Source organism: Uloborus diversus, chromosome 10 (genome assembly GCF_026930045.1).
Source record: "Uloborus diversus isolate 005 chromosome 10, Udiv.v.3.1, whole genome shotgun sequence".
Lineage (NCBI taxonomy): Eukaryota > Metazoa > Arthropoda > Arachnida > Araneae > Uloboridae > Uloborus > Uloborus diversus.
In genome coordinates, this window is record NC_072740.1 from 26,869,708 (window position 1) to 27,157,621 (window position 287,914).

Consider the following 287,914-nt stretch of genomic DNA (forward strand, 5'->3'; position numbering starts at 1 on the left):
TATTGCAGAATCTGTAATCGTGAGTCTCAAACATCAAATGCTGTTTCCGAACATACCTGTCGAAATCATACAGGATCAGCTTCAAGTATGGAAAGCGTTGGCGTGTATCGAATTTTTGAACGTTCAAAACATTTACGGAATTTGTATTACACAGATTACTATGGTGATGGTGACTCCAAAGCATATAATTTAGTGAAAAACATGTATGGTGAAAACTCGGTCAACAAACTAGAATGCATTGGGCATATACAGAAGCGAGTTGGCACTCACTTGCGAAAACTTAAAAAATGCACCAAAGGAGTTGGCGGCAAAGGCAAATTAACCGACAGGTTTATTGATAGACTTCAGAATTACTACGGAATTGCTATCCGTAGTAACGTCGGTAATTTGCAAGGTATGCAGCAAGCAGTAATTGCAGCATTTTACCATTGTTGTTCGAGCAAAGACCACCCAATGCATGGTCAGTGCCCCAAAGGACTCAATAGTTGGTGCAAGTTTCAGCGGGCAGAATCTGCTAAAACTACCTTTTCTGATAAATCTTCAGGACTCCCAAAAGATATAATTAACATTATAAAACCGACTTACCATAAGTTGACTGACCAAAGCTTGTTGGAGAAATGTCTCCATGGCAAAACGCAAAATGCGAATGAAAGTTTCAATGGTTTACTATGGAACATTGTACCAAAACTTCATTTTGTGGAGCTAAAAACATTAGAACTGGGATCTTATATTGCAGTGCTCCAGTTTAATGATGGTGCTAAAGGCATTAAATCTGTGATGGAAAAGTTAAAAATAAAAACTGGCTCTTACACATTACAGGGACTGAACTCAAGTGACTTCAATCGAATTCACGACTCGAAACGAAAATCCTTGCCCGAAGCAAAAATCCAAAGAAAAAAACTGTGTGCACGCAGAAAGAAAAAATGTGCTAAAAATGAAGAGACTGAGGGTGTAACATACTGTCCTGGGGCCTTTTAAAGCAATACAATATTCATATTGGATGTTTCAAGCAAATAAAACATTCAAATGCAATTTTCTCGAAATTTGGTTTTTCGTAAAATTTATTTACTATTATCATGATATCTCAAAATGTAATTAGTGTATTGTCACAAAACTTTCAGTGTATGTTTTGGACATTATCAGCTATAATATGACCTAAAAGTTTTAATGTAAATGAAATATTTTTTTACGTATAAAGGTTTTTACATTGATTGATCGTTAAAAATTTGAAAATTTATGTACCGACACATATTTTTCCTTGTTATTTTTTAAATCTTCAATATTATTCTTTGATTCTAGGTCATTTTGAAGTTTATTGTTATTTATAACTTATGACAAAAAATAATTAAGATTGCTGCAATATTTTTTCTTTTAGAGTGTTAACCGTTTTAATGAAATTTGACAAAAATTTTCCTCATTTTGCCCATTTTCTCAGAAACTACAATGCACGTGCACAAAATTTTAGGAGATTTATGTTTATAAATCATTATTTAACCAAAAAAGTACAAGACCTGTGCAGAAATTGCATTATTTCAAAAATTTTGATCCGAAGGTAGTCGGTCACCTTAAGTCTTTCTGGATAAAGTGTTTTTTACGCGCGAGATTTATCGGGCGTGCCCGAAATATCAGGGCGTTGTTTTTAATCTTTGCTTGTTAATAGCTTCAGAAAGAAAATAAAGACGAAAGCACGAAAAACAGCTCGTGCTATTTTTTGTTTTCATTTACATGTGTATGGTTACATATGCGCTATTAGGTAAAAACAATCGCACGTTTATAAGCACGTGATTTCAAAGAAGAATGGCCAGTCTTATGTTAATGCAGTATGTTGTACTTCCAGAGTTCATGAAAACTGAAAGCAAAAAAGTTTCTTATATTTTAGCGGTGTTTTTCATCGCGGCTGTGGAAAAACGCTTTCTTTTCTCGTAAATTATGGGAAATTTCTCTTTCTTAAGTTCCTTTCCTTTCTAACTTCCGTGTTACTTTTCTTGTTTTTGCTATGCGTTTTCTTAGAACTTATTTTAAAACTAATATAAAAAATATTTGTGTTGGTTAAATGTTTTTATAAAACGTCCAGAGTTTGAATAAAATTAAAAAACAGAAGTTAATAAAACCCAAATAGTTAATACATTGTAAGAAAGTTATTTCAATGTCACGGTAGAACTCTTTCATCACTGCAAAAGAGCTCAACACATAACAGCAAAAATAATGAATGTGACACTGATTAGCATGACATATATTTGCTTTGGTTTTCGTTTTTCATCATCTTTCACTATTTTTATGAGTAACAGCTAACAAGAACAATTTTTTTTGCTTTTAAATGTTTATGTAAACTGAGCTCAGTCATTCTTTGTTTACTTCTTCCGTGACTCAATATGCTTTATATTATCTGCCAGATTTATTTCAGGAAAAGAAAAAAAAATGATTTGCTCAGCTAATGTGTGAACATACGTAATCGCAAAAGTGCCTAATTTTAGAAAAAGAATTAAAAAAAAAAAAAAAAAAAAATGAATTTTTGGCATCTTGAATTCAAATTATGTTTTTCGCAATCACGAGAGTGTGTGTGTATGAATGCGCCTGTGTTTGTGTAGGCGCATGTATGTGGGTGCGTGTATATGTGTGTATGTATGCATGTGTGTGTGTTTTGTGTATGCAGTGCTGTGTGTGTACGCACGCGTGTGTGTGTAGGCGTTCGTGTGTGTGTATGTAGACATATGTGTTTGTGTCTGTGTGCAGTCATGAGTGTGTGTATGTGTGTGTAGGAGTGTGTTTGTGTCTGTGCGCAGGCATGAGTGTGTAGGCGTGTGTGTGTATGCGTGTAGGATATGGGCGCAACCTGGAGACGGTTTTCGCAAGAGGAGCAGCATCGTGAGGCCGGTCGACGCGACGGTGGTGCTGGCAGAGGGTGCTGGTGGGAAAATAAAATCAGCGTAACATCAAAAACAGTCAAGTGAGAACAATAAGCAATCGTGATTGCTCAAAAAAAAAATTCCGTCTCAAAAATGCATGCTTTTAATTTCATCTTTGCAGCTAACCGTTGTTATACAAATTCTTAAATATTACAAAACTTTCTTGTATCGTTATCAGCTTTCCAACTTCAAAAAATGAATAAAAAAGTTTCTGTACAATTGCAAAAATAAATAAACACCCACATTGCAAATTTTATTGGTAAACAACAAAAACCACGCCCTCTTATTCTGCCGCGGGCAGGTAAACTGAGGTATCTGCAAAAATGAGTTCCTGAGATATTTCATGAAACTCGTTTTGGATTCCATATTAATAATAGTGAAATGATAAAATTAGACGTTTTTTTCACTCTTTTTTTCAGTGAAAACAAAACAACCAAGCTTGTACAATAAAGCTTAAGCACAATAGATGACAAAAATGCAAAATAGAAAAACAAAAAGAAAAATTTTCAGTTACTGCCATTAACCTGTCGACGGCAGTATATGTAAAAACTTGAAATTTTCAAAGCCATTGAACAAAATAAAGCTAAAGTACAATAAATGACAAAAATGCAAAAAAAAAAAAAAAAAAAAATGCCCTTTACTTGTTGATGGCAGAAAATGGAGAAACTTTAAATTTAAGTTTTTACTTAATTGGAATTGATCCCATCCCTGGCTGACCTCCCTAAATGACGGACCTGAATAAAATATAATTTTTGTAGCTATTTTTCTCTGAAAACTCAGTTATTCATGAAATGATGTAATCCACGCAAACTCACGTATTTGTTCTTCAGGAAATCGGCAATAAAGGCAATTTTAACTTTTTACATTTTAAGGACCTGCAGAGAATGGAAGTTGATTAAGACGAAACAACATTTTGCATTTCTAATGTGAATTTTTACTGCATGCATTTCAATAAACTAACTCTATTGCAAACATTGGTTGAATTAAGTGACTTCGGCAGATCACGCAGAAGAAAAACGAAGAAAATTCACTATGCTGCTGTCACACTTTAAGTGCTAAACGATGTAATGAATAGTGTTTTAAGCCTTCCTCGACATGAGACAACAATTAAATATTTCCCAAAGGTGTTCCTTAATACCTTAACGCCGCTTATTTTACTAAAAAAGGGATTAAATGCATAAAAAACTCATTAGAAGGTAAACGGAGCTTAGTGATCGACTCGAGAGGGAATTTCATTTAATCTTTCTAAATATTACAGTAAGAATTCGCAATATATTTTTTTATTTTCCCTTTAAGCTCTTCAAACATTTGCGTTTCTCTTAGATATGATAAGTTAATTTAAATATTACTTGCACTAAGCTTTAATATACTGAAATTGTGTATTGAAAATGACTTTATCTTATTTAAAAAATGGTTTTGGAGTTTCGGTCAAGAAAGAAAACTTATATAAAAATTAAGACTATTTGCTTGCTTGTTAATTCCTGAACCTAATCTCTTGATCTTGGAGTGGTATAGCCGGTGGTATGTACCAAAACTAGTTGCTTCTTTGATACCAGAGTAACGTTATTGTTCGCTTTCTCTGGAATTTCCTCGATATTAATTCCTAAGAATTTTATAGTTCCAAACTCCCACAGGTTGTTTCGACTTTTAACTCTAGTGTATAAAATAACGATGACCTCGAATGAAAACCTCGCATATCAGAAAAGAAACTGAATTTTTTTTTCAAAATATAATACGTTATTTGATGGATAAGCTCGTATCTTTCAAGTTTCTTGATAACCATGTAACGAAAGAAATCCATACTAGAGACAAGAAACGTGTGCGATGCGAGCTTATTCATCTAATACCGTCATTTGATGGATAAGCTCGTACCTCACACGTTTCTTGATAATCAGGAAACGATTATTGATAATCAAGAAATCCATACTAGAAGAGAATCAAAAAGCGGTTGAGATACAAGCTTATCCGTCTAATAATGGAAAGGCTAAGTTTTGTTTAAGACCAGGGAACCACAACGAATTATGTAATATTGAAAAAAAGTTTAAAATGATAGCATTCAAAAGAAGATCATATTGAGGCATTTTTTGAGCCACAAATTATGTGCCCTCGTCCCTTCGTTTTCAAGACTTCGAGTCTTCCAAAATTTTAAGAAAAGTCGCCAAATTTAAGTACTTGGCTAGAAATTGACCATTTGGTTTCACCGTCTGCATCTTTCACGGCATCTCATTTCTTTGGTCATATGCAAAGCGTGTGAAAGATACTTTGTACAATTGCTTTAAATGTGTGTGTCAAATTACGGAATCACCGTCAAGCCTATGAAGTGAAAACTAGAGAGCTTTATCCAGAGGAACGACAAGGAAATTAAACGTAAATTTTATCATTTCATTCATGATAATAATAAATTTCAGAATTTTAGTGTATTCCAAGTGTGTTAACTAATTTGAGTGTTAATTCTTATTATTGAAATATGTTGTAAGTATTTCTTAATAATCTATTTGAATTTTATATGAATAAGCACAAAAAACCATCTACTTTGAGCTCATATATAGTAGAAAATGAAATAGGTAGTCTTTGATTTTGAAATAAAATCATGGGTTACGGTATCAATTCCTTTTGAAAAAAAAATGAATACATGAAGTTTTATTGTCTGACCACAGTTAGGAAAAACATTTAAATTTCGACTTAAAATCGAAAAAAAAAAAATGAAAATTTAAAAAGAAAATAACGGATAGTAAATGTCAATAATCTGCACTACAAAATTATCCAGGTCGGAAATTGCATCTTAAATAGAGGGAAACGGTTTTTTTGTTCTGAAAAAGTATTAGTATAGTCGACGTTCATTTTAACAACCACTGTCGTCCGAACAAAATCTGTCACTACAATTAAAAGTGGCGATAACGTAAATGCACAACATATTTGCACTTTTAAAAATACAGGAATCATGGATATTGACTTCTACAAATTATGCTTCAATGAAACTATAATCACTTGTTCATTTCCAGTTTAGGACACCACAATACTCGGACATGATACGAAATGCCTGGTACAGGCCTGGTTTTTTACAAACTCGACCACCTCTATTTGAAGAAACTTTAGTTTTGTTTTATTCAGTAGGTTGACCGTTGCAATTCCTGTACAAGGTTTTAGTATCTGAAATATTACTGGTGACAATTTTCCATGTTTTAATCAATTTTTTTGTTCAGTATCATTTATTTGTCAAAAAACTTTTCCCCCTTCGACAGGGTTTCTTTTATTTTTATTTTGCTACATCTCTTATTTCTATTTAATATTCATCTGATAATTAAAATATCTGAATTGAAGGGGTTTTTAAAATGTATATTGTCTGAAGTAAACAAATTAAATTTTCACAGAACCTAAAACAAATGCTCATCCTCATATATTTAATAGCCAATTTACTGATCGAGTAACGCTCCGACGTCATCAACAATGAAACTAGCGTCATAGCCGGGAAAACATGCAGGGAAATGCTTTATTTTGACAAGACTGAACTGGATCCGGTTACTTAACTGTTTTTGGTAAGACTGTAATTGAAGGAGAATGAAGAAACGAAAAAGAGTGGCCAACATTTAACGCTATCTACTGGAGTTTAAGCTTAATACACTAGAGTTAAGGTTAAAATTTCAACTATCAAAATATCACCAAAAAGGCACTTGCTTCGTCCAAATGTAGAAGTAATTACTAGAAAATCACCCGTCAAGGTATGACGGGTGATTTTCTAGTAATTAATACTGATTTTCTAGTAATTAATACTTATAAGAACCATATTAAGAAATGCTTACAATATATGTCTTTACTAATAATTTACACACATTGAAGTAAAAATGTTCGTCATTTTAATGATTTATTTCCCCCTCTCAAGATTTGTAAATGTACAATGGACCCCCCCCCCCCACCCCTCGATAATCAAGCGATTTCCAAAATGAGAGGTTAGAAGTACAACCAGGGCCGCAAAGTCGGAGTCGTAAAGACTTGAAAATTCCTTGAGTCGGAGTCTATCACTTTCCCCCGAGTTCGCATTCTGCCATGACTGCGGAGTCAGAGTCGGACAGATTTTTGGGGTAAAGGAGACAAAATCTCTAAAATTCACGGAGTTGGTCATTTTCCTCTCGACTCCTTAGCCCCGGTTAAAACTACGTAATTTGTATTAGAAACAGCTCTAAATAAAAAATATACATTGCTAACCAGATTTGTTTTGATACATAAAATTGCATAAAAGCACTGAGGTCAACGGACCGTGATTCACTTAAATAACAGGGAAATGAACGTGATAATTTGTTAAATAATATTACCGCAGTGTTCTGCTTTCCAAAGTTGTTGCAGAAAGCGTTTTGAGAAGGAAAAGGAGTGGCTATAACCACTAGAGTATTGACCGGGGCTTAACTGCCCTAGATTTCAAAGTCTTGGATTACGTGGTTTCCTGAAACTATTTGCACGTTGCTAATTTTTTCACTAACAATTGAAAATTGTGTCAACAGTTCAATCGATCGGAAAATAATGTTGAATGAGAAAATCATGGCTGTTTTAGTTCTACTTTTAATGATTTTATGCATGAATAGCTTTAATGCGAGAACCAACTTTTGAAAAAATTGAATATAAATTAAAGTTTAAAAAAACTTTAAATGTTTCCTTTCTTCTAACTTTCAGTCGTTTAGATTTCATAAACACTAGCTGTAATACTTTAAGCTTACTTGATTTTAAAAGAAGATAGGTTACTATGGGGTTATGATAAATCTGTGTAATTGTTTCACATCATCAAGTAAATAATCGTATAGCGTAATAAAATTTAGTTTTTGTCTGAAATGTTTTTAAAATAGCTACATAATGTGCTCGTGCTCAGAATTTATTGAATCCTCCCCTCTCCTCCACCCAAAAGAGCAAATAATTATTTTACACACTCGTTATACATACATACACACATTATATATATATACACAACATGAGATACATTTTAAGAACATATTTTAAATATAAATTCAGAGACATTGAAAAAAAATGAAAGAATAAATACTAAAGTTATCATTCATCATCACCAAAGTTTTTCATTTTTGTGTTCTTGCTTTTTGCATCTTCAATTTCATTTAGATTGTTTATTCATGAATATATATATATATATATATATATATATATATATATATATATATATATTATAATGTACTGCGCAGAAAACCATTATTGTAAATCTAAAATAATGTTTACCATAATCTATATAAAATAAATCATTAATGTACAACCAATGTCTCAGTACATAATCAATACGCTGTTGAAGACTGCTCAAAATGCGGAATTAATTAATCTTATGTTTATTTACTCTTTTTACGCTCCAAGAAGAAAAAAAATATCTTCTTAGCATTATTTCTCTCCTCTTGGAAGTAGAAATCATTAAAGTGGAAAAATTAAAAAGATAAGATTTCAAAAGTTTTATTCGCAAAACTCGTTCAAACTTTTTCCATAGTTTAAGAATAGTTTAAGTTTCTTGAGGGAACTTTGAATTGAATTTTCGAGAAAAAAAACTTCTTTCGCTTACTTTTCTAAGCATATGATTACAGTTTTGTAATTTTATTCAAATCACTAAAAACGATACCCTGGAAAAATAAGTCTCGGATTAATTGAAAAAGGCATTGTTATTTATCGGGAAAACCGGTATTGGAAATTAAGTCAAGCAAATTCATTTCAAGCAATTATCACTAATTCTAATTATTTTTTATTTCATCCTTTTGTAAGCAATTTACATAAAAATACATATTTTTTTCGAAATATTGTTAAGCTGCAAAATTTTCTTTCTTTTCTTAAGGAAACATAATCAGATGAACATAAACCCAAATGTATTAAATATAAATGCTTAAAAAAATATTAATCTTCAAAATCATTAAAAAAAAACACTGTTGTAATCTCTTAATAAACAATTTTGATTATAACTTATCGTTTCTTAATCAAAGCATACGATTTTCTCCTATTTTTAGCCTACTTTCCCCGTAAAAGTTAGGAGAAAGATGCATAATGACAGTTTTTAAAAATGTGGTTGAGAACAAAACAAATAATAACAAGTACTGAAAAATTAAAAATCGGAAAGTAGGGTTTTTAAATGGAGAAAAGGTGTGTCAGTCGGTCTTGTCTCAATAACTAACTCTTGATTCAAAAACCTGTTTTGTTCGCAAAGATCAAACTACGATCCTCGACTAACCCTTCGACTAGATTCTAGGTATTCTCGTTGTAAACTGTGTTTCCAGTAATTTGAGGCTTGACCTTACATGAGCTCATTTATATTTCAGTTGAAAGAGGAGTAACTCTTAGATTAGCTCAACGTCAATAGTCGTTATTACAGCGCAAACCGGTTTTCCTGAAATGGAATCGTTTAAGCCTCAGCAGATCGGAAGTCAACTTATCAAAGTCAAACTATATTACAAACAGAAAAACTCTATATTTATATTGGGCATTGCGTAGTTACCAGCAAGATTTGATATCTCTTCCACGGCATTCAGTACTCAATATAATGTAGGAGTAGTTTGTAACGCTAATGATTTAAACTTCGGTCATCTGCAGTAACACAATTTTCTGTATTTATATCATATTTCGTCGTTTACGAAAATATGATTCACAACTCCTAACCACCACGAGTCATCTTTAGGTTTTAACGTTGCCTTCATAAACTGTCCCCCAGCAATAGTGATTAATACACATGCCCGTACGAGGGTTGTTAAAAAAGCACTCTACCGCATTTTTTGTGTGAAAACCTGATGGAAAGAAATCAAACGCACTTTCATGAGCAGACTTTGAAAGTTGTGCACGTGCGTGATTTTTTCCCGTCTGTCAATAGCGTCGGTCGCTGTCAACCAGAGTTTGCCTGATATAGTGTGTAGTGCTCTCGTCGGATTTTTCAATTTTAAGGAAAATGACGTTAAGATTTGAGTACAATACAGCATCAAATTTTGATGGAAACTAGGTAACAATCAAGTTGAAATCATTCCGCAGATAAAGACAGCTTTCGGTGACGATTTTCTAGCACAATTTTTGCACTTGATTTCGACGTTTTTGGCAAAAAATCAGACTTCTGTAATTCAACAGGCTCTTTACTCTCCGTAGATGACCAACTGTGATTTCTGGTTACTTTTCAAACTTAAGATGCGATTGAAAGGTATGATAATTCAGGCAAGAGATCATATTAAAGCTACAATGGCAGCTAAATTGTTTTCTGAAACAGACCTTCTCGAAATGTTTCCAAAAATGGCAGCACCATTGGGAGAGGTGTGGCGAGTCCCAAGGTGACTACTTTGAGGGGGGCATTAGGTTTTCAATGCTCCAGGTTTGGCAGTTTTCTTTCTTCGACCAAAGGTCGGGTACTTTTCTAACAGACTTGTGTTTTTCATTAAAAATGTCTTAATATGGAGACCTATATAGAATTTTCATACATGAACTAAAACAGCGGTTTCCAACCTGGGAGAAATTTCTCCCAAAGGGATGAAGTGAGACTTTCCGAGGGGTAAAATAAGTACCTGGAATGAGTCATTATTCGGTCACAAAGCAAAATTATCAAAAATCATGCATGTGAAATCTACCAAATCGATAATCATTAGGAACTGACAAAATAAATAAATAAATAAACTTGCAGGAGTGCACTGGCCGAAGCGACAACTATTAAACAGATTGTAATAACTAAGCAATATCATAATATCCATCGCCTCCTTGACTACAACTTGATTTCATGACTAATTGCTAAGAAACAGGAGTTTTCTTTATCTGAATGGTTGAAACTAATTTTAAAACCATTATTCATTCTTATAATTTAAAGAGAAAAATGTAATTTGTTTTTAGAATAAACGTTTTTGGGGGTAATTGCTAATGTACCCGCTTTATGGGAAATAGTCTTAAAAAGGTTGAGAGCCACCGAGTTAAAACACGCTGTAAGCACAATCCCATGGGAACAGGAAGGCTTTCCATAATGATAATCATTTAGCATTAAGTTTTGAACAGCTGTATTTAAAATGACTAAAACTGTCGTGTTTAGCAGCCGATTCAAACTTTAGTCAGGCATCTGTACTGCTGTTTGAAGACTTCTTCAGCCAATCAGAAGGCTTCAATAGGCTGTTTGGTGACTGACGGAAGTTTCAATCGTCTGGCGAATACGAACTTACAAGTATCGTCGTCATTGTAGCAAAAGTTTAACTAAGCAATCACTAAAGTGTGCCAACAAGGTGCAGCTCTGTCTCATAACGTGAAAGTAAAAGATGGGTAATTAGTAAGGTGGTTCGAAAAAATTGATTTTTTTTATTTCGGAATCGTGTTACCTCTAAAAAGTTGTAGTTTGGTATCCTCAATTGGGGAAAAATATTTTTAAAAATCCAAGTTGACATCTTCAGTTCGCGCATGAGGCTCAAAGTTTGAAAAAATATATTAAAAATTGAATTTTTCAAAAAATAATAAAATTAGTATTTTTGTAAGGCAACAGCCATAAATTGTCAGTATATAGCGTAGTTTGAGTTTAAAAAAATATTTTATGGCTTTTACATAAGATCTTTCGTCTGCACATACGCCTTAAATTGGGCTAAAATCTCCTGAAATTTGAAGCCAAATTTAAGGCGTATGCACGAATTGGATTTTATTTAAAAGCAATATAACATTTTTTACATTCAAACTACGCTATATACTGACAATTTATTGCTGTTGCGTTAAAAAAAATTAAAAAAAAAATATTTTTATTATTTTCTGAAATTTTCAGTATTTAACATATTTTTCCTAACTTTCAGCCTCATGCTTGAATTGAAGATGTCAACTCAGATTTTTCTTAAAAATTTTTCTCCAATTGAGGAAACCAAACTACAACTTTTGAGAGGTAACACTATTCCGAAATAAAAAAACTCGATTTTTTTGAACCACTCTAGTAATTAGCTCAAAGTTAATGCATCATAGCCGGAACTAAGTTAGAACTACTAAGGAAAGCCAAACAGCTCGCTGCAACTTACACGTAACACCCAGAGACTGTAGTTACCACCTCGTTTGCGACCCTAACTTTACTCCCGTCTTGTCGGGGTGTTCATTTTAAGCTTATTCATGTAATTTTACTTTCAGTTTACAATTTTATTCTCCACCTTGTCCGCGAACCCTTTAGTGGTGTGCTAAATTCAAATTTTGCTACCAGGGAGAAGGTATTCTCAGCGTTTATGAGAAGTTTTCTACCTTCTGCTGCATTACGGATGTGTTCGGCAGTTTAAAACAAAGGTGACACTGCAGTCTCTGGGAGTCGTAACTAGCTGTTTGCTATTTGCTTTGTACTTCCGAGTACTTACAAAATCAAACTACTGTTTACGACCAGATATTTGGAACTGAGTTTTAAGAAATATATAGGATGGGAGGGAAGGGGGTGGGGCACTAAAAGAAAAAAAAAATCCCTTTTTACGAAAACAATAATGTATTGATTTATTTCACAAGTGCTTGAAGAAATACTATCCTTTGAAGAAAGAATAGCAATTGATCCCGGAAATTGCGTGGTAAAACATATAAAGATGTGTGTCAGCAGTACCAGCGAAAATACTGAAACCAGCCAACAATGGAATGAATCTAACTGATTTAACGACCCCTTGACTTCTTCGCTAGGGGTTGTATCAAATCCCTTGAAAACAGTTTTAAAGTCACAAGTCAGCATCAGTTATGTGCAAAAATTGTGGAAGCAGTCCGCAGCATCACAGCTGATCAAATAAAAGGATGTGTTTCATTACACGGTGGAACTTTGTTCTTTGTACATTGACATGCAGGGTTGAAATGCTGAGCTTTATTAATTTTCCCCCTATGTATATATATATATATATATATATATATATATATATATATATATATATATATATATATATATATATATATATATATAATGTTCCTTATTCATGCGATAACTCTTTTTTTTCATTAAACATGCATCTCATAAAAATGGATCGTTATGTTTAAAACACCCTCTAAACCACGAAAATATCCATGATCATTGTTTTAGAGGTTCAATTAAACAACAACAGAAATATTTTTTTTTCTAAATATATACTTATGTTGTTTGGCATTAAAGCGAAGGATTGAGAGAGTTATTTTTTAATGAATAAATGATAAAGACTTTTTCATGTTGATCGTGAAACTTAAATGAGCTTTCGTGAGGGAACATTTTCTTTTTTACTTTTTAAATGCGATTAGAAAGAATTTCGACGAATTTAGCCCCTTTTGAAAAACAAATTAGAATGCTATTGTGATTATACTTTAAGCAGATTAGTAGAGAAAATGTCATTTGATAAGAAGATTTTCGAAGAAGAAACTATTTTTTTTTTGCTTTATTTACTCATAAGAAGTTTTTAAGGTTTTTTTCCCGAAAGAGGAATTATTATTTAAATATTATTTCTTTTTTAAATACTATTTTCTAAATACGCATTAAATGATTTAATAATAAAAAAAACAAGCGACAGAAATCCAATTAACGATTTTGTCTCTTTTTCGTGATATTTTGATTTGTATGGTATTTACTTTTTTCCTGGGCTTTTTCTAAGATGAGAAAAAATATTGCGCATTTTTGAATGTGCACTCTTATTAAGAAATAAAACTGTAGTTTGAAAAAGTTTGATAGCTGTTTTTTCCCCCCGAATGAAAAACAAAATTGTTTTAACTTCCCATCTTCAAGAAAATTGTGTTTGCTGGATAAACGAATATACAGTGGCTCCCAAAAGTGTTCGTACACCTACGACTTTCAATGAAATAGGCCATTATTCATTGGTTAGAATTAATATTTCGGAATAGGTATTTTATTATAAGATCTATGATCTATTCTTAACAAAACTACATGAAAATTTTTAATAAAACATTAAAACATAATTTTTAAAAAATCAAAAACCAAAAATTGCCGGAAATTTTATCTCACAAAAGTCTTTGTACACTTTGAAAAAATGTCAAAAAATTAGTAAATAATCTAACTTTTTATAAAGTTATTATTTAGTAGAATATCATGCAGTATCAACAACAGCTTTTAAATGTCTGGAAATAGATTTCATTGTTTTTTTTTTCTTTTTTTGTGCAATTTCTGAGTAAGTGTTCAGCCGCACTTCGAGTCTTATTATTTCTAGTTCGCATTTCGTTTCAATGGTGTATTTTCGTAATCTAGCTACCAGATATCTCCAAATATGTTCCATTAAGTTTAAATTTGGTGATTAAGGAGATATTTCTAAGCTTAAGGATAATTTTTGAGGCACCAAAGGCAAACGCGTGCTTCTTATCGTTATCTTGATAAAAAACGAAGTTGTTTCCGATTAACAAATTTTGGGCTAATAGTTTAAAATTGTTCTTTAAAATATTTAAATAAACAGAATAATTTATTATTTCATCAAAAAATTCTAAGTCCTGATGCTGTAATGCACCCTCACACTAGAAAACCTTCACCGTCCTGATTAACTGATCCAACTAAGTTCCTAAGAATAAATTCCTCATTTTTCCTTTTATTTACAATTATACAACAATTTAACCCCAAATGTTGAATTTATTTTCATCTATAAGTAAGACGTTGTTCCAAAACGTTTTGAGCTTATTTATCATTGATATTACGACGGAAAGCGTAAGCTTACTGTTTTTCGCACGAACAAGAAAATTTCTGCGGGAAGAGGTCCCATTTAATCCAGCATATCAGAGAACTTGGCGAACAATTTTAGATGAAAATTAAACGTAAAATGTTTCATTCAATTCTGCAGAAACTTTCAGCACTTAAATCTGTATTTTTCATAATTTGTTTAACTGTAAACCTCCGCTCACGCATTGTTAACTTTGCCAGTTGACCTTTTTTTACCTTGTTTTCGATCCGATTCCTTTCTTTAAAGCATTTTATCAAGCACTTTACTATAGAATGGAATAAAGTAACTAATTTAGAGACATTTCAAACCAATTTACCGCTACTGTAAGGAAAAAAAATCAAATTTTTAATGGTATTTGTTGTTTTTACTAATACCAGCCATTTAAAACTAATAAGCAGAATATTTGGCAATAAATAAACAAAAAATTAAAGCGAAATGACTTTACAGAGCCAACACAATGCAAAAATAATAGTGATAATTTTAATCATGAATTTATTCGAAAATATTTCAGTGTACGATGAGTTTTGTGGCGTATTTTTTCTCTTCGTTTTTTGACAAATTTCAAAAATAAAATCTGGCAATGTTTTGAAAAAAACTACTGGGTTTTATTCAGAATGGCATAGGAATGGTGTGAAAAAAAAATTGGACTTCATATTCGAATTCAGTTTTGCGTTATTTTGGTTTTACTACAAAATTTCAAAGGTGTACGAACACTTTTGGAAGTCACTGTATATATGTATACGTATATACAGGGTGTTTCATTTTAACTTGCAAAAACCTTTATTTTCACAACCGTTAGTCCTAGATGTATACTTCCAATTGAAAAAATGTTCAAAATTAGATGCTGAGTTAAGATATTGAAAGTTTGAAGCTAAAATAAAAATGAGTCAAAAAATACAAAATTTAACTTTTTATACGGGTTCTAGGTCCCCTAAATTATATTTAAGGAAATGATCTCCATTGAAAAATGATTCCAACACCAAAGGTTTGAAATTAGTACGACCAATATACACCGAAATATGAAACGCAGCGTTTTGTGACTCACACCACTTTCACTCGCCGTTAATAACACTTTTTGAGGGAAAATATAGCGGTTAACAAGAGTTTAAAAATATCTGTGTGTATAGAGTGTGGTTTTTCAAAATGTTCCAGGTTTTGTAGTGTGTTATTACGGCAAACATTTGTATTTATTTTTGAATAGCAATGAAAAATATAAATATCATGTTTTTCTTACTTTGACGACCTGTCATTTTTCTGAAAGAGTTTTAGTGCAGATTACTAGTTAGGGTAGTTGCGTAAATTTAGCGTAAAATGCTCAAAATGCATTGTTATTTATGTAGTTACTTTTTCCTGAGAAAGGCAGGCATGGGGGTAGGGGGCGCTTCGATAAGTATAATTGAAAGCTGGGTTGCGGATAGATATATAGATATAATGTGTGCATTTAAGTTGCTATTATTCATCTTACTCCAATTATTTTTTGTGCTCCAAATTTTGTGTGTGGATATTTTGCTTGCGATAAATTCTACAATACGCTTAATCTTTTTAAATGGATTGTTTATACTAGTTATCTCCAATATAATTGCTGATGTGTAAACATGATTGCATTTTGAGAGCGATGTTATTTAGTAATTTTCTACTGTAAAAGCTTTTAAAAATCATAAATTTGATTTTGCGAAGAACTACGTAGCCACGAACCAAGTTGCAGCGAAGTGTATATAATTAACTTCTTTCTACTAATAATGAACTATTTTTACGCTAGTAACTCAAAAACCTGTAACAGCACGATGTTTATGTTAATACTGGCACCTTTTCTAAATGCAGCATAAGTTACCATGCGGCTTTTTTAAGATATTGATCATTTATTATATTTTTAAGCAAAACACATCGACGTTTTGGAAACCCATACTACCAAATATACATGTTCAGAACGCTAAAACCTATACAACAGTTAGACTAATCCGTATGAATAATTTATTTTTATGAAATTTATAAGATCAAAATGAAATGAAGCAGAATGAATATGAATAAGAAACAATGAAGAAATAAAAATTCAATGTTTATATGATTTCAAAAGCAAACATTTTCGTTGAAAAAGTTTGCTGTATAACGAAATCCGTAAAGACGGAATTTGTTGTCATTTGGAAAAGGAGAACCTTTTTTCGTACAAACTTTACACAGAACCTTTTTGCGCAACTTTGAAATAATTATTCACGCAATTTGTTACAAAATATTTTTTTATAATGGTTATATTCCTTTTAAGCAAAATTGCTCTTCTAATAGTTTCAGTTGCTAATTCATTATAACCGGATGAAATCTCGAGGGGAAAAAGAAATAGTATCAGAAATATTGACAGTCGAGAAAACAATTTTCAAAGCCTTGTTGCTGCAAAGAAAGAACTTCAAATGTTCAACATTAGATTCGCAAACGGCTTAGCATTCATTCTATGTAGTTCCATATTATTATTATTTTTTACAATGACTTTAAACCTAAGGTTACAATTGTCCAAAAAACTATTATAAGGGTTGAAATTTATGCAGTCAATTTTTTTACATATGTTTTGGCGCAACCTTCATTGACTTGAGACCAGGGGAGCCCCAAACTCAAATTTTTGGGAAATCGGAAATTCTCATTATGCCGAATGAAACTCTTAATTTTGTCAAATGATGACAATTTTGACGAATGAAACTTTAAATTTTGCCGAATATAAATCCAAATGTTACCGAATCTTCAGACAGAATTGCCGAATAAGGAAATCTATGGAAGGTCACGGTGACCTCCCATGATCGCCCCTGCTCAAGACTATATCAGAATGACTTAAGCATTGGTTTCCTAGGAACGAATCGCCGACCTTCGGCGTCGCTTATCGCCGAGAGGAAAATTTGATTATTCTGCGCATGTGCGCCCGAGCGAAATCGGCGTCGTGAGTGGCACGCCGGAATCACTTGACTTGGATTTCAGCGTCACGCCGAATAGCGACGTCAAAGCTCGCTGATTTCGCTTCTAGGAAACCAGAGCTTTACACTACTCTCCTTCAAAACACGATTTGTTACATGTGTTTTCAACTCAGTGAAAAATTTATTTCTTGTTTTACTTTCTATTCTACTATGATTGGTCATAATTCATTTATGGTTACAAAACTTGGTTTAAAAACTACAGTGAAGCACCATTTATACGTTTTTGAAGGAACTGTATGAAAAAGAACCGTAAAAATTAAAAAAATGCACATTAAGTATACTAGGGTGGTTAAAAATACAGTAAAAAAAAATTCTCTTAGATAACAGGACACCCCTCAATATTTTTAGACTTCAATATTTTTAGACTTGTGGATAGTAATATACTGGAAGAATTTAGCTTCCTATTTCAACTAAAAGAGGGTGCTCAACCCCTCCCCAAAACTTCCTAAGTATGGGGAGGGGGGTTGAAAAATACCCTGAACTGAAAAAACAGTGCTACATGTTATAATACATGAGTACTATGCATATACATTGCAATAAAATAACTATTTACAAAAAACAGCTGGGGAAATTAAATGTTTCGAAATTTGTGACATTTTCTATGCTACGGCTAATGTTAAATTGAGGGGTCATTGAGCACCCTCTTAAAATTCGAGTAAGGCGCTAAAACTTTTACAGCGTAATACTATTAGTAAGTCTAAAAAAATAGGGAGTGTCCTGCACTCTAGCTTTAAAAAAAAAGTTTTTTTGAACCACCCTAAGGTATACGTTAATATGCATTGGACTCCTCATGGATCGATTTAAAAAACGTATAAATGATAGAAACGTATAAACGGTGTTTCACTGCAGTTTGAAACAGAGTGACAGCAACGATTAAGTTCTGCCATTGCCCTTAACAAAAATAAAGCACTGGATCTTTTCAAAGGCATATAAATTTGATATTAAAATTAGACAAAGTTTTTATTGGGAGCAAAGGCCTTGCTGTAACGCTGGGATACTTTAAGGTTATTTTAATGAATTGAAGGAAGGAAAGTTTTGCAATCTTTACGGTTGAAGTCCATTGCCATCGCTACCAAGTAAGAAGAAAATTTTAATTAAGACATTCCAGTCTTACATGTTTTATAAAAATAAATATGACTGCTGAAATTGAAAGCTATGTAAAATTAAATTTAAAGTCACGTTTAATTAAATTTGAAGCAAATGAACGGAATCGAAAGTTAAAACTTGCAACTACACTAATGCATAAATGAAGCAAGCATTTTCTAATCATTCTCAAAAATAAGTAAATAAAGTAAAATAAATAAATTAAATAAATAAATGTACGCAGCTCACATAGCCAAATTCAAGTCATGCTAACTTGCTTCCTCTTTTCTGAGGAATAGTTGAATCAGCTAAAGAATTTCTTTTATTGTTGCATTGTTTTTCGATGATGGTAAGAGAATATACAATGAATTCTCGTTTTCACGAATGTGTAGCAAAACATTTCTTTTTAAAATGAGGATTTTTTTGGTGATTTAGAGAAATCTCCACGTTTTTAAAGTTAAATAAGCTCTACTTCACTATTATAAACTCAACAACAATTTTTAAACAATGAATCAAATTTAGTCAAAAAATATTTTATCCAAAGTCAAGCAGAAACGAGAACAGTTTTACATTCTACCTGTGAGTAACTAGTTCCTGATCAATTTCTTTCTTTTTCAGCACTTTTTCAGTACGACTTCAATGGACTCTTAGTCACGTCCTGATAAGGTGCCGTATTCTGCTGTGATTATCGCAGAAATTGGTTTCAATTTACGAGCTTTAAACCGAAACGTCAAGTTTTAGCTGAGAGTGTCCCAGCTTAAGGATACGGTTTTCCTCTATTTCCTAATTTGTTGATATCTGCCAATTATTGTCGAAAATGTATCTATTTTTGTTTTTAGTTTTAATGTTTATTTCGTCGCCTCAGAATAGCAGTAGGATATCTTATGTTGTTTCTGAGATCACATGAGGCAGTGAGAAGCAAAGGGATGTAAGTGGCAAAATTAAAAAGTTGGAGATAAGCAGTACACATGGTAGGTGAACCTCTCTGTCTTGGGGCAAGAGATGGTACTAATAGCCCTGGTAGTTGCTGCTATGCAGCATGATTTAGAAAAAAATTTCAATGAAAGCCTACCTAGGAGCTAATCTTTAAACGCGTTTTACTTAAAACTTGAAAATGTCCACTTGCATCCCTTTGCTTCTCACTGCCTCATATGTATTATGGTTGCTCTGAGGCAACGACTTACTCTTTTAAATTGGTTTCAATCTTATATCGTTGTAGAAAAGAAGATATTTAGTAAACTTTTATTCCATCCTAAAGTGGATTTCTATTACCTGAGACCTTGGTGTGGCACATTGGGATAGTTATATACAGGAAGTGAAAAGTTTAAATTTAACAATGTACACGGAACTGTTTGTTCAGGAAATGATAGTTGTTTTCAGACGCTTCACAAATTACTTCAGGTAAGTATTTAATGTGGTAACCAACCCCTTAGATTTGACACAAAAAACATCAACAAGCACCGGTTTGATAAATTTAAAAAAAAAATGTTCTAAACACAATGTCTTTTCTAAAAGAAATGAAAACTATTAGAACGTTAAATTATACAAAATTCAAAATAAACTACATATACGTGTTTCGAGGTTACGAGAAACTATTTTTCAATGCAAAAGAGCTGATCATGTGAATGAAAAGAAATAAGCTCACCTCTTTTACATTCAGAAAGGGATTTTTCTTTGAACCCTTACACACGTCTGTAGTTCTATGCAAATTTGTTCGTTTTAAGGTTTCAATATTTTCAATTACTTTTCTTCATGAAGGTATATGTTTCTTAAAATGCTCATAGTTTTGAATGAAATTCCACTAGGCATATCTTGTGCCTCCAGTCATCCGACCTTCACCTGTCCCAAGGTGCATCATATACTCACAGTGAAATTTTAAAGTGTCAGACGTTAGACTTAGCACTAAAATTATTTTTATAGAGAAAGCTTTTAATTTTATTATATTATGTACCCTAAATTTCAAAAGATTTTCTTTAAAATGTCACTGTACAACTTATCAAAATTTTATATGAAAGTTACTACGCTGTGTACCTTGTTCCAAGTTGAGCTACTCTCTTCTACCTATTTACCAATCAATATCATTGCAACTGTCCATTCTTCATATTGAAATCCACGAAACGCAATTATGCTATTACAATATTTTTTATTTTGTAAAATATGCAATATTACGATCCGTTATTTAAATATCAATTTTGAAGTTCTTCAATGCGTTCAGTTCAAAACATGGCTGCATAGTTATGCTAAATTTTAGTTTCTTAAAATTTACTCCAGAAAAAACTATTTTAGCCTTTCCATATTTTGTTCTGTCAAAAAACGATTCATGAAGTTGTTTATTGCTTATATAAGTTTTATTAAAAGTTCTTGAACATTACAGGATGCTTATCGAACATCAAATACCCTGAATGCAATAAAAAGACAGCTCGGTTATGACATTCAGAGACTGCAGTTTCGTCCTTGTTATGGTCTCATTAGTTTGGAATGGACAATGATCGTGCTGAAGGCAGATGTCATCTCATTGAAGTCGAGAGAGCTAACAAACTGGTGGCTAAAATAAATTTAGCTCACCAGCGAGAGCCCGCAGAGATGGGACGATTCGATTCGATAGGTAATTTACATTAAAGCAAGTAATAGTAATTTAATGGATATTTTATTTCGAAGTGTTTATTAATCAGACATGAAATTAAAAAGAAGTCTTTAAAAATTAGTTGGTACGCTGGCCTTGTTTTAATTTACAAAGTTTATCAATATTTTGTTTCCAGTTTCGTGAAATACAGCCGTAAATCATATTAACATTGGGCCTTTTCTGGACTAGGAATCCAAGCAAGTTAAACTTGAAAACCCATGAAGTTAAACTGTCGTTATCTCAAAAAATAATGTTCACAACAATGTATCCGAATTCTTTGTATTCTCTTACATTACCAGTCCAGAAGTAAATTAGCCAAGAGTAGAAATACATTTATTTCAATGTAGGATCCCACGATATCCCTCAAGCTTTTGTCATGATTAAATTCCAGCTTTATCAATATTAGTTTTAATATTTTTGGTAGTTAACCGCATACGCCTTACATATTTCCACGTACCCCCAAAAGGTTACTCATACCAACGGTTCAGAGAACAGTTCAACGGAACGTCGGATGAATACTAAATCGTTAGAAAAAATACAAATCCTCTACATTTCATGATAAGTTTGGTATGTTTGAACACTGAAAAAGAAAATAAAATGCAATATTTCCTTCTTACACATCTTATTACCATGTATGTTTCATTACCTATTTTCATTGGGTTATGCTCTTTGTTTAAGAAAGGATCTGAAATTTTTATACAAAATAGTATGAAACCAATCTTTGCTCGTAACGTAGCAATTTGAGTTACTACAGATCCGTAAATCTAGTAACAACGTTGTTTTCAAATAGATTTGAAATTTTTGTTCATTAAAACAAATTTCATGCAAATTGAAGAATGGTAGTTTATAATAAGAGGAATTTAAGTTGGGATATCATAAGTCATTCAAATCTAATTTTAACCTACAAATCAGGGTTAGTAACATTTCAAATTCGTATTTTTTTAGTTATCAGATAATTTGTCGTATTTTACTCATTCACAAATTTGGAGAAGTTCTGGAACTATTTAAAGAAAGAATGACTGTGCGAGATCGGTTAAATTGTTTTAATTGATTTTATTAATGCTCGAAGTGACTACGTAATTATTATTAACCTATTTTGGTAATTCAATGTAAATAACGATTGCATAAGATCGCCTAATTATCAACCTATACACTATTCAGTTTAAAAGCTACTACATTTCTAGGTTTCAGGCTAATGTTTTGTTAGAATTTGTAAGCTTTTCTAAGCATGTTAAACAAATTTGAGAGATAATGTACGAATTCCCTCACCAAGAAGTTCTTAATAAACTTACAATTAATCTAAATAAAAACAGCAAATAACCAAACATTTTTAAACTGACTCACCTAGCTATGTTGAAATAACAATTTACTACTTGCGCCATAGTTGATTGATAATTCAATTAACAGGAACTCAAGCAATAATTATAATATTTTGCTGAAATTTTTAATTGCTGTTTCGTTGCGTTTAGGTTTATACCACAAAATAACTACAGCGTATCGGATTCAGTAAATTCTATCAATACACTATTGCGTTCTTCTTCTTGAATTTAATCCCAAATTAGACGAGGGCTGAGTTCTGAGGGTTTAGAAACTGAGAGGTGAAAAGCACTTGCTCCGTCAGCTGCCTTGTGTACAGTAAGGAGGTGGCTAGTTTGATTCCCGCTTCCACCCCGGATTTTATTTCTTTATTTTTGAGACTCAACGTTTGCCTCTGTTGTTTACAAAGGCAAGTTACATTCAGTCCTCAGTTCCATGTAAAACTGGTTAACTTCTTGTATACTGCCATGATAAACACAGAAGTCGTATCTACACTTTTGAACAAAATTAAGTTATTGTCACCAGGTGGTTCTTTGTAGCACAAACCTAAATACAATGTTTTAGGGCCATTTAAGAATGGGAAATATTTTCCTGAAAAAGATGCACCTGAATCAAATATATAGAGCCACGAAACATTAAAAAGCTTTCTCAGTTTGCACTCGACTGCAGATACCACTTTTATGCTTACCAAAGCAATATAGTAAGTAGCAATCAGACTGCGTTCTGTTTACAATTATTTGGAGCATTTGCTCACGTTTTAACTGGAGGTATGAATCTCGTCTCCCTTATATGTATGGTAGTGTCCATTCTATTGACTCAACTGATAGTACAAGACCGATACAAATAGGCATCAAAGATTTACAGCGCTAACGGCGAAATTAAAATCCGGGGCACAGGTGGGAGATATACTCGCCATTGCCACCTCAATTAAAACTGAGCAACTTAACTCAGACCGCTCAACTATCGAAATTTAATTTTCTCCACAAAGCACTACTTTTGGCCAGCGTAAGTGCTTTGGAAATTACATCTTTCTTCCTCATTTTGCTCATTAAAAGTTTCTTTCTCGAGATAATTTTTGATGCTGGACATTTTAAAAAAGCCCTGTGTAGTTGAGTGGTTTCCTTGGTTCACGCGCTTGATTGCGGAAGAAGCGGAGGGTTTTGAATTCCTCCTTCATACCCTGGATGAGATTCTTCTGGTGCCAAACGATCGTGTTCCACCGGTAATATTGAATATTTGTATGCGAACCTAGTGAGATTAAGAGAAGAGTGGGATACAGAGTACCATTTTATCAAGAATGATCCTCGCTCCCCAGGAACGAATCTACGGTTTTGGGTGCAAAAAATTTCAGAAACTGCTTGAGTGTCAATAAAAAGCACCAAATCTACCAGAAACAAGGCACTTAGGAGAGTATAAACGTTACTAACTAGTTTTATAAGCGATAAAGAAAATGAGTAATATTTCAGATATTTACTTTTAAAAACAATTAATCAATCAAAGAGGTTACTGAAATCGTTTACATTTTGTTTATAAAGTGTTTGAACACAATGCGGACGGATAATATTGTTTACAGTTTGGTGGGGGGGGGGGGGGTCATGATCTCCCTAACCCTTCTCTTGAATCTGCCCCTGGATTAAGCTCACAAGTTCGAATATGTATGTGTCCCACCAGTAATAAACCAAAAAGACACAAATCCTGGGCTAGAATAATGCCTTTGTCGAAGACGTCATCGCATTTTTGTATTTGCAGGCGAAAACCTGGAAAACTCACTAGAAAACTTGACGAACGGGAGGGAAAAAAACCGCTTTTTTTCTAAAAGTGGATGTAATCCGTTTTGAAAGTAAACTCCTCATTTATGTGCCCTTTTTAAGTGTTTAGTTCCTAACTCCATTTAAGTCCTTGCCGTGTTTTTTATGAATAAGTACGTGTCCCCACCCCTCCTTCCCCCTTTGGAGAAAACTTGATCAAACATTTTGCAATAATTTCATCTTTACGTTTTTATCAACAATACACTTTTTAGAAAAAATGCTTCCTAAGCTGGAACTTGAATCCAAGACTAATAGATTTAAAGCCTAGCGTAGGATTGGTGAGTGAAAATCCTACTGCTTTCAATAAAAATGGAAAATATTTCGAACTGTAGACTTTTTGTCTCTTCCATAAGTTATAGATGTTATAAAATAATACAGAGAAAAATGTAAGTTGCTAATTGATGTTGTTATACGGCGGCAGCTAATATGATAAGGAATCGAATTAAATGCTCTAACTAAGCAAGTACTAAATTAAAACTTGTAACCCGTTCGATTTCAATCTTCTTCTTTGATACAAACTTCGTTACTTCAATCATATATAGAATTGGATTCCGTTCTTGAAGGAGCGTCAAATGACAATAAGCAGTTAATGACTATAACCAGATACTTCCACTAATAAATAGGGGAAGAGTGGGTACAGCGAGGTCCGAAAATGTGCAATTCCATTTTTTACAATTAAAAAACATAGAAACTAAATTCTTTGAAATGGTACAATGTTTGTCACTGTAGTAGGTATTATAAAAATGGATTAAGAAAAAACTTCGCGTTTCACAGACGAGAGAAAATAGTAAAAACAAAATGAGATTTTGTCTCACCGTTCCCCTGGTAAGTGGGAACAGTGAGACACATATTTTTTGAACTAGTGAACTTCGACCTAGCAAATTTACCTGGCAAAATGTGAATGATTGTTGTCGTTTGGTTTTAGTATGAGCTATTGCCTTTGGCAAGATAAATTTTATTTTGTCTTGCCGGACAGTAGTTTCATCTACCGCGTATTTGTTTTTGACTGAGATAGAATTATTTAGATGACTCTGGATTAGTAAATTGACTTAAAAATAGTAAATTGACTTGTCAACTTGGGATGTAGCATTTGATAAGGATGGAATGCTTTTACTGTAACCTTTGTTTATTACTTGTACAACAGCTTCTTTCCTGATGTCTGTTTCAAGAAATCTCCATTATAGCTTATACCAGATTTCCTTTTTTCAAGTATGTTGAAATTTTGAAATGTGGAAAATATTATTACATTTAGCATATTACAATGAAACAATAAAAAAATGTAAATAGAATAAATACGAATTGGAAATTTTTGTGCGATATTATAAAGCTATAAAATGAATTATTCCATACAAGGCATCCTTATTTTGTTGATGCAGGGCTTTAAAACTTTTTTTTTTTGCATGAACATGTTCGTTGTATTTTAATTTTCTTCCATGTAAAATTTCGCCATTTTTAATATAAAAGTGCCACAGGAGCAGTGAGCAACGAATTAATGATGTCTCACTGTTCATGTCTCATTGTTCTCTCATTACAAAATACAAACTCAATGGCTGCCATTCTCAGACAAAGAAAGTTAGCAACATCATTCTACTGTTAAAATGAACGCTAGTTAATACGCTAATGTAAGATTAATAACTCCAGTCTTTAAAGTTTATATAACAGTTTAGAAACAGTGCAACAAGCAAAGAAGATATTTTACTTCGATGAGTACAAAGTGCGATGACGTAAGATAAATAAATACCTTTGTGCTAAAAAGTAAAGTAAGTTTTGTCTTTTCATCCATAGCTCATTTCTTTTGCATTGAAAAAGGCGTTCCTTGTTACGCCGAAACACGTGTCTGAAGTAATGTGCAATTTGTGCTTTTTGACGTTGTTATTTCCTACTCGGTGATGACATAGTTACTTTTCTTACATGATACACGAAAACAAGCTTTTTTTAAAAAAAAGTAGTGTTCACAGTATGTCAGCCTGATTTTTCAAAACTTTTACCTTACTGGAGTTATCCAAAACAGAAAATAAATTGCTGTTGTCTCACTTTTCCCCTAATGTTAATTTCCGATTTCAACCTTCATTTATAAATAAGAACTTTATTATGTTTAGCAATGTGCAGTACATCCTATATTTCTTTCATTATTAAAAATTTCAGATTTTAATAGTGTCTAAGTACACTAATACGAAATTGCTCTTTTTCAATAAGGTATCATTTACTACAAGAATAGCTCATTAAAAACATTTTATTCGAATTTTTAACAGTTAGGTTTTTATTTTATGCCTTTAATGAGTATCAGCAGCTTATCCTTTCGCGCTGGACTAAATAATCGATATCGTTCCTATTTTTCAATTAGATGTCTGAGACCTGAGACATGAAACGATCGTTTTTGTTCTGTATTTGTTTTTTCTTTTTGAGTAAAACAGCAGATGTTTCTTCAATCGTTTAGTTTGGCTGTAATTGGACATCAGACACTAGCAACTGATGACAGCAAAGTAGCTTTTTATTATTTTGTCTCATTTTTTAAACAGCTAATATTTTTTTTCAAGAACACTTTTGGGTACGAAAAGGGAAGTTAAAGATAGAAGAACTTTTCGTTTTTGTACGAAAGTTTCCTTAGGATTTAAGTTTTATCAGGCTGATACAAACACTGTATGAGCCTTAAACCTTGAGACAATTTAAAACCTACTGTTTGTAAATACAGTCGGAGTCGAAGGTTCTAAAATTCCTGGAGTCGGAATCTGTCATTTTCTTTCCGCATTTAAATCAAAGCAAAACGATTTTTTAAATTGTAAAAAAAAAAAAAAAAACCCTGAAGAAACTATGTTACTCATAATGAGTAACATTAACGAAGTTTCAAAACTATGTTTAGTTGGTACACATTGAAATAAAATGAAACATTAATGTAAATCAGGAATTTTTTTCACGTTAAACTTTCCTTACACGCATTATATCGCTCAATTGGAAAAAGAGTGTTACAATACGAAATTTTAGTTTTTCTCTTTTTTTTAGCTTAAAGGGCTTCAAATGACGTTACCTTCTTTGGAAAATAATGACAGATTTTTTGTTCTAATATTAACCACTGGAGAGCACAGCAAACTTACTTTTCTTGATGCAAATTGCCTGAGGAGTTCAACTTCAAACGCTTCTCCTGTAAAATTTCATTTCTTCGTATTGTGGCACTCTCTTCTTCCAAATGAACGATATGCATCCTTACCCCCTCTCCCCTCTCTATATATATATTGTGTACCCTTTTAACTGAAAAATACTTTATTATTAGTAGGTAATAATTTTCCCCCTTTAGAAGACCAGATATTTTATTCGTATCTCTGTGAAGACAGAGCTGAACATTTGACACGCATATTGTACTTTTCATACACGTAAATCCATTATGGGTATTATGGGTGTCAACCTGAAAAGGGTGTCACCGGCGTGGACAACTCCTCTAGTGACGATATTGATGCAACTAATCCGCTAAATTATTGTGTGGGATATGCATTAGTTTTTCACGGATGATTCAAGCTGCTTCTCGGCAGATTGGAAGTATTTTATGCAATACTAGTACTCTTACAATTTCCCTCCTTTAAGAACGTTTTGGGTACTTTTGCAAAAGAAAGTTTGAAATTTCATGTATTGATGGGTTTGAATTATTTTACTAATTTTAGTACTGACTTTATCAAAAAGAATTTATTTATGTCGAATACCGTACCCGTCACCTGCTAAAAAAATTAATAGCTTCTCTTTATTTAGCCAAATGGTAAGTACGAATATTTTTTTTCTAAGCTTTGCGAAGTCGTTGGTCATATCATTTCTTTCTCTAAGGCACTGCTTTTATTTATATTTAGCGGCAGAATGGTTACAGTGAAAGGCAAAAATTCAATTACATTTTCTGCCATTACAAAAAGCAGAAATCAATTTCCTTCAAATGGTACAATATTTGTCACTGTAATAGGTATTATAAAAGTGGTTGGAAAAAAAACCTATGAATTCCAAAAATGAAAAAAATAAAATAAAAATGAATTGCTATATTGTCTCACTGTTCCCCCAGTAAGTGGAAACAGTGAGACATGTTTTTTGAATTAGCAAACTTTGAAAAAAAACTAAGTTCATCTGAAACAATGTCAATGATTGTTGTCGTTTAATTTTGTTATGGGTTTTTACCTTAAGCAAGGTAAATTTCACGTCATCTTGACAAAAGTAGAGACATCTACCACGTAGTTGTTTGGGACTGAGATAGAATAGAATTATTTATATGATTTTGAATTAGTAAATCGGCTTAAAGTGTCATCTTGTGATGTAGCATTGGATAAGGATGAAATGCTCACGCTGTAGCCTTTGTCTGTCACTACAACAACTTCTTTTCTGTCTGTTTCAGAAAATCTCCAAAATATTTTATCTGACGTTTTCTAGGTATGTTGAAATTTTGAAATGTAAAGAATTATTACATTTTACGTATTGCAATGAAAAAAAAAATAAATCAATAAAGTAAATATGAGTAAGTATGAAATTGAAATATTTATGTGATAATATCTGTACCTCGGAGGAAAACAACACTATTTCCCCTTTCATAACTTTACACGAGAGTAGTTTTAACCACTTGGTGTTCTATCCCTCTAAGTGAAAGTGGACTTGTTGTTCTTTTAAAATACGCTATATCCATTAATTAATAACTAGTTTTGGACATAGTGCTCTATGCCTCTAGAAGATATGAGAAAAGCTGATTTTAACTCTGTAATATCATTTTGAAAAAAAATGGACATAGTGTTGTATCCCTCCGAGGGACAGATATATAGCTATAAACGTCGTTATTCCTTTTAAGCATCTTTATTCTGCTGGTGCAGACCTTTCAAGCTTATTTTATTATTATTTGCATCAACAGGCTAGTTGTAATTAAATCTCATTCAATGCAAAATTTCTCCACGTGATATAAAAAAGACATGGGAGCAGTGACCAACGAATTAATGGTATCTCATTGTTAGTATCTCACTATTCCCTCATTGCAAAATATAAAGCTGCCATTTTCGAACGAAGAAAATTAACAACATCATTCTACTGCTAAAATGAACGTTAATTACCTAACAGGCTAGTGTAAGATTAATAACACCAGTTAGTAAATTTTATCGAACAGTGCAACAAACAATGGAGATATTTTACTTCGATGGGTTTAAACTATGACGACTTAGTTATTTTTCTTACATGATACTTGAAGTAATCCTTTTTTCTACAATATTGATCAAAGTATGCGACTTAACTTTTCAAAAGTTTAACCAGTCGGGAAATACTCAAATGAAAATAATTTGCTGCTGTCTCACTGACCTCACTCCTCCCCCACTATATGAATGAACCAATTTCAAGAGAATGGGTTATTGAATATTTTTATAGACAGAAAAAAAAATCAAGCGTTATTTTCTAAAACGAAGAAATCGCTGCTGTATATTATCAGTTAACTTTATTTTCGTTAAACAAAATCAGTGGCAATTAGAATTTGGTAACAGCCATCTTGTAACTCACATAGTAAACACAATTCTTTATGTGAAGCCTAAAATTTTATTTCCGGATTTCTTCTTGTTTTAATTTAAATGACATCGTGTTACTGCCTGTTTCACTAAAGAAGTCTCTTTTGCCATCAGACAAAAAATTCAGTAGCGCAGCAGAAAAAATGCCTAGAACATGTTTAGCAAAAAGTGCAAGATTCCTATCTGGAATTTTTTTATAAGTAAAGGGATTGAAGAAATATATGAACTGGATCGGGATCTGAAGGAGGTGCAGCATGTGGTGGAAAGAGTATAGCAGAATTTCAAACGGTAGCTTTTCCATAAAATATTGAGACAGTTTTATTACAGTCGTTGAAGGTAACTTTGAGCTGGTGAGTTTCTCGCCACTTTTCCGATATTTGACTTGAAAAAGAAACATAGAAGCCCAGTGCTGCACTCTCCAGACAAGATTATGAAATAAGTTTTCTACTCTTAATTTTGCTGAACAAAAGTTGGAAATATTACACTCCGCGAATTGTATTACATGCATAATTCTGAAGTTGCTATTTTGAAACTGTTTTTGAAGTTGTAAGAAGTTGTATTTTTGAAGATGTTAGTTGAAGTTGAATTTTTGAAGTTTAATCTCATTTTAATAACTTTTTTACTGAATCTAACTGCACAGAAATGTCTTTTTTACGTGTGTTTTTGCATTGTATTTCCGGAATTTTAAAGTTCGGCTTTGATTTTTTACATATTTGAATAGAAGGAACCATTACTATGTCTCAGAATATAAAGTATCAAATCTGTATATATATATATAAAAAAAAAACAGGGTGTGTCATAAATACTCACGATAAAACTGAAACTTTTTGTATTACAGGGAAACATTTTAAGTATTCATCAGTCACTTTTGAATAGCATAGATAGTGTTTATCATTCATTTATTTACAAAGTCATACACATATGTGTCACTGTACATTATCTTCTTCGTTCTTAAGTAGATAAATTATCATTTTCGCACACTTACTAATATTGCGGCACACCGCAGTCTGACTGACAATCACAGTGACTCAACCAACAGAGTGTTAAGCTTCAAACTGATCAGACCCCGGATCGAGTCCACGTCAAGACATTTCAGTCATGTTCACAACAAAATTATACATTTTTATGAAGAAATAGACTGAAAATAACGAGAACACTAAACAATACTCAAAATGAGCTGGTTATACACACGTGCTTCAACGGAGGTTCTGTTGATAGCCAAAAGCTGTACTCAACGTAGTACACGTAACCACGGACAACGAGATAGAAAGAAAGTGGGAAGAGCACAAGTGTGACTTTTCATCATATAAAATAACTACGTCACTTCCTTCACGCAAAACTTTGCCGATTTCAAAGAACTCGCATAAAAAGTTTCACTTCAAAAATTCTACTTTGAAAAGGAATGCTTTGTGCGTGTTGCGAGTGTGAACGTATTATGAATCCCGCAATAAGTATAAATCAGGGGGCCTCCGTGGCTTCGTCTTCTAATCCGGAGGTGGTGAGCTCGATTAATGCCGCTGGGTGTTATTTCCTTCTCTCGTGTTGTAAATCTTTCCTGTGTGTGTCCGGAGGCAAGGCGCTTGACACGCTGTCATCTATGTATGTGAAGCTGTTTAGCTTCCAACAAATAAATAAGTATAAATCATTATTTGTATTAATTTTTTTGTTTTGTTGAACAGAGTTAGTTTTAATATTTGCTTCAATATTGCTGCAAACATTTCATTTTTCTTTTTAATTTTTTTTTTTTTTGCATTTTTGTTATCTATTGTACGTTAGTTTTACTGTGCACGCATGTTTATTTAGTCCCCCCCCCCTCAAAGAAAAAGGCTAATCCCAACATTTTCTGCTTGTTAGTGTTCAATTCAAAACGTGTTTCTTCAAACATCTCGAAAATTCTTTTCTGCAAATACTTCCGTTTAACTGCCCACGGCAGAATAGTAGACAGTATGTTTCAAACCAAACGCTACACGCTAACAGGTGGGTGGGGTGGAGAAACGTTAACACACACACACACACATGCTTCATGAGTTACTTTTCCTCTAACAAATCTCAATAGCCGTAAAATGTCATAATCTGCAGTTTTTTCAATAAAATTTACATAATAAAGGCTTAAGGCCAGGATCTTTTTCGCATACTTCAGAAGAATTACACGGTAATAAAACTACTACAAAAATATTTTATTGTCACGTAGCTTTCTCATCTCTTTTCAGGCTAAAGAAAACGCATTTTCCACGCAACTTTCTGTCTTACAAACAAAGTTGAAATCTCAGTCGGAGAATGTGGGGCAGAGTGAAATAGTTAAGATAACTTACCTTTTTCAAAATGAACAAATTGGAAATTTGTTGTTAAAATTTCTGTACATAAAGAAAGAACAATATATTTTATAATATAACTCACATTGAAATATTTTATTTCATTTTTGGCAGTAAATTTGCGTCTTCAAAATAAGGAAAAACTTTCACTTTTTTCATGGGGCTAAGTGAAAAATAAAATTGCTTTTCTGAGGAAATAGTTTCTATTCGAATATTAAAAATATTTTTGATCAAACGAATGAAAGAATAAAAGATGGAATGAATAAATGAGTAATGATAAAGCAATGAACGAATAATTAAACATATTAATTATATGAGAAAAGCTAGATAACTGAAGGATAAATAAGTGAACAAACAAGAAAATAAGTGAGTGAATGAATAAATATAAATGAATTAATAAATGAGCGAATATAAATGAATTAATTAATGAATGAATACTTGTGCATCAGAGGTTTAATAAATGAATGAATAAATATCCGAAATGAACTATTTCACCTTGGCAAGCCTATACATGACATTTTGTGCAAAACATTTAAAACCCAAACATGTCTAAAATTAGCTAAATAAGTACTGCACTGAAGATCAGTAGATATCAATCAATGCTTAGAATGTTAATTACGAAAACTGTATCACTTCATTATAAGAGTAACTATTTCTGATAAACCACAACATATTGTAATATATATAACTCGAGAATGAATGCTGCAAATTAGTTCAAACACACATTTCAACCGTTTAAAACTAACTTTTAAAACCGAAATATATCTGTTTTATGCAAGGAAAAAAAAAAGAAAAAAAAGAAAAAAGAAAAAAAAAATGACATAAAATTGATAGCAAATTCATTCTCTAGGACTTCCTTTGTCAATGAATGTTTAACAAGGAATACTTTAAATTCGAGCACTTTTGAAGTTTTGCTTCTTACAGCGCGTTGACGTTGGGAGTGTACTTTAAAGAAAAGCGACATAAGAAAGCATTACATATTTAAAGTCAGCTCGTTTAACAATTCCTCTAGAGCGAAGCCTCCGTGGCACAATCGGCTTACGTTCGGCTGTCAACTAAATAGCTTGGTGGCTCATTTCAATTTTTGTAATTTTGGTTTAAAAACTTTTTTTCCCGAATGTGAAAAATACGTACCAGTTAGGGAATTTCCGTAATCCTTTCTTACTCCACAAAATCGGTGACATCATAGCTGCCTCCACTGCTCTGAAGTAACTTAACTGATATAACAGGTGTAAAGTTATGCATCGCTTGTGGAAGATTACCCCATGGTAATGTTTCTATAACATAATGCTTCACGAATTTCTTTGTGAGGTTACCCCAGAATTACCCCATTTCTGTATCTTACAGAGAAATTGCTTGAAAGGTTACACATTAGCAACAATTAAACTTTAATCTAACTTTCTTGAACGAGTACTCATTTTTTAGTGTAAGTTGACTTATACTTTAAGTTAATTATTGAATGATTTAAATTATCCAAATATATTAAATGATCAAGCAAGTATTTCTTTCTATACGTTGTATGTTGAAAGTATAAAAATAAATTAGTAGGTTACAATACTTGAAATTTCGTTAAAACGGTTTAAAAAAAAGCAATTTTCATGCTAGAAACCCCTTGTTTTTTCTTTTCTTTACTGCTTTTGCTTTTAATCATTTGTTTATTCAATATTTATCAAGTTTATGCTTTTTCACAACCAATATACACCAATCAACCTTACACCAATTCGAAATTTATTTCAAGTTACAAACAAGACATTTTAGTAGCCACTTAGAGAGGAAATGACACCCAGAACACCTGAGTGGGATCAATTACGCATGCGCTTTGATTTTCACCTGAGTTTTTAAAGTAATTTTGATGCTCGGTGGAACTTTTCATAAAACATAGTGCAAGGTTCCGCCAACAATTTGAATTTAAAAAAGGAGATGATACGACTTACTAAACAATGCGTACAACGTTACACCCATTAATACTGGTAACCTTACACAATTTTTTTAGTGTTATCACAAGGTGCTTTGTTATGCCATATGTTCATTTGAGAGATGGAGGTTTAAAATACCTTTTTTTTCCCTCAATCAAACAGACATCAGAAGTGTACATTTTCTTGCGAAACGAATCTCTGAAAGAAAATTTAAAGATACTCTATGTATTCAACTATTTTATTGAAGTAGTAAAAATTTAATCATTTTTTTTAGTTTTGCCAACTTAATTTGAATTTCTGCCAATGAAACCAAAAAGCGTTCTACCTGCTACCTTCAAAGTTAACTTGATTAACAGTCAATCTAGTCTAGAACGCAGCGTCCGTGGCACGATCGGCTGTTAATTGAAACGTTGGTGGTTCGAACCCACACTCGGTAGAGGCATTTTTTTTTTTTTTTTAAATTAAAAACAAGATGTCGCAGTACTGCCCGACAGAAGCTTTGCTTTTGATGAATAACATAAGCTTATAATGTTGAAGGTATATTGACACGAAGAATCGAATTAAATTTCACTTAATACAGTTAAATTTATCGGTTCAACATTATCAAATTCAGCACTTAAAGCTTAAGTTATTCAATAAAACCATAGCTTCTGCCGGGCATTCCCACGACTGCCTTTTTTAAAAAAACGTAAACGTTAGAGAAACAAAGTTTAGAACTGAACTAACTACAACAACTAATGAAATTGAAAATCTGAAGAAGTGAAAATAAAAAAACAAAAAGCATCTACTTTTGCAGATTTTCTATTTGGTCTTTTCTTTAATTGTTGTCAAAAATAATTGAAAAAAAAATATCCGGGTAATAAAAAAGGTCCGGGACACAAAAATGGTCAAATTTTGCAAATTTTTTTTATCATTTGAAAAATTATTCCGTTTTCTTCTGCTTAAAAGGACGTTTGAATACTGTTTCTCTCTTAATTAGAACGAAAGATACAATTATTTTTGTTGCATGCACCTAACTAATCTGTATTTAACTTTAAAACTTTAAACGCGTTTTTCTCCATGTTGCATTTTTTTTTCAATTTCTTGCATTCAAATTCTTAGAAGTCAGGAACCGATAAAGATAAAGTAATGAAATTTGGAGAATATCTTTTTCAAACAGTTTACTTTAATTTTTATTCGGCGAATTTAAAAAAAAGTTCACTGCAAAAAATATGAGTTTTTTTAAAAAGTATCTTCGAATTTTTCGAAATTTTTCTTCAAATATTTTTTATTTTTTATTGAATCAATACTTTTAAAATTGCCAAATAAAAATTAAAGTTTAGATATTTGTGCACAGTTTTTGAAAAAAAAATTGAAAATTGACCAAGAATATTTTAAGTTATAGCAATTTAAAGCAACCCCATTTTTTGTTAAAGAAACAAATTAAATAGAAATTAAAATTTTTTTTAAAAAACATTTATGTTAGATTTTCCTTATTAAATAAATGTGTAAATATCAGTGCAAAAAATTTCAAAACTCAAAATATTCTTGTAGTTAATAAAAATTTTTTCAAAATGTGTCCCGGACCCCCTTGCAAGATTCATCTGAAAAAAAAAAAATAACTGCGTCAAAAACGAAATAGTTTGCAGTTGTTCTTTTTGGGTGTAAAATTAAGCTCCTCATATTGAAATTAGTTTCTTTCCATTTTATTTCTCAGTGAAACATTCAAGAGTAATACTATTTACATTGGAATGAAAATTTAAAAAAAAAATGATGTTTCAAGCCTGTAATATAATTTATATAATCAGGAAAATGATTTCTGTTTTTAGTTCACTTCACTTTGACTCAACTAATCATTTACTTGGTCCAAGTTAAGTTTGGGAAAGTGATTTTTGTTTTTCTTAATCTTTCTTATAATTTTTCGAAAAAAAAAACCTAAAAAGGTGTTCAGAATCTGCAATTTTCTTCGTTTTAGGCACTTTTTTAAAACTATCATTTTATGCAAAATTTTTAATAACTTCCACAGCTGTTACTGTCAAAGTTTTTTAGATTGTTCAAAAATACTTTTCAAGTAAACATACCAGAAAATCCTTTTCCAAACACATTCTACATCAAAAGCTTTTTAAAATAAAATCTGTTTGAACAAATTCACCTTTCAGTTCTGGTTCTACATGTGCCTAACATTTACTCGCAGGAGCTAATAAAAGGTTTTTTAACTTTTCAAAAACGTGCGCACATAGAATGTAAAATTAATTGGAGTTACGTTATGATTAAAACAAAATCAAGCATTTTGAGTCTATAGCAAATTTTGTCCAGCAGTGTATATTAAGCTAATTGTCCTTTAAACCCTACACAGAACTATGAAAAAAAAAAGGAAGTATAACACAAACAATCACTTATAGTGGTTTTTACCTTAAACAAGAAATTTGCAGTGGAGTTTTAATTTAATGGCAAAGTTAGGCGATTCACTAACGAAGATAAGGTTAGCTTCCTTTACATGTTCCGCTCAACTTCCAAGTTTAAAATGCGCTATCCTTCGATCGAAGTGAATGATTTCCTTGCAATTAGTAGCTGATTAAGTGCTTCCTATTTTAGACAAATTCTCTGACAAGCCGGTTGAGAAATTTGAGTCGGTACATTTTCGTCAAAAAGAAGAATGTCAGAATAGATAAGACGTTGCACAGTGCTTCGATTAATACAAGCTAGTTGGACAAAAGTCAAGTTCAGAATTCACTATTTCATCACACAAAATTAAAGTGTTCCTAAATTCACATGATTTTAATTGTTAAAGATGGATATTATTTATACTCGTAAGAGTGCTTTTTCTTTCGAATTTAATTACTCTATCTGATAACTAAACAATATTTTTAAAAAAATTAAGAAGGAGTTTTTGCTCGTTTAAAACCTTTTACGTGATGGTAATAATTTGACCCGTTTGTACCCGGGATGAAATTTCTGTATATAATGGCTGCACTTTTCCCAGTATTAATAAGGCGTTATTGTCAGCACACTCAAGTGCAACATATTTTTTTCCCTCTAAAGTACTTTCTTTCGATTAGGGACTTCTTTGAAGAATGATTGAAACACCCAAAGCTTTCCGTGAAAAAATGTATGTTGTACTCGAGTGTGTTGACTGTAATACGTCTTATTAATAATGGGAAAGCTGCAGCTACTATATACATAAAATTTAGCTCGGGTACAAATGGGTAAAAAACTACCCATTTGTACCCGTTGTTACCATTAACCCGTGGTTACCGTTGTTGTTACCATAACTTGAAAGTTTTGAAACTGGCAAAAATCTTTCGTTCATCTTTTAAATTTTTTTTAACATTGTTTAACTATCAGATTGATTAATTAAATTAGGGAAAAAAGCACTTACTAGTATGAATAATATCCATCTTAAACAATAAAATCACATGAAATTAGGAACACTTTAGTTTTGTGTGATGAAATGATGTTTGGAACTCAATTGATTTATTCTATTACAAACGGATATGTACCTTTTAACCTTATTACTCCCGTGACGCAAGGGAGTTAGACATAAACAAATAACTAAGTATCATGCTTTGGTTTATTGTTTACATTATCCCAATACCAAAGTTTAGAATTTTGAACATGACTTTTGTGCACCTAGCGTGTACTAATCGAAACACTGTGTGTTGTGAGGAATTTTAGGATAACAGGCACAACATTTGAGAAATGTTTCTCTTTTGCAAAGAAGTATAAGGATTTTTTTTCCTGGACAAGAATTTAAATTAAGAAATTGTAGGGGAATGTAGGGCATCGTGAAATTGTAAAAATGGTTAATCTTTTTTAAAATGTACGAATTGGAAATTTGTTTTGAAAACTACACTACATAAAGAAAGGACAATGTGTTCGGGATATTATTTAATTTTAGTGATTTGTGGATAAATTTGTAGTAAAAAAAAATACAGAAATTTCACTTTTTTTTTGGAGCAAAGAAAAAATGAAATATTTTTCCAATGCGCAAGTAAGTAATTTGATTACGGATTGAAAAAGTAAACACGAGAGAGAGAGAGAGAGAGAGAGAGAAATGAACTATTTTCCTTTTCCTCATCCACTTTGTCCCGCATGCGCTTCAGCAAATTGTACTAAGCATTTAAAATACAAGCTCAATATTAAAAAAAAAATACACACTGTATCAAAGATTAATAGATCTCAATTAATATTTAAAATGCTAATGACAAGAACTTTAGCATTTGACAATAACAAAATTAATTTTTGACTTACAAAAAAATACAGTAGACCTTCGTTTTACGCGTGTTTATTTTACGTGGTTTCGATTATACGCGGTTTGAGATTTCAGACTTAAATTTTATTTTTCGCGGATGAGTTTCGGTTTTACGCGGATGCGGCGATGCAAATAGATAAAATTCTCACCTCTTTCAAAACCCAAAGTCCTAAAGATTACAGATTACGCGTAATAAACTGCATTTTGGCGTGCTAATAATCGAGCTTGGGCCACTGGAGGCATTTTTTTGCGATTGATTCCAGAGCTCTTTCCAGAAGTAAAGTTATTAAACTCACTCACTGGAAGAAGAGCTTTTAGGAGTGACAAAGGAGGACAAAACCAACGAGGATACCAACGGCGGTGGCACACAAACAAAAACGTTCACATTGACAATTTTGAGCCATTCCTAGACAATAGAAATGAACTTTCTGATTTGTTAGTGAAGGAAGATCCTATTATGGAAATGACGCAAGTGATCATGGATGCGTTAATGCTCTGCAAAGAATTACAGAGAAAACTTAATTACGACTGCAAAAAGACTATCATAGCCACCTCCTCTTTATAAACAGAACACGAAATTAATTTACGTTTTCTTTATGCATGTTGTGCATAAATGTCGATATAAGTACACATTAAACTTATACAGTTAGACATCACTAGAATGAAGTATTTTGTTATCTACAGAACCAAACCCATATTTTAACACTAGTATTAGGTCTCAATTTAAGCGGTTTCGATTTATGCGGTATTTCCGTGGAACGTAACCCCCGCGTAAAACGAGGGTCTACTGTATCACAATATGACTATCAGTATTAGAAATTGTTTGTATCATTATGTGCTTTGATCTTCAGAAGCAACTTTTTCCCGACTAGAACAGCCAACATGTGATAATATTAATAATAAAAGCGATGAGACTTGAATTTTTAAATGAAAAAAAAAAAAAAAAACTCGTATCAATATTCAGCTATATCAAAAATAAAATTCTTGCCAGCTAAAATTTTGTGTTTATTTCTATTGCATGAAAAATAAAGCGGTTAGGATTCACTTCACTTTCCATTCCACTCAAACCCCACTTAGTTTCAATCACTCCATCTCTCACTTTCTTCAATGTGAAGTTACAAGAAAATGCACTTCGGTCTTTATTTAAAAATTTCGGCCTTTAACTAGTTTTTTCAAATTCCTAACAGGAAGATTTAAAACTCTACTCTGACTTTCTGTAATTTTCTCAAAAGTTTGGGCCCCCCGATATCCCTATAAAATAAATTTTAATAAGAATTGCTTTTCAATAAAAAGGTTTGAATGTCTTTTGTAGACTTTTCGTTTTGAGACTTAGCTGTCTTCAATGACGCATGGGAAAAAAGGGAAATACGGTATTAAGATTTTAATCCTTAGCCACCCCTTGAGTTAAAAAATAAAATAAAACGTTCACAAAACATCTATGTATGCACAACGGAATATACATATAGAAACATACACATATTTGAACACAAACATATACATATTTATCTGGAATTCAGTTGAAATTTTTGTGTTTTTATTTGCAATATTATAACTTGTGAGAAAATAAAACCAGTTTAAATCCTTTTAATTAATTAATAACGTGATTTAAAAGAGAAAATTACTTCAAATACTCTTCCTCTTTTACATCATACGCTGTTTAGTCGAAAGAGCCAGTTGTAACTCTTATAAAACAAAGTGTCTTGAGAGATGCCGAAATGCTGTATTTTATTGAAGTGAAAATTTCTTTAGGCGCGTTGAGCATTTTTGAGGTGGGGAAAAACCATTCATTTTGCGACGCCCTCACCGACATTTAGAATACAGCGCATGCGCGTCTTTTCTCAGTTCCTTCACTACGTGCTTTCATTGAGAACTGCAAACTTCAGTAGCGCTGTCAGCAGCGCGTAAGTCTCATATTTCGATTACTGAGTAAGTAATTTCAAGGAGCGTGAGTTCGATCCTCACCCGGGTCAGTGCATTTCTTTTCCAGAAAAAAAAAAAACTATTTAAAACCTATATAATATTTTGGAAGTGAAAACTTCTATAGACGCTTTAGGCATTTTTTGAAATGAGATGAGAAAAACAATATTGTTTCTGGTTTCGGTGATACAAGTGTTTGCCGTTGCAACTCTGAAAATGGGCAACTAATTATAATGGTTGCTGTTCATATTTCATTGTCTATAAGCGCAATACAAGATTTTTTAAATGAAAATTAATTTTTTTATGCTGAAGACGCTTCTGCATTACTTTAAGATAGAAGTGGGAAGAGCTTTGATGATTTGCCAATGATTTTGAGTAGGGATTTCAACATCAACTTTGCAGATGATAAAAATCTACCATTAATTGAATTTTTAAACAGATAATTTAATTTAACGCTGTCCAATGATCGCAATCTTAGCACAACGAGATATAAAACCGCAATTGATGTACTCTTTATAAGATATTTAAATAGATTTGAATCAAAATTCTTTATTTCCTATTTTAGTTACCATAAACCTATAGTATCAGTTTTGGAACATAATGATAATAATGATAATGATCAGGTAAATGATCAGGTGTAAAAAAAAATCATGATTTTTTTGAAGAAATAAAATTGGAATTTTTAAATTTAAATCAGATTTTTCAAATTTAAAACTTAATTTATTGATTTTTTTAAAACTTAAAATCGATGTTTTAAAACTTTAAAAACAATTACATTTTAAATAACACGTCACCAAAATGTTTTCATATCATCATGCAAAACCAGTTTAATGCATATGATTCAAATCAAACGTAAAATAGATTGCATAACTGTACATATAAATGCATAAAAGCAGGGCAAACAAATCGGCATTTCGCTTTTTCCGAGTGTCTTTCCATCCAAAAGTTCACTTTTTTTTTCCGAAATGAACCCTGAATTATCTGGCATGCCTCAAAATTCGAATTTCCCGGCATGCTGGTCAATCTTACGGTATGTCGCCTCTTTTTGGCATGTCGTCTAAAGAGGGGTAATACAGTGAATGGATTACGTGGAAAGTTCAGTATGTGTGTTGTTTATTATTTTTAGGCATGGAAAACTGAATAACACAAACTAAGAACTTATTTTCAAATATTTCCTATATTTGCATCAATATTTAATTTATAAACGAACTGAAATAGACGATACCCATTAATGCCCGGATTGCTGATAAACGTAAAAAATAGACTAGCTCATATCTTGAATTTACAAATTATATAAATTAAATTTTTGAAACTACAATTAAATGAAAGTTAAACACACACCGCACACATATCATACACGCGCGCACAAATACACCAAATGTATTTTGTAGTGTTAAGTTTTCACTTCTGTAGGCAGTCCCATGAATGCCTATTTTTCTTTTCGAAATTATCTTGTCAAAGAAATGTGTCTTTATGAATTTTAATTCATCAAACCCTTGAAAACTCATTGCCTTTTACTTGATTTTATGCATTCACAAAACATACTGATGAGCTGTTACATCGGCTGCAAGAAAAGTTAAAACAATGTTACGAATTTCATTCAAATAAAATTATGTAGTGTTCAATTATTTTATGAAACAGTTAAATTCATAATTCAATAATTCTTAATGAAGTTGTTAGATAATTCTCAGATTTTAGACATTCTTAGTATTAAACAATAAGTATTTTCTAAGCTTCGGTTTAATTTTAATCAGAAATTGCTTCAATAAAACAAGGCAATTGTCACAAATCAAGAATTAAGTAATTAAGTAAATTCAGCTGAAAACACTTTTAAGTGGTTTTTTCGAGTTAATAATTCAATGCTTCCAGAAATACAGTCGGAACTAAATATATAGATGTAGCAAATTGCCCGAAAAAAAATCGATATGTAGAAATTTCGATACATAGGAATGAACTTAGTTTATCATAAAAATCTCACATTAAAATTAAAGCTAGTTTTCGCCAACCACAATCAGTGATGTTCCCATAAAATTTTCTGAAGCTCAAAAAAAAAAAAAAAAAAAAAAAAAAAAAAACTTATTTTCAGCTAGAGTCCTGACACCTACTATTTCTTTAAGACATACTAATAGTGTTATGCTGTAAACGTTTTTAACTTCTTACTTAAATTTTAAGAGGATGCTCAATGACCCCTTAATTTATCATAAAAATCTCACATTAAAATTAAAGCTAGTTTTCGCCAACCACAATCAGTTTTTTCCCACAAATTTTCTGAGGTACAAAAAAAACTTATTTTCAGCTAGAGTCCTGACACCACCTATTTTTTTAGACTTACTAATAGTATTATGCTGTAAACGTTTTTAACTTCTTACTTAAATTTTAAGAGGGTGCTCAATGACCCCTTAATTTAACATTAGCTGTAGCATAGAAAATGCCACAAATTTAGAAACAATTAATTTCCCCAGCTGTTTTTTTTTCTTGTAAACAATTATTTTCATGCAATGTATATGCATATTACTAGTGCATATTAAAATATGTAGCATTGTTTTGTCATAACATAATTTTCTTCCGTAACCTTCATTTTTCATGTGACAAACAGTCTGAAGTAGAAAAAAAAATTACGAATGTCTCGAAAAACATTTCGATATATAGAGATTTTTTCGATATATAGAATTTTTTTTTTATATGTAATGGACATGGAAATTTGCTGGGACTTCGATCTATAGAAAATTTCGATATGTGGAAGTTAGAAATACGGAGGTTCGACTGTATAAAAACAGCAGTTTACCTACCACTAATGAAGTACGAAACCAAGCTAAACAAAAAATATGCAGCAACTATTAGCTATGAAACATTTTGAAAAGTATATAACTACTTTTTAGAGAAGTTAGCACTATGGTCCCACTGACAACAGATTTTCTCTAACCAATATAGAAAGGGACATATTCTGAAATATTAAGATACGTGACTTAAAATAGCATGAAAATATATAATAACAGTCAAATTTAACTTTTAGAGTAAAATATAAGGCATTTTGTTAAGAGTTGCCAAACTGAAAATAGGACTAAATACTATATAATTTTTTTTTTTGGGACTGTATGTGAGATTTACTTTTAAAGCTTAATCTAAAAAACCTCATAAAAGTCAAAGTGAACTTTTACATATCATAACAAATCATAACACATTTTGTTAAATGTTGCCAAAATAACAGCAAAAATAAAAACTAATAATATAAAATATTTTTTAGGAGCTTTTTGTCCAATTTACTTTTAAAGGTTAATCTAACATTGCCCTTTATTTCTTAAAAATACAATTTTGGAAAACATTAGTTATTAAGAATAAAAAAAAAGAGATTAAACTGTAGACACATAGGTATTGAGAAAGAAATAGAAATGAATAAATGAAACTGATTGAATTGATACATTTAAATTTTAAGATCAGATTTGAGGAAATCTAAAATTTCATGTTTGGCAATAGGTTTTGAAAATAAAAATAAAAATAGAGGTGCATAAATGAAACTGATTGAATAAATAAATTAAAATTTTAGATCGAATTTGCGGAAAACTAAAATTTTATGCACGTGGCAAAACAATAAAAACAAATAAAAACTCTTTGAAAAAAAAAAAAAAAAAACCCGTGAAACATACTATAATGACATAATTAAAATACCTATTTCGTCCGCTGCACGAAATATTAAAACAATTTTGCAACTTTCCTTCATATAATTTAATATAATGTTCAATTGCGTTGCTACATAGTTGAGAGGTTCATAATTTATGAACTTTTGAGGTGCTTAGAATTTATCAACGTTTAATCCTTATTGATTTAATTAATTGATTCTTGATTTCTGAGACATTTGTCAGACTTTATTAAAATTAACTCATTAAAATGATACCCAAGCAGTTTTTGAAATGTTAACTACTATTACATTTCTAAATTCCGAGAGCTATTTCACAAGTTCAACGGTCAGTAATGTCTTGCTTGTTCCATAATACTATTCACCTGGTATGACAAACATAACAACCCAAGACATTTTGCTCATTCTTAGCATTACTTTAAAAGAAAACGAGCTGATGTGTGCATCACATGACTTCCTTTTACTCCAATTTAATGTCATTTCCCCATTACTGGCAATTTTAATCTGATTTAATAGTTTACTCTCTAAATATCATCAACAGTGGCCAAATTGAAACAAATAGAAAAAAAAATCGGCAAATTTGTCGCCAAGTTGGCGACAAAACTTGGCGACTAATATCGCCAAGTGTCCGCCAAATTATAACACCACTTGAGTTTACATCGAAATTAACAATGATTCCCCCCCAAAAGGGGCAAAAGACCCCTTTAGAAACACCCGAATGCAACCAAAAGGGGAGGTGCACAACTAGACCCCACTAAGAGTCTACGTACCAAATTTCAACTTTCTGGGACTTACCGTTCTTGCGTTATGCGACATACACACGCACGTACGCACATCCGCACATACATACATACGTACATACAGATATCACGAGAAAATACGTTGTAACTAACTCGGGAATCATCATTATGGATATTTCGCGTGTCTATAAGTTTTTAAGCACTTATCCACGTGTGGTCGAGTCGAAAAAAGAACTCAATATTCATTTGAGGGTGAGTAAAATGGAAATTAAAGTCGATTTTTGAGTGAAAATTCTTTCGCGAATACAATACTTCCTTTTTTTTGTAAAAGGAAGTAAAAAAAAAACAACTTTAAAAGGCATAAATCTGCAGAAAGCTAGTCGCGTGTTTCAGAGTTACTAGGAACTCCTTTTTCAATGCTAAAGAAGTGAGCTTATGGATCGAAAGATATCCGACTAAAGCTATAAGTTGTCTACGCAATTATCTTTAAAGCCATGAAACACGTATCTGCAGTTTCCTGCAGATTTGTGCCTTTTAACGTTGTTTTATTTTCTTTTACTTTTTCCACAAAGGCAATTATTTAATTCTTAGCATTAACTATTATCATTATTGTTTTATAAAATAAAACAACATTAAAATGCATAACACTGCAGGAAACTGCAGTCACGTGTTTAAGAGTAACAAGGAACTCCTTTTCAAATGCTAAAGAGGTGAGCTTATGGATGGAAAGATATCCAACTACAGCTATTTTGTTGTCAATGCCATTCTCTTTGAAACCCCGAAACAGGTGTCAGCAGTTGACTGCAGAATTGTACCTTTCAACGTTGTTTCATTTTCCTTTACTTAGTGCACAAAGGCAGTTATTTAATTCTTAGCATTGCTTTTTTTAAGTATTATACTTACACAAAAAATGCTGCAGAAAAAGTTCCCAGTCACTCCGAAACACGTGTCTGTAGTTTCCTGCAAATATGTGCCATTTAATTGTTTTATTTTCTCTTACTTTTTGCAAAAAGGCAATTATGTAATTCTTAGCATTGCTTTATTTTGCTTTATCATACTTCCACAAAAACATACTGTAGAAAAAGTTCTCAGTCACTCTAAAACGCGTGTCTGCAAGTTTCCTGCATACTTGTGCCATTTAACGTTGCTTTATTTCCTTTTACTTTTTGCAAAAAGCAATCATTTAATTCTTAACATTGCTTTTTCTTTGTTTTTTCATTACTTCCGCATAAACATTCTGCAGAAAAAGCTCTCAGTTGCTCCGAAACACGCGTCTGTAGTTTCCTGCAAATTTGTACCTTTTACCGTTGTTTTATTTTCCTTTACTTGTTGCACAAAGGCATTTATTTAACTCTTAGTATTGATTTATTTCATTTTTTCAAACTTTCACATAAATATACTGCAGAAAAAGCTTTCTGTCACTTCGAAACAGATATCAGCAGTTTTCATGGCAAAATTGAATTCCTTGCTCTTCACAAAACATTTACCTCATTCTTCTCTTCCGAAACTTTCGAAAATGCTATGCGCCAAAAATAATCTACTGTTTGAGATAAAATATTGGATAAGTAATTCCACATTTTATATCTTGACCTATATTGTCAAATGATCAACACATTAACTTAATTTATTTGCATAAAAGGCGGCAACTCTTTGACTCTTAAAATACATGAGATGCAAAACACAAAGACAAAGACCCTTTTCTATTTGCTGAGTACATTTTGAAGTAGAAAGTGTACTATAAGAAAGAAGAATTTCTTAAAACTTTCCTCTTTAACAGAGATTAATATTCATATTTCCTTTTCCTTATCTGAACATAAAGCGATTTTTCGCCGTCAACTAGTGGGGGCTTTAAGCGCATGCGCCCCTTTTACCTTCGGCTTAATACAAAAAGGTAAACAAAGGCAAGTAATCCATCAGTCGCTTCAAGGCGACAGTTGAGCGTGGAGTTCTGAGAGCTTTTTCAGTGAAATTTGACACTATAAACAGTTGTTTGATAGTTAGATTTGAAATTTTTAAAGGTACGGAATTTTTATTGCTTTTGTAGAAGTATTAAGATTTTTTGCCATACTTTTTTTTCCGTTGCAATTTATTGCTCTTACTGCTATTATTATTATTATTATTATTGTTGTAATTGTTATCGTAACTTTTTTTATTATTATTGCTCTTGTTTTTATTGTTATTGTTATTTTTATCTTTATAATAATTATTATTGTTGTTGCTATCAGTATTAATGGGTGAACTGTCTTTGACGACTTCTGATAGAAAAATTCAAATCTCATTTTTAACCGTTTCTGCAGTTAAGTGTTTTAGATTATCAAAACAGTTATAAAACTGAGCATAATTTTTTTTCCGGTCTGTGATTTTGGTATCATTTTTGGAGAGTACTGTGATTGTATTTGTTTTCATTAGAAATGTAACATATTTAACATAATGCAAAATAAAATACTGGAAATGAACATGAAGTAATTTTAATTGAATATATTTCTGATTTATTTCTGTAGCACTTTTATAGTATTTTTTCGGCCCAAAATCGTGTTATTTGGTCACTCGTTTTAGTTGAAAAAATAGCACTTCTATTATGAAAAAGTATAGAAATTATTTTTAACTCATATGCAAAATTTTTAATGATATGAACAAATTAAATTTAATATTTTAAAGTGCAACTAACTTTTTTTAACCGAATAAACTCTTGAAGAAGGCTTTAATAAAAATTTAAAATAATGAGAAATTTAGAAAGTAAATATTTACAGCTTTTAATACTTCTGCAATGATTGTAAAAAATAAAAAAAAGGAAGATTTTATTTTTGCTCTTTTTCTCATCGTGTTAAAATTTTAAGAATTGCTACAAGCACGAAGAATGCTGTGGAAAGGTAAAACGCAGTACTGTAGAAATGAGTTTTTGAGATATTTGACGAAAAGCGTTTTGAATTCCATACTAACAATAGTGAAGTGTTGGAATTTGACTCGTTTTTCGTACCCTATTTTCCGCGGGAACCGAAAAAGCAAGCTTGAACAACAATGATAACGTACACTAGATGACAAACAGAGTACACAAAACATACTACCCTTTATCTTCCCACGGGAGAAGAAACCACCATAACACATCGCATTGAACAAAAAACGTTTGACTATATAAAACATGTTATTTGTGTGTGTGTGTGCTTTATTTTTAGTGTTAATGCCGTTTTAGTAATGATTAGTGTAACACACAATGTTCAGATTGGTAGGAACTTGCTTTACAATGAATGACAAAAGTGTCATGAACTTTTAAATGTACTGTTCCCTTTTTTTCCGCTTAAAATTTTTAATTTCTTAAAATAATTTTTAGGGGGAGGGCATTGAAACAGAGCAGCGCAATGAAATTAAAAAGTATTTAAAATGCACTGAAATGCTTCGCAGAAAATGTATATTGATAATTAGCGAAAGATTTCTTTCTGGAAATAAAAATAAACTTCACACTTTAAAAGTTAAATATAGAAAAAAAATGTAATGTTTGATAACTTGTTTGGTAAAATCTATTCAGGAGGAAGATTCAGAAGTCTACTTTATGTTTTTTTTGTTGCTACACTGAATGCGTGACCGTCGTCTCCAAATGTAGAGAAGTAATGCCGTAGACAACCCAAACTTGAGAAAAGGGCTGATTTTTTTTTTCAACAAATAGGCGAGTACACTGACAGGATTGCAACTCTCAGCTCGAGAGAAACTTTTTACACACTGCTTAAGAATGTTCTTGAAACATGTAAACTTTGATTATTTATATATTCAGTAACTGCCTCTTGACTTGGAGAAAGTATATATATAAAGTACTTACTTATTTTATTTATTTAGACAGAAGCTAAGCAGCTTTTCATAGAGGACTGTCATAAGTAGGCTCAGTTGGCCTACCGCACAGGTCAACTAGGCCTGGGCCTGGGGCCCCATCTCCCTCAGATGCCCCAAATCACTTAGTTTTTTTGCATAGCATTATTACTATAAGAAAAATACATGTATTTTTAAAATAATAAAAAATAATGATTTGTTAATTGAAAAAAAAAACTTAATAAAAGGAGAACTTTCATTCATTCTGTCAGTAGCAAATTTACCATGTCCTAATTATGAGGACCCCGAAGATCCATCATATTTATTATAAATGCATGTAAATATTCATTTATATAATTCCGTGATAGACAAAAGGTACCCAAAGATGCATTCCGACGGGCCGCAAAACTGCAAATCCACCACTGTATACCATTGTAAAGTCTTCAGGGGGCCTCCCTGGAATCCACGACTCCGGCTTACAACGATATTCTCACAGAGCCACGGAGGTCCGTAAATTAAAATTGAAAGGAAAACTAATTTGAAGTCCCTTGGCTGTGGGCTAATAGCTTCGTTTTCTATGCCGGAGGTCGGGAGTTCAAGTCCCGTCGGTGTCCTGGGTGTTATTTCCTTCTTTGGTGTTGCAAATCTTTCCTGTGTGTGTCCGGAGGAAAGGCACTTTGTACGCAGTCCCTCTATGTATGTGAAGCTTTTTAGTTTCTATATAGATAAATAAAATAAAAAGTCAAATCCAAGGCCCAAACATACCGGTGATTCACCAGAAGTTTTCAGTCTTTCGCCGGTGGCTTTGGTATGTGAATATTCACCTGGTGATGTTGACATTTACCAGACTTCAAATACGGGGTGCTTATAAATTCTTTTACAGGTGAGGAAAATCAATAAAAAAAAAAAATCTTTATCGAAAGAAGCGTTTTTAACAATGTTAATACAATTCTACAAGTGCAACTTTTATAGTTATGTGATAATTTAAACTTTACGTCTAGCATTAGCGGAGCCAGAACTTACCTTCTGGGTTGTGAGGGTTTGGTCATAACGGTCTTTTTATGGATATAAACTGTCACATTAGGCAATATGCTTAAAACCAAAGGTTTGGGGGGGGGGGGTAAACCCTCCAAGCCCTGACACTGGGAGTCCTTTCGTTCATAGAGGTCATTTTCAATTTTCGATGTTAGTGCCAATTCATGTCTTTAGCTAATACTGAACTAATGGGAACAAAAAACTTTTACGATAGTAATGAAAGTGTCGAAAACGAAAAACAGTAAAAAATAAACTATTGAATAAATAATTAACCATTATTTAATGAAATATACTTAAATAAATAACCAGAAAGCAAAATAATTTACGCTTTTACTTTTCTCATAATTAAAAAATGAATTCAAGTTCATAGAATCTCATTGTAATAAGTAATTACAAAACTAATAAATAACATGTTTATTACAGTGTATTCATTTATAATCACCATTCTGCTTCTTATAGACGATTCGTTATAAGAAAAGTGCTCAATATTTTAAAAAATCTTTTCACATGAGGATTTTATTTTCTCACTTATTAGAATTGAAATTATTGTTACCTTTGTTTGAAATTATTCTACGTTAAAAATACATAGAATCGTAACATATCGAGAAAAAAAGACCTTTGGGAGGGGTTTGGACCCCCTTGTGTGCGCCACGAACCCTGTATATATATTAGGGGCGCATTTGAAAAAATTATAGTTCCGGACCGCTGATGAGAAATAATTGGTTCCTGAGAGGGGTGCAATCGAGGTGGGAGGGGCGCTGAACTCTCTTTGCAGAAGCCTTGGTTTTAGGCCATTGTCTGTAGTTCGCTGTTTACTGTATGTTCGCTTTTCAGGATGCTTCCGGATTTTTTGCTTAAGTATGATTTTTTCCCTCTTTTTAAAATTATTTAGCTAAAATTATTAGACAAAAATTGCTACAAACTATCAAAAGACTAAATATGGAAGAAAAAAAAACCGGCAAGAAACTCACAAGAGGCTAAAAGTGACGAAAAAAATATATAATTTGCAAAAAGTACCTGTTTTATTATTATTATTATTTTTAATTTGTTTCCAAGGTGTAATGATCATTTCGGTATTGGTTATCGTAGCGTTATCAAAATGAAATTCTATAATTATTTTCCAATAAAAAGTTCTTTTATTTCAAGCATCCCAATTCGCAAATTCCCAATTTCTGTTGCCTACATTTTGAATTAAGCGAATTTTTTACATCTATTTTGAATTTAGGCTTCTTTCTTTTCCTATGCTTATTAAGATTTGTTACAAAGCTACGATAAATAATGTCAAGTTTTTTACCAGTAAATATCTTCTTACTGCAATCATTTCTACAGAAATCTTCTGAATACTCGTTTTTGAGAAGTAAAAATCTTACTCTATCAGAGAAAATTGCTTCTATTGCCATTAAAATGGATAATGGGCAAACATCCTACATTTTTATACTATTTATATGTCACAACAAAGTATTTGAGAGTTCATTTTATGTTTTAGCTATAACATTTGACTTATTATTCCTTTATTACTTATTCCTATGCTACATGTATTCTGCCGTGGGGAGGTAAAAGGGTAGTGACTGCAAATTTTTCTTTTTTTTCTTTTCTTTCTTTCTTTCTTTTTTTTTTTTTTTGCATTTTTGTCATCTATCGTACGTTATCTTTATTGTACAAGCTTGCTTATTTGGTTACCGCTGAAACAAAGGCGCGAAAAAAACGTATAACTACAACATTTTCATATTGTTAGTATTGAATCCCACCACACAGTTCTCCAACTATCTCGAAAACTCATTTCTGCAGATACTGTCGTTTACTTGCACATGGCAGTATTTCTCTTATTACTAAATGATATGAAATTTTTGTTTTAAAGAAACTATGCTTCATACTCAACTACATTTGTTGTTTACAGGTTAAAATGAAATGCACTCGCACCAGGCACCCAATTACGCAACAAAGCGTTTTGGACTTTTTTAAATACAGCTACTGATCTTTTTGCGTGCATGGTTTACCAGTTTCAGAATTTAATTCGCTTTCTTCTTAAACAAAATCCACGTAACTCGTATTGTTAATGTCGGCCATGTGTTTTAGTGCCATTCATGAAAACTTTAGAAATATTGTTTTAAAAAAACCTGGCGGGGGAGATCGTCACGTAAATGATCAAGTAAATTGTTTTCCAATAATAACTTTTCCGATATCAATTACATAAATAAATCATTTTTTTCGAAATAATCATGCAATTTTTTTGTAGGTCAGTTTTTAAGTCTTTAGAAACTTTTTTTCTTTTTTGTGCAAAATCGTAGCAATATTTTCTCGGCAACGACATAAACAATTGGATTCGTGGCAACAACGGAAACAATTGGCTTTGTGGCAACAACGGAAACAATTGGCTTCCTGGCTACAACGGCAACAATTGGCTAGACAGCAACCTCGGTAGAAAACAACGTAATAAGAAACTGAGATTAAAAGGAAAAAAGAAAGCTTAAAGATGACCAAGAGTGCATTGCTTAAAAACGAAGACATTTTCTTTTATTTTCTTTGTTTTGACATTTAAAAACAAATTTCAATTATTTTTTTTCATTTTTAATAAAATTCATAAATACCGTTGTACAATGCTAGGCATTATTTGACTAGATATATATCATTTGACGGATTTTTCAACTCTATTAACGGTCGAAAATTTATCGACCAATTTCAGCTTATGTCAATATCTTTAAGAGTTTCGCTTATTTATGCATCAACGCGTTGTTTCATATTTTATATTGTGTTATATATTTATATACTGTTTCCCATATTCATATCCTATTATAATTATTTAAACTTAACTTCAATTAGTAAATAAATATTCGCAGTATTTTTCAAAATTTCTTCAATCGCAGGAATGTAATCTTTTTCAAAGTTCAATCATGTTGTAGACATTCTTAACAAAGATATTTTTCTTTTTACAGAACGAACGTATTGTTGCGAATTTGTCGCAGATCACAAAGTTTCAAATGTTCTCACTTCGTTTAATATTTTTCAGGAACTGGAATTCAAAATGAATTTGATTAAGATAGCATGAAATAGTTTCATTCGTTTAATAAGAATGCTTGGAGGCTTCTCTATCAATGATTTAAAACAGGGGTCCCCCCAAACCATTGCCCGCAGGCTCCAATGCCCACCAAGCGTTTCACGTATGCCCGCCGCATGTGATCAGGATAAAGATAACTTTTATTTTTAATAAAATGTTACGTGAAAGGTTTTTCATTTTTAATGATTAGCCACCCAAAGTTAAATTGCGTATTACGCAAATAAAAGCACACCTTTCGGAGCTAGTTTCTGTAAGAACTGGAGGCATAAAAATTTTGTATATCCCCTGGGTGACATTGACCTGAAATCCATTAAACAGGATGACAAGAAATAACTTGGACTCACAAAATACGGTATAACTTTAGTGCTAATGAAAATACTACGATCCAACATTATAATAACATTGAATACATTATATCGTCTAATATATTTACAAATTTTCAAAGTGGCTACCTTTAGCCTTAATACAGAGCTTTAAACATGTCACAAAATTTTCGGCAAGGGGCCGCAACTCACTTACTGATATTTTATCCCATTCCTCGCAAAAGGATTTCTTTAGGGATGCTAAAGTTTTATGATGTTTAGCAAACACCCTTGTCTCCACGACCTTTTTGCATTGTTGAACGTCTTCAAAGACCCTAATATGTAATGGTTTGGGGTGGGGGATGTGCTAGTGGGAAAACACCACTTCTTTTTGTTGATCAAGGGGAAGGGGATAAAGATTAAGGCTACAGTGGACACGGAAAAAAAAAATCAGTAATAGATCTAGGTGTCTAAAATTTTGTGTGCTTGTTTATTTGTTACATCTAAAAGAGTAAAAAATGAATACTTTTTTCAAAAATTAAAAATTAAAAAAAAAAAAAAAACGAAAACTTACAAATTTCAAATTGTTCCATGCAGCGCAACTTTTTTTTTTTTTCAAACTTTGAATTTCCACTAGTTTTTTAGTCATTAGGCATAATTACATTAATTTATACATTACATGTAATAATTTAGGAGACGGTTTATAAAAAATGGCTGAAAATCAAAATTTATGTGAAAATTTCAAAAATACGGTGATTTTAACAACAAAAGAGTTGAACTTTTAAATTTACATCACCGTCATTTATGTTTTAAATTTACATAACTGAAATTCATGTATGAAACTATAACTAGATATTATAACCGTAGTCATGCGTTGATTAAAAAAAACTGTAGCTGACAACGCACGACAACGGCATTTGAATTGAATTATAATGTTGTTAATGTGAAAGTGACAAAGGATTTCAATAGAACTAAATAGATAGGAATATCTAACATATCAAATGACTTGTTTTACTCAATAAGACGAAGATATCAAACAGCACCTACCTTCAAATAATCAGTAATCCAACGTTAAGTAGCACAAAAAATTGCAAATTATTGCAGACACGTGTTTTGGTGTTACAAGGAACACCTTTTTCAATGCAAAGAAATGTGAGCTTCTGGATGAAAAGTCATCCGAGAAAAGCAACACGGTGGAATAGGAGATAGTATAAATATCAAAAAATAGAAATTAAACAAAACAAAAAAAGATAAAATGACACCTGGAGGCAAAATTTATTATATGATTCCATCAGGAAAAAAACCGTTAAGTAATAAATTTTCCAAGAAAACCCATAAACAATGCAAAAAGTCCAAAAAAGAAACCAATCTGAATAAATTAGCAATAAATTTACCAGCGGGAAATGCTATGTATGGAAGCAATGTATCAAATGGAGAAGTGCAGAAAAAAACAGAGTGAAGGATAAACATATTCGAATTAGTTAATCAACAAAACGAAATAAGAAAGCAAAAAATGAAAAAAATAAAAGTAAGGCATGTACGACGTTTACATAAAAATAATAAAAAATTAAAAAAACTAAAACAATTTTAACAAAGGAGTCCACACAGAAGAAAAATAGGGAATTGCAGTAAGATCGTTAACTAAATTAGAGCGGTTCCTCAGGATGTGGAAAGATTCCCAAAAATCAAGATCCAACGAATTGGGGCAATTTTGGATAATTTGATAAGAGTTAAAATCAAAAGAGTGATTCGATTCCCAACAGTGTTGAGCAATACTGGATTTATTCAACTGTTGTTTCCTACCTTGTTTCACCTTTTAGTGTTTTTTGCCGTAGTTGGGTTTCAGTATTTTAAACTGTTTTTACTTTAATATTTTCCGTTTTAACCTATGATGGAAAACCAAATAATAGCGTGAGTAATACACACTTAACAAGCAAGCATTTTAGTTTGATATACAAGAATGGTAAATTTAGTTTATTGCTACTATATCAAACTGATAGAAATTTTTAATAATAAGTGATTGATCTTATTTAATAAGATTATAATAGTAATCAACAACAAACTTGTTTCTTACCTTTTGTTCCCTTAGTCGAGTTATTAATAAATTTATTTACAACCCGCACTAAAAAAAATCTGTTAAAACCGAGATTTGCAAAGTAAAATCGACTCCCATTGTTGAAGTCGGTTAAAATGTAGATTACTACTCGGGCCATAATAATTAATCGAATGACACCTTATTCATAAAAATCGGATGAATAGTTTAGGCGCCACGGTGGAACATACGTAAATACAAATACGGCTAAAATTTAAAAAAAAAAAAAAGTATCTTGCTATTGTTGAAGTCGATTAAAAGTATCCTATGTTACCCGGGTCATAATAACGAGCCGATTCAAGGCTTATTCATCAAAATCGGATGAATAGTTTAGGCGCTACGGTGGAACATACGGAATTACAAAAACATACATAGCTGCTAAAATGGGTGGTTTTGCCGTGGTCGTGAAAAAAATATGGTCTTCGAGGGTTTTTTTTTTTTTTTTTTTTCGTGCTTCAGAAATACACGAATGATTGGAACAAAATATAATCGGAATCTCTTTAAAGAACTGTAAATTTCGATGGCTCAAAATTTTGACTTAAAATCCTACTATAATAGCAGTGGGTTGAAAGGATTATGGCAAATATGGTTTTGTTTACTTTGGGTAATTAGCTGGAACAAGAATGGATTACAGTACCTACAAAAAGTTTTTCATGTAAGTGATTTTCTGAGAAAATTTCTCAGCTGTTAAGATTTTTATCAAATAAAACATGTCATGTCCACTTTTAGTAACAAAAAATACCATTTAGTATCACGATAATGAGAACTGGCTGAAAATCATTCTCTATGAACCAGATTAGTTGCAAATTTAAAGTTTACATAATTTATTTCTTGACGTCAGTTTTTTGTTTTTTTTTTTTTTTTTTTTTTTAATCTGAAATACTGTAACTCTAGCTAAAATTACTTAAATTTTGAGTTTAACGGGAGTTGGAAAAAATCCTCTTGTCACATGTTTCAAATGGAAAAAAGTTTGAAAAATCAAAACTGAACATTATTTCTTAATTATTATTAATATTGTCTTTCCCCCTCTTGATGATGTTTCTAATATCTTATTGTTTTAAGTATATCGTACTGTTAGTAAGACTATTTGAACTACTGGGAAAAGCATAATCTGATGTAGAAACGGCCAAGCTTTTCGGATGACACAAATATAAAAAACTCGTACATGAACTCTCTATTTTCTCTTCATTCAAGCGTGTTTTAAGTAAAAAGTGAGCTTAAAATTGAAAAAAAAAAAAAAAGAAGCACGTCAACATGCACATGTCCATCTTTCAAACTAATTTTGTGATAACTATTATGAAAATCAATCAAATTGTTTTGACCCTACGCTAGACACAAACATACTTACATACATATTGTTGCCTTAGAGCAACAGCAAGATATCTAAGCCTGAAAACAACAGCAATATATCTAAGCCTGAAAACAACAGTAAGATATCTAAGCCTGAAAACAACAGTAAGATATTCTATTTTTGCTTTGAGGCGACGATGTACAAACATACATACATACATACTTTTTTGAATTATTAGTAGTAAGTATAAATGCGCTATGTAAAACTCTTGACATGAAGTGCTATATAAGACTTTCAAATTTTGAGTTAATGCTAAAACTTCGTGAATTGCTGAAGGATCGGGTATTGTTTAACAGTCAGCCATTCAAATTTTCATATATTATGTACTGCTTTACCATTGTCGTGTGTTGGTCATTTAATCATTATATTCAGTCACAAATGCTGGACGTAATTAAACTGAAAGCCAATTAGTTTTATGAAACTATGAATAGTTTCGGCAGGTTGGTGACTCAAACGTGATTTCAAATGCCGCCATGAATAATTATCATAGGATAATGAATTCATTTAATAATGAGACCCCTCCTCTCTCTCTCTCTCTCTCTCTCTGTCACATAGAAGTTAAGTTTTATAGGAGAACTGCACAATTCAGCTATCTGCAAGAGTGGTTGCTTTGAGGGTGCATTTCATCGTGTACACGTCTCTCGATTATACGTCTTTTACAGTTATACGTTGTTTTCATAATGTTCCGATTCATTCCTATTCCTTTTAATGCAAAAGTGCAGCGTTTATACGTCGCCAAATATCGGTTACACCTTACGCGTTGTTTTCCCCTTCCTAAAGCTCGAAAATTTTCTGCTTGACAATTTTCCTCGGTTTCTATAGAGGGGCGAAATCTCTCAGGCATGTTCATAGGGACTTCATATTCTTTTATAAACGTAATAAAATACTTGATGAACCTTAATCATATTTTGTTTTTAAAAACACTAGAAAAACATTTCATGAACTCAATTTAGCTCATAATGCGATAATCAGTGATCAAAGGTAATCAGCACGTCAAGCAATGGATAAAGATTTGTTAGCTGAATGTCTGTGCGTACACATTATTATATTTGCTAATATGTTGCTTTTCCAATACATTATAATGGAAATATTTAATAAAAAATATAAGTACAGGTATCCCTTTTATAACACGGTTAATTCGCGCCGTGTAGTATAGAAACCGTGTGAAATGAGACTTTTTTTTTATAAATAATATTTATAAAAAAAGTTTAACAGTGCATTGAACAAAAATAGAATTAAATTTTTTAAAATTCGTTTTACGTCAAAACCGTGTAGTATTTACTTCAAGTTTTGTACCGTGTTTTACTATGGAAACCGTGTTGTATAAGTACCGTGTTATACGAGGAACGCCTGTATTCAGTTTAAGGGATTCGGGACACAATAATCGTCATATTTCGCAATTTTTTTTATGATTAAAAAAGAATCCGTAGTTTTCTGCTTAAAACGAAGCTTGAATCTTGTTTCTATCATAATAAGAACGAAAGATATAATTATTTTTGTTGCTTGCCATTTAATTAATATTATTTTTACCTTTAAAACTTTAAACACGTTTTTCTCCATGATACAATTTTTCTAGATTCTTTGCTGGTTGGTTTGTTGGTTTATTTGATTCTAATGGCTCAAGAGCCCTTGAGGGCTATACTGCGCCAAACGATTCTTTATTGTATGCTATTTATTTTTAACTAAAGTATAAAGGCGGGAAACAGTAAAAGTAAACATATTTTGAAGTAAAATGCATAAAACTTCAAGTAGTTTAAAATGAAAGTTGTGAAAAACATGCAAACATTAAGAATATTTAAACCAAGTATACATTCAAAAAAAAAAAAAAAAAAAGGATAAAACATTATTTTGACAATACACCTTGAAAAATAAAAAAAAGCACAAAATCACATAATGATGAGACAAACAATAAATTAAAAAGGAGAAACCAATATCCTGGAGGAAGGAGTACAAATAGCGATGGGGTCTTTGCTTTCAAACTTTTATAATTCAAGAACTGATAAAGATTAAGTAATGACATTTGGAGCATGTATTATTCAAAAAGTTTACTTGAGTTTTTATTCGTCAAATATAAAAAGAATGTTTAATTCAAAAGGTGTGATATTTTTAAAAAAGTATCTTAGAATTTCTCGAAATTTTCAATCAAATATTTTAAATTTTTTATTGAATAAATATTTTTTCAATTGCCGAATAAAATTTGAAGCTTAGGTTTTTGTGTTTAGATTTATGAAAAAATTGAAAATTGACTAAGAATATTTTGAGTTTTAGCGATTTAAAGCCACCCCATTAAAAAAAAATGTATTGAAATAAAATAATATTTTAAAAAATATTTATGCTATGAGTTTGCTTATTTAATAGATTGTGAATCAGTGCAAAAAATTTCAAAATTCTAAACTGTTTAATAGCATTTTTTTCAAAATGCGTCCCGGACCACCTTAAACAATAAAGTTATGATTTATTTCACTTTTATTTAAGATATTTTGTTTAAGATATCAATTATTCTTTTTAGTATGGAACTATTCCCGAACAATATTTTGCTAGCTACATCAATTTTTTTTTTCGAACCTTAAAACTGTTATATTTGAATAAAATTGCATAAAGTTCTGATTATGCGTCGTTTTCATTTATACGTCACTTCACTTCAGTTCTTCGAACAACGCATGGGCGATGCCTTACTGTACCATTTATATCTCTAAGCATCTTGCTCTAAGTTTGTAGGTAAATTTTGGAATTTGATCACATAATAAAAACAAATATGTTTGACATACTAAGAACATACTCTTAATTCTAAAACACTAACAAAAAATAAATAGCCGGAAACTACATTTATATCCTGTTTACAATTTTAAAATTACTGAGCTGTCAACACCAAGATTCTTTAGAAAAAGTTTTTAAGACGCCGTCTGGGATGCCTAAAATTCCAGACAGCATTTAAACTGCAGAAAAGAAAAGCGTGTAGTCAAACAATTACTTTCAATATAAATATTTCTTATAGTTTAACATTTTTTAAAACTTTCAAAAGCAGTAGTTAATTTTTAAAGTCTTTGTAGAGCTTTAAATGATACACTGCTTCTGTTTGAAAAATATATTTTCTAATTCACAGGCCCAGTTGAAAAAAAAAATGTTTAGAGGTACTCCCGTTTGAGTTTGGGGAATAGCATCCAAAGAAGAGATAGTATGAAACAAATTGACATTTCAATTGCACTTTTAAAATAAATAAATAAAGAAAGAAAATATTTTTTTGGCGGGGGGGGGGGATTTTGATTAATTGATTCGACAAATAGGAGGCAATATTGTAATTTTTTTTCTTATTTTCTTTTTTAGAATTGTTTTCAATGATGCTCTATGTTCCTTCTCAGTAGATTATATATACCACCCCTAGCTCTTTTTCTTGCGAGTTATTTTTAGATTTTTTAAAAGCATTTTTAAATTATATAATACAAAAAAAAAACCTCTTAATTTTTTTTAAATCAGTGTAAATGCCGCCCCCCTGATGGCTGCTGCGCCCCTGGCGGGAGCCACTCTTGCGAACCCCTAGTTACGCTACTGAGAGTAGAGATACGGAGAGTGGCTACAATTTTATTTTGCATCTTTTTGAACAAAAATAAATTGCTTAATCATTGCTTCTTTTTACACTAAAATTATTTTTCTGCATAGTGTGGGTTAAATGAACATAGATCAAAAAATTAAAACGATTTTTGAAGGTTAATAAGATCAATTGGAAAACAGAAAGCACACTCATTTTGAATGCGTAACTTCATAACTTGAATAGAATATACGTAAATTGTAATGTCCTCTACTATTGAATAATGGGTCATTCAGTATTTAAACGATGTTAAGTTCAACTCCATCTACATCAATATAGTCTGAAGCAGAATTTCTTTACCAATGGAAATTCAATGATATATTGAAGGTAAATAGGTTTTTTTGCTTACAGAATTTAACAGACAAAAGTGTTAATCAACTTTCTCCCATTTTATTTCACCCATATCCAACTGCCATTTGTCTGAACGAAGTGTCATTGTGTATTCAGTATGAGCTCTGTGTTTGATAGTGTTCATTTGAAAGATTTTTTTTTTCGTCGCAGTAATCATAAAATAGCAAACTCTTTTTCTCTTCCCGTATTTCATTCTCCTCTTGAAGAGTTCCAACAACCACAACTTCCATCAACATCACCTGTACTTGCTTACAGACAGTTTGGTTTTGTTTTCAAAAAGTTTTGAGCAGTTCTGTTTCACTGGATGCTAGTAGCTAAACATAAGCGGCTAGTGCACAAAAAAGTGGGGGTCAAAAGAGATATGAAGAGATTGCGGGGCGGGGCCCTTAAAAGTTTTTTTTCTGTAAAATTGGGATACAATTTTGAATTTTAACATTACTGTTAAGTTGTAAAATGTGTGGAATATGGGTCTAAAAATTCGAGTGACCACTGTAAGCTGTCCCCCCCCCCCGCGGCACCCCCAATTCAAAGTTCCAATCTCATGTAATAGCACGAGAAGATACCATTTATTAGCTTTTACTTTCGTGACATAAATCAATCCATCGAATAAAAAATCATTTTTCAACCAATCGTTAATTTTTAACTCTTAAATTGAGGGAGCAAGACCCCTTTACTCTTGAAAGTAAGGAGGAAGTTGCCCCCTTGCCTCCCCCTCCGCCGTTAGAGCCACCTATGTAGCTAGAGGAGAGTTGTGGATTTGTATGTAAACTGTTTCTCAAAAACAAAAAAAAAGGAAATATTTAAAGGATAGATATTGCTTTGGAATGCACAAATAGCTAAGCTTATCACCATAATCATATCACCCTACTTTACCTACACTGATCTAAAACAAAAAACTAAATGAATAAACTTGTCGAGACGGAATCTTATCACTTTGTATTAAAAAGTATTGCCAAATAAAAAGGTAGTTTCAAACTATTTCCTATGATGTAAATAACCTGTCAAAGCAGCATGCCTATAAAACTATAAGTCTGACTGTTACTGTCTGACAGTTACTCTCTGTGATTGCAGACTTTATTTTACCCCACCTAACCCTACTAAATCAGAAACAGTCATTCGATCAGTGTTAGTACCTTTAACAGGAGACTGAGATAAGAGCATAAGAGGGGGAAAATCAAGATCAAGACAACACAATGCCTAATTCTAGTATCCTCTTTTGCTACGAAGCCTTTGAATGTTTTAAAGTAGCAATAACATGGGTTAAATAGCAAGAAAACGCTGATACAGTTGAATTAACGCATTTAAGGTAGGATTCTCGACGTGGCGGTATTCAAAAGAAAGTACTTTTTAAAACAAAAATAATAATCGAATACTTTTTTGCTTACATTTAAAACCCCGTTTTATTCAGAAACACTGCTAACTTAACAAGACGAAAACACAGAAATACGGTTAAAAACTTCGAAAAACGTGCAATATAAAAAGTTATTATTAAACTATTTTTCTTTAGTAAGTTTTAAATATTTTATTAAGATGCTTGTACCTTTTTATTCCTATTTGTTTTTTCACAAGGATATATCCCTCCCCTCCAAAGATTTCCCACTACCCGCTTCCTAGTATTATTTAATAATTCAGTTTATAAGTACTCTTAATTTTTTTTGTCTTTTATATACTTTAGCACCACATCCTTTAAGGTCGGCATTTTCGCACTTTCTTTCCTTTTTTTCAGTTCAATAAAGAGTTTTTATTCAATGTAACGGAGAAAAAAAATACCGGATAAAGATACATTGCGAAAGTAAATGCAAAAAAAAAAAAAAAAAACTCATTTAGAAATTTGAATTAGCACAATTTTCAATGTGAAACAAAGGAATAAGGGTTTGAAGATATTCATACGAATTCATAATCAAAAATGCATTAAAATTAAAAATATTTTAACGTTTTTTCTTGAATATATTTCCTGGAATCTCACGATGTTGTGATTTTTCTTTATCGTATTTTATTTCTTAAGTGTTTTTTAGCTCGAGAGATCTTTTCATTCCTTTTAGATTTGAAAACGCGCTTTTTATTGTACTGCACTAGATAAAATTACTTTTATTCTGAATGAGCCTCAATTATGCGACTTTCCCAAGTACATTAAAGTTTTCCCTTGTTGCTATTTTATTTAAAAATTTGTCAAAATATTTGTACGTCATGAATGTATACAAATTAAATTGCTTAAATTCACAAGGCTTTAAGATGAAGTGATTGAACAAGGTTTTATAGTGATTCTAGATTGAACAAAAAGTTAAAATATGTTGAGCATACCTGTAAGAAAATAACGCAAAAAAGTGTAGAACTAGTTTTATCAGTTTTTTAAACTTTCTACTGTATGAATGTAAACAACTCTAATTTTTTAACTTCCCTATGCTTGACGATACAGTGATTGAACATGTTTTTATAGTGACTTTTGATTCAATAAAAGGTTTTAAAAATATGTACCGCATACCCATAAAAAAATAACGCAAAAATAGTAACAGACTAGTTGGGTCAGTTTTTTAAACTTTCTACTTCATGAACGCATCCAAATTTAATTACTTAACTTCTCAATGCTTTAAGATAAAGTGATTAAAGAAATTTTATGTTGACTGTGAAACTGAATAAAATGCTAAAAAAAATACTTTGAGCATACTAGTCAGAAAATAACGCAACAATGGTGTGGGACTAGTTTGGTCAGTTTTTAAACTTTTAATCACAATAGTAGAGAAAAGACGTTAAAAATTGAAGAAAAAAATCGTTATGCTAGTAATAATTGATAATATATAGAGTTTAAGAAATGGGGGAAAAGTACGTATTTTTACTCGATTTCAAATAATTTAGCCTGCAAGTGCTAGTTTAATTACGAGGCACATATAAAATGTATTGAATTAAAAATATTGACCTAGAAATAGTTTTTACTCTTAAATTAGTGAAAAGGTTGAACCATATTTTGTTAAAGAACTCTGTAGTGAGCTACACAAACTGCATAATACGGAATCATGAGTAATGCCAAAAAATAATGCCAAAAAATGATGAAGTGAAAAACATTTGACAAAAGGTTTGTTCGACATGAACAAAATTTAAAACGGTGGATAGAAAGCAAAAAAAATGGATGTTTTGGGAACTCAACTCTTTTTGTTTTCTTTCAAAATCATCAAACTCGGTTGAACTGTTCTCGAAAATGTTTAATTTTCACTATATTACACCACATACATTTTAAAATGAGCTCAATAGTCAGTGTATGCAGCCTTATGACATCTAAACTCTCAATAATTGCTAACAAAAATCAGTTTCAACTTGCTGTAATATTAATAGAAAATCAGAAACTCCGAATAGCGGTAAGTAAGCTAGTATTTTGAAGCGCATAAAGTTTCACGAATTTTGTTTTCATCTCATATAGTTATATGATTACGATTAGGAATTTGTGCAAAATAAAAATTAAATAGCTCCCATTAAGAAGTTATCATTATTATTATTATCATTATTATTAGTTGGTGAATTACTGAATAAGTAACGAATTCACAAGTAAAAATTGCTTGTAAATGAATTTTGAAGTAACTGAATACCACCACGTGTCCATAACGGTTTTCCCCCGAAACACTATGTAACGTGTGCAATTTCAACTTGCTGTAATATAATTACAAAATCAGAGACTCCTAATAGTGAAAAGAATGCTATTATTTTGAAGCACATACGGTTTCACATATTTTGTTTTCCTTTTATTGTATGTAGTAGTTACGATTAGGAATTTATGCAAAATAAAATTTAAATAACTCCCATTAAGAAATTATTATTATTATTATTATGGGAATTACATATATTGAATAAATAATGAATGCACAAACTAACATGGCTTGAAAATGAATTTCAAATTACTGAATAAAACCATGTGCCCATCATGATTTTCCCTAAAACACTATGTAATACCTGTCTTTGATGAGATTAATGTTATTTGTGTATATTATTCATATGATTCACATTAATATCAGTGAACTTTTACTTAGAAATAAAACCAGGTTTTAAACCCCCTTAAAATAAAGTTTACAATAAATTTGGTCACCCTTGCACTGCGCTAAAAGTTGATGGGTGCTACGAATACTAATTAATTCATTTTATTTTGTAATCTTCTCTTACTTGAATAGCGAAATTGTATCCATCGGCATACAACTGAAGAAACATTTTAAAAGTTTTGGAGAGCAACAAGAGAATGCGGGTCAAAGTGAAATAGTTGAGATAAATTACCTTTTTCCTGTGCTCACCAAATTGTACATTTGCGTAGAAAATTATAATATATAAAGAAGGAACAATTCACTTTATAGTAACATTTGCATTTGAAGTAGTATTTTTCATTTTTGGCAGAAAATTTGTACCTTACAAAAAAAGTGGGTAGGTGGGGGGGGGGAATAAAATAATCTCCATTTGATTATTTAGCATTGTTTTTCTTTTTTTTTAACAAATGAGTGAATAAATAAACGAATGAACGAATAAATGATTAATAAGGAAGCAATAAACGAATAAATAAATGAATTAACTCATTAATGAAAAAAAGTTAATGATTGCATAAAATAGTGATTGAATAAGAAAATAAGTAAATGAATGAATACACATACACAAGTGCATTAATAAACGAAGGAATGTAAATGCATTAATATATGAATGAATACGTAAGTGATTCTGTAAATGAATTGATAAGTAAACGAAATGAACTGTTTCACTTTAGTCCGCGTGTCCTTGACAAACTGTATTTAACATTCAAAATCAAAACATGCTAAATATTAAATAAATAAAAACTGCATTGGACAATGGACATAAGTATATTTGAATTAATATTTCAAATGGTATAAGCAAAAACTTTAGCATTTTTTAATAACAAAAATTATTAGCGATAACCCACATAATACTATAATTTGTGTATCTAACTTTAAAAATGACTTGTATTGTTATGTAACTTAATCGTTAGAGCTTATTACTTTTTGATTATTACTTTTGGACTAGAATCAAATATATATTTAAGAATATAGTTAAATTGTTACTAGGTATGCGGCGATGCAAAATATTTCACCATTTCACTTTCTCCTACATTCCCCTACTAAGAAATAATACTCTTGAAAGCTATTTAAAATGAACTATTATTCTGATTCAAAGCTATACTGCCACTTAGGGTAATTTCAAATCATGCCAAAAACTTGATGCAAAATAAATTGTATATGTTTTATGAAAAATAGCGCACCTTAGAACTTAAAAAATGAAATTCCTAAATACTTTAATACCATGTACTTTCCTTTCATATCACATTTCGGTTATTTACGACATTCCATCTAATTTTTTTATGTAAAAATATGTTTCAAAAGCTTTAAATTGACATTCAAAAATAGCTTCTGAGCAGTTAGTTCAAAATAATTGGATGACACAAACAAATTTATACTGTGCTATTTACCAACTTTGTTTCTAAAATAAAGAACAGAAAACCATACTAGCAGGTGCAGTACTGAACCTCCTACAATTTATTTTGAAGTCAAACATATTAAAATATATGAAATGAACCGAAAAAACCCCCACACAATTCAGAGTTACCAAACGGCAATTCTACGATAACAGACATATCAATTGTTGCACAAAACACCCAACAAAGACTCCGAATATGTTAGTTCTGTGCTTCATAGCACGAACTTTATGAAGAACATGAACTTTACTTTTGCGTAATGCAATTAAATTTTAATGATTCCTGATCTTTAAGTATTGTTTCGATCAATAACGGTGGAATCACATAAGATAAGTCCATTACTGCACCAGAAATTTTGTTTAACCATTGATTTTAGAAATTTTCAAAATTAAATTGCACTAAAAAAATTAAAGTTCAAGTTCTTCATAACGTTCGTGTCATGATAGTACACTATATGACCAAAAGTATTGGGACATTTTCAAAAATTCACATTTTTAAAGATTTCTAAAGAAGTAAGAGGCCAATTGCCTTGTAACTTTTGTCACAGAAAAAGGTATGCTCCAGCTGTCATTTTCCAATAAAAGTTGTATCGCCCTTGCGTTTCGGGGATTAGTAACAAATTGAGGAAAGCAAAAATGTTTTTTGATCCTCATTCATCGTAAATAGCTGAGAATAGGCTGTAAATTTAAGAAATTAGTTGGCTTACTATGTACAATTTTTTTACCTACTTCCGAAAAAGTATCACTGATAATCACGAAGCTTTAAGCATTTCATTCAAAACTATGAATTTTATTTGAAGTTTTTTGACTCATAACACACAAAGTACACGTCAAATGACTCTTATACATTTAAAAGACGTATGCTACACACACTGACAACAAACCAGTCATCGTATTATGCGTGGGGATTTAGACTCTTCTGATAAGTTTCGTATACTACTGGGCAGTTTAATGTACTAACCACAACTCCATCGGTATCCCTATAAAACACTAAAATCAAGAAATATTACCAAAACTAAATTTATGCATGGATTTTAGTTGAACAAATGAATCTTAAAAGCGCTATCAGAACTAAATTGAATCTTCCATTTTTAAAAAATCGTGTTGATAATACATCAAATCATGACATTTTCATTGTATTCAATAAATTGCGTAACCGTTCAAGGATTTGAGAAATGAAGTTTGAGCACGATACTTTGAAGTTCTTTTCTGCTTTTTACGAATGAAAATGTCGCCCAGATATTCGTAACTAAGAATCTGAAAATTGCTACGTTATGGTTTTGTTCCTAAGTAATTTTTTCTCTACAAATTGATGAAATTTTCACATATTAGATTCTTATGTGTTTTTAAAAACTCCAAGACAAGGTAAAAGGATATTTCAAATAGTTACCGAATAAAATAGTTCTGTTCTGATGGGTTTCTCTTTAATAATTAAAAATGTATTTTCGATTTTTTTTTTTTTGCAATGGAAAAGACATAGGCAGATTTTTTTCCCATCTTAACAAAAAAATTTTGGCTGTGCAAACAGAAAAAACACAGTGAGACAACAGCTATTTATTTTCTGTTTGGTATTATTTTCTGTTTGGTCTGGTAAAGCTTTTGAAATGTCAAGTCAACATACTGTGAACAATATTATAGAAAAAAGGTTGCTTTCAAGTATCATGTAAGATAAATAACTGTCATCATAGTTTGAACCCATCGAAGTAAACTGTCTTTTAAAAATGTTAGATAAATACAGATTGGTGTTATTAATCTTATATTAGCCTTCTTTTAACTAATGTTAATTTTTATCCGTAGAATGATGTTGTTAATTTTCTTTGTCCAATAATGGCAGCTATTGAGTTTATATTTCGCAATTAGGGAACAGTGAAACACCCTTAGTTCGTCGGTCCTTGCTCCAACGGCACTGTTAGCCGGCCAGGGCAATTCAGTGTCATCCTCTTCTATAACATTTACAGTAGCTTCAATACTAGGAGGATATTGGCACAATAATCTCATTGACATCTAAAATGTTCATCCACGAGACATTCTCTGCTGACAGAAAACACAAACGGGATACTACTTGGCAGTTATCACTTATTCTTTTCTTTCTAAACCATGCTCTACTGAAGGCAAGTATTCGGGAAATGTGAACATTTCGATGCCAAACAAACTAATGGCGTCTAACAGATAGAACATATATGGCGTCAAAATATGTCTGATGTCAGCGCGTATTTTTCAGAATCTTACGAATCTGATTGATGCATGTTTTATACTCGCGTAAGACTTGCACCAGTCAGAGTGTTTAAAACCCCGGTTTTTTTTTTCTTTTTTTCCCCTTTGAAACTTTATTTAAAAGTAGCTTTCAGAAATCGCTACAAACCACTTTTTTTGTAGCGAACTATACGCTACTCTCCTTTTTTTTCAAAAGTAGTACGCTACACTACAAACTAGTAAAAAACGTAAGCGCTACTTCCAACCACTGATTTCATTATTTGTCAGTTTCGCTTATATAGATCACCTAAGGAAGATTATCTGTGATCTTTATTATTATTCTTCTTTAAGTATATCGTTGCAAAAATAAAAATCAGTACATATTTGTGTATTTCATGTCTAAATCAAGTATTCTGTTTTTGTGGAGTTTATTTATCTTCATTCTGTGTACCGTAATTCTTGTTAATGATGCAAAAAAAGTTTTGATTAGTAAGAACTGAGCTTAAGTTTTTACATATACTCGTAATATGTTCATACATTTGAAAATTAAAAGTCAGTTTTCCTATAGCTCATAAACATTTCACAAAGTAATATGTTGCCTATTTTAGTCCAATACTTTGATTTGTAAAAAGTCCAATACTTTGATTTGTTCGGTTCCCCTTGTGGGAAGAAACCGAACTCAATTTTTGAGAATAATATTTTACGCATTATGGGAAAAACGTGTTAAATTTGGTTTTAAAAGAAACATGTGCAATACTGCCGTGGGTAAGTAAAGGGCAGTATTGGCTTCTTTTTTTTTTTTTTTTTTTGTTTGCAATTTTGTTATCTATTGTTTGTAAGATTTACTGCACAACCTTGCTTATTTGGCCTCCGCTAAAAAATAAAAATAAATAAAAAAATGAGAAGAAACCGTCTAATTCCAATAAGTATAAATCCAAAACGCGTTTCTGTAAATGTCTCGAAAACTCATTTCTGCAGATACTGCCATTTACCTGCGCACGGCAGAATACTCTATCTTGTTTTTCTTGTGATTCTTAGCAGTGTTGGGAGTTGTCAAAAATGTTGAATCTGATTTAATTTGCTTTGAATGCCAGCATACATTTATGACTGCACCTTAGTCTTAAAACTTCCAACGTTAAAGGATGAAATTTTTTTTATAAATTTCTTTGTCACCAAGTACTTAAGGAATTGAACTTTTGATTGTAAGTTTTTTAAAATCAATTCCTAGGCTCATTTAAGGAGTGGAAAAATTGAAAAACAATATGCAATGTTTCTTTTTTAATTTTTGTGATTAATTACTCAAAAAACTCAAAAACTCAAAAAACTCGAAAAACGTCACGAACACATTCTTAAGATAACACAAAACCAACCGTTTTATTAGTGCTGCCTTTTAAAATGAAAAAAGAAAAGGAAAGAAAGGAAAAGAAAACAATTTCTTATATGCCCCAATTTTAAAGTCACTCATTTTCTGTTTTTTCTCCCTTCTTCCAATCAAAATCTACTATATCGGACACACATTTTTGCCATGAGTTACTGCAATACCACAAAGCTCAAGTTATAGCAGCAATTTGAGTGCTAAAAACTAATTTTCACTTCAGTCGAAAAGAAAAAAAAAACGCATTAGGTGCATTAACATGCTTTAAAAGGATTTCAATTTAATAGGAACAAATATAAGGACAGGAAATTGCGAGATAGCCTGTGTTTACACACATTCGAAAATTTATCTGCGTTGAATTCAAAATAGAACGTCCTTCACGTATTGTGAACATCACTTTTTCATCAAAATTTATATTTGGTTAGTATCCAAATCGGAAGTGAATTCATTACACACGCAATAGCCTGAAAATTGTCGAGTACACCGACCTTCGTTTATGCCCGTAAAAGATTATATTTCAAGTTTGTTCACATTTCTGAAAACATATTTATTATTTTCTTTCTTTTTATTATCATTCCTGCCAATTTTTATGAACATAATTTATTATGCTGTCATCTAGTTTATTATATTTTTTATTCTTACTCGCGATCTTCAGAAACATTTTCGTAAAAATTACTCCCATTATTGTTTTTGCAGCAGCTCTGCTGAAAATATTACTTTAAGCAAACATATTTCGTTTGTGTATGATTTGCATCATAAAAAGAAATCCATTAATTTCTCGAATGTACTTAGCTCTTTAATAATGCCTTTCTTTTTTTCAAATACTATTTATTTTCGTTTATTTTTTTCACTCATTATGTTTGATGCTTACTATCCAGTGTTTCATGTTCAAATAGTGCAAGATTTTGAGTTTAGTTTTGAGGAGTTTTTCGGGGGTAAAAACGAACTAAAAGCACAAGAGTGTTTGTAAAATTCGTTACTAAATATCAACTTTTATGTTTTACCGTTCTTTATCTTTTTTTTATTAAATTTAAGATAATTGTAGATCTAAAATATTTTTATTGAAAGGTATAGAGAGTATAAACTGTAAGCAGTTTTAAAGAAGCTCAATTATTTTTATTTTCCGTTTCTGTAAAGTTTTTTGTGCAGTATTGAACTCTAGGCAATAAATGGTAAAGCAAGGGCTGCTGCTGAAAATAAAAGAGTAATTAGATGATATAAAATTAAAGTTTTAACTTATAACCTGCAGTTTTAAGAGCAATTATGGATATAATTTATCCTACACAAATACCTTATTTAAATTAACATTTTAATGATAGAATATATGAGGCAGTGAGAAACAATGTGGTGTAAGTGGCAAAATTAAAAATTTAGGGATAACCAGTACTCGTGGTAGGTGAACCTCTCCTCTGCTTTGGGGCAAGAGATGGTACTACTAGCCCTGGTAGTTACTGCTATACAGCATGATTTAGAAAACAATTTCAATGAAAGCCCACCTAGGATGTTATATTTAAACGCGTTTTACTCAAAACTTGAAAATGTCCACGTACTTCCCTTTGCTTCTCACTGCCTTATATGTAAACCTATCAATCAAACGTCTTATCTATAAAAACATCTAAAACTTATTTCAACTCTGACTGATATTTTGATATAGAGAAACACAAACTTAACTCACATATTTTTATCAATTAATAATTTCAACTCAAAAATATGTTTTTATTCACCATTAAAAGCATTTAATAATTGAATATGTCATTCAGTATAACAATAGTTAAGTAATTTAGTAGGTCATTTAGCATATGAGCACTTTGTTGAATTAATTAGTAAGACGCTTGATCTACTTTGCACAAAACTTGAACTAGGTAAAGGAAAATTCAGTTTGTTTTGAATCTCAAACAAATATTTTACCCTTGGCAACAATAAATATTTAAACTTATTGTCTAAACCAACTAAAGTTTTTACATTATTTTGTTTCAGCAACGGAAACCTCTTTTTCCTAAACACTGAATAACAAACTTACAGAAGTAAAGATCGACGTTTACTTCAAAGAAGCGCGTTTTCGATTCAATACTAACAGTAATGAAATGTTGGAGTTTGACGTTTTTTTTTTCTTGCTTTTTTTCAGCGGAAACCAAATGAGCAAGCTTTTACCATTAAGCTAACGTACAATAAATAATTAAAACTTTGCAGCTACTGCCCGTTACCTGCCAACGGCAGTATGGTACTCCATACGTAAGAGACTCAAAAAATATCTCAAGTTTTAATAATAACTACTTTTAGTCAGAAACAACAACTTTACTGGTCCAAGAGAGCAACATCATAGTTTCTTCAATATGAAGATATCCTTTTGGTCAATTAGAACTATCTTAAGTAGATCTCAATTTGGATAACCTCCGTTCTCATTTAAATTTGAATTAAACTTACCCAACAGGGCTAGCTAGGTTCATTCCTTTTTGAGTTGTATTTTTTTTGCATAATTTGTTAACTACTTAACATTTAAACGTGAATGTTATTATTTATTAAACCAATTTTTATGCTGCTAATTAAAAGTTGGAGAGAAGTTTAGATAAATGAAATACATGAATGCTGCTACGACTTGGATTTACGTACTACTATAAACGTATTAGGTTCCAGAAAATGACAAAAATTTTTGAACAGAAGTAGTACTTTGTATCCTCATAAATACGTGATATGCTCACCATTTTAAAAAAGATTTCACCAAAATGTTTCAGCGATTTAGTGCATAATAGTTGTTATGTGATTTTTACACCTGAATATATGAACCGAAGAAGTTAATAATTTTTTACTTACTAATGATTTAGAAAATATTTTAACTTTTGTAGCCCGTTTTCCTTCAGCGTAATTTGTTTTAGCGTAAATAATTAAAGACACGCAGCTTACATATATACTTTACTGGAGGGTTTAAATACTTTTGAAGAAACCTCTCTTCCCAGAATGCATTAAAAGTCCTTAATATACGGTAGTTTTATTCGCAGAAAATTTTGCGCCAGTAAGAAAGCATTCTTATTTCCTCTAAGTGAAATATTTTTTTAAACTTTATTTACTATGTTTTGCATTAAATATTAGTAATAGTAAGCCTCGTTTTCTAAAAAGTAATCTTTTTCGTTTTTCAGGTTCAAGTGTCGTTCTGGTGTTGTTTGAATATTAGTGGAGAGACAACAGAGAATTTTTTTCTAGAAAACATTACCTTCAAGTTATAGTACTATAAATTAGTTTATTGTATTAAACCTTAAACCTAACAGGCAAAATGATACTTAAAATACATAAAGTGGAAGAACAGGATTTTTCCATGAGGAAAAGGACTGCTAAATGAAAATCTGAAATAAATTAGTTATTAGGACATTTTACTACTTTTCGTTATTCAAAAACTAGTAGAATTTGGTTTCATTAATACTGCGGAATCCAAAATAATTTAGTTTTGCAAAGTTATTCTTCGGTATTGTGTTCAATCAAAGATTCTAAGCCTATTTCTGAATCAATCAGAAGCATTTCATTGACAAACTACGAGTATTTTAATGTTTGCAGAACAGCAACGCTAAAATGTTATTTTCGAAAAAGAAATATTATTTTTAGTATAAGCAATCAACTATTTAAGCTTGTGACTGAATTTAGAGATAGCAATCCATATCTATAAATATTGAAGAAACTAAAACAAAACAAAGCAACAAATTGTGAAGAAGTCAAAATTTGCAAAAATTGCTTTTTGAAATCTTCTAAATTGAATGAGCAAAGCTGGTGAGTCAAGTACAGTCTAATTGGACAAATGAAGAACCACGTTGACTGCATTGAAACCCTAAATTATTTTTGAAATGCATCCTAAACAAACAAATTTCAAATCAAGAAACAAATCGGCATTTTACCATTGATAAAAACTCAAGGTAATTTTGTTTGAACCCATTGAATAAAATCGGAAGAAGAAAAGATCTTCTGATGTTAACTGAACGTTGGAAGCACTATTTAAACAATACTTCGTGAGAACACAGACTGAAACTCTAATTGATTGTAAAACATCTATCGATACGTCACACAAATTCATTGACACTAAAGACGAAAAATGAAACATTTCTGACAATCGTCAAGGTTGTGTCAAAATTGGAATGTGGTAATTCAACAAAAAGGCTTACTTAAAATGTGGATTGACATTTCAAGCCAAAGTATAATATACCATGGATGAAGTTTTAAGTAACAATAATCTTGTTCGTAAAAGAAACTCGAACTTAGATTAAAAACATACAGAATCCCTTTTATTTTAAAGTAAGGAATACTTTCGTCATCTTTGGAACTTTTTTTGCTCATCGTATTTGAAATCGAAAGGATTCTGAAATAATGGGATGTGCCGGATCAGCTTGGATGAATTCAGAGAGAAAAAAGACGAAGAGAATCCGTCTTATGAGTGCGACAGAGAAAGGTAAGAGTAAAGATTTCCTAGAATTAACTCTATTCAAATAACGCTTTATTGGCTGCATTATACATATCATAGATGAATTGTTTTCATTTGAAGTCGGGGAATAATATAAAGGTGAAAAAATTAATAAATAATAGTGAGCAAAGCACGTTTAAACCTCTTAACAGCATTCATACATCGGCATATGAAATAACTGAGAATTGTAGATCACTCTTGAGAACTCTTTTCATGGCAGTCAATTTAAGTTGTATAAAAAACAAACACGTTTGTTTGACCTTATTTTTTATGCTTTTTTAAAAATATTACTGAGAAATCACGAATTGCTTGTATTCACTTAACCGTAGTTGATGTTGGTCTGATTTTTCAGATTACTGTGTCAACGAGAATAAGTTTAGCTCGCTGTTTTCAATATTTATTTAGATAGATCTATTTTAATCCTCATCATTACAAACCATTTGCGTTCATTAAAGGCTTAACTCAAGCAGATTTTTCATTAAAAAACGGGGTTTTTTTGCGCAAAAATCACGTTTATTCAGGAAAAACACCTATATAGATGAACTTAATAGCAAAACTTCATCTAAATACAAGATTTCGAGATTACTAATTCCATCTTTGAAAATTGATAAGAAATAAAAATACCGTAACGGTATACACTGTAAATAATCTTTGTGATGATTGTACAGGTGCAAATTGGACATAACAACCATGACATCTTTATTACCGCATTCTAATTACCATTTCTTTTTCAATGGATATGCCTCATATTACGTAATCTAGAAGCCAACAGGTCATAATATGGCGGGAGTAAAATTCTTCTCTATTTCCATTCTATGACATTTGTAGAAACAAGGAACACCAAGAGTAGGGTTCTATTGCAAATTGTGGTTGCGAAAAACGTAATTTGAGTTCAATACGTCAAAATTAAATTTTTTTTTTAAATTTCTTTTTCGGCTTCAGAATCAGATTAGAAAGATTATTAGAAAGTTTCCAACCTTTTATGAAGGGAGTAGAGATAGCTAAACGGTGAAATTACGTAAAGGATTTCCTGAAATAACTTCAACGGAACTAGTTTTCAAGCATCCTGAGGTATGATTTGCATCATGCACATTTGTCGATAACGAACATAAACATAAAGCTAAAGTTAAAAAAATAAAACACTTTACATATATCATAATATACGATACTTTGATCATTTAGTCTTGTTTCAGTTTTGATGAAAATAATCATGGTTTTTAAAAGAAGATTTAAATGAAAAGTTTTCCATTATTTGAATTTTGTTATTATTATCATCAACATTACGATAATTATTGTTATTGTTTTTATTTTGTGAAAACATGTTTTCGTTACATGTTCAAAAGCGCTACCTCTCACTTTACATTCAGCACATTACTTTTACTTGTCCGTTTAAAATGTAACCTTTCAATCCTTACTTACGTCTGAAAGGAATCCTATCCAGAGCAAGAAAGAAAAAAAGCGACTCTTGTATTATTCTCTTGAAAACTTCAGGCCTTCGATGCGGAATGAGTAATGTGAAAATTTTTTGAAAGTAACTTGTTTCCAAAATAAAATACAGGAATTTATGGTCGCTTTCGAAACAAGAGATAAACAAAAGATCAAGTCGAGTGTACACAGCGAGACTGATCCTCTATCTCCGTTTAATTTAGATTTTTTTTTTTCACATTTAATTATATATGCCTTTAAAAATGACAAAATAATCAACTACATTGAAACAATAACGAGCTCTCTAAATTAGATACGTCATGAAATTCAAGAAAAACAGGAAAAGAGCCGAGAATAATATGAGAAACTTTCTCGACGAACTCATAAATTTCCTAGTAAGACTCTGGCCCGCTAATAAATTTAACTTTATGTAAAATTACTTAAACAGGCTTTGTTTTTGATATAGATTTAATAAGAATTATTATTATTTTTTTTTTGATGAAACAGTCCACAAATGATGTCAAGCTTTGAAGGAGGGGGGGGGGGTGAAGTTTGGATGGTTTGTTACAAGTGGGATGGAGGGGGTAACAAGAAGAGTGACTTCACTCTACATTTCGTTATTACAATATGTTTGTGAAAAATAACGTGACATATGACAATAGCAGGGGAGGGGATGTGGTGAAGGGTTACACTTGGTAAGCGAGGAGGTGAGGAGGGTATAAAAATTTAGAAAAAAAGCGGTATTATTTATGAACAGCCTATAATATAAATTTCCTTACTTATTTTTTTCCTTTTCTTTTTCTTTCTTTTTTTTTTTGTGTAATGTCTTTAAAATAATAGTAAATACTATTTTCATACCGTTTATTGAAAATGAAAATAAACTATATCTTATTATTGCAATGAATCCCAGTCAACTTCTTGCGTTTTTTTTTTTTTGGTGGAATGTCTACGATGTAATAAATACTATTTTTATACCGTTTATGGAAAATAAAAAGATACTATATCTTCTTATTGTAATAAATTTCAGCCCACACTACATAAATGTGTTTGGTGGAATCTTTTATAAGTTCTCAGACAGTGAAAGATGTCCGCAAAACATGCCGAGTAAAAGCGAATATTTGATATCTTGTGACTTTCTATTCATAACAATACTATTTTCTGCGGATCATGTCTTCATAGATTTCTTTGGCTCTTACGTACAGTGACATTTCAACCTTTCGCATGGTCCGAACGTAAGCTTAGGATAAAGTCGCCATACTTCGTCCCCCATAAGCTTTTTGATCTCTAATTAGCATACATTATGATTAATTATTCCAAAAATATATATATAGCCGCATCAACTATGCCTAGAAATGATATTTAAGTTTCAATACATTCAACGTTATTTGTTTTCCGAAAAAAAAAAAAAAGTTTTTAAAAAATGAACTTTTACTAGAATAAAAAATGGTTGCATTATTTTCGCCCCGCCCCCCCCCCCCTCCAATACACATTCTAAAATAGGGAGCAATAGGTTTCAAACCTGGTAATAACAACAAATATGGAATAATAATAAGAAATTAAAACAACACAGATAATGCTTTTTTTTTTTAAACAAAATACTTTTTTAAGAAATGTAAGATTGATTTTCAAGCCTCCAAACAAGCTTAAAAAAAAACACTTTTTTCTTGTTCTTCGTCCTGGAATGCATTTTGTGTGCATTAAGGGCAACGTACCAATATTTATCCAGGCTTTTGTTCATAAGAATATTTTTGCCACATAGGATACTTTGAATCAGCGTTTTTACTCCAATCTTGTTAGGGGACAGAAATAGGAACTTTATATTCGCCAATAAGTCAAATACAACTAAATAAACACATTTTAAATAATCCAAAAGAGCATTTACAAATAGTCTTACGATAAATCAAGTTTTCAAAATTCGGAACAAGTACTCCCATACAACAACGCAGCGCACTAGACTCATGAAACGTAGGCAAATAAATAGTGTTTTTGACCGCAACCAGAAATCATATCACCGATAGCGACACCTAGTTTCAGATCAGAGAAACTTAGAGGGAGGAAATTGGGCACAGGGACGAAATATGACAACTTTACCCTATCACAAGTTATTTCTCAACTCTTGCTGCTAAAGGACAATAATAGTAATGGTGTAAGTAGATATTTGTAAAAAATATTACGCCTCGTCCAAAAGTATTTGCTACATTAAAATACTTTTGTAAGGTGAGTGCGCAAAATAAGGCCATGTAAACCAATAAGGCCAACCTCCCCACCCCCTTTTTTATGTTGGATGGCAAAAATTTGCTAAATCCTGATTTTATCGTTATCAGAAAGTCTAGCTGATGGCTAAGCATTATCAACAAGCAGTTAGTTATGAGCAGGCAAAAGTGCAGCAACTGGCATTTGGAAAAGGTCTCCTCAAAATTGCCTGAGCTTACTTTACAGCAAATTTTTATCTCTTCATGGTTCACTGTAGTTTTTTTGTTTTATTAAGAGATTTAAAAACTCCCTCTGCACCACACAATGTAATGCTAGGCTTATATAAGTAAGTAAAAGAGCCACAAAATCCAAACAGAACGTGAACACACTCAAAAAAGTAACTAAAGAAACACAAACTCAAAACAAAGTGTAACAACAATCAAAAACCCAAACACAGAAGAAAATTTCGAAAACAGCAAGGATTTCCGTACTCTTCACACGATCAGAAAGAGCAAGAGGCAGACAACAGGACAAACCATATGTTTTTCCTTATTGCAGCAGTTCTTACAACATTTTGTAAGTTACAGTTAAAAAAAAAAAATGCTGTACATCTCCATTAACTTCAACATAAACACAACGTTCACATTTGACCAACCAGAAACGAAACAAATAGCTATTGAAGTTTCCACATCCATTAAAACGGTAAACAAATATTTGCACTCTAACGAAGAAAAATATTCGGGAAAAATCTCTTTGTCCACTTTGCTTTTGAAGGGGCGAGAAATTCTATATTCCCGTTCGAAGCAGATCATTACTTTACGGACATCATTAAACTGATACTAAAACAAGATGCTTCTTTAGCTAGTTTTTCCGCTCTCTCACTTCCAAAATTGCCACTAAGGCCTCGAAAGTATAAAAAATGAGGCTCAATTGCACCTTCAAGAACATGCTGAATAGAGTGAACTTCTACAGCAAGATTCTCTATAGAATCTAAACTACGCAAAAGCAAGAGTGAAAACAGTGAATCACTACAAATATAAGAAACTTATGAACCGAATTTTCATGACAGTAACTTTGGATCCACTTGACAGCCAGGTTTAAACTTAAAAGTTCAGCCTGAAAAACAGAACACTCGTATCCGGTTCTGGAATGCCATTGTCTCCAATCTATCCTCGTAGACAACGAAAAAGCAAGGGCCTACTTGTCCCTCTAACATGCTGCCATCCGTAATGTAAATAATTTTATAGTTTTGTATAACAACATTTTCTTAAGTAATAATTTAATAGGCTTCCTACATGAAGGGGTACACTGTAGTTAACAAATATAAAAAAAGTTGTTAATCGTTCTTGACAGCCTTATTTATGTAGTTGACGAAATCAGAAAGGAAAATGTCGCTGTGTATCACCATTTTCTCTTTTAATTTGATAACCCTGGAAAAGTAGACTGTACACCAATAAGGCCATGATTAGCATTACTAGGGCTCCAGTGTCCTTATTAAGACACGGAAGGATCGGGTGGACGATATAATCTAGTGCTGCATGTGCCGCACGAATTGCCCACAGGAAACTCCATAAAACAGAAAATAACGACTTATCAGTACCTCGAATATGAGGATCGACTTTTCTCCTTTTCATTGAAATAAAAATGGAATTTTGAATAATGTTTTTCAGTTTATCAAATGTGATGCAAATATGTTTTTATGTTTACAATATAAGAATTTTTCAATATTTATAATTTGATAGATCTTTTCGACGGTTTTTCAGAGTTGGTTTTATTAGGGACTTCTTTTCCTAATAAAGTAAATTTGCATTTTTTGCTAAACTGATACTAAGCATAATTTAAACTTCAACTTGGTTGATCCACCTCTTGCTCGCTTCGCTCACCAACCCCTGTTTGACACCTGTGGTGGCTGAATACCTCCTGCGGTGGGTGACAATTGATGATTTCGATGTTTTTTTTTACCCCGGAATGTTCGGCCCCTTAAAATTTAGTGAAATGAGACAGAGAGCTATAATTTCCCCTGGATGTCCTGTATCCCACGGTACAAGTATTGACCTGCAAGACATTACCAGTCTAGAGGAGATAGGGTAACATACACACACAGACAGACGCGGACAGAAATTAATAGTATATATTTACACATGGAGTAATTCTTTTCTTATTTTTTATTATTCATTTGATGAATGTAGAAATATTGGAGCTAATTGAATCGTAAATTAGCGAGATATCAGGCCCTAAACTTTAGATTGGCCTTATTTGTCGCACTTACCTTACTGATTATTGAAACTGACGATTTTATGATTTTGTTTGAACATTTTTTTTTATTAGTGATCTTAGGGTTTTATGCTATCAATTGACAAAATTTACTTGACAAGCATTTTCTCCTTCCCTTCAGAAATCAATACCAAATTAATTACAAAAAACCAGTACTCTCAAACTTTTAAGCAACTCTGCACTTTTAAAAGTTTCTAAAGGTCAGTTAACTTTCAAATGAACTCACGATTCATTAGCTAGACGATAGTTTTATGCAATTACTGGTTATAAAATGGAGCGTGGTTTAAAGGAAAACCTGGATTTCTGAAACTCATATGGTACTGATTGTGGAGTGAATAAGAAAATGTTCGCTGATTAATTGTTGATTGATAGCATATACTCTTCTGAAGTCTCTGCAAAAATTAAATAATCAGCTTCAAGATTTAGTCTCAAGTATTCGAGTGTAGCAACTAATTTGGAACTAAATTTCTGACCTAAATGTAGCAAATAATTTGAGATGGAGGAAGTTATAGTTATTTGTAACAATAATAGTTATTATTATGTGGGCGATTCTCTTGAAAAGCGTTATTTTGCCCTCCAAGTTTTAACTTTTCAAAAGGGGGTGAAGTTTGTTATTTTTTAAAAACACAAAATATGTATTCTTTTTAAACTGCAAAATTTCCCAAACATCTGAGGGTTGTTGTTTGATTGTGGTTTATATTTGAAAATTTGACAAATTTTATGAATTTAATTTTTTTCTCTTAGTTTTTTCTTTCATTTTGATTCATTAATCAATTGACTAATTAATACTTCATTAAATTTACTATCCAAAATCAAAATAAATATACTGAAAATGCTTATAAAGTATTGTCAAATTTTAACATTCTAAATTTTTCTGCTGAAATTTGATTAAACTTATGGAATGAACTATCTACCTTTTAAGAAACTAACTTTCAATAAATCAATCATCTAAAATTATTAGAAATATTGCACTTAGTATCGTTTTATCCGCAGTCTATCTTTATCATCCACATGTTAGCAATTTTTGCGATGGATGGTAATGATAATAATGCTTAAGATGTTTTTAGGTATTTCACCTAACAACAAATATAAAATAAGGATACCTTTAGTTAAACTTTACATAGTTTTAGCAAAGGTTCACGGAATATTAGCATAAAAAGAACAAAATTGCTCAACAATTTCTAAAGTAACTCATTATGAGCAAGAATGGTAATGACAAACGTATTTTTTTTTCTATTTGCCTTTGGTGTTGAACACACCTATAATCAGAAATCTTAGAAATTTCTACGCACAAAATTCTCATTTTATCAACAAATTTGTGAGAGTGAATTATGGCAGCGTATTTCTTTCATAGTATTACTATCATTCGAACAGTATTTGTTTGTCAATGTGTGTCTGATAGTTAATCAAAGCAGCATTTCTTAAGAATTTTCTATATAATGAGCTTTTAAGCTATCCTTTATTTCTTTTTTCTCATAATACCTGTTTACCCATTCCAGTGCATTCCACACAATGTTTTGCCATTTCTTCCCGTAATAGTAATTGCAGAACATACAAATAGAAGTTTTTATCTTATCAATATATTACTTTCACAAACAGAAAAAGTTTATTATTATTATTATTATTGAAATACTCAGCACACATAAACTCATCACTTTCAGGTCAAATATGGGTACTACTTGCATATATTGATGTCTGGGAAGAAAAACCCTTTAACATAACTTTTGAATTAAAACCATTGAAAAGAAATAAAAAGTAAAACCTGACTGATGAAAAGGAATATAATCCACTCATACCATGCAGAGTAAAGGGATTATTTCTCCGCACAAATACAGTGGGCAAAAAATAAAAACTCCAATGTTTTTCCTTTACTTGTATAAATAATGCTCTAAAATACATGCATTCTGAAATGCGCTGCAAACCATTCATCGGTATTGCTTTGGCTTAAACCTTTTAAGCTTTTTCCAAGTTTCAGACGAAACAGAACAATTTTTCGTTTTTTTATTTCCTTTTCATGCTCTAAGCAATGCTCTAAGGTGGAGCAGGATATTATTAAAAACTTGCTTTTAACATTTTAGTAACGTGTCACAGTAAATTCTACATAAATATGCTCTAGTTTAATAAAATAGGATTATTCGAAAATATTTTTATTGAAAGGTATAGAGAGTATAAAATGTTAGCATTTTTAAAGAAGCTCAATTACTTATGTTTTCCGTTTCAGTAAATTTTTCTTTGCAGTATTGAACTCTAGGCAATAAATGGTGAAGCAAGGGCTGCTGCTAAGAATAAAAGAGTAATTAGATGATAAAATTGAAGCTTTAACTTATAACCTGAAGTGTTAAGAGCAATTATGGATATAATTTATCCTACACAAATACCTTATTTAAATTAACATTTTAATGATAGAATATATGAGGCAGTGAGAAGCAAAGGGATATAAGTGCAAAGTTAAAAAATTTGGAGATAACCAGTATACAGGTGATCCTCTCCTCTGTCTTGGGGCAAGAGATGGTACTAGCAGCCCTGGTAGTTGCTGCTATACAGCATGATTTAGAAAAATATTTCAATGAAAGCCTACCTAGGATGTTATCTTTACACGTGTTTTACTCAAAACTTGAAAATGTCCACTTAAATCCCTTTGCTTCTCACTGCCTCATATGACTATCAAACTAAAAAAAATAAAAGACATATATTGTAGTCGATAAGGGACTCAAAATCGAAGGGTTCCGGGTGTGGAGCTCGACACTGGTATTCTACTATACGCTTATACCCATAATAATACCAATATATTCCAAGATAAACCGACTGAGTGCATTCGGAGTACAGGCTCGTTAAATCCGTGGGATCTAAAATTCTGGGATCTATCGCTAGTAGTTACTATGAACACAGAGAGGCTGGATATTTCCCTCCTCTTCAGAACTATGCCTGAGTTGTGGAGGTGGTAGTGCTGCTATCTAACGAGGCCAAAGTCGATTTGGGAGCCTCAGTTTTTCAGGAACTGCTCCTTTCTGCTACAAATCCATACTTACTTGCTACGTGAATGGGGCTTGGGCCACCCAACTGGCATTAACAACAACATAACATTAAAAATATTAAATCCTTAAATTCTTTTTAAAGAACACTAGCTGACCCGCGTGAAAAATTTGCACTCTTCTTGAGGAATCCCAAAACCCATATTTAAAGTGTTTTTTTGAGCAATCACATTGTTTATTGTTCTCATTTGACTGTTTTGGCGTCCTTTGATTTTATTTTCCCCCCGCCTCCCTCTGCAGCACCACCGTCGTCCGGCCTCACGATGCTGCTCCTCTAGCGAAAACCGTCTCCAAATTGCGTCCATATCCTACACAAACACACACACACATGCGCACCTACACACACACACCTACACACATACACACACACACATACATACCCACACACTCATACTTGCACACAGACACAAATACACACGCCTACATACACACGCACACGTGATTGTGAAAAACATAATTTGAATTCAAGATGTTAAAATTCAAATTAATTATTATTATTATTATTATTATTATTATTTTGTAACAGCAAAAATTTCACTTGTTTGTTTTCCACTGAAAGCGGCACAAAAATCGGTAGCTTTTTTTCTTGAATCAGTATCACCTTTATACATGCCAGTAAATGTTTTAAAGTATTTTAATCATGATTCGTAAATGCAAGATGCTGGTTAAAAACCCACACGGACCACAGAAAATATGCTGAAACACATTACAGAGAACGTTGAGTTAGCCTATTCACTAGTAATCAGTAAATGCCTGTTTAAAATCAGAAATAAGATTTTTGTTTACTCCTTAACAAAAAGCAATGTGAGACTCTACGATTAACATTGAATTTTGTTTGCTAAGGGTACTTGATGGAAATGCAAATTTGAGAAGGATTCGAAATTAAGGGCTCCTTCAACTCGATTTTGTTGAATTCGATTGAATTCTTTGTTCGATTCCTTGCATGTTCTTTAAGTGGGATTGAAAATATGTAACAGTAAATAGTTTGAGTAGCTTCCTTGCTTCTTCAGAAACTCAACATGAATCTGGGCTCCTCTCGGAGATTTTCTAACTTTTAGATATTAAGTGCATTCACCAGCAAATGTTCTGTAAAAGAGGAATCAAAAATATTATCAGTATCTGTGATGAAATAATTTTTAAATGGAATACAGACAGGAATTTCAATATTAAAAAACTTGGACATTTTTTGGGCATAACCCATAAACACTCTTTGAGTATTGTAAATATAGTACTCAATGGCACTTGCAACCACTTTGTCCGATTTTAAAGTTTATACACACAATTAAATGTTCTCTAGTAGGAGGAGTAAATTTATTTTGAATTCTTGTAAGGTACTTGTAGGTTTTTAGGCTATATGTTTTATAGTTGAATTTAGTAATAAAGTTATCAAAACATTTCGTTTACTTTCTAACAAAGAATTTCGCAATTACATCACATTGTCTTCCAGTCAATTCTGCCTTTCTTCTTAAGGCTGTTTCTCTTCGCCTTAATTTCAACAAGTTCCTCATTCCAGAAACATTTATATCATTTAGTTCTTCCTCTTGGGACAGTTGATTTCGCACACTCAATAACAGTTTCGTTAAACAAGTTTTTATGACGGTGTGCCGCTCAATATCAATTACATGATACGAAAGATGAATGGAGACCGTCTTAACATGCACCCAAGCTTGTTTTTATGCGGTCTTTTCTTTAAGCGATTTTTTTGTGCGATTTTTCGATTTTTTTTTTTTTTTTTTTTTTTTGTTGTTTTGGTGCGATTTTTTTTGCGATTTTTTTTGTGCGGTATATTAAAATTTCAATCAGATTGGGATTCAATTGACGAAATTATTTTTTAAACGAGTGTTGGGTAAAGCCCCTATAGTGGAGGAGCCGAAGCATCGGCCATTTTGGAGCAAACTTGATCCAGTGCTTCGCAGCGATAGCATTGCTCCTGATGTTTACATTTTTTTAGCATATGCTAAATTTAGCCGAATGGGTAGTTGTTCGGCTGTTAATTGTGCAAACCAAAAAAGGGTGCTCCAAAAAAGGATTTCAGATTACCTGCAGATGCAGAAAGAAAAAAGAAATGAATAATTAATAGCGGACGAAGTGACTGGCAGCCTGAAAGCAACGACAACAGTTTCCAAAATTTCGGTAATGTTTACCTTCGCTCTCTGGCTCTCTCGTGTATGCATTTTGAAAAAAGTGTTGTGAAATTGAAATTAGATTTTTTGATCACTCAATTCCTATTCCTCGGGAAGGATGTTTTTATGAAATTTTGATATTACCTTTTTTGTCTCCAAAATCCCAGAATATTAAAGTAAGATTTAAGCATGCATGCAATTATAATTATCGCCTTCCCAGTCAGTTCGGGATGCAACCAAGAAATTTATTAACGTTTATTTAGAGTGTGCTCATCCCGCCCCCCGTTTTCTCACCTAATCATGCCAGACCCATCAATTGAAGGTTTTCTGGGGCTTTATAACTACTTGGAGGTAATAATTAATATTAAGAATTTTACATTTAACATTAATAAATTTAAATAATTTTTTTATTTGCATGAAAAAAATTCAAGTTGATTTTATTGAAAAAAAAAAGAAAGAAAGGAGCAGTTGATTCGATAGAAGATTTTTTTCATACAAATACTACAGGGGCGACCATTTAGGAGAGGGGGGGGGGGGGAGGGTCATGGCACTGACTGCGCCATTGAAATTTTTAGGAGGGTGGTTTGAGGGGTATTTTTTTCCTCTTTTGGGGAGGATGTCTCTGCAATATTGAGGGGGGTGCGCCCTTGCCCTCAGGGGGTGGGCATCCTGAATACTATATGTTTTTCAAACCGTACTTAATGCCCAACTGCTTGAATCTTTTGTAAAAAGCGATCTTGGATTGCTTATTTTTTTCATTTGACCGCTGTTTAACATCCGCTCCTTTATCGAAAGGTAGGGGGAGGAAATTAGAAGAAAGGCTATCACATTGTTTTTTTTTTTTTTTTTTTTTTTTTACAAATGATGCAATAAATTATCTGAAAGATTTACAATCCTCTATTTGTAAATATTTTAATTCGTCAGAAAAAAATTGAAATGGTTTTATAATTTGTCATTTTTTAAAGTTTAAATTCATTCATTTGCCGTTTCGACGGTATTCAATGTCCAATACTTACATTAATTTAAAGTGGTTACTTTTACTAGCGTAAATTAAGTAATTAAATTATTATTTTCTTTAGAAAGAATCAGTCAAGCAAACCTTGTAAGCAATTTTGTCTTCGAACGTATGCACAATGCGAGAAAGAAACGTGACGCAAAAATTCCCTGTTCGGCGAATGATTGCCAATAAAGGTAGCCTTCCCTGTTGTACGCTTACTCCAATATGACGGATGCGTCGGCCTCTCCAGTTATAGGGGTTTTAGTGCTAATTAGTATCTTCAAGTGACGACATAGGCACTCCGATGGAAAGTTACTGTGACCTCCAAAAATTTCCATTTTGGGAAATTTTGTCCGAGTACTCGGCAAAAAATATCACTTGGTTCATTTTTATTTCCTTTAAAAATTACAATTTTGTAAGTTTTTTTGGGTTATTTTCTACGTGAGTCCTTTTTATGCGGTAACTATTCACCGCATAAAAAAATATTTTTAACTGTATTTCGAAAACAACCTTTTAAAGCTACTCGTGAAGTTTCGAACAATTTTTTAATGAGATTTTTTTATGCGGTCCCTATCCACCGCATAAAAACAGGTTTGGGTGTAGATGATGAATACAGGGACCATCAAGAAAATATTGTCAATAAATGTCGCTTTCGAAACAGCGTCTGCCGCTCTGAAAAACTAAACAAAAAGCATCGTGAAGGAAGAATTAATAGCTCCTAAAAATATCGCTAAGGAAAATTCAAAAATAATATTCGTCCTGCGAAACTTTGTTAAAAAAAAGGTGAAAATCATGAAAAGAGACCTAATATTCATTAAAAATATTGCTAAAAACAAAAATAAGACTAAAAAGAAATTACCGCAGTTAATGTTTTAATGTCAAAAAAAAAAAGGGGGGGGGGTCAAAATAGAACTTTGAGATGGGTGAAATGTATATCGGTCGGTTTGTTTGTCAGCCCCAAACAACTTTTGAGGGAATTGTTCGATTGTGACTAACCGTTTTTGAATGTTCTTGAAATCTTAGCCAGTACACCCTGTTCCCATGTTTTTCCCTCTCTATTTTTTTTTTCTTTTTTCAAGTTATATTCTCAATTTTGAATAGCTCAAAGAAATAAATAAATGAATAAAAAAGCATTAGGCTCCACAGGTTAATTAGAATCATATATAAATCTTCATCTAACCAATGATTTTTTTTTCAAACAAACTTGATTGTAATGAAGTTTTGATGTAGAAGGGTTGAGTTTGATTTTCAAGGCTAATTTTATAACAATTCCTTTTTTTTAACATTTGTGCTTACTGTAAAACTGTACTGTATATAATTTAAAAAAATAATCGTTACCCCCCCCCCCCCCGCCGAAATGTGTTATGAATAAGAAAACTAATTTTATTGTAGACAGTATTGACAAGTCATTGATGGAAGCACTAAATCTCTTTCTTAATTCTTGAAACTTAAGCGCTTTATTTATAGGTAAAAATAAGCGCCGGAGGCAATTTTATTTCCGATGCAAATGATCATTGAGCTACACATTTTCAATTCCTATATCTAGAGTTAATATTTTGCTTCTGTTACAGATTATGTAAATTGAAACTCCACACGAAACGAGTTTCTACCGATCTTTTAAGAATCAATCACATTTTGAAATTTAAACGTGAATGATTTCGATATAAATTTAGACTGCAAGGATTACTTTACGGCGGATGCACATATCTTCAAATTCTACACCAAGAAACTGGATGATTTTAGCGACTGGATCAAATCTGCAATATGCAGCTAAAATTGTTCCGTTAAACATTGACAGATATTTCTATATAGAGAGCATATTCCTCATTTTCTTTCACAAATACATGAAAGGAATTTGTTCAATTGAAATGCTGTTGAAATTCTAAATATAGATAATATTTAATCAAGTGTATAGTTTAGGGATTGGTATTTTTGTAATACCATCGAGTAGCGAATTCAGATAGCCAAATAGAATGCATGCAATTTTGAAAATTATAAATTGGTATATAGCATATTGTGTGATTGAATTTTAATTGAATAATGCAGCTCTTTACGTCAATCAATTTGACATAATTATTAGCCTATATATTCTTTAGTAATCATTCATAAATAGGATTTACCCTAATAAGTTGTTTTATTCCTTTTTTATTGCAATTCTTCTCCAATGTTTAGTTCCCGTTATAATTTAAATGAGTGCTTAGCACAGATGCGGAGTTCGAGCCAGAGTCGGAGTCGAAGAATTGGAATCGGATTCATTTTAAGGTAAAGGAAGTGGGAGCCGGGGGAGGTTTTAAAATTCCAGGTGTCGGTCATTTTCCCTCTGACTCTGCAGTCCTAGTATTTAGTGCATTTAGTTAATCTAAATGTTACACGAAGTGGTTAGTTTACTTTCGTCATCTCTTCATTCATCATTATTCATATGAGGCAGTGAGAAGAAAATGGATGTAAGTTCAGATTTTCAAGTTTTGAGTAAAACGCGTTTAAAGATTAGCTCCTAGGTAGGTTTTCATTGAAAAGTTCTAATCATGCTAGATAACAGCACCTACCAGGGTCACTAGTACTATCTCCTGCTCCAAGACATAGGAGAGGTTCACCTACCATTTGCACTTGTTACCTTCTAATTTTTTTATTTTGGTAATTTTATCCCTTTGCTTCTCAGTGCCTCATATGTTTATTTTCAGTACTACATATTATTTTAATTTACTAATCTAACTACAGCTAAATCCCGTTTCTACGAACTTCAAGGGACCACAAAAATTTGTACGTTGTAACGGAAATTTCGTTGTGATGGAACTCAAACAATGTATCAGAAATGATAATTTTTTTCATTGAAAGTGACATTTCATTGTATTGGTTTTCGCTGTAATGAGATTTTACTGTATTTGGTTTTAGCTCGCTATACCTTTTCCCTCAAAGCCATTCTTCAAATTGTTTTTTACAGTACTTGTTGCTAAATATATTTTGTCTTAAAATTTATTAAGTTTCTTAGGATACCAAACTAAAATATAACAAGTAAAGTAGATTCAGCTCATAATAGAGTTTTAATGTTAGAAGCTATTATGCACGCCTCATCGGTCATTCACATAAAAGCGTAGTTCGTGCTTGTCAATCTTCATTAGTTGATGACAGTAAACGACACATAATACGGCTTCTAACAGCTCAGAAAAGAGTAATGGGTCACCTGTCGAACAAACCAGGTTACCTCCAATAGAGAATTCATAATAATAGAAAATCGACACGCCTTTCTAGTACAGTTTTATTACACAGCATATGTCAAAACTAACACGTGATGTCAGCCTTATTTTTAATGTATTTTTTTTATAAAGCTTGATTCAGTTATTATTATTATTTATACATGTTTTACGGGAAATAAATGTTTCCTAAAAATTTATCGCATTCATACCTTTTGAAAAAAAATTCTTTTCATTAACCGAAAGTTTTTGAGTTTTTTAGTAATTTTTTTTTCTTCTCATTTTATTCAATCATATTTTCTTTTTCTGTTGTCTGTCATTTCTGTTCCCTTCCCCTTATTTTGTATTAAATTTTTACTTGTCCCATTTCTTGTAAGACATCCTAATACCCTATTTCTGAAGCATTTTTGCCATTCTTTAAAGAAAAATCTTTTCAACAACTTTTCAAAAAAACTATTGTAGCGATTACCATAAAAATCATAGTGAATATATATAATTTTTTTAATACATCTGCTCGGAGAATTCTTCTGTTTTTTGACATATTCAAACAAAATGCATGGTTATCACAAGAGAATGACCACATTTTAAAAATGTTATTTTCAAAACTAATAAAGATATTAAAATAACTCATGCATGAAATTAAAGGAAAACGATTCAAGTTCTTTTTTTTTTCAGTAGCAAGTATTCAATGTTTGAGTCTTTTTTTTTTACATGAAAAACATCTACTCTGTAATTGAACTCGTTCCATACGCCGTGTGGTTTCTTTGTACATGGTTAAAACAAACACACTATTTATCAAACACTAATTTCTTTTAATATGTTAAAATATTAACAAAAGTATTTTTGTTCAGTCAAGTTGATACTGATTCAAACTTACACAAGATAATCTTTGGAAAAGCGTAAAAGATATTCCAGGTGTCCAAAGAATGGGTGTTATGTTAGCTATGAATGGCAAAATTATGAAACACAGATGCAGATGATAAATATGCACAGATTTTGCAGTGATTTCTCATGATGGAACAAATAAAGCAAACGATGCTATTCAGCTACAAGCAGTGGTATTTAGTTATGTGGATAGGATAAATCCTTTATGACTAATCGCCCCAAAAGTTTCGTAACTGACTTATAGTGCTGGCCAAATTATTAGACTAAAGAGTTTTTTCTTTTCTTTTTTTTTTTGTTTTTGTTTTTTGCACACTATTTGTACTAAAATACTATTTATTTTACTGTTAAAGTACAGTACATACTGTACACTGATTATTACGTTATTTTAGCATAATTTAATGTTTGCAGGTGGCAGCACTGTCTGCTTTGTTTATGTTCTTTGTTTATCTACCTACCAGGAACATAACCTCAATCAGCTTAAACAGTTCACTAGTTCTTTTTATTAGTGTGTTCTGTTATATTTAAAGTTAGTATTAGGTAATTAGTGAGTATGTGTATGTGAGTATATATAATAGGGAGTATAAACAATTTTTACCTCCTTTTTTAAAAAGTGTTAAGAAATGGTGTAAATCTTGTGAAAAGTATGCCAAAAAGACTTAAAATGCTCATCAAGAACAAGGGAATGCATACTAAATATTAAATAATTATTTTACTGTTCGTTAATGTGTCTATAGTTATGTAATCAATAAAGAATTTGCTTTTAAAACAGTCTTAGTCTAATAATTTGGCCAGCACTGTAGTCGGCTACTCATTTTTAATACGGCCACTTCACATACCCATGAATCAAAACTCTATGGTATTGTGCGGTAAGCAAGCATAAATACATAAATCCCGGTTTTTTTTTATTGGTTATCTACCGCATATCGCGCGCATGAGCACCGGTTGATAGTAAGTTGCGAAAATTCACGTATGCCAGATATTGCAAAACTTGACTCACCGTATAGTAATATATTAATTCCTCTTCGCTAATCAAAATCAAAATTACCGACGTACTTGTCCATTGCCATATTGAATATCCCCTGCGAGTAATAATAATTATAATAATAAGTGAATTCCAGCGGTAATGGAAGGACAGTTTTACAAAAAAAAAAGTTGCATTTCTGTCTGTGAGCGTATCAATATACATATATTTTCAAAAAATGATGCATAGACTTTTATACACATCATACTGAGATGCTAAAAAAGCCAAAGCCAAGAATCTTTTGTTGTTAACTTTTTTTAAAATCAAATTAAAAAAAACGGTAATTGAAGGACATTTTTGCGACATGATTTTCACGCTATCATGTTCTCCCCAAAAGTTCAGCTAAACTATAAAAGGGAAAATTCTATAAAAGTTAGAGCACATACGGAAATGTTCAATCATAACAATTTCACCTTTAGTTTTAAAAAATAATTATTTTAAGCACATGAATTATGTATTTTTTAAGGGTAACGGAAGGACAAGAAGTCCAAAACAATTAACTTTGGTAAATTGCAACTTACAAACACTGATTAAACTAATACAGCAGTCTGAAACAATATCTAATGCCTGAGCCAACTATTACAATTCTGAATTCTTTAAATAATCAATAATTTTATCATAATCCATAGAGCATTTATCTTCTTTCTCAGCAAACACGAAGATCATTCTCACATTATTACGCACTCTCAAACAAGATACTTCTATTCCTCCATCTTCTATATGAAGGACCTGTGCAACATTGCTCTTTCTTAATTTCTTTCCCCGTACATCCAACTAGCAAAACTTGTCCAATCGTGAACGAATGCTTTGGCATATTCTAATGATTTGGTGTTTTTGATTCAGCTGTATCTACATTTTCAGCATTATTTGTTGACTTTCAAAGTCGGTCTGATGACTTTCAAGGGAACTCTCCTTCAATTTGTTGATGTGTACTTACTATATTCAATAACATAACTTGTTACAGGATTCAAATAGCGCATATTTTGTGGGTAAAGATGATAATGGATATTTTTAGATCCTTTTTTCTCCGTCTTTTTGAAAGTTGATGCATGAATTTACTGATCTCTTCGTTGTACGTTTAATGGTTAAATCAATGCTCTCAACAGTGCTTTCCTGTGACTTGTGGCAACAAATCTGAAAGTAGTTTCAATATTGTATTGTTCCAATATAAATTTCAAGTTTTTAAACAAATGTTTCTGCTTGAATTGGCTTGTCATATCACAAACATGTCATATCAAAATGATTTTCATATGCTTAAGAGTTTTTAAGTGTAGTTGTCATGATTTTCATCACATACAATAGAAGAAATAAAATCACGAAACAGTTTTTGAAAAATTTAAATAAAAGTTAAATTTTTAAATAAAATCACACGTAATTTTTGTACAAATATTACTTATACAGGTATCCCTCGTATAACACGGTTAATTTGTTCCGTGTAGTATCGAAACCGTGTTATACGAGACTTTTTTATAAATAATTTTTTTACTTATTTTTTAACCTAATTAATCATGTACATATTATAAATCATGTTAATGTGTACCGTGTTGTATCGAAACCATGCTCGTGTTATATCAAAACCGTGTTATATGAGACCTTGAAATAATTTAAATCAAGGAATGTGTACCGTGTTATATCGAAATCAAGTCATAAGATGCAAATTTCATAATAGCTGAAATTTCGGCTCAATAGGACATGCACGCGAAAACTAGTTTCCAGAACATACACAGACCCACTGATTTAAACATAAGAGTTGGAGGGAAAGGTTATAAGAGTTGTTATAAACAGTAAAACTTAATAATTTTACATACCTCAGATTAAAAATGTTATGCACAACAAAAAAAAAACTTCATCAACTTTTTTTACTAAGAACAAAACGCATTCTATAAGAGAAAAAAAATCTGAGCTTTTCTATAGCAATAAAGTTCGTCTGAGCAACAACAACAAAGCAAAATATAAAATAAAATAAATAGAATTATTCTATTTATTTTATTTCATATTTTGTTTCGACTACAATTTTTACTAATCGATTGCCAAATTTAGCTTATGTTTAATTCTGATGTTATTTTCTTACAATGCATTAGAAACAAAATAATATTCATCCTTTTGCTTTTAGCAGAGAGCACTGATGAGAAAAGTAAAGTATGGTACTTAAAAGTTAAAAGTTAGTGTTATAGGGGGAAACCAAACTTTTTAGCGGAAGACAGACAATTTTTTGTAAATGTTTCTTAAAAACGAAGTAAACATTTATTACAGTTATTATCATACATTTTTTAACAGTGTATTGAACAAAAATGAAATTCCATCTTTTAAAATTCGTATTACATCAAAACCGTGTAGTATTTAAAATCAAGTTTCGTACCGTGTAATATCGAAACCGTGTTATAATAATTGCAAATTTGGTACCGAGTAACATCGAAATCGCGTTGTACAAGTATCGGGTTATACGAGGGATGCCTGTATATGTTGTAAATGTGACTACTAACTTTAAATAATAGTTTGTTTTGTACTAGCATTCTAAAATTTTACCCTTATAGTTATAGTTAAATGTCCTTCCGTTACCGTATTTTTTTGTCCTTCCGTTACCACTAAAAACCATATAAATTAAACCTATATTAAAATTCTAACTATGTCTCCTTGACAAGGTACATAATTCTGCTTTTCATAAAAAAAAAAAAAAACATTAGTTTCTACACACAATAGGTTCTTGATGAACTAACTGAGATGTAGTATTTTGGTAACGGAAGGACATTAAATTGTCAGCTTAGTAATTGAGCTATTTCATGGTTGAAGAAAAAAAAAGAATTTTAAATTACTTACCAAAAAGTTTAACTAGACAGTCAAAAGATAAAAGTTAACCTAAATATTATATGCTGATAACAAGTTTATTGAAGTTACAGTATGAAATAAAAAAGAAATTTTTGCTCTGTAAAAAGACAAACAGAAAACTTGATTTTGCACTTGATTTTCTAAAAGTCATCAAACTATTTGAAAAAAACAAGTTAAGATTCAAGAAACTCATGTATTTCTGAAGAGAATGGTATATGGCAAGTGACAGAATATTAATTTTTAAAATTCAAGTGTCATGTTCCCTTTTTCCTGGAATTCACCCAATAATAACAATAATAAAACACTCAAATACTGTTTTTATGAGTTTTAAAAAAAGGGAATATACGAAAGCTGTTAATGTCCGGGAATTCAATTTTCTTTTCACATATCTTGAAAAAAAAAGTCCAGCAAGTGAAAAATGTGATTGACATGCCTCCGTGTTTTTTAGCACATTTCGCTCTCTACTAACTTACTTTTTACCCGGAAGGGAAAATTCTTCTTTGATGCTTATGAAATGTGCAGTCTTGTTTAAACAACAAGTTGGGAAAATAAAGTGAGAAATTTAAAAAATCCTTTGAATATTTTCTTATTGTGGAAGGAAATTAAGAGGAAGTCGGGGCGTTAAAATGAAACTCCAAAAGTCTAACTTAAATTATTATAAATCGAATTAGTAATCTAATAAAGCATGTGCTTGGTTTTACTTTCAAATTTCAAATTAATTCATGGAAAATCGAACTCAATTCGGAAATTTGTAAAATACAAATGGTTTGCTGTTTTTCAGTATTTTTAATAACAATAATTCGAGTTTTAGTTCCTGGGAAATTCAGTTATAGATCAAAAACTCCTGAGATCAATTGCAATGGCCAGTTTACACCCACTGAGACAGCGACAAAATGTATCTTCGTAAATATTACTTTGGGTCTTAACGAACTAGCTACAAGGACTTAGATCTTCAAAACTACGTATTAGCGCAATCAACAAACTACGGTTCTACAGGTGAAAGTAGTTCTTAATGATAGGGTAAAAATTTGCCAATGAGTAAGCGATTGGAAGCACAATCGTGTGCTAATTACTCTCCCTCCTCTCCGCCCCCCGGAAGCAGCAAAATTGTATGTATGAACACGCACGCAAGCCTAAAAAAACGCTTTTTGGCCTTTAATTTCGAAAATTTTCATATTACCCTCCCTCCCTCACTCCTACTTTGAAAAATTCCGCGCTGCGCCACTGTTTCAACAAGCCGAAATTTCACTTATTGAGTTATTTCCGTATAAGTAAACGCAAAAATCGGTTCATACGCTATTTTTATTATTAAGAAGGAGATAAATAATGTAATGACTTTTCTGTCCAGTGTATTTCCGTTATGTCTGCTAAGAATTCATTTCCGGGCGATATCAGAGTATTTCTAGATATCTTCACAAGAAAACCGATTCCAGATTATCAATAAAACGTGAGAAAGTAGCAAATGGTCTTCATTCATACCTACACAGCAACTAATCAACTGGCTTCTAAGCTAGCACATTTGAAGTGGGTGTTACAGATGTTAGTTTTCTGTTCAAATGTAGATATAAGGAACAACATTTTAATTATAATTGCTTTTAGGATTATTTTATTTATTTCATTTTTTTTTATTTTACCTTATTATTAATAAATTTCCATATCGCAGAACTTGCTTTTTCTTAAATCACTTTGCCAAAAGTAGCCAAAAAATGGGACCAAGGAAAAAAAAAAGGATTTTTCAATAGTATTCTAAAACCTCAGTAACTTATATTTTACCATGTGGTTTTGATAAAAAAAAAATGAACCGTAGAGTAGGAACATTGGGTTCATTTATCTTATCATTTAGGGTCAGGTAGGGTAAAGTGGTCTTAAATCAAATACACTCAGGAATATTAAAAATAGCGTCCCAAGAAGGAAGCATTGGATTGAAGTGAAATTTAATGTACAGAATAATACAGATAAGAGGATACACTTGATCCCAATATCTAGAAAATTCAAGAAATAGAGGACAAGAAAGGAGATAAATACGATGCTACTTCAATAGCGCGTTGGGCCCCCTTTTGCTGCAATACATGCCGCAATACGGTCCGACATTGAGCTAATTAAACGTCTGTTGTTGTCCTGAGGCAGACGGATCCTCAAAATTTGAACAGCCACTTCTAAATTTTGCACACAGTAGCCCGGCGACATCTGGCTTTTCAGCTGATCCAATACATGCTCTATTAGGGACAAGTAGGGGGAGCGGGCTGGCCATGGAAGAGTCTCAAAAGAGTGCAAGAAGTCTTGAGCAACTCTTGCTGTATGAGGGCGAGCATTATCTTGCTGGGAAATTGTTCCTGGGAGGCCATTTAGGAACGGTCCTAGATGTGGTTGCAGAATGTCATTAACACAATGCTGGCCCGTTAAGGTTCCACGCATCACAACTGAAGTAGACCGGCTATCATAGGCTATAACCACCCAGACCACTATGCCCGCTTTGCGAACAGTGTGTCGTGCGATAAAATGGATGAAGTGGTACCTTTCTCCAGGGCACTTGCACATCCGTGCGCGTATACCATCTGACTCGAAAATGAATCGGCATTCATCACTGAGCACCACCATTTGCCAATCAGTGACATCCCACATCGGTCTTGCGTCACACCATTGCAGTTGCAGTTGCCATGTTTTGGTGTTAAAGGGAATACCCGAAAAGGGCGCTTGGACTGCACATTTACTTCCGCAAGACGTTTGGAAATGGTTCGGAGAACAACTGCTACCCCTACGTCTGCTTGTATGATGAAACGAGTCACTGTGGGATCCACGAGCGCTTGACGCACGATCCTTTCATCCTCTCTCCTTGCGGTCTTCCTGGTCGCTCCAGACCCGGTTTTTTGCGCGTGGGTATCATCCACTGCCTCCAACAGTTTCTAACGGAGGGTCATTCCATAGAAATGTCCACATCAACCTCAGATTTCCCCTCCCCCCCCCCCAAGCCCTAATTGTGACCTATCATTTCATTCAGCATACTTCCTAGTACATACATCCAGTAACAGTTTGCAAAAATTTCATTCTGTGTTTATCTTCCGACTCTAAACGTGCCAGATTGTAGAAAAGACTTAGCATACGCAAAAAACATGCGTAAAAATTTTCTTGCGTATGTAAAAATTTTTTGCAAATTTTTAAAAGAACTATGTTTATTCTAAAAGATTAGATGTTGGCCCAATAAAATTGACTGTTCTTTTTGCATACATTATGAGATAAGTATTTTAATTAGTTTGGTTATTTCACTGAAAATATTTACGTTACGTCAGTCACGAAAATGTACTATTTTTTGCTTAAAAACTAAACCAGATGATTGAACCAAACAGCACTTTTTATTTTCTTACATCTGTGTCACATCTACTTAAAAAGTGCAAAATATTTATTTTAGTATCAGTATATATAAAATAATTAGTGTGACTAACGTAACATTTTAAAAATGACTGCTAATATTTAAATCTTATTTAATTTAATGTACATTTTCATGAACAATTTTGAATAAGTAGGCATTCTATTTTGATTAAAAATATTTAGGGTGAAAAATACCAGTAATATTACATTGTAGACCTTCTGTCTACTTAGAAAAAAAAAATTTTAAAGGTCTTTAAAAAGATACTTCCAATTTAAAGAATTATTATTTAGAAAAAAGGTGAGTAAAGCAAAATGAGTACTCTGCTGAACGAGCATTCAACACAAGAATCCAAGCTAAAGAATTAAAAAAATGGAAAGATAGTCTTAACAAAGGAGAACGTCTCTATTTTTTAGATAATACATCTCCACCTGTTATTAAAATGAAGTAATGGCAGCTCGTTGGAAAACATTTGAAGATGTTACATGATACAGTAACAATATGCGCTGCCGCAGCAAATTTCAGAAAATGAATGAATGATCATTTAGAAATTTAAACATTTGCGGTGATATCTGGAAATAAAATGCATTCTGCAAAAGTGTTTGAATATTTTTTTTCAATATTACATTTTAATTCAGGATGCACATCACTATTCCAGTGATAAATCAGTAAACCTTAAAAAATAATATGCCGTTGAAAAGTACTACGGAGTTTCTTATGACGTTAACTAGTATATCGGCAGAATACTATAATTTGGTGAAACTAACAACTTGTATAAAGTTAACTTTTCAAAAGAGAGATATTTAGAATTTAATTAGACCAAAAATGATATTATTCAGTTAGTAAAAGCAGTTTGTTTATTAATTTTTTTTTCGCACATTCAAATTGAGTTAATTGAACTGAATCCTTCATTCAATTTCTTACACTAATATAGAAAAAAAATAAAGAAAGAACCATAATGCAACATAAAAAAGGTTCCTAAAAAGTGTAAATGTAATTTAGGAGCAAGAGATTAATTACAAAAGGTTTTTTATATGCATTCATTGCTTGTTATTCGATGGTTACGTTAGTCATGTTATGTTAGTCACCCACAGTTTTTCGTAAAGTACCATTAAGGGCCAAAAAAGATTCATCTGTAATAAATATGCAGTATATTTTTTTAAAATAGACTGTTTACCTCTTACAAATATATCGGCCAGTTTTAAATGCCTGCATAACTTTCAGAAAAAATTGCCTCGTAACATAAGCACAGTTTCTCAGGGTTTCAAAAATGTTACGTTAGTCACGATGCCTGTTTTGGTGAAAAAATACCTACCAGCCCTTATTTTGCTTCAAATTCCTGATAGAAATGAAAAATAGTCACCTTGTACATTTTAAAACTGCATATTAAACCACAAAAAAATTATTTTTACTCCCGCTGTAAGTAAAAAGAGTAAAAAACATCAGCTGCGATTGTTACGTTACACTACGGAATGTCCCCGGATCACTCCGAACGATCACCTGGGCTGCAACAGGGCTGGACGACCAGCCTGCAATTTTCGTGCCGATGATCAAACCTCTCTCAATCTCGCTTAACTGTGAGAAACGCTGTCTAACTAGTCTACCTGGCATCCTTCACTCATTAAGGTTCTCCGACAATCGGGATGTAATCGTAACATTTATAAATCTTTAATTATGCACTGGTTTATACAACACCTTTTTCCCGATTCCACCGATACTGTAGGGTAAATGGTCATGCGCATTGACACCAAACTTGGATCATTTGCATATCAGACGTCATTCTTATATGCAAAATTTCGCGATTGTACCTTTCTCCTTTCTCGAGGCGCTATTTTCATTGTTCCTGAGTGTACAATGCCCCGCAAAATAGCAGAGAAAAGCAGCAATTAGTTTTTAAATAAGTAGTATAGTCTGGTTCTGATAAATTGACTTGCGTTACGCTGAGGCTTAAATGATTCCATTTATTAAAGTAGGAGTACGGAAAGCAGGTTTACGTTGCAATATTGATTATTGGCGTTGTGCCTGTTTAAGAATTTCTCTTCTAAGCATGAATGAGCTTAGCATGAATCAAGGACCAAATCAGCAGAGTTATGTTAACAATACCGTCCCTAACTCGCGCTAAAAAGTTTTTAGTAATGTTACAATGTAGACCTTATGTCTACTTAAAAAAGCTTTTTTAAAGGCTTTCTTTGAAAAGAAATGCTTCTAATTTAAAGAAGAATTATTATTTTTTCAAAAGAAGGGTGGGTGAAACGAAATGAGTACTCTGCTGAATATGCATTCAGCACAAGAATCCAAGCTAAAGAATTAAGAAAATAGAAAGATAGTCTTCACAAAGGAGAACGTTTATGTTATTCAGAAAATATCTCTACTAATTACTAAAATTAAGTAATGGCAACTCGTTGGAAAACATTTGAAGATTTTATGTGATACAGTGACAATATACGCTGTTGTAGCATATTACAGAAATGCATGAATGATGAGTTAGAAATTTAAACTTTTGCGGTGATATCTGGAATTAAAATGCAATCTGCAAAAAAGTGAACATTTTTTATAAAAATTATTTATCAGTAGGATATGTGACCGCCTATACTGGAATTGCAGACACATTTTCAGAAATTCGGAGCAAAGAAATAAGCACTAAACATGCGTAACCTTCAACGCATCGAAAGAAATACGACTGCTGAAATTTGACAAATTGTATAACCATTTCTACGCCAGTCATATTTAGTTATGCAAACATTTTACTGCGGAGTTGCTTTCGCATTTCACTGAAAGGTAGGGGAGACTAGGGATATTTGATCCCCACTTTAGTTTTCAATTTCTTTTTCTCTGGTGCAAATCATCAGTTAAAAAAAAAAAAAAATACGTGAACAATCGAAATTGTTTCCTTTATCTGACAGTATTTTTTTCAATTGAAATTAAACAGATAGTTTTGGTAAAATAATTTTTTCAATATTTTTATAAAGGGATCTTGTATCCCCACATCAAGGGATACTTGATCCTTTCATGAGGGATACTTGATCCCACTGAGAAAATACGAAGACTTTTCATTACATCAGCAATTTACCTACGGATTTTAGTTTTCTACATAATGTTTCTAAAAAAGCAATATTTCTATTCTTCTTTGTTTGATGATAGTAATGTGAACATGAAAATAACACTGTTTCAAATTCAATTAAGAAATTTGTAGAAAAATGTACACAACTTTAATGAAATTAGATGCTTTTGATCAGTTACTTATTCTCCAATAGAGTTGTGAACAGTATATATGTTATAAATAAAACTAATAATAATTCTTTGAAAAGTAGCGTTATGAAGCTAAAAGTACACCAAATAATAAAAAAAACAGGATGATAAGTACAAAAGTCAACTTATTTGCTTCTTGTCTTGCAATAATAAAATTAAGATTTTTTTCAAGTGAATTAATTTAAAAAAAAAAAAGAAAAATATAAATATCTGTATACTTATAAAAAAAAATAAGATTGCCTAGCATGTGCTTTCAAAACCTGAAAAGTCAAATGTAAACATTACAGTTGTTGTAGATCTTAAAGTTTCACTCAAACTTACTGGATGTGGCATCTTAACACATTCATTCTCAGCTACTAAAGTTTTGCAATTTTTTCATCAAAAATAGATTGATTAAGCATATTTACTTTTTGGTTTTAAAAAATTTCACACTCTGGAAATCCAACTTTGCTTTTTGACCTACATCATAGGCAACTCGCTTTTCGTTGTAAATCTAACTATAGCAATTTTTTTTTTGTTTAAACTCAAACAAGGATAATCAATTTCAACTTGTTCAAGCTCATTTGGCTGATCAGAACATAATTCATCAGTAGAAATTGTTTATGTTTATAGGTTTGAGGTGTTATGTGTAAATAAAAATTCTGAGTTAGGTTAAAAGTGCTAACTGATATTTTAATTATTTAGCAGATTTACTACAGTGATTGTAGAAGTGATATCTATCACTTCTACTATGATAAATTTTATTATGTTAACATGGTTTTGAATCTTTCAAATTAAAGTCAGCTAAGTAAACTACAGTTATATTGTTTTCATTGTGTTTATATTGTTATAGGGATACTTGATCCCTGGGATCATGTATCCCTAAAACCAAAGGGTTCAATTATCAGTAATATGGGATTTTTACAAACATACTTGTTCTATTATCAACAATCAGTGGCAGTTTCCTAAAAATATGTTTTAGTTATTAAAAACTGTATTTATTTTAAAATTACACTCCGCTATTTTTTTAAAGTTGTACATAACAGATAATGTAAAGTTCAAAATGCTTTCCTAAAAAAAAGTTTCTCTTGACACATTCAGAAAATTACTTCTTGAGCTAAAACAAAATGACTGAAAACGACAAAGTGTTGCCAGTTTTTATGTACAAGTATAAATTTACCATTGTTGTCAGATTTCAAAACTCTACTTCATGATTTTGGTACATTTTCGGCTGAGGTATCATGTATCCCCGGGGATCAAGTATCCCTCCCCTCCCCTACATATGAAAATTTTGTTGCTGTAACCATTCTTCAACTCGAGTTATGCGAATTTTACTGTTTGTTGCTTATTTTTTGAGAGAGCTTGGAGTTAAAAACCAGCGGAAATAACACTTCCATTCATTATAAAATCTGATAAGGAAAAAAAATCGAGTACGAACATAAATTAGTTTCTTGAAATCATTTTGAGAGCTTGAAATAGTCTATTTTCATAATGTAGTATGTTTTCATAATGTAAAGAGCCTCAGTATCGAAGAGGAAACTTAAGCACTTGAAATAAAAATCAAAGCGCACTTTCAGAAGGAAAAATAAGTATGGAAAAATTGTAGCTTTTAGCTCAAATATGCTGAGTACTGCATGAGGAATCTTTGTTTTGTAATTTTGATGATATATGCTTCATTTGTTTTCGATTTTAAAAACACAATCATGTTTAATTTTCAGCACTGCATTTTACCATTTTAATTGCCACTTTTTTTTAGAAGTATTCACAAAACTTTGAAGAAATTCTTCAAAACCGTTTTTTAACTGAATGTTTATGATATTTCTTATCTTTAAAACCTTTTTAACTTAAGAAACATCAGGTGTTTTCTTACTTTTCATATTTTTTAGCTAATACTTCACCTGCTACGAGTCTCCGATCCTTCCAAACTAACTCAAAAAGGATTGTTGACCTTTTACAGATTTAAATTCTTGTTTCCGAAATCGTTTGCACATTGCTGCCGATTCATGCTTTTTAAATTTCTGTTTCTGCTAGTGCTGTATGTATGTACCCTTTCCATTTGGAGCTATTTGTTGAGAAACGAATTTCTTTAAAATAAATGATCTATGCTACAGACGTCAGAACGCATTCTAAAATGAGAACGTTCGTTTGCTCTGGAAAGAGAAATAGTGAAGAAAAATAAATAAAATTGCATCAAAGGCAAAAGAAAGGAGAAGGATTATGTCTCTTATGCTTCAGAGAAATGTACATAATGCGCTTCTAATGATGTGCTCAGTTTTTTACTTTCAAAATTCCTTTCCCCTCATTAAGTCACATTATCTTACATAATCTGTTCTGAAGAACTTTTATTTGAGATATATTTTAAGTGTAATTTTAATTTATTTATCCCTATTGATTTTGAGACAATATTATTTTGCTAAGGAAAGATTTTTCAACTGAAATTCCAACTAGAGAGTGTTTTACATTTATAAATAACTAAAAAAAATTCATTTGTAAAGTATCGAAGTATTTAGTGTTAAACAGCTAAAGAAATTGTCCCTATCTCAAGCTCTGCTCTACAAAATTTCCGTGACTTAGATTCTCTGCAACATGACTTCCGTCACTTTGATTCTCTGCAACAAGATTTCTGCCACTTTGATTCTCTGCAACAAGACTTCTGCCGCTTTGATTTTCTGCAACAAGACTTCTGCCACTTTGATTTTCTGCAACAAGACTTCTGCCACTTTGATTCTCTGCAACAAGACTTCTGCCACTTTGATTCTCTGCTACAAAAGTTTCGTCGCTCAGGTTTGCGCTTACCCACTGCTTTCTTTTTAAATGTGGGTGAAATTCACGAATAGCAGGATACAAGAGTCATCCATAACATAAAAGGAGAAAAAGCACATTTACTTAATTCGTTATTTAAATGAAAACAAACACCAAATACAATATACAAAAAGCAAAGTTAATGAATGTTCTCAAACTAGACTACTGAATCTCAATCATTGTTGCAATACAACAAGAGAGAGAAATAGAAACATGTTTGCAAAGTGGTTATAGTTACAGTTTACCCTGTAAAGACCTACGAAGAACCCGTACGAATCAACATAAGTCATTAAAATGTATGTAATCGTCTAATATTTATGATACGTTGACCAAAAGGAAAAAATAAAAACATATATAAAATTACTAGTTCAAACTTTTTATCACCAGACTATTTGGCTTCTTTATAGATTGTATTTTTCGTCGTCAAGTTGCTGCATTTGACAGAAAAGCCTTTCGCGCTACTGTTAAATACCGTAAACACGTTTTGAATTTGCGATAGAATCTAATGGAAAGCATATTGAACGAAACATGTGATACAATTTTTTTTTCTTCCCAAGATGGTTGTTCTTTTATGCACGAATTTTTCACCTGCCGGTAAAAACTTGAACTAGCATTTTTATTGCATTTTTTTTTTTAAATCATAACTTATACGATGTGGATACCTAGTTTCAATGATTTACGTCTGTTATAATGAGCTCCATGTAGATTCAAACTTGATATAATATCCACCCTGTACATAACACATTTGCATTTCATAGTTGTTAACATCAAAATAAGAATAGCGTTGCACTTTGTATTTGAAAGCTGATCAGTTTTTTCTAACGGACTTCCCCATCCCCAGTCCTAAAATGCTCTTATACTTTAAGCCTTTTTTTTTTTTACTTTCTGTGTTTCATCTTTTAATGCTGCTCTTGTTCAAAAACCAAGAGAATAAAATTGTACTTATATTGCTTACGGTTTGAAAATCCGTTGTTTTTCTCAAATTTGCGTATCCATCTACTTCTCACTTAAAGAGTTGTGCTCATTATTTAAGTGCATTATCAATTCTAATAATTATTTTTTGGGAGTCGATTATGTTTTGACACATCTTGTAGTTTTCTATTTTATTAATAAGTAAAAAATGCATTAAAAAGTATCGTTAGAAACCTGTGTTCAACTATTAATTAAAAAAAACCCGAATTTCTTACTAAAACAATGTTGGGCATTAACGGTACGTTCTTGACTCATTTAATGGTATCATTTTACCTGCTTAATATAAGCTCATTTTGATATTTTCCCGCAAAAGTAAATGCATATAATCTATGTATGAATAGTCGTTTTCTATTGCTAATCGATTGCATTTTATCAATAAATCTACTTAGATTCGCTTGAACAGTTAATGTTAAAAGTTCATCTTAAAACAAGAGCATTGCGTGCACACACACACATTAAAAGAATATATTTAGACCTTCCTCTCGATGCTGCGTTCACATTAGGAGACACCGGAGCATCTTGACGAAATTTTTCAACTTAATTCTTTTAAAGGTTGTAAATTATGTAGAAAAACTTTCTTTTATTGCTTGGATAATCTGTGATCTTATGAAGATTATACCATCCTTTTAAGAAGTTTGCAAACAAGATATCTGCAAGTATAACGCTGGTCTTGAAAGTTAAACGACAATATAAAAACTAAGTTCACAGACTTAAGTTGCAAATTCTTGTAGATAATGGCAGTTAGTTTGATATTAAAACAGTTGTCTCCGGCAAAAAAAGACATTTTAAGAAAAGATACATTTTTTCTATATTTTTGGCCTCCCCCCCTCCCTATTTCTCTAGTTTTTGTGTTTTCTTCTTCTGAAATTTGTTTTCCAGGAGCATCACTTGCAATGATACTTTTACCCTCTTTGTGCTATTTCTTTATTACTCAACCCTTTCTATCTTCGGTTTCTGGCTATCCTCTGAAACTCTAAGAGCCTAATAAAGCACTCATTGCTACACTAGAGCAAGGTGTTTCTTTTGTATCAGTTTTATCTATAATTTACAGATTATTATGATCTACTTTATCTGAAATGTCACTTGGAATCAGAAGATTAGTTACAAATGAATTTCTCATGGAATCGTCAGAAAATGTCCCTATTTTCGCCTTATGTGGTTTAATTCGCATTTTTAATGAGGTTAAATTACCTGTTTAGTAAATAAACAGCAAGTTGAAAACTCTTAGATCATAAAATAAATTTTAAAAAAAAGCAGTGAGATTTTCACTTTGCCCAAACTACGACTGTCTCACTGTTCCACACTCCGTATTTTTCTTCTAATTCAACATTGTAAAGAGTTCGTTTAAAGTCTGTCTTAAATGTTTTTAATGGTAATTAGCTACATAGGTAGCACAATGAAAGTGATCAAATTTGGACTTAAAAGTGGCTAATTTTAATTCATAAAGGAAAATGTTATAAATCGATGCGTGCGATAGTCAAAAAAGAAACATTGCTTGCCTGAGATTTGAAAAATAACGATCATTTGACTGCAAACACAAGCAACAACTACATATCACAGAATCCACCGACTCAATTGTTGCTGATTCACGAGTACTTAGCATCATTTCCCGATTATAATTTAAATGTCCAAAAAATACCTTTGTCTCACTGCGCACCGCGTTTCATTATATCCCACCCTCCCCTATGGGAATTGTAAGAAAATTTTCAGATGGTCCTGTGCACTCTTTTCTTTATGTACTTCTTTGATTGTCTATGTATGAAATCAACACACTTCAAGCACAGAGTTAATGCAAAAACTAGGAGATAACTGAATCGAAGTCAAGAAGGTTTTACTTTCGGGTAACGATTTGCTGTCTGAAAGTAGTTAATTGCTGTTCTGAAATATAAAGTGATAATTTTATTTATTGTTATTATTATAATTTTCAAATTCATACTTCGAACAGGTTTTTCATAAAACCTACAGTCTCCTTCAGGCGATTTGAAAACTGAAGTGGACGGAAATGAAGTTGCACCAATCCTTCGCATTGCAGAGAAAAATTCTATAGTCTTAATTACTGAATTGTTTTGTAGGACTCGACCGATGCATCGGCCTGGCCGATGCATCGGCGCCGATGGTTCAACAATTTAGCCATCGGCATCGGCATCGGCGGCCGATGCTAACTTGGATTAAACATCGGCCCATCGGCCTTAAAAAACATCGAAAAGCCGATGGAATTGGCCGATGTTTTCGAAAAAAAGACCTTTGCTGTTTTACTTTTTAATACAAAGTAAAGGGAATTATTGTTTTCATACAAATTTTTTTACTTGAGTTTTATTATGAATTTCTATTTTAGTCATCTCTGAAAGAATTTTTAATACTGCATTCAGGTACAAACAAGTTAATTATTGCGTTGTTTTTTGCAGCTGGATGCACGTATGTATCTCTCATAAGTCATAACTCAAATATAGTAAGCTGTAGAAGGTTAAAATTTCGTATGTGGGGTCTGAGTACGTTCCAGTTGTGCACTTCCCTTTTTGTTTTCAATCGGGTGTTCTAAAAGGCCTATTTACTCATTTTTTGTGGCTATCAATTACTTATTTTAATGCAAAACTAATATAGCGTCTTAGACTGATCATTTGGTGATATATTGCCGAATTGAAGACCAACTTGGAAACAAACAGGAGAGGGTGGTCCAAAGCGGGTAATTTTCGAAGAACGCTCGAAAGTTGTAGTTTTTGGATTTTTATTGCAACAATTTCGGTTTTATTTCCTAGCAGGGCTCTTGAACTTCAAAATAAAAAGTGATTTTTGTATTATTTCAAACCCAATATTTTATTTATTATCAATTTTTCCAAACATTGGAAAAACCCGCTTTGCCCTACCAGGGAGCTCAAAGGCGGGTAAGCTTAACTAATTGTGGTTTGGCACATTTGCCAATCAAAAATGAAGTTACTAGCAAAATACCCGGCGTTGCCTGGGTCAGTAATAATTGTGAGAAACAATCGCTACTTTCTCCCCGGTTCTGTTTTAACTGAAAGAACTCAAAACACACCGCTTTGACGTGATTAAAAATTGAGTTTCTTCCTTACCCATAAAAGTAAAATAGCAATAAGTATAAAGAACGAAATAGTACTCAGAAACGAAAGCACGACATTTAAGCATATAAAAATTTGAAGATTTTCCAAAATATGAACTAACAAAAACAAAGATCACTAAAAAACCGTTCGCTTTATTTATTAAAAAAATAGTACACACAAACACACACACACACAAAAAAAGAAGAAACAACTCTCTACTATGTTTCCCTAAGTGTTGAAAAAGTAGAGTTTCCGAACATTTAAATGACTTTAAATACATGTTTGCTCCTGAGAAGCCTTGATTCAAAATTTTCATTATGATTACTATTAATATTGCTGTTGTAAGGCAACGAATTTTTGTAACAATGGGTTTTATATTTAATAATTTAATGGAGAAATTACATGAAATTTACTGTTTTCCATCATAACCTTTTTAAACTAAGTTTTTTAGAAACAAATTACAGCCTATGTTGCTCCCTGGTAATGTAGCTATCTACGGTGAAAAAATGATTAAAATCGGTCCAGTAGTTTTGCAGATTACCCCGGACATACATACATACATTGCATTTGAGGTAATAGGGGGGGGGGATACTTGACTCAATTTCAGAAATAAAATGAAGGAGTTTTGGAAGAGTTTTGAAGGAGTAAAATGAGATTTTGAAGGGGCACTAATGGGCTGCCATTAAATGATGTCGCCCTTTTTTTCAACATATTTGACCCCCTTCCCCCTTTATTGCAAAGTGTCACAATTTACGTAACTCCTTCTCTTGTCACATGTCAAATTTTTTATAAACATATTGTTACAATAACTGTGTGATGTCATTTTTTGCCACTCTCTCTCTTCCCCTTGTCACACTTTCATGAACCCGTCTCCTCCTCAAGGCATGGCATCACTTGTGGATGACCCTTTTTATTATATCATAACTGCGATTTACTAAACAAGTGTTTTTTCAGCACAATCACTTAATGTAGTACATTTCCTTATGTAGTTTTAGATATTTAAATAATAATTAGACAACCTGCCTTTTGCTGCTGAGAGTGTGGTAGAGGAAAAAACAATAATCATAAAACTTGAAAAAATAGCCAAGCACCATTTAAGCATGTTTTACATCACTTATCAAATGTTTTAGTCTTCTAATAAAATTTTCACCTTCAACTTTTATGACTTAACAACGATCAATTTGTAAATCACATCTTTATGAAAATAAATAAATGCACGAAATTACTACATTAAAATCACCCTTGTGACAAAGTTAGTTGTCGATCAAAATATTATAAGTTACTGTCATAGAGGAAGATTAAGTAGTCTTGAACTAAAAAAGAAGGAATTTTGAAGGAGTTGAAACCAAAATGAAGGAGTTTGAAGGGCCCTACAAAAAAAAAATTGTCTTAAATGAAGGAATATTGGAGGAGTTTTGAAGGAGCGTGCGAACCCTGCATGAGACCCGTGGCGTAGCTAGGGTGGGGCGGAGGGGGTGGTTCGCCCCGGGCGGCACTTTTTTTAGTGGCGTCAAATTTACCCTCAATATTTTGGAAAAACAAGCGTATTTTCCCAAAAAGGATAGTATATTTTTAATATATGTTTGCAGACAAAAAGAAAATCTCTTAGAAATGTAAGTCTTTCGTATCACTACCAGAATGAAATTACTTAGATACCAAACAAGAGAGTTTTTCTTGATAGCATATCAGTACAATTCTTTGTTTTTCTGTCAGGGGATGGCAGAAGAAATTCATGGATTTTTTTTTCTACTATAGAGGTTAACTCGAGGAGGATGAAAACAATGAAGTTTTCCTAAATTTCGTTTTTAGAAAAAGTTAGCACTTGATTATAAGAGAGTTTCTTGAAAACCTCCTAATAAAACAAAAACTTCTCTTTTTTAACATCAGGAAAATGATGGCAAGAGTGAGAAAGAAAGGGGGAAGGATTCTTCAAATCCCTGACAATCTTGGCAATTTTTTCCCTTTGATTTTTTCTTTTTTGCCATCGGCCTTCGGCATCGGCCATCGGCCATCGGCAATCGGCCATTTGGGAAAAACTATCGGCCATCGGCCATCGGCCATCTTTGAACAATCGGCCAACAATCGGCATCGGCCCATCGGCCAAAAAATGCCATCGGTCGAGCCCTATTGTTTTGATGCATTGACAACAGGGGAAACTATTCTACAAGTGCGTACGTGGCTGTATATTTATACATCCTTAACGTTAAAAGAATATGATCAAACATATCGTCGCCTCAGAGCAACAGTAAGATATCTTAGTGCTATTTCTAGGATTAGATGTCTTACTGTTGCTCTGAGGCGACGATATATAATGTTTATTACTTTAACATTTGAAATTTAATTTTTTGAATGTCTTTGCCTTAAACACGATGCTGTCACCGATGAAAGCACATCACAAATGAAGAAGAGGGGCTACCTTGTTTTCATCTAAAGCACGAACGTTTCCAAATAAAATACATCAAAAATAAACCACCTGAATCGATTCTATATAAAGTATGTATTTAGTGTTACGAGCGCTTCGAATCTGTGTCATTTTTAGAAAAGTCCATTTCCTTGATTCTTTTTTTTTTTTTTTTTTTTGGCCTTTTGTCCTTTTTTTTTATGTTTTTCTCGCATAACGCTGTTCATTCAGAACTTCGGCTAAGGAATTGAATTCAAAATTGTTTGTTTTCTCTCATGTTTGGCTCGGTTTAGCGATTGATTACTAATAAATAGATGCTACTATTTCTATAAACGGAATTTATCGTTAAATGGACAACTTTGCTTTTGTTTAGCAGAGAGTCATTATTACGTCACATAAGATACTTTTCGAGATGACTAAAGATAGGGATTCTTCACTTGTCAAATCGATAACTCCATAAAACAAAAAGTCGAGGAAAGTTATGAAGAAGATGGTGTTATCCATAGGAGTAAATAGGACCTCGTGTTACATTTTCTGCCATCGCATGGTCAGAAATGTACTGAAAAAAAACTTTAATATAAATTCACATGCTAAGCATTGATTAAGTACTATTAAAGCAGAAATGATGATTTTTTTTTTAAGTGGAGTTATTGGAAACTGAGGCATCCATATATCGCGCACAAAATGCATTTCATTTTTCTTAATTTTGAACTTTGGATAGAGTCTTAAATTCGTGCTGAAATTATATTTGAAATGCGTGAATTTTTTTGAGAATGCCATTCTTTAGCCATTTATTTTACACCCAAACCTCTTTTTGTGCGATGGATAGGGACCGCATAAAAAATCGCATAAAAAATGTTCGTTCATTTTATAAATAACTTCATCCGTTTTATAAATACTATCGTCAATTGAGTCCCAATCTGATTGAAATTTTCATACACCGCACAAAAAAGAGGTTTGGGTATATTTATTTGTTTGTTTTATGTTTTTTCTACAATAATTTTCATCGGTGATATTGTCTCAGCGAATGTTACAATTCAAGCCGTAAACGAAATTGAATTAAATTTAAAAAAACAAAAACAAAATGGTTTCCGATGACAGCGTTTAGAATATAGGATGTTTTACAGATCATTTTCTCTTAATTATAGCAGCGTATCCCAACCAAGATTCTTTGGAATACAAGATTCCGACTGAGATTTCCAGGAAAGAGGGATGGACAAATAAAAACATTACATACAATTTTTTGGAAACAAATGAATTCAGAGTTATGTGCTTCCATTAATATGTGCAGAAATTCCGTCTTTCATTAGCAGTTCTGTACCAAGAAACGAGCAGTGCATTAGTTGAACATCAACTATTTAACAAGAAACAATGTGAGACTGAAGTCGGCTTTGTTCTCTGAAAGTCACTAAAAATCACTTACCTGCAACTTAGTCACAATTGGAATCTATGCTGAAGAGAAAGTCCGTTGATTTTTTCTTCTTTTTTTTGATGCGTTGCATTTTGCTTTTAGTAGTTATTTATGATCTGTTTTCAGCAACTAGTATATTGAATAAAACTTTCATTTAGTTATAAATGCATTTATCATGTACCAATTGGTTTACATATTATCATTTAATTAAAAAAATATATTAAAACTATGTATTGAATAAAACTTTTATTTAGTTATAAATGCATTTACCATGTACCTTCGTTTATACATTATAATTTAATTCAAACAATAATATGGGGTCATTCCATCGTGACGTACGTAACATTCAGACAGATTTTTTTGTTGCATAACAAGAGTTTTAAACCTTTAATAATCATAACTTATGGTTTTGCGACCTAGAATATTTACATGAAATTCAGCTCTCTGATAGATATAGTTATAAAAATAATGCAATGCGTTATTTTTATTCCTAAACTTTATTTTTCATGCAGAATAATACTCACTTTTTTTATAATGTAACAGAAACAAATATTGATTCAAAATATGACGTGTGACAAACGTAACTCTGAAGATGGACCATTTTAGAAATAGACTCGTTTAGTTTTTTTAGACCGTTACGTGTCTAAATATTAATTAATAGGTAACACTTCTATCAACGAAATTAACACTTCTATCAACAAATTTTCAACATGGATTAAATATATTTTTTTAATTTGCTTTGCGCAAAATTTAATTTTTTCTCCTCTGTTTTTAAGTGAAACTTTTTATACGAGAGCTTTGAATTTCTGATCCCCAACCTTTCTGTGTGACGGAAGTGACGTAGTTGTTTTTTAATTGTCGCCAGAAATAATGAAATATGATAATATTTATAAATTTAGTTTTGCCAATACAATTAAAAAATGAATTTCAAGGCGTTCATCTTAAGTAAGCATATATTTGTGGATTTTGGTCACTCTAAACTTTTCAAATAATGCAGGTTTTCTAAAACTTCTTTGATTCAAGTCAAGTCATCAGTTTAAGAGTGTAATCTGCACTGCTAAGGTTTTGCCTTGAATTTAGTTTGTTAACTTTGTTATCAAAATTTACTTTATAAATACTATTATTTTTTATATTTTTTGGCAACAATTAAAAAGCGGATCTCAAGTAATGTTTTGTTTCATCATTGTTTATAATCCATTTTCTTCATTATAATATACAATTATGTTGTGAATATTCCTAGGTCAAGGGCAGAAGGAACAAGATATTGGCGTAAGAGAAAACGTACGGGTGAAATGATAGTTTAGAATGTAAAACAAACGAAAAGATAAAAGTTTTACTCCTATCGTGTGTATTTAAAACAAACTTTTTTTTTAATCACTCATAAGTGGAACTTCTTTTTCTAGAAAACTATCAAGAAATGTAATCTTTTTTACAAAAACAAAATCAACTGCAAAGCTAAATTCTGCCAGTAAAATATGTGGAAAAAATAGGAAAATTTCCCGCTGAAAATCAGCAGCCTTCCTGAAATCAATCTGAATTCCCTCTGACGAACTCAGAAACCATCCCAATAAAATGTAGTCGTGTTTTTGGAATAAATCAAGAATCCTCCAAGAAAACATTCACATTATTAGTAATAGTTTGGCACCATCCTGATTTACCAGGAAAACGCCTGAAGCATTTTTGCTAGTACGACCATATATAATGCATAAACTAAAGCAAATACCTAACCTCTTATTTGTCTGCAATTCTTGCAAAATTACTGTATCCACAGACTTCAATTCGCCCTTGTTTGAAGATAAGTCACTTTGAAGGGGACGTGATTTAGCTGAAGACGAAATACTTAACAAAAAGAGAAAAAAACTGAGTATATTTTGACACTGGTAGCAAAAAATATTTTATACCCTAGTGAGAAGTGTCGTTACATGACGTCAGAGACAGGTTACTTTTGTAGATTGATTCTTCTTTCAAACGATCAATAACATTTAGACGAGAACTTAAAATGCCATTTCTTCTGTAAAATAAAGTGTGTAAGAAAAGGAAGAAAGAGAAGAAAAAAAAAATTAATTTGAATTTTTAGCATCTTGAATTCAAATTATGTTTTTCGCAATCACGAGCGTGTGTGTTTGTGTAGGCGCATGTGTGTGGGTGCGTGGGTGCTAAGTGTATGTATGCATGTGTGTGAGTGAGTGTTGTGTACGTGCGTGTGCGTGTAGGTGTTCGTGTGTGTGTAGGCGTTCGTGTGTGTGTGTGTAGGCGTTCGTGTGTGTGTGTGTGTAGGCGTTCGTGTGTGTGTGTAGGCGTTCGTGCGTGTGTGTGTGTAGGCGTTCGTGTGTGTGTGTGTGTGTGCAGGCGTTCGTGTGTGTGTGCAGGCGTTCGTGTGTGTGTGCAGGCGTTCGTGTGTGTGTGCAGGCGTTCGTGTGTTTGTGTATGTAGGCATGTGTTTGTGTCTGTGTGCAGGCATGTGTGTGTAGGACATGGACGCCACCGCCCAGCAAAAGTGGATTCCGGGGGACAGTGGTCAGGACCAGCCGCGCCGCCGCCGGTGGACGGTGGTGCTGCAGCCCTGGTCCAAGCTGAAAAAGGAACCGGAACATCAAGGACGGTCAAGTGAGAACAATAAGCAATCGTGATTGCTCAAAAAACAATTTCAAACAAGCAGGTTTTCCAACAAAAAGTAATATCCTTTTCTGTAATTCAAATTTTGGTAAGAAGTTTCCTTAAATGAGTTTTAACTTTGTTGAGTTAATTCATCACTAACAACTGACTTCTGCAAGTAAACAGGCAAAGTTTTGAAAATAATAAGTAATAAAGCGTTGGAAAAACATTTAAATCATATCCGGGCTTATTCTGAGCTTTTTTCAATCTTTAAAAAAATGGATATCAAAGGATAAACTTCTGAAATGAAATTAATATCTAAGCTTTAAGATATAATGAGTACATATTTAAGCCACATATTCACCGGTCGTTGATTTAAAAAAAAAAAGAAAGAAAGAAAGAAATGCCGTTTCCGTACAACAAATGACTTTTTTTTTTTCTGTTTATGACATTCTAATTTCTGATGAATCAAGGTTTCCGAGTAAGAAAACAGACAAAAAATACTTTGGTATCTTAAAAACTGCAATATATTTTTATTTTTTTTAATTGTTTGTGTGAAATAGCGATTATTTTGCCATTCATTTTGAAAATTTCTAAGTCATTGAATACCATGCCAAATATTTCTCCGAAACTTTTATGTAAGTTTAACCTCTTTTCCCAAGATTTTGGTTTCATCAAAATGTGGTCGACAGTTTACCAATAATCTTTACATAACAGAAAATGTTATGTCTAGATGGATATTTTTCAGTGTCTAGCCAAGACCGCTCGGTTGATTTTCACAGAATTTAGCACAAAATTAATTTGAAGCGTGGGGGTGTGCCCTTCGAGGCGGTTTTTTTTTTTTTTTTTTTGTAAAATTCAATTATTTTCTCATTTATTCCAACTTTAAATCTGAAAATAGCATAAAATTGCTCTTTATATGAGGAAGAAATTACTGCTCATTTTCAAATTTAGAGCTATTAGAAAATCCGTCAAAAAGTACCCCAGTAAAAGTTTTCACTAAACTAAATAGTACGGCAATTATAAACAGTTTTAAGTTTGTGGAACATTATTTTTTTATGAAGGCTTAGCTCGATTTTTTTTCACTGTGCCAGCTATAATTAGGATGGAAAAAAAACTGTTAAAAATGAATTAAATATAAATGTTTCCCCAGTTGAATGTTATCTGCTTTTCTTCTCTCCCTGTTCTAATTTAATTATATTTTTGGCAAATAATAAAATATAATATAAGCGCTTTGTATGGCACATATTTCGTTATTACATGTAATTTTTGGAAATTTTATATCCATGTATAAGCCATATTTTAATTACGCTTTGTAAGCACAAGATTTACTGTAAAATACTGTGTTTCATAAAAATACATTTGTCATCGTTTTACATATTTTCTTTACTTTTCAACATTCAACAGTTTTAATATCAGGAAAAAAGACTAATAAAATTATTGCGCTGTATTTCTTTATTTATAAGACCTCAACTCGCTTTTTCCAAGATTTTGGTTTTAACGATATGTGTTACACTGGTTTCTGATGACTCAATGTTTCAGTAGTTAAAAAGAAATTTGAAAAAGTTGGTATTTCCACCATTAGTTTGTAATTGCACCTTGATCTCCACCCCTTTTGTTGACTGTAAAATTTAAGGTGGCTAACTTAGCAAAGAAGTTATACTTTTTAGACTTCTTAAAAATGTAACCAGACTTATGTAACTGTTTATTTTATTTTCGAAATGTCTGTAACAGAATAGGCAATGTGAATCATAGACAATGTTAGGACACAAATAATAACACAATTCTTCTAAAAGGGAAACTTTTTTTTACCCGAGTTGCTTTGTAATAATTATTTTTATGCGAAAGCTCTAATTAAACCTATCTTTTATACTTTTGTTTCATTTTAGCACGATTTTGAATCACATTTTAAGTCATCATGATTTGAAGTGGTGAACCTAATATTTTCCTTCTTGTTTAAAAGAAATATATTTTTTTTAAATTCCTTCATAAATTACTTATGTACAAATCATTGATTGGAAACTCCAGTTCGTAAGTTACTTATGTACGTACTTGATTATAAAGAATAAAATTTGGAATCAATAAGAAAATACGATCAATTGGTTGTAATTGTTGAAATTGAAACAAAAAAGTGTCGGATCGGATTTGCACCACTTTTCTGAGAATAGGATATTTGTGTAGGTATTTTGAGATTTTTTCTAAATTTTGTATTTTTATCGAGAGGGAGGAAGACTTCATAATCTTTTTTCATTGTAATAAGAACGTTGAAAAACAGCTGTGGTTATTTTAATAGGCATTTTTATGATTGCACGGAATATGCTGGGAGCTTAAGTTAAATTATGTGAGTGCATTTAAATTAGAGAAATCTAATCCCCCCTTCTTCTTTTAGGGTGAAGGGAGAAAGACTTTTAATTTATTATTACCAGTGGCGTACCTAGCATGGGTGACACCCGGGGTGGTAATTTTTGGTGTCACCTCCCCTTTAAAAAAGTTTTAATATTCTATTTAAACATGAAATTCATACAATTTTCAGAAACTAGTACTACATTTGAGTTTTACGAAATTTTAAGTAGGCTAATGTACAAAAGACAAGTAAAAACTATGAAAGCTTTTTATGAAGTTTGCCATAGACGCACGCAAATGTACAGGCAGTCGACTCTAAAGAGTAGTATAAAACAAAAAAAAAGGGTTGCGTAAAATCGACTATTATTTGAAACGTCCCTTAATTATTTCAGACATATCTCAAACACAGGGAAATATAATGAAATTCGAATTTTCGGTACAAAAGGAATTCGCTACTAGGTCTAAGTATTGAAAATATAAAATTAATCCTGAGTATAGTATTCACTCCATGATGTGTGATGGAGAAAAAAGGGCTGGGCCGGGGCTTTTCCCTAGGAAATTTTTTAATTTGTAGTCTTAAAAATGCATTTCAGTTTCATATTTTTCAAAAACTTGCAATTCCACTTTGGGTGTCACCCCCCCCCCCAGATGGTGGACCGACCCCCTCCCCCCGTAACGACGCCACTGCTATAACTAAGATGGACGATCTTGAGGACTATAATCCTTATTTTAACGGGATTTTTATTTGTGTGTATTTTAATTACATTTTTTACTCGAAGAGGAGGGGGGATTTTATTCTTCATTGCAAGCTACAGAATTCGCAAAAATTTAAAATTAGGACGATTTTATCTTTTCATTCAACCAGACTTCGGTATTTTAATCCTGCAATAGGCTGGAATACAAGCATACGATCCTCTAAGTTCAAAAAAACACACGTAAAAAACTAAGAGAGATTTTTATGTTTTTAAAGAACCAATAACGTTTCGATAGTTACATAACTGGTATCAATTAATAACACAAGCAAGTCATAACTGTCCTTGCATTATGTATAGATATATGTAAGAATGGTGAGCATGGCTCGCAAGTCCTTAATTTACATTGCAGTTAGAAATTAAAAAAAAAAAAAAGCTTCATCTTGATAGTTCGTTAAAACTCGTATATGATCAATTGATGACCTAAAGCAATTTTCCATCGAAACAGTAAACTTTGCCATTAATCAGAAATTAAAAAGAAAAAAAAAACAGCAAATGTTCACATATGTCATTTTGAGTGTATGGTGTAGATGAAAATTGAGAGCCTAAAATTTTAGGCAAATTTAAAAGAAGTGCTCTGAAAGTTGCAGATTAGAATGAAGGTTCATGCGGTGCATTGCCATCACCTTCCAAACAATACTGATTTGATTGAACAACTTTGCGAATTAAGATCTGGTCATATTCCAAAGGAGACTTTGTTCTGCTTTCATAACGGAAGCAGTGTAGTTCCCCCATAAAAATAAATCTTTTTTAGTTTTCTATTCCTAGAAAATATTTTGACGCTTCTATAGTAGAGGGATGCCTGGATATTATACTAGGTAGTAGATATCTACCAATGTCTGCAAATATGTGCTAATGCTTGCAAAGCGGTCACCTAATGAAACACATAAGACTTTTTCAACGAAACCACGTAGCACTTTTTCGGTGATAGTATTATTCAATCACTTTTTCAGAAAAAAAAACGTTTTGTGTCCACTCGTGCTGTTCTTAGAGAAAACAGTGAAAATATTTCTGACCATTCTCATTAGGTAAAGAAATTGAGTGATGCCAAAGATAATAAACTGGAGTGCTTTCAATTACATCAGACATCACTTCAATCGGATTCCTCTTCAGACACTTGGGGAATTATATCGTATTTGTTTTTTAATTTCTAACAATAACGAGTATTCAAAATGCAATTTTTACTGTCAAGATTAAGCCGACAGATTTCAGAGACTGCTCTCGAAAGAAGTTACATGAACGCTTAGAAGAATCCTTCAAGTAATTCTTTTGATTCATCAAATCAAAATAAATGTTGGTCTACGGTTTATCAAATGTAGGATGCACTTTATATTGTGTTCAAATGACGTTATATTAGAGAATATTTCCTTTTCAAAAAATAAAAAAGGAATTTCCGTAACATCTTTAAAATAATTGTAGTTGCTAAGTAGATAGTATTAATTGTTATGTTATATTTTAAATGCATTCGGTATCAACATCAAACTCTAACTTATCCAATGAAATTCTATATGAATTGGTAAAAATTTAAATTAAATGATCTTCCAATTTTCTCACTTTGCACTTCTTTATTCCTGCAATCATGACAATGAATTTAGCATTTTTTCCTTTCAGCTTTCAATGCCGCAATTTTAATACAAAAGTGGTATCGAAGGTACTTGGCGAGGCAAGAGGTGCGAAGACGATGTTCGTGGACAATATTTCAGTCTCTCGAATATGCTGGAGAACAAGATCAAACGAAGGTATCATATTTTAAATCATTTCTCTCTGTTTCGACTTACTGTCATATATGAGGACTAATTTATTAAAAGGGAACACATCCATTTTCTAAAAATGTTCAGGAGGTGAGAAAAACGAATTAAGGTAAGAGCAAAATAGTTTTATCAACTTCTCTGGGCACAGAACTGAGCACGAAAGCGCAACAAATCATAGCCCAGAGTAAGAAATGTTTGTGTTTAAAAAACAAAGAGACATCGCCATCTTAGTTTTGGATATGTGCCCTTTTGAACAAAAACCTGAATGCTGAGAATTCCAATTTCACCAAAATCCTAATATTTCACCTTCTCTTATTCTCTTACCGAAGTACATGAACCTAAAAGTAGTGGATTAAAATTTGAGGATTTTGGACATGTGTCCTTTGGATTTAAAAGTCTTTGTACTACAGATTCTTTCAGGATATGTACCCCTTTGTTCAAATTAAAACGAGCAGAGGACGGATTTGTTACCTTTTGATCAAAAAGGCACACACTTTACCCTCAAATAAAATAGGATTTTCCATGTTTGGACTTCTTGAGAGCAAGTCATTTGATAAATGTCATCTGAAAGATTTAGAAAATGTCATAAAATGATTTTTTTCTAAAAAGTGGATGTTCGCTTTTGATAAATTACTCCTCCTATATATCACAAAGAGGTAATAAAAACAGACATTAAATCAAATCCCTAAGGTAGATGATCAGTTTACGGAACATGTTAAAAATCCTCTCTGTGGGGTGATTTACTTAAAGAAAGTTAATAACTTGATTAAATTAACTGCTTGTGAAAAGATGCAATAAACAAGTCAAGATTCATGCAACTCTAGGTCTTGCTTGTTATCGCGACCTTTACTTTAGTGCCTAGAAAGAGTAGTAGAATAGTTTTCAGTTCACTTTTGTTTTTCAACCCGTTTCTTGAAACCAAATCCGGAGAAATCCTTTTCTCAAAAATATCCTTTTTGTTCTTAAAAATATCAGCTTAAATCCCTATTTCTTTTGCTAATTATTTTCGAATACGTAATTTGTGTTTCGATAACTATTGTTATAGTATTACCTACTCAACATTAAATAACGTATGGTTTACTACTTACTTAATATAGGGGAATGTGGGGCATTTTTTTTCTTAATTACTCTCGCCAACGTTCTTTTAGGCATAAGGCGCCTTGCAGTCCAATACAACAATGATGTAGTAGTAGAGCGGGAAAGCTGTTTAAAGACGACATCCTTGAGCACGTCGAGAAGAACTTGGCAATCAAAAAGATGCTCCCTTTAGTGGGCACAGTGGGGAATTGGTCAGTCCGATTTTAAAAAGATGGGCTTGTAAGTAGTCGTGACCAGTAATGACACGAAAAGATGTAACCACTTCAACTCTAGGGAGGAGGGAAAGTTGCAGTCTTGTTTGGTCTTCAAGAAGACACGCCCAAGATTTTCCGCTGGCAATGTAACGGAGCGAAGAAATTCTTTTGAGCCTGATATTGCTCCTAAGATGTTGCTTGACATTTCGAAGAGGGATCGGGAGACAAGGTGGATTTAATGTTGAAGCCTCTTTTGCAAATAAGTCAGCTTGCTCGTTGGCATGGATGCCGCAGTGGCTAGGTATCCATTGAAAGTGAAATAGTTAAGATAACTTACTTTTTTTTAAAATGAACGAATTGGAAATTTGTTCTGAAAATTACGGCACATGAAGAAAGAACAATATATTTTACAATTGCATTTTCATTGAAACGTTATTTTCCATTTTTGGCAGTAAGTTTGTGCCTCAAAAAAAAAAAAAAGTGGAAAATGTTCATCTTTTTTCCCCCATGGGGCAAAGTGAAAAATGAAATATTTTCCATTGGATCATTAAAGATAGATATCAAATAAACGTCTAAATAAAAGAATGAATGAATAAAATAGTTAATTAATAAGAAAATAAATGAATGAGTGAATAAATAAAGGAGTTATTAAATGAAGGACTGAACAAATAAATAAATGAAAACGTAAGTGATTTGATAAATGACTGAATAAGTAAATGCTTTGAGGTATTTCATTTTGCCCCATCCACTTTGACCCGCATGATTTTACGCCACGCCTAATTTTACAACGCATTTACAATACAACTAAGCTTAATATTAAGCAAATAAATACTGCACCGACTATTAGTAGGTTTGAATTAATATTTCAAATTTAATAACAAGAACTTTATCATTTAATAATACCAAAAATATTTTTTGATTTACAACAAAATATTACACTATCCGTATCAAATTTTTCAAAATTTCCTGTATCATCACATTCTTTAATTTTCAGAGGGATTTTTCCTTGACTGGAAAATACAGTGGGAGCCGCTTATATGAATTGCGTTTGTTCTAAACAGTTTTGATTCCATAAAGCGACTGAATCAATAAGACTACTAATTCAATAAAGCTGGATTTTATTCTGTTTTCGACAATTTGATTCATTAAAGCGGTTGATTCAACTAACCACTGATTCAATTAACCGGCTTCCACTGTACTACATGTGTTACTACACAGTTAAAATATTACTAGATAGGTGGTGCTAAAAGCAAAGTGAATATTTCACCATTTCACTTCGCCCCGCTATTTCACTTAGTTCCACATTCCCCTTCTTTAAAAGTTCAAACACCATTATACCTTCTTTTTAGTAATAAGTTAAGTAAATTGATCGACTCACTTCAGGTCAGTTGGGGTAAAGTGAAACATATTACTATACTTTACCCCAACTGACCTGAAGATGGAAAGAAACTCTATTACCACACTTCCACAAATTTTTAAAACACAGTTCTTGGTGGGTAAAGACTAGGTAACATAAATGTATAGAAAGCGCGTGTTTCTAAACAATTGTGCAAGCATCATCATTGCTTGTTGATGACACCGAGAAAAAAAGTTTTTTAAACTTAACTGATCGTACATTTTGCTCTTCGGTAGGCCTACATATACGAAGTAACTAGCTTCAAATCGTTTTACTTGTCATATAACAAGTTACTAAAATATTTATTTACGGATTTTACTTTCCGAACTACTATTGATATGCAATTTTCGCGTTTTCATTTATCTTATCAATAATACTGTACTCTGGGGTAGGATTCTACCTATGTTTTTGGAAGACTTTGTTTTGATGTGAATTACACACTTTAATTTTTCGTACAATATGTCTTTTTCGGTGATTTCAGATAACATTTGGCGAATTCAGCCTGTTGCTTGTGACCTAAGGGTATCAGATTGAGTATAGTTGGTGTAAAACTTAACAAACTTCTAAATTGATAATGTATAGTGTGATTATCTTCTTACATCAACCTCATGGGGAGCTTCCATTCACCCCTTAGTCTCTGGGGCAATAAGAAACACACTGGGGGTAAAGGAAACTTGATTTCATTCGCTGACAAAGTCATAAATTCAAATTTTTCATGCCCACACTGTTAAAAATTTGGGAAACTTTTATGGTAAATATTAATGCAAAATAGAGTATTTACAGAACAGAAAAAATTACAGTGAATTGTATCGAAAAAAATAAACGATTGCAGCTCCAATTGATTCACCACGTGACTTGCAGAGCGAAGCACATAACACCGTATTTCCCCTCACTCGATGTGTCCCAACTCGTATGGTGGGCAGCAAAGACGCCTGCCAACCCATAGGTCCCGAAATCGAACCTGCTGCTCGTATTTTGCGTTTTTTTTAACTCTCGTTTATTCTACCGTAAACTTTTACAGTATAAAATAGGATTTTACGGTAAAAGTTACTGCCAACCAGTAGTGGATGCCAGTAACTTTTACCGTAAAATTTCTGGATTTTTTTAACAGTGCAGTTACTCTCAGAGAGGTAAACATAGTGCACGATATTTTATGTCTCAAATCCTCCGAAAGAAAGGACGGATTTAAAGTTAATACATTGAAATTTCCCTTTGCACCAACTGACCCTCCTTTCTTATGAGAAATCATTCCTCAGAGTTGTAATTTTAACATCTTTCGTGAATTGTTCATCTTCCTTAGGAATTTAAACAAACCTCCTTTTTCATCCTTTCCCTTCAACATTTATGTCGCATACATGAGTGAAACTAAGGATTCGTTAGAAAATAAAATATTCAAACTAACCAAATACAGTAAACTCTCACTTGTGCGCCGGTCCAAGGGACCAACAACAACAAAAAAAAAAAAAAAGCGCATAAGTGAAAAGGCTATTCAAAAGTCTAAAAATCAATATACGTTCAAGTGAGAGTATTTCTATAGAAAATAGGTTGATATTAATAATGGGTGGGAAATTACAGAAACGTAACTACTAGATAAAAAGAAAACAAAAAGTGTAGAATACCTAATAATAATCTATATCACTTCAAAATAATCCATAATAGATTTTTTTAGCAGATGAATTTCAAACACAATATTTATCAAATTCATACATACAGTGGCTCCCAAAAGTGTTCGTACACCTACGACTTTCAATGAAATTGGCCATTATCCATTGGTTAGAATTAATATTTCAGAATAGGTATTTTATTATAAGATCTATGATCTATTTTTAACAAAACTACATGAACATTTTTAATAAAACATAAAAACATAATTTTTAAAAAATCAAAAACCAAAAAGTGGCGGAAATTTTATCTCACAAAAATCTTCGTACACCTTGAAAAAATGTCAAAAAATTAGTAAATAATCTAACTTTTTACAAAGTTATTATTTAGTAGAATATCATGCAGTATCAACAACAGCTTTTAAACGTCTGGGAATAGATTTCATTGTTTTTTTTCTTTCTTTTTTTGTGCAATTTCTGAGTAAGTGTTCAGCCGCTCTTCGAGTCTTACTGTTTCTACTTCGCTTTTCGTTTCAATGGTGTATTTTCGTAATCTAGCTACCAGATATCTCCTAATATGTTCCATTAAGTTTAATTCTAGCGATTGAGGAGACAATTTTTGAGGCACCAAACGCAAACGTGTGCTTCTTATCGTTATCTCGATAAAAAACAAAGTTGTTTCCGATTACCAAATTTTGGGCTAATAGTTAAAAATTGCTTTTTAAAATATTTAAATGAACAGCATGATTAATTATTTCATCAAAAAATTCCAAATTTCCAAGTTCTGATGCTGTAATGCACCCTCACACTAGACCGCCTTCCCCGTCCTGATTAACTGATCCAACTAAGTTCTTCAGATTAAATTCCTCATTTTTTCTCCTATTTACAATTATAGAACAGTTTAACCCAAAATGTTGAATTTATTTTCAGCTGTAAGTAAGACGTTGTTCCAAAACGTTTTGAGCTTATTTATCATTGATATTACGACGGAAAGCGCAAGCTTACTGTTTTTCGCACGAACAAGAACATTTCTGCAGGAAGAGGTCCCATTTAATCCAGCTAATCAGAGAACTTGGCGAAAATTTTAGGTGAAAATTAAACGTAAAATGTTTCATTCAATTCTGCAGAAGCTTTTTCAGCACTCAAATGTGTATTTTTCATATTTTTTTTTAACTGTAAACCTCCGATCACGCATTGTTAACTTTGCCAGTTGACCTTTTCTTACCTTGTTTTCGATCCGATTATTGTCTTTAAAGCATTTTATCAAGCACTTCACTATAGAATGGTATAAATTACCTAATTTAGAGACATTTCAAACCATTTCATGGCTACTGTGAGGGAAAAAAATCAAATTTCGAATCGTGTTTGTTATTTTCTACGCATACCTGCCATTTTAAAATAAGCAGAATATTAGGGAATAAATAGATAAAAAATTAACGGCAAATGACTTTACAGTGTCATTACAATGCAAAAATAATAAAAAAACCACATATGATAATTTTAATCATGAATTTATTCGAAAATATTTCAGTGTACGATGACTTTTGTGGCGTATTTTTTCTCTTTCTCTTCGTTTTTTGACAAATTTCAAAAATAAAATCTGGCAATATTTTGAAAAAAACTACTGGGTTTTATTCAGAATGGCATAGGAATGTTGTGAAAAAAATTGAACTTCATATTCGAATTCAGTTTTGCGTTATTTTGGTTTTACTACAAAATTTCAAGGTGTACGAACACTTTTGGGAGCCACTGCATAAGAAAATTAAGTTTCAGTTTCGGAATCAAATTGCGAATATTCCTGAATAGTATCTTAAGCTTCCAATGCTCTCATATGATTGGAAGACACTTTCATTTAATCTTCATTTGCATATCAATCACCATTTCATTAGCGATATCTTCAATATGTCTTAAAGTCTTAATTCTCTTGTTACTAAATACTTCTATCATCACATTCATTCAAACAATAAATAAGTCCATGAGATACCATAGAATTGCTTCCTTTCTTCTTAGAACTCCTTTCAAAGTCAATTTCCGAATTTTAGAATGATCAGCTAAAGCTTCTTTTAGTCGCTGAAGGGTTTTCTTCAAATTGCATTAAGACAGTCCGATTTCGTCCTTTTACATTTTGGTTGAGAGATAAATCTTACGTAATGACGCACAAGTTAGAATTTGCTAACTGGACAAATAAATTGTAAACACCACAAAAAAAAAAAAAAAAAGCGCGTCACTAAACAAACCACCCCTATTTATTTACAGACTTAAAAAAATAAGCATGCATTATTTCTCTTCCCTCGGGAACAAGAAATGTCATGTGATTTACATTCACGGGTTTTCAAAGGGTATTGAACAGATAAGACATACCTTACTCCGAATTATAATTCATTCTGAAAAAACGTCTTCGTAGAAACAACAAAGGCGACAGGTTGTATATAGAATGAAGTTAATAAAACGCGCTTTCCATTCCATATGAGACAAAGATTGCTTGCTTGTTAAAGTTTCCCTCCTGGAACAAATTTAAAAAAAAAAATAATAATAATAAATTAAAGAAAATTAATTATTTTATTTTTTATGAAGTGAAAAAATTCGGATCATAAGTGAAATACTTGTTTTCGGAGTGACGCATAAACGAATGAAATTATCATAATTTTGCTGCAAAATTAGCCGGAACCACTGAAAACTGCCGTATAAATGAAAAAGGCGCATAAAAGGGGTAGTGTATAAGTGAGAGTTCACTGTAAATTCAATTTATCATGACTTCTCTGCTTGAGTCTTCAATTTCTTAATGAATTCTATACATTGCTGCAGACATACCAGTTGGTACTTTGAAACTATTTATGATTTTCAAAAAATAAATAAACAAATGACTATTGCTAGGCTCTTAGCCAAATTTAATAGAGGGCAACGGAGTATGTACACTGAGCCCCCACATAATTGAACTCACTAAAATAATCGCTAAATTTTTAGTCGATCGCAGTAACTAGGCAGAATATTTATTCAGATGGCTTGTAAATTGTCAGATGAACTGATTCATTTCTCCGATAATTCAAAATGAACCTTTTCTTTCTTAAAATAGCTCTAACTTTGCGGAAGAAAATATATCGCAAGTTTTGAAATTGATTTTCAGTTATTTTTAACTTGAACTGGCTCAATCTATACCAGAGAAAGATCTTTCAAATAACTAAATAGGATTAAAACTCTTTTATGTACTTTGGCTGCAAATGCTAACCTGTTTATTCGGTTACCCCGGAATCACATATTGCACTTAGTTTTTTTCTTTTTTTTTATGTTAAACCTATAAACAATTATTTCAATCTGAAGTAATCATGAAAAAAAAAAAAAAAACATGCTTTGAAAAAAACTCAGAATGCCTTTTATGCGATGTTTTGACTTTACTTTCCTTAATTAATAGACATTGGGAAAGAATTAAGCATTAAATAAATTGGCATTGAAACTAACCGAGAATTTCCTCCGTTTTTATCAAACTTTTCATTAAATTTTAATCCTTTTAGTTTAAGTGAAAGATAATTCTGATTCATATCAAACCTTTCTAAAATATAAATTCAGGAGCAATTTGATTAGAAAGCATTTTGCAAAGTGAGATTAATAGTTTACGGCAAAATGAAGAAATAAAAATACGAATTCAAAAATTGCAAATACAGCAAAAACGCCCAGCAGCTATCTCTGGACCCAAAATAAAACTATTTACCCCATTGCAAATAAAAACTACTTACAGCCAATTACTCCTATGATACCTACAGCCCTGTTAAAATGGTAATTTTCCTTAAGTTCAAGATTACCTTGGAATTTAATTAGATTCAAACCTCCAGATTAAAAGACCTCCGGTTATGTTTTTCGCGAAAAAATGTACCTCATCAGCATGTGACATTGTTATAAATTTAAGTAAGGAAATGTGAGGCAAAGTGAAATGGTAAAATTATTTAAGTTAGCAGTCCAATTTATCTAGCAATATTTAAACTATGTGCTAAAGCATGTAGTTGATTCGAGTTTATTGTTGCTTCGCGCTTCTACGCCGCAGACCCGAGTTCGATTCCCGTTTTGAATCAGGTTTTCATCCCTTCCGTGGGTCGATAAATTGAGTACCAAGCGTGTTTGGGAACTAAACCCTGGGGGTTGCGCGTTCATTTGGCCACCTAACCTGAACATCTGCCTTTCACCCCAAAGCCTTCAATCTCGTAAACTGAAATGGACACAGTAGGCCTTGGCCCCTTGGGCTGTTGCGTCACTGAGTAAGATAAAGGTATGTAGCACAAGTCATTTGAAACAATTATGAATTTAGAAGCTAACTATGTTTTAAAAAAGTGTGTAATAAAAATAATCAATGAATGATTTTCTTTTTCTTTCGAATTTTAGCTATACAACTTCTTCAATGACCTCATCACCCATTTGTTCGATGCCAATCCATACATAGCTGCATCCGTTACGTATCCAAACCAACATACTTTTCAAGGTAAGTTTTTGACTATAGTTTTCAGCTTTTCTGTTCATACATTAGATTTTCTGTATAAGTTTTCTTCACCTTTTGGGAAAATTAGAGCTTGATATAAACTATTTGTTGAATATTTCAACACCAGAGAGGAATTACGCCATGGAACGCACAGAAAATGCAAATTTCGGTGGGATATTAAATGATTAGAATTTCATTGCAGCTGAGAACGCGTGGGTCGAGAAATATCTCTTGCGCTGCTGTTATGATTGCTAAAATAGAGAGTTTATAAATAGGTTTTGGTTATCTGATGTTCGTCAACGTCATATAATCATTTAAATTTTAATCGTGGTTGGGAAGGGCAAATGCTCATCGCATATTGAATTCAAAAAAATACATTCGTGTACTGTACATATATCAGTAAATTTTATTTCTCAAAAGAAAAGGGGCAACTGCCCCGTCTTGTCTCCCCAAATAAAAATAAGTAAATAAAGTTTGGTAAATTGTAAATTGTCTTGTCTTTCAGCCGAAATATTACGTTTAAGAAGTTTGATACCTTGCACAATAGAAGTTCGTTTATAAAGGAGTTCATATATTTACACTTTTCCTGTATGTATATTAGGGTAGCCCTCATTTTTCAACTTTGTAAAAAGTTAGCTCCCACCTCCCAATTTTGTTCCAATGAACAAAAAAATTATATGTGCAAAATATTAGCTCAATTGGAAATGTTTAAGGGGTGCCTCAAACAGCATGAAATTATCGAATTTTTGCCGAAAAAAAGATTTTTTCATCATTTTTCAAAGAAAGAAAAAACTTTATCAGATTTGCATTTTTGATGGCCTTATTTCCTGTTACAAGTGTTATTTAACTCAAACTACCTTCTCCTGTGACCTAGCATACCATTCCGATTCCTGCTCAGGCTTCTTTTCAGGCAACAAAGCTTTTTCGCCAACATGACGCTTCGTTCTGCTGCAATCATTTCTGAATCAATCTCACGAAAGTTTCTCTGTTAGTTTTTAGTTGAGTTACTATTGTAAGAACACATAAATTTAGGAATGATGTTAAAATTTGTTAGAAATATAATTTAATTTATGTTCATGAACTTTGTTAGCATGCAGGGTTTTTCATAACATGGCGTTTACTTTTGTTAACTGAATATGAAAAAACACTTGATATTTCCCTTTTGTATTATGAAAGGTAATATATATATTTTACAAAATAAATCTATAATTATTTTCATATGATTAGGTAAACTTAATTTATAACTCCATTTTCATGAAATGTGCATCGTTTATTTACTTTCCAACCAAGTATAACATTGTCTATATCATTATTTTTTATTTGAGAGTGATTTATGCTATAACTCTATTTTCACAAATGTGCATCTTTCACTTGTTTCCTAACCAAGTACAACATTGTCTTTAATCAATAATTTTCACTCACGAGTGGTTTGTGCTGTTACTTTTGTCTGACTTTCGTAACAATTAACCTAGACTTGTAAAATTGCACCAAAGCCTTCCAGTAGCTCTTCACGCAAATTAAGGAGCTATTTTAATATTGATCTTCTGAGTTATATCTTTCCAAACAAATTATTAGAGGGAAGCTACTGTCGAACGGACAAGTTTTAAGCACTTTTTTTACTATTTAAAGTTGTAAGTACGACAAAAAAAAAAAAAAAAAATCAGCATTAGAGATTCAAGAAATTTCTGATTTTTGGCAAATTGCACGAATTCCAACTAGGAGATTAGATCACTGAATTGATAAATTAGTCAGTGCTCCATAATGCATAGAAACAGTTATAGATTTTCTTTTCTAGAACTCAACTAAAAATAGGGAGAAGAGATCTTTTTGAGGGGTGAGACCTGAAATTATGCACGATCTCTTTGATATTGTGTGCATGCAGATGCTTTGAAAGATATGAAAAATGAAGAGGATAGGAAATTCCTAGTTTTTCCGAGCAAAAAAGGCTCCCGGTCTCCCTGATTGGTGCTGAAAAAAATAGCGCTAAAGGAGGAGAAAAAAATTGATAAGAAAAAAAGGAAGTTATTCGAAAGAAAAGAATTGGTAAAGAAATGATATACAATATGTCGCATAAAGAACTTATGGTTTAGTTTCAAGCAACCCAAGCAATTATGGTTTTGACAACAGTGACAGTCCTTCTGTCATTGATAAGCAAACACCAGCAACTAACACAGCAGTGATGTTACAAGTACGGGAATCACGACTCGAACCGAAACATGAGGTATATTGCAGTTTTTACTCCTCGTTTTTCTGAACTATCACTGATAGACATGAAATTTACATATTGGTCGCTGCTGCAGAAGCGTTCGGGCATGATACTGAGGATTTAATCTTAAATCGAACTTGTCTTCAGTGCCTTTGAAAAATATTAAGTGAAGAGAGACATAAAAAAAGTTCAAAAATTTAACCTTAATGATTGCCAAGAATTAGTGTTACACTGGGATGGAAAATTACTCCCAACATTCACAGGAGTTGAGAGGATCAATAGCTTGGAAATTATATTTTTTCAAGACATGGAGCAATTGTTGGGAGTCCCTGAAATCGCAACATTATCAGAAGAAAAAGTCATGGCTGTTTATCAAGCATTTGAAATACAGGGCTTAACCGATGAAATTTGAGCAGTTTAGCATGATACAACAGCAAGAAATACAGGTAACAAAGACCCTCCAACTTAGAATGATGACTCTGGTTGGAATTGGAAAACCTGACAAATCTAATTTTTGTGATTGAAACTGTAGAAAAGGGTGTAAAATTGATTCAGAAACACAATAATATTTTCACAAAAGATTTGAGAAAAACGTTGTTTAACACATTGTTGCTAAAGACCGTGAAAACTGCCTTACTGTTAATAAATCCTCACTTATGAAAAAATATTGTTCAACTTTCGCTTGTTTACGCTTTTTTTTTTTTGGTTCTATAGAAATTATTTGACATTATAATATGAGGCAGTGAGAAGCAAAGGGATGTAAGTGGACTTCTTCAAGTTTTGAGTAAAACGCTTTTAAAGTTCGGACCGTAGGTAGATTTTCATTGAAATTTTTTTCTAAATCATACTGCATAGCAGCACCTACCAGGACTATTAGTACCATCTCGTGCCCAATGCAGAGGAGAGGTTCTCCTACTAGTTATACAGGTTAACTCCAAATTTTTCATTTTTGCATTTACATCCCTTTGCTTCTCACTGCCTCATACGTATTTATTCCATAGAAATTGTTCCGTTGTTGAAGAAAAATGTAATCTTGTAAAATTTTTTACTAAATTTCCAGGACTGGTTGAACTTCAAGGCATTTGAGGCACCCCTAGAAACTGTTCAAATGAAGGGAAATTCTATAAAGTCTGTTTTTTATTCATTAGCACAAGATAAGAGGGTGAGAGCAATGAAATTTTAATTTTCGAAAAATGCCCTATAGCTAAGACCCACCCTAATGTATACATGTTAACGTGAAAGTCCGAAATATGGTAAATGTCAACGTTCTATATTGTCGTCTCAGGAGCAACAGAACACGCGCTTCGATCCAAAAATGCTCATCTTCAGCTGATACGTTGACTCGTATATATAGGGGCCTTAGGTTTAGAGAGCGATTAGACTCAAATAATCAGGGCTCAGTTACACGGCTTTTATTATGGAAGATGAAGAATAACTAAATGTTGTAGGAGGTTTAGAAAACGTTGACCCAGTTGCATCTACTTTTTAGAAATTTTGTGAAGTTTGTTGGAAAGTTTACGGAATTTTGTTATTGTAAAAAAGGAATGAGCTCAGGTTTACAGGGATAACTGTTCATGCGAGAGAAGAAGGAGCTAATGTTGAGAGTAAAAAATTAAAAAATTAAACGCACCAAAAAGTTTTGTAAGTAACCAAAAATTTTGGATCCTTTGCTTTACGGATGGTGTTATCCTAATAAAATTATTCAATTTCCAAAACTGATAAAAAGATGACTGTTCTCAGTCAGTAATTTCGGAGACAATAACTAGGCATGCACAGGCATACACATTTTTAAGAATTTTAAATCTTCCTTAAAACAAATATGTGTGACTCAAACCTCTTGTAAAATGTATTTTTCTTTGAAATAAGGTTTTCCAATGAACACACGTCCTTATTTGGCTCTAGTTAGTTCTACAATGATTTTAAATAGGAAAAACAACTTTGGGCCAAAATAACCCAAACGTAAGGGTAACATTGGCCCAAATAAAAAAGAATCAACGGGGTAATGATACTGTGAAACAAAGTGATCAGTATTAAAAAATTAAATTAATAGAACTCTAACTGCGTAAAAAAATGTTTCCACAGCTTGAAAATTTGAATAGTTACAAAATTATTGAGAAAAAATGAGAAAAATTCCAAACTGTGGGCCAAAGTAGACCGCGTTTACGGTACTAAATTTGAATAAGTTGAGACACTCTGTATATTAAATTTAAATGTAGCATTCTTACTTCTCTCTCTCTCTCTCTCTTTTACAATCAAAGTGCATTCTGCTCGATTTAAAACTCAGTTTGAAAAATCATAGTGCATATCTCTATAACTTGAGTTTCTTAAGAATGCTTTAAATTATGTATTTCAAACGTCATGGGAAATGCTGTTTTGTTTTTAAATTTTATATATGTAATACTACGGCAGACGTTATGTAGTTAAGCATTAAATAAACCACACCATATTTTTCGAAATGCAGAGTTTAAAAATGTATCTCTGTCTTTTTTTGTGTGTGTGCAACGGAATTGAAGGTTTCATAACTATCTTAAGTTTTGATTTAATAGACAGAAACTTACTGGTTAAAATATTCCTAATTGGCTTCAACTAACTACTTCGCAAGATTAATCCTTATCTAGTGACATTTTTCTCAAGTGACGCCATTTTCATCGTTCTGCATATAAAATTAATTATAGAACTTCCGTCATTAACTCTGACTTTAGGAAAAAGTTTCACCTTACAACTGTTTTCACGACTACCTATTTTAAACAGATATGAATGAAAAAAATGAAGAATATTTTTATTTTTTGAATCCGAAACGTTTCACAGTTTGATATTTTTCATATTTAATATTACTTAAAAAATAGAATTGTTTCTAAAATAGCTACACGAATACATCTACATTTGCACCGACTACAGTATCGACGAAAACGATAAAATAAAACTCAATTTAACTTTTAGCTTTTAACACTTTAGATTTTTCTTGCAATGCAGAATTCCAGGATTACAGGGGGTGCATATAGGACTAATGCTATTTGAGAAAGATGTATGATATACTGTTACAAAAAAGAAAAAAAATCAGAGACGTTCCTGGAGAATAATGGGCAGCTAATGTACCTAATTTCTGCTAGTAACATATCTGGTAAAAAAACAGGAAAGTTTCCTGTGAAAAGTCAGTAACCTTCCTGAAATGAACCTGGAAGCTTTCTGAAGAATTCAGAAACCTCCCAATAAAAGTCTGTCACGTTTTTGGAATAAAGCATGAACCTTTCCAAGAAAACTTACATTATATTTATAGTAATTACTTGGTGCCATCCTGATTTACCTTAAAAGCTCATAAAGCATTTTGGAAATATGGCCAAAGGTTACCGAGCACTTGCAAAAGCTGCAGTATCCAGAGAGAGACTGAATTTCACCCTCATTTGGAGTTTAGTCAATCTGGACAGGTCTTAGTAGGGCTGAAGGCGAACCCGTAATCAACTCGCTGAGTATATTTTGACACGGGTAGCTAAAATATTTTTTGCAGCAGCTAGAAGTCTGCTTTAATATAACTCGCAGAAATCCAGGAAACAGTTTCGTTAAGCTACTTGATTTTCACAGGAAACTGGGGGAAACTCTTGAAATCCTGGAGCTTTACCTGCAAGCGATCAGTGACGTTTCGGAATTTTCATACAGTGTAAAGAATATTTTGCTTTCTACGAGCACCATTTCTAGCCAAAAATTCTCACATAGCTTTGTCATATGTGATATTTTTGTCAAATTTGTTATAAAGGTTGGCATAAACTTTTTTTTTTTTTTTTGACTTTTCCTTTTCACCAAAGAAAAGTTTTATAATTCCGATGCAAATGTATGATATTTTTATAGATGTTTGCTTTTTTACGCTATTTCACCTAACAACGACAGTGTATTGAATATACAAAAATTACACAATTCAAAATAAAACATACGAGGGCAAATCAAAAAGTCTTTGCGCCTATTTTTTATTTGCCAAAAATAGGTACATACAGGTATTTACAAATATACGTAGCGTACTACGTACCTTACATTATTCATCCACATTGTCACTACACCGGTTCAGACATTTGTCCTATCGCAGCTCTAAATTAGAGATCACCCTGTCGTAAAATTCTTCCGGCTGCCTGTGGAATCACCGTCGGACCGCGTTCTTGGCTTCTGTCCTGCCAGAAACTTCTTCAGTGGACCGAAATCGTAAAAATCACCAGGTGCAAGGTCTGGACTGCAAGTGAATTTCCCTGTGAATTACAATGGGCTTTTGTACCTTGCTTCATACAAAACGAACAACACTTCACTGCTCATAAGCTGTGGACGTCTAAAGAACAACCTTCATCTTACATGACTGATAGCAGCTCCGCTCATTGGAGCAAAAGGTAGATACGGCTGGTACGGTTTAAGGAACTGTCACTCCTGCGAATGTATATATTTGCTTTGTATTCACAGACGCATTTTGGCTTAAAAAAAATAGGCGCAAAGACTTTTTGATTTGCCCTCGTATTTTTCAGTTAAAGATCAATTTGATTGACAAAACTTATGGCACAACAAAGCAGAAAACTGAACTGAAATAGATTGATTCACAGAAAGTAAGAAAATATTTCAATGGCTGCAAACGTATTGGTATAAATGCTCAAAGCATAATAAAATTTGCTTCATATTTGATTCATTCGATGAATACTTCCGAACCGTTCACAACTTTCCCACTTTTTTCACTAAAAAATCATTATTTCTTTTAAAAAGAAAACTTATATGTTTTCGGCGATGCATTGGAATGATTTTTGTACATAAATGTTATCACTATAGATTACATGAGGACAGAGTTAAATTTAGTTATTACGGATCTCTTTTTTTTTCAATTCAATTGGCAACTCAGAAAAAATACATTGAACTGCATCCTCAAGTTCTTGAACTGCAGTTTTGAAGGTTCACTGATTAGCTAGGCTATTTTAAGCATAAATCAAATACCTTTTTTTTTTGACAGACAGTATAAGTCTCGTCTTCGATATTTATAATTTGTACTTAAAGGCTCATTAATTTTTTGAGTGTAATGTGTGTAACAAATGATTTTTTATTGATGAGTCCTTCTAAGTTTTACGTAGGCAATTATGTACAATAATTCTCTGAACAAGTTTTGCAAACCTTTAAACCGTAATTTCTAACTGGCTTTTAAAAAGATTTTTAAAGTTATAATAATAAAAATATCTTCACAATTTGTTCCTTGGTGGTTGATGGTTCCACATCTACACGCCAACATCATTCTCATTTCCGTGTTTCTCTCTTTTGTTTTCTTTCTCCAACATCTTTTCTTTAAAAATATTTATTTATTTATTGCGATAATGCTGCAGAAGCACTAAAAATATAACTCAAGAACTTCACAATAAAGTTAAGCTGCCGATTTTTGCGAGTTATTAATTTGAAAAAAAGTAGTAATTGATTCAGAGACTGCAGATAGCTACAACAGTTATGTCTTGCCAGTTATATGAAGCACTATCTCCCCCTCCCCCTCCATCTCAGTGCTCTTTATTATAGAAAGCAAAGCAAAGTACTAGCAAGCAAAGAAGCAAAGTAGTATGTGAAGCTTCGTTGTGTGGGAAAATGTTTTTAAAAATAAATTAAAATTATTTAACTCTAACAAAAGCAAAAAAAAGATAAAAAATAAAACTCAAAAATTCTATTCATACTTTTGCCGTGTGAAACCCTACTTTTAAAAAACTATTTTTCTTTACCTATAAGATATTTTTTCTTCAGAAATAACTTTTTTCTCTTCTGTCTTTCTTTTTCTTTCTACTTTTTTAATTTCTTTTTTTTCTTTTGCAATTCATTGTTGATTTAATTTCGTTTTCTATATTTTGTAATTAGTATTTCATTTTGTTCATAGTAAAGGGCTTGAAGAAAGTGATAATAGCTCATGAGCTTAAGAATAATAAACTCTGTTTTTTTTTTTTAACTTTTGAAAAAGTTTTCTTGCTAAAATTAAATGGATCGCCAAACTCTTCCGTTATTCATTTAAGTGTTGCTGGAGCCTTCGGAAAGTTTTAACTTTTACGGAAATGTAACTCCCAAAAGAAAGTTTTACTTTACCATATTTGCATTTATATCCTGATTCATACCTCAGAAAAGCACGAGGTAAAATATGAAACTTTCTCCTCAAAAATCCCCATTCTGATCTTTTTTAAGAACATTGTTCCATTTATATGCAGAATTAAAGAGAGGAATTTAAATGGGCAAAAATGGATGTCTTCTTTTCCCGTTCTTAAAACTCATATTTCTATATTTGCAACATCACTACATATAACGATTTCTAATGGCATTTTAATGCTTTGTCTGCTACAGTTTTTTGTTTCTATAAAAATCAAAAGTTTTAAAAGAATATAAACCTAGAAGCAAAATCCCAGCCACCATATCAGTCATAAACAGCACTCTAGTTTCAAAGAGAAAGTTGAGTATTGCTGAAAGAGTACTTGCTGTCTGAAAGCCATAAAGCTCCCATTTACGCGCTTTTGTGCTTGCTCTTTCTTTCTTTCTTTTTCTTTTTTATATGTTAGAAAATGCTTTTCGTTTTGCTCTTTGCAAAAGCCTTTCGTCGATTTACTTTCTACCAGTAAAAGAAGTTGCGTATAAAGCTGAACTTGAATGTCATCACTGTCTCTTTCCTTTCTAAACAAAATTTGCATTTCTAAAATCATTTTAAGCAGCAAAAGTCCGGTGATTTATTCGGCTATTTATGCTCTACATTATTCTACTATTGCGATGATCTAACATTTGTGAGTTTGATTTAAGAATTTAGAGCATTTTTGTGTGGAGCGTGAGTGCCGCATATTGCTATTTACGAAGTACGTTTTAGCTTATAAAACCAGTTTAGATGAGATTTTTGCTCACACTAATTTGCGCTGAATAGTTTAGGGTGTCACATTCTCCTACGCAATAATGCAGTTATGCATTTTGGTCAAAGAAAAATTTTGAAATCTATGTATAAGAAAACATTAAAAGTTGAGGCTTACTGAATTAAGTGGAATTTAGCTATTAGAAATTTTAAAAATTGAGGTTGTTATTAAAATTTGTTACTTGAAGGAATTTCTTGTTGATTTATTTTATTTCACAAATGATGTCAATACTAATGCCCAAGGACCTTTCGTGGAGCGGGTAGGCATGCTGGCATAAAGGAGCTGCTCCTGTGAAAATGAGGCCCTTAAAAGGGTAGGACTTCAACTTTTGTCTTCTACCTATAAGTAACAGTACTATCTATCTTCACCTTCACAATTTAGGCTTAGTTCTGAAACAGAGGAAAAAATTTCGAGAACCCAGCACCCAAATCAATCGCTAACGACCAACCAAAGTGCTTTTGAACCCACTGATTTAACGATTACGTATACGGTGGGTTTTTTGGCGATGACGCTCGCCAAACACAGGATCATCCAAAATCCGTGAACTATACCTCATTCACTAGGCTACTCACCGCCACTGCATAAATTTTTTCTTTCTTTCTAGTGGCATATTGGTACCTCGATATGTCATCCAATCTTTCATGTGTCATCATTAGGTGCGGATGTTAAAGGCAGAGATAATTTTGACATCCAGTTTCCACTTGATTGAGGCACCTGGGTTCTCTTCGATGCGAAACTGAACTAGGGATTTTAATTTTGCCGAACGCACTCAACGCCAAAAGATTACGGAAAGAATCTCTTATACGCCGCATAATTATACGCGACATGGGCGCTGCCGATTTTCTATATCCCGAATCGAACCCAGGACCAAGATGTAGAAGACCAACGCCTTACCACCACGCCACCCAGCCGACATTTCACAAATTAACTTATTCGATAGTTTTGATAAGTTTTCTCAACTTAATGTAGACTCGATGATTTTCTTCCAACTTTCCAAGATTATTTTTTAACGGGAAAAATATTCCTACTGATGAAGTTTTTTTTAAAATTCATTATTGTTACAGGGTTAGCATAAAATAGTAGTCTGTATTAAAAATTTAGATTTCATGAACTATTACACTTAGCACTCACTATAAATGATACATAAAAATAAAGATGAACTGTGAAAGTTTTTTTTCCACTTACAAATGTTCGATGTGTGTGCCTTTCGTAACGCGACACACATCTATAACCGACATTTTGGAGTATTACACTGTCAATTTTTCGTAGCTACACAAATATGATCTTTCAGTTTTTGCAATGTTGTTGGCAATGGTGGTGTATATACATAGTCTTTGACGAAACCTCATTAAAAAAAATCACATGGAGTTAGGTTTGGGGATCTGGCTGGCTAACGCGTAAAGGGTAAATCATCACCTCACGGCCAATCCAGCATTGTGGAACGAACGTCAGTGGCGCAGCGAAGTGGGGGGGGATGGGGGTAAACCCCCAACCCAGAGGTCTTAGGTTTAACATTGTTTCCAATCCTAATACAGTAGTTAATACACTTGTAAGGACTTATGAGCAAAAAACCCTTCCAGAAGGAATTTCTGGCTGCGCTAGAGCGGAACGTGCACATTTAAGAAGTTACGCACGTTAAAAAAAAAAAAAAAAAAAAAAAAAAAAAAACTTTTACATATTGCCTTTATTTTGATGTATCATTTATAGCGGTAAGTGTAATAGTTTATGAAATATAAATTTTTAAAACCGGGATATCCTTTTATGCTAACCGTTATTGGAACTAAGCGTACGCAACCGCGTTGATCATCACAATATTTAATCCCAACATTTTTAACCAGAAATCTCCAAACCATTCACACAGCTAGAAATTCTGGAATACAGTACAACAACGTTTATCGAGACTAACTGGGACCAAAAGTCATCCGGAAAAACGAAAATCCGGATAATCCGTGTAATATGGGTAAAAAGCAAAACACATTCGCAAATAAGCAGACTTATCTTTTATTAAAGCAAAAACGATACCGTTTAGCAAAATTATATAAGATTGTTACACTCAAACTTCATCGCTTTAGTTTAGCTGCAGTGGTGTCGGACTAACACTCCAAATACGCCATATTAGTTATGTGATAACTAGAAACTATTACACTACTTATGCAGGAATTGTACATTTAATCACAATAAGGAGCGAATATTTGGCGCATTTATAGTTCAGTTCTTGAGATCATAACTTACAATTATTATTTGAGTCGATACATTTTTTTTTAACTGGACAAATTTGATCCGGATAAACCAGAGATCCGGATGATCGAGGTTCTACTGCACATTGAACCAATATTTTAGTGAAACGCAGGGCTACCCAGGAAAGTATCTCAAAGAGGATTGCGTTATAATCTATCTAATACCCAAAATCTAGTTCATCCATTACTGACGCATTAGAGGTAAAAAATAATAGCAAAATTAGGTTAAATATAGCTTCTAATTTTTAAACAATATTCTACGAAAAATTCCTGTTTTTTAATTTTTATAATGAAAGTACTGTGAACGTATTGAAGTGTTACAGTTTAAAAAAGTTTGTTGAAATAATGAGAAAGCTAATTAAAATCACTTTACCCAAGAACTTGATTTTAAAAGAAGATTTTCTATTAACCATTGAAAGTGTTTGTATGAAATAACAACGAAGGAATAAAGTTCTAGACTACGAATTTTGAATTGTAGCCACTAGCTACCAAAGTCATGAAAAATTGTAGCTGCTTTTTCAATTTTGGTAGCCATTTTTAATTATTAATTAAAGACTTTTTCTGTACTTGCTTTCTCCGTCATAATTTTCACACTTTGCTTCCGGTTGCCGGATTAAATTTCGCTCAGTTAAACTTAACACACTTCCACTTTTCAATTGTTGCCAGAAACAATGAAATAATAGTAACCATAAAACTAAAGTTTAGTTACTAAATTTCGCACATAAGTTTCAAGGCTAAACCTAAGCAAGCATACATTATAGGTTCTGGCAATTAAATTATATAAGCTAAATATAGGCCTTTAAAATAAATATTTTTAGTTATGTGAGATTCCTCGTGTGCTAACGGCACACTGCGTCAGGCCACTCCGCTGTAAAGACGTTTAGAACGGACTTTTAAAAGGGACGTGTGGTAACAGGCCGAGAGACGAAGATATGTGGCCAGCGGAAGAAAGGGGAGTGAGTTGTGGATTTTAGCCATTAAATTATTACATAAGCTAAATATAAGATATTAATACAAATGTATGCTTTTTCGTTTTAACTTTTTCGTACAAAAGTTTTTTCGTTTTAAATAATAAAACGAAAAAACTTTGAAATAAATAATTTAAAAAAATTCAAAATCTAAAGACTTTTTCATCAGCTTGATTTGCACTAAAAAGTATGAAATAAAATAAATATTTAATTTCTTGATTATAATGCTCAAAAATTACAGTTCATCTTAATATACTTATATTTACGTTAATGCTAAAGCAGTCAGTAAAATTTAAATTAAAAATTTGATAGGAGAAATAGGCGGTATAGTAAAAGCTGTTCGTACTAAACAATATACCGCCTGTTTCTTCTATCAAATAGCATTAACGTAAATTATAAGTATATTAAGATGAACTGTATTTTTTGAGCATTATAATCAAGAAATTAAATACTTATTTTATTTCATACTTTTTAGTGGGAATCAAGCTGATGAAAGTCTTTAGATTTTAAATTTTTTTTTAAATATTTTATTAAAAATGTATGTATTCACAGCAAAAAGGAAACACTTATTCTCTATTTGTAATATTAGCAACAAATTAAGAGATTATGATACACTACAAAAATCAAACCAAAAATCCAATGGATACTTATAGTTTTGAGTATAAAACGTGCAACGAAAGAAAATATTTCGCAAATGTTTGAGACATAACAATTGTATTTAGAAAAAACTGAATGAAAGTAATTATGAGAACAAATACTGCTCATCTTGGTTTATTTATGAGTCAGAAATTTTCGTCGCCTGAAACGTTGTTTTTTCAGAGAATTAGCAAAAGTAAATGGTCGTAAACGGAAAAACAAACTATTTACTAAAAAAAGGATAGTAAAAATGGACCATTTTAAAAGACGAATTGACTTAAACACCTCAGAAATTGTTGATTTTATTACTTTAAATGAATATATCTCAATGATATTCAAATGATACGTTTCCTTAGCCCTAAGGAGGGATCGACTAAGGTCCACTGACACGTTGAACGGACGGATATTTGAAGCGTGTTGCAGATTGCACGATATTATTTTAGCAAATAAAGAAACACATGGTCAACACTTTTCGCACTAGGACTACATTTTTTTTTTTTTTTTTGGTATTCATTTTCAGTGAAATGGCAGCCCGTTGGCAACTGGCGACTGCTAATCTAGAGCTTTATGAAAGACATAAATGAATCGAGTACATTTCTCTCGATGGTGAATTGATTAAAAAATGTGAAACTATTGGCGGATGAAATTTTATTGTGAAAAGTAATATCTTCATTATAAGTCATAATAATTTGTTTGAATAGCTAGAAAAATATTTTTTAAAAATGAGGATTGAAAAGAATTCGATGCTTTGATTGTATTTTACAGACATATCATAGGATAAAAATGTCATGCAAACAGTCCATGCAGCTAAAAAAAAAAAAAAAAAAAAAAAACAAATCAGAAGCCTTGCACTTTCTAAGCAACAACTTAAGTACCTTTTTCAGAAAGAAACATTTTTTTTTTGAAAAAGTCAAGTCTTGTGTAAATTCATTCACCAACGTTCTTTCATATTCCATTAATTGTTTTTCGTTCATAGCATAAACACTTTGAATCTTGGCAATGTATTATATATGTTTTATTCCCATTCTTCAGGTAAAAATCCTCTGCTTGTGAAGCCAGATAGTGAAGACGAGGATTTGTGGGAAAATACGAATCCAGATACTATACGACTAGAAGAGGGTTACAGAGGTCTCAAATTAAAACTTCCGATGAAAGCTGAAACGATAGTTAAACTCACTGAATATTTCAAGTCACGAAGGGTACGTAGTTGACTTTAGCTATTTATTCACTTATTTTTTAGAAGTCTAAATATCAAAATAGTTGGCTTGAAAGTTACTAGTCGTTAAAAAAAGCTGGTTTCATAATGTTTTTTTTTTGAATCTCCATATTGAATTATTATTTGACGCATTAGCATTTAGTGTTTTGTGCTAAGTTGAATGCCGTATGCGCATTTCAGAGATAAATTTACTAAATACAGAGATAAATTTACTAAGACTTTATGATTCACAGATCCAAATCGAACTTTTAGTGCAAGATATTAAAAAAGTCGCAATCGAATTTCATAGGATCTTCCGAATAGTTGAAAGCAAAAAACTAAACCAATACATTAAGAAATATTGGATTCACAGTTGTTGGAAACGATACTTCAAAACTGGATCAGTCGTAGTTTCGTTTATAAAATACATTAGTATCGTGAAAAGTTATGTTAGGGATAAACCTTTCATAAAGGATGTATATATTACAACAGCCCATAAGAAAACTATATCTTGTATTTGAGTAGGGTCATCAAAAGAAAGTAGCTTCCATTGTGTATGAAGATATAATAGATAATCATACTTATGTGAATGTAGAAGAATATTCCAAGGTAACTAATACTAAATAGTAAAGTGATGTAGTTTGAGAAATTGTATGTAAAAATCCAAATTTTGATTTAAAGATTTTTCTCATATCGAAACTACCACCAGGAACGCCGTCTCCGAAAGTGTTGTGGGGCTCAAACACCTTCAAAAACATTTATGGGACTGCTTATGACCGCATGCAAGCAGAAGAAACCAGAAAGAAATTGTGAGAAAAATCTGGATTTTTCTTCGCAATTTCTTTCTAAAACTAAGGCTTGCAGTAATAGATCAGAGTTTTACAAGACTGTTTTTGATTCGAAAGGATTAATTTTACACAGAAATATGGTGCTTGATATTTGTCAAAAATTTCTTGCTCTTAAACTACAGAAGATTAAGTACGCTTTTTTACCTTATAAGCGTGTTTATCGAATGGATTCTAGATGTGGTTTAATAACCATCGATTTCCATCTGCGCGTTTCTACGTATACTTTGTAGTCCAAAAAAGACCAATTTGCAGAATAACTCAATCTGCATCCCCACTACTTGAAAGAATGTTTTCAACTACTGATTAAATGGCACCATGCACAGTCCTCACCACCAATCTTCAGTACCCAACTTTGCCAGTATGGAGAGATGCCCATATTTACACCTGTGCCCATTTTTTCACCTTTTCCTCTATATACAATAAGTACGATAGTTTACCGCGGTGAGAAGATTTTAGACGCACCTACGCACCACTATGACACAAGAAAAATTGAATGACAAAACAATCATTCATGTCTGTAAACAAGAAAAGATGAACTGAACCTGGAAAAAGTGGAGCATATATTTTTATCACCCAATCGGCTATTCGTATAAATTTTTTATGAGTGAGAATTTAAGATGATACGGTGAAACATCGTTACAACGAATACCAATAAAAATAAATATTAATTTCAACGAAATAGGTTTGCAGTCTCGATTTAATTTCCATTACAATGAAATTCCTGTTACAACGAACAAAATTTGCGGTCTCTTGAAGTTCGGAGTAACAGGATTTTACTGTAAATATATAAGATAGTACCCCAAGAAATACTTAATTTAGTTCTTAAAATTTTAAAATCTTTCACTTACAGTTTTTAACTCCTAACGAGTAAAACAAAAGTTTGACATGCATTGTGTGTATCTGTGCTTCTGTTCGTGGCATTGTATCTCCTAAAAGGATAAACCTATTTTAATTTTTTCTTTTTTTTTGAAAGGGTACTTGATTGAGAGCATTCTTATCTTGGTTTGATAAATTCATTTCCCGTGGATCATATAGGGCCAAGTTATAGATTCATATACAGGGTGTTCCGTTTTAAAGTGCAAAACCTCTATTTTCGCAACCGTTAGTATTAGATGCGCATTTTCAATTGCAAAAATGCTCAAAATCAGACGCTGAGTTAAGATATTAAAAGTTTGAAGTAAAAATAAAACTGAATCAAAAAATACCAAATTTAACTGTTTATACGAGCCCCATGTACCCTAACTTATACTTAGGGAAATCATCTCCAAAGAAAAATAATTCCAAAACAAAATATTTGAAATTAGTACGACTAATACTCACCGATATATGATGTGGTTTTTCAAGTTGTTCAAGGTTTTGTAGTGCATTTTTGAGTATCACATCATTTGCATTTATTTTTGAATAGCTTTTGAATAGCAATGAAAAATATAAATACCTTTTTTTTTTAACTTTGAAAACTTGTCATTCTTATGAAAGGGCGATAAGTTGCAATCTCATCTTCTGTATGGTCCCTTAAAACTTTGAACTGGAATATCTCCTTGAGTTTTGGTCACACAAATGTCAAGTTTTTGGTGTCAGTAATAGTTTTCAATGGAGATTATAAGTATATAAAGTTAAATTTTGTATTTTTGACTCATTTTTATTTTTGCTTCAAACTTTCCATAACTTAAATCCGCATCTGATTTTGAACATTCTTGCAATTGGAAGTATGCATCTAGGACTAACAGTTGCGAAAATAGAGGTCTAGCAGGTTAAACGGAACTCCCTGTACATCCCCTGCCCGTTGTTATGTTCTGTGTTATGTATCGAAAACAGCGTTCTATAATCTACCAAAACAATCGATTATCTTCAATTTAATATATGTAGGGGAATGTGGGGCAAAGTGAAATTGTTAAGATAACTTACTTTTTCAAAAGGAGCAAATTGAAATTTGTTTTGAAAATTGCACTACATAAGGAAAGAACAATGTTTTTTCATAATAAAACTTGCGTTGAAACATTATTTCTTTTTCTTAGCAGAAAATTAGTATTTCCAAAAAAAAAAAAAAAAAAAATGGACATTTTTTACGTTTAAATTTATGGGGCAAAGTGAAAAGTAAAATATTTTTCTAACGAAATACTGTTTCCTTATGTAGTGCAATTTGTTTTGAAAATTGCACTACATAAGGAAAGAACAATGTTTTTTCATAATAAAACTTGCGTTAAAACATTATTTCTTTTTCTTAGCAGAAAATTAGTATTTCCAAAAAAAAAAAAAAAAAAAAAAAAAACGTGGACATTTTTTACGTTTAAATTTATGGGGCAAAGTGAAAAGTAAAATATTTTTCTAACGAAATACTTTTTATTTGATTGTGACAAATATTTTTGAACGAACGAACGAATGAATGAATGAATAAATAAATGTATAGATAATGAAACAATAAATGATTGAATAAATCAATTGATTAATATATGAGAAATAATAAATGAGAGAGTAAAGTAGTGAATGAATGAATAAGTGAACTATTAAATGAAGAAATAACAAATGAGTCAATTAGTAAATGAATACGTAAGTGACTTTATAATTGACTGATTAAGTGAATGAAATGAACTATTTCACTTTGCCCCATCCACTTTATCCCGCATACACTTCACTAATTGTACAAAACATTTAAAATAAAAATGAGCTTAATATTAAATAAATAAATACTGCACCGAATATTAGTAGATCCAAATTCATGTTTTAAATGCTGATATCAAAAACTTTATCATTTTATAATAACAAAACAAACTTTTGACTTACAGCAAAATATTACAATGATAGTATCAGTTTTTGAAAATTGCTTGCATTATCATACACTTTGATCTTCAGAAATAACTTTTTCATGACTATAATAGTCTACATGTGGTACTACATGGTTGAAATATTACTGGATCGGTGGCGCTAAAAACAAAGTGAAAATTTCACTCTTTCACTTTGCCCCACATTCCTCTACTATTCAAATTTTATGTGTGTTCCGGCTCGCAAGATTCACCTTGATAGAAAGTGCGACCTTCGGGTAAAAAAGATTGAGCACCACTGTTCCTAGCTATGATCCCTTTGGATCAGTTTTTTTTTTATTTATTATTAGTTTTTGTACTATATCAGTACAATATTGGGATTTTCTTTTGGTTTTGTATTTGGAGATTATTTATTTTTGATTCAGTTGAGCTTACTCAAATAACAAACTAAACCGTAACGTTTCTAAAACCTATGATTCTTACTCATGTTTTCTCGATAAAAATATAGTCTTAATGTATATTTTGATTTTTTGTTTACACTCTTCTTTATTGTAGAGAAACGCAAACAGTGGCAATAATATAAAGTAAAAGTTGATATTTTTATCAAGTGTTTATCTTAAAAACCAAACTTATTTTCTCGAAGGTTAAATTTTAAGATTTTACTTTCTTTTGTACATCTCCCCCTTTAACTCTGTGTTTCAACACCCATACTGAATTCCAAAATCTAGCACCACCCTGCTACAAACTTTTCTTCAAAATCCTTAAGAAGAAAGAATTGTCTTTCACCATCATTATAGTCGTCATTATTTTTATAACTACCTGTGATAAAATAACCATTATTGTAATTATTGTTTTCAATACCGTTGATATGAATGATTATTAATAGTTTATGATAGTCCTTTTTGAGATGAAGTTTAAACTCTGATCTTGAGTTTCTTTAGTTTGACAAACTGTGAAACTACATACAGGGAAACCTCGTTACAACGAATACCAATACGAAGACTTATCCGTTTCAATAAATTAGATTTGCAATTTTGATTTATTTTCCACTTCATTGCTTGAATTCCATTAACAACGAGATTCTACGAACAAAATTTGCAGTCCCTTGAAAATCGTTGTAACGGGATTTTACTGTATAGCAATCATAGTCAAAATACAAAGTTGTTCACCATAGATTGATTTTAAATATTTATTATAGATTGATTTTATAGATTGATATTTTTTATACTTATTATAGATTGATTTTAAATTTTTTTTTTTTTATAAAAAAAAAAAAAACTTTTAGGAAAAAGTTTACGATTCATCCAGTATCAATCAAAAATAGCTTACTTTACTAGTACCGTGAAACAATTTGTCTTGGAAATTTGCGTGTGTTACTTTCCTTCGTAAACTCTCACAAAAAAATAAAGTGACAAAGGTGTGTACTAAAACAAAAGGAAATAGGGACAAAATTAGTCTATGCAATCTCAGCATATAGTAAGAAAATAACTTTTCATTGTTGTTTCATACTAACCAATCTTTTAAATATTCTCAAATTGTCAATGCATAAAATATTTTATGTTGTAATTTTAAAAATGCATCTCTTGTCATGTTCTGAATATGAACTTTATTTAACATTTTCAGACTTTTCATCATTTTAAACGCAATTTTCCAACTATTACACATAAGTGAACATCATTTTTACAATCACATACACTATGTGACCAAAAGTATTGGGATACTTTCAAAAATTTGAAAGTGTCCCAATACTTTTGGTCATCTAGTGTACATATTCATCTTAAATTCTCGTATCCTTAAGTTTTAACTGTTATAATAGTGCTTTGGTGATAAATAAAGAAAAGTATACTTTTGCTTGTATACATGTGTGAACATTTTTTTTGTATTTCCGCAATTTGCGCTATTTGACGTTGTTATTTCTTATTTTATTTTTAATGCACGAAGGTATTAATTTAACTTAATTTTATTCCTTTTGATTTGAATTAATGCACTTTAGTTTTTTCCATTGTTTTTAAGTTCATTAGTAATTTGAAGTAATAATGAACTTAGTTATGGAAATCACATTTAGAAACTTTACTAGCATCTATAATATCAATATACAATCAGTTTTCATTTATATGCAAGTTAAAAAAACTCAGAATTTTTTCAGCCATAAACAATGAATTTATTTCCCATTGAAATGCTGCAGGCACGAAAATAAGCTGATCAATTACGTCCTCAACGCTTTCGCTAATGATTTACTGGATAATAATTAATGCTTTAATGTAGAGGTGCGAAATAATTGATGCTTCCATTTTAAGGTGCATATGAATTAAAGCTTAGTTAGTGAGAAATGTGTCACTAATTACTGAATATTTGCACTTTAACGAATGCAATTGTTTGGCTGGGCGTGTATTTAAGGACTTATATATTTCAATTTCTATGCATCAAGAAAAGATTGTCAATTTATTTTTATGGTTGTAGGGCTCGGGGCAAGAATGTGATATGCCACATTAGTTTTTTTCCGGTAGGCCAATTTTTGAAAAATTCTACAAATATTTTTTATATATGTATTATACATTCTACATTCTGCAATACTAAAGCCAGATACGTTTTCCTGACAATGACATAATCAATTGTCACGTTTACTTCAACTATCAAAGCAGCATTTAAAACAAAAATTTCATTTTTTCAAAAGTGTGGCTTATCACGTTCTTGCCCTTCAGTTTTTTTTTTCTTATTCTTCTTTCTTAAATTAAACATAATTCCTTGCTAAATTTCGTACGATGTTTTTTTTAAGTTAATGCATAAGTATTAGAGAATCTAGAACCCATTGTCTTCAAGGTTGTCAACACTGCTGTGTGCTCCCATTCTTCATTTGTTGCGTCTCACTTTTTAACCCTATTTTGACCAAGCGTTAGAAATTATTTTTTTTTCTCCCCGGAGCACATTTTACGTTTATCCAAAACGTATTGAGAGCCATGTACCTATATTTCTCCCTGTTGGTATTAAAAAGTTTTTGGCACATAGTATGATCTGGATCAAGGTCTTTTACTCTAATCTTGGTAGGGAAATGAAAAAGGGGGTACGAAAATATGAACATTATATTTGGCAACATAGCGGTTTCATGCTCTACGTAAAGTAAACTAAACATCAAAAAACGCTCAGATCATTCAGTTTACATCTTAATCTAAACTAATATTTGAAATACAGCTAAATAAACACATTCAAATAAATCGAAAAGAGTCTCAAGTTTGCAAAAATCAGAATCAGTGCTCCCAATCACGGTAACGCAGTGAACTAGACTTACGAAACTTAAACAAATAAAGTGTTCTTGACTGCAACCAGGAAAAATATCACCGGTGGCAACACCTAGTGTCAGACCAGCGAAACTTAGGAAGATGAAGTATGACTATTTACCACAATGTAAGTATGCTGATATAAGAATTCCTCCTGTTTCTCCTCAAGCAGAAATTAATCTTCCCGAGGTCACAAGTTTTGTTATTGAAGCCATACTATAATCTGACTTTGATAAGAAGAGACCGGATTTTGAGAAAGTTAATAAAGACATTGGAGTTAAAAGTAGTAATAGGAGAAATTGCTACATTTGCAGAGTTGAATAACCATATTACGAGCATTTGTTTTGAGTGACTTTAACATTTTCGAACTAGTCATTTTTCCGATTCACTGTGTCCCGAAATGGGAAGATGATTCATTATAAAAAGCGTAGGACAGTTTAGAATACTTCTAAATAATTTAAGACAAATAAGAGACTACTGTAGTCTAATCAAACAAACACAAAATCATATGGATCGCCGTACAGTAATGATACCAACTTTGTTGGGGAGACTGTCGTACCTTGACCATGGTTTACCTTGCGCCATGCACTTTAATCAACTAGCGCTTTTACCTATTGAGGAATCATGGTACTATGTCAGCCATGACAGTCTCTCCACCTGCCAGAGTGAGTTGTAGGTTGAAACTCCAGCTTTCATGTGGGCAGTGATTGTTTTGTGATTTGTGCAAACAAAAGTAAATAGTTCCAGTGTTACTTAAATGAAATTAGATTTTTAAAGACTAGTGTTACCCAAATGATTGACCATTGTATCTATTGCCTATCTCTCGGTAAAGTGTATTCAACATTTAGTCTTTACTTTTTGCGTAGCTGTTAGGTTAGGGTAGCCACTTCTGTATAAACATGCACCCTCGTGTAACACGAGGGTCGTGTGCCTTGAAACAAAGCTCCATTTTGTACCTTGAATCACTGGATCAAGGTACAATAAGTTGTAGTGTGATTTTTTTTTTTTTTTTTTTTTTTTTTTTTTTTAAGTAGGATTTCATCATGCCTCGAAGTAAAACAGGAATCAAGAGAGATCCAGTAGAGGTTGAGGCATTGCAAAATGATATTGAAGCAGTAAGAAGTAATGATCCTGACAAAAAAATGATTTTTAGAGAGGCCGGAAAAGTATTCAAAGTGAGCAGGTCAACCATTATTAAGCATTTAAGAAAGTTGAATGAAAGTGGGTCCAATAAACTTGAATACAACGTAAGTTATGCAGTTAAGCAAGTACAAGAGGTCTGTCTCAAGGTACACGAGCATCATGTACCATGGACCAAATTACATAAAATTTGTGAAAAATATACAAAAACAGAAAAATATTTTTTTATAATCCGAAATATTTTTTTACTTATGCAAAAAGGCTTGAAATTAAGCTTTTATAACTAAAAGCCATAAAAATCACACATTCTTTTTTTGAAAACGAAAAAGTTTTAGAAGTGGTTCAAGGTACAATAGTCTCCCCTAAGCATTATTGCTCTTTCTCAACCTGTTTTCCTCGCCGCCCCTATTTTAAGAAATGTAATCATTTAATTCTTTATTCTTCCGAATTTCTCTTATCAGAGCCAAACTATACATGAATCAAAGGTATCGTGGTCATAAAATAGCAAAAAAAAAAACACGAAGAAAACACGTTGCAACTGCTTTTCGTCCACCTTAGTAAAAAAAACACAATATTTCTCAATGCGAAAAAAATTTCTCAGCACAAATCAGGTTACAAAGCTCAGTTAAGTGAATTTTTAATTTAGTTAAAAATTTGGTATGCTGAAATTGAAATGATAATGTTTTTTCTCTCTTTTCTTTTACCTTTTAAGGCTGATTTGATACTGAATAACCCAAATTCAAAAAAATTACCAAAACTTATAGTTGATAACACGAACAATAAGAATTTCAGTCAAAATCAGAAAACAAGTTGACGAACGTAATTTTGTTTTCTATGCGCTGACTTAATTTATAAAATAAGTGAATTATTTAATCAAAGCAATATTAGGTCTTTTATTTCGCTTAATTACTGACATTTTGTCAGATTTCATTTTAATACCTAAAAATAGAAAGTAATTATTGTGTAAATAAAGTGAAGTGATAAACGTTCCTGTTAGGCTACATAAAGACAGAATAATTTGACTATGGTTATTTATAATGAAATTCTAGAGTCGCTTCCAGGATCAGCCGGCTTAACAACTTGAAGCTTGTCGTAACAGGAGATTGTCAGACATTAATTGAAATTCCTTTCAAGCGGCTTAGCTAAAGCGCCTTGTTTTCTCTTCACAATTTCAATTTTGAGCGGACAGATTTACCTGGAAAGAATATGGAAAGAATTTATAATTGAGGGAAAGATTATCCTGGATATTTGGTGAAAGGTAAAAGGGTTTCTATGCGTGTGCTGCACTACTTTTGTTGAAATTATAAAAGGAAGACTGCAGCAATACATAAAGTTTAATGTAGTTTTGAAATCGTATATATTTGTGTGTGTGTGTGTGTGTGTCTCTGTATATATTTACATACAATATATTTCTTTCTTATTTTTTTTAATGTTTAGAATGCAACTCATAATAATTTAATATTTATAATGCATATAAGAAGTTTTCCCTACATACAATCTATATATGTAAAAAAAAAGGCGCTAAAAAGGAGCTGTCTAAAAAAAAATGAACTTACCTAACAATACTGCCGTGTGCAGGTAAACGGCAGTATCTGCAGAAATGTGTTTTCGAGATATTTGAAGAAATGTGTGGTGGATTCAATACTAACAATAGGAAAATGCTGGAATAAGACCTTTTATTCGCTCCTTTTTTCAGCGGAAAACAAATAAGCGAGCTTGTACGATAAAGATAATGTGCAACAGATGACAAAAATGCAAAAAAATGAAAAATGAAAACATTGCAGTTACTGCCCTTTACCTGCACACGGCAGAATATACCTAAGGATATCATTGAGGGAGTGATAACAAAATTAAAGCAAATTAATCATTTAGTAGGTGGAAAAGTCAAAAATCAATAAAGGTTTTAATACACTGCTTAGCCACCTCTATCGTGAATATACGAGACGATACACAAGCTCTGAGGCATGACAGCCTAGTACGATGTCCTATGTCATTTTTGTGCCACAGTTACTGTAACATGCGATTGATTCAATTTAACTTGTAGGCTGTCCACGGTGTACGAGTAGATATGAGAACACATGCACGTACGTGACACAGTGTATGTATTCCTCAGTGCATGGTTTTAACCTGTTAAATTAAAGAAGACAAAGAAGGCGTCATGTAACAGTATTTTAAAATTTCTGAACTAAGCGTTGAACATCCAAGTGTTTCGCTAACATTTAGATCTCGAGTTTTCTTGAGAGTTGCAATAAGCGTTATTATATACTTAGCATTTTATCTATTTCATGAAAGCAACAAAAACAAACAATATTCATGCAATACATTTACTAACTCCGTATACTTTAATACAATAGTTTCTTTACAAATTAAACATTACTTTTTTTTTTTTTTCACAAACCGTAAAATCCAAACTTCCAACAAGGTTTTTCGTTGAGATAGGCCACTCTTCACCAAAAAATGGTAGCCATTCAAGTTTTCAAAACTACTTTGGTGTATCGTAAATTCAATCGAAAAACATAGCTCTTTCCTATTTCCTCTTCTTAATGAAATCTCGAATCCAATCTCTTTTACGGAACATACTAAGCTAAATTAAATCACCTAACTTTCTATGGTCTTCATAATTTGTACTTCTACAATTCGCTTTAAAGCAAGATTTAGTGTAAAAAACCCATCTGTTGTGCTTCTTCTGTCTTGAAAACTTACATCTTCATTCCAAGCTCTAATTGGAGAAAATCATCGAATTAGTAATCAAATAAATGACTTGATATAGTAATGAAGAACGACTTTGTCTAAACCGGTCGAGAGACTTATTAACAAGATCCGTTGCTGATTTCTTTATTTATTGTTGGTTTTAAAGTATTCTTTTTTTGATAATACTAAAAGCTTGAAACATTCTGTACGAAATGTCTCCATTTGTCAAAATAATGATGATGGTAGAGTAGAAGATTTTGAAGGAAGACTTTGCAATCTTGGCAATGTAGTCATGATGAACAGTGCTCGCCTCGTATCTTTAAATTTGACCATTATGTATACACGTTACAGTATTAGAACGAAATCAACTTGACTTTGTCGTTGTTCAAAGTAGAAAAGTACTTGCGAGAAAAAACCTCAAAACTATGCTTTGGACAATTACCTTTCATATGCTCTTAAGGACTGTTATCCGCATTGTAATGCGAGGGATTTTGTGCAGTTTTTAATTGAGTTCTTTTTTTTCGGGAGGGGGGAGATTTTTATTTTATTTTCATTACAATTGGAAGCTGTTTTTGGAAAGTCGTTTTTACAAAAAAAGTTTTTTTTTTCTTTTCTTTTTTTGTGCGTACATTAATTCATAAACTTTTTTCAAAACCTCTTTAGTTAGCAACATAGGTCTTCAAAATAAATCACTAGATCAAAATTTGAGAAAATTTTCCGGTATTTTACTTAAAAAGTATTTTTAAGCATCTACTTTAAATTTTCTTTCAGAAACTTCATGCTAAATATGTACTGATGATAATTCATGGAGCACGGAAAATCCTACGATACAAACCAAATATCAATTTTGCTTCCAGTGTGTATTCTAGACAAATTACTGTCTGTGGGGATCTTCATGGAAAACTAGAGGATTTATTAACCGTTTTTTATAAAGTAAGTCTTCTCTTTTGGTAAGTTTTTACATATTTTTTTTAATTTTATTTTGGAGCAATAATAAGAAAATTATTTAACAACTGCAATTATATATGTTCTACAAAAACGGTAACATTCACAGGAACTACTGTTGAGCTGTAATTTTCTTCTTTCAAAGACAGTGTTCTCAATTTAAAAGCACTTATCGTTGTTTCTTATTTTTATTTGATCAATATATCCATTGTGCTAAGTTGATGAAAGTTATGGAGTAAGAAGTCCACTGGTAAGATTTGGTTCTCAGTAGTCTTCCTGGAAGAGTTCAAGGACTGAATTTAAAGCAATACCTAATTCGAAATGATACGGTTATTCCTTCGCATAGAAACTAAGTTTTTTAAAAGTAATTTTTGGTTTAAAATTAGAAAAAAGAAAATGAAAAAGTTCAAATTTCTCCTGGAAAACGTTTTAAGGTGCATCAGAGATTGATCCAAGGTACCCGTATTCAAAATTTTCTAATTTTTAATCTTTTCATGTGATCAGAAGGCAACCGGCATACAAATAGAAACTCTGTTTCGTTTAAATTTAGATTTTTTTCAAGTACGAAAATCATTAAGTCTTATTCTAAAATACTTCGTACTTTTTGATTCTTTTTTAAATATTATTTTTTTTTTTTTGTTTTTGTTTTTGTTTTTGTTATGAAGAGACAAACAAAGAGAAGATATAAAAAGCAGTCATTATTAAACCGATTCCTTTCACAGAAATTACTAGATAACATAATAAAAATTAATAATTTTTTCAGATATGATTAGTATTATTCGCTTTTCTATGCTGTGAGCCAGTGATTCTCTCAAACATTAGTCAACCAAGGAAGTCTGCAGAAAATCTCATCATATATTTTTACCTACGATAGGGTTTGCAAGAAAACCAAGCAAATTAAATATTTTGCCAAAAGCAATTATAACTTTTACCAAGATAGTCGTGCTTATTAACAGATAAGTGATGTTTTTTGGTTTGTTTTTTTCAACAAATGCTAAAGAAAAAATTTTCATTGCACTGTAAATTTTCTAACACGTTTTGAACACTTTTTGAACACCGGACACTTGTTCCCTTTTCCAGAACACTGTGAATGCACTTTTAGAACACTTTTTCAACACGGACACTTGCTCCCTTATTCAGTGAAGGGACTTCTGAAGTTTTCAAAACGCATTAGAGAACATTTTTCAGACACTGACACATATCTCTTCTACTAGAACACTTTGTAACACACTTTTTGAGACACATTTACAGCACTTATGGAACACTATTTTAACTACACCGGTAATTTTGCTGTTTTTATTCCAGCAATCTCACGGGGCAGCGGTCAACCGCCGCCGGATATTTGACTAGGGAAGGTCATCTTTTTCGAGCGCATTTGTGACACCTAGTAAGAGCGATTCATTGCAACAAGATTCCTTATTATCACTAGCCTGCATGCCCGGCGTTGCACGGGCTACTTAAAAAATGAAAGAGATCTTCAATTGATGTTTTTGTATTATTCTGACATCAGTTTCTAAAACGCTAAGGAGTAAATAATTACGCGTAATGCAAGGTTTGCAAAATACCAGTAGAGCATATTTTTGGCAAAAACCTCTTTAACGTTAATCATATTCATCAATAATACAAGTTATGAGTATTTTCAATTAGCACAAAACATGAAAATATATGCATTCTCAACTATAATATGTGCTCACTTTAAACTGAATTAAATCTGATAGAATATATCTGAAATATTTATGTACAATTACAATCAGCTTTTTACATAAAATGACACACACTTTTTTATTGATTACGTGAAACTAAAGCACCAAGACTTATTAAATACCAATAAGCATTAATTTAATATCAAGCCATCAGATTCCAATTAAGCTTTAGTTAAAATCCTTAAAAACAATCTTTTTTGTTCAACTCTGTTTCACTTAAAGAAATCCAAACAATCTTAATTTAACGTGTTCTTTTAACGATACAAACTGTATTGCAAAAATCGAAACAGGAAGGAAAAAGAGATTTATTACAATTCGAAAACTCACCCATGTGACGGAAAAAAGTCCAACAAAATAAACATAATTAGTCGCACATCCTAAATGTACCCAAATATGAGGCCTGTGAATGATAAACTTACACTACAATTAATAAACATTACTAAAGAAACATTTTTCATATGCTGAAAAGAGTTAAGAACGTTGAATGTGAAGAAATAAGAAAGGACAGACGATAAATGTCCGAATAGAGCAACCAATTTTAAACTAATTAAAAATGAAATTCTAGATGGAAACGTTGTTTTAAGATTTGGACAGCAGCCAAAAAAATCTCTTTTGACACAATTATTAGAATTTTATTTGCTCACCCATATGCAAAATGGCAACAGGAAAGAAATAAAAATTCCTGAATAGCGTTATGTTAATTAACGTTTTACTTAATATCTCCGCTAATTAAAGTCGTACAATTATGAGATTGGTCCTATTGTTTTCTTTGGAAAATTTCGAATTGATCGGTATCTCGTTTGACTCCCGATTCGCAGTGGTTCTCGAGAAGATCGATCTTCAGACAGACAGACAGACAGACGCGAACAGATTTTAATATTATAGTGGATATTGAGAGAGTCTATTGACCGGTAGTTTAAAAAAAACTGTTGAAGTTTTATTTGTACATAGTGGAGGAGCAAACGGTCAAATTTTGGCTCCCGTGCGATTTTTGTGATACAATTATGAGAGTTAGTTTTTCTGAAAGGTATTGGCATGAGGAAAACGAATTCGGATGTTGGCACCCCCGAAAATGGTGCAGGTGGGCAGGGAGCGGTTATAAGTGCGCTGGGGGGCAAGTGGTTTTCCGTTCAATTTTTGTGATACAGTTATGGGAGTTAGTATTTCTAAAGGGTTTTGGCACGAGGAAAACGAATTTGGATGTTGCTACACCCAAAAATACTGCAAGGGGCGAGAGGGAGTTATAACTGCAAACATAAAACAGATATATATTCATAATTTCTCGGTTTAAAACAAGTTTTCAAAGCTGAAAATGCTTAAATCTACTAATAAATAAATTATAATGACTAAAAATTCGAATATCCGAACCCTTTACTGGATGCGACACTACTGGAGCGTTTGCTGGAAAAGGTAAACTATCTTGTTGGAAAGCCTTGCAGCAATGTGATTCAAATATTTTGCAAGCTTTTGGAAATTTAGGATTGCATTCTACGCCCTCTGACGATATGTTTGCTGCATTAGAGCGGTATGTTTGTAAACGTTATATGTCAAACTGCTCCAAATCGGATAATTGGCTCTGTTCGGTTCATTTTATTTCAAATGAAAATTGCCGAATCAGCGAAAATGCCCCCAACACAATCGACTCTTTGCTATGCTATCATGAGAGCACACTATCATGCCATGATTTGGCAAAATGATGTCATTGCATGTCCAAAGATTCCACAGTCAGATGCTGGTTATGGTTGGGAAAAGAATGACAACAGATTTGTTCCCCAAATGACCAGAATGGAACCAGCTCCACAGTCGATTTTAGAACTGGTAAAATGCTCATGCAAAAAAAAGTAAATGCTCAACACTTTTATGCAAATGCAGACGCAGCGGATTTCCGAGCACGGACATGTGCGAATGTTTAGATCTGGATGATGCAAATTACTGTTTTAACTTGAAAGTAGGTAGCAGTTCTGATGAATCTGACAGTGAAACGGATTTTTAATTGGTGTTATTCATTTGTATTGCTTTGCTGACTTATGGTTCAAAATTCTTGATAGCTATATTCTTCTGAAACGGTCAAGCACGTAAAAAACTTATTTTAATGGTTTATCTAAATGTATAATTTCTTTCAAACATTGTTAACTAAGTGCCTATGTGTTGATATCTACAAATAAAACTCCATAATCTTGTTTTTATTTGACTGTTTTGGTAGCACATGGTTGTAACGGAAAATATGCAGTTTTTCTAACCTTTTACCTTAAATTTATAATGTTGGCATAGTGAAAAAAAAAAAAAATTCCAATATTCTTCTGAAATGGTTTTGTATATAAAAAACTTATTTTAATGGTTAATTGAAATGTATCTTTTCTTTCAAACGGTCTCAAATGAGTGCCTATGTGTTGATCTCTGTAAATATAATTCTACATTCCTGTTTTTATTTAAATATTTTGGACAGCAAATGATTGTAACAGAAAATATGTAGTTTTTCTGTTCTTTTATCTAAAATTTACAATGTTGGCATAATAAAAAAAAGTCACAGTTTCAATAAATGTTTTGTTTCGGTCAAAAATACTTTTTATAATCTGCAACCGAAAGAAACATCTCTAGAAATCATTATAAACTCATTCATAAACTCACGTCTTTTACAATGAAAAAGGAGCTCTTAATAGCTCCGAAACACGTGTCTGTAATTTAATTCGAATATTTATGCGTTATAATAATGTTATTGGTGAATTTAAGCATTTTACGCTTTGAGAACTTGTTATAAACCGAGAAATGTTGAACATATAACTGTTTTATGTTTGTAGTTATAACCCCCCTGCCCGCTGCGGCATTTTTGGGAGTAGCAACATCCAAATTCGTTTTCCTCGGGCCAATACCTTTCTGAAAAACTAACTCTCATAATTGTATGACAAAAATTGTACGGAAAACCACTTACTCTCCAATGCAGTTATAACCGTCCCACCCTGCCCCCTGCACCTTGTTCGGGGTTGGCAACATCCAAATTCGGTTTTTTCGTACCAATAACTTTCAGAAAAACTAACTTCCATAATTGTATTACACAAATTGAATGGAATGGCACTTGCCCCCCCCCCCCCAGCGCTTTTATAACTGCCCCACTGCACCATTTTCGTTATTGGCAACATCCAAATTCGTTTTCCACGGACCCATACCTTTCTGAAAAACTAACTCCCATAATTGTATCACAAAAATGGAATGGAAAACCACTTGCCCTCCAGCGAAGTTATAATTCCACCCCCTTTCTGTCCCCATGCAGCATTTTCGGGTGTAGCAGCATCCAAATTTGTTTCCCCCCCCCCAGCGCACTTATAACCGCCCCTCTGTCCCATTTTCGAGGGTACCAACATCCGAATTCGTTTTCCTCGTGCCAATACCTTTCAGAAACATTAACTCTCATAATTGTATCACAAAAATCGCACGGGAAACCATTTACTCCCAGAATAACAAGACAAAGCGATGATTTCACAAGAGTACCCAAATTGTCCCCAATCTATTCTCAAATGTACTCTTGCTCTGATCCCAATGTTAAATTTAGCAAAAATGTTGAGTGGAACACATGCGGAACAGGTTCGGAGCACATTTCAGTACTTTCTTTTTAGTGAAGCACAATCAGAACACATTGTAGTGCACATTTAGGCAACTGAGGCTCTTTTTCCAAACTAAAGTGCTCCAAACATGTTCCCAATGTGTGCTGGGAATATGTGTAACGTAGCGTAATTTGTAATTTATTGCAATGAGAAAAGAATAAATATTATTACATTATCCCTTTTGTTCTTGTTTCCAAATATGTCCCATATACTTATTTCTAAATTGTTATAACAATTGTGCGTCGAGTTGAAACTCGAAATAATATACATAGCACGTTTTATGCGCACCTAATCAATTGTTAGGAAACTTCAAGAAAACGCCGCGTAAAGGTCATACCCGTCGGTTTCATCTAGGAAAGCTTAAGTCTCCATTGTTATGGTCTTCGTAATAAATGTTGCAGCAATTCCATTAAGGAATCTATCAATCTTAAATCTATCAACAACTGAGCACTACCGACGTTATTCATAATACACTCTTGCTTTTGGTAATGGACTACGCTGCAAACTGCTTGCATTTTGCGCAATTCAAAGGTAGTGGGGACAAAAAGAAACTGCTTTGCTCTACTATGAAAGTTTAAATTGATTTGTGTTTAAAACATATGTGAAAGCAGGTATAGATAAGGAATCCAGCGTGTTGACACTACGGGTATTATAAATATGACAGTTAGTTTTAATTAATTTTAAGGAAATGAAGTTCTCATGAACTATCTGAAGGAAAGATATTCTGATTATTGTAAAATGCTTTGGAATATTTTCAGCAAAATTGTGTTGTGCGATGTGTGAGGATAATGAAAATTTTATTTTGTTAAGCAACTCTAAATGTGTTATTTTATTACTACCCTTTTTTTGTTTACTTATGTTAACTTCTGTCGGTTGGCTTTTTGCATTATAAATAAATTAGCTGTGACTCAGAAACATGTGTCTATAATTTTGATTGATATTTGTGCAATTTTAACTTTATTTCTTGAATTTAGCTTGTCGCAAATATATTTGTCGAAATAAGAGATGCAAATAGTTTTAACTTTATTTATATATTGGGTCAATCCATAGAACTGTCAACCTCAGCCTCAGAAAAAAAAATCACAAAGCCCTATGACCTATTATTTCATTCAGCATACTTTCTAGAATATAAATCCAGTAACATTTTGCAAAAAATCCATTCGGTGTTTTTCTTCGGACTCTAAACGTGCAAGGTTGTAGAAAAGGCTTAGCATACGCAAAAAACATGAGCCTTAGTTTTCTTGAGTAATGCAAAAATGTTTGCAATTTTTTAAAATAACTATGTTTATTGTAAAAGATTAGAGGTTGGCCCAACAAAATTGACTGTTCTTTTAGCATACATTATAAATATTTTAATTAGTTGGTTACTTCACTGAAAATATTTGCGTTATGTTAGTCACATTTTCATTAACAATTTTGAAGAAGTAGACATTCTACACTGATTAAAAATATTTCGGGTGAAAAATACATCTAGTAAAGTTACAATGTGGACCTTCTGTCTACTTAAAACAGCTTTTTTAAAGGTCTTCTTTGAAAACAAATACAAACAAATACTTTCAATTAAAAGAAGAATTATTATTTTTTTTAAAGAAGGGTAAATAAAGCAAAATGAGTATTCTGCTGAATATGAATTCAACACAAGAATCCAAACTAAAGAATTGAAAAATAGAAAGACAATCTTAACAAAGGAGAGCTTTTATATTTTTCAGAAAATATCTCCACTAATTATTAAAATGAAGTAATGGCAGCTAGTTGGAAAACATTTGAAGATATTAAATGATACAGTGACAATAAACGCTGCTGTAGCATATTACAGAAATGCATGAATGATGAGTTAAAAATTTAAACTTTTGCGCTGATATCTGTAAATAAAATGCATTCTGAAAAATGTTTGAACATTTTTTTTTTTTCAATATTACATTTTGATTCAGGATATACAACATTCTTTGTTCGATGAATCAGTAAACCTTGAGAATAATATGTCGTCTTGAAGAATAATATGTCGTCGAAAAGTACTATGGAGTTCCGTATGACGATAACTAGTATATTGGCAGAATACTAGAATTTGGTGAAACAATCGACTTGTATAAAGTTAACTTTTCAAAAGAGAGATATTTAGGATTTAATTAGCCCCAAAATAATGTTATTCAGTTAGTAAAAGCATTTTTTTTTTTTTTTGGTTCATTCAAATTGAGTTTAGTTAAACCGAATCCTTCCATTCAATTTCTTACATTAATTTAAAAAAAGAAGTAAAAAAATAACGATAATGCACCGTAAAAAGGTTCCTAAAACGTGTAAAAGTAATGTAAGTGCAAGAGTTTATTACAAAAGGTTTTTATTTGTATGCATTGCTTGTTATTCGATGGTTACGTTAGTCGCACACAGCCTTTCGTAAAAGTACCACTAAGGGCCAAAAAAAAAAAAAAAAAAAAAAAAAAAAATCTGCTGTAATAAATATGTAGTATTTTTTTTAAAGTAGACTGATTACCTTTTACAAATATATCAGTGAAATTTCAAATGCCTGCGTAACTTTCAGAAAAAAATGCCTCGTAACATAAGCATTGTTTCTCAGGGTTGCAAAATTGTTACGTTAGTCACTATGCCTTTTTTGCTGAAAAAATACATAACAGCGAATCTTTTGCTTCAAATTCTTGGTAGAAATGAAAAATAGTCACGTTTTATATTTTAAATCTGCATATTAAACCAAAAAAAAATTCTTTTTACTTCAGGTTTTATGTAAAAAGTTAGATAATCAGCTGCGAATGTTACGTTAGGCACTATGGAATGACACATATATATACAATACATGGAATGACATATATGGAACATATGGAATATATATATATATCAGGGTGGTCCTTATTTATATGGGAAAAAAAAATTTCGGAATTCAACAAGTGACGCCCCCTAGTTTTGTGACACTATAATAAAAAGTAATCGGTGCAAAATTTGAACTCGATCGGTCAATAATAACACGTGCCCCTAGGACGTTGAACTTTAACACTTTTGATAATTTTCTCACAAATCTTCGAGTTTTTACTTCAGACCCCGTACATCGTTTCTCCTATGCTTGCAAAATATTTTTACAGTGAGGTAGCACTAAAATTAATCTTTTTAATTACTTTGTATCGTCTAAAGATTTTACATTGAATAAGAATGAAATCTTGCTTTAGAAACTTTACCTTAATCGTACGCTTTTCTCAATGTATCTCAATCGTGTGCATTTTTTTTTTCTGATAGTCTTGGAGTGTCTGTAAAATACTAAATTGCTTTTGTGACTCATATTTGGTAAATTGATTGTGAAATTCTTCGATTAATTGTGCTCCTCTTTCAGTTGTATCATTCACAACTTTCAGCATTTTAACGATATCTCTTCCCTTTAAATAGCTTCCTTCATTTTGCCATGAATCAGGATCAAATAGGAAAACACCTTTTGGTGTTTGTAACTTATCAAACAGTTTTATTGACTTGCAATTGATTCCGTAAAGAGGAAGATCTTTACTAAGAAAGTATTCCAAATCATCTACTGTTATTTGAAATTTTTTATACAGTCATCATACACGTCTTCCTATTCAGCAAGCATTTTTTTGAAGTAGTCTTTTCCTATCTTCAAAGTTAATTCCTTCATTCAATACGGACAAAGCTACTAGTTCATCCCCTAAGTACCATAAGTGATTTATGAATTTTCAAAACACTGCTTCTGCTGCATGTTTGTCATCATTTTGTACGCTGTAATTTTTTTAGACACTAGACTTTATATTAATTTAAAATGCCTATAAAGGGTTGCTGCGAAAAACTATATCTTCATACAACATTTAACTGTAAAACAGCATTTACAGGCAATCTCTTCATGTAAGGTCAATTTAAATTGTTTCCTAAATATATAAATATTCAAACAATAAATTCCTTTTGCCACCCATCTGGCTCACAGATAAGCTCCAGGTTGCCGAAAACATATCCCTGTAGGAGCGAGGACTTCACCAAGAAATATTATTACACGTTATGAGAATTCTCTGTAATATTTCTTAATTCCGCTTTCTATGAACAATAATATGTCATCAAATTCTTCTTTTAGAATTTAAGTGGTATGTGTAATTTTTGAATTTTGAAGAGCTTAAATAATGGAATATCGAGTCTAGAACTGAGAAAGGCAAGAACTTCTTTAAAGACACTCTGCAGTACGATTTCAAGTGCATGATGATAGCAATACAAATGCAATATATCACCGTTCAGCTTTTGTTCTAAAAAATTGCATGCACAATTTATACGGCCGGTATTGTAAGTCGCTGTATAAAACACTACAGCTTGAACAGTTAGCAATAAAGAGCAATCATCTAAGATATCATATACAACTGAAGAAATATCTCAGAAATTCTGAGTAGCTGTTCAACATTGGAACCTGAAGCTATCATAGTAAGCCTATCGGGCGTTTTTTTCCAGTTACATCTGGATGTAGCTCTGTATCCCAGGGAATAAATAAAAAACCAAAATTTAAATTCATGAAATCTGATTTTACCTCTCGAAGATTTTCTCTTGCTCTCTTAAGGGATGTACGATTGATCATAAGGTTATTTGGATTTAAATTTACTGCATCTACATAGGCTGTTAATAAATGAGCAGCAACTTTGTCCCTAATATGGCATTTGTCTAACATTGATGAAATGCGAGCAGATCTCAATAGTTGTCAAGATTTTTTGCGTTGTGGTAAACCAGATATAGAAAAAAAGGTTCAACAGGTTAGGATAGATACCCATTTCGGTTTCTAAATCTTGTGAAATGCAAGAGGAATTTGATGATAATAAATGACTATGTACTGAAATAGAAGACAGTTTAAAGTATAGATTTTTACATTATACCGATCTGGAATTTTTTTTTTAATTTATATTTTAGATATGGAAAATAGAGTTTATTTTTATGGTAGGGTAATCGAGGATTTTTCAAAATTTAAATTATGAGAATGTATAAACATTTAAGTATATAACTAAAGAACAGCGAATTAAAATATAATTGTCATTACTTATATTTATAGCATGGAAACCTAGTGACCCTATTTGCCACACCTATTACATACACAGAAAATTTTCTAAATCAACACACCCAAAGCCTGGAGGAGGCAATTTTTTGTTGTCAAAAATCATTCATAAATGGCCTAGGCCATTCATTAATGGCCTTTAGAATCCCTTGTGTACATCTCGGTGGAAAGAAATGTTCCCCTGCCGCTTGGTTTGAAACGAGCGCGAATAGCGGTATGCCTGCCCCAAGGCCATTGGTGTACTTGTACCCTATGTAATATGTAACATTTTACAGAATGAAAGTGAGAGAATGGTTGGTCTGGAAGTAGCAACATCTATTGATGTTCAAAATTACTTTAAATATGAAACCTAGGAATATTTTTACATAAAAATGAGAAAATCCGCAATTTTTTCTTCAAAACTCAAAAAAGTGGGCCCTAGGGGCACGTGTTAAATATTCATGGATTGACTTAAAATTTTGCATGGATCATTTATTTGTATAATGGAACAAATTGAGGGGGCGTCGTATAAAATATCTAGAATTTCAAAAATAAGGACCACCCTAATATATATATATATATATATATATATATATAAGTACAAAGCCATTTTTACCTTGAAAACTACAAACCGAGGGAAATATTTAATCCACGTGGTTTTTGTTGTTCGTAAAAGTGTTCTGAAAGCAGTAATCTGACTCATAAGTACATGATTTTTTTTTTCTTCATGCCGAAGAAAACGGTGAAGAGCAAATTCAATTTTATCAAGGTATAGTTGGTGAAAATGATTTCAATAGATAAAAATGCCGAAAACATCTCCAAAAGTGATGAATTCCCAATTTACGTGGGGTAGGTATCTACCCTGGTTTGTAGTTCTAATGTTAAAAGTGCATGTGCCTATATGGACATGTGTCATGTAAACTTTTATTCCCCGAAATCGCTCAGTGGTTCAAGTGCTCTTTAGAACAAAAATTTCTTCTGACATTGAAAGGTTCAAAAAAAAGTTTATTCAATTATTTTTAAAAATATATTTTGCTGATTTCCTGCTATAACTAAAAAAACCCGGGGACGTGAGAGGATGAAGACGGCAGTTTATGTAACATTACATTAGTTACAAAAATAATTCAAATTAAAAATTCTCAAATACTTGGAAAAAGTGTGCAAAAATATCACAAAATCATGCAGTCGTTTTCACAATGAGCTGGCTTTTTTTTAAAAAAAGAAGGCTATTGGAAAGGAAAGTAGCACTATTTGCTAATTTTCAACGATATACAAAAGCATTATGCTAGAAAAGTACATTAATGTCGTCATTCATAGATATATCTCTAAAATATAGTACTTTTCCTCTCTCTAAGATCAAAACCTAATAGAAAAATTTCATGACATCACGAACGATAGTTCTTAAATGACCAAAATGATAGTTTAGTCACGCAATGAAGATCCCACATCGTAAGTACTTATAGTAAAAAAAGTCGTAAAATATGTTTTGGTTCAAAAGTTTTTTTCTAAGATGTGTTTAACTGAGCATGTAAAACAAAAATGGACGTAAAAATACTCGATATGACGTAACTCGATTCGTAAACCAATATCAATATGCACAAAAATTAGCTTACTGAATTCTCATTGAATCTCAATTTGTATTATTGTTACATAAATAAACTTGAATTATTTTATTAAGACGTTAAATTTTTTTTGAAATTTGCCACTTCCCCCCGCAAAGCTGTTGAACATTTGAACATTTTGTAAATAATAAGGAATGCTAAGAATTTCTTCTTATATCCTTTTTTAAATTTTAATGTACTTACGTGCAATTAATAGTATTATAATTAAAAAAAGAAATATTTTAATGAAGTACTAATAAAATATTTCATTTTAGTAAAGTAGCAAAAAGGTATTTCGTTTCACATATTATCTACACGTTACTTTATTTCAATAAAGTATTAAAAAGTATGTTTCATCAAGTACTACGAAAGCTTAATTTTTGAAAGTACAAAGAAAATTACTTTACTTACCAAACCACTAGTCAATTATTTTAGTTTAAAAAACGATGAACAAAATCATTAATTTTAAGAAGCATTTAAAAACTATTTTCATTTTATTACAGCGATGATAAACTCATTTAGTGTAGTTGATTCAACAACTCAAGATGACTATAAAACACTTTGATTCACCTAAAACGATTTCAAAAGTATAATAACTTAATTTGCCTAATTACAAAAGACTGCTCTTTCAAACAATGCAATTTGTTGAGCCTAAGGGCCCTACCATACTGAGTGAGCTGAAAATATTTAAAGGATCACTTTCTATACACAAACAAATTCAATGTGTCTTGACGCAAATTGCTATAAAAATTGCGTGTTCCATTTTGGAGCTACAAGGGAAAGCTTTCATCTGTGCAAACAAGTGGGTTTATAGCAGATATTCCTGATATCAACTCAAGTAATTTTAACTAAACCCTTGTTGATGTAATCAATTTAACAATATTTTTGCAATGCGTTTATCAAAATTCGTATAAAATTGCTTTTGAAAAAGTCGCATGCAATAAGAATAATTTCCATGTAACACATTTTTTTTTTTTTTTTGAATTGAAAAATTTGAACCAATCAAACTTCTGTGACATTCAAGAAAAAGCAAATTAGAATATCCTTTTTACTGAAAATGATGACACGGCAAATATCCAAAGAGATGATATGATACATATTTAACCCCCTCCCCCCCTGTTACAAAATTGCACACTTAACCTTACCCCCTCCTCTCTCATTTTAACATGTCACGTTACATTACGTGTACAGTAAAACGTTTTGTATAGCAATATGTTTAATATTGACATAAAAATGCGATTTTTTCAATCAAAATGTGTGATGTCACACTTCTTGGTCCCCCTTCTCACAAACTGTCGAAATTTCATAATCTCCCCCCCCCCCCCCCAGTCGTTCGTGATTGAAACCTGCATTAAAAAAATTTGTTATATTTAATTTTTTTCTCAAATTTTTATTGAAATTTAAAAAAAAAAATGCTTGGGCATCAACCATTTTCTTTAATTTTTTTAAGAAAAAGGCCACATATTTTTGAACAATTAAATTCCCGTTAAACATTTTGGGTTCAACCAAGAAAGGTGCTGGTCGAAGGTACTGACGAATTCTTCAAAGATTAGAACAAGAACAAGAAAAAATGCCAGATGTCTTGATGATTTAATAGTCGTTAGAAATAAGTTATTACCAATTTTTTGTTGTGGTTCCACAGTTTTTAAATTTCGTTACAGTGTAGTTCCGATGTAGCCACCGTCTATCTTCCTCCCATCTTTTCTCCCGATGTTTGAAGAAGGTTAAACAAAAGTTCTTAAAAGTAAAAAACTATAAAATGGGGAAGCAATGAAAATTATTAAAATATTAGTTTCAGTTATGAAAACTGATGGTATAATCATGGGGGGAGGGGGGAAAGGAACACCCTTCGTTATTCGGCTGTTATTCTTGTTAAGAAAGAAAGAAAGAAAGGTGACATTCGACGTTGATTCGAGTCTTCGTTAAAACTACGTAAATAAAATTTTCATAACAGACCTTAGAATGTCAAGAAAGCTACTTTTATCTTATTGTCTCTCTTTTGCTACCTAATTTGACAGCGACAAATGTTAGCTGAATAATGGGGAATAAAACGCTCGAGATATTGCATTTAAGGGAGAGATTTAAGAATTTCTCTCGTACATTACGCGCATTGCAAGGAAATAATATTCTACTTTGCGCTTGATTTAAGGGACATTATCTAAAAATAAAAGCTTACAAAAAAAATTGCACCATTTGTTTATGATGTTGTTATTGAAGCACTTTTTTGCTCTGCTAAAAGAAGATATCTTTAGATTGTTTTTCTTTGTGATCTAATACAGATTTTTTTCTCCCATCGAAAGTAATTTCTTTGAGTTTCTCAAATGAAAAAAGTGAAATACTTTATGGCTTAAATATGCTTTAAAGTTCTGTATTAAAGGGATATGCTGATGGATCTTCTAGTTGCGAAAAAAAAAGTGAAAATTCATTCTTAAGTCCATGTTATTTATCCCGCAGTCCAAGTTATTTCACATTTTACATACAATGTAACTCATAGCTACAATTCATTATTCACATTTGTTAAACCAATTTCAGTGGATGAATAATGAATAACTTGACTAATGAATTTCTGTGAAAAAATAAAATTCGGAGTTTTCAACTTGCTTTTTTGTTTTGCTTTGCATAATCAGACCCATTTAAGCAAGATATTGTGATGTTCAATTCATATAAATAACTGAAATTTGGCAACAACTATCTTAACCGGTCTAAAGATGTAGAGAGACTGAAAAGATCAATGCATGAACATAAGTAACTCTTCTACACCGAAAAAAAAATCATATTTATATATTCCATTAAATTTTATAATTTTCAGAAAAACAAAATGTTAAATGACAGCAGCCCCCGGAATTCTATCCCCCAGTAACCGGATGAACCACGAAGATGGTAGTGTCCCCCCCCCCTCCTCGTTTCCATGGACACTTTCGACCCCGGAAAAAACCTGCTTTTCACCGCATTGCGGCTATTTGCGGGGTTTATATGGAATCTTTCTACTCCTGCTAGCTTCTGGAGTGAAAGCGATGCTTTTATCCAGAATGCATTACGCGAAGCAAGTTCGTCTACTAGCCGCTAAGGATGCACGGTAAAAACCGCTTTCTCTGCTACAATGTGAGAACCTCTTTTTACATGGAAACGGGGAATTTTTCAATCGTTTTTTGTGGAGCCGGAACGGAGATTTACCGGGTCGAAAAGTGCGTTATGAACGCTGCTAATGAGATTGGTAGGGAAGTAGAACCCATTTTCATTGCCCAAAAAGTGCGCTCATTACAGGTAGGATTTCGGACTTACTCCTTACCAAGTGCAAAGTGGGATATTACAGTGCCGGCAAAAAAAAAAAAAAAATCTTTACATGTGGTTGGCAATTAAAAACCTGGCATGCAAACTTCTTGTCATGATTTCACTTGGCATGATGACTAATGATTTGACTGAATACCAAATATTCGGCTACAATCTAAACCGAATATTCGGTATTCGGTAAAATCACTAGTGAGCATGCCAAGTAAAATCATGACAAGAAGTTTGCATGTCAGGTTTTCTATTGCCAACCACATGTAAAGATTTTTTTGCCGGCACTGTATGTAAACGCGTACTTTTGAAAATCCCCGTCATTGCATTTTAATTTGCAAACGTGTCCCTAATGACAAATATAAGCAGGTACATAATCTCTGTAGTTCTCTAACAATCAAAAGTTTTTATATTTTTAATTTGTATTTCATTGAACTAAGCATGAATTGAGCATTGTTTTCATCCAAATTGCATCGGGAAAGAGAAATCTCCAAAATCCGTTAAACCAAAAACGGTCACTTTTCCGTTAAAAGGGTGACAAAATTGCATTGTGCACTACATAGCGTCACGAGACGTGAAAAAGTTCCCAAATGTAGACGTCGAAGTCGTGTTGAATAATGAAATGATAAATAAGTGTATTCCAGTGTTAGCATTTGGCTTCATTTCGTAATTGACAGTTTCATTTGGCGAAGAATTTCAGTTTAAAAGAGAAATTCCGAAAAAGAAATCACAGATTATAAATACATTTTTTTCTGAAATTTAACATTTAGCAGCTCAAGTTCTTTCCAAAACTAAACCCCATTCTCTGAATGATTTTTTTCTACTTTCTAGAATAAACCTTACAATAGATCTTGATAGTTACACTACGTCTTAACTATTTATTGAACAGGCAATTGTATTAAATCTGAAGACACAAAAAGCAGACGACAATTACATAACTAAACTTATTTAAATTCAACTTCATTTTTCACGATGGTTATTTTTTCACACTGATTATAACTCGCTCAAATGATGAAAAAATCGAGAAACCATTATTGTAAATTACTTTCTGCTTATGCTTACTTAAAAATGCTTTATAACGCTTTTTCTAATAAATTTAGGAGCTTTAAACTTCGACAAAAGGAGTTATGTAAATTTATCTGGAGTAGTTTTTGTAAGTCTCTCAATAGCATGAAACAGTACGGTAGTTCTATCGAAGCTAAGAAAAAACCTCCATTATACGTAAATTTTTGGTTCGAAAACTAAATTCGGACAGTTTAGGATTTTGTATAACTGTCGAAAACCTTACGACACTCTATTGACGTTAAATTACCTTCGTGCCGAATTTGGAGAGCATTTGACATAAACTGGATCTGTATAAAGAACATACATATGGACACTATTTTATCTCCGTACGTTACAGTGCTGGCCAAATTATTAGACTAAGACTGTTTTAAAAGCAAATTCTTTATTGATTACAGAACTACAAACACATTAACAAACAGTGAAATAATTATCTAATATTTAGTATGCATTCCCTTGTTCTTGATGAGCATTTTAAGTCTTTATGGCATTCTTTTCACAAGGTTTACACCATTTCTTAACTTTTTAAAAAAGAAGGTAAAAATTGTTTATACTCACTATATACTCACTAATTACCTAAAACTAACTTTAAATATAACAGAACACACTAATAAAAAGAACTAGTGAACTGTTTAAGCTGATTGAGGTTATGTTCCTGGTAGGTAGATAAACAAAGAACATAAACAAAGCAGACAGTGCTGCCCCCTGCAAACATTAAATTATGCTAAAATAACGTAATAATCAGTGTGCAGTATGTACTGTACTTTAACAGTAAAATAAATAGTATTTTAGTACAAAAAAAAAAAAAAACTCTTCAGTCTAATAATTTGGCCTGCACTGTATATACCCTGCATTGGGTTTATAGATTTATCAACGATTCGGAAAGCACTTTGAATTTTTCCTTACAAGTTCATAATGGTTAGCAAGTTTTAGCTTGAACTTCAAAAAGCAAACAATTTCACTTTTTGATGAGCGGCAATATTATTGCATATGCATTTCTAAAGACAGATGAGGGATCTTTCTTTGTTGTTCTCAACTTTTCTTGCATTCAATGAAACAAGTTAGGTAAGCTCAGTTGCTTTATACTTTGATAAATGTTTTCTTTCCTTCATAATCCACAACACTTCTTATAGCAGTGTTTAACATAGCAGATTTTTCCTAAACTGTTCAAATAACAATCTTAAATACTCAGAATAAGAATATTCTGTAACCTCCATGATTTCTGAAAAAATATTTTTCCCATAATTTTTTTCTTAAATGGGCATAAATTCTGTGTCGTAACAAACAATAAATTTTGTACCTTAGTGCATTACATTAATCATATCTGAACCGCTAAAAATTGAATTATTTTTTTTTAATAAATGAACGTTGAAGGCTTACTGTTTGTCTTGTTATTGACCGAGTTTAAATCACAAAACAAATGAGCTACTTCCTTCAGAAGCTATTATTGAGGAATAATAGCTTCAGTCAATATCAAGAATTGAGGTCTTGTTATTGACCGAGTTTAAATCACAAAACAAATGAGCTACTTCCTTCAGAAGCTATTATATGTACACGTAGTCTGATACAGAATTTACCTACTACAAGGTAACTTTGAAACTCGTTTAATCTATTTATTTACTCTTGGTCTGCTTTTTTGTCTTTTTATTTTTTATTTTTGTCTTATTTTTAGAATTTACAACTTTTATCTCCGTTATTGATATTTTTAAACAAGGAGGTAAGTTATAGATAAAGGTAATTAGCAAGTACGGAGTCAAATCAATTTCTCTGGAAAGGATGTGAGTACATAGGATATGTATTTTTATATATGGTATTTTAGATTATGTAGTATGTATAGCTAACTCCGAAAATGAGCTCCAATTCTCCTGTTTAAACCAACAGTCAAGAGGTTTAAAATACACAAGAACCAAAATTCAACAAAGAGAGAGAGAGAGAAGTTCTTGACATCAAAATAAACTAGACTCCTTATTTTTAAACAGAATTCTCCACATATCGAGACGCAAAAATGTTTTCTGCATTTTTAAATTAGTTCAATAAAACGAAAAATCAATCGAAACAAAACCTAATACAACAAATTGCCAGCCTACAAGAAAAAAATAAAAACAAAAACTATGCACGGCATTACATCACGAAAATGGAGCTTAGTTGGAATTGTTCATCCCGATTAAAGCTCGACCAGTGTTTTCCTCTTGAAATTCAAGTATTTGGAGTAAGCTGGTTTTCAAGACATTCTGAGTTTCCAAAAACATTTTTATTCTTCTTCACGAGATCTAATCTTTGCAAATATCGTGTTTATGGAAGCACTTTATTTAAAACGAAGGACATTGTTAGATTATTTCACAAAACAAGAAAAATGTAGCTAAGTTGTGCTATTTGCACTTTCCGACAGTCATTTTCAGACGGAACAGACAATGAAAGTTCGGTGGAATTGCATTTCCAAAAGAAAAACAAAAAAGTGCATAATTTATGGTAAAAATATTCTCTGCCTTAAATTTGGCTCAGGTAAGAACGCTCACATTCACAAGCATGCTAAGTTGGAACGAATGTTGTATTTTCTTTTTGTCTTTTAAAGACAATACTTATCATCCAAAAAATAATTTCTTTTGTTGATTTTTGTGTACGTATTTAAATACTTTTTGCAAAATCTATAATTGCACATGTAGGTTGAACGTACTCAATAATCTTGTACACTAAAAATAAATGCTACTGCTTTAATGTTAAATGTAGTGTTTAGATAAATATTTCTATATTTTATGGTAAAAATATTCTCTGCCTTACATTTGGCTCATGTAGGAACGCTCACATTCACATGCATGCAAAGTTGGAACGAATATTGTACTTTCTTTTGTCTCTCACAAAGACAATCCTTATCTTCCAAAAAATAATTTCTTTTGTTGATTTTTGTGTACGTATTTAAATACTTTTTGCAAAATCTATAATTGTACATGTTGATTGAACGTACTCACCAATCTTTTACACTAAAAAGAAATGCTACTGCTTTAATAGTAAATGTAGTGTTAAGATAACTGTTTCTATATTTGGTTTTTCATAGAACGGTTTGCCATCACGAGACAGTCCTTACATATTCAATGGCGATTTTGTGGATCGTGGGTCGCAATCGATAGAAGTTCTTGTTTTACTTTTGGCTTGTTTTATTGTATGGCCTGATGCAGTATTCCTGAATAGAGGCAATCACGAGGATTTCAGCATGAATATTAGGTAAGTGAGATTTCTTGATTTCATTTCTATTATTTTACATGTCCTCATGCTATGTTTAAAACAAAAACAGGATCGATTCTATCTTACTACGCGTTTTGCTTGTTGTTTCTTAGTTATCAAGGTAAATACCTAAATATGGACTGCAACGTTTCGTTTTCCTTTCTGCCCAGTTAAATGAAAAATGCGACACAAAATTATTTTTAATTCTAGAATATCCGTTCATTCGTTTTAAGATATTTTTTTCATAACCTTTCGAGTCAAAAAACGTCGTTTTCATTGAAAAAACTTAATTTATTAGAATACTTTACCTGTCATAATATTTTTTTTAAAAAATCAGAATGTCGAATGTGTATTAATTTTTATTGTTAGATTGTTTTATTTCAGCAACATAAACATCTTAACAGAATACGATAATTGTTACAAAAAATATATGAACCTCCTTTTTGAATTGACAACAGAAATTTCTTCAACCTTCGTATTTCGAGTTACTCCCACCGAAGTAATAATTTGTAATTGTGCAGTAAAATATCTAGCTTTCAGTCATTGTCTTTACACACAATTTAGAAATTTCCTGCATTTTCTTCACTATTCAAGTAAGTGCATAAATTAGCAGTATCAATCATTACCCCTTCCACCCTTGCAAACAGGGCGTCATCTCGAATCTATTCCCATGACACTAAGCTCGAGGTTTGCTTAAATTAAACGACCACTTGATTAGCATTCAAAACCATTTCTCTTTGATCCCATTTTCTCCTACTGCTCAGAGGTGCACGCAACTAGAGACATTCGTAGATAGGGGACGGGTCTAAGATTTTTTCATTATAACTTCAGTTCAAAACGATGTTGCAGTCGAGCATGTTCGAATACACGACGTTATTTTGAATAGCCAGACTGGGAAACAACTGTAGAAAAAAATAAATGTCTAATATATGCATGATTGCCCTGTTTTGCGGGACTGAAATGAACAACTTCCTTACTGTTGATATAATATAGCAAACATTTGCATTATTCTGTTGGTAAAAAAAGTATTTGTGGAAAATGTTTTCCTAAAAATGAATGATATGACTCTGTCTTTTGTTTTTGTGCGTTCAAAATTGTTGCTGCGTAATAAAAATAAACTTGTGTATTTTATTTTTGGTTACGTAGTTATTTTTCATTCGTATATCCTATTTTTTTCTTTTACTGACGTTCAGTTTATTTGTTTATTGAAAGTGAAATGCCAATGAAGCTTTGAAAGTGAAATGCCAATGAAAATTATGAGCACAGAGAAAATTTTAAGTGCTCAGCCCACTTTTGCACCTACTAATTTTTTAACCTAACGTAAATGTTGTTTAAAATACCAGTCGAAATTCCTAAAAATACAAAAGAAAAATTCGGCTTCCACATAGTCAAGTTGAATCGATTCTTAATTAAAGTTTCTATTTTTAGTTAAAACATCCAAGACCGTCGCTTGATGTTAAAACTTTCTTCTCATTTCCAAGGTAACGAAAAGCCGTGTTTTAAGTCTAATAATTAAAGCGTTGACATTAATTTTAAGGAAAAAATTTAATCATTTTTTTCTAATCATTTTTTTTCGTTTTATGTGGGGAAGAATTTTTGAATAAGAGCGAAGGCATATAAATTTCCAACTTGAACTCGATAGTTAGCATTATGAGATGCTATCTCAAATATGATATTCCATCCTTATTAAATTTTGTAATTTGTCGAATCAAAATAAAATTTCCGAGTTCGTTACATTAAATGGAAAATTAATCGTTCATACTTTACAACTCGCTCTCTCATCCACTCTCTACCAGAAAAGCTGTAAGTAAAATATTCATAAATTTGTAAGCCTTTTGAAACCTCACCGTTCTTTTTGATTCACCCAGAACAGAACAACTTCATTTATCTGGACTAACTGGGAACAAAGGCAACCCGGATGACCAAAATCAGGATAATCCGAGTAATATGGAAAATCGTAATTGCAATTAACCAAAACATTTTTATAGGCTGTATCTCTAACGAATTACCTTTAATATTTTCTTTAAATATATAAGGAAAGTGCACTAATTAAGGCTAACCCCTCTCCTCCCCCTTTTTCAATGTTCGATAGCAAAAAATCGCTGGATCGTGATTTTATCCTCATCAGAATGCCTAACTGATAATAAAGCGTTACTTACAAGCAGTGTAAAAGATCGTACACCCAAACCTGTTTTTATGCGGTCTATATATATACATATATATATATATATATATATATATATATATATATATATATATATATATATATATATATATATATATATATATATATATATATATATATTAGGGTGGTCCTTATTTTTGAAGTTGCAGATATTTTACGCGACGCCCCCTCAATTTGTTCCATTATACAAATAAATGATCCTTGCAAAATTTTAAGACAATCCATGAATATTAACACGTGCCCCTAGGGCCCCCTTTTTTGAGTTTCGAAGAAAAAATAGCGGATTTTCTCATTTTTATGTAAAAAAATTCTAACATTTTATATTTAAAGTAATTGAACCTCAATAGGTGCTGCTACTTCCAGACTGACCATTCTCTCACTTTCAGTCTGTAAAATTTAACATGTTACAGAGGGTACATGTACACCAATGGTCTTGGGTCAAGCGTACCGCTTTTCTGCGCTTGTTCCAACCAAGCGACAGGGGAACGTTTCCTCCCACCAAGATGAACACAAGGGATTCTATAGGCCATTAATGAATGGCCTAGGCCATTAATGAATGATCTTTGACAACAACAAATTGCCTCCTCCAGGTTTTGGGGGTGTTGATTTACAAAATTCCCCGTGTATGTAATAGGTGTGGCAAATAGAGTGGCGAAGTTTCAATGCTATAAATATAAGTAATTCCAATTATATTTTAATCCGCTGTTCTTTAGTTATAAACATACCTAAATGCTTATGCAATTTTTAATTTTTAAAGTATAAATTTCGAAAAATCCTCGATTACTCCCAATCTAAAAATATACTGTATTTTACATAGCTAAAATATAAATTAAAAAAAATATCCAGATCGGAACAATGTAGAAATCTATAAATTAATTTTCTTCTATTTCAGTACATAGTCCTTTATTATCATCAAATTCTTGCGATTCACAAGATATAGAAACCGAAATGGGTATCTATCCGAACCTGTTGAACTTTTGTTTTCTACAGCTGGTCTACCACAATGCAAAAAAGCTTGCCAACTATTGATATCATCTCGCCTTTCATCACTGTTAGACAAATGCCATATTAGGGATAAAGATGTTCATTTATTTACAGCCTATGTAGATGCAGTAAATTTAAATCCAAATGACCTAGTGATCAATCGTACATTCCTTAAGAGAGCAAGAGAAAATCTTCGAGAGATAAAATTAAATTTCATGAATTTAAATTTAGATTTTGTAGTTATTCACTGGGATACAAAGGTACATTCAGATGTAACTGGAAAAAGAACGCCGACAGGATTAGTGATAGCTTCAGGTCCTAATATTGAACAGCTACTCGGAATTCCTTAGATATTTCTTCAGTTGTATATGATATCTTAGATGATAGTTCTTTAATGCTAACTGCTCTTTGTAGTGTTTGATTCAACGACTTGCAATACCGACCGTATAAATTGTGCATGCATTTTTTTAGAGCAAAAACTGAACGGTGATATATTACATTTGGATTACCATCATCATGCACTTGAAATCGTACTGCAGAGTGTGTCCTTAAAGAAGTTCTTGCTTTTCTTAGTTCTACATCAGATATTCAATTATTTAAACGCTTCAAAACTTTGTGGAAAGATCTCCATCATTCAGAATTTATAACATTTCAATCAAGTACACATACCAGTTAAATTATAAAAGACGAAGTTGCTGACATATTATTGTCCGTAAAAAGTGGAATTGAGAAAGATTACAGAGAATTCTCGTAACTTGTAATAATATTTCTTAGTAAATTTCCTCCTACAGGGATATGTTTTCGGCAACCTGGAGCTTATCCCTGAGCCACATGGGTGGCAAAAGGAATTTTTGTTTGAAAATTTTTATTTTTAGGAAACAATTTAAATTGACCTTACGTGAAAACAAAGCCCTTCAAAACTGTTTTACAATTAAATGCTGTATGAAGATATGGTTTTTCGCAGCAACCCAATCATGACTAGTCTAAAAAATGCTTGTGATAAGAAAGACGTGTATGATGACTGTTTAACAAATTTCAGATAACAGTAGATGATTTGGAATACTTTTTTAGTAAAGATCTTCCTCTTTATAGAATCAATTACGAGTCAATAAAACTGTTTGATAAGTTACAAATACTAAAAGATTTTTTCTTATTTGATCCTGATTCACGGCAAAATGAAGGAAGCTATTTAAAGGGAAGAGAGATTGTTAAAATACTGAAAATTGTGAATGATACAATTGAAAGAGGAGCATTATTAATCGAAGAATGTCACAACTAATTTACCAAATTATGAGTCACAAAAACAATTGATTTTACAGACCGTCCAAGACTATCGGAAAAAAATACACACTATCGAGATACAATGAGAAAAGCGTACGATTAAGGAACGTTTCTAAGGCATTATTTTATTCTTATTCAACGTAAAATCTTTAGATGATATAAAGTAATTAAAAAGATTAACTTTAGTGCTACCTCACTGTAAAAATATTTTGCAAACCTAGGAGAAACGATGTACTGGGTCTGAAGTAAAAACTCGAAGATTTGTGAGAAAATTATCAAAAGTGTTACAGTTCAACGGCCTAGGGGCACGTGTTATTATTGACCGATCGAGTTCAAATTTTGCACACGTTACTTTTTATTATAGTGTCACAAAACTAGGGAGCGTCACTTGTTGAATTCCGAAAAAAAAAATTTCCCATATAAATAAGGACCACCCTAATATATATATATATATATATATATATATATATATATATATATATATATATATATATATATATATATATATATATATATATATATATATATATATATATATATATATATATATATATATATATATATATATACACTGGTATGCAAAAATTAAGGACGAAGTCGAAAAATTAGCATATCAGCTGAACGAAGAGGCAGAGCGGACAGAAAGACCAATCAGGAGATTAAGTAAGGTGATGTACGGTAGCACATGCGCAGATATGCAAGCAGACGTAATGGGGGAGTGTCTGAGTAGTATAAAGCATGTTGTCGGTGTAAGATCAGTATTTCTGGCAAAGAGATTGCACGCCGTATAGCAGTTAAAATCACACCGAGTTGCTGCCTCAGCGAGAAATGGCGAATAATCAATCTGTTAGACGACATCTGGATGCTTTTACCCGAGGTCGAATCATTGGGAAGTTGGAGGAAGGCCGCAGTGTGACAAGTGTGGCTGCAGAGTTCGGAATTGCTCACAGCATCGTTTCACGACTTTGGAGACAATTTCAAACTACAGGAACAGCTATCCGGGGGTTCAGTAGTGGTCGTCCACGAGGAACGACACCCGCAGATGACCGGTATATTGTCTTACAGGCCAGAAGAAACAGGCGGCAGACAGCGGGAGAAATCGCTAGACACACGACACAGGCGACTGGACGACCGATAGCGCGTTTTACCGTGGCCAGAAGACTGCACGGTGGTGGTCTGTTTGCACGACGCCCTATACGGTGTGTACCTCTAACGCCTGCCCATCGGAGAAGGCGTTCTCTGTGGTGCCGGGAACACCGGAATTAGAGAGACAATGAATGGGGACGAGTACTCTTTACAGATGAGAGCAGATTCAGTCTGAGTAGCGATTCTCATCGCAAACTCATCTGGAGAGAGCGGGGAAGCCGCAATCATCCCTCGAACATCATTGAAAGGGACAGGTATGGAGGTCGCGGTGTTCTCGTTTGGAGAGGCATCATGCTTGGTAGTCGTACAGACCTTCACATCTTCGACGCAGGTTCAGTCAACGGGACCCGTTATTATAACGAGATTCTTCTTCCATATGTGCGTCTTTTTAGAGGCGCTATGGGTCCGCAGTTCCACAATGCACCATGTCATCGCACAGTAGCTGCCGAACAGCTCTTAGAGAGTGAGGATATTGAACGTATGGATTGGCCGGCACGATCTCCGGATCTCAATCCCATCGAGCATGTATGGGATTTTCTAGGCAGACGCTTGGCAGCTCGTACCTTACCACAGTAACGATTCGGGAGCTTCGATTGGCGCTGCAAGACGAATGGACAGCAATGCCTCAACAACTCATTGACACCCTCATTCTCAGCATGGGGAGACGCTGTGAAACCTGCCTAGCAGTCGGGGGAGATCATATCCCCTACTAAAGACCGGATGTTTCTTGCTGGACACCCATCACAGGGATGTTTCGGCCTTCAGTCGCATTGCGCTCCATGCTACTTTTTCAATAAAGCTTCTTTTTATCCCTCTGATTTCTCTTTTAGTAAGTGTTGCTTACATTACACATGTCCTTACGTATTGGGGATCTTACGGTATTAAATGTGTTGATTTGGAAAGCTTTTGTACAAAGTTATATTGAAAAAACCGTCTCGTCCTTAATTTTTGCACACTAGTATATACATATATATATATATATATATATATATATATTGTGCGGTATATTAAAATTTCAACCGTTTGGGATTCAATTGACGAAATTATTTTTAAGACGAGTGCGAGGTAGTATCTTTAAGCTACGACAAAGGCACCCCAATGATAAGTCACTGTAACCTCAAAAACTATTCGGGAAATTTTGTCCGACTACTCGGCAAAAATTATCATCACTTGGTTTGTTTCTATTTCTTCCCTATCCACCACATAAAAACAGGTTTAGGTGTATTTTGCATTTAAAATAAAATAAATCATGCTGTGCTGTTTAATAATAATACTACATGTATACTTCGACAAAAAAATACTTAAAAATAATTAATATTCTTAAACATTTTTTTTTTTCTAAAACGTGACATTGTGAGGCGTTACCAGTATGTCCAGCACTTGTGCTGAAGTTATGCCGCGCCTGGCATAAGAACAGAATGAAAAAAGTAATACCTGAATTATTACTTACTAAGTAAAACAAAAAGGAACTAAATGATTTTAGTGTAGAGAACTAGACACTGTTTGAACATTCATAACACTCAAACCTGTTTTTGTGTGGTCTTTTTTTTTTTTTTTTTTTTGCGCGCGGTATATGAAAATTTTACTTTATCTACTTTATTGGGACTCAATTGACTAACTTATCTTTAAAACGAGTGCTTAATAGTTTAATTTCAAGCGAATTTCTTTCATGCTGTCCCCATCTACCGCACAAAAATAGGTTTTAGTGTAATACTTGATGATCCGTCAACAAATGTTCATCCCATCTAAAATTAAATCCGTCATTTCTTTTTCATTGTTTTCTTTTTAACAGTTTTGGGATCTTTCCTGTGAATATGATTTGTTCGCATTCCTATTAGTAATAGCGTTTACGAGTGCTGCTTTTTTTCTCTATTATGTACTTTGCCATCATCTAGCTAAGCCTCGGAAAAAGCTAGCAGTTTTAAACCGCTAGTTTCAGGTTCAGCACGCTGTATAATGATTTGAGGTATGCTTATTAGTACTTCAGTTGATGAATTTGCCTTCTCTTGTGTTGTGTTTTTGGTAACAACACTTAACTATACCCCAATGCCTAAATTAAATGATATCGAAGATCAAAATTCCCACTGGTGAGTAAAATTAGAGAAAGAAAGTTCATAACACTATTCGACTTCAAAAAATCTACGCTAGGGATATAAAAGTCAGTAACACGATAAAATAAGACATGAGCTGAATAAATACCTTAGCTCTCGAAAAGTTAAAGAAAATAAACCAATTGTTGTTTTTGTTTTATATTCTGTAACAAAATTTTAGACACTATCAGATCAAGTTCAGTTTTAGTAATAGCGGAATCCCGTAAGGAGAAACTGCAGCATTTATCCCATACTGTACGGTTCAGAAACCGCACATCATAGATGCCTGCTCCTGTTAAAGAGAATAGCGTATTTGTGCAGTACTCTATAAAGACCTAACACATAGTTCTGACTTCGAAATCATTCATAGTTACGATATTTAGAGCATAAAAACTATCTTAGCATAAGGTGTTCAAAAGTTAAAAGAAATTATGCGCGTAACTCAAAATAAAAATTGTGCAGCTAAAAGTAATCATTGAATTGGGACTCTTGCTATGCACTGGTTCAAAAAGTCTTATTTTCACCTATACTGTGAGTCTGAATGTTTTCTGTCAATAATTACAAAATTACAAGGAGTGTAGCATCTATCCAGGGTGCGGCAACTTATCAGATTTACCCTACTGATTTATTAGTTAGCGAGTAAAATGTACCACTACATGCAAATGCAAACAAAAAACTGAGAAAGCGAATATTTTCCATTGAAAAGTTAATCATGCCCTACATTTATATAAAAGGACAATCATGGAAAAAATTCATTTCTGATCCAGTCATTTCGTTGAACGCCTTCACTGATCCTTAGCTGTATTAGATGTAAGGTTAAGCTATGTACAAAAAGTTCTAAATACCGCCTGAATTGGTCCTGGTGAGACGAAAAAACTCGATTTTTTTCAGAAACTTCAATATTATCTATAAAATTCATTCAAAATTTTACTTTGAAGGTTTCTTAGGGTAGACAAAGCTCGCAATTGAAGCTCGAAAAGAAAGCATGAAAAATAAAAGTACATAAAATCTGGTTTTATAAACCTATATCTCAAACCTCTTTTCGAACCAGGAAGGGACTGCTTAAAAAAACTCGTATTTTTCCTAAAATATAAAGTTCATTGAAATTTTAAAAATAAAAGCTATGTATGTGGTAGACAGGCATCGCAAATGAAACTCGTAAAAAAATGGTTTCTTGCTATTGCATCTGAGAACAAAAAGCGGGGAAGTTACCTTTACCTGTTGGTTTGAACAGCTTATATCAAAGTAAGACGACTTAAGTGATCAACCTTTCTTTCAAAATATCTGTAGGAGTGCAGGGAATTACCTCAAGTATATATAAGAAAAGGTATAGAAATAAAGGAGAAAACATTAATTTTCTTTCCCTATCTTAAATTGCAGACTAGACCAATATTTGTTCGATAAACAGGCTCTGAATATTTGAAAAAAAAAAAAAAGAACGAATAATATTCCATTTTTGCCTTTTGCTTGATCTCAGGGTTTAAATTATACCCGTGTCAAGTATATTTCACTAAACTGTTATATCTTAGAAACTTGAGCTCCTAAGCAAAAAACAATGTCATGTTTGCATTCAAGGCACCAAGCTCAAACAAATACCAATTTCCAAATACCTCAACATCAAAATGGATGTTACCCTGAATAATCCTAAAGAGCACAGATTAAAAATTCGAAGAATTTGGTGGGCAAAAAGCAATCATTCCGGAAAAACAAAACAGGAAATTCATTTTTTTCATTCATCATATAGATTTTCAAGACTTCTGCTACTTTTGCATTTATAGATTATTTACTTTGCTTTCAAACTAAGCTTAAATTGTGCCGAAACAGAGTTTTTAACAGAATTTTTATATGCTTGTCATAACATGAAGCGATGTATGACTTTTTTTTCCTAAAGCATGAAATTTTCATCTCTTTGCCGGAAAAATGTACATTTTTTTGTACAAAGTTTCGTTCCAAAATTAAAACTGGAAATGTGTAAAACGCAATATCATTCTTAAAAAAAATAAATAATAATAATAAATAAATTTAATTATTTGTAAAAAAAAAAATCTTGTAAAACTGTTTAAAAAAAATTTGAAAAATTGTAAAAAAAAACCCCATCAAAACTCATTTTCCTATACCAATCCTAATTTTCTACTAAGATTGAAGTTTGTACTAAAATTTCTTGTTTCTTGCTTTAGTGAATTTAGTCAAATAATACAGAGTGATTTCAAAACTTCCGCCAGAATTGTTTGTGCACAGCCCCTTAAATTGTGCCGAAACAGAGTTTTTAACAGAATTTTTATATGCTTGTCATAACATGAAGCGATGTATGACTTTTTTTTCCTAAAGCATGAAATTTTCCTCTCTTTGCCGGAAAAATGTACATTTTTTTGTACAAAGTTTCGTTCCAAAATTAAAACTGTAAATGTGTAAAACGCAATATCATTCTTAAAAAAAATAAATAATAATAATAAATAAATTTAATTATTTGTAAAAAAAAATCTTGTAAAACTGTAAAAAAAAATTTGAAAAATTGTAAAAAAAAAACCCCATCAAAACTCATTTTCCTATACCAGACCTAATTTTCTACTAAGATTGAAGTTTGTACTAAAATTTCTTGTTTCTTGCTTTAGTGAATTTAGTCAAATAATACAGAGTGATTTCAAAACTTCCGCCAGAATTGTTTGTGCACAGCCCCTGGATGATGTTTAAAATTGGAGTTTTAGCCTTGCTGGGCTTTTTTTTTTTATTCATTTTATTTATTTTTTTAGACCTCACGTCGACGCGCGCAATATAAATAGCACGAACATTTCTGCTCTGAGAGTGTGACCGGAATAAATAAATGAAATGCTCAGCTTTAGAGTCCGCTTAACTACCGATTCGGACATTGTCCGGGGTCCCTAGAGCTTGGCGTGAGTTACGTAGCTAACACTTGTTGGTCATGCATATTGGATTTTCATGTTTAGCATTGATTTTTATTGTTCGTAGAATTAGTCATTTTACTGGAAACAATTTAAAGATCATACATAATACGTTGTTCCGTTCGTATTTTTTTTTTTTTTTTTTGCAAATGATGCTGTTAAAAGCTGTTGAAACACAGCAAGTAGTTTTATTCCCTGAAAATAAGTTTTACAAGGTTTCAAATGCAATAATTGGAGTATTTCCAAACAGTGGCAAAGCAAATCCAATGGTCATAAAACAGCTCAAACATGAAATGATTGTTCATTTTCAGAAGATTTATTGTAGAAAAGCACAAAAGATTGTTCGAGAAAAAGGAGAGCTTATGGCTTTAGTAAGACAAACAATTTAAAATAAGTCAAAACTTAAATTCTATGTTTTTAAAAGTACAAGCAAGTAGTAAAAGACTAGATTCCAAACTCCTAAAATTCATATCGAAGCGAGAAAAAACAAAAACTTTTTTATTTTTCTTTTCAAAAGAAGATTGCAAGCGGAAAATTTCGTACAGATCTCTGAGCATTGAAATAGTTAACCTCTTCAGTCGGAATTATGAAATATTGGACCAAACACAATTTGGTGCACAGTGTACTACACTGCAAAAAAAATCCGAAACGTTACTGAGTATTTCCGTGTCACGTTTAAAGATATCAATGGTTTTTGTCCACTTCCTGGAAAAATCAAGTATCATTGTCAAAAAGTTTCCTGAATTGCTATAAGTTTTACGAAGGTACACTTTTCACTGTTGTGAAAAATATTTTTAGCTCCCAGTTTAAAGATTAATTGAACATATTTATAAAGTATATCGGCTTCAGTTCGATTACGGTTGGTCCATGCTAATTAAGGTCCCTAAGGGAGCGAATAAGTATGGACTACGTTGCATTGCAAGAACTAAAGAGAGGAAAATTCGCGATACGTACTTGCAGTTCTGGCTTTGCTTGGGCCATGCTTCCAGTGCGGCTTATGAAGCTTTCTTAGTAAAAAAAAAGGAAGGCGGCAAGATATGATATGATACCTACTTAAGTTTAGTCTAAAGTTCCAGATACACGACTCCCTTCAAGCGGGAAGATTTCTGAATTTTTTAGGAAGCTTCCGGGATAATTTCAGGAAGGTTACTGAGTTTTAGCGAAAAACGTTACTGGTTTTTGTAAGGTATGTTACTGGCAGTAATTGGGCACATCAGCTGCCCGTTATTTTCCAGGAACGTTTCTGAATCGTTTTTACAGTGTATGGTAAAAGATATCTTATAGACAAAATTTTGAGTTTGTAGGAGAAAAATTAAAAGAGTTATGGCACGTCCAATATTCTGGACTTATATTTTTGAAATCAATATTTCATATTAAAAAACGATAGAATACCGAACAAACTTCATTATAAAATGTTCTACAAACAATTATAAAACATAATATAAGCGTTTGAAACGATTAATTAAAGATTATATATTTTTTAAAAAATCAGGAAAAAAACCTCGCTTTTCAGATGAAAATCCATGGTTGGAAAAATGAGCCACTCTCTATCTCTCAATCCTTATATTTCAGTGTTGTCAATCCCAAAACGAAAATTTATTTCACAGATTATAATAAGTAGAATATAAAGAGTCAGCTACAAAAAAAAAAAATCAACTAATTTAATCAATTATTAAATGATTAGCTGCTGTTTAAAGCGTATGTCCGGTATACCGGACACCAGGTCTGAAGGGGTCACTGGTGAAAAGAACGAAATAAAGTTTATGACTTGAAATCAACCATGTGATTTGTTTAAATAACTCCTAATATATAATAAAAAATTTTGAAAAAAAAATAGAACCGACTTCAAAATTGCTCTAAAAAGTGAAAAATGATTTTATTCTTTAAACACCTTCGATAATACTTTTAAACATAATTTTTGAAGTTGGCGCAAAAACGATCGATAAAATCATTCACAGCCATAACTCAACTACAAGTATAAATTTAACCAGGTCCAGTTTCTTCACTACCACATGCATTACGCATTGATGACAGCATATTTGAGTAACGATATAAATGTTTCGTTCCTAAGTTTGGATGATTTTTTGATAAAAATATGAACGAAGCATGGTTACAATGGATTTTACTTTTTCTTTTTGCGCCAACTTCAAAAATTATGTTTAAAAGTATTATCGAAGGTGTTTAAAGAATAAAATTATTTTTCACTTTTTAGAGCAATTTTGAAGTCGGTTCTATTTTTTTTTCAAAATTTTTTTATTTCATTCTTTTTAGTGTAAATGTAGATATTTCAGTAAAAGTAAGAAGTTACCTAGTAAGAAGTGCGGCTCTATATCACTGTATTGCTTTAGAAAAGCCTTTTATTCAAAATTATCATTACAATTACTATTAATGTTACAGTTATATGGCACCAAACTTTTATAACAATGAGTTTCATATTGTCGCGTAGATGAAGATAGCGAAGACAATGTGAAAGCCAAATGAAGCGAATACTCGTTAGTCTCAACTCGAGATCTTTATTCAGAACCACGAATGAATGTTACATCTCCTTATATACAACTTGAAAAAGTGCTGGAACTTTCCAGACTTGAAAAGATACAGAAATTAACAGAACATTCGAGAAAATACGGGAAACAGTAGGAACGAAATTTTAGTAAAATTCACCTTGTCCTAGTCGGGAACCCGGGTTTTGAACCCGGGTTGCTCGTGTGGGAGACGAGAATTCTACCACTGAGCCACCGTTATCCACGGATGAAATGAGCGAACTTCGCTACAATATGATTTTAATCATTTAATAGGGAAATTTACTGTTTTTTGCCCATAACTTTTTATCTAAAGAACAAATATGGTCAAACAAAGTAATGGGACCTAAGTTGAGCCATCCTCTATCCATTAAAAAAAGAATCATCAAAATCGGTTCACTAGGTGAGACGCTATGAGTGGACAAAACAAAAAAAAAACATACATACGGTATGAACTGATAACCGCCTCCTTTTTGAAGTCGGTTAAAAATTAACTTTTATGATCTAACAGCCAGTTTTTAACCACTCTCTGCAGTTTTTACTACAAAACCATTTTGGTTATAGAAATGTACGGTATTTTCTACATTATTTTGTTTAATCTGAATAATGGTTTAAAAGTGGAAGCTTGCCTCAGGCGTTTTATAGTATAGGGGAAAGAAAGATAATAACGCTGAGGGGGCAATTTCGTTCACTCACGTCTCTCAAGATAGAATAGAATTAAAAGTTCACTATTTGTACCGCCATATAACTAACATCATAGTAAATTTATAGTATGGACGTATAGTAAAAAGTCCTTGACGGAAAGAAGGTGTTTTTGGGACCTCACGTAGCATCATTAAACCTCCCTCAAGTGAACTCATTAAGCTGTAAGTTGCCGCCCTTAAGCCAGGGCTAGGGCATAACTACATGCAATATACCTACAACCTAGTTATCACATCCAGAGACTGCAGTTTCGTCTTTGTTATGGACTCGTTAGTCTCTGCTTCAATAAGATGACATCTGCCGCCAGCTCGGTTAATCATTATTCTAGACTACTGAGTCCACAATAAGGATGAATCCGCAGGCTCTGGATGTGATAACCGAGCTGTCGGTCTATTGCACTATTTCACGAATCTTGTAGTTGTTTTGTTTGAAATTCTACAACATCTAACCTGTAGGTAACTGCACTTTTATTTTCAAATGTTAATTAATTCATTAAAGTTATTAAATATACAGGATGAGTCTAAATTGCTTTTGCAAATTAAGAGGGTTGCCAGTACCCATCCAGACGACCAATAATTACATAGGACTGTACGGTCGCGTTCCATTCTGAGAGGCAGAAAAGAGAAAAAGGAATGGATCCTGCGAGATGAAGCAATACAAGTAATTGCCTCTGAAATCATTTTGTACCTGCTTACGTAGCATGTGTCCTAACACGACATCATTTTGTACCTGCTTAAGTAGCATGTGTCCTAACACTATAAAGAATTTAACGCATGCAAATTTCTACTGAGAAGAAGCAGCATTTTGCTCTTAGCTGGTACCAGAGAAAAGCAATCAGAGCAAATGCTATCCTTTAAACTCGGCACAACATCATCACTTCAAGTATTATCTTGATAACATCGTCCTACACGTTTCTTCACCACTGACAAATATGCAACGACACGCGTTGTCGGCATTACTGGGTCCGACTTAAATCTGGTAAATGATGACATTGGCCGTGTGAATAGCAACATTAACATGCCGAAGATATCCGCGAAAGACCGAATACTTCCGGTGAAACTCGATATTCTTCTATTTCGATTATTCACGGTAATAAATATACAGTTGTCCATCGTATAACACTGTCGATTCGTACCGTGCTATATCGAAACCGTGTTATACGAAACTTCATGTTTATGCATTTAAATTATGTTTTAATTAATTATGTATATTATACGTAACGTAAATCAGGGCAATATGTACCGTGTTACATCAAAACCAAGTTTTGTATTACATTGAAACCGTGTTATACGAGACTCTGAAATAATATGAATCAAGGTAATGTGCACTGTGTCATATCGAAGTCAAGTTTTGCGGTGTAAAATTTTATGATAGCTGAAAATTCGTTCCAATCAGTAACGAACCGGGGGGGGGGAGAGTGAAAAACGGAGGCACTTGCCTCGGTTGGTATCCTTCGGGGGTGGCAAGTCCCTATTCTGTGTTTCTTTTTTCGTTGAAACTCCATATAAAAACTTGAAAATGGGTAAGAGCGGCAGTTTCAAGATTTGCCTCAGCTCAGAAATATCGAAGATCTGGCACTGGTTCCAACAACACATACAAAACACACTATTTACTTTCTTAAAAATAAAAAAGGGGGGAAAAAACTTGATCAACTTCGTTTACAAAGAGCAAACACTTATTGTCAAGGAAAAAAAAAACAGATTTTTTGAACCAATAAAGTTTGTCTGATCAACAACGATAAAATATGTATATAAAGTAAAATAAATAGAAGTATTTTATGGCTACATATTTTATTTATCGTTAGCCAAATTTAGCTGAATGTTATTTTCTAACTATGTTTTTTTTTCTGCAGTGAATTGAACGAAATTGAAATTCAGCTTTTTAACATCGTGTTATATCAAAACCGTGTAACAAGAAATTCAAAGTTTCTACCGCGCAATATCCAATCAGTGTTATAATATTGCAAATTTTGTAATATCGTCGGTACCATACTAAACTAACATTTTCAAGTTAGATGGCCGCAGTACTCAAAAAAGGTACTTCAAACGATAGTTTTACACTTAAATTTATCTATAGAAATGAAAACATTGAAAATATCTAAACGCGTTAGGTGGAAAAACATTATTGCATTGGCTCTCCTGAAAAGCTACAATTTTTACATTCGTTAGTTTAGCATGGTGCCGACGATATACAAACTGTGTTGTACAAGTACCGTATACCGTTATACGCAAAACTATAGGGGAAACCCGGCTAAATTGAATACCCTGGGCAAAGCGAATTTGGCCTATAACTCCCAAATAATTAATTGCCCAGCAGCTGCGCTGTCATAGAAACGGTCGCCTGTTGCCGCTTCGTGTGCGGCAAACACATCGGGACGAGTTCGCGTCACGCGAAGTCAGTGAGCGAACGAAGTATGTTTTGGGGAAAACAATATTAATTTACAGAGGTTAGTGTTTCATTCAAAACGTTAATATTATTTGTGGCATGTTCTTTGTTATGAGTAGGTTTTGATGTACGATTCTATAGCTTTCAACTATCTGTAGACAACGAGTTTAGATGCTCTGGTTTTTTAGTAATTTTTAGTACCCTCAAAAATGTACCTGAAGGGCAAAGCGGATTAGGCAAAGTGGATACCATATTCACTATGCCCAGACATGACAAATCACTTCATCCGAACCTGGAATTCCTTTAAGATCTCAAAACAATGCTATCATTGAAGACCATTCTTATATTCCCTTGGGATCTGAAACTACAGAATAAGTCCAAGGCAATGATGTTCCCTCCGCTTCATCCAAACCTAGATGTTCTAAGAACTACTACAGTCCTTGGTTTTACGACCCATTCCTTAGCCTGTTAAACCAATAACAACACGCAAACGAAAGTTACAGAGATCTACACTCCTGACAAGTACTCCAGTAAAGGACAATCAGGGGAAAAAAATGAAAAATAAAAAAAGAAAAACTGTCATGAAATAACTAGATGACGTTTCGACTAAAGCTTCTCAAAAGACTATAAAAGACCACTACCAAAAAGACTAAACCAAAAAATCTCTGCTACAAAACATAGGACTGCATAAGAGAATGATAAGAAGAAGGAAGTAAAGAAATTCGATGATGTAAAGTGCATTTTCTGTGATGAAATGTTCATTGAAGAAGATGATCAGCCAATAGAAAACAGGATACAATGTCGTATTTGTACTCAGTGGTGTCATAAAGAGTGTTCAGCATTCGAAAATGGTAATGATTTTGTTTGTGATAAGTGCAATGATTAGTATTGTAGCAGAATTTTTTTTTTTTTTTTTAATATGCTCCTAAACTTTGGATGTTGACTTTTTTTAGTTTAATTTCTTTGTTTCTTATAATAAATACTGCAATAATTAGTACTGTAGAAAAATGTTTTTTAATATGAGCCTGTAATTTTCGATGTTTATTTTATTTTTAAGTTCAATTTCTTTGGTTGTAATAAGTACAATAATTAGCATCGTAGCAAAAGTTTTTAAATATGTTCCTCTAACTTTCAACGTTTGTTTTATTTTAAAATTCAATTTCTTTCTTTGTAATAAATATAATAATTAGCATTGTAGCAATAAAATGTTTTCTGGATATGTTCCTTTAATTTTCGATGGTTATTTTATTTTTAATATTTAGTTTCATGACAAATAATGTTGTTGTTCGCATTGCCCTAGTACCGAATCCACTTTACCCGGAGTGTTGGGCAAAGTTGATATTTATGCCATTGTTGAAAACTGGCCTTATATCTAATAGTGTAATTAATATTAAGGCCAAATGTTATTGTATTACGTAAGTTCATTAAATGAAGAGAGATTATAAACATTTGTTTCAATTTCCAAAGTTATAACTAAATGACAATAATAAAGGAAAACTTAAGGTATTCACGTTGCCCGGGTTTCCCCTACAGCGGGTCGGCGATTAACCTGCAAAATTCATTTCGAAGTAAAAAAAGACATTAGTACATCCAATATTCAGAAACGCAGCGTTTTGTGACTTATACTATTACTCGTGGTCATTTACATTTTTTGAGGATACATATAGCCGCTAAAAAGGGTGTAAACTATAGTGTGCATAGATTTTTTTTTTCAAATTGTGCCAGCTTTTGTGGTGTGTTTTTCAGTATTATAGCATAATACCATTGATTTTTAATAACAACGGGACAGATGAATGTTTTAGTTTTTTTTTCGACAGCATATCATACTTCTAATAAGGCCCTATATGTTCCAATATCATCTTCTGTACGTTCCCAAATCTGCGCTACAGAATTTGAAACACGAATATCTCTTTAAATTTCGGTAGCAAATTCTTCAGCTTTTTGTGTTCGTATATTTGAAATTGATATTATTCCCCTAAATATAATTGTCAGGACTTAAAAAGCTAGATTTCATATTTTTTCACTATTTCTTTTTGATTCAAATTTTTAATATGTTAACTCTGCATCTCATCTTCAACAATAATGTAATTGGTTGCCTGCATCTAGGACTAACGGTTGGGAAAATAGAGGTCATTTAGGTTAAACTCGGACATATATTAAGTTTCCCACGTCCACTATTTTTCTTGAAAGCATAAAAAGAACGTGCATTCACAGGAATGAAAATTTGAAGTGCGACAAGTCTGGAAATAGTTTATCTGTACTACAATACAAACTTGTTTATCCGGTTTAACTGAGACTAAAGGCAATCCGGATAAGTGAAAATCCAGAAAATCCGGGTAATATGGGTAATAAGCAAAACACATTCATAAATAATCAAAACACACTCTTAAATAAGTAGACTTTTTTTTTATTACGGCAAAAAACGATGCTTTTTAACAGCATTATATAGGATTGTTTCTCGCAGAAACATTTATTCATAGTAGTACAGCTGCACTGGTGACGGACCAATACAGTGGTGAGGACTCCAAGTTTGCCATGCTGTTTGTTGGAGAACTATAATTTATTTTACAACCTATGCCAGAGTTTTGCATTTATTCAAAATAAAAAGCGAATATTTGGTGCAATTATGGATTTGTTCTTGCTATGATAATTTAGAATTATTATTTGGGTGGATACTTTTTTTTAACTCGACAAATTTGATCCGGACAAACCGGAGATCCGATGAAAGAGGTTCTACTATACACTGAACCAATATTTTACAGAAACGCAAGGCTACTCAGGAAAGTATCTCAAAGAGGATCGCGTTATAATCTATCAAATACCCAAAATCTTTTAGGTATCTTTGTTGAAGTATATTATTTTTAGCTCAGCAAATTTGATCCAAATAAACCGGAGATCCGGATAAACGGGAGCAGGATAAACGAGGTTCTTCTATACTTTCAAAAATCGCTGTTAGTTTTAAAACTTTTGTAAGTCTTGTTATAAAATGAATATATGATTTCAGAAAGTGTGTAAGTCCCATAAATATCAATATGACTTACATCCTTTCCAAAATCGTCGATTCTTTGTCTCCATCCCGAAAGGTAATTATCGCTTATTCACTAACTTTATTACTTCACTTAAGTTACTTCAAACTTAAATAACTTTTACTTGATGAGACCGATTATCATATAAAAATGCAAGAACTGATAATACAGTGAAATCTGTGTAAGTTGACCACTTGCGGTGCACTACTTTAGTGGTCAACTTAAGCAGGTGGTCAACTTATAGAGGTTGAATTATATGATAAGATCTAATTCTGTGCCTGAAAATAGCGGTCAACTTAGACAGGTGGTCAACTTACAAGGGCGGTCAACTTTACAGGTTTTACTGCATTTCAGTCTCCTAACACCTTTAGTTATTTAGGAACAAAAAGAGTTCATATAAATAAACCACATGCCCAAGTTCATGCCCTTTGCTTATCAGATGCCCGTCAACCAAATCTTCAAAGTTTAAGACGATTCCTAACGTGCCTTCAAAAATCAATAACATGGAAGGCTAAAATACAAAATATGAGCCAGATAAAATATAAAATCATCGATGATTTCAAATATACAGTGAACTGAATTTCGCAGAACGTGATCCAGCAAGGGAAAAGAGATTCAGGAAGATTTTTTTTTCTTTTTTCGCAAGTAAGTAGAATGCGTTATTTCATATGGAAAAGCGACAGATGGATAAATGTCACGTTAAAGAAATAGGAAGAAGTTTAATTCAAACTTCGAACAAATAACTCTTAAGACGAAACATATTAAATTCATCTTCCAGGAAAAATTCTCGCGACGAAAATTTTTTATTTGCTGAAAGTATTTCGAAAAAAGTGAGAAAGATGATGTTTTGTTTCTTTTTGCTTTGAACTAATGCTTCTAAATAGTAATATACTCCGCAGATGAATCTGTAATCAAAGATTTTCACACAAAGAAAATTAAAACGGACTAAGAATTATTCATTTCTAACGCAGAGGTAACATAAAATATTTTAAAACCAATATAATAATAGCTGCAATTCTTAACTCGTTAAATGCTACTAAATTTTAGCATGGCTATTTAAAACTAAGAATTGAAAAACTAGATTCTGTATCAGTTTATTAGGAATTGGGGTACTTTAGCATACGCGTAATATTAAAACTTGTTGAGTTATATTTTACCAAATGTGTTACACACACATGCGAAATAATGTCATACTTAATGCATAAATCGAAATCGGGGGAACGGTTTCGCTTCAGATGCTTCTGAAAAAAAATAAAATATGTTAAATAAAAGCAAAAGAAACCCGACTGCGTAAAAACCAAAAAAACTAAAAAGAAAAATGTATAAGCCCAGTAGTTTAGAATGTTATTAAGTATTACTGAATAACTACACTATTGAAATAGTTTTATAATCGTACACAGATAAGACAAATCATAAATTCAAGAGCAGAATAGAAGGGCAACAGTCGGGGCCCATTCCTTTCTAAATCAAGAAACCCCGTAAAATTTGTATGGGCCCCGACTGTTGATACTTCTATTAGGCACTATACTTCTATTCTGCTTTAGAATTTATGATTTGTCTTATCTGCGTACGATTATAAAACTATTTCAATGGTGTAGTTATTCAGCAGTACTTAATAACATTCTAAACTACTGGGCTTATACATTTTTCTTTTTAGTTTTTTTGGTTTTTACGCAGTCGGGGATTTTTTGTTTTTATTTAATAATTTATTTTACACATTTTATTTAATTTTCATTGACTTAGTTATTATGATTATAAGACGGTACATTTCGCAATCTTGTCATTTCATTGAGAGAGTTTGTATCGTGGTTTATTAGGTAACTTGCGGTGGTTTAAACTACTGATAATTAGTCCCTCTAGGGACCTAACTCGGCTTAAAGCTACATGTGCTTGACCTTCAGCAAAAATGCGCGAACTTAAGTCAACCACAGCACAGCTATATAAACAGCCTGTATAACTCATGATGATGCGAGCTAGGAAACGTCGTCAGTCATACTTTTCGCGCAAAACTAAAAAAAGCCTGTCAAGAAAGTACAGGTCGCGAAACTCAGTCCCCAGAATCACGACATAAACAAATGCAACATATTAGAGATGAAAATCGAATTAGTAGACTTCCTTTTGGTGCTTATTGCACAGGTTTATTTTGAGGAGAACTACGATCTGAGTGTCTTGCCTCCATTACGCATGATATATTTTTTATTACAGTACAGAATACATATAAATAACACATGAAAGAATTTAAATCAGAATGAGGGGAAATTACATCCGGAGTGAGGGTGGGAGTCGAACCCACTGCCTCAAGTGTGAGAAGCAATCGCTTAGACCACTCAGCAGGCAGTGAAAGCTATCTGCATTTGTCACACGCTGTGTCGCACGCAGGTAGCATGCGACACGATCCCGAACTGACAAAATGGCAACTGGTTGTTGATATGGTGAATTTTGATCACTGTCATGTGTTTAGTGACACTCCCAAGGTAAAGACATATCGATTGACGTAAGAATTACCAAAATTGGCTAAGGCGTTTAGCCCCATGCAACGCCACATAGGAACAAATATACATACATACCTAGACTTATAAATACATTACCCTCCTTTGCGTCGCGCACGCGCAGTCGGGTAAAACGATCCAATCGATGAAAATTATTGCACATACCTCTTATTCATCTAGGGCACGCTCCACTTCATCTACATCAGTGAGGACAAACTCAGCATGCAACATCATCTCTTAAAGTTTTTAAATATTTAAAATTTCTTATCTCTGATGAATGCATGTTTCAGATTTCTTTCAATTGAGCTAAAAATAAATCAAACATAAGTCTGTTAAAATTGAATAAAACATAAATAAAACACGAGTATGAATAAAGAACTTTCCGTATTGAAACGCTAATGGAAGCATATGAGTCAGTTTTTTCTAAATATTATGTGTTAAGCTGATAAATCTGTACTTCAGAGCCAGTCTGACGTAAGTGACAAAACCCCTATTTTACAGGAGAGAGGGAAAACGTTTGTTTGGCGCATGCAAAGGATGGGACGCGTGCTCTTTTAACACTTAAATAATTACAAATTATTATTATTTTTTTTTTTTTAGGATTACGTTCACATGGCTCGATACAGAATAGGATTCTACATACAATGCCCTTGCAAACGGAAACGCATAATTTTTGGACCTACGCCCGTCTGGCTTTTAGGTACGGAAGTAACAACAATGTTAAGCACAATGCCAGCTTCTTTACTAATAATAAAGCTGAACGTCTGGATGTCTAGATGTCTGGTTCTCTGTGATGCGCTTAGCGCCTAGACAGTTCGGCCGATTTCCATGAAATTTGACGCAAAATTAGTTTGTAGCATTATGGTGTGCACCTCGAAACGATTTTTCGAAAATTCAATTTCGTTCTTTTTCTATTTCAATTTTAAGAACATTTTACCGAGCAAATTATCATAACATGGACGAATAAATTACCATAACGTGGACGAGCAAATTATCATAACATGGGCGAGCAAATTAACATAGCAAATTGGCGAGAAATTCATCCTCTATTTATTGTAAATATACAGAGGAACCAAATGACCTTTTAATTTTCCACGACGGGAAAAGCCGTGCGGGTACCGCTAGATATGAATATAAGAGGCAGCGTAATCTGGATGAAAACTATTTCGAAAATGATAAATCTTTTATGTTCTTACATGTTTCCCTTTATTTGGGAATCGTTCAGAATAGTTAAAAATCAGTAACTAATATTATCGTTTACACACCTCGCTATACTATTCGTAAAGCTTCTTGTGTTTTGACCAGAAAAAACACTTCAGATTCTTTGAAGCTTTCAGCTTTTAAGAAAGCCTTTGCAGTTGAAAAAATTTTACACTCCAATAACCGAGATTCTTTGAAAAACGGGAGATGCTAAGGATTAAGGGGAATTTATAGAAAGCCCTGTAACTTAATAACTTTGAAGTTTCGTAAAAAATTCTAATCTTCATGCAAAACTAAATTTTGAAAGAATTTCTATCAAATTTCTTTGAGAAATATGATGGCATACTCTCCTAATCCGGATTACTTCTGAATACCAACATAATAACTCCTGAAATTCATGGTGAATAGCCTTTCTTATGTTAGATTTTGTTTATGTTTTCCATCAGCCAAAGCACAAAGAAAATACATATTGTATAGTAACTAGTAATTTTTTTTCTAATATTTCACTCAATACTGCTCCTGACTTATACTATATCAACAAAAGTATTGGGACACATTCAAAAATTCCCATTTTTATTTATTTCTCGAGAAATAAGAGACCAGTTGTTCTGTAACTTTCGTCACATGAAAGCTAAGTTTTGCTGCCATTTTCCAATAAAAAATTAAATCACCCACGCATTTAGAGGACCAGCAACAAATTGATGAAACCAAAAACGTTTATTAATCTCTCTTCTTCGTAAATGGCAGTGAATAAGCTGCAAATTTCTGCAATTAGTTTACTTACTGCGTATAATAACCTTATTCCTTTTCGTGAAAGTTCACTTATATTCAAGAAATAAGCAGTTCTGGGAAAAAATATCAAATTTTCCCCATGTTTTTCACTTATAAAAATTTGAGTTTTCCGTCCTGGCTTACCAAACTTACAGAAAATTTTACAGCATACAAGAGAAGTATAATACTAAAATTTGAAATTAAAATATTGAAAATATGATGAAATATGAACGCTTAAAGCAATTAATTTTTCACTGCGCATGTGCGAAAAATAGCAATTTATGACCTTCATAATTTAAAAACTACGGAGATCTCCTAACTCAATAAGATTCCTTAAAAATTTAGAAAGATATTAACAAGCTAATGAGCCGAGTTTCAATATTTCTTGGATAGGCGAAGAATCGTAGGGGATCGTTCGCAAATAATCTGTTTATATCATGACACACATCGAACGTTACAACGTTTGCAGGCAAGAGTTGCAAACTTACTACGACAATTTCTTGAACGCTGAGCTTTTCAGCTTCTTTTCCATCTTTACAAAGTTTGTCTAACAATATCTTAACGACATTCACTAGGCGTAGATCTGGAGCATTAGGAAGATTGAATTTTTCATTAAACATGCCCCCCCCCCTTTTTTTTGAGAAGATCAATTTTTTACCAATTTTGAGTAATGTGAAGCAGCTAAATAAAAAAAAAAAGAAGCGTGCAGATTCTTTGTGCTTTTGTAGAAATGGCAAGACATGTTTCTGTTAACCGGAGAAGGAAGAACTTTGCACTCAATTTCTCAATGGAAATGCTTTTTTTTTCAGAACCTGGAAGGTAATTCTTACTATCAGTACTAAAATACTGAAGTTCAAGAATTATGAAATAACCACCTTTGCTATCCCATTTTAAGTTTTTTTGTTATTTTCAACCCAATCGTGCATAACTTTGAATCTTACTTCTTCACTTTCCAATGTCATTTTATTCATAAAGATACAGAAGACTACCATAAATTAATTATTCAAAGTCCAATCTTTTCGTCCATGCACAGGGAATTTCGCTAAAAGATACAGCTCAAAATTGCTTTTTAAAACTTTGCAAAACTTTCAGGGACGATCCTTGTTGGGTTCTAATTATGTTGAAATTAAGTGTAAGAATAACTTGTAGCAAAAAACGCTGAAGTGGTTATTTCAGAATTTTTGTGTCATAAATATTCAATCTCAAACTACTCATAAACTTAATCATAAACGAGCTGATGTGCGCATCACATGACTTTCTTTAACGCCGGTTTAATTAGTGTCTTGGAGTAAGCAATGAAACTCATTAAATATTTTCACCCCTAGTCTGTCGCGAACTGCAGTGAAAAACTTCAGCACGTTTTACAGAGACTAATTTTCCCAATATCGGCAATTTTAAAGTAATTCAACGGTTAACTGTCTAATAACGACAGTGGCACCAAATTGAAACCAGATTTAAAAAATAGGTTTTTTGCCCAATTTGTCGCCAACTTGGCGACAAATTTGGCGATATATTGCCAACTAAACCAACTTGGCGTTTCCAACTTGGCGATATACCGCCTTGGAGACAAAACTTGGCGATCAAAAGCTTGGTGATACATCGCCAAGAGTTCGCAAAATTATAACATTACTTGAGTTTGGAAACGTTTTAAAACAAAAGGTAAAGTAACTGTATTTAAAAATGTATTAGATAAGAATAACAGTCTGATCATGGAGCATAATTCATCATCACTTTCATTTTTAAATCATAAATATTATTACTGGATCTACTGTATAATACAGTTATGGTGCAGCGCATTATTATTACTAGATACTAATTTAAAAGAACAATGAAGCAACTGTATTTAAAAATATGTATTTGATAAGAATAAGAGTCTGATCATGGAACATAATTCATCATCACTTTCATTTTTAAATCATAAATTTTATTACTGGACCAGTACAGTACAGTTATTGCTCAGCGTTTTATTATTACTACATTCTGTACAACATACCGTGCTGCTTTATTTCATGCCCACCTATTTTATTCCCACCCATTGGTCATTCATTTTGAGCATCTTCAGAATTTTATGTTGAATAAAACAGTTTTTTTTTCTAAGTACTGCATTTGAGGGGGTTTATAAGTGTCTATAAGAATGCGGGATATTTCTAAAAAATTCGTGTACACACCCTTTTCCACAACGCGAAATTTCTACTCACGTGAGGGGTCGTGAAACGCATCCCTCGCGTAAGCCAAGATTCGACTGTGATACTTTTACTTATTAGCGTATTGGATTTTTTCTTGAAAATTTTTAATTATTTAAATTCAATACGATACTTCAGTAGTCGAATATCTGGGTGTGTGGCAATAAAAAGCAAAAAATAAATCACTAACACCTGAATTTGCTTCACCAATTCTTTAGCGTGTAACAAGATTTTAAGTGTGAAGCATTACCATCAAACAATCTGTTTACAAAATACTTAGCTGCATAAACAAATTAAGAAAAAAGGAGTAGAAAGAAGGAGTAAAATGGAAATGCCATTTTTGTTCCCGAAACTTCAAAGGGAAATTTTGAAGAGTTTCCAAATTGTGCAAAAAAGGTTTTTTTTTTTTTTTTCATTTGTATGTTTTATGCAATGGTGCTATTATTTCGATGAAATACAAGTGTAGGATTACTCTCAGTCTCATTTTCTCAGAACTAATAAAAGGTTTACTCTTATTCATTCCAAAAAATGAAAGGAAGGTGAAAAAGGCAATATTTAAGAAAACATGAAATACAAAAAAGCAATAGTTAGGGAAGAGCTTATAGGTCAAAACTTCGCTTGGACATAACTCCGCCTGGACAAAACTCTGCCTAGACTAAACTCCACCTAGACTAAACTGCGCCTGAACTAAACTCCGCCTTTTTCCAGGCTGGATAAAGAAACTTCGCGAGATCGTGGTTTTACTGTCATCCAAAAGCACTGATGATATAGCGTTATCAGCAATTTTTTATCAACTGGTGAAAGTGTGGCAACAGTTATTACAAAAGAGTTTTGTCAAAAGTGCTTGAGCTTACTTTACATATTTTTTTTTCCTCATGGTTTACTGTAGTTTACCAGCAGAAGAAAGTTGTTAATTTTTCCAAAAATCCTCATTTATGTAGTTGACGAATCCGAAAAGAAATGTCACTGCGTACCATCAATTTTGTCTGTGATTTTATAAACCTGAAAAGTGTCTTGTAGCTCATAAAGGTCATGATTGGCCAGATTAGGACTCCGGAATCCTTATTAAGACACCAAAAGATCGGGTAGAGGATATGGTCCATACCCTGCACACATATTCACGAACTGTGAGATCTGTGACCCGAATGTGGAGTTTGATCTTTCTCCTTTCAATTGAAGCAAAAATATGAAATTTTTCATAATGTATTTAAGTTTATCAAATGAGGTTTAATATGTCTTTCTTATTATTTCATTAATTTATATCTTTTTAAATTAGAAAAATACATGAATATTAAAAATAATGCACTAAGTACATACTGAATGTGTTTCTGAACAATATTTGAGAATGCATATTTTATTTATTCATTACAAACCTAACCCATTTTTCTGTAATGCAATAACGCGTAGTTAGACATGAGCTTGTTGCATGGTGGGTGTCCCACCTCCCACCGTAAAAAGTAGAAGTGCAGAATTTTTTTCAAGCTTGACATACAATTGCATAAATCCATCTGACTTATTCTAAGCTAAGAGCAGGAATTAAAATGGAGGGTTAAAGTCCAATCATTGGCTTAGCAAAAGCTGACCCAAAGACCCAAGTCACGTGACTCAACAGCGACGATTGGTTGTAACTTTAGCGTGAAACAAGCGAAATAAACCTGATGTCTTCCACTGCTTTGCTTTAAAATCTATTGCGTGACTCGGGGTCTTGGTTTCAGGAGTGGTAGTCTTCACTAGTTAAATTTTTTCTCTTCTCAATGATTCCAGAGCATTTTTTTTTTTTTGAAATTTAAAAAATATTTTAAACATGTGTGACGGAAAAGATTAATAGGATGTGTTAGTAGTATTGTGGATTTAATTGCTTAAAGACAAGGGGATATATTAGTAGTGTTGTGATTTTTGTCACAATACTACTAACATATCCTGAAAGTTACAGGAAAATTGAAGGTGTCAACTTACCTTCATCCACTTTATCCAACTTAAAGAAATTCCCTTTAAAACCCCAAATTGCTCTAAATGAAATTTAAATTGAATCAACTAAAGGAACAAAAATTGTACTGTAAAATTCACTTTTATTTTATAATTCTTAGTTTCACTATTGTACTTTCCAGGTATGGCTTTTTAAAAGAAATCATGGTTAAATATAAGGTAAGTTATTTCTATTTTTCTTAAAAATCTAGTATGAATGAATCAAAAAAAAAAAAAAAACTTGGAGAAGTTTATAGAGATTTTGTTTTCATAATTTTAAAAGTTGAAAAAAATGAAAACAGTTATGAATTATCTGACAGTAAATTTTACCAAAAAAAGTAAAGTGAATAGGTGAATATATTATAATAGATCGCAATTCCTGTAGTAGTCAAGAACATTAATTGCTCTTGAATTCATAGCAGATTTTAAAGGTTTTTCATTTAAAAGGGGTTGATAAGAATACAAAGAAAAATCATTTGAGTAAATACAAAAATTGTTCTCTTTTCGGAGAGAAAATTTTTGAAAGTAAGTGACTTCATGGAATAATTATTCATGGGTGGTTTTTAGCTATCAATTTATGAACGATGGTAAAATGATAAATCCTTTCTTAAACAGTTTTCTTGTAAATTAAGTGAAGAAACTAAACCCTCACATCTTCTTTTCAAAAACTTACCTAAATGTTTATCAAACCCATTCCATCAATTTAAAATGGGACATTTGACTCTTGAAAATTTTGGAGATCTGCTTTTATTTTGTCTTGAACTTTATATGTTTTTTTGCGACATTAAGATATTTCTTTTTAGCGAAATGTTTTTAAAGTTTGTTTCTTCTTACTTCAACAAATGTTACTCCAAATAAATTCAAAGCACAAAAATAATCTCATTCATTTTTTTACTTCTAAAACAGCATCATTAGTTTTTAATGTACTTTGATGAATAAAATTGTGCATAATTTTTAACATACCTGTTTATCAATCATTTTTCACACTGATTTAAGAAAAATTAATTTATTTCCCAGAATATCCTAAGTATGAACAGGAACACTGTAGTTTTCACCATCAAACGCTTTCCCTAATAATTGACTGCTTAATAAATGAGTAACAAACGCATACAAATGTAATAATTTTCTACTAATGAATCTTCATTAATCAAGATAAATTGCTTAAAAGCTCGTAGATGTATGCTGTAATTCCATAACTATCCAAATTGTTTCTAGCATAACAAGACGGCAAACAAAGAACACTAGTTCTCCATTTCTAAACTTTTCCCTTACCGTCAACGCGAGGAATGAATAAAAATAAGTTGCATGTTGATAATTAACATATCGCCCTGCCGGAATTTTGCCAATGATTCAATTTGTCGAGTGATTTACACCCACTTCACATTAGTCTTAACAGGATCCTTTTTCGTATCAAGTTTCTTCTAATGAATATGTGGACTGTTTAGAGTGACAGCGGTGTAAGTTAAAATTTTTACGATTTGAGTTAATGTTGGATTTGGGTTATTCTTTAGTTCCTTTATCAAATGAACCAATTGCACAAAAAAATACCAAAGTATATTGGCTCCTAAGAGCATAAGAAATTTACCTATTAACCGGAACTGCCGTTCATTTGAGTTGGTTTCCAAGCCCCTGATTCGACCAGAAGCAAGATTTTTGTGATATTTCTTAATTTATAGCAGTCTCTGCATGTACAGTAAAATCACGTAACAACGAATATCATTAATACGATTCAACCAGATAAATTCTCAGTCCCGGTTCAGTTTCCATTACATTGTTTGAATTTCATTACAACGAAATTCCCTTTACAACAAACAAGTCATACGGTTCCTTGAAGGTTGTTGTAACGGGGTTTCACTGCATTTAAATTTATTTCAGTATCAACACATCTTAAGCGTAAAATGACAGTTATGTCCTATAAAGTTGCTTCAAAGCTAGTTTCAAGAAACTTCATAATTTTTTAAAAGGAACAATTCATTAAATACAAATGCAGTGAAATCCCGTTACAACGAACTTTAAGGGACACATAATTTGTTTGTTGTAAATAGAATTTCTTTGTAATGAAATTCAAAAAATGTTACGGAGACTAAATCGGGACTGAAAAATTATTTTTTGAAACGGTTATTTCGTTTTAATCGTATTCGTTGTAACGGGATTTTACTGTACTGCTCTTATAGTTAAATTTACGCAGTTTCCATAATTTTTTTTGCAGATCTTTTTACAAAACCTTCATTTACTCGAAAATATACGGATGACTTACACCACTCTCATTGTAACCACGACGTGTAATTGCTTCAGTAAACCTCCAGCCATATAAGAATTAATACCTCTTTAATTTTTGCAGACACATGCAGCAAAAATACTACGAGCGACCGAAGATCTTTATGCCTGGCTACCATTGGCAACTATTATAGACAACAAAATTTTTGTTGTTCATGGAGGAGTGTCTGATTCTACAAATTTAAAAGACATCGCTGCCATTGATCGACATAAAGTAAAGATTTGTCTTTAGCATAAAAAATATCAAACATTTTACTGAATTTTACACGAATAGGAATTAAGGTAAACGCACCGGTAGTGGCTAGTGCTTCAGTAGGTTTGCATAAAACGTGCAGGAGTTATTACCTCCTGCACTTTTGAATCCATTGGTGGCCCACCATCCATTGGCCACCAATGGATGGTGGAATCCATTGGCCACCTGGAACCCTATTTTTTCAAATGTAAACCTTGAAGTGGCCACTATGTACTGAAGCACTGCTCACTACTTTACTGGGTGTCTTTACATCTAGAAGCTCACACTTTTGAATTGAAAAAGGGGTTTCTTGAAACCCCGAAACAGGGTATTCTGTAATATGTTTATTTGTTCTAAACAACGTTGGATATTTCCTGTTACACTACCGGTGTGTTTACCTTTTAGATTAATTTTTATTCTGATCTTGCCTGAATAATCAATCAAGTTATCCTTCTATGGGTAATTTCACCATCACCTGTGGGACAGATTGGACAACATTTCTTCTTACATGTTTTACTTATACACAAATTATTTAGAGCAGAGAGTTATAAATTTGCTAACTTTACTTGCGCGATTCGTTATGCAAAAATATTTTCACTAGGTCTTTTTTTATTGTTATTTTTTAGTGAAATTTACCTATCAAAAAACAACTTTTTGGACATGAGTTTTAGACTCAGCGCTGGGAGGTCAACTGTGACCTCCTAAAAATGTCCTTATTCGGCAAATCTTGTCCGACGGTTCAGCAAAATTTGGAGTTCTATTGGGCAAAATTATCATCATTCGATGAAATTTGGAGTTCTATTCGGTTAAATTCGGCAAAATTTAGAGTTCCATTCGAACAGTTTAAATTTTTGGGAATAGAAAATTCTAAGTTCTGAGAGCCCCCGCTTAGACTTCTAAATGCTAACTAAGTATCCACTGAATATTTTGTTACATTCTTTTAAAATGTATGCTTTTCTTTCCTACTAACTATTTTATAGAATAAGTCCCGAAAAAATGCAAATAGAGAGACATTCCACACAGAAATTTTGTCCATGCACGGGACACCTCTATTTTTATTTCAAAAGCTATATTTTTAAAATGTAATGAACAAAAGGTTTTTGTCAAAGAATAGTTTGCTTTAGGTTATTTTGTTTACATATTTTTTATTTGTTAATATAGGGTCTGGTGGGGTAAAGTGGTCATAAAATCGTAGGTTTTCAACTTAGGTGGATAATAAATACAATAAATTCTTTAAACACTACAACTTTTTTGTTGTTATTTTACATTGCATTATAAAAGAACACGGTACATTGAATTCCAGGAAAAAAAATATTGATTTAAGTAGTTTTATAACACTTTCATTTCCCATTGTATTTATGACCACTTTACCCCATGGGGTGGGGGAAAGTGGTCATAGCATGGGGTAAAGTGGTCATAGTTAAAAATAGCTGCAAAACTGTTACAAATAACCCTATTATTTGTATATTTCGGTTATTTTTATAGTTACAAGTATATGTACGAGTATATGCGGATATGCACGAGTATATACGTGTCGTGTAAACATGAGTAAACATGTTCCTATATGAATAAATACATGTATACATCAGATGCATGCATGTGCCTACTCAAGTATATTCGTGTATACACAAGTATATAAGCATGTATACGTGATTGCCTACAGGAGTGTATATGCGTCTATACGAGTATATACGAGTCACGTGTATATGCGAGTATATACGCGCACAAACGAACATCATTTGCGTGTTTGCACATGTATCTCGAGTATATACGTGCACACCTGAGTTTCTGAGTATATACGTGTATAGTCGACGTATATACGCATATATAAGTGTACATAGATACACTACTGGCCATTAAAATTGCTACACCAAGAAGAAATTGCCAGAATGAAGCTAAATTTTACACACATGATAGCAAAATTGACATTAGAAAGTGATTACAAAATTAAAGCAAATTGATCATTTATGGTTGGAAAAATCTCGAATAAATGGAGGTTTAAGTTCCCTGTTAAGCCACCTCTAGCGTGAATGTACGATATACGAAGCGATACAATCGGACATTGCAACATAAGACTCCTACGATATCTTGCGTCATCTCGTACTATAGTTGCTGTAAACGTGCCACTCATCCGATCAAACTCATACGTGTTATCACTCACGACGGGGCTCCCAGGAGCCATTTTTTAACATGACAATGCTCAGTCACACACAGCAAGGGTGTTAAGGGATTTCCTCTTCCACATTATCACTTTTTCTGGTCTGCGCGATGCTCTGGTCTGCGATTTGTGACTTGTCACAAATCGAGCATATCTGGGATCACTTGAGACGGTAAATTGGACAGCCTGTAAGTTTGATCGAATTAGTGGCGCGTTTACAGCAACTGGTACGAGAAGACGTAAGACATCGTACGAAACTGCTGTACCTCAATGCTCGACCATATCGATTCTTAAATTCCAACTAGAGGTGGCGCAACATGGTACTTAAACCTCCATTCATGTGAGATTTTTCCAGTAATAAATGATCATTTTGATTTCATTTCGTAATCGTTTTCTAGTGTCAATGTTGCCATCACGTGTGCAAAATTTTGTTTCATTCAGACTATTCCTTCTTGGTGTAGCAATTTTAATGATCAGTAGTGTACTTACATACATATATACGGGTATACACGAGTTAATTCGTGGATATATCCAGTGCGGGTTTGGTGCGTGTCTACTCACGTATATATATGTGGAAGCAAGAGTATATACGTATGCTTACGTGTAAACACGATTCTATACCTGTTAGACGTATATACGTACATTTACGTGTAAACACCAGTACATGTATCCACGTATATCTACGAGTATATCCGCTAATATACATGTATGCTTACAGAGTGAATCCAAGATCTTGGGCAAAATCTAAGTGGTGTGAAAGGGGAGGATAAGAAGCAAAGAATCATAAGGAACTTATGGTCGCTGACGCACTACATGCACAAAAGATCATAAACTGATGTTAGCAAAACAGATCACAAATTTGTTACACAAAGATGATTTTAACCGACATTTAGTTTTTAAGAAATATTTAGAGCAGTTGTTAAAAAGTAAGGCCCGTAGTAGCTCTAATACACACATCGCAAGAAAGGCGCAGCGACTGATGAAAGTTTTTCAAAAGTCTCGTAATTGCAACAGAGTGATTGCGACGCATGTATTACAGATGCCGGCTGCAAAAAAAAAAAAAAAAATCATCAATCACTTTAAAACTTTCTTAAGTCGTTGCGTAATTTTTTTTTTTTTTTGTAATATATTTGTAACCTGTTTTGCATCCATTAGTTTCTGGCTTTGCGTGCATGTAGCGCGTCAGCGTTGAGTTTGTGGCCATATGTTTCTTGTGTGATTCTTACTTCTTATCCTCCCCTCTAACACCTTTTAAAAATTTGCCCAAGAGTTTAAATTCACCCTGCATACATGTATATCATATGCTAGTATGTAAGTGTCTGTACATACGCGCCGAGTACGTACGCGAATCTACCTGAGTATATAAGTGTTCGTATATGTACGAGTATAAGCGGGTATATACGTGTATAGTCGAATGTATATCTGTATAGATATAACATACTACAAGATACCCAAATACGTGTTTATTGGTGCATTTATGTGAATACGTATATATACATGCCTACACGAGTATATGCGTATGCATGCGCATGTACTCAGATATTTAACCTTGTTTACTGTAAAAACAATACATATTAAGTGAAATTAATATTTAATTTATATCTGCCTTGTACTTAAAGATTAAGTGATTTTAGAAGAACAATATTCGTTAAGCCTAATATTATGACCACTTTACCCCATCTTACTAAAATTGTTCTAAAAAATTATTCAAAATAGATTCAGCTAACTGCTAATGAGTAAGAGTTCATGAGACATGTAGAAAGCTTCCTGTGCAGTCAAACTGTTCATAATTCTAATAAACAAAATTTCCCAAGGAAGTTAAAAAAGGTGTTTAGATTTTTAAAAAATTCATAATTACACAAAATATTTTTTTTTACCAAATGAAATTTTGCCAGTTGTAAAATTTTGTATTCAAAATGTAGTTTCTAACTGCACTACTCTAAAATAAAATTTTCACATTCATTCGAACATTTATTTCCAAGTTATAGCCATTTATTTGAATTATGACCACTTTACCCCATTGACCACTTTCCCCCACCAGACCCTAGTGTATTAAAATGTTTTGTTAATTGCTAGTTTTTTTTTTGGAAATATAAAGGTTTCACGTGCAAGAAAAAATGTCTGCTTTTTTGTGGAATGGTACTAATCGTGTTTTTGTTTAACTATACAATGAAGATTATAGTAGCATCACTGTCTTCCAAGTGTAGTGGATAACATAATTTCAATGTATAAAGTTTAGAAATGACTCATCAATAGCTAAGCTATTTTTGCTTGACATTAAGAGTAGTTAGATGCAATTCCGATGCTCTTTCAAATGACTGGATGAGGTGACTAGCACACTCATTTAAAAGTTTGATTGGTGGCATGTCGTCCATATCTACCAGTTAGATTTTTGGCATAATGCATTATTAAAGACAGGCAAAAAGACCAAACTTTTTTTTTCTATCAGTACTGTGAAGAGGAATAAGCAGAATGATGTAGTTATAATGGAAATAACTAAAAAGCATGTACATACCCTGTAAATTTTCTGCTTTGGTTTTTCTATTATATTAGACGTTTCCTTCCTTATTTTCTTTTCACTCTGACTGATAGGGAAAAGGGGGCAGGCACTGCGGGACACAATAATGAATTTTTTCCTATAGTTCGAATGTAAAAAAGTTTAAAAGTACGTCATATTTTAAAATATATTCACGACAACACCGTGGAGACCAGTCACTGCCACATGTCATCAGTAACCTTTTCTAATTTTTGCTATCACTTGTATAAATCATGCAAATTTTACTTCTTTTGAAATTTAGGCATAAATTATTGTTTAATAATCAATATCAATGCGTTAATTTAAAGCAGAAACTTTATTAGCTGTAATAGTTTTTTCCTTATATTATGAAAGGATTCCGGGCTGTTGTGCCGTGGTCTGAGTGTATATTCTCCAAACGTTTCGGCTGCATCTGCGGCAGCCATCCTCAGTGGTTCCGAGTTCGTAACTTCCAGGGAAGAGACTTCTTGGCAACTGATGCAAGTGTCGAAGTGCTGTCAACATTTATAGGGCACGGGTCCTCTTGGTTCTGGACTGGGATTGGCTGGTGAACGTCTGTCTTCATCGCTTCCTGATTGGAGCTTAGGCTCTCCTTTTCCTGCTCGGGGATTGGCTGCTGGGGATTCAGCTGAAGGTCCGTCCTTGTTTCTGATTGGCTGGAGGTTCTTGTTGTTTTGATCCTTTTCAGTATGGGATGCCAGAGCTTGTTTATCTTTATTCCTTCTTTTTTGTTGAAATTATTTGGATGTTTGAATATCTAGATGGCTTCTCTGTTCAATCTCGCATAATAATGGCAAGTCCTTGAAAGTATTTTTGTCTCTTTGAATTTGATGTCATGGTTCCCCTCACTAAAAGTGTGTTCTGCGACTGCTGACTTCTGAGTGTGGCCTAGTCGGCAATTTCTTTGATGTTCTTTGATTCTAGTGTTGACGCTTCTCTTAGTAGTTCCAATATAGGTAGATCCGCAGGAACAGGGAATCTTGTAAACACCTGCGGCGGACAAGGGATCTCTTGCATCTTTCACAGATCGTAATAAGTCGCTGGTTCGGTGGGTGGGTTTGAAAACAGTCTTGATATTGTGGCGTCGCAGAAGTCTTTCGATTCTATCAGTGACGTCCTCAACGTAGGGGAGGTAGGCAGTGGACTTGATCGGATCTTCTTTAAGTGACTGTTTTTTTATTTTGGGGTGGAAGGCTTTTTTGATCTCTTGCTTTGAAAAACCGTTGGCTTGGAAAACATTTGTGAGGTGGGAAATTTCATGCTCGTTAGCAGTCGGTTCGCAGATTCTGTTGGCTCTCACGAATAAAGTTTTCATTACACCTCTCTTCTGTCGAGGATGGTGATTAGAGTCCTTGTGTAGATAGCGATCAGTATGTGTAGGTTTGCGATAAACACGATGGCCTAGGGATCCGTCATCTCTGCGACTGACTAAGACATCCAGGAAAGGCAACTTCCCGTCGTTTTCGGTTTCCATCGTAAATTGGATATTCTCATGTTGGCTGTTTATGTGAGTCAAGAATCGGTGAAGTTCGTCTTTTCCATGGCTCCATATCACGAAAGTGTTCAGACGTTCACCAGCCAATCCCAGTCCAGAACCAAGAGGACCCGTGCCCTATAAATGTTGACAGCACTTCGACACTTGCATCAGTTGCCAAGAAGTCTCTTCCCTGGAAGTTACGAACTCGGAACCACTGAGGATGGCTGCCGCAGATGCAGCCGAAACGTTTGGAGAATATACACTCAGACCACGGCACAACAGCCCGGAATCCTTTCATAAGATTGACACCGGCCGTGAAAGCCTTCACTCTTACAGTTTTTTCCTTGTTTGTTGTAGTCATAGTTTTTTCCTAATATGTTGCATGCGTGTAATGTTCTATATTTTATTAATTAATTTTGTGAAACTTTTGACTCTGGGTTTTAAAATATTGCTTTGGAGGTACAGTGGAGTATGTTGATGATGGGGGTACAGTGAGACAGCCTGCTATTATACCTCCAACATCCTCTTCCATAAAGAAAACAATTTTAGAATAACACAAATTCATTATATTTAAGAACTAGCTTATTACCCGGCTTTGCCCGGGTGCTTTTCAATGCAACATATCTTTTGGATAATAACACGAATGAATTCTATCTAAATGAGCGTAAAATATTGCATTTACACTGCTCTCTAGGCTCAAATCTTCAAAAGACTTTACATAGTACAGAAAATCAAGCATTTGCCGAAAAAGTAGCATCAACTTAAAGCGAAAAAGTATGAGGCATGTTGTCTAGTATCTGTAGTGTCCACTGGTACGTTGTCTGAGGTTGAATCAGACGGGCGGTACATAAATTGTCTTAATGGCAAAGAGAAATGATTCTCTTTTGCCCATCTCGTGGGACAACCTTTTATGTGATGCTTCGAAAGAAAAACGTTGTGCCACCTTTGTAGGTTTTGTTTTCCCCAAGACTTAAAAAAATGCAACAGTACTTTTCACGTACATTTTATTCGGAAATAAATCATTGAATGTTTCCTTAGAAAGAGTCGTGAGCTTCCCCCCAAAAAAAAGTCAATCCCTATTATCAGGTACAAATATATACAAAATAGTCTCCTTGGACACAGCTACAATATTTTCAGATTAATTTAAAATCATCCTCAATGTCCAAACGCTAAACAGATAGTCCACCGTATAGAAAATAAAGAATTCAGTCAGTGTTGTTAATAGACGATAACACTTCTTTTTCCGGATTTTCCGGCGGTGTTTTTCGAATGAAGATATTAAGTGATACGTTATTTTGTATGTTTTCAAGCAAGCACATTTCGTAGAAAGTTTGCTTACTATAAAAAAAACTTTACAAAATGTGTCTGCCCGCTCATAACATGGAGATTTAGTGCCAAATTATAGAGTAAAATTGGATAACTAATTTTCCTAAAAAGATGCACGTCAGATACATTTTATTTTCATTTTTGACGATTGACGTCAAATTCCTATTTTCGTAAGTAAAAATGATAGTTAGACAGTAATATTAATGTCTTGTAACGATTTGAAATTTGTCAAGATTTAAGTTTTAGTTCAAATTTTTAAAACCTAATACTTGCCGTAAATGTTATACACGATATCTCACACCGATGCAGGTAGAGAGAACACGTATTTTAGTTTGTTGCTTTAGACATATTATTCCTTAGAGAACACCAAAATTTTAATTTATTGAGACACAGGCGTCGTGACTGGTGGGAATAGGTCTACTGACTACATTACAGTTATTATTTTCAGTTATGTAAAACAATAAAAATGGGAGTAGGTGGACGTGAACTTATTGAACGAACTATTTAAAAACTGTCAATTAAATTGCGTTATAGAGAAAGAAGTAGGCGTGCGCATTTTGGTCACTATCCGTGTTAGATTTTTTTTTTAGTTATTTGCAGGCCTTGAAATTAAAAATAAACGTCTTGTTTCTACTTACAACTGCATAATAGACAAATCTTTTGTTTATATTTTACAGCATCTTGTTGCATATTTTTTTCCCCTTATCCACAGCTTAAAAGCAAACAAAAAGTATTTCACGTTTTGAAACGTAGTTTAAAATTTAAAATTTAAATGATTCAAATTTTTCTGATCCATGAATTTAACAACAAACTTTCTCCTAAATATTTTTTTTAGTCCCCCTCCCAGCAGCAAGAAGAATTACATTTGTGAGTGAAACCAACCGACAAGTAACATAAAGCTATCTATATCGAAAATAGTTACATCTCAAATGCATTTACAACACTTAATCGACTGGTTTTATGACTTGTTGTTCGCGATAAAAAACGGAAGTCTCATTGAAGATTCCAATCTCTTGGAGTTTAAAAAGGGTCCATTGTGGTTACACGTGAGATACAAAGGGTTTCACCTTACTCCTATACTGTTAAAGAGAGTTTAAGCTATCACAGTGATAATTTTCCATTCATATCTTACAGCACTTCTTCAATGACGGTTGAAATGCTCAGTGGTAGCTACAAACTTCCAATAATTTTCGATTGTTTACAATAGCAGCTATCGAACTGAGCTTTGTAATTGGGAATGTAGTTTTGTTCAACTTATTTCACGATGAAGAAAAAACTTCATATTGTTCCTTTTTTAATAATAATATCTATGTCAAAAGTTGCATCATACCCGCTAACAGATTTAAAAGTATTGCTAGTCGGGGAAGATGCTGCATCAGGTGTATTATTACTCGAGCGTTAAGGTAATATGAAATTTCAAATGAAGAAATTTGTTTATATAAAAAACGTAGCAATTGTTTGCAGTTTAAAAATTTAAATTTAAATTAATATTTATTTGCATTTTTTCCAAACTTTAAACTCCAACCCTCCCAAACTGCATGAATTCCGCCAAGTTATATTTACGTGTGGTTTTGCGGATAAAAAAGGTGCACAACCTTTAATTTTAGTACACAATGGCAATCCTAGTATGGTAGTTTATGTGCATTAAAGAAACGTCATTACCCTCCTTTCCCCCTTGAAAGACAAATTCCAGCTACGCTACTATGCACAAAAAAGAATATTTTGCAATTTATTTGCTATATTAGTATTTTTTACCCCTGTTCTTTGATAGTGATAGTCTGGAGTGATTTAACTTAGTTGAACCGAATTAGGTAAAGATCCGACGTAAAGCATTGAATAGTTTAAAGAACATATGCATGTTGGTTTCAAGGACCATACAACATTAAATTGTTGAAGCTTGTACATGGATAATGAATGAATTACTGATACCGAACTAATTTTAGTATTTTCTGGGTTGTTCATGCGGAAAATACCGATCTATAATTTTGTTCGTCCATTCTGCTACGGAAATACCAAAGCAAGTAGAACTGTCGGATACCGCAATGCATTCCTGCTTTGCAGGATGCTGTTCAAAAAACGCTGAACAGCAGCATTTCGATTTCGTTCGGTTTTCTTGCCAACCATGCTCGACGCTTGTTGCAAATCGGCATTAACGGCCAACGCTGAGAATACCTTTAGTGTTGATTGCATTTAAAATATCCCCTGGTGGTTATAAGTCGCTAATCATTTTCATTTGCTTCGAACCAAGGCTCACAAATTTAACGATTACAGTTTATCTTTGAAGAGATTTAATTTAGGGCATTTTTTACAGGCTTTTCATTCAGACCAAACTCATAACAATATGAAAATTCTTTATGTCGAAAACAGCCCTTTTATGATTAAAAATATAAACTTTAACCTCTTTGGATCTTTTTAAATTCCAAAAACCAGCCTATATGAATTCTTGAGCAATAATTTACCACTGTGCCAAATTTGGAAGAAATCCGACTAAAACTGGATTTGTATAAGGAACATACGCGCACATACACACACAAACATACTTCCATTTTTGTATATATAGATTAGTACTTTTACCCCTGTTTTTTGACAGCCTGGAGCGACTTCTATTAAACCGAATTAGGTTATCGATTATAGTTGAACCGAATTACTTAAAGATTCGGCGTAAATCCAGGAATAGTATAAAGAAAATTTATATATTGCAAATTGGTTTCGTAAGGATCATAGAACATTAAATTAAATTTCTGTTGCAAGGATGAAATAAATGTGGTTTTAATAAAAGTAGTCTAATGCTGAAACAGTCGAAGATTGTACGTCAGTATTGAATGCAATATTATTACCTTACACATGTTTGTACTTTCTCTGCTATTAACGGGAAAAACACTGATCAAAAATTACACGCAACCCTTACTGCTGTGGATTTTATAATTACACAATGTTTAAAAATTGTAATTTAACGGTAGCATTCAAGTTAAGCAGAACCATGAGTATCATCAATGAACCCCTTGGCTTCGTAGGTCGCAGTTCAAGAAACGATGTACAGCATAATTTCTTATATCTACTGCTTTCTCGCCAAACATGCTTTAACGCGCATCGCTAAACAGCATTGACGGCCATCGTTCAGGGTACGTTTTGTGTTGATTGCATTTAAAATAGCTCCTGGTGGTTATATGTTGATAACCGTTTATATTTGCTTTGAACCAAGATTCACAAATTTAATGATTAAAATTAATCTTTGAAGAAACTGCATCTGGGGCACTTTTTTACGGGCTTTTCATTTAGACTAAATTCATAACTATACAAAAATTCGTTCGTGCAGAAAAGAGCAATTTTATGACTCAAAATATGAAATTAGACCTCTTCGGGTCTTTTTAAAATTCCAAAACCCCGCCTATATGAATTCCTGAGCAACAATTTACCTTTGTGCCAAATTTGGAAGAAATCCGACGAAAACTGTGGATTTGTATAAGGAACATACACACATACCCACACACCCACAACCATACATCCATTTTTATATATATACAAGATATCAAGGTTTGAAATGAAAATATTAATGGGCATTTTAACAGGATTTTATTTAAACTGGTTTTCAATGGCATTTTCGCATATTTAAAGAGCGCATTTAATAGCCCACTTATCTCATGAAACTATTACATGGTTACTAATGAATATTTCTTATGAATTTGGATCTGAATGGATTGTTCTGAGTATTCGTGTTTCAAAACATTATTGCGGCCTCCAGTCAGGGCTAAGGCAGAACTTCAAGCAGATACCGACAGCCCGGTTACGACATCCAAAGACTACAATTTCGTCGCTGTTATGGACTCATTTCTCAGGAATAGTCATAACCGAACTGGAGGCATGTGTCCTCTCATTGAAACTGAGATTACTGTCAGACTGGTGGCTAGAAGAAAACACAAACGTTCAAGAAAGTCCCAAAAAAGTTAAACAGAGCTTTCAAATTTGAAAGACTTAAAGGTTTCGTAAGCTCTCTACAGATAAAGACAAACGAGGTGGCCAACAATCCACCTGTTTTAAGTTTTTCTTTAAAATTTTCCTTGGGCCTGAATAAATACTACAAAGTAATTAAATATGCTCAACAGTTTCAGCATCCTGTCCACAAGAACACAAATCATCACTTACCAAATTAAATCTAAGCAAATAACTATTCAAATGTCCATGTCCTGTGAGAATTTGTGTTAACTTAAAATCAGTAAAGAATTCTTTACACTTTTACCGCCTAAATATAGTTGGAAAGAACCTTTTGGTCCACAAAGCTTTTTGTGCAGCCAAAAACTGTATTCCAGCTTTGAAGAGTTCGAACGCTGCCTTCATGCTTAAAGTGAGACAACGGAACTGACATTGATGCTTCAATGTCCCGGAATGTCGCATCTTTGTCCTAAGAGTCAGCCATATCAATGCCTAGGTTCCCATTAGCCTTGAACATAGGCAAAATGAACTTCCAAACTACCTTCAATAGCGAACAAAGCCGACTTCGACGACCAGTTTTTCTGAGCAGGTGGTGTTCCGCAAAATGTGGAGAGAAGACAGAATCAGAACAAATATGAAACTTCCGAGTTCCATTCGTTCAAAGAGAGTTTTGAATGAATTTAAAGGCAGGATTAATAACCAATAGTTCGACTTGAAAAACTGATCTCTTATCTGACATTGAAATACAGCTCTTTCAACTCCATCTTCATATACAACACAAGACATTCCCACTCTTCTATCCAGCTTATTTCCATCAGTGAAGCAAATAGTTCTGTATTGCTGAAACGCGTCATTTAAATGCCTGATAAGCTCTATTGGTTTCCTGCAAACTGAGTGAGGCAATAAAGAAACAAGAAGTTTCTTAAATGTTTCACGATTAATTTTGTAATTTTCAAAAGGCATACAACCTTATTATGGCAGCTTTTATAGTTTTAACATGAAAACTTTCGCCATATAATGCCTGGCCTTATTGTCATATTTAAAAAAGCCATTTTAAAATAAAAATCGGTGTTGAGAAATATAAGTGATTTTTATATTTTTAAATAATTCAATACAGGTACAATACATTTTGATGCTGCACAAGAACGCTATTTTATAACTGTAAAGCAAATACTCTCAATTCATAGCTTCACTATGAAAAATGTTGCACAATGAAACTCGAAGAGTTTTATGACATATAAACAAAGAAAAGCGAAAAGAGGATGCCTGATAAAGTGCTGTATCCTTATTATATTGCAGTAATTTTTTAAGTTGAAAATATAATTATTAGCTTGAACTTAGTTCATACTTGAGTTTCTAAATTAAATAACCTCGTGATGTAGCCATAGTTTTTCCCAGTATTTTGCTTCATTGGAACGATTCTTTGTGTTTGTTTTTGAGCTGTTGTCTAAAAGAATTCCCTCTTTTTAGTTCCTTACAGTATTAAGACCCCCTGTTACTCAAGGACAACTTGTATATGAACCTTTGGAATGGAAACAGGTATTAATTCTAAGTCTTTTTTTCTTTTTAATACGATGTTTATTTCGCCAGTTAACTGTAAATAACAGTTTTTCCATGTTTACAAAGGATCCAATGACCAACATGTGCCCAAAAATATCTGGAATTTTAAAGCAACATTTATAATTTAAAAAAATTGTTTTAATTTCAAATGTTTCTAAGATTTCAATTTTTGATTTTTTTTCCCTGAGGATATGCTCAGTAAGCAAAAGTATGCATTCATTTAGGGGTTTGTAAGTAAGTTATTGAAACATTTGTTATTATTATTATCGTACATGTTTTTCAGAGTTTTTTATTTTCCAAGTTTTATTGTGTTTTTAAAGTACTTAATATATTTCAATGTAATAATGCATGTAGAATTTTGTTTGATTGTGCAAAACTTGAACAGTTACACATCTTCAAACGTATGGAACCAACATGAAGCAACATTTTGAAATCGCGCTGATTAGAAAATTAGATTCGTGTAACACGTACCGTATTCAACTTGGAAACGCCAACTCCGCATTTTACCATCTGGTGGCGCTGTAAGCGGTCCCATCTTGTAGTGAAATGCCAAATTTCTATATCCAACCATTACTTTTATGACTACAGTCGTTTGGGACATAAAACGTTGCGAACAATTTATCTGGTGACATTTTCATCCGTAAATCAAAGCACTGTGAAATAAGTAAAAGAAAGATAGAATGAATTCCGGAGCACTTCTTCTCTTTTTATTTCATTTAAATTTCTCTCTCTCTCAAATGCCTAACGACAATGGCGTAGATACGATTTCTGTCACAAAGAACAAAAGACAATCTGCAAAGATCAACCTACATCTACTGCAGAAGCAAACTTTGGTCTCTTCCAGTTCTACTCCCTTATGCTGTGGGAACTTACAGGCAAAACGAGCGAAATCTAAAGAATTAAGCTATCCACACAGAAATCGGATGTTATTAGACAAGGTTGTCATTTGAGAAATAAATTGTTATTAGAAAAACTCATTCTCTAAAATATGTCTTTCGTGTCAAAGTGAGCAAATATAATAGTACAAGGGATCAAAAATTAAAGTGTCGGGCCCAAAAAGAATAGATGGGAGGGGGCGTGGGCAGGACAATACTCCCCAGCTTCTCTATGCATCACCTGAAACGATGATGACAACTTTCGTGTCCATTTGGGAAAGTGATCATCCTGTACAGTACTTTCCGTTTAGGAATTGAACACAGCAGCGAGTCGCATTAATGAAATCACATTTTTACTGCTTTTATATAAAGAAAGAAAGAAAGAAAAACTATCTTCTTTCATTATTTCTTTTAAATATATCTTTAAATATTTTTTTGAAAACGAAACCTCGAGGTAAACATTAATATTTTTTTCTTTCCTCTCTTTTATTTTGTGTTAAAGATTGTTGATCTGCTATGGAGTGATCCTCGACCCCAATCAGGATGCTGCCATAACAGCTATCGCGGTGGAGGATGCTTCTTTGGACCAGAAGTAACACGTTCCTTTCTTGAGCGCCATCATCTTGATCTGCTCATCCGATCACATCAATGTAAATCAGATGGCTACGAGTACACTCATGACGATAAGGTGAAATCAAGATTATTGCCCTCACATATAATTCACGTTTTAAAAACTTATGTGCATGCATTACTGGTAAAAGAAATAAATTTATATGCATATGTATACATATATATCGCACACCTAATACAACACTGCCACATCTGCAAAAACTACTTTTCGAGAAATATAAATTTAAATGTAATTTGCCTTATCTTAAATTCTTATAGTAACACAGACACATCACAAAATTAAGGTTTAAAAACATTTTTTTTTTTCGTTTGTGGCTATCTTACATTTTAATACAATGGTGGTCAGAATTATAAGGACAAACAGAAAGTTGCACAGAAAAAGAAAAATTTCTGAAATAATTCAGTGAAATTTATACACTTATTAATTTTTATAATAGAAATCATTGTGGAATGCAGAACATTTGAAAGTATAAAATAAGAATGTTTTACCGTGATTAACAAAAAATGTCATTGATAAAACTGGACAAAATTATAACGACAACAAGGGTTTTGCATTGAAAAACCTTAGTAATCGATAACATTCCCCTTTTTTCAGTCACTTTTATCAGTCTTGATATCATGGAATTTGAAGAACGTTCTTGGAATTTTTTTCCCTGGCTTTTCAATGAAAAAAAATGAGTTCTTGCTTGTTTCGATATTGAATACCATATTTTCATACTTCAGGTGCCAGAATGCCTCACAAAATTTCCGGTTAAACTTAGATCGAGCCTTGTGTCCGGCCAGTACAATAGTTTCTTGAAATACGCACAAAGAAATTATTTTGATGTTAAGAAACATGTAATTAGATCGTGAAGGGTCCCAAAATTTCTGAGCACACCTCTGACGACATCAGACCACCCCTTGAACCAGGTCCGCCATTTAGAGGTTTTAGGAGGAGGGGGTCAATGGCCCCCCTTATGTTAAAAAACTAACTTTTCTACATATAAGTGGGCGTGGTTTTATGATTTTCCGATAAAGATTCATTGAGTGAACACCCGTTGTCCCCTCCCCCCCCCCGGAAAAATTCGAAATAAAGAGCCTGTCTTTAATTTTCTTCACACAAATTATGCAAAGTTTCCTATATCTGGGTTAATTCCTTCTGCTCTGGGGGGCAAGAAGTCGAAATTGCAATGGAAAAAAAACACTTGATTTTTATCGTGTGACTTTGAAGTGGGTAGAGATGCAAAATTTATAACGTCTTTAATTGTAATCTAATTGCATGTAACAACAAGTTCAATTAAAAATCAAAGTTCTTAAACGGTTACAAAAACTCTCCGGGAGAAATGCGAAAAATTAGAACTGCATTCAAGATTTAGACTGCTATTCATTGAGGAAAAAAATATATAATGACTTATGAAGCTTGTTAACTATGCGTTATTAGAATTAAGAATGTAAATTTTCGAACAATTGACGAGATCAATTACACTGATACATTTTTGGCAAGTATCTTGATGCATGTATGAATTCCGACACATGCTTTGATCCGTCTCTAATTGGGTTCTTTTCTAAACCAGAATGGAGTGTATGCATTTAAAAATAAACTTGACCAAGATTTGAAATTCCAGTTGGTGGTTTTATAGTTCAAGTTCACAATCTTAAGATTCTATTAGCGAGACATTTTAGCGCACCCAGTTCGCCGGGTCAACTTGAAATCTACGGGTTTAAAAGTAGCTGCATGACGCGTTTCAGAGTTGTACTGACTTTCTGGCTTTTTCCAATTTTACTGGAGTAAGATTTCGGACCCCCTGACGTTGTACCATCAACAAACAGGAAGAGATGCCGGAATGAGAGTTCATTAAAATGTAAAAGGCAAATAGCCCAGCGGAGGGGGTCAGCGAAGATTTTGCTCTAATTGACGAATGATTCTAGCTTTTAATCCAGTGAATTGAATATAAACTCCTGTTTGTGAAAATTGCAAAGCCACGAAGGACTTGTGAGCTGAAAAGGTAAAGTAGGGCATGATATGCAAATGATTAGAATTAAAGACCGGTAGCGCATGCGTTCTGAGCAGCACCCTCTGAACGGCGGATCGAACCGAATATAAATAGACGGCTGTAGCGAGGCGTGTATGATTATCGGTGGTTATATGCTAGAGTAAACGTTAACTGAATCTTTACTATGCCTCTTCGACGAAAGAAAGCGAAATTTGAGCAAATTTCTTAGTTTGAACGGAGCAGAATCGTCGGCCTTCGTGAAGCTGGATTGTCTTATCGTGCAGTAGCCGCTCGTGTGCAGCATAACAGCAGCACAATCATGCGTGTTTGGAAGCAGGAAGAAAAAATGTCGGAAAATTTATCCCCTGGAATAGAATGACCCCCCACCCCTACCCCCCAAGTTTGAACCTCGCTTTTTGTAAAAAAATTGCTGGATTAACATGTTAACATATGTGATAGTTATTTCAATTCAAGGAAGTAATTCTTAAAACTCTCAACAAAGTGATTGATAAATTCTGCCATGCATGTTGGGAAAATTTCGGTAGTGACCCAAAATTCGGCATGCTCCGAAATATAATATTGGTGTTTTTTCCGTTGCTGCATGACTTCGGGCCCTATGCTGTACTTACTTTTAATTATGCAATAAAATAAAAATAAAAGTTAAGTTTTCCCCTTCTTTTCACAAAAACATCGGCCATACATAGGCATTTAGACTCTTTTTAAGGCCGATGGGCCGATGTTTTCTTCATGTTAGCATCGGCCGCCGATGCCGATGGCTAAATTTTTGCATCGGTCGAGTCCTACATATTACATTATAAAAGAATTTGTGAATTGCTGCATGCTATATTATAATAAAATTTGAAAACGGACTTTGCTGGGCTCACGGACGTTTGTACAGTCGAGTCCCGACTTACGCGAGGGATGCGTTCCAAGACTCCTCGCGTAAGTTGAAATTTCGCGTTGTGGAAAAATATATGCATACAAATTTATTGAAGCATATCAAATACTTTTAGGCACTTATAAACGCCCCTCAAACTGCTCTAAAGCATTCCTTAACCATTACAGTTTCTTCCATAAAGAACTGAACTTTTACTGTATTTAAAAAATAAAAAACTGTTATTCAACATGAAATACTTAAGATGCACAAAATGAATGACCAATGAGAATAAAAGATATAAAATAAAACAACACGGTATGCACTGCATGCAGTAAAATTAAAATGATGCACAAAATAGTATTGTACAGAAGATACAGTAGCAATATTTACGAGTTAAAAAATGAGGATACTAGTGATGATTTATGCTCCAAGATCGGATCGTTATTCTTATCTAATACATTTTTAAATACTCTTCACCTTTTATTTAAAACTTTTCAATTTGTGGCTACATCTCCTCTACCTGATCTTTTTATTAATCCACAATGCAAGAGCGCGCGTAGCTTCCATTTTTATAATTTTTACTTTGCTAAACTGCTCTGCAAGCTTTAATATTGAAACTAAGCTAAACTTTTACGGACATATGTTTGTTTTGACTCTTAATTGTATTTATGGAAGATTCACTCATACTTATTATCGCGCTGCCATCGACGTCTTGTAACTGTTCAAGCATATCGAGAATCTTAGCCTTTTTAAATTTTTTTTATCAGAAACTTTCTTTTTCTTCACATTTTCAAACTTAAGATGAAGGTGACACTAAGGTGCCATTATGGTTATTTGATGCACTAAACTAGTTTGGCGTGGGAACTTTGGCTGTCAGTGATGCTCAAAGAAACGTAATAACATTCACGAAATCAATATTTAGTAGCTAATAACGAAACTGATACTTCCTTCTAAAAAATTCATGTTGTGGGCGAAAAATTCGCGTTAGCTCAAAAATTCGTTACTCGTGAAAAATTCGCGTTATAGCCATTTCGCGTAAGTCGGATCGCGTTGTAGCGGGAGTCGACTGTATTTCAAACAAATAAAAATACTAGGGTGAAAATTTCACTATCCGAAACAGTTAAATGATTCTGCCATACAAAAATTGGGGGAGGGTTTCACGCAACATTTTTGTTTTAAATAAATAATAGATTTCCGGGATGGAACCCAAAAGGGAAGGACAGGGGTCCTGAAGTGAATCTCTTGTTTACGTCACTGAAGATACCCTAAACTGCCCTTTTAGAATCGAGTCAAATTCCTTCTTTCGTGATAACGTGTAATTAGTAATAACTGTCCGGAATTTTTTTCCTCACATGTGCTATTTAAGTTATTGGCTATCTGAATTGATAAGTATTTGATTTTGCAGGTATTAACAGTATTTTCAGCTTCCAACTACTATGATTTGGGCAGCAACAGAGGAGCTTATATTAAACTTATCGGACCCAAACTATTACCTCAAGCAGTGATGTATGTGAGCAGCAAAAATGCCCGTCATGCTTCCCTAAGACAAAGGTAAAACCAATATCGGCTATAAGCTTTCTTGAATCGATATTGAAGATATACGGTGGCTCTGTTAAGTTGAGCTGTGACTTCGACAATTTTTACCTGTTTTGGGGAAGATCAGTGAAAAAGGAAAATCTGATTGGAGTCAGTTTGTACGTTCAACGAAAGTAACCGTACTCAACTTAGGGCCAATTATCCTTCCCTAGTACCCCAAAAAGAAGTAAACATCGTTAAGGTCATGGCTCAATTTATCAGAGCCACGCTATATCCAATGCCAATTAATGTAAATTATTTTTCCCTAAACGTGACGTTATTACTTTTCACTTAGTACTTCATTTTTCAAATCTGTTATGATTTTTTCCGGTAAAAAATCTTTAGATAATGAGCTCTGGTATGACAGTACAAACAACTAGAAATGAAACTGCATTAAACAGTTTTAATGCAAACCTGTAAACTTTCCACTTTTGACATTTTTGGTTGGCTACCTGCACCACCAATATATAGCAATAAACAAATATACTATTATAACAGTATATCTTAATGTTATAGATAGTTAATAAAATATAATAATCATATACAATACACAAGTATACAAATCTACAATATAACATCTATAAATTATAACAGACATGTCTTGGACCACAAAATTTAACTTTTCGTAAGTCAGTTAAAATATACAAATTTCTATTAAAAAATTATTTATTTTTGTGCCATTTTTTGAGCTACCATAAATTTTGTTTTCTTTTTAAACATATACAAATTTCTATAATCAAGAGTATACTAACTTAAAAAGCCTATATGTTTCTTAAATCAGCTGATTTGTATGTCATTATTTTTTCCTTCTTGTGATTACTTGTTGAAAGAAGGAATATAAGTCATTATGCCGTATCGATAAATGTAATTTATGTGAATCAAGTCCCTTTAAAAGATAAGAACTTTTTCCGAATGTTGTAGAATTCGTTACACTAGCATTTCATATTTTAAACTGATTTTTTAATGTAAAATTACTAAAATATTTATCAACAAAACTGTATTTCATGAAATTACTTTAAAATATCCTAACACACTTTACATGTACGAAGATGATGAACTTAAACTAACGTTTCAGAGGTTTTTTTTTTTTTTTTTTTGTTTTTTTTTTAAGATTTTCAATTTCGCTTTTTTTCTCTTTTTAATTTGGTTCTGAAATTGAGAGATCTCAAGAGATCTTTAAAGAAATTTCGCTCCACATCTAAAACACAACACACTACCGTATATCAAATATGCTGAGAGTTTCTTTAATACACAATAATCTCCCACTGTATTTCTCTTCCTTCTAACTAATCTTTCTGAACTGAATCAGATAAGATCCATGAATTCATTTGCCCACATATGAGGCAGTGTTGAATTTTTTCCTAAATCTTGCTGTACAGCAGCACCTATCAGAGCAACCAGATCTCTTGTCTCATAACAGAGAAGAGGCTCTCCTAACATTTGCTCCAGCTTTCACGAAATTTTTAGTTTTGGCACTTACATCCTTTTGCTTCTCGCAGCCTCACATAACCTCCATTGCAAAACTAGGCTTTTTAGTAGATCCTCTTTGTTTAAGCCAACACAACTAAGATGTGTGATGTGACCTTGCTGTGGTCTTATTTGGTAAAAGTTGTTAAAACTTTAACGCCACCTGAGAATCTGCTGGTCCTCAAAAGGTCAGAGATTAACCTAACTACAGTTGTTTGGTCCGCTCTGTTACATTTTAAAACTACAAAGGAAAATAGAAATGATGCTTTTTATTTTCCAATGCAATAGTTTTGATATTGTTTATTATTATGTATTTCAGAAGTAGGAACATTTTCGCGAACAAATAAAAAATGCTCCACGACCCATTTGCGGTCGTTTCTCACAGGTTGGGAATTGTTCAATAGAGCATTTCTTTCTAAGGTAGTACCCCTCGTACACTTGTAGAAATAAAATGTGCTCATGCAATAAACTGAATCTGAAATAAATTTAAAAACTTGCAACTTACGCTTTAGGTTATCAAAAGCTTTCAACGATAAGAACAATGCAGCAAAATTTTTAAATACAAAAGCATGTTCGTTACCATGAAACTGTTTTCTATTTATTATTTTGTGATAAAACTGTGTATGTATCATTTTTCATAATGTGTTCTATAAAATTGCATGTGTGTTCGAGAAATGTCTAATGTTTTTACCAGGGCTGCGGAGTCGGAAGGAAAATGGCCGACTCCGACCCCGACTCCGACTCCTGGATTTTGAAACGCCCGACTCCGACTCCAACTCCGACTCCGGATTTTTTAAAAAATTTTTAATTGTATTTTTTCAACTCCCTCTCGCCATTCAAGGGAAGGGGGAAAACCTCTTAACAGAGATTGAAATATTAATTCCTTTTTATGAAAATTTCGCATTTTGTTTTTTATTGTAAACCCAAGACGTCATACAACGTTCGAAATTCAATTTGAAAATCAAACTTTCCAATAGTTACGAGTTAAAAAGTGAGATGACTTAAAAATCCCTTTTAAAAATTTTGAAAATGATTATCTGTAATTTGCCCCCCCCCCCCTTTTAATGTTTAACAAATATATATTGATCAAATCGTGTGCTTTCAATTTTTGAAAGCTGTAACTTGAGAGAAAAAAAACCTTTTTTTCTAAATCCAAGTTCTTGAGAGGGAGTGGTTTGCCCCGGGTGACATCCATCTGGTAGATGACCCCCAAAGTTAATTTCAGAGTTTATAAAAAATATAAATACTTTAATTCTGAAAATTTTCGCGAATATATTTTAAATTATATTTCATCAATAAAATTTCAACGAAAATAGGGCACATATACGTCAGGAGCTAATTTTACACAAAACGCGGCGGTATACAAATTTGTTCGAATAGCTGTTACTATACCTATATTTCTGTTTCGCTAAATTTTTAATTTACATTTTATTGGCTGCTTTAGAATTAACCTAAATATGAAGATTTTAAGATTAACTGCAATTCTTGAGTCTTGTAATCAAGAAATCATTAACACTTATTTTGTTCCATACTTTTAGTGAGAACCAAGCTTACAGAAATAGTCTTAATAAAGAAAAAAACATTAGATTATTTCATCGAATCTTTTAGATTCGTGCTTTCGAGCCAGAACTTCTTTGAATTTGCCGATCACACTTAAACGTTTCAACCTTAACTACGGGCGTCGACTTACTCATTTGTTACGTTTCTTTTACTATTTTAAACTGAGATAGAACAAAACACTATATTTCTATTTTTATTTGAAAGTGATTTCTTGAAAATGTTATTCAACAAAACCGTTTGCTGACAGTTGCTATTAGTTAAATTAAAAAGCAAGCAAACTAGGGGACGGCTACAGAAAGTTCGGTAAGCATTCAAGCTTGCTGATTGCCATAATGGCAGTTATTTTCTCATTAGTATCTTTTTATACATGTAATCGAACCAATTGGTAATCAATTTTTAAAAAATGCAAGGAGAGTCAGTGAAAAGGAAAGAAAAAAAGAAGCCCGGAGTCGGAGTCGGCATGCTTTCTAACGACTCCGACTCCTTTATTCCAAAATCAGTCCGACTCCGACTCTTTGACTCCGACTCCGACTCCGACTCCACAGCCCTGGTTTTTACGTCTTATGTATCTTATAGTGTCATACTATTGATTTTTTTTCCTTTTATTTGAAAGTTAAGTTAATACTTTTCTATTTTTTTTAATTAATTATGCTAACTGAGCAAAAGTTATAGATTTACAATCAAGTTTTGGAAATTGTACATTCGTGGAAAATACCTCGTATTTGCAAAAGCATTGTAGAAATTTTTTTAATGGGACCGTTCATAACTGCTCTTAACTTTTTTTTAAATCAATGAACTTCAACTGTGGCCAAAATTTTAAGGACAGAAAAAAACTCCAAAATCTTAACAGCATTTGGTCGGAAAGTTATGCAAATTTTACGACTGGAAACTAATGGTGAAATAAACATTTTTAATTCCTTCTATTGGATACACATAGGAATTTCGTATTCATTGAATGAAGTTTGAATTAAGACGTCCTTGTTTCTGGACAAACATGTGTTCTACAAAGCAAAATTTGCTTGTTTTTAGTTCTACACACTGCATAACATAACGATATAAATGCTTAGTAAGCGATTGAGAATGTCACATTCTTTTTTTAGTCATGCTGCTAGGTACTAAACTTCAAGAATTTGAGAAAAGGAAAGTGGTTGATTGAGAAACATTACGACTTACTGTACGTTAAATAACAACAAATTTGAATAGACAGAGATTGGTTATTTAGAGTTTTATTAAAAATCTCTCCAAATAAGGACCACAAAGACGAACAGCTAGCAAATCTTTTGCTTCTATACGCATGAACCACATTATAATAAGATGAGCGTTCTCCAAAAAAAAAAACATCATGATATATTAGATGGGAGTTCAAGTTACGATGTAGTTCTCGAACCGTTCAACATGTTTTGCAAAAAGAGAAAATGTTTCATGATGTAAAACTAATGTCACGACCGGCTATTAAAAAAGTTCATGAGAGACCAAGGGTTGAACGTGCCAAAATGCGTTGTTATGGATAAAAAGTGGGATTATGTAATCCATCCTACCTAATCTTTTTCTGATGAGAAAAAGATTAGTTAGGATGGACTATATATATGTATATATATATATATATATATATATATATATATATATATATATATATATATATATATATATATATAGAGAGAGAGAGAGAGAGAGAGAGAGAGAAAGAGAAAGAGAGAGTGAGAGTGAGAGAAAGAGAGAGAGAGAGATACATAGATAGATGGTTTTTGCTACTCCTGGTACGCGATCTCTGTGAAGGAAAAAACAAATCTTAAAGAGGACATTTGTAGGTGGCTCAGTAATGATCCGAGGAAGTTTGCAATGGTCGGAAAGTAGGGGAATGTGGGGCAAAGTGAAATGGTTAAGATCACTGAGTTTTTTCAAAATGAACAAATCGGAAATTTGTTCTGAAAATTAGTGCATAAAGAAAGAACATTGCTTTTTACAATAATACTTGCATTGAAACAGTATTTTTAATTTTTGGCAGCAAATTTGAGGCATAAAATAAAAGTGGAAAATTTTCACTTTTTTTTTTTCTCGTTGGGCAAAGTGAAAAATAAAATATTTTTCTAATGAAATATTTTCTATTCGATTATAAAACATATTTTTGATCAAAAGAAAATAATAACAGGTAACAGTAAATAACAGGTTGAATGAATAAAAGAATAGATAATGAAACAATAAACGAATAAGTAAATGGATAAATCAATTTATATAAGACAAATAAATGAGCGGGTAAAAGAATGAATGAATAAGAAAATAAGTGAATGAATGAAAAAATAAGTGAATTACTAAATGAAGGAATGTAAATGAATTAATTAAAAAATGAAAACGTAAGTGACATTAAATAACCGAGTGAGTAAATGAAGCAATCTATTTTACTTTGCCCCATCCACTTTGCCCCGTATATACTTGATTAACTGTACAGTTTATTTAAAATACAAATAAACTTAATATTAACTAAATTAATACTGCATTACATAGCAGAAGGTCTCAATTAATATTTAAAATGTTAACAAGAAGAACTTTATCATTTTAAAGTAACAAAAATATTTTTTGACCTACAACAAAATATTACAATTTGAGTATCAATTTTTTAAAATTGCCTGTATTATCAAATGCTTTGATCTTCGGCGGTATTTTTTTCTTGACTGGACTACATATGGTACTATATAGTTAAAATAATACCAGATAGGTGGAGCTAAAAGCAGAGTAAATATTTCATCATTTCACTTTGCCCCATTTTCCCCCTATACCTTTTTTTTTGAAGAGTAGAATGAATTCTGAGAGTAATGTTGATGTACTGAGCAATATTTTCTTAAACCTAAAAAATGATTTCTTTGTGCTTATTTCGTGAAATTACTGTACTGGCCGGACAAAAGTCTCGATCTATGTTTAATGGAAACTTTGTAAGGCATTCTAGCACTTGAAGTATGAAAAAATGGTATTCACTATCGAAACAAGCAAGAACTCATTTTCTCCATCGAAAAAGTCAAGAAAAAGATTTCCAAGAACGTTCTTCAACTTCCATGACATCAAGACTGATAAAAGTGACCGAAAAAAAGGGGGGACGTTATTGATTACTAGGGATTTCCACGGGGGGGGGGGGATAAAACGCTAGCTGTCCTTATAACTTTGACCAGTTTATCAATGACATTTTTTTTACTTCACGGTAAAACATTTATAATTTGTATTTCCAAATGTTCTGCATTCCAAAATGATTTTTAGCATAAAAAAGGACATTTTCTTTATGAATTTCATTGAATTATTTCAGAATTTTTTTTTTTACAGTGCAATTTTCTGTGTGTCCTTATAGTTCTAACCACCACTGTAGAGAAATACGTGCATACGTTCTGAATGTAGAATTATATAATGTACGTAAACCAATACAAAACTGTTCTGTTAATAAATACGTATTGTGCACAATTTAAGAAAAATTTTAGTGTAGGCTGACATGAAGAGAACCGAGTTGTCTTAGTGAAAACTTATAAATTTCAAACAAAATGACAGAGCTTTTAAACAAGCAACAATTATTATGCAGGTATCCTTCTTTTTTAAAGTTTCAATGTAAAATAAGTTGATGAAAGATTTTTTTTGCCTGAAAGTATAGAATAAGTTTTCAACTTCATGTAGTAGTTTAAAATTAAATCAAATGTTACATTGACTGAACAAGTCTAGTCATTTTTACATAGCAATCTGAAAACAGGAAGTTGATAGTAGTATTATTTAAAGCACAGTTTCATTACATTCAATACAAATTTGTTCAACTTTTAATTTGATAAAGACCTAAATCAAAACAAGCACCATATTTTTTTTATCATTATTATTTCATTAATAGATTGCTAAGTATATATTTCAGAACGTTCAACAAGTTTAATCGATTGCTTCATCTATTAAATTACGTATATCATCTTATTCGAATTAGAAAAGCGTGCTGCTACCTATCGAAAGTACAATATAACTAAGGCAAAACTCTTCAATTATACAAATAATGTAGTCTCTCTGTCAAATGATATAAGAAAGAATTATGATCTCGGTCGGCCACCGAAGAAGAAGAAAAAAATGTTTGATAGAATATCAGATTTAGTGGAACGTATCTGTCACTGTCTTCTGGGGATGGGAAACAGCATTGACGCAACCTGAAACTTGACAATCAATAAAGAATAACTGTTCGTTGCATGCTACAAGCGATCAGAAATCTTTTTATCGAAAATTGATCAAAAAAAAAAAAAAAAAACTCTAAAAGAATAACCCTGAGTAATAACGAATGTAACAGCTTTTGGTACATGCAGAATGGTTTTTAGTGCGCATAGCCAAAATCATTTGACTCATCAGGTACACATCCAGCAAAACAATTGATTTTTAATAATCATTTGGTACTGTATAGCATTAAAAAAAGGCATTCATAATAAATATGTTTTCTTTTTTTAGACAAGGTATCATGGAACGATCAGCTCTCAGAGAACTAAAGAGGCATATTTCTTCGAAGAGGTTCCAGCTTATGGCTGAATTCAACAAGAGGAATAAAGATATGCTCTGTGAGTAAATTAGATAAAATACGTTCATCAATGTCATCTTAATAAAGCATTATTTAAAAATTTTCTTTGCTTAAATTTGATTAAATTAAACTTTCTTTACTTACAGCTGAATATATGAGGAGTTTACTTTCAAAACAAATTATATTCAATTTTATATTTTTTTGACAAAACGAAAAAACCGTTTTACGAACAAACACTGATAGAATTTCACAATGTTTTGGTAGAATAACAAGTGACTATTGGCCTAAGTCTAGGAATTTTTCCACAATTTTATCAGACCTAAATTGCCAATTTTCATTTGGATATATTCCCTTTTGGATATATTCCCTTTTGGTGTAAAACAGTGAATATTATCGCTTTTGCAAAAAAAATAAATAAATAAATAAACACGCATTTTCTTCAGAAATAAACTTTAAAATTGAAACAAAATATTCTTCATTTTTAATATAGTTTTCTTTTGCTCCTCTTTATTCCTTCGTACTTACATGATTCTTTTCATTGAATATTTCAAAAAAAAAAGGTCCTTCGATCCAATTAAGTATGAACAATGAAACCACCCAAGCCGATTCAAATAACAACGTTGTAGATATTAATAGATCAAAATTTTTATCACAATTAATCACAATTTTTCAATTAATCACAATTTAATCATTAATTAATCACAATTTATTAGTAATATCAATTATTTAATATTAATTTAGTAATCACAATTTGAGGTCGTGCTTGCCTAACTGATAACAGACTTGCACAAGGCGCAAGGTGCTGCGATTTCTTAATACGGACGGGTATCATGCTTGATTGGAAATGCCCACCCAGTGCTTCGCTCCGCTATTTTATTTGTGAACTACTTTTGAATTAGAAGTGACGTATTCAAATTTGGATATGTGCCCTTTTGGTATAAAAGTGAATGAGTGGATACCAACAAATAAGGGATAGGTACCACTTTGCTGTAAAAGACCTGGCGAGAAATAAGGGGATGGATATACACCATTTAGGTGGTAAAACAAATGTTCAAGCATTTTTTACCAGTAGGTATATCATTTCGAGAAGAAAGAAATTCATGGGTCGATAAGACTTATACCAAAGATTCTGAAGACGAAAAAAAAAAGTTCTTTTTTTTTCCAGAAGCGGATATAATCCGTCTTGAAAGTAAAATCCTCATATGTTAGTATATGTAAAATGTTAACAATTTTCACAAATGAAGCAGTGTGACTTGTGAGGCAAAGGGATGTAAAAGGACTCAGCAAAGTTTCGAGTTCAAGATTTATGTAGGGTTTCATTGAAAAGATTTTCTAAATCATGCTGTATAGCAACAGTTCTCAATCTGGGAGCAGTAGGACTTTAAGGGGACATGAGGGTAAAAAAATAAATAAAACAAAAAAAATATAAAAGAAACCATAATTTATTCAATTTTGTGGTCACATAAGGAAATTAAAAAACAGTGTCAGTCTTGTTATTAATGTTATGAACAGGAATGATTGTGCACGTCAACCTCACCTGATCCTAGATTACGTCAAAAAAAAAAAATTATTTGTTTTTTGAATTTTATGTATTCTAATATTAATGTATTCAAAATAATGTTCTGTGCAGTAATATTAAATTTTGTGCATGAAATTACCTGGATTTTTACTTATTAACTAGTTTCAGCTATCCTAATAAACTTCAGATTCCAATTGTATTTACCACGTATTGGGCACTACCTTATGCATGTATTAATCACATATGAGGGGAGGGGGGGCTCATGTCAGTGTTCAAAGAGGGGCGCACAGCCTAAAAGACTGAAAACCCCTGTTGTACAGCAGCATCTACCAGGGTTACTAGTGCAATCTCTAGGCTCAAAACATATCAGACTTATTCCATCATTTGTACTAGTTATCTCTAAATATTTAATTTTGGAACTTAAACCCCCTTTGCATTTAAATGCTTCAAATGTTTTATCATGGAACGATATTTTGTTAACCTTAACTATGTTGGGATTAACCGCGGTTAAAACAAAAAACAAAAATCAATATTGTATGATGAATGAATGCACTTTAAAACACAAATGAATTTTTTTTTTAGCTACAATATCAATAACAGACTGGTGTGAAGCCATGGAAGAAGTGATTGGCTTGGGCCTCCCATGGCGTCTATTGTGTCCGAAGTTAGCTCGTTATGATGAAGAAACAAGCCAAGTAGAATACACTACAACTATGGATGATTATCATACGTATACAGAAGGTTTGATTGAGGTAAAATGCAATGAGTTATTATTGTGATTAAAATGGCTTTAGTTACTTAACAAGTTTTCTTAAAAGAGGAAATAATTGATGTTTTTCTTCTTTTACATTTGAAAATGAAGTATTGCATAGCAATGATTCATTTTCTATCGAGTCAGATTAGGAAAATAAAACACTGTATTGCCACAGTTATGGTAATTTTTGAAACGAAATTATTTATGACGAAAGACTAAGTAAAAATGTAGACGACATTACTTAATTTTGCCTTTTTTCTAAAAAACTATGTAAGTCATCACTGTTTAAAGAAGACACTGAAAAAAAAAGTTGCTCATCAAAGTTTACTGATCATACATTTTTCTCTCTAGCAAAACTGCAAAAGCGAAGTACAGTTAACTCTCTATTACCGCGACTATTATAGGCGGATTATCCGATTTCATTCTTCCCTCTCTTCCAATCAAATCTTCCAAGATCACCGAAATCTGACTACTTGGAACTTAAATTTTTAAATCTGTATTACTTACTACTTTAGATCTACAATACTTACTGATTTTTAGACATACCTCACTCTGAATTGTGCGTAAATGAGTGACTGAACCAATCCTGAAGACAAACTCATTGTGTGTTTTTGGTGTAGCCTAGTTTCATCTGTTGCAGGTAATCTGGTTGCACGATTTGCTCGTGTATGTGGGTAATCCGTTTTTAACGAAGAGCGATCTTTTTAAAAAGTTTGCATGTATTTTTTACGTATACTTATTTTTAGCGGTAGTTTACATGTGTGCGAGTGTTATTGATATTTTTAAGCAATTGCAAGCACTGGCATCGTTTTTACCTATTCAGCGGATTTACCGCGAATTCGCTTATCCGTGGTTACCGTGCCACCCTATTCCACAGATAATTGGGAGTGTACTGTAACTGGTTTCAACTTGTTTGAGTTTTCAAGTGGATGGTTACTAAAAAGATTTAATTGTGAGTTTCATCTTCTATATGGTATTTAGTATGAAAAATTCCGAATAGATCGACTGAAATACATGCTAAATTAATACTTCTCGAAACACATATAGAACGTAGAAATTAAAAATGTAAAAACAAAAGTTTCAAAAAATTAAAAACAAGGTTCCGAGACCTGTCGACAATCCTTGATGGCAAAAACTTGAATTTGTCAGAAAGAAATTCAATTTTTCATTGTTTATTGAATTGTAACCTTTAGATGCACAGATTAAAAAAAGTGAAAATGCTGATCATTACAGTAATTAAAGTAATATTTTCTCTCCTTTTCAATCAGGATGGTCATACACTACTTGAAGCTTTATACAGAAACAAAGATGCATTGGAAACTGTCTTCAAAATGATCGACAAAGATGGAAACGGTATAAAACTATTTAGACATTCATTTAAGATATTTAAATTACATGATTGTTAAATGTTTAAAATTTTTCATCTAAATGAGAAATGCTAAACCATTCTATGAACTTTTTTTAAAATCTATTGAGAATAATTTGAACTAGTTAGCTTTTCGACTTTTTTTTTTTTTTTCGCAAACATTTTTTCGAGGACAGCTTACACCTAAGATACAAATTTCATATTTCAAATCAGGTTTTAACCACCCATGAACGTGTTTTACACTAAATACTTCAGTACCACAGTTGCATATAACTCTGAAGGTTAAATGACGGACGTCAATGATGATGCCGCTTTGAAGTCTCGGAAATGCTGCATTGATCAGCAGGCTAAGTTCTACGGCTCGTCATTCTTTCTAGCGTTATTTCTGCCATTTGTGATCTCAAATTTTCGGTTGATGTTGCATTTTTATTTTAAGATAGCTGCACAGAAAAAAACTCACATGGACTCAAATCCGGTGAACGCGATGACCAACTAAATCAATGCAAAATTTTTGAAAGAAACTTCAAAACTGCATCGACATTGACGGTTGCCTTTTAAGTGACATACTCTACAAAGCTGAAGAGATAATAATTGTATACACCCTGCATTTTTCGAATATTACGGGTATATATATATATATATATATATATATATATATATATATATATATATATATATATATATATATATATATATATACTAGCTGTACCCGACGCGCGTTGCTACGCCAATAAAAAAATTACATCATTATACTGATTTTCATTACAATCGGTTGAACGCGGCAGAAATTGCTACTCTGCAGTGCCACCTAGTGGCGAGTGGCTTCAATGAGCATATTATGCACCTTCTCCGTGGAAAAATACATATATATAGCAATTTTCATAATAATCGGTCCAGGTATCAAGTGAAGCCGTGACTATACTCAAATTATGTAATCACGCAGTTTGCAAGATCAATCAATCGCTAAAAATTTCAAATAGAAAAAGTTTTAAATGCCCCCGTTGCATGAAAAGCCATAAAACAATAAAGAAAGAATTTATTTGTTCAAACTCAAGAAAAATGGCAACAGCTAACTTCTTATCAATGAGATCTTTCCCGCGAATTAATTTCTGCAGACAATAATTTTATTAGTATTTATCCAATGGATTGTGACTTAAATTGGAATAAAAAAGGAACTATCGATCGGATTTTTTTCGAACTGGTCTATAAACATTCCCCGTACCAAAAATAACAAACGGTGAAAGTTTCAGCCAAATCTGCCGGGTAGTTTTTGAGTTCATGGATGACATACAGACAAACATTCATTTATATATATATATATATATATATATATATATATATATATATATATATATATATATATATATATATATATATATATATATATATATATATATATATATATATATTGAACAAGAAAGAACGAAAATAATTTGAAAGTACGAAAGACTGAAAAAATCCTAAAATACTCTAAATACCCTGGGGTCTCATCAGGGGGTTACCCCCCCCCCCAAGGGTAGGGAAAAATCCGTGAGATTTTTCGTGAGTGCTGCTGGCGAAATTGCCAAAAAAAGCCGCACTAGTACCCCGACATCAACAAAACAAGCAATATGGGTTACCGATAGTCCAGAATATAAGCATGACAAGAAGTTTACAAACCAAAAATACAAGCTTTAACAGAAAGTTAATTAGAACAATTTCACAACTAATTTAAACTACAAGAGAAAAAATCACAAGTGAACTAAATAGCAAAAGAAAGAACATGTAACAAACAAATCCATGGAACAAACAAAATGACCTACCGCTTCTCTTCCATAAGCTTGCAAATGAAATTTTCCGTAAGATGCTCCGGATATTGGTCCTCAATTAAGGTTGCAGTTAAATTTTGAATCGATGTTTTCAGATTTGATTTATTATTGCAGATTTTTTTATATCTAGTAATTTGTGAGATAATTTTATTTTTGAACACTTTTTAACTGACACAACTGTGAAAAAGAATTATATACTTTAAAATCAAAATCGTTACGTTTATCATACAAAGCTACACTAGGATCTTTTTTGTTTAGATAAATGTTGAGATCTAGAAAATTAACTGACTCATCCTTATTTGTCTGTTTTAGCAGTAGTTCATTTGGGTAAAATTCTTTATATAAATTGTGAAAATCATTGTTGTTAAAAATGATGATGTCTTCTATGTATCTAAAAGCTTCTATACTGTTGTTTATTAAAAAAATAGATTCATAATAATGCAAAAGGATATTTGCAAATGCACTAGAAAAAGAAGTACCCATTGGGATCCCGTTGATCTGTCTGTAGAAATTTTAACCATTGTATAAATAATTCTCAAAAATACAAAATTTAATTAGGTTTATCCAAGAGTGTTTATCTAGGTTTGTATTTTTCATATTTGTCAAAAATCCTAACTGAAACGTCGATTATGAGATCGTGGGGAATGTTAATGAAAAGATTGTAAAAATCAAAAGTATTAATACTATGAATATCACATATACGACTGTTTAAGAAATCCATAACTTTCTGGTTGTTCAAAATTATAAAACTTTTTTTTCTGCAATTTTAGCTAAGATAAAATAAAAGTCCTATAAAATTCAGATTCGTTACTAGTGGAGCATACTCCTACAATAATCAAACTGATTACATTTTTTTTTTTTTTTTTGAAAACCTTAAAAATATCTTAATATCTCCCACGTACCCCAAAATTCTTGGTTTATTCCCCAAAATTCCCAAGTTCATTCCATTTCTACTCAAAGCTGTTCCCCTTTTTGCTCTTACTGCGTTTGAAAATTAGACTTTTTTTTTTCTTCTTTTTTTTTTGCCAAGTTTGCTCGTCAGAAATTTAAAATCGAATGAAGAAATTTTGTATCACTGAAACTGGGTCACGACGCTGAACGCAAACTGCGCAGTAGCACAGTAATCGCCAATTCATCGTTCGTAAAAATATCTTCAACAAGATAATTATAAAGCGCACATCATTGCATACTTAAGATTTTTTTTTTTCCTTTAGAAAACATATCTTAGATGAGTTTTGGTTCCGTAAAATTAAAAGATTCCTTTTGTCGCAAAATTAACTTTATGTCTGGTCTATTATTCACGTTATATTGCTTCTATTAGGGAAAAAATACAAAATTATGCATAGCACTGTTTAAGTTAGTGTGGTTTTGTTCCAGGTTCTATTTCAATGGATGAATTTTCTGATGCTTGTGCTTTTCTTGGAGATCAGCTTGGTAAGCCTATTCCATCTGGTACAATCCAAGATCTCGCTCACAGCATTGACATGAATAAAGATGGCTTTATCGACCTTAATGAGTTCCTTGAAGCTTTTCGTTTAGTTAATGGTAATCAACCTTTGGAAAAAGAAGAAACCGAAGACCAAGAGACAGAAGATCTTCCAAGTAGTGAAGATAACGAAGAAAAGAAAGAAGGAGAACCGGATCGTAATACTTTGGAAGAAGACATTGATATCGATGATAACTGCAGCCTGAGAAGGTTTTAAAATTGCCAAATTTTTCAATAATCATATTATTTTAACTATTATCAATTTTTAATTCGTAAATGTTATGAAATATATTTTGAAATGTATGTAAAACAAAAGTGACCAAAAATTTGCCAAATAAATTTGTTTCTGTTTATAACTGAAAATTCTAAATCGTTGTTTTATTTCATTTTTTTTTCTAAATTTAGCTCTCATAAAAATTAAAACCAGACTTAATAATTGTTTAGTCATAATCATATAGTAGGGGAATGTGGGGCAAAGTGAAACGGTGAAATATTTACTCTGCTTTCAGTGCCACCTATCTGGTAATATTTTAACAATGTAATAGCATATGTAGTCGATTCCACTCATGAAAAAAAAAAAAATACCGCCGAAAAATAAAGTATATGATAATATACAGACAATTTTCAGAAATTGGTACTCTTATTGTAATACTTGTTTTAAGTCAAAACATTGTTTTTGTATTGAAAAATTTAAAGCTCCTGTTATTAACATTTTAATTACTAATTGAGACAGCCTAGTATTCAGTGAACTATTGATTTAGTTAAGATTATTTGCACAAGATTTTAAATATTTTGTACAATTAGTCAAGTTCATGTGGGACTAAGTGAGAGATAGCTTATTTTGTTTACTCACTCAATCGTTTACTAAATCACTTGCATATTTATTGATCAATTATTTCATTTTCATTCCTTCATTAAGTAATTCACTTATTTATTCATTCATTTACCTATTTTCTTATTCATGCGCTCTTTTACTCGCTCATTTATTTTTCATACATTATATAGCTTATTTCTTTAATTATTCATTTAGTAGCGGCCCGTTCCGACCTTGTTCGGGTAAAAAAACTATCTATCTTGAATAAAATTAAGCAGGTAATTTTTAGTTTTAAATTTAATAGTAAGCAACATGTTTTGTTTTGTTTTTATGACTTTTGAAACAAATTGATTTACCTCATTTCCTGATCAAGAGAGACCAACATATAATTCCCACTGAATACGATACGATATTTCCGTATGTTACGTTGTACTACGCATCGTATAGGTGTACATTTGAACTTCAGATTTGATGATGGTGATGGCATACGAAATTATCATTGGAAATTGTACTCACTTAAATTGGAAAAGGAAATATGCAGCGAACATAGGTATGCAAAAAATATGAGTCGACTAATCTGCTGCAGGGGTATACTCTGAATCATATTATTCCGTAGTGAATTTAATTGAGGTCCAATTCCATATCATGGCTTAGGCAAATTAAAGTAGCACAGTAAAATTATGTAAATATCTCCTCTTATTTTAAAAGCATGAAGAGAAGCCCTGAGCAGTTAAGGAACTACGGAATTCATGTGTTATGATACACAGCGTTGTTAACAAAACCTATAACTATAGTCCTCTCGCACGTCCACGTGTAGTTTTTTGACAAACAGTTTTGGTTTCAGGATAAACATTAAAGATCAAATTATTTAGAGAGAATTTCCCACCTCATCTATTTTTATACGATATCCTTTTCCAGGTATTTTCCATTACTTACTTGTAATAAAAAAAAACTCTAGTAATGCTTACCACCATCTCCTAAGCTGGCTCTTATAGTTGTTCTTAAAATGCAGAGATTGTAAAGGGCTCCTAAAATTAGATGACTTTAATCAGGCTTGAAGTATATCTGGACGTGTTCCTCTATGGTATCACAGGAAGAGTTTGATGAAAGTCATCGTCAAATAGGAAGGTGACAATTCTCATCATAAACCTATTTGACTTTTTAGGGTCAAAATCTGTGCTTCGTATAGCCAAACAGTGGCTCATCGAACATTGGTCGTACATTATGAGACACCCTATTGAAGAAGTCCTCCTAATTGCCTTTTTTTTTTTTTTTTTTTTTTTTTTTGTAGAACATCCGATGTCTTTCTGGAGGGAATATTAAAAGTAGTTTCAATGGTGGAATGGTCAGTTTTTCCACCTTTAAGTAAAGTTCCGGTACTTTCGTAAAAAAATATCGCAAAAGCTTATTGATCGAATTTTGGCTAGTGTTGAATTTATTGTTTTTTCCAGTTTCACCGAGTATGCTGATTATCATCAATTTGCTTTCCTGGTTTCTTTGTACCAATCTTGTGTTAATAGAATTATTTTTGTTGATTCTCTGTGGCAGTGGCAAACAAAAGCCCCCTGTTGAGTTTCCACTTCATTGACAAATTTTTCCTATTGTTTTAATAAGATTTTGGGTCATATCGTTTGAAATTGAATGACAATCCTAGCATTTCAGCTGACGCTCTCCTCGCAAGCTGTCGTCACAGAGATCTTTTTTAAATGTTTGCCATAAAGCAATAGGATCTAACAGTTAGCATAAGAGTTAAGTTAATTATAAACAATTCAAGAGCTTAGGAGCGGATCCAGAAAGTTACATGTATCAAATAAGGTTAGTGTCCGAGGTTAGTCGTCCTCTATAAGATCTAGTTTTATACATGCTGCTTGATAGGCTGACAGGACTTTTGACTGTCAAAAAACTTTGGAGAAATGTTGGACCATAAATCTCTAAATTAATTCTTAAGTGACAAAAGGCCAATTGCCTTTTGTATTCGTTTTCCTGGAAGAACTTGCTTTTTTCACATGCCTCTACTCCTTTTTTTACATTTGGCAATTTCTTTCTGATAGGATATTTGTGAGCTATATTTTTTAATTATATCGTTTTTAAATGCTTAAATACGGTCATCATAAAAAATATTTCTCCAAATAATTTTTATTTATTTTTCCTCTTCTTATTCAAATTCTTTCCTGTCAAATGTTTTATGTTCGTTATTGTTTCAACTCTTAACTTTGAATGTACGCTAATTATGTGCAATTACTCTCTGAGTTGAGAATTTTTCAACTAAATGTACTTAAGTGAATCCATTAGCAGATGCTTTTTATTTCGATTTTAGTATGAATAAAAAACCTTATAGGATAGCCCGAAATGCATCGAAATAAACAACTTTTGGAAACAGCGATTATTATCGTTTCTTTGCACTACTTGAATTCAACAACTAATTTACCCGAAGCGAATGTCAGTTATGTTTCATCCAACATTCTGTGACTCTTAATGGTTTGCAATGTCCAAGGCTAATAGAATGCTATAATTTTGGAAGTTCTTCGGCTGACATGTGTTTCCATCCCCCCGCATTCAGTTCAAAGAGAACCTTCATCTATTCTGTTATTGCAGGTGCGAGACAATCGGTAATAGATTTTACGCTTATATAACAACAGAACGGTACAAAACAAAAACTGGTGGCGAAGACAAACTATTAGTTTAAAAAAAAAATAATATAAATACATATATGCATACTTTATAGCCTATGTCACCAGGCGCGTGCTGGCCCACCGGGACGCCGGGACGAATCCCCGTGAGCCCTTCTCTTACGGCGCCCCTTTCTTCATCTTTTTCATTTTGACTGCAAGTGTAAATTTTTTCAGAAATCACCCCAACTAGATTTCTTGAAACCATTATGAATGAAAATTATCCAATTTAATAAAAGTATAAATGTGTCAAACAAAAAATGAATACGGAAGCGAACAATTCAGAGCTGGATCTAGGGAGAGCAAGCCGGAGCTCTTGCCCTCGCAGGGCCTGCTCCAGTAGTTTTGCCGCCCCAAGCGATGTTGACAAGTGCCATCCCATGAGCATACGCTCACCGCTATAATTTGAGCTGCAAAAAAAAAGGGGCAAACTTCAGTTTTTTATGTATTTATTTTTCTTCTTCCCCTACTTTTTCTTTGTCTCCTTACATTTAGCCATCATGAAATTTGCCGCCCTTAAAATCTGCCACCCTAGACGGTGGCACAGGTTACCTACCCCAAGAGCTAAACCTACCCCGACCTCCGGTGGAACTTTTGGGGGCGGCAAATTCATCCTATTTGTGTTTCGCTGAACCCTTTACGTGTTTTCGTTGAAACTTGATATAAAGACTTGAAACAAGTTAGATAGATGAGGCTCTGGATAAGTTAGGCACAAAAAGATACAAGAGCTTAATGCCCTTCCCTTGACTTCACCAAATATTGCCTAAAAATGCATTTTCATACCTCCGATTTTGAAAAGTTTCCGAAGGTGAACACCCACCAGGGGCGGACTTGCCCGCGGGCAGATGCGCCCTCCCGCCTATGCGCCCTCAAGATTGACTCTTTTTACTTCCTTTTACAAAAAAGGAAGTATTGTATTCGTGAAAAAATTTTCACTCAAAAATCGGCCTTAATTTCCATTTTGCTCACCCCGAATGAATGTTGAGTTTATTTTTCAACCCGACTACACGTGGATATATGCCTAGGAACGTACAGACACCCGAAGTATCCATTTTGACGATCCCCGAGTTAATTACAACGAGTTTTCTCGTGACGTCTGTATGTACGTATGTATGTGCGTATGTGTGTATGTATGTCGCATAAGTCAAGAACGGAATGTCCTAGAAAGTTGAAATTTGGTGCTCAGACTCCTAGTGTGGTCTAGTTGTGCACCTTCCCTTTTGGTTGCATTCAGGTGTTTCTAAAGGGGTCTTTTGCCCCTTTTTGGGAGGAAACCATTGTTAATTTCGATGTAAACACAAGTGGTGTTATAATTTGGCGAACACTTGGCAATATATCGCCAGTCTTTTGGTCGCCAAGTTTTGTCGCCAACTTGGAGATAAATTTCGCGTTTTTTTTTTTTATTTGGTTTCAATTCGTCCACTGTTGGTGATATTTAAAGAGTAAACAATTGAATCATATTAAAATTGCCAATAATGGGGAAATGACATTAAATTGGAGTAAAAGGAAGTCATATAATGCACACATCAGCTCGTTTCTTTTAGTAGTTAAATTTCCCCTATTTTTTTATTTCCCCTTTCTCTCTCTCTTTTTTTCCATTTTGCACCTATTTTTTCCAAGGTTGGCGCCCTCTCGAAGGACCTAGTTCGCCCCTTTGCATCCACTTCCTATCCTAACGTCTCAACATGCAGCCTGAAATTGAGTTTTTAAAACTGAAATTTGTCAGAAAGGATTGTGTAGCAAAGATAGCCTGAAATTGCGTCGTTAATATTCTGATTTGGAAAACTTTACAAGGGTACTTTTGCACTTATCTCCAAATCCTCCGCCACCTAACGTCTCTAATATTAGCCTAAAATTGAATTTTCTAAACTTCAATTTTGAAAAAACTGTGTACTCCCCTCCCCCTCCCATTCCTTTCTCTAAGGTCAACACCGAAAACTTAAAATTTTCAAAAGCATAGGAGAAAAGAACAATTACAGTTTTAAGAATTTTAGAGGGTGAACCCCCGAATTCTCCCCATTAAGCAAATCCCAAAAGATAGTGCAAAATTTCGTTTTAAATACTTATATTCAATACAATTTGCAGCGAAAATAATCGAATCCTATTCTTTCCCTGCCCAATGTCACCAAAAATATAGTTCAAGGTCGAAAACCGCATTCTTTTAACGTTATTCGTTACGACATTAAGATTCAGAAGAAACCCTACGAAAACGGAAATATTTCACAACACAAAAAAAAAGTAAATCGTGAAATTAAAACGAACTAAAACTTTAAACAGCAATATTTCGCATTGCAATTTCTACCTCACAATTTAAAGGGGCGGCTCTGTTTACATTTTACTCGGGGTTGCTTTAATGTATCCAGGTTACCATGCTGTTTAATAGAACGCGCTCGTTTTTATTTCTCATTTCGCCAATTGGTTTTGTTCGGCGATCCTAACCGGTCGACCACTGAGTAACCGGTTGCTTACCGCTGCGTTCTATCATCAACCGGTTACTGTATTAATATGAAGCACGTAATCATTATATGTCACGTAATCGATTAAGTGGTAGCTACTAGAGTCCCTATATGAAAACGTAGTTTTCAGAGTTGCGACAACGCGGTATCATTTTCCTATTGGTCGAAGACCGCCTGAGGCAAGGTTTCTTCTTCTCCCGTAGGATTAACATGGAGCGTATGACAGTGCTCTGGAAAAACCCAGAATCTGAAAAATTAAAGGTGAGTCCAGGATTTTAATGCTCATATTACTGTTCTACAATGTTCGAATTATACGCGTGTAGCTTTACTTGAGTGAGTCCATTCCTATTTCTTTAACTATCCCGTAATTATATCAAGAACATGTGTTCCGGTGTGCTAAAATTCCATCCTGATACTTTATTTGGGTCTTTTATAGTTATTTTTTCTGTTAAATCGATGATTCCAATCACAACGTTATTGAAAAACAACACTTTAAGACAAGGCAAATGTTTAAATTGTGTAAATTAAATTTTTCTAACGATAGATCTCTGTATTCGGTTTGGCGCGATCAATTTCGCGCTTGGCGACGAGTGAAAGTAAACAAAACATACACTTGTGATGTGAAGAGATCTTAGCTTGTGATTTGTATTATAAATGCTTTATGCTGCGGAAATTTTTATTTTAAATGAATGTGACTTGATATTAAAACCCATTTTAACTTATGTTTTAATTTTAAGGTTTTTATTTTTCCTGGTCATTTCTTAGACAAAAATTGACTAATGTATCGTTTTTCATGTTCCTTCAAGCAATCTTCACTTTATGCAACGTAAGTATTTACAGTGTCAAATTTTTGTTTTTAGAAAGGAGATGCAGAGGAAATAAAATGCTTATAAATTATAGGACTTTCAGTGCTTGCTGGCAGTATCTTTTAATAACATTTCGATTTATGGAAACGTTTTGTTATGATATTCTGCTAAATGTTTATTAGTTAAAATTTGTTAAAAAAAATGTCAGTTCGATTATGAAATTAATGTGACCACATGAATTTGCCAAAGCGCTTGAGGTGGATATGAAATACAACACTTGCTTGACACAAAGTACAGTTTTTATCGATTTTTTAGGTTGAGCGAGTCAATTTAAAATATATTATTTTATTAAAAAATTTAATGAATTGTAGGTAGTTTTGGTTATTTTGATAATTTACTCTTTTTTATTCAACAAGCATGCCAGTCGCTGTGTGTTCCATCATAAACAGAAAACTGAGGTGTTTTAAGTTCGGTTCAAGTATTGTGTTGGTACATTTTATTATGCTCTAATTAGGGTTTACTAATTTTTAGGTTGCCTTGTTATTTCCTTTACCTGCTATTTCTTTATCACCTGAAGAATCAAGTGCATGCTATCACCCCACTTCAGGTTCGTAAAAATTTCTATTTTTATTGAGAAAATGATTTTTAAATAATTATGCCATGATTGATACATAGTTAAGTTTTAACAAGTTTTGAATTACCTTTGAAGTAAGGGCTGTTATCATGGGTTTTTGAGATTGTAAAAGTCCTCCCAGCCACAAAGCTCTTGTTAGTCAGAAATTAGGTAAATTTAAAGTTTTGCGGGTTGAAATATCAATACTTTTATAATAAAATGCTGAATCAAAGATTTTTTAAGTGAAACTTTTATGCAAGGGCTTATGAAGTTATATCCAACCTTTTTGTGTGCTGAAAAGTGGTGGGGATAAGCAATGTCGGTTAGAAGGAAAATAGTGGCTTGCTTGCCTTCAGATATTGGAGGAAAGTGAGACCTTGCGCTCTTCTCGCTTTCTTTCTCATTTTGTATGGTTGCATGTACTACGTTTAGGCAGCGCGGAGATCAATATGTACATTTGTAATTACTTACTTTAGTTATCGTAAACAGATCATTTCTCTTCTTAAGAAGGAAGAAGATGATCATTATAAGTAAACACATGTATATAATTTTATGTAAGAAAATGAATAAGAAATACAATCTATTCAAAAGTGTTTGATGAACAATTAATATGTTTCGCATCTATCGTGTGTCATTATGACACAACCCGTTTCTTGGAATCAAACTTTAGAAGAATTCTACTCTTCTAGATCAGCAGAAAAATAAAGTACATTAAGCTCTCACCCCACATCAATTTCGTAAAAATTTCGATATTTGGTGGAAAAATGATTTTTAAATAATCCTATCTCGATTAATGTGGAGTTAAATTTTAACTAGTGTGGCATTTTAAAATAAAGGCTGTCATAATGGGTTTTTGAGATTATCCGTAAAGATCAGGGTTCGAAAATATCCGATATTTTGTTATATATTGGATATTTTGATATTTATCCGATGTTTTCAATCAATGCAAAATAAAGTCTTAGTAACTGCTTCCTTAAATCAGAGTTGTTTATTTCTCTTATATTATTATAATGCATCCACTTTAAAAGTAATGTTTCTTTCATTATTTATATTAATTTATTACATGTTCGTGATTTTGCCTCACCCACTCAAAAGGTAACTCAATTGCATCTGAGTTCATTTCAACCACTAATAAAAATAAATGTATAAATAAACAAATATTCAATTTATCAGAGGTTATCTTAATATATTAAAGGCTTTAGAAAATCAATACTTTTGTCAGGAAATAGAACATTGAAATAAAGGAGAATTCAAATGCTCTAAGACAATGGTGCCCAACATACGGCTTTCAAAACTGATTCATGTGGCCAGCTGAAATATCTGGTATAGATAAATGAATTTACGAAAAATGTGGCTTCATTTTAAAGAATCTAAATTTAAGCATCAGTTATATTGCATTCTCTATATTTTTACTTCACTTAAATTTATATGTTAAAGCCAAACAAGAACAGTTTATAAATAGTTTCTACAGTATGCACTCACATTTTTTCAATCACAAGCACAAGTAAGCTCTTTTGATGAGGTAGTGGCATTCACGTAAAAGTTTAAGACAGGAGTTTAATTTTTTTTCTCCTCAATTTTGACTAAAACCATTAAAAAAATTAATTTATAGTTTTCTGAAAATTACTCAGGACTGCTGAAATAACACTTTCTGGAAAAAAATTTGTTCAATATAACTGTGCCATGTGATTTCGTGATAGGATTTGTAGGACCATAGGAGCTATTTGTTGGTCAGAAAATAAAATAAAAAATATTAATATTTTTAAAATAATTGGGACTTGAACAACGTGCCCCACTGTCCAACATACCCCACCTACCCCTACAATTTTGCTGTGGATATTCCTAAGTGAAATGCAGAAAAAACAAGCAAGTTTTCTCACGGTTCCTATAAAATTTGGAATCACGAACAATCATTACTTATTTTAGTCATCATAAACTGATGATTTCTCTTCTTAAGAGCAAAGATGATGCGCACTAAAAAATATGTGTATAATATTATGTATATAAATGAATGAAAAACACAATCTATGCTAGTCAAAAGAGATTGATGAATTAAAATATTCCCTGTAATATGTGTTTTACTTTTACATGTGTTTTTAGAACACCCTGTTATTTGAAATTAAACTTTACAACACACTTAATGCAAAGTAGTTGAAATTGAAATAGTAGCTCTATTTCAATTAAAGTGTGTTTATTTATTTTCCATTTATAATTTTATGAACTACTTTAAAAAACATTCCTGCCAATTCAAAACATCAGCCGTATTGATAATTTAGCACATTTGAAGAGTTTTACTTCAGCTTTTAAATTTATTTGCCCTTAATGTTTTTTAAGTTTCTTCCAGATATTCTGCAACTTGTATAATAGAATGATCTCCAGTATTAAGTTTACAAGGATGTCCAGAAATCATTTTCGAAGTTTTCTTAGCTTGACAGCTTTATCAAAACTAATTTTAATGAAGTTGTTTAAAAAATAATAAAAAATTTCCATGTATAATATGCCATTCATGTTTGTTATGTTGAAAACTTCAGGAAATTTGTTGCCGAAATGGTCTTTGGACTTTCAACAACGACATACAAACCAACGAAAATTTTGTGTTTAAATGCTAAATAGTGTAATTAAATGAAATTTTGATCTTCTTCATACAGACAATGCTGTGTTTCTGATTTGTTGCGCTTATTGTCAAATTTATTATCATTCATTTGTATAATAATATTGAAATGTAAAGAGGTTAAACAAACAATACTTTTGCAACAGAAATTTTGAAATAGTAGCTGGAATTCTGTTTTGATTCTCTAAATTTAGAGTTTTGAATTTGTTTTGTAAATCAAGTGCTTTCTTTAGGTTTATGCTTGTTTGTCATGTAAAAATATTGTTTTCAATTCAGATTTATAATAAATTTTTTGGTATTTAAGGCAAGGCAAAAAAATTTAGGTATACATAAAATTATGAAAGATGTATTTAGGTTTGTTTATTGTTATACCTTATTTCAGCATTAAATGAACAGTTCATTCCTGCTTATTCTGTTCCTGTAATTATCTAGAACCCCCCCCCCTCAAAAAGAGATTTTTCTCCCCACTTAAACTACAGGACAGAATTTGAATAACTGCAAATAGCTCCAATTTCGGAAGGGATTGGTAGCAACTGTTATCTTAGTCCACTTCTGACTGTCAGTGCACCTGTTCTGTTTCTGACTGAGTTCTGGAAGCATTTTTCAGGATATTAGAACATACGTCGTGTTCATCCATCCATGATATGGGGTAATGAATGGAATAACAATCTATATGAAAAAATCTGAACAAAAAATTCAATTTATTTCAATCAAGGGAATTTTTTTTTCATAAAAATTCACTTCACGAATAATATAAGAGAAAATAAATTACAAGCATCAGTATATTTTGCCCTGTCTAATCGAAACTCCCTGATTGAGTACATGGGAATAAAGCCTATAACAAAATTTATTTTCTTTATGTTTATAAGTGACTGAAAATTTTGATTAAACTAATGTTTTGTCCATAATTATTAATTTTAGGAAATGATACTTTGGAGTAAGGAATTTTTAAAAATTTGGTAATAATAACTACATTTTGAACATCTAAATATTTTGATGTTACGTTGCATTTCAGAAAACACAAAGATTAATCTTTGCCTATTTTGTTACTTAAGCAGTTATTGATAATAATAGTGTGTCCCAAAATCTATAAAAACTACAAATCCTGTTTCGGTACCCTGAATTTGAGTTTGATTGCCTAGTTGAGAAAAATGTCTTTGTTTCCTCGTTTTTTCCTCATGTAAAAATGTTGAAAATTCTGTGTTTGAAATAAAGTTTACAGATGTAACAACACCAAAAAATAAATTGAACATTAGAGACTTTGGTTGTAATTTTTATGTGGTAATGACCTGAAGACTTAGTATGGAATTAATGAGTTTTCTTCATGCTAAGTTGTATTTAAAATATCTGTCAAAATTAAATGTAAACATTGCTTTTCCACGAAAATAGAAAATAAGTACAAGTCCTCTACTGGTGCTGTGAATGATTTTTTCTTTGTAATATTGTTTTGATGTGAAAATATTGTTCAAAATTTAAGTAATGGATGTATGATGCAGAGAAATAAATAAATAACAATAGATACATTTGTTTCTTATTCATATGAGTTGAAAATAAGTAATGTTTATAATTACACCCCCTCGATTCCTCAATTTATTTCTGAATATTTCTATCTACATCAAGTTAAAGTAATAATTTTAAATTTTATTCAAATTGATATTTTAACCATGATTACCTACTGAACAACTAAAATATTTAGAGGTTCTTGGTATTTTTCTTTCTTTTTTTTGGGGGGGGGAGGGGTTACCTCGTTTTAACCATCTACCTATTTCTAGTATTAAGCTTTCAAATTTTCCTTTGCATATTTACCTTTCAAATTTTTAATTTAATTGTTTAACTTAATCACATTTAAATCAGAAAATTGTACAGGGTAAACTTAAACATGCAATTTTTTTAATAGCAAACCATTTTTATTAGGAATATTGCTTTTTAGATGGTTACAGAAAATATTTTTGGATTTAAAACTCTTTATAACGCTTGCCTTTCCGAAACAAAAACAAGCAATTTCTAATGTGCATTATCTGTCGTTCATTTATTTATTTTCATTTTCTTACCTTTTTTTTATCACTTCATTTATTTTGAATTAATTAAATTCTAATACATGGAGGTAAGAATTCACATGCTGCAAACTCCCAAAAATAAATAAATAAATAAATAAAAATTATTACAAAAAAAAAAAAAAACTGTCGGCAGATTTAAATGGATATATTTTTGCTGAAATTAAAAAATAATAAACTATTCCTTAGTTTTAACTGTAAAAGGCATGTGACAGCAAAGTTGCACTTTTTGAAGATTAGCCCATTAGTGACTGAAGTTTTTAATTAAACTAATGTTTTCTTTTTCGGATGAAAATGCTGGAAATTTTGTGTTTTAAATAAAGTTTATAGATACAATAACACCAAAAAATAAATTGAACAACAGAGATCTATGTTGTTTGCAACAACAACAAGATTACAACTATAAGATCATGCTATTGATCTGAAAACTTAGCATGAAATAAATGAGTTTTCCTCATGCTAAATTGTTTTTAATTTTTAGTTTTTGTTTTCTCATAAAAATTCAAAATAAGTACAAGTCCTTTTTTGGTGCTCTGAATTGTTTTAATTTTGTTTCATTAAAAAAATGTCTATTACCTAACTACCTTTCATTCTAATATTGTTTTGGTATAAAAATGTTGTTGAAAATTTTAAATAATAGATAGTGTACTTTCAAGAAATAAATATAAAACAATGGAGACATCTGTTTCTTATGCATATACGAATGTTAAAAAAATATATGTCAAAATACACGCCCCCCCCCCCTTAACTTCCCAATTCATTTCTGAATATTTCTATCTGCATCTAGTTTCAAATAAAAATGACCTCTGATTAATATAATTTCGTTTTCAACTATATTACCAAATACAAATTAATCTATTAACTAGGTGTGCCCACTAAACCATTAAAATAGTCAGAGGTTTTTTTTTTTTTTTTTTTTTTTTTTGAGTGGGGAGCGAGATAGGATCCCCGCAGTGTGGGGTGTTCCGGGTCTTAAGGGGTCCAACGGCCTATGAAATTGAAGAAAAAAAATTGAAAAAAAACCTAGCACTAAGACTTATTTAATGTTACAAATATACACTGATGGCCTCTGGGGAGGGGCTATAGAGATTTTGTTGCAGGGAGGCCCAAAATATATAGATCCGGGATTGGTTAGGATACCTTGTTTTAAGCTTCTGCATATTTCTAGTTTTACTCTTACTCGCTGCAGATAATGGAGCACTTATTTTTCTGAACTCTGGGTCACCAACTCATACATCCTTCAGCTACGGCACGACCGAGGCCTTGGACATTTCACTAGTTAGTCCCGAACTCCATCCACATTGTGATTGGGACATACCCGAAAGCATTGGCAGTGATCACCTTCCTATTCTAATTAAAGTACATATTAATAGAAAGACAGTGACTACTCATAAGAAATTTTGGAATTTTAAAAGGGCAAATTGGGATTGCTTTCAGCAGATCTCAGAAGCTTCCTTCAATAGAAGAACCACCATGGACAATCTGGAACAGGAGTGGCACAATTTTAAGCATGTCATTATTCATGCTTCAAAGCAATCCATCCCTAGGGGCAACTTTAAACATCTAAAATCCTACTTCCAACATAAGGATCCTGAGCTAAGAACACTTATTCTCAAGAGGAATGCTTTACATAAGAAACTCACCCTGACAGGGGAAATGGAGGTAAAGATTGAGCTCAGTAGGCTCAATGCTAGCATTAAGCAGCTATATATTAAACTCAAGAGAGAAGCTTGGACTAACATGTGCAGTGGCATCGATGCCAAAACCCCAAACACAAAACTTTGGAAACTTGCTCAATCACTCAGCTATAATCAGCCACAAAATATGCCGTGCAACACTGTGCTGACTTCAGAGGGCAAGGCTGCTCCTGACGATAAAACTGCTGCTAACATTTTGGGAGAGTTCTATAAAAGAGTGGGCAATTTGGAGTTTAACCAAAATGATATTGGTATCAAGGCCAGTTCAAAAAGAATGATCCATAATTGTCGGACCTCTAGCACTGGTGACCCTATTTTTATCAACGAGTTTTCCTTGAAAGAACTTAATTTAGCCCTGGGGGCAATGGATCTTCGTAAATCTCCAGGCCCTGATGGCATTCATGGATTCATGATCGGCAATCTGGGACCTCATGGCATGCAGAAACTCCTAGATATCTTTAATTTTTCATGGAAAATAGGTCGTCTTCCACGAGAATGGAAGAGAGCTATTGTTATCCCCATTCTAAAACCAGGAAAAGACACTGGTATCTCCGGGAGCTACAGACCTATCGCGCTAACATCCTTTGTCTGTAAGCTTATGGAGAGGCTCATTCTTGCCAGACTAAACATTCACTTATACAACAATAACCTGATTCCGAGTGAGCAGTATGGGTACAGAAAAGGCCATGGAGTAATAGATCAGATTTTGTATGTCACCCAGAGAATACGGGACGCGCAGAACAAGAAACCTACTAACCACACTGTTGCCGCACTGTTGGATATGTCTAGTGCATTTGACAGGGTTTGGCGCCAGCTCTTGATCACCAAACTCCACAATCTTTTTAATATAAGAGGAAAAGCCCTTCCCTGGATCTCTGATTTCCTCTGGAACAGATCCATTAGAGTTAAATACAACAATCACCTGTCCGAACCTTTGGGCCTCGGGCAGGGTGTACCTCAGGGATCAGTGTTGAGTCCCGTCCTGTTTTCTCTGTACATTACTGGCATTGAAAAAGAATTAGCTAAACACTGTGAAATCGGAATTTTTGCTGATGATATCATTGTCTGGAGCTCCGGCTCGGATGTCGGAGAGAGTGAGCTCAGACTCAACAGTGTCATGGAAAAAGCCCATGCCTTTGCTGAAAGGCACAAATTAATCTTTAATGCTACAAAATCTTTGACAACTTTTTTCACTACTAATAGACATCTATATGGGTACCAACCTAAGATCTCCATAAACGGAACCCAGTTGAGTTACGTTAAAAATGCTAAGTATCTTGGATACACATTAGATCAAGAGATTACAAGTAATAAACATATTGAAGGCCAAGCAATTAAGACAAGGAAGAGGCTCAATATTCTCAAATTTATTTCTGGACGAAACTGGGGTGCGGAGGCCAGTACCCTCCGTACTACCTATATTTCTATCATTAGACCAGTACTGGAGTTCGGCTTCCCAGTTTACTCCTGTGCTTCAGAGACCAATCTCAATAAACTTGAAAGAGTACAGCTTAGCGCAGCTAGAATTATTGCCGGACTTAGACATAGTTGTCGAATGATATAGTGCTCTTTGAGAGCAACTTGCCTGCCCTTGCAAAAAGAAGACAGTGTGGCCTTACAAGGTATTTTAGCAAATTACATAGTTATAGAGAACAACACCGGACTTCAGCCTACCTTCTTGCATGGAATGATAATACTCGTTTGAAGAAACATAGCCCCTTCTCCTATGCAAGATCATTGAACTTACCTCCCTCCGATGTGGAAACACATTTCCTGGGTTACGCAGGAGCTGGATTGGAGCTTGAGGGAATTTATTTCCATGACGAGCTCCTGACTAGTGTGATCAAGAGTTCAGATCCACCGGACCTAGTTAAACAAATGGCCCTGGAAACTATACATAATATACCACATTTCTCCTTGAAAATCTATACAGATGGAAGCAGGGGAGAAGATGGCGTTTCGGGCAGTGGAGTATTCATTCCTACTCCCTCTGGGGCCTTGGAATTTAAAATCAGAAACCCGAATTTCTGTTCAGTATTTAGATCAGAACTGATTGCTATCAGGAAGGGTCTGCAATGTGCTGTTCAGCGGGAGGAGTGTTTCCAGGAAAGCTGGATTTTGACTGACAGTCGTGCCTCAATACAGCACCTCGCTAATTGGAGTAATGTGGGCGACAAGACCAGCCTGGACATTCTGAGTCTACTACATACTCTTTCATCAGGACATACAATTCACTTTCAATGGATCCCTTCCCACGTTGGAGTTGAGGGTAATGAAAGGGCTGACTTTTTGGCTAGATCTGCTGCTGCGGAGGGTGTGAGCCCTTGTGGAGATCTTACTTTCAGTGAGATCTCCACAATTTCAAAAATGGAGCTCAATCGCCAATTTAAAACACCTCCCAGACACGCCTGGTATTTTGCAAAATGTCCTGGTGAGTCCTTTAGACTCAAGGATAGACTCCTCCAGACAACATATTCGAGATTCCTGAGTGGCCACACAAAAGCTCTTAGATTCTCTGGGAATATCAAGATTTTTCCGGAGTGTCACTGGTGCTCTGCTGGAGAGGTTTCACCTGAGCACATTCTATCTTGTTTGGGTTTTACGAAGGACGAGGTCCTTAGTGACCCATTGCTGTTCTTGGATTTTTTGCAGATATTTGGATTCATGGGGGTTGTTTAGCATTGCTAAACATGCCCGAGATAAGTCAAAAAAAAAAAAAAAGTTTTACTCTTTCAAACTTTCCTTTGCATATACATGGGTGCCACCCCTCCCCCCGTAGGTGGACATCCCAGGCATATATTTCCTTTCGGAATTTTTAAGCTAATGCTAAACTTTTCCATTTGAATCAGAAAATTGTTATTTTTTTCCTTTTATAGAAAAAAAATAAATAAGTAATGCTTTTGTTATCAATTCAAGAAATATTTCTATGTTCAAAAATCATTGTAAAACTTAATTAATGTAGCAAAAACAAGCAATTTTTTATGTTCGTTATTTGTTGCTTATTTATTTATTTTCATTTTCTTAATCAGTTTTTATTCCTTCATTCATTTTGAATCAATTCAAACTATAATATAATTTTCGTTGTCTCAGAATCTTTTGATTAATTTAAAATTAATCGTATTAAAGAGAATAAGGTTAAAGAAAAAAGTCTGCTTTTAATTCTCCTAACACAGGGTCATTTTGTCTTTTTCTAATGTTTGAATCAAAATCGAGCGTTTCATTTATTGACAGCATGCATTTTCGAATCCGTGTGCGTACATCCTTCAGAACCCGTTTCAGCCACTCTTCCTGCTCCCGCTTGTGACTATTTTTTTTAATGAAACTCGAAAGCGAACAAGGAGCCAATCTTGCAACTCGGCGGCAACCCTATCTTTCTCCTGTAACCGGTTGCGCTTTCCGAGCGTAGCTGTTGTCGCAACTCTGAAAACTACGTTTTCATATAGGGACTCTAGTAGCTACCAGTTGAGCTCGGCGAACGCAAGCATTCCTTGCGTTCGACGAACCTCACCGGTCTACCGGTTACTAACCCCAGCGTTCTATGGTCAACCGGTTACCATTCTAAGCAGTTGATTGGAGCACGTGATCATTAGCTGTCACGTTGTTAACTAACCGGTAGCTACCGTAACGTAAGCATTGAGAGCGTTTCAAAATTCGCCGCCGGGAACATTTGCGCGCCGGGAATGCTGGGCACAATATGCTCGGCGCCCAAAGTTCCTGGCGCCCAAAATGCTCGGCGCCCAAAGTTCCCGGCGCCCAAAATGCTCGGCGCCCAATATGCGGCGCCCAATCTTCCTAAACCGTCGCTAGTGAGGGCATCAGTTTCAACATTTGCCACAGCTCAGAAAAATTTAAAATCTGGCACTACTCGCTTAGCACGATCCCCCCTCCCAAACCAATAGTTAAATGACTGAATTCGAAATTTGCCCCCCTTGTCTGACTATGTTGTATATATGCACCTTTGCGTAGTACTGCCACTATTTTTTTCTTCATTGAAAAAAAAAAGCAATGGGATTTGGACCGTATTAATTTTTTTTTCATTTATTTACAGTGAAATGTTTCTGCCAATTACTTTTTTTAAAAGCATATGTATGCAGTACATATATGTTACTGTAAAACACCAAAATTAAAGAATGTCGACTTTTACCCGTGATTCACCAGAAATATTAAGTATATCACTGATGTCTTTGGTATGCGCATGTTGACATGCACTGGCTAATTTTGACATTTACCAGATTTCAGACTTTCACAGTTTAACTCTTAATGGGAGTACAATGCATGTCATTGGTAAGAACTTATGCAGGGGCAATATAGCTAAAAATTTGATGCATTTTGTTATTGTAACATAATAAGCATGTAAATGCAATTTTAGCAAATAATTAAAAAATACTAGCCTAGAATTGAGATTTTATATTAGTAAGATAGGGAACGTTAAACAAATTTACTCACTTTCAACCAGTCACTTTTCTTTTTCATTTTCAACTAGTATAGTACTAATTAATAAAATAACAACAATGAAGAGAATTTAATTATAATTTCTCATCACCGGCGTAATTCAACTTGTACTGTTGTTCAGCCGGAAAAAAATTCCTTGGTTTCTTCAATACGACGAAGTAGTGTAATGACTATGCAGAATATTATTATGCCATCAAGTATTAAGTCATAATTAAAATAAGTACTGCATTTGTGGATTAAAATAAAGTAAAACTGAGGAAGTATCGCGTATTTTAAGTAAATAAAACCAATTATACTTCTATTTTAAAATGAAGGCAACTGCAAAAATGCTACCGTAAACAATAACGAGTCTTGCATTGAATTTGCCAATTTAGAATTGAAAATTTTTAACAATAATATTCCATTAATTCTAAAATAAACTTTGCATTCAAAACAGACGCTATTGATGTTTTTCTGCACTTGTGAGGGATTTCGCAGCGGTGCATTGCGATCGGTCGTGTTTTCACTTGAATCCCTGTGATAATTGTGTAAAGTAGCGCTACTTGCGGATAATATGGGAAACTACAGTTTCTTCAAAATGCATGGCGGAAGAAATGAAGCGTTCCGAGAGGCTTGCACGTTCCGCTCTTCCACTTTCCGAACACCAAAATTTAAAAAGCGTGTTGCAGGTTGCTGTTCCAGCGTTCTGCTGCGCCACTTTGAGAGTTTTTAAACAAATGAAAGCTACACACTGGCTTCCATAAATTATAATTAAAAACTTAAGAAATTAAGGAGTAGACAAAATGGCGGTAAGTGAAAATCCTTGATTTTTATTTCAAGTTAAATTGTTTACCTGAGTTGTGTCGCAAATCCGCCATTGCAGATAGTAAAGAGAAGGATTTCGCCGGTACACGCTTTTACAAAATTTCCTTTGTTATCATTATTATTACTAACTCTAGTATAATAATTCATTTTAATCAGTGCTACAAGCTTTGCTTATGCTTAATTTTTTAATATTCAGACATGGTTATTGTTCGAATATTTTTCTGAGGTTAAAAATATTATCATAGTTTACCATTTTGAGACAACAAAAAACACTGAATATATTAATTCCAGAGAACTATATCAAATCATTTTGGAATACGCTTTCAGAAGTTTATGTAAATATGTTTTGGTATTATGTATAATTTTATTTAATATTCAGTGGCTCCCAAAAGTGTTCGTACACCTGCGACTTTCAATGAAATAGGCCCCTATCCATTGGTTAGAATTAATATTTTGGAATACGCATTTAATTATAAGATCTATGATCAATTTTTAACTAAACTACATGAAAAACATTAAAACTTATTTTTTTTTAAATCAAAAAGTGCCGGAAATTTATCTCACAAAAGGGTCATTCCACGTCAAATCAACCACAAAAATGGGATTTTAACACCCACCGTCTCGGAATTTGATAAAACTTGGTATACTTCATCCCTTTATGGTTATAAGCAACCCCCTAATTTTTTTTCTTTCAATATCAATTCGTTTTGATTTTATAGCCTTTTGAAATTCGGCGACTTTGCATTTTTTATCATTTTTGAGACACTCAAACTGAGAAGATGTTGTTTATTAAAAAAATTGTTTCTTGGTAAGTAATGCTATAATCTTTCTGAAAATTTTTGCATAAAATGTAAAGACTTTGAACATGTTGATAAAAAATATCTTAATAGTTTTGGTTTACATAAGAAATTTTTAAAAAATTAGAAAAGTGAAAATTTTTAATTTTTTTTGTCAAAAAAAGGTGCTGACATAATTCTGAATTTCAACAAGAGGGTCAGCTTTAAAAATCATAATTTTTTTAAAAAATGATCATGAATATGTATTCTAACTTATCCAATAAAAAACATTAGAGGACTTTGAGGGATTCCGCCCCCCCCCCCCTCCCCATTCTGAAAAAAAAAAAAAGCAGGAAACATCATACAATCTCTTCCATATTCTTAAAAACTGAATTGTCAGCAATTACGACAAAAATTCAAATATACAGTGTGTTGAACATTGGACTCAAATGTAAAAAAAAAATCTAAGCTTTTTCATTTGAAATAACTTAAAATATGGGATAGTTCCACCCCAAATCTACCGTAAAAATGGGATTTTAACATGTACCACCTCAGATTTTGATGAAACTTGGTATACTTCCTTATTTTGTGGTAAAAAGCAACCCCTTAGTTTTTTTTCTTTCAATCTCAATGTATTTTGATATTATAGACTTATCAAATTTTTTGATTTTGCATTTTTTGTCATTTTTAAGACATTCCAACTGAACTGTTGTTTAATGGGAAAAAATTGTTTCTTAGCAACTAATAAACTTACCTTTTTGGAAATTTTCATAAAAAATGCTAAGATTTTGAATATTTTTATTAAAAATATTATAATAATCTTGGTTTATACTAAGAATTTTTAAAAAATTGGAAAAAGAAAAATTGATTTTTTTTTTTTTTTTTTGGTGAAAAAAGCCATTGTCAAATTTTTAACATCAGGGTCAGTTTTAAAAATCATGTTTAACAATGAAAAATGATCATGAGTATGAGTCCTAACTTCCCCTATGAAAAAAGTTATGGGTCTTTTAGGGATTCTGCCACCCCCCCCCCCCCCCCCCTCTTCAGAAAAAACGAAAGCATCAGAGAAAAGCTCTTCTATGTCTTTGAAAACAGAGTTCCCAACAATTATTTTTAAAAAATATATATATATAAAGTGTGTTTAATATTGAAGTCAGACATATAAATTTAATATTTAAGGTTTTTTTTAAATTTGAAATAGTTAAAAATTGTTAAAAGTATAGACATTCTGAAAATAAGATATCATGAAATTTAAAAGTTACAGACAATAATATCTGCATACAGATTACTGCATTAAAATATAGACATTCTGAAAATAAGATATCATGAAATTTAAAAGTTACAGACAATAATATCTGCATACAGATTACTGCATTTTAGTTAAGACAACGGAAAACAAAAATTAACTCTTAACACCAATTTATAATCATGCAGTTTCTAACACTTTCAGGATCTCCCCCCCCCTCCCACCTAAACCCTTATGTTTGAGAAAAATTGCTATAGTGGAACTGTATTTTGTAGTAAGTTACCACCCTAATTCTCCTGGCTTGCTAATTCTGTATTAGCTACCAGTTTGTTTGGCTCTCTTGGCTCCCTTAAGAGATTTTTCGCCTCCAGCTCATGTGATTACTATTCCGGGCTGATGAGTGCTAAAAAGCACGAAACTGCAGTCCTCAGATGGAATAACTGAGCTGGCGGTGTATTTTAAGTATAGTGGAACTGTTTTTCATTTTAGTGTTACTGCTGTACAGCAACAAATTCATCCTTTTCATTTCTTGAAAATAGTTAACACCCCTTAAAAGTTAATAGCTTGATTGCTTAGTAATAATATGTTTTAAATAAAGTAAATTACCTTCCCCCCTCCCTTCATAGCAAATGAGGAAATAAATTGCACCTCTCATATTCAATGGATTTTTGTATATTTTTTAATGAGAATAAGAAACTAAATTAGTATTTGCAAGGGAAAAAAACAATATTTGTCCGGGTCCCCCCCCCCCCAACATAACTTGCATCTTTTCCTCAACTGCTTTTGGGAGTGTACACTAGTGCAATGTAATTAAGTGCAATAAATAGAATAGAGAAAAGAAATTAATATAAAATGTGCTAATTCAAACTACAACGGAACCTCCATAACTCAACAAACCAAGGAAACATGAAAAAATTTCGAATTAAGTGGACGTCAACTTACTGGGGTTCTAAAATTTTAATTCCTAAAGAGTTTCTGTATGTACAACTTACTTACTGATGCTTAATATTCACATCATGAAAACTAATTCCAGTAAAGGAATTTTCTATTCTTTTCGTTTTCTTTCTTTGAAAAGTATATAGTAAAATCAATAATATATTTGAATATATTGTGAAGCATAAATACATAATTGTTGAAAAGAGATAAAAGCTTCTTGTTAGTCATGTCTGTTAAAGATAAAAAGTCCTGCTCACACTTATTTAGAATGCAGGTATAATGGTGCCTTCTTTCTCTACAGTTTGGTATATTTTATCCTATCCTTTTAGAATTGCACTAACAGCACAGAGTGGTTGCGTACTCCCCTGGATAAAAGATAGAATTATCTAAAAGAGATTTCCTAAAACTCTGAGAAAAAGTTAATATGAAAGAATGTTGGTAGCAAAAATTGAACTAGAATAGCAATTGGGTGTGGACTGATAGGGGGTTCTCGCAAATGTGTGTCAAGCTAGATAGATTTTCAGTCATTGAATTTGGCATTGGGCCAACCCTAAGAAAAATAAATGTCCTGTTACAGGGGTTATCAGTGTGTCCAGTTACTGAAGTTTCACTGTATTTAAACAGGAATATTTAGAGTAGAATGAATGCTAAAATTTATTCAGTAGGATGTAGTCAGTATCTTGCAAATAAATTTAATCATTTTGGAACTGTTTATATTTGGTAAATAGAATTAAAACTGAGAAATTTTTTTTCATTTTTACGTCCGACACCATGGAATTGCCCATCTCTTATTTACTAATATTTATTTACATTTACTTCTTAGAGTAACTACTAGTATCAAATTTGACTGCGTAATAATTGGAGAAATTTGGTTATTTTAAAAGATCCATGTCTGTAGGTCTTTGTAAAGATTCAAGCCGTGCTTGCACACCCTGTTGAGTATAGGGAAGAATCCTTTTAAAGAGTTCATTCTAGAAAAAAATCACTTTATCATGAAACCTCAATATAAAATTCTCCGAAATGCTTAGGGCGAAGTAAAATCAGCAAATAGGTCGACTTGAACAGCAACTAAAGGTTCTTGTAAAATCTTCAAGGCTTGTAAATGTGTGTCAAGCTAGAGAGTTTTCTGCCAATTTAAATTAGCATTTGACCAAAAAATAGGAAAAAGAAATGTCAACTTACAGTGGTAAATTTTAAGTACTATAAGCTTGAAACTATTAAATATTAGAAAGTGAAGAAGAATACTATATAAAGAGAGAATTTGATCAAAATTTCGAAGAATAGAAAAAGTAGTGTAATCGTATGGGGGGAAGGGTATTCTCATAACAAGCAGCAATTTTGCTGCTGATTTTTAGAAAAATAAAATTTCTCCTAATATGTTAAATATTTAAGATTAAATTAGATCTATCTTAATTACTTTGTTAGTGCGACATCCATGGACAAATTGTCCACGGATGTGATAAAAACAACCATATTCAATATTAAAGATCATGTGCTTTTGAAGTTTTGGCTTGAGAAAGTTGAAAAACAAATATTTTACATTTAATATTATCAATTCATTGAATTATTGTATTATCTTACCTGGTTATTTTGAATCTGTATGAGCCACAGATGTGATGAGTTGATCTTAACTTTTTATAAATCAAGGACAAAAACTTAAATGAAGTCACAGAAATCTCAAAGCAAGCATCTGTTTCAGTCCCACTGAACAAAATGGCTTCTTAAGAGTTGATTTTTCAACCAATATATATATATATACACAGTCAAACCGCTCTATAGCGAACCCGGGATATTATTTATCTCCCGGTTGTTGCGAACCTTTTAATTGGTCCGAACTGAAGCCCTGTCATTAATACAATTCGATATGCTTATAACGATCCAGAAACACGAAAAAATCGGCTATAACGATCCTAAAATGTCTGATTTTTCAAGTTCTTCTTTGCACATGCCCCAATGAAATTCATTAGCAATTGTTCTCTCAGCAAACTCCATCTTCTACAATTATCAACCCTTTTTCTAGGAAATCTCTAGTCCAAACCACATTCCTCATTTATTGTTCCTTGCAAGAGCAGCTGCTTCTTCAGGAGGGGGGGGGGGGGGCTAGCCGATTTTCAAGCTCCCTCAATTTTCTCAACTGGTTTTAGTCGGAGGACGAGATTATTGGTCACTCGTGCGTTTACTCTGATTTTTAGTTTAATTTCCACTGCGGATAATCGTGTGAACTAGGTAGAAATCATCATGGCCAGGCGAAATAAAGGCAAAGCATTTTCTGTTGAAGAAAATGTGCAATTAATTCGCAAATTAGAAAGTGGTGAAACCCAATCCTCACTTTGCAAAAAATTTTCGCTCTCAAAATCTACTGTAGCCACTATTTGGCAGAACCGTGATGCAATTGTTTCTGCCTATGAAACAAACATAAACGGCTGTAAAAAAAATGCGAAAAGCAGTAAGGGAAAATGTAGACGAAGCATTATTTAAGTGGTTCACTCTGCAGAGGAACAGAAATGTACCGATACGGGAGCCATTCTGCAGGCAAAGGCAAATGAATTTGCCGAACATTTTAATGAAAAAGGGTTTGTCTGTTCTAACGGGTGGTTGGATAGATTCAAGAAACGGCACAACATAACGAGTGGAAAAGTTGTGGGTGAAGCTGCAAGTGTGTGCTCTTCTGATGTGAAGGATTGGATGCAAAATGTGTGGCCGGACATCATTCGAGATTACGACGAAAAGGATATTTTTAACGCCGACGAAGCGGGCTTATTTTATAAGCTGACTCCAAATCAAACATTGAAGTTAAAAGGTGAAAATGTGTCGGAGGAAAACACTCCAACACACGGATAACCACTTATTTGTGCTAACATGACTGGCTCTGAAAAACGAAAGTTGATGGTTATTGGAAAATCGAATAAACCCAGGTGCTTTAAGAACGTGAAGAAACTCTCTCTAGTTTATAAATCAAACAAAAAATCTGGGGTCCATTTCTGCTGCAAAAGCAGCTGTAAATATTTTGAACAATTTTTTTGCGACTTAAAACATTGACAAACATATTGTGGACTCTTTTGCAGTAGTTGAGAAAAAAATTGATATGTATATAAAATCCAAAAGTTTTGAACCGAAAATAACGTCTTTCTTCCATGCTACTGATAAATTAAAAAAAGTAAAATTTTAATTTGCTTATTATTGAGTAAAATATAGTTACTAGTTATTTCTTAAACTTAATTTTATTACCCTAACTACTAATTAAGTCATTGTGCAATTATGATGATTATTATTGTAAAATATTACCGAATTTTGACTTTTTTTTGGAAAATCGGATGTATCGAACCCCCGGTTATAGCGATCTCTCAAGTCGGTCCGTTAAGGGTTCGTTATAGCGGGGTTTGACTGTATATATATATATATATATATTAGGGTGCATCATCCGCCCCATCAATTTTTTTTTCGTTTACAAATTATTTGTCCCTAAGCTACTTTTGTTCTACATACAAAATTAATAATTTGTGTGAAATTTTTCCCACTTTGAACAATATCTATGTGTGCCACCTGACAATTGAAAGTTATGAAAACTCAGAAAAATAACACATTAAGCATTTTTGCCAATTTATTGTATATTTCATAATATTACATTGAATTCTGAATCTAACTTCAAAATTAAAAATAAAAACCAGGAATATGCCAACAAAATCAGACGACAGTGTTGGTGAAAAATGAATTTCTGTTGGAAACTGGTTTTCCAAATCCCATACCAAATCTGTGTTTTGTATTAGAAAGATTAGCTGGTCTAATGGCTAATATACTTTCAGCAAGAGCACGTCGGTCTGCTTCAGGCACTTTATCATTCCATAGTGCTAGAGGTACAATTTCTTCTGTCAGATACCAAAGGTGATTTTTAAAAGCATTAATTGCACTTTCAGAAATTTCTGAATTAATAATACTATATTTTATAAGTAAATGAAAGAATTGCAAATCATTCCACGGTGCATCGAAGACAGAAGTGCACATCATCCACCATGAACTATATACCAAAGTGACAAAATTAACAAAATTTCTAAATTTTAAAACTTGTTGATGCATAGCTATTGTTCCAGTTGGTAGTTCTTGGATTTGGTGTTGAAATAAGCAAATTTTGATTGAATAAATTAATTTTGTCATCTGCTTTATATAAAGCTGCTGGACATTTAAAGTCTGCTGCAGTTATCTCATTTGGATCGTTTACTGAGAATAAAAAGCAAAGTTGAACAAATTCTAAGTAGTCACCTCTGCAAAACACAACATTTGATTTAGCTAATTTGATAACATTGTTTTTGCACTCGTCAATTCTTGCGGACTTACTGAATGAACTGTCATCAAATTTGGATAAATTTATAGGTATAGCAGCGTCGCTCTCTTCCACAAACTGCAGTAATGTATAATGTTTGCGAAATCTTTTAAACAAATATGTCTGGTGACTTCGATGCTTCAATTTTTAAATCGTCAAACACATGTGACAATATAATTTCTCCAAAGTGGTGACGGCTAGCTGACCACAGGAGAGCTTTACCCAAACGCTGTTGAATAGCTACACATGCTGCAATTATATGTCCTGTATTAGAAGCAGTTGTGACAAACGACATATTAACTATTGAGTCAGAACAGTTCCATGAATTTAGCAAATTAGTTGTTAAATTAGCAATGAAAACTCGGTTTTTTTTTGTCTGTTCCTATTGGATATACTGGTACACCAAGAAGATTAACTTCATATGAATTACCCACTATAACTGCAAGCCTTTCTTCTGCAATATTTTGATTTGTTAAAGTTGGTAAGAGTTAAGAATCCCAGTGCAAAGTTGCAAAATCAAAACCATTCCATTGCTCCTTACAAGCTTTGACTATGTCTCTGACACTTGATTGTCTTGCTCTGTCTGTTGTTGCATATGGTGCTGAAATTTTGGATGATTCACCACCAGCTTCTGCTATTAAAATTTTAGTGTATGAAGCTTGCTGTGCTGGTGTCATTTTAAACGTGTTGCTAATGATATAACATCAGGTCGTTTTATAGTATCATGCGGAATAAAAGCATATGAACCAGTTCGTGTTGTACGATGATGATATCTGGTATTATGAGCATTATAAATCTGTCTCATCACTTGTATCACTATTTTCATCTCTTTCAATTTCATCAATAATAGCTGAATTAAAACTTGTATTGAAGTTCCTTGTTTCCTTGGCTATTTTTTCACAAAATGCTGCTTTTGATATTTCACGCATTTCCTGACACTTAAGGTTTTGGTGTAATATTTTATCGCGCGAGTCAAAGGCTGTTAGATGATCACTTTTCATAGATTGAAGAAAAGCTTAATCTTCAAATTTTTTATAAGGTATTCTACATTTTTAGGTCTAATGAAAATGTTTTAGCTAATTCTTCTTCCATTTTCTTTACTTTATTAATGGAATTTGCTGTATTTCTTCTTTGAAGAGGAATTGCTTTTAATTTTGTGTTGTTTTCATGAAGTTTTAGTATTTTCTCACAGGATTTACGTTTAGTAGTCATTGGAATGTTTGCTTTTGTATAGAAATCAGATATTTTTGACAAGACAAGTTTTGAAGACTCCCATTTGGTAAGATTCTGATCGGCACCTTTCTCAGATACGTCAAGCAGCGAAGCACTTGCAAGCTAGTGGGTAAACGTGAGCCCTTAAATTCAGAGTCCTCTTGAGTTGTTCCAAGTCCAAATACCATTGAAGATTGTATGGTTTTAACTTTTACCTTTTGTACATATGAACAAAGCTTTGTTTGGGGAGAAAATGTCACTGATTCAACAACAGCTGATTTACTCACATTTATTGAAAGATTCCAAAATATGTTACTTTCAAAAATTCATGGATCTTATGAATTAAAACAGAATAGATCAACTTATTTAAGTGGTTTACAACACATATGCATAGAATAACAAGAAGAAAATGTAAAGAACTATCATTAGCAGTTGTATGATAGAAGAAAATGGTAGAAAGTTGAAAACAAATAGTGAACCTAAACTTACAGTTACAAAAGATGTTATAGAAAGTTACTGAAAAAATGGTAACAGTTGAGAAGTTAACACAAGTACAATGTAAATTAAGTAATTTAAAAATTATTTCCCATTATTACACTTTGAGTCACTTTTGATGTTATAATTGTTCATTTACCTTAAAAAAGAAATTTCTTGCTTGAGGTGGGATACCTAAATCAATTTTGATTTTCATAAAAATTCACATTAATACTATCTAGTGGTATGAGAACATTATTAATTAGGGACAAAACAATTTTAGACTAGTTGGGCAAATGATGCACCCTAATATATATATATATATGTGTGTGTGTGTGTGTGTGTATAATGTAGTTTGGTGCTGCAACCTGGAAAAATTTATTATCACTTTCTTTTCTGTCCACAGATGTGACTATTTCTCTGGTTACAAGCATTAAACTTGCAATTAAATAAATATAAAATTAAGTTTTAACTTGAAATTTGAGAAGTTTACTAAATGTGTACTTTATCAAAAAAAAAAAAAAAAGCTTCAATAGCTAATTTCTTGATTTGTGCATGAAAAATATAACATATAGAAACAAAAAAAGATAAGTGGTTACAGTTCACGGATGTAATAAATCACATTCTGCAGCCAAAATTTAAACAATAATTAAAATATTTTTTTCTGATTTAGCAATTCAATCCATTCAATCAGTTGTATTATAAAGTGTTTTATTCACTTGAATTATTATCTAAACTTTTATTTTTTTTTCTTTGATAAAACCACAGAAAAACACAAATTCCTGATTTTTCACCGAGACTGACCTGTGGGGGGGGGGGGGGGGTGAAGCTTCCTTATACATAATACTTCTGAAAATTTTATTAGAGTCCACTATCACCCCTAGTTACACATTAAATATAATTATTTTGTATTCTTTTTAATGATACTTACTTTAAAAAAGAACATTGGCAGTTAACAACAAAATGTTATTAGGTATAAATAAAGAATTTTCAGTTTTCATGTAATTTTTCAATCAACTGCAGTACATACTATTAATGAGTAGAAGCAAGGTGCTTCTAATATTCCTAAAATATGGTGGCTCAGTAAGATTTTTTTTTTTTTTTTTTTTTTTTTTTTTTTGGTTTATTTAATTATATTTAGGTGAGAAATGAGACTTAAAACCTGTTGTTCGTAAGAGAAAACCAAGGGTTTAAATCCCAAAAAACCTTGCACTGGTGTTCATACTTTCAAAAGTTCAATTTCTTGTTTAGATATTGTCAAATGAGGGTTGTATGTGAAATAAAAGTTATTTTCATGAGATTTAAAGGTGTTAACCTTTTTCATCTGAGGGTATTAAAAATCTCATCTGAGTGATAAGATGTTGGGCCCACTTTTTGAGAGGAGTATAAATGTTAACTTGCTTCACTTTGTTCCTTTCTGATAGTGGTGCAAGGTAAGATTCAACATTATCCTGTATCAAGTCCGTCCTGGCATAAAAAATAAAAAGTCTTGGCATTTGATGCAGTTAGAATTTAAAATCAATTGTTAAAAAATTGTTTGATATTTTCTAGTTCAACCTAATTTAAATGTGACTATATTAAATTGTAAGTGCAAAGCAATATATGCTATAAATGAGTTGTCTCATTTGTATGGTGTAGTTTGAAAAGTTTGTTTTAGAATAGACAGGTTAGATAGTAACTTCATAAAACTTCGAATTCTTTAATTGTATTCTAATTTTATTTTCTGTTGTAGAATTTGCCATTGAATCCAAAACCCTTCTTAAACACTCTCACCGGACAGCCAGTGATTGTCAAGTTAAAATGGGGTGTTGAGTATAAAGGTGTACTTGTATCCGTTGATGGCTACATGAACCTTCAAGTAAGTTCTGTTATTGGTTGTGTATCTGTGTATCAAGTTTAATTGTTTTTGATATGTGCATTTTCACTTTCTCGTAACTAGAGGTGGAACAAAGCTTTCGCAAGACCAAATCATTAGCTCTGATTTGGCTTCCTTGATTGATGTTTGTGTTTTCCAAGGTGAGGTGCATGTCTCACTCAGAGGAATATTTTTTTCAAGGGATAATCCCAGAATGAGTTAATTATTTTCACTTTGAATGATCTTCTGTTACTGCATTACAAGTGTTTTCTTTCTCTTCAGTCTCACATGCTGTTTGACAGCTTGTTCAAACAAAGTTAACTGTACTTTAAAGGCTTCAAGTTAAAATGCAGAGGTGCATTGGCATATTATAGAGGGAGAGGGGTTGGACTTGACAAAAATAACAATTATTTAAAAGGCGCTTCAAAGGGACCCTCTCCCGAGTTCCAAACAGGGCTAGGAGTTGTCCTAATGCAGTATAACTTCTATTTCATGATTTCCTCACTTTAATGATACTTTTCACTGGTCTAGATTTAACTACATTGAATGTATATGCTATTTAATTTAACAATATCCTTGATTAAACAATAATTGCTTCCAGTCCCTTGAAAATCATTATATCGGAGTTCTGCATTCCTAAAATTTTTAAATTCCTTAATTTCACATTTTTGTCTTGAATTTGTGCTTTTTGTTAAGAAAATTTCAAAACTTCTGACCTTTCCACCCTGGTTTTTACTATTGTATCATTGAATACACTCATGTAGAGCTCCCGCACAACCCCTACTTGTTCTATCTTTTCTCCGATCAGCGCCAGCGATGGATTTGGTTGGAAGCAAAAGTATATGTATATTATTATTGGTCGAAAGACCACAGGTATGATGAAAATGAAGTAGATTAGTCATTTTTTCTACGTGTAAGAAGTGTATGTATTACTATTTTCAATTACTTGCTAAAAAATCTTCCCATTTCAAATTCATTTTTGAAAGATGTAGAATCCTAGTGTCCTTAAAGTAGGAAAAAATTGAATACAAAATTCATGCTGTGTCTTGTGTATTGTTTACCTCAAATATCAAAAATTGGTAACATGAGTGATGGAGTAGAAGAATGGCTGATCTACATGTATGATGAGGACATGACTATAGCTGACAAGTATAATGATATTTTTAATATATGCCAGTACTGGGATGAAATTTGAAAAAAAGAAAGATGGTACTGGAATTTCAAAGTATGCAAATCTCTCAAGGGTTGCTCAAGCTTGCCTCACTATAACGCCTGCAAATGATCAGCCTGAAAAAGGTTTTTCAGTGACTAACAGTATTAATCAAAAAGAAGGATGATATCAATGTAGAACAGGAGAAAACAAAACTGCAAAGAAGTTGAAACTCTCAAAAAGGCTTTAAATGATAAATGATAGGTTTGAAATTTAGATTGTTCAGATAATGTTATCTACTATTAACTCTACAATGCAGATGGTCAATGAAAAGCTTACTGTTGCAAAAAGCATTGTAGATGTGAGCGATATACTTTTTTTTAAAAATTAGTATTCGTATAAAGTGTATAGTCTTTTGTTGGATAAAGAAAATAAATGTGGATTCGTAGAAAGTTTTATTGTGTTCGAAAATCATTTTTATCCTCTATTTTTTGCCAAAAGAGATGCATTTATTAAAATTTCCCTTTACTTTAAAAGAAACTCCATTCAGACACTGAACTACTTACTCTAAATGTTCAGATTTAGATGCAGTGTGAGTAATCATTATTTCTTCTAATAGTATTCATTGTAAATGAAAATTTTAAAATTTTTCATCATAAATGTCATGTCTGATTTTAAAATTCCCATAAGATTTTTTTTTTAAAGGTGTACTTGTCTAAATAAACAGGAGATGACAAAATTGCAAAAAAAATTTGTTATAACCCTAATCTGCATACTTAGCATCTCTTTCAAAACAAATTAAAACTGCTAAATTGTGAGCAATACTGAGAACACATGTTTATAACAATATTAAATTAGAATAATACTGGCTGTCAAAAACAGTAAATAGTATTTTTATTGTAATTAATAGCTGGCATGTGAATAAAACATAAGGCTATAAAGTCCATATCCCATGTCCTAAAAAATTTCCTAAATTTTTTTTAATTTCCAATCTTACCCCTGTCCAAACTAACTTGTACTAAATTTCAGTTACAGGTTGTTGTGTATGCTTACAAAGAAGCTTTCAAATTGATTGTCTGCAGTTACATTACATTCATCAAATTTCGAGACTGAGTATTGTGGGATCTCTAAGATGGAGGGGGGGGGGGGCAGGCACAGGCAATTTCAAAATTCTTTTGTGGTTACTTTGTTTTTAACATATAGATTAAAGAATTGTAATTAATACAATAATTACATGGGTAAAAAGACTCAAACATCATTTACTTGCATAGTAACATACCAAATCTCATTATTTTAAAGTGATGAGATTAGCCTAAAAATTTTCTTTAAAATACATGAAACAGTATGCTAAGCGCTTAAAAATCAAGAAATTTATTGGGAGTAAAATTTAAGGTTTTTTTTTTAAATTGGATTAAGGCAGACAGGCCCACCCACATGGATTCTTAAGTGGTATTAAAATCTTGATGGTAAAAAAGGGATGATGAGCTGTTAGCACGAGAATGTCCTTTTTTATTCTCAAATCCCCTTGAAACAAAATGGATTCATTTGTTCCACTGTCCTCGAGATTAACGGAACTTTAAGGAAAGATAATTTTAGATAGAAGAAAAAAAGGTCACTTATTTACAGAATTCAAAAAGTAAGCTTGGAAGGAGAAAATAGAAAAATTCAGGGGTTTAAGGGCCTTTATTTTAATTTCTTAAAAAGCAGAAGTTTGTAAGGAGCTTACAAACCCTGATGTGATCAAATACTGGGGGAACTGGTTTAAACAAGATGTTACTACCCATTTATACTTCCCAGAATCCCTTATGAACAAGGTCAGCGTGTAAAATTTTAATAAGAAATCTAATGTTAAGCTGTAACAGAAGATATTCCAGCTTTGCCCCTGCTGTTACTCATCATCAATGTCCCCTCTGCTATGGCTATTTCTGAAACTGAGTACGAACCCTGTATACAGATCACCCAGTGCTTTTCGCAAAGACATGGGGTGTGTTCGAAACCGACTGACCTGTTCCTCTGTTCAAACATGCCCATTACGGTTACTGATTGTAACTGCCACTAGAGAACGAACCAAGAGCGTGTGCTAGTTTTTTATGTTAACAGCAACAGCTATTAAGCGTATTTTCTATATTGCTAATTAGTAGTGCTATTGCTATTTTGTAGTATATTTAATACTGATAATATTCCGATATATCTAATATTTTGTGTATTCCTGTTATTTTCAAATATTTTGAATCCAATTTTTAATTTTTTTTTTGATTGAATAGTGTGTGAAAAAAAAATACTAATTGATTAAAAATTTGACAGCAAAGTAGATTAAATGTTACTGAAACTAATTTTCTTGTAAGAACCGCTCGTGTTATTACTCCTGAAAATTTTGCTTTTGACTCCTGAAAACTCCTGAAATTCATTTTGTCTGGAAGAGTATGAACCTTGTATCAATGAAAATCTCACAGTTCCTTGTGGCTGAAAATAAATGAGGGAGCTCACTGGTATCGCGGGAAATAGTCATGCTAATTTTGCTATTTGTCAATGACATTTTGTATTTAGGTAACTAAAGTGAAAATTTATTGTGTGATGTTAATTCCTTATTCTACTGAAACACAATATAAAAAATGAAATGCACTTAAACAATTTGGTATTTGATGCAGTTATAGAAGAAATAATAAAGAAATAAATGAATATTTTTAAGTAAACAAAAGCAACATGCCATGGAGTTGAGGATTCACGAGCAGTGCTGCAAATCAAAAAGGTAATGAAATAAAAGTTAAATTGTGTCAAAGGAAAGTCTTTTTGAAGAATGATCCACACGTGAATGGATACATTCACTGTGCAGATATATTTGCTGCAGATATGTATTGTCCAATGATCCCCATTTAACATTTATTATCTTCAAAGTTAGCAGATAAAATTAATGAAAAATGTTCACTTCTTGCTTTTGTGGATTAATGATCGAAAACAAAAGGCATTGCCTTATTAAACATTTTGTCTCTCCTCTGTATATTGTTTTTTATACTTGCAGATAGTTTTAGGTTGAGTGGGCAGATACTTTATACTTTTATTACTATGATGCCAATTACTGTTAGTGAATACCAAATAACCATTGAATTCAAACAATCACATTAATTTTGGTGTAAAAATGAGAGCTTGAGGAAAATTCAGAAGAAAAATATTTTTAATTGGCTTTTTAAATTAATGCAAATGCAAGAATTCCAGTTCAACAGAAAAGAAATAAATTAATATTAAACATGTTTCAAACACATTTACATCACTTGTTAGCAAGCCACCAATACAAAATTTTATCTACAATGTCTTTCAAAAAATCAGGCAAGAGCCTTTGTTTTATGTGCTTCAAGCTAACACTAATAATAGCAACACAAACTGGATGACACATCAGAAAAAAATAGCAGAAGAGAGAAGATAAGAATGAATACTTAAGTGTGATACATTTCTTACCATTCATTCCAAGTGTAAAAGGAATATCAACAAATTGCATGTGTAAAACAAATACTGTTGTGCCAAATACAACTTCCCTGAAGATAGTCAAGTGGTTAAGAAAGAAAAGTTTAAACTTCAACCCAAATCCTAAACATACAAAATGCATTTCTTACCTTCAAATAGATCTCTCACTCAAATTATTGTGTGTATGAGGCAGTGAGAAGCAAAGGGATGTGAGTGCCTTAAAACTTTGGAGATAACCAGTGCAAATGGCAGCTGAAGCTCTTCTCTGTCTTGGGGCAGAAGATAGTCTCTGGTGGATGCAGCAGTGCAGCATGATTTCCAAAAAAAATCCAATGAAAGCCTATCTAGGACCTTATCTTTAAATGTGTTTTACTCAAAACGTGAAAATGTCTGCTTAAATCCATTTGCTTCTCTCTGCCTGTATGTTTAATTCAGTTCAAGATTATTGGTTTTAGTGAATTTTTGTGTACTCCCCCTCATTGATTTTTTCAGTGTTTTAAAAACTATCAGAATATATGTTTTAGTACAATTAGCTGTGTTCTCTTTTGTTACACTGCTTATTCATTTAGGGTATTCCTCCCCCCCCCCTCTCCTGAATTTTGTTGCAACCTTGTATAGATCCCTTAGATATTTTTAACCTTTATGAAAATATTACTGATACTATATGTATATGCATTATCTTCTAGCTTGCAAACACAGAAGAATATAATAATGGGCAATACCAAGGCAATCTCGGTGAAGTTCTGATTAGGTGTAATAATGTTCTATATCTGCGGGGTGTTGAAGATGAAGAAGAGGATGGAGAAATTTGAAGAGTTATATTTAATACATTTATGTTCCTCGTTTTGTGTTCTGTGTTATATCACCACATTTGTAATATCATGAAATATGTATGGATATCATTTCATAAATAAATACTTTTATAACACTTCTGAACTTTACATTCCGCTGTGCTTGACTGCCAACTTTTACTCATTAAGTGTAGAATTTTTGTCTTTTTGCTATCATTGTGACTTTAATGCACTAACCCAGACTTTTTTTGTGCATTTTAAAATCCTGTTGCATCCACTTCTGTAACATTCTCTTGTTTTCGTTCCAGTCTACTGCTTAGATATTAAGTATGTTTACTATTATTTTCAGTGCTTTTTATATTTTATCTTCTGTTCAAGGTTTGCAAGCTTATTGTTATTAAAATTCGAAAATATCTGTTTAGTCGCATACAAGTTAATTCAAGCTGACATTGTTTGCAGGGATAAAAGCTGTTCTGTATTTCCTTAAAATATATTCGTTATTTTTGGTACAGTACGACAGGAACTGTTTTTCAAATTTACAATGCAGTACAGTCTGTTATTCGACAGAAATAGACCAGCGGAAAGGTGATAAGATTAATTGGTGAAAAATATAGTAAGAACTAATAAAGAAAACAAGTTGTTACAACTTTAACAAATGTTTTCATGCTTTTTTTTTTTCTTAATCCCTATTTTATTTCAAAGCCTGTTTATTTCTATTACTGATATTTAAAATTCCAATGAATTGCTAAAGTAAACTGCCCATCTATGATAATGTTTTATTTAAATTTTAAGAAATTTTTTTGGAAGGTTTTACCTGCTCCAGTTTTAAATCTACTCATATTTTCACTTGCTCAAGAAAACTGCCTTGTCTTTTCTCATATTTTAGTTATTAAACAGTGACTTCGAAACTGCATACTCGGCTGCTATTTGACGTTTGCAAGATTGCCAGCTAGTCCACATTTGTTACCTCTGCAATAACTAAAGGAAGTTCATTTCTCGACAAAATTCATTAAATGAGCATTTTTAAGCGGTTTTGCAAATATCCCGCCTTTTTTTGGTATGACTGTAGGGATTTAATAATTGCGTTTATGCTATTGTTTTAAATGATTATATAAAATACAAACAAATCTTGGGTAAGGTTTTTAAATGATTTTTATTCACAATATTGTGTCGCTCTGCAAAATCGTAACAAAAAACCGCCATAGACTTTAGTCCAGCATTTTTTCTCTTAATGTGCCTTTATGCCGAAAGTTTTTGAGCAATCACGATTGCTTATTCTCATTTGACCGTCTTTGATGTTCCGTGCCTTTTTCAACCGCCACCTGCAGACGCGGCTCCGTCCTCCGGCCGCTCCTGGTCGGTGGTGTCCATGTCCTAGACACACGCACGCTCATACACATACGCACTCACACAGGTCTACGCACACACAAAAGCCTACACATACCCAACTAATACACACGTCTCCGTTCAACAGGAGGGTAGACTTGGAGGGACAAGAGCCGTGTCTAGAAACAAGCGAGTAGAGTAGTAACCAATGAGTAGGATCCCGTCGCAACTCGTGATTGCGAAAAACATAATTTGAATTCAAAATTTAAGAATTCAAATTAATTTTTTTTTTTTTTTTTGTGTTCCGTAATTTTTTATTTTTTTCATTAGAATTTCAAGGGTAAAGAGTTCTACTTACCTTTTAGATCATTGATTAGATGTAAAAAAGTTGAAAGCTAAAAACTGAACAAAACTCGAATAATATTTTAATTCTATTTTCAAGTAATTTATGTATAAATATTTGAAATTTGATGGGGGCGAAAACTTTGGGTATGAAAAAAATGAAGGCTCCCAAACTTATGTTCTGTGGATCTCTTCTCAAGTTTTCTTGTTTTTCGTTGACTTCCACCTCTGGTTAGTTCCAGTAGTACTTAGGAAAAAAATACAGTGGGACACCTTTTTAAGTTTTCTGTCTGACCAGTGCTAAAAAAATGTTCTAAGCGGAAAAATCTAGGATGTTAAAAAACGAATTGCATTGTTCAACCCAGGAGACTTGTACAGAGTCTTGAGTTACTTCAAACCTTACATTTTCGAGTGTACAATTCAATAGATTTGAACCTGAGCTGCAGTAGTTTAATTTCTAAATGTTTTCTTTCAAGAGAACTTGCCGGTATTTTGTGTATAATGTATAATATTACTGTGATAATATTTAAATAAGGTGGCATAAAGCAGTGATAAGATGTTGTATTGGAAATTTTATTTGCTGAGTCAAACCTTTCTTGCAGCATTTTTTCAGCTAGTTTAATATACTGAAAGCTGCTCACAAGGATACATGCAATGTTTAATTGCAAAAATGCAGATGATATACATTTCTGTGAGAATTAAAATGTTACTTCTAGTAGTTATTTGCTAGTCTTGGTATCAATTAGTTTTATGGTTCCTCTGATTCCATTGCATTGTCCATTACCATGTAATAGTATTGCATAGAAATGCCGTTCTGCTCCCAAGTTGACATCCATTTCGTGATTACATAAATTAACAAAGTTCTTTCTATTTTTGTAATGAATTTGTGTAAAGTATTTCAGTATGACATATACTGTGTCACTATCAGAACTATAATACTACTGTGTGAGTTCATTTTCTTAAAACTGCACTCAAGCAAGAAATAAAAAATGCACTTTTTTCAAGTTAAATTTTGTACTTATGTTTTTGCATATGTTTAAGGCAATTTAGATAAATTAATGTACAGAGCGTATGTTTGTATTTATTCAAAATTTGTGTGTGTAGGTTATCAGTATAGTATATAAATTAACTACTTTATATGTCAATCGAGTATGAACTACTCATTCATGTCCAAATATTTCTTAAGTTTTCAAATTAAAATAATTATTTTTATACTTAAAATATGTTTTTAGTATAATATATTATATCGAGCACAATATACGTAATTTGAGAAGATGCAATGAAGTTTTCACTTACAATCACACAACAACAGTTACAAATTCTTATTAGCGTGGTTCCAGTGATTAGTTTTTGGAATATTTCATTTTGTGTTTCCATCCCCTACGCGAGTTATTCTCTTTTGAAATGAGTAAAATTTTTACATTAGACCTTGAACTTTATCCTGTTGCCATTATTTTAATTAAGTTACAGCCATGTAATTCAGCGTGTAAGACTATCATCTTATACACTTTAACATCAAAGTGTAATATTAACTGCTATAAATGAAATTCAAATAGATTTTGGCCAAAATGCAAAGGTCTAAAAGTCCTATTTTTGACTGCAAAAACCACCTTTCATGACCCCTAAAAAAAAAAAAATCAAAGGTCCAGTTTAGAGAGAAAAAAAAGTGCTTTTAAATATCTTTCGTATGCAGCTTTTCAAAAAAACTAAAAATCGTCGAGCTCACCCATCCGTCGAACTTGTATGGATTGACCCTGCTGGCTTTTTACGCAAGAAAATTTATGCTGAACTTTGAAAAAAAAAAGCGAAACATAACGTGTATATTTTCTATAAAATAGACATGGCTGCCACACTTCCGTCCAAGGGACGGAATTCCGTCTTTTCAAAAGTTTTTGCCATCGGATTTTTTTTTTCCATCTTTAAAATTATTTTTATAGATGAAACAAATCTTTAATTTTGAATCTCTCACTCTCAAAAAAGGCCTTATTATTCTGAGGACAAAAAACTGGCCCATCTACTGAAGTTAAAAAGATAAGCCTTTTTTTTTTTTCAAAAATAACTAAATAAGTTACTTAATCTGTTGATTTCAACCATTCTTATCTTAATCTGGAAAATTTTGTTAAAATTTTTATCGCAATGCATCTTATAGCCAAGAATCTCATACTTGATTTTTTTCAATTACTATTTTTTTGAATGATATATGAACTATTTATGTAACATGAACTATACAATCGGAAGCTTTTTTTCTGCAGTAGCAAATAGTAAGTTTTTTTATTGTATTTTATTATTAGTTTCATTTTCTACTTTTACCTCCTAAAAATCTTGGACAATGATATATTATTTTTTTATTTAGGTTTTAATTTTACTTAATCTTACAATTTGGTTATAATATATAGTTACAGCATCAAAAATTAGCATTATATATGTCTAAAACATTAAACAAACTAAGCGCTAACATTTTGGTGTCGCAAAATGGAGCCACGCGCTTTTCAGTCCTGGCCAATTTTCAGAGTAGCACCCATGAAAATAGAAAAAAAAGGCCTAAAGTCAAATGGTTGGGCGGGCGCTGTGGTGTAATTTGAATGCAACCACCTACTCAAGAGTCCTGTTTCCATGGACACTTTCGATCCCAGAAAAGACCTGCTTTTCACCGCATTCCGGTTATTTGCGGGGTTTATGTGGAATCTTTCTACTCCTGCTAGCTTCTGGAGTGAAAGCGGTGCTTTTACCCGGAATGCATTACGCGAAACAAGTTCGTCTACTTGCCGCTAAGGATGCTGGGTAAAAACCGCTTTCTCTGGTATAATGGGAGAACCTCCTTTTACATGGAAACGGGAAACTTTTCAATCGGTTTATTGTGGAGCCAGAGCGGGGATTTACCGGGTTGAAAAGTGCGTTCTGAACGCGGCTAAGGTGAATTCTCAGTTATTTTCCCAGGGTTTTAATTTTGTGAAACTAAGCGAAGAAGCTGCTATATATAACAGGTGACGCAGATGGCTCATCAACGGTCCTCTGGTGGTATGATCTTTTATACTTTAGCTTTAATCCGAAAGGATTTCATTAAGTTATCTTAGAAAAAGAAAGTAAAAATAGTTTAGTTTCAAAAGAAAAAGTGTTATAAAATTTGTCTTTGAGAGGTCTAATTGACATAAAAATCCTACAAATATTCTAAATTTCACCTGTTGGATCGGGGGACTTAAACATCGTACGACATCAAGGTATTTGTTTCATGAACAACCATTTTCGCTACAGGTGATTAAAGAAAATTATACGCAAGAAGTTTAAAAATTAGCAATTAAACGTCAGATTTTTATACGTGTTGAAACTTCAAGGGCCTGGCGGTTGATCTAAATATATTTTGATCACCAAAATTTTTTTTACATGAACATTTGATGCCAATACACAATTTTTGCTTAATAGACGGTTAAAAAATATATATGTAGGAAATTTTTTTAATTATTAGTTTTTAGATGCGAGTGACGACTACTATCCGGAGAACGAAGGGGGGAAAAAAATCTTGAGAGTTTTGCGGAGTAATTTATTTTCTTTAGAACTAGATGGCGCCACTACATCCGATATTCTTGTTACCGGCAGAATTAACTGAAACATTTTAGGGCGATTGCTCCCCTGGTTTTTAGAAATGAAAATTTTTTTAAAAAATATTAGTGTACTGCCGTGTGTAAGTAAACGGCAGAAACTGCAGATTTTTCGATTTTCATTTTTTTGCATTTTTAAAATTTTTATTACTATAGTTTTATGGTACAAACATTTTTATTTGGCTGCCGCAGAAAAAAAGGCATTTTTTTTATCAGTAGTAATTAGCAGTAACTGCTTTTTTAGCAACATTTTGCGGGAAGTCGGCAATATGTACTTACTGCTCTTTACCTGCCCACGGAAGAACGAAAACTTTCTCCCATGGTCTGGTAAACGGCAGTAACTGCTTTTGTCCCTACCTTTTGCAGGTAATTGGCGGAATGCACTTACTGCTCTTTACCTGCGCACGGAAGAACGGAAACCTTCTCCCGTGGACAGGCAAACGGCAGTAGCTGCAAATTTTTTGATTTTCATGAAATTTTTTGCCCATGATCGTTTTGCCGTGGGAGGGCAAATAGCAGTATCTGCAATTTTTTCTATTTTCTTTTTTTTTTTTTTGGAATTTTTCAAATCTATGTTTTTTTCTGTTTTATGGTACAAACATGTTTATTTGGTTAGCGCTAAATAAAAACATTTTTTTTATCAGTGGTGATTAGCAGTAACTGATATTATCGCTACGTTATGCAGGTAATCAGCAGTATGTACTTACTGCTCTATGCCTGTTCATTACCATTCTCCGGAGAATGGAACATAAATGAATCGCCGCCAAAACTTGAACCAAGACGCATAAACGGTTTTCGCGATTTCTTTTTAGCTCAACTAAGCGCAAGCAGTAACGCCCGGATGGGGGGTCATTGTGTGACCTCCATAGGCGGGAAAAAAAAATTAGTATATTTCACCCAGAAACGCAGTGGGGGGGGGGGGGGATTCATAGCTGCTATACTAGTAAATTTACTTGAATCCAGTGTATCACCACACTTTGCTAGTGCAAGAAAAACATAACTGGGCTTTCATATTAACAATTAAAGTAAATTTATCTATTTGGAAAAAAAACCTAATAAATAATTTCATGCAAATAAAGAAATTTCTCTAACAATTTATTCTTCAGTGCTGTGTTATTGTATAGAATAATTGCCTGTTCTGTAATTGGGTATTAATTCGTATGTCAATATCAATTCTTCTATTTTGAAACAAGTATGGCTAATGAAGTCCAAAAAAAAAAAAAACATGACTGTTGCAACAAACTTTATCAATGATATCTACTCCGAAATCAACTAAAAACCAAAATTTTTAAGGTAAGTTTTCAAAAATTTTTGAAGGAGGACTTCCGGACATTTTGCTGCAGTCAGGGCCCGATTAAGACATCGAGGGGTCCTAGGCCAAATACATTTTGTCCCACCCCCGTATTTAAACTTCATAACTTTAGCCATTTGCTGAAACAATTTTAGCCATAGACTGAAGTAATTTGAGGGCCCTAGGATACGGCCTAGTTGGCCTATTCAGTAATCAGGCCCTGCCTGCCATGCTGCATCCAGGGGGAGGAGGCAGAGAACTGGTGACCCTCCCCACAAAATGCTGAGTTGATGTTGTAAAAAGAATTCTTTATTATTGAATGGAAGAAAAGATCTCATTTTGGGAAAACGCAGTTACTTTAAGAAAAAAAAGAATGTTAGGGAAAAAATCTTCAAACGAATTGTGTGCCTCCTCCTCGCACAATCCTCTATCTTTCATATCTCCTCTTTTTTTTTTTTGAGCAATCACGATTGCTTATTGCTTTCATTTGACTGTTTTTGGCGTGCTATCATTTTTCCCACCGGCGCACAGTGGGGCAAGTCTACGGAGAGCTTGGACATTTCAGTAAAACCAATTTCTACTTAAAAATGTGATAATATTTTGTTATTTAAAATGTAAAGATAATCAAATACTAAGTCATTAGTGCAAACTAAAATATTAAATTAACATTTAAAAACAATTTTTAAAGAAATATGTAACAGTATTTTAGCCAATTTCCATTCCATCATCTTCAAGCAAATTCTTCACTTGTTGTGACATTTCGTGGTGCAAACTGCAAATCTTTGGACGCAAATTTGAGATAAGAGGATCAGAATTGATTAATAAATTATTAAAAAAGTCTCTATTGTATCTATTCTGGACGTTTTCCTTGAAGGCAATTCCCTATACGATCGAAAATACTTATGGTTTGCCTCTTGAATGTCTTCGGAGAGTTGACCGATTGGTACTACAGCATACTTAGCTATTTCGGGTCCGTGTATAAGTAATTTATGCATTGTAACGGACATAAAATACCAACCATATAAATTCACATACATCTGAGCGGTCTCTTTCGTATATATTTCAAATTTTTTTAATATTATCGTGAATCCAGATGAAATAACTTGCAAAATCGTTGAAAATCGTTTTATCATGTCAAGATTTATTCCGGTTATGGAAGCTGATAATTTTGCATTCGCAAAGAACTTTCGTGACGTATTTCCGTCCTTGGATGTTCCATGGCCTTGTTTTACCAAATCTACCATCAACCCCAGCTTAGATTTAAAGTCGTTTAGTATTCTTGCCTTTCTTTGTTGTAACAATTCTTTGTGGACAGGTGACTTCGCACTCCACTCCTTGAAGTCAAGCCTATAAGCAATGTGTATGAGGCATTCAAAACAACGTATCCAACAATGCAGAGGTGATGAACCAAAACGAAAATAGTCTTCTTTAATTTCTTTTTTGTTCACCACACTTAAATTATTCATTTCTTTAGGTAACACGTCGCAAATATAACAACGTATCGAGGAAGTAGTTTCCGTTAAGTAGTTGCAAATTTTGCCATCCACCATAGTTAAATTCAATTCATAATTTATGGTAATAACATGATCTTGATCTACGAGTATGTATGGCTGAAGGGTATTTATTTGCGATTGCACTTTTTCTACGAAATTTGTCGCTGTTTCTTTCGTTTCCTTTGCAAATTCGAAACTTATTGGTCGACAAAATCTAGTAGAAGAAGGCTTTTCATTGATCCAAACCACCATATCTTCATCTTTCTTGATAATTTCAAGGGGGACTACACTAATAATAAATATCGTTGAGTCATCTATTTCAGTGCTAGAAGATTATTTGTACTGCGACTGGTTGGAAGCACCGTCACATCCCCATTTTAATATCATAGTGAGGTTCTGAGGGGAGCTTTTTTCAATTTTATCAGATAACAATTTTATGAATCGGGAAGAAGTATGATCTAATAAATTTTGTAAACCTACGTTAACTCCGGAATCTGTAACTTTTACATTATCAGGATAGCACTCTTTTTTAGTAATTTGAAATTTTTTATAACTCGGATAAATGTTCCTGCCCAAATCTTTTCCTTTTTTTCTGAGAGCATCATATTGAAACCTCATAAGTTTAGCAGTTGCATACATGGCTAACATTTTTTTCATTGTAACCAGGAATATTATTAGGTTTAGAGAGATTTTCACAAAATTCTTTTATTGTTTTAATATGCTCGGGATGGTTTTGGATAAAATTAAAAATATATACTGCCTCGTCGTCAGATCTGAGCTTTTTGTTTAAGACAAAATTAAACATTTCGTCAGAACAGTTTCTTAAATGTTCAGTTTTTCTGCGTTTTTGTCGATCGCACAAATGTTCAAACGATTTCGAGCGTAATGGAGGAGAAATACCTGTTGATGAACAAGGCAGAAGTTCATAAATGAATTCTTCCAAAAAAGACAAATCCATATTCAGCCACTGTTCATTTTTCCTGAGAAACGGTTCCAAAGTTATATTTGACGAAGACCACTTCGTTGATAAATAATTGCACCATTTTCTCAATTTATCTCTTAATTTCGTCTTTGTCGTATTTGTAATCTCAGAACCAAGAGTGTCAATCCATTTTTCCAGAGCCAGGTCCTAATTGGTAAAAGGAATAGAATTTGTCTTTAAAAAAATAAAAAGGTCACGGTTGGTTTTGAAACTCATCGTTCACCAGCAAGTCTATGGGGTCAAGCACCGATATCATTCAAGTTTGCTTACCAAAGCGAGCGTACACTAGAATTCGTATACACTAGAGCCATCGTAGAATTACATTGTTAAGTACAAAACTTTAGACTGCACAAAAAACGTATTTATAGATCACCGAATAGCAATAATTGATGAGCGAAATCTTTAGAACATAAATAACAACTCTAACTAATGCCAAGACCTATTTAGAAAATATCATTAAATGAAGTATGAGCAGACGATAGATTAAAAATTAAAGTTAAATTCATTTTTTATCACAATGTTCTATTTTTTTCGTTTATGGCTGTTTAATAACAGACGATATTTTAAATTATTTTTTTAATGACTTTTTACAACTTGGCATACACGAAAAAAAATCCGAAGCGTCACTGATTACTTTCGGATATTGGATACCTGAACTCGGGGATTCTGACGATGATACTTCAGAATAAAAGATGAAATTTTTAGGCATGATAATTCCTTCAGAATTTATTTTGGATAAATCTTGTGAAGTATTAAATGGATATTTAAATTAAAAAGTGTTTACTTTTGTTTGTTAGACAACTTGCTGGACTAAAATCAAAAGTAAATAGCTTTTTAATGCTCTAAAAAATAAGTAGCTTGCTGTAAGTTCTCCTAATATAGAATGTAATAAAAGAAATTAGATGTTTATTAAGGGCAAACGTTTGCTTTTTGAAGAAAAACACTTTTCTTGATAATCATGTATAATATTTTGATCTTTTCAAAATATGCCTGCTCCTTGTTTTCATTTTTACTCATTTTGTGATGTGTTTGTTATTGTGTACATACAATTTATGAGAAGTATTTTGGGGAGATTATTGTGTCTTTTTCGTCTGCTGTCACTTATAACTCAAAATAGTACCAATTTTTGTAGTCCCCGAAATAAGCAAACGAAACCATGCTTCTAAGCATCTCATATGATTTTGTCCCACAGTCGACAAATGACACAATGAAACTGATTCCTCGAAGTATTTAATTGAAATAATTTGCAATAAAAAGTAAACAAACTGAAAACTGTAAACATGTTTACTTGATTAAAGTGAAAAAACCAACATAAATAATACGTTTCGTGCAACGTTCATTTCGTATTCGTTTCGTCGTCCTCGCAGTAAAATATTTACTTATCTTTAATTTTCAATATCTTTTGAATAGGCAGGTTTAGGCAAAAACTGAAACCGGATTATGAAAGCTGAAACTCTCTAAAATGCTTGGGATATAATAGTTTTGTTAGCGTTTGTTAGCGATTTTCGTAATTCAAAAATACATTCAAAATACTTTGAAAATTATCTCCAAATTTTTCGTATTTTCTAAGAAACATTTTTGGGTGTTTTTCTTATTTATTAGGAGTGCATAAAGCCCAGCACATCACACTATTAAATTTGAACAGTTCTTAAACAAGTTATCTACTGTTTGCTAAATTGTCTTCTAACGAAGTAGCTAGTTAATTCTTCGAATTCAAGGTATTATCTTCGGGTAATAATGTTAAAAACTAGTAAGATTAGTTGGAATATGTTCTTAGTTTATCAATACAACAGTAAAAATGCAAAACTAAATGGCTTAATTTTCCGCCCAATGTCCAAAATTAACATTAGGCTGCCCCACTGTGCGGCGCGGCGCCACCCTCTGCCAGCACCATCCGTCGCGGCGGCCGGCCTCACGATGCTGCTCCTCTTGCGAAAACCGTCCATATCCTACACACACACGCATACATACACGCACACACAAACACCACCATACACATACCCCTACACACATACACAAACACCACCATACACACACATACCCCTACACACAAACACATACACACACGCATGCATACAGACACCTACACATACACACAACTTCCCACACATTCATGCCTGCACACAGACACAAACACATATGCTTACACACACATACACATACCCCCCCCCCACACACACACATACAAACACACACTCGTGATTGCGAAAAACATAATTTGAATTCAAGATGACAAAATTCAAATTAATTTTTTCATTTTTTTTTTTTTAATTTTTTCTAATAGTCCTCAAATTTTTTTTCTCCGAAGCCTCTCTCCGGCCAAAGTTATTACAGAGCATCTCAAATTTCGTTTATTGGGCTTCACTTTCGCAAAATTTCCAAGAACGATCCTCTAATCACCTAAAAACATTGAAAATCATTTAAAATTGCCTTTTTGGAGCTTCAATTTTGAAAAACTGCAGTGTCCCTAAAGTTACCAAATACGATCTTACACTCATGTGTTTAAGACTTTAATTTTGGGAAATATTCGAACAACGGCCTTCGACCCCCTTTCTCTAATATTATCAAAAGATTGTTAATATTTTGGTTTTGAAAACTACTATTTCGTAATATTTAGTGGGAGAATCCTTTTTTTTTTAATACCATGGAGTATTGCATAAGAACTTCATTTTTAGGACTTCAATTTCGAAAATTTTCCAGGGGAGAGCTCCAGAACACCCCGCCCGGTAACAGCACCAAAACTTGTCCTTCATAGCGTTTTTGGAACTTCAAGTATGAAAAATTCAAGAGGTAGTTTGGGGGGGGGGGGGACCGATTTCTATCTGTTTTTCAAAAAATTGATTAAAGACTGTCCATAAGTCATTCCTAACCCAAACTATAAATATGGACTATAATCACATTTATAAGACTAAAATTTCTAAAAAGAGCCTTGGAGCCACACGTACCTAACTGCGTTTTCAAAACTACTATTGCAATTTTTTTCTGGGGCGTGAATGCCCTTCCAAACCAGAAGCTGGATTCACCCATTGCTTCTAACAACATAGACTTTCGTTGAAGACTTTCTGCAGTTGGAAATGTTAAGTATTGCCAATCCCCTGATATTACTAAATATGGTTTACATCGCGTTTTTTAGACTTAAAAGTGCGCCCCGCCCTAAAATTACTTTCTGATTTCGCCACTGCTTTGTTATTCCGGGAATACCCCCTCCCCCCTCTAGATCCCCGTTATTGTTGCACCCCCAAAACTTTCGGCCTAAATCCGCCTATGGTGACCTCTCAAAAATTTCCTTGATTTGGCAAATTTAGAGAAAATATTGCATTTTTTAAAATGAATCCTAATCGCTTCTCATTAGATGTAGGTATGCGTGCCAGGTCGTATTTTATCTTTCGGCAAAATTTGTGAATTACGTCTCTCGTCCTTGAGCGAAAGAGATTCTTAAAAGAGGGAGATTCTTGGGGAAAATAATCATACTTTATTTCAAATAAAGTCGAAGAAAACGTTTTTTAATTTCACAGCCCTCAAACATTTTAAAAAAAAATCTTTGATTCTTCATATCCGTGTTCTAAAAACAATAAAACAAATTTTCTTTTTTTTGCTAATGTACAGTTATAGCAGATAACATACGAGTAAACACAAGTAATGCTTGGCAGACGATAAATAAACGTGTAGCAACAGAGCGATTCTGTTCCATTTGTTTGTTCTGTCGCAGACGATATTTTTCACAATTTTTAATATACAGGGTGATTATAATTAAAGTTCCACTTTCAAAACGCTGTAAAAATAAAACCACTGGTCAGAATGACCTCAAATTTCAACGGAATATTATCGAAGAAGGGGGAAAACGTACGGCAGAAAAAAAAAATTAATTGTTGGAATTTTTAGCAATAGATGGCGCTGCAAGTATCAGAATATGTAAATCAAAACATCTGTCATGCTCATTGAAGTTGTTATAAAAACGCCAAATGCACATTTATTTCCTCATTTCTCATCTGAGAAGTTCACTATGACTGTCTCAATGAAAGACCTGTCCGTCCCGATCACCTGATCTTAACCCGTGTGACTTCTGGATATGGGGCTGTCTGAGAGCTATTGTGTTCAGTGCTCCGATTGCAAACTTTGCTGAGCTGAATGCATGCATTGCGCAACACATTCTAAACGTGACCCCGGAAACACTTCAATCAGTCATAGAACATGCTGTTTCTCGAATTCAACTTGTTACAGAAAACGGGGTACATCATATTGAACATCTTTTTCGCCAGTCTCACGAAAATTAAAGACCGATTTGATTTTTACTGATGCTTTTATTCGGTTTCGGCCTCAGGACAATTAAAAACCAATTTTTCCCATCCGAGGTGATATGGACTTGCCGTGTTGGATAGACTTACTTAACTAACAGTATCACACCTGTACCCTCGTGCACGCTGAGTAGTACGGTGTCTTAACGTATAATTTACACCTTAGGTAATATTTTATGATTTATTTGTCAATTGTAGTCTATCACTATTAAATTATGCTTACAGCGCCATCTATTGCTAAAAATTCCAACTATTTATTTTTCTTCTGCCATCAAGTTCCCCCCTTCTTAGATAATATTCCGTTGAAGTTTGACGTCATTCTGACCAGTGGTTTTATTTTTACAGCGTTTTGAAAGTGGAACTTTAATTATAGTCACCCTGTATACTAAGCTGCTGCACTTTTAGTAGTTTAATGAGAGCCATTGTTAACACACGAAGCATTTCTTTCGCCTAAATTGTCATGGATATTTATTGCTTTATTGCAAAGTGCGGAACATTAAGCGATTTGTCGTAGTTTTAAAAATGCCTAAAGAATCTTCCAGTTGCCAAGTGACAACGCAGGAACATTAAAGAGTTTCCGACAATGCCGTTAAGCAATTAAAACATATGCCTTGTCGACTATTCGTTGTCAGTATTTGAATTTTGAGTAAATGTATTTGATTTTCACGATTTTGAACATGTTGTGGCTTCTTCCAACAACAACAAATTGACTGTCATCAGCATGACTACAGATGACTTCCGTGGTTTCCCTGCTAGACAATGTCAGTGGAAACTGAAATCCATGTCAACACCGTACATAGAGGACATAGTCAAAGTTGAGTTTCGCCGAGGTTCCCGGAATATCTTTTACAAAGTGGATCATGAGAGAAGATAATCAATTCAAGGAATTTGATTTCCTAAAAAATAATTTTCATCTGAAGACTTCTATGTCTGCCCCCCCCCCCACCCTTCGTCCGCGATTTTGAGGAATTCCAATTAAGATGAAACATGACAGAAGATTTAGTAGATGCGCAAAAAAAAAAAAAAAAAAAAAAATCTACTGAAGTTTTTTTTTATTCAGTGATTAAAAAGGTAAACACAAAAATGAGTTCGTTGTAGCAAGGACTGTTTAAATCAGCAAGTATATGTGGTATGTGCTTTGGATTAAATTTATATCAAGTGGATGTAGGTCGATACCCTATTTAAATTATGTCCTCTTTAATAATAAATTTATAACCAACATAAATATATATATATGTATATACATATATATATGTATATATATACATATATATATATATATATATATATATATATATATATATATATATATATATATATATATATATATATATATATATATATATATATATATATATATATATATATATATATATATATATGTATATTTATTAATTCATGTTTATATTGGCATAAAAACATTTGTGTAAAAAAATAAGTTTTTATTTTATTTTAAATTACATTTGTTTATATTAAATTTATGTCAAGTGTATACACGGTATTAATTTATTTTTTAAAATAAAATATATTATTCATATTGCAATAAATATACTTCGTAATGACATCTACTCCGTATTATGTTGAATTTGTAATTATTGGTCATTCAACAGTACATTGTGCAGTTACTGCTGATTACCAGTTAAAGTGCATGAAAATTGCTACTGCGAAGAGCAGGTAAACTGCAGTATCTGCTTTAATTAAAATTTTGATTGCAAAATCAAAATGAAACAGACTACCCAAAAAATACTTCAATATACACATATAGAACAGCCTAAAATCAAATTTCAATATTTTATTGATGTTAGTGGGAAATCAAAAACGCGTTTCTTCAAATATCTAAAAAAAACTCATTATTGTAGATACTGCCGTTTACCTGCACACGGCAGTATAGTTTTTGCTGTTTTTTTATTACAAATTAGCCTCCTCTTCCGGAGCCATTTTTTAAAGACTCATCACTAAGGGACTAGGGCATAATTTCTAGAAAAGTCGTTCAGAACTTATAATTGTTCGTAAATGTTTTGAATTTCGTAAAATATAAAGATTTACAGACAAGTATGGAGAAGTTCAGAGGCTGGAGAAGTCGGGAACTGAGCATCTATGCTGCTAGGTGACTCATAATACGAGAGCTCCCCCCCCCCCCTTCACCAGAAAGAAAAGAGAAACACTTCACCCCCCTCTCCGCAAAAAAATTCAATGGCGTAATCTGCACCATGAGCCCCCTGATGGGCACCCCTGTCAATGATCACTGTCAGTGCTAAATTTCAAACCATACAGACTGTGGCGATTGTTACTTTTTATACATTTTTTACTGTTCTTGAAGTAAAATTGTAAAGTTTAGTGGTTTATCTATCAACGTATCAACATCTTTTTCTCAAAAAATATAATATTTATTTTCAATGTTTTAAGAAATTTTTTTTCCTTTATATATATTGGTGACTATTTTCTGCTGTTTCTTCATATCATTCTGCTACTACATAGAGAAGTTCTACCATGGGTGTAGCCAGGATTCCTGTTACGGAGGGGCAAGCATAGGCGCAACAAGATAGTGGTTTTTAGTTAACTCCCTCCTCCCACCCCCCCGTACGAAACTCAGAAATTGCTTGAAGTTATAATCCACCACTCTCCCTAAATAAAACATTTTGTGCTTGGTCGAATGAGGACAGAAAAAGCTGTTTTGTGGCTTGCAGACATTTTTCGGTCCTAAATTTGCAATTTTAATTTTTCTTTGGTGACATTTGGTAAGAGCGTGGGAGTCGGAGGTTCTCTTCTAGGGAGGGGCAGTTGCCCCTCTCTGCCTGCGCCCATGAGTGCTACTTTTTCGGAGTGAGTGTGATACTCCGGTTTTTCGCCGAAAAATCTGAAAAAATTCTAGAACAACGACCTAGGAAAAAATCGTTTTAGATGATTTTTATGTATTTAGTGGAAAATACTCCTTCGAGTCATAGAACCTTTCACCTCTCGCTAGCCCCTTAGAAGAATGTCAATGGCTATTTAATGCGAACTTCCCCTCCGAATAAAAATAATAGGTTTGAAATTGTCGAAAACTGAAAAAAAGTGGGTTCCATTTCCTAAAAGTGGAGGTGATGGAGGATAATGGAGCCCCATTGTGACAAGCATTTTAAAGGTGTCCCCCAACTCTCCCGCTCTTAGTGTACTTAATTTACATGATAATATGAAATATGGTAAAAAAATTATCATGGTCCGGAGCTTAAACGAGGTTACTGTACTATTAGGAATAATTGAAGGATAGTATAATGAAGGAGGACTCCAACCGGGAAATAGTTTGTTTTCCCATCGAGGAGGAGAAAATTGTTAACTCAAATTATTAATAACAATACGTTTTAATTGTTTACTATCTAAGCTGTATCTGGAGACATTGTTTATCTTTTTTTTTTTTTTTTTTTTTCAAAATTTACCGATAGAAAGTATTTTAGCTCAC

General features: G+C 32.5%; 2 protein-coding genes across 2 annotated transcripts; both read left to right on the forward strand.

Moving 5' to 3' along the window:
• The first annotated feature begins 73,315 nt into the window (after nt 1–73,315).
• LOC129231391 (serine/threonine-protein phosphatase with EF-hands 2-like) lies at nt 73,316–236,311 on the forward strand. Its single transcript, XM_054865694.1, has 15 exons — nt 73,316–73,569; nt 118,087–118,214; nt 126,887–126,983; nt 140,935–141,101; nt 152,582–152,743; nt 172,063–172,229; nt 200,199–200,235; nt 202,397–202,546; nt 215,462–215,530; nt 216,929–217,114; nt 221,312–221,457; nt 228,958–229,064; nt 231,126–231,295; nt 232,566–232,650; nt 235,849–236,311. Exons 1-15 carry the CDS (start codon nt 73,488–73,490, stop codon nt 236,172–236,174), a joined length of 2,079 nt encoding a protein of 692 aa, XP_054721669.1. The 5' UTR covers nt 73,316–73,487; the 3' UTR covers nt 236,175–236,311.
• An 18,432-nt stretch (nt 236,312–254,743) lies between these two features.
• LOC129231396 (small nuclear ribonucleoprotein F-like) lies at nt 254,744–271,300 on the forward strand. The gene is made up of 3 exons (XM_054865699.1): nt 254,744–254,917; nt 265,628–265,753; nt 271,046–271,300. The coding sequence occupies exons 1-3, from the start codon at nt 254,912–254,914 to the stop codon at nt 271,169–271,171; spliced, it is 258 nt and encodes an 85-aa protein (XP_054721674.1). The 5' UTR covers nt 254,744–254,911; the 3' UTR covers nt 271,172–271,300.
• Nucleotides 271,301–287,914: the final 16,614 nt, after the last annotated feature.

Bases quoted from the DNA above. Each gene is read 5' to 3' on its own strand.
- LOC129231391 (XM_054865694.1), top strand. From the start codon at position 73,488: ATGGGATGTGCCGGATCAGCTTGGATGAATTCAGAGAGAAAAAAGACG. The intron at 172,230-200,198 runs GTAAGTGAGATT...TGTACTTTCCAG, and splicing joins GATTTCAGCATGAATATTAG to GTATGGCTTTTTAAAAGAAA. The intron at 217,115-221,311 runs GTGAAATCAAGA...TTGATTTTGCAG, and splicing joins AGTACACTCATGACGATAAG to GTATTAACAGTATTTTCAGC.
- LOC129231396 (XM_054865699.1), top strand. The intron at 265,754-271,045 runs GTAAGTTCTGTT...ATTATCTTCTAG, and splicing joins ATGGCTACATGAACCTTCAA to CTTGCAAACACAGAAGAATA.